Source organism: Chenopodium quinoa, unplaced genomic scaffold, assembly GCF_001683475.1.
Source record: "Chenopodium quinoa cultivar QQ74 unplaced genomic scaffold, ASM168347v1, whole genome shotgun sequence".
In the NCBI taxonomy this organism is placed as follows: domain Eukaryota; kingdom Viridiplantae; phylum Streptophyta; class Magnoliopsida; order Caryophyllales; family Amaranthaceae; genus Chenopodium; species Chenopodium quinoa.
Window position 1 is genome coordinate 1,108,987 of NW_018745281.1, and position 264,427 is coordinate 1,373,413.

Here is a 264,427-nt window from a genome sequence, read left to right on the forward strand (position 1 = left end):
ATAAATTTATTTACGATAAATAAAAAATTAGAAATTGTGATAGTATTTATTGAGATGATTTTAACAAGAAAATATGTTTCTTACATATAACTCATAAAAGACGGTCAAATGAGCGTATATGAACAATGTAAAAGTCAAAGTAGATCAAATAAAAAAAAAAATAGAGGAAGTACTTAATAGTCCCCAATAATCCCCATTCACCAAATCAAGATATGAGATAGAGATAGATAATAAGGAAACAAACATAAAGGCGCCACGTCAATTATAACAATAATGCATCTTAAAGTCAAGTCAAAGGACATGCTATCCTAAAAAGAGATGGGTAATTAAAGACCGAGTCTTAGACGAAATCAAATTCATTATTAAATCATTTATTTTGACCGTAATTACCAAAGGAAACAATCACCTCCAACTTGATAGACTCTTGAATACTACACACACTAGCAAAAAGGTTGTAGCACGTCATGGTCCTATTGTATAGTTAAATGAGTACCAAACATCTCAGACGATGATGTCGAATTGCTGAACACTAGTATAGTAATATTAGAATCTTCTTCTAACTTAATCACCACAACTTTCCCTCAAAAATAAAAATAGATAGTTAGATAAATAAAATAAAAATCACCTTGACTTCAAAGACATGTGAACATCAGTACATTACACATACCAGCAAATGGTTCTAACTAGTCATGATCCTATAATATCAAATAAAGACTAGGGTTGTTCCAAACTAAATGTTCTTTTGACTTTGTTTCTAACATATTAGCCTTGAAATAACTACTAAGATCCTGATCTTATATGAGCAATGCTGTGTGAACCCTGTTAAGATAGGGTTCGAGGAGGTCTAGTTGTACATCGCCTCCCTCTAAGCACTTTAAACTATTTGAGAGATTAATCTAAGCAACCTACACAAAAATCTCCATTCATAACCACCCTGAACAAGAGATCCTTCTTTTCAATTGAATGTTCAGGCTATTTCTAAGCTGCATGAGGACATAAAATACTTTTTACCAAGGGGGTTTCAAAGTCTACCATTTTGAAAGGATGAAAAAGTCCAAGACCTAGATGTTAATATAGCTTAGTCTCAATGAATGATAAAAAACAATACGGGCATGATTAATAAGATGGGTTCATTTATTACAAGAAAATAGTACTATTTGTTAACGTTTCTTGAGAAAATGAGAGTAAAAAGCCAAGTTAGGAAAAATACTTGTCACATTTAGATACGAAGAAAATATTCCTTTTCCTAACAAAAATACTTGTCATGTTTCCAAATTTGTCAGATTCTATATATACATATATGTTTTACATTCATCTATTTTGATTTTTTACACTTGTTTTAAAGAACTAATGAGGAAAGAAATCAAAAGAAATCGAGCCATGAGAATATCAAATGTCTTTTATATTTTTGAAAAATTGTAATCCTCTTATTATTGCTAGAATGCACTAATTTAACACTTTCTCACAATCATTCGTTCAATGTCTATATGTTTTTTTGGGAAATTCTTGTGATTTTTAAAGATTTCATAAGTAACCCTTGTAATTTAACCAAAGGATACTCTCTCAATTTTTTTTTGACAAGAATTTTAAAAAAATTAAATTTAAATTGGGATAAAATTAATCAAGCAACACAAATCTAACTTAAAAATTACCCCAAAAAAAAGAAAATAATATGATCCGTTGGTCGGCCCTGAGCCAGGGCAGGAGAGAGAAGATCAGAAGAGGTCTAATTTCATAGTTCAATCCTAACATTTAAGGGTTCTGCAATACATTAGCAACCAAATTTGATTCAATTATCAAAAAAGGCTCATAATTTTAGGGATATTTGATTCAATTATCAAATTAAGATCATAATTTTATTATCTAACAGCATATATAATCGCTGGTTATGATCTAAGTAATTAGAACCAATAGTTCAGATTTTCCAACCCTAACTTACTACCATTAAATCAAAGATAAACCCTAGATTGTGAAATTGAATGATGAATACAAAAAGAAACAACAAATTACCTCAGAAGCTGCTTCAATGGAGGATACAAGTACTAAAAGGCGCCTCAATTGAGAACTTCAAGTGTGATTCAATGGAGAACTGAGAGAAAGAGGGGAGCAGGAGGAAGAGGGAGGTAGGGCTACGTTCATCCGTACACATACCGTATTGAATTATGATACGTGAGACATATACGAGTATTAGACTCGGGAAGTATAACACGATGTAAGGAATAAGGGTATAAATTTTACCGCGAAAATTAATCTAAGTGCGAAAACACGATTGATATGTGAGCTTTGTCGTGTCGTTGATCAACCCATTGAACTTAAAGGACATTGTATTAACTATTAAGTGTTGATTTTGGAATTTAATGGTAGGGAGTCTGTGTCATGGCATTTGTTGTGCATAATATGAAATCAAGGTAGTACAGTGTATAAAGGTCTTTCGTTAGGAAGCCATCTGAAAGAAGAATTTATGGCGATTAGATCAAAGTTTGACCACGTACACGAGGGAAGTTGTAGCGGTGTTATTTTTTGCTTGTCTTTGAGATAAACTAGTATTTAGCCTGCGCATATACGGGTTAATTTTTGGCTAATACATCTTTTTCAATTAAGGAATTGTACTATATATTGTGTATTTGGATTGTTCTTAGAATTTTATTTTATTTTAATTCAAAACATTGTAAATATAAATTACATTTTATTAGTAAAATAAAATGCTACGTAAATGTAATGAAATTTATTTTGTTAAAAAAACACAACGAAAAAGTCAAAAATGAATTTTGGAAAGAAATTTGAAGAAAAAAAAAATGAATTATTGTAAATAAAGTTGATATAATTTACCTTTAATTGCTCCCTTAAATTCAATACCACTATTGTTTTACATAAATCTTGACAGTTGAAATTTTTATTTAAAAAAAAAATGCCTGAGATGAATTATAGATTTAGGGTGAAAAAAAGGAATAGTAGATAGAGAAGGAGTAAAAAGTGAAAGACAGGGAAGATAAACTTTAGATTTTTGTATAATGGAAAAATAATACGAAGTATAATGAAATTTAGAGGAACCAAGAGATACAAATGAAATTTTGAAGTGATTGGAAGCGTTTGGGATAAAGAAAAAAAAACAAGAGATTTTATTATTATTATTTTTTTAATTTTTATTATTTACACAAAGGAAAAGCCAGAAAAAGACGAGTGTTTTTTAAAGTTCAGGTTTTTAAATAGTAATATAGGTGTGAACTAGCGTGCGATGCACGGTTTGTTTGTATTTTTTTACAACTTATATTTTTTTCCTATGTTTGTGATAAAATTTGTTACTCGTTGTACGTAGTATATCATATTATCATTTAATAAATTTATTTTAAAATAAGTTGTAAATTTTCTCTCATTCGTTATATATTTAGATGAAATTCCTAATATAAAAAAATAAGTGAATATTTTATATTTATTAATTTGAACTTTGAAATTTCATTCGCTAATTTTATTTTGTTGACGTAGAACTTGATCTTTAAGACGAATAAATGATAAATGATGAACATTTTTTTTTCTACAAAAAAAAAGAAAGGATATATTTTTAATTTCAATGGATTTTTCTTATTTTTTGTATTTTATTTAAAACTATTTTTTTTTGAGAGAAAACTGATTTTTCTTTTAATTAAACGTGATTTCATTTTTTTTATTAGTATATTTTTATAAATTATTTTATTATAATCACTTGTGATATTTTCATTATTTTTTTATCTAATCCAATTTTTTTTTAAATATCAACATTGAGCCCCAAAAAAATGAAATTCACGTTCAATTGATATTTACAAAAAAAAATTAAAATAACAATTCTACGTGGCATAATCCTATATGTAAGGCTCTAAAAATACTAATCCTATATGGCGCTCTAATAATTTTTAAAAATCAAAATTCTAGGTGGCCCTCTAAAATCTTGGGAAAAAACTCCTCTTTATATAATTTAACGTGATTTCATTTTTTTTATTAGTATATTTTTATAAAATATTTAACTATAATCACTTGTCATATTTTCATCATTTTTTTTAAATATTAATTGAACGTGAATTTCAATTTTTTAAGTTAATAGTATATATACGAATTAAAATAAATTATTTCTTTTCTCTTAGATAAAATTTCCAATTTAAAAAGATAGTATTTTATTTTTATAATATATTTAAATTTTTAATTTTAATCTTGTGTGGCGCTTTAAAATAATAATCTTATATGGTATAATCCTATATATAACCCTCTAAGAATATTAATCCTACATGACGCTCTAATAATTTTTTAAAATTAAAAATCCTAGGTGCCTATCTAATATATATATATATATATATTAGATTCTTGGTTGGAAATTGGAATTGTTTTATGTTTTGTGGGCCATCTTGGTTATACTATGTTAATGAGACGGCCCAAAAATGGTTGATTAGATTCGTTCTAGTCGCACGTCGCCTTGTGAAATTCAATCACGAAAATATTGATTTAAGGTTGTTTTAATTAAAGAGAAGTGGGGGGTGAAATGGATAACTTCGGCATTTATGAATCAACAATTATTAAAGACGGTTAAAATGAGATGTTCTAACAAATTTATTTTTGGCGTGATTAAATTTAATTGTAAATTTACTAAATACAATTACGTTGTAATAAATTTAAATTAAATTATTAAAACGTACTTGTATTTATTATATTACAATTTTTTAATTAATCAATTCAAATTTAATTTACTACAATGTACTTGTATTTGGTAAATTTACAGTGAAATTAATTAAATTTACTACAATGTACTTGTATTTAGTAAATTTACAATGAAATTAATTAAATTTATTACAATGTACTTGTATTTAATAAATACTGCTAAATTTAATCACGTCAAATTTAAATTTACTATTTAGTAAATTTATAGTTAAATTTATCACGTCCAAAATGAATTTATAAGAACATCTCATTTTAACTGTCTTTGATAATATTGTTGATTCATAAATGTCGTAGTTATCCATTTCAATTAATTAATTGTTCTGTACGAATTATATTATTATGCCATGCCAAATAAATGATTACTTTTTTTTTTTTTGAATAGTAAAATAAATGATTACTTAATACAAGTATATCATGTAAAATGATTTTTTTTTATTTTTTTATTTTTTTTTGTTGAGAACCACAAGGGCAAGTAATGAGAATCGATCTTAAGATCCTAAAGTTGGGAGGAAAGCTTTAACCAACTGAGCAATCCTATACTCTCACGTACTTCAAAGTTCAAATAAATAATGACGGTTCAATCTTGGGTCTGACTTTATTTAATTTTCTTACTTTAATTTAAGCGTGTTTTCCATTGATCTTTCTACATTTGTTTAATTTTTCTTATGCTGATATATATCTTTATAAGTGTTCACCCAATAAAATAATCGATCTTTCTACTTTAAGTGTTCACCATAAATGAACGCCTTAGGGACCCAAAAGCATGTTTAATATATAACAATTAATACTAAAATAATAACCGCTAACATTATCCCTTCCCTAAGTGTATACATGTCAAGTTATAATAGAAAATTTTTCCGCCTAAAATATATGTGATGTCATCAATTTTTTTTTTTTAATACTTTTGTTATTTGATAAACTTTTGGTCAGATATTTCACTCCGATCCATTTTTATTTGTATTAATACTCCAATTACTACCCCTTTTTTTTTTTAAATGCATAATGTATTTTTTTTTTTCCTTTGTAATTTGAAATTTTAGTACTCGTTTACTTCAGTATAATTAATTTTAAAGGCACTGTTTACTTCGGCATAATTTTGTTGAGCTGAAATTTATTTTACTAAACTGAAATTATTTTTGCCGAACTTAAATTATTTTTGCTGAACTTAAATTATTTTTATTGAAGTGAAATTAATTTTACTAAACTACAATTATTTTTACTGATTATAATTTTACTAAAGTGAACTTATTTTTACTGAACTGAAATTAATTTTACTGAGTATTATTTTTTAAAGGTAAACTAGGGCCTTAGTCTAATAACTTCGCAACTGTGACAATACACCAAATTTTTTTTTGGGAAATTCCCATTGATACACTCCAGGTATTGACTTTTCTCAGCGGTACCACATTTTTTTTTGACTTCCTGCTGATACACTTGAGGTTTTGACTTTATAATTGACGTGATTAAGTCTGTTAATAAGACGTTAATAACTTAGTAATTCTAGGTTAAAAGCTGAGATTAGGTGAAAAGACTAAAATGCCCCCTTTTAATCCTTCCCTCCATCACCCATAATTAAACCCCTTCCCCTTCCATTTATGTCGATTTGACACAAAACAAACTCCTTGTTCAAATTTCATCTCTCTCTCCTCTGCTCTCTGCATCATTCACGACGAAGTCCAAGGGTTTTGCAAGGGAATTGCGCTGATCTTTTTGGTCTACAAAATCATTAGAGGATAATCTAGCACAATTCAGGTACTTTAGCACTACTACTGTTCATTTTTGCATGATTTGGTGCAGTTGTGATGTTCTTTTTTCTTTGCGATTTTAAGTTAAATTCATGATGTAAATGTTGTATATTTGTGCGATTTTAGGGTTTTTTTCAGGTATATTAGGTGCGTGATTATGTGTGTTCAATTATTTATGTAGAGTATGTATTTAATTTGGATGAAATGGCATGATCCTGTTTCATTGATTTACTTGAATTGGAATGTATTTGCTTATTTGATTGATTGTTGGATACCTGAATTGGGATTTATGTGCATGTTATAGGTAATTGGATACCTGATTTGGAATTTATTTGAATGTTGTGGATTGTTGGATATGATTTTGAATTTATATGCATGTTGTAAGTGTGTATACTGTTTACCTTCTTTTGCAGAATAGGTGATGTGTTAAGGTTTTATTACTTTGATAAGCATGTTGATCTTGCTGTTGACTTAGATAGATGTAATTTGCTTGATTTGGTTATGGATTTTAAGGACACTACTGCAGTAGACTCTGAGTTTCCTATAGTCAACCCATCATTTGGTTATGGTTTCAATGAAAAGAATCACCCTTTACTAGATGATGCTGATCTTTTTAAGATGATTCACACCCTAGGTGAGTGTGAGATTTATCACATTTGGGTAGGTTTTGCTAAGAAACCAAGTGCCTTGAATAGAATGACCAATAGGCTAAGGAACAAGTCCAAATCTGCACAACCTTTTGCTGCACCTTCCCAATCTGAACCACCCCATATTGATCAACCTTCTGATACTGCACCCTCAAATGAACAACCCCCTCAAATTGAAACAGATCAACTTGTTCTTGAAACTGAACCTCCCCTTTTTGACCCTTCCCAAACTGAACCTCCCCTTTCTATTGAGGATATCAACCTTAATAATGAGTCCTCTCCACCTAGGTATACTGAGGGTTATGAGTCACCCCAAGATGAAACAAATCAATCTGCTGCTGAGTATACCAAGGGTAGAAAAGAGTTTGAGAAAAGTATGGAAAAGATAGAGAATTCTAGGAAGGTTAAGGGTGCAGCAAAGGGTAAGAAGAAAGATACAACTAAAACATCCCCAATGCAACCACCATCTCCCAAGTCTCCAAACACATTCTTCAAGGGTTTACCACTTAGAAGGAGTCCTAGATTTTCACCTTTGGCAGTAACTGACACACATAATGCTTCTGATGCTGACCCATTGACAAATGCTTCACAAACAACTATGTTTAGGAAAAAGGTTCCTAGATCAACAGCTATAAGAAAGGGGTTAGTGAAAGGATCAACTGTGACTGAGAAAAGGATGCTAGGTGTTGGTGACAGAGTGAGTCAGCTGCAAGGATCAGTTTCTAGGGTTAATGTAAATATGAGTGAGGGCAGTAGTGATGGGGACAATGTGGGTGAGGTGCAAGGCACAAGTGATTCTAGAGTTAGAAGAAAGATGCCTTTTGTTGTAGACAGCTCTGAGTCTGTAGAGACACAACCCAATCCTGGTTTCAATCTTGGTGAAGAAGATGAGGATTCTGATGGAGATGTTGCACCAAAGGGTTCTATTCCAGCAGATGAGCTAGCACAAGTAACTAGGATTCCAAAAGTGAAGGACAGTTGGAAACCATCAAAATGGTTTGATTTTTTGATGATGAAGATGATGAGGATTATTTTCAGAGATTGTACAAGAATGGTGAGATGTATGAGGATGCTGACTTTGGTAAAATAACACTCAGACCTTGGATGATTTTTACTGACAAGGCTCACTTCAAGGACACTCTGAAAGATTTTGCTGTTCAAGAAAGGTTTGCCATCAATGTAGAGTATGCTGACAACAAGAGATACAGTGCAGTTTGCCAATCTGAATGCTGTGATTGGAGATTGCATGCCAGCAGACTGGCAGATGGCAGAACATGGGCAATCAAGAAAATATGGCCCAATATACACACTTGCAGGGGCTTAGAGACTTACAACCCCATCTGCAATGTGAAATGGGCATCTCAGAAAGTCATGGAAGACATCAGGGCTAACCCAGACATTCCTGGGAAATCACTCAATGAACTCCTTTTTCAGAGATATGGCATCTACATGAGGCAGTCAACCTTGTACAGGTTAAAGAGATATGTGATTGAGCAGTTGTTTGGAGGGCATGATGAGTCATATAGACTACTGCCAATGTATGCTAAGATGTGCATAGAAACGAACCCAGAGTCCAAGGCTTTTTGTGCATGGAATGAAACAGAGTCTATCCCTAAACAACTTCAATTTTCAAGCCTTTTTATATCATTCACTGGACAATGGAAAGGTCTTTTAAGGGGTGTTAGACCTTTAATTGGTGCAGATGGAACCCACCTCAAAGGTAACTATGGGGGGGTATTGCTCTCTGCTGTGGGAATAGATGGCAATAATGAGATCTTCCCCATAGCATATGCTGTAGTTGGCCAAGAAGACAAGCAGTCATAGACCTACTTCTTTTGGCATTTGCTGAACATTGTAAAAGATTCATCAAGAGAGCATTAGACTATTATTTCTTATAGACAAAAGGCAAGTGTTTGTTGCTTTTTTCAAATTTTCATTCTCTTTTTTTTTTATATGCAAACATACAAATGCTCATGCTGTAATCATTGTTTCAGGGAGTTGAACTTGCACTAGAACAAGTATGGCCAAAAGCTGACAGGAGGTTCTGCTGTAGGCATCTAAGTAGAAACTACAAGAAGCTATTTCCAGGCCCTATGATGTATGTTCTATTCTGGAGAGCATGCAATGCTTCTTCAGCTTTCACATTCAGGAAAGCTATGGAGAAGTTGCAAAAAGCAGGAGGAGATGATGTCATGACTTGGTTTGCAGAATTGGGAGAGAAGTCTAAGTGGAGTAAGCATGCATTTGACCCAAATGTTTGCAATGACTCCAATACATCCAATTTTGTAGAGAGCTTCAACTCTACTCTAGGGGTGAATAGGTGTAGGCCTATTTTGACTTTGCTAGAAGGTATTAACCCACCTCTTACTGTATTAACATTGTCATTTTATTCTGATTTGGTTTGTTTTTCTAAGTAAGATAATGTTGTGCAGGAATAAGGAGGGTATGTATGGTTAGAATAGCAACAAGAATGGAGAATGCAAAGTCTTGGAATGATGAAGACATAACTCCAAAAATTGTGAAGCTAGTGAAAGAAATAGGAAAAGCTAGCTCAAAATGGAGAGTATTCAAGTCCAGCCCAGGTGAATATGAAATTCATGAGGGAAGATCACAATTTCCTCTCAGCTTAAACAAGAAAGTTTGTTCTTGTGGGGCATGGCAACTGACAGGTGTGCCTTGTAGGCATGCCATTAGGGCTTGCATTGATGCCAAGTTGGACCCACATGACTTTGTCAGTTCCTGGTACTCTGTGAAGACTTATAAGCAAGCTTACAGTGTCTGTATCAACCCAATTCCTGACACAGAGCAATGGCCTGCAGATGAGTCAGGTAGAATCATCATGCCTCCTAAGATGAAGAGGGGAATTGGAAGACCAAGCAGGAACAGAAAGAGGGAAGAAGGTGAGGAGCAACCTGGAAAAAGGTCAAAAACAGTGAAATGCAGCAAATGTGGTTGCTTTGGGCATAATAAGACAACCTGCAAGGGAGGCTTAACAGGAAAAGAGTTGAAGACAAATGAGCCTGTTGTCATCAAGAACCCTAGGGTCAGAGACCAAAGTAATGCAGCAAAGGCAGCTAAGCAATCTGAAGCACTTGGATCTCAGTCTGCAGCAACTCAACCTTCAGCATCTCAAGCAGCAACTTCAACCAAAAAAACTAAGGGAAAGAAGGGCAGACCCTCAGCTGAGCAACAAACAGTGCTGACAGCGTCACAGTTGCCTAGCCAACCAATCCAGATGTCTCAAGGAAACTCTCAAAGCTAGCAAGTGTTCTGTTTTGCAAAGTAGTAGCAAATGCTTTTTTTGGTGATTTGGATAGAAAGTCAAAATTTGTAGTCAACTCTATATGTTTTGAATTTTTTTGCTGAACTTACATGGTAATGTTAAAGAATTATGCCATTTTGTCTATATTAAGAATGGTGGCCACATTTTGAATGATTTTCCAGACTTTAATGAATGTTGGCAACTGATGCCATTTTGTTCAGCTTGTTAATTTTAGTTGATCTCAATGATTGATTCATTCAAAACCAAGAAAATACAACCTTACTCAATCAAAATGCAAATTATTTTTCCATTTTCATTCAAAACCAAGAAAATACAACCTTACTTTTATAATTTGTTCCTAGTACACTTAGTCTCTGAAGTACATGGCAACTAAATACACAATGCTCATTTCAGGGTTACAAACAGTAAAATAAGATACATCACAAGAGCAATTCTAACAACCATATAAACATAGCTTGCAAACTCATATGCTTTGTCTGTGAAATCAATAAATTCCTCTCTTAATACTCTCAAATTGGATGATTCTTCATGATTGGCTATAATTTGATCTTCAGGAACCCACATGAACAAACCACAATGCCTGCACTTGTAATATGACCTCCCTGGATTCGAAATTGAGTCAGACACCCTAATATCAGCAAGTCTTGGTGGATTACAATTGCATTGAATTCGTCTCACCCACATGGACCTCCCAAATCTGCTGCCAGAAGAGGAACCACTGCCTGCAGAACCAGCCATGTCAGAACAGCAGGGACCAACAGAAATAAAAAGAAAAGAAGAAGAGGTGAGCTCGAAAAAATGGAGGGGAAATTTTATGGAGAATAGAAGAGGGAAAGTGGGGTTTTATAGGGAGAGAATAAGGGTTGGGAAGTTGGAGGGAAATAACAGCAACATTAAGGGGGAAATTTTGGAGGGAAATGATTAAAAAAATGGGGGTATATTAGTCATTTCATCTATTACTAAGCCTAAAATGTGAATAAAATAAGTTATTAACGTCTTATTAATAGACTTAATCACGTCAATTATAAAGTCAAAACCTCAAGTGTATCAGCAGGAAGTCAAAAAAAAATGTGGTACCGCTGAGAAAAGTCAATACCTGGAGTGTATCAATGGGAATTTCCCTTTTTTTTGTCAAAATCGTGTATCACACAAGACTAATCTAGTTTTTCATTAATTAAGCGTTCACCCAATAAAATCTAGTCAAAAGGTGAACGCTTAGAGTCAAAATTTCAAATTTAAACGTTCATGTATTCGTATAATATATTTTATTATAATTAACTGGTATTGGGTCACGTATTCGTGTAACGTATTTTATTATAATTAGTTGGTGAATGTAGATAGTAATGTCTAAGGAATTGGAATAATAGAAAATGTCTTTAATACTTTTGTTACATAAATTTTGAAAAGTTGATTAATGTTTACTCCCTTTGCCTCTTTAAAATTTTCCTCAATTTTTAGTTTATAAATGTGTACTAGTGGTTTTTACAATTTCTTATAATACATGATTGGAGATATTTTAATTTTTTAAACAACTTTAGATATTTTAATTAAAATAGTGCAAAAGGCAAATAAGACAAATAAATAGTATAGGTAGTAATCCCTAGATATGGAAAAAATCACCATAAAAAAGGAAAGAATCCGCAAACATGGAATGAAATCATGGAAAACCTTTAAAATGAAAAACACATCTAAATTTCATTTATTTCCTTAAACATAGAAAAGTAAAGATAGGATCATGATCAAGAATTACTAGGATAATATCATGTGATATGTGAAATGAATCAACTCAAGCCTTTAAAAATCTGTAGTAGTATAATGAAGAGGATTCTTGTATTTAATTGATTCACACCTTAACAGATTCATTAGGATATATATACCATATATGAGTATAGAACAATAATTTTTCTTGTCAATAAATACTTGATTTTGACCCCTCTTCCTCACACCAAAATACAGTCCACCAAACAGAGTTCAGAGTAAAAAATTTGAAAGCCACCATGGAAGCAAAATTATGTCAAGCCTCCTTTCGAGCCAATTTGGGTTTCTTGGGTCAGCAGTACTACCCCCGAAGAAATGCACATTGGACAAGGGGAAGACAATTGCTTATGAGGCACTCGAGAGAAATGGCTTTAAGCCAGAGCTGAACTCCCCTGAAATACCAACCCTTTCCTTGGCCATAACACCAGGAAATTATCCTCAGGAGAAAGCCATGTTTAAGCAATTATCCCCAGAGGGTGATGCCAAACCAGAGATACCAAAGAAAAAGCAAGAGTCAGGGCTACCTTTCAATTTATATTCATACCCCAACAAAGGTGAAAAAGGAGAATCTTCCAAACACCCCTCTGGTTTTGTTTGGCCTCCTGCCCCTCCACCTCCAACTCAAAATCCCATAGTCTGCAAGTTCTGTTACAAGGAATTGCCGACTACACAGGCGCTTGGTGGCCACCAAAGAGCACACAAGCAAGAGAGGGAGATGGAGCGCGCAATGAAAGAAGCACAGGGAAATGCTGAAAATCCAATCCCTTATCATAGTTATGAACGTGCAAGGGTACCTCTATCTCAGGGTCCCTATTATGGACAACAAATCAAGTATCCTTTTTACCATGGATATGACCACAGTGGATGGCAGCCAAGGCATAACCCTGAAATGGATCTTAACCAGGATCCATCCGAATTTTCTCATGCCCTAGATGGGTTCATGAGGCCATCCTCTATGATGCAGGCCGTTGATCCTGCATACGAACCTGGGTGGCCAAGGCCTTGTGTCAATGCTCCAAATCCCATACTAAGCCCCAGAGTGGCCACAACCTTTGATCCTTCTGCTGCTCCAAACATGACAACTTTTTCGCAGGCAAGGCAGAATGAAGAAGGCCTTGCAAAGAAACAGTGTGTGGAATCAACATGGCTCACCTTGTCCTTTGAGAACAAGCGAAAAAAAACATCAGAACTTGATCTCACCCTAAAACTTTGATGGACATGAATTTCAGCCATATTCTCTAGTTGTATGTTTAGGCATACCAATTTTCCTACCGGTGATGTTGTCAGTAAAAATTTAGTTTGCTAAGATGTATGCCAAATAATCTTAAATTCAAAATACATGTAGCCATGCGGCCCAATTAGTGTTGTTACTTTGAGTCTACAAAATTTGATGGACAATTATTTAAGCCATTTCCCCCTTTATTTATTGAACAAACATATACTCAATTGTATGTTTAGGCATACCAAATTATCCACAGGCGATGTCTAAATTAAACTTTAGTTTGCTAAGATGTAAGCCAAATTATCTTAGAATTAATACATGTACCCATGCGGCCATGCAGCCCATTAGTGTTATTACTTTGAGTCCACTTAAAATTGCAATCTCCATTTCTGAGCTAAAGAGGATATCAAACTTATCCTTCTACACGTCAGCGGATCAAAATGGATACACATGTGATACATAACACCCAAAATCATATATTAACTTCAAGAAAAGATTATATTAATACTTCCTCCGTTATTTCTTACTTGACCCGTTTCATTTATCACGTTTACCAATGCATGGTTTTAACCTTCAACAACTTTTTTTCTCAATAAGTAAAAATTAGAAATTGTGATAATATTTAATGAGACAATTTTAACAAGATAATATCCTTTTTCTTACATATAACTCATAAAAGACGGTCAAATGAGCGGATATGAACAATGCAAAAGTCAAAGTAGGTGAAGTAAAAAAAAATCAAATGAAGTACTTAATAGTCCCCAATAATCCCCCATTCACCAAATCAAGATATGAGATAGAGATAAATAATAAGGAAACAATCATAAAGGCACCACGTCACATTGTCACAAGTGACGGTTTGAGAAAATGTAATAGACACAATTATAACAATAATGCATCTTAAAGTCAAGTCAAAGGACATGCTATCTCAGGATTAGCTATGTAATTAAAGACTGGATCTTTGATGAAATTAAAATTCATTATTAAATCATTTATTTTGACCGTGATTACCAAAGGAAACAATCACCTCCAACTTAATAGACTTGTGAATGCTACACACACTAGCAAAAAGGTTGCAACACGTCATGGTCCTATTGTATTATTAAATTAATACCAAACATCTCATACGATGATGTTAAATTGCTCAACACTAGTATAATAATATTTGAATCTTCTTTTAACTTAATCACCTCAACTTTCCCTCAAAAATAAAAATAGATAATAAGATAAATAAAAAAAAATCACCTTGACTTCAAAGACATGTGAATATCACACAATAGTAAATGGTTCTAACTAGTCATGATCCTATAATATCAAATAAAGATTAGGGTAGAATTGTTCCAAATTAAATGTTCTTTTGACTTTATTTCTAAGTCTAACATATTAGCCTTGAATTGGATACTAAGATCCTGATCTTATATGAGCAATGCTTTGTGAATCTTGTTAAGATGGGGTTCGAGGAGGTCTAGATGTACATTGCCTCCCTCTAAGCACTTCAAACTATTTGAGAGGTTTATCTAAGCAACCCACATAAAAATCTTTATTTATAGCCAGCTTGAACAAGAGATCCTTCTTTTCAATTAAATGTTAAGGCTATTTCTATGCTGCATGACAACATAAAAAACTTTATACCTAGGGGGTTTCAAAGTCTACAGTTTTGAAAGTAAGAAAAAGTTCAAGACCTAGATGTTTAATCTACCTAGTCCACTGAATGATAAAAAAAAAATATGGGCATGATTACATGGGTTCATCATAATAAATAAACTGTTGTTACCAAATCTATATTATTACAAGAAAGTAGTGCTATTTGTTAATGTTTCTTGAAAATATGAGAGTAAAAAGCCAAGTTAGGAAAACTCCTGATACATTTAGAATGTGAAGAAAACATTCCTTTTCCTAACAAAAAAGACATCAAGCCATGAGATAATCAAATGTCTTTTTAAATTTTTGAAAAATTGTAATCCTCTTATTATATTGCTAGATTGCACTAATTTAACACTTCTCACAATCATTCCTTCGATTTTTTTTTTTTGGGGGGCTCTCAAATTAGAAAATCAATAATTTAAGTAAAAATTAAACTTAAATTGAGATAAAAATAATAAAGCAACACAAATCAACTTAAAAATTACCAAAAAAAAAAAAAATCATACCAAGAAAATAATATGATCCGTTTTACCCAGGCTCGTCCCTGAGCCAGGGCAGGAGAGAGAAGAGATCCAATTTTATAGTTCAATCCTAACATTTAAGGGTTTTGCAACACATTAGCAACCAGATTTGATTCAATTATCAAAAAAATCATAATTTTAGGGATATTTGATTCAATTATCAAAAAAATCATAATTTTCGGGATATTTGATTCAATTATCAAATTAAGCTCATAATTTTCTTTTCTAACAACATATATAGTTCAATCACTGGTTATGATCATAGTAATTAGAACCAATAGTTGAGATTTGAGAACCCTAAAGTTACTGCACCGACAATTAAATTAAATCAAAGATAAACCCTAGATTGTGAAATTCCAACAAATTACCTCAGAAGCTGCTTCAATGGGGGAATACAAGCATTAGATGGCGCCTCAATGGAGAACGTCAAGTGCGATTTAATGGAGAACTCAGAGGGGGGAGCAGGAGGAAGACGAGGCAGGGCTTCGTTCATCTGTTAATATACCGTATTGAAGAATTATTGAGACATATATTAGGTTCGGGAAGTGTAACACGATGTACGTAGTACGTATATAACTTTTACCGCGAAAACACAATTGAATTGGGAAGGATGGATATGACAATTGGATTGGAAAGGATCGATATGTGAATTGTGTCGTGTTGTTGATCAACCCATTCAAATTAAAAGGGTATTGTATTAGTGTTGATTATGGAAATTATGGTCTTTATGTGAAACATTAGATATTAGCCCCTTATTAATAAAAAAAATTATTTTGTGATAATCATAATATAAAGAGCATAAGGTATAATAGTCGCTATTATGCAAATCACAAAGTTTTATATGTGGCTAGCCATATCGTGTGGCCGGGGTTACTCGATTGACCAGAGGTTATTTGAAGAAAAAAAATAATACATATATAAGCGCATACGTATAACAAAAATTTTGGTAGATAAAAAGTATAAATGTGACAAAAAAAGAAGTATATCATATCATATCATATCACTATCATATAAAGCCGGTCTCGCAGCGACGCAGCCTGGCCACGAGACAAAAACACTTAGCATTTCAGTTTTTCGCTAAGTGTCGCGTCATAGGCGAAAAATAGATATTATTGTGACACATATGATACTAAGTAAGTGAATTTTGGATTGTTTTTTTTTTAGATAAAAATGTTGTATAGAGTTTTATTATCTTCTAATATTTCATATACTACCTCCGTTAACAGTTATTTGCAACAAAGGGGGGTAGCACAGACTCTTAGGCAAAACTTTTAAAACATGATTATTGAAAAATAAGGGCACTTGGTTAACAATTAATCCTACTTAAAAAAAAACAATTAAACAAAAACCCATCCACCGAAACCTAGAACTAGAACCACCACCAAAACCACCAGAACCACCAAACCCCGACACTCAGAACCCAAAACCACCACCAAAACCACCGAAACCCAACCACGAACCCAGCCAAAACCACCGAAACCCAACCACGAACCCAACAAACCACCACGAACACAGAAAACCCGACAAACCACCACGAACCAGCCAAAACCACCACAAACCCAGCAAACCAACACGAACCCAGCAAACCACCACGAAACTCAATTAAATCGGAACCACCACGAATTGAATTACTCCCAATTAAGCCACCACCACGAAACCAAATTTGAAACCCCTAAAACTACCCCACGAAACTCATGCCACCCCCACGAACTCGGACCCACAAACCAGGCGAACCCAAATCCACGAACTCGGACCCACGACCAGACAAACCCAAACCCAAATCGCAATAGGAGAGAGAAGGGGGAAGATGAACCAAAATGTAGGATTAGGGTTTAAATTTTGGAGATTTCAACTAAAGAAGGGTTAGGGAAATGAATGATTTTGATGAAGATGAATGATTTTTGGTGAAAATGATTACAATAATCATATTCATTAGGTAAAAAGTTAAATTAGGTCTAAGTTGTTTAAGTAAGGGTAATATGGTCATTTTGTTGGCAAAAAGTTACTAAAAGTGGAAAGAAAAAAATTGTTGCACATAATAGATAGCAACCTAAAATGGCAAATGTTGCAAATAACTGTTAACGGAAGTAGCATACAAAATTAATTTTAACTTTTACTCCCTCCGTCCCATAATACTTGGGACGTTAGGGTGGACACGTAGTTTAAGAAAACTTCTAGTGGGTCTATTTTTGTCAAGTATTATGGGACGGAGGGAGTAATAAATATCATATAACTCGGTTCAATTTTCATAATAAAATTCGTTTTAAAAAGTTCTTTAAAATAAGATCCATTTATAATATAATTAATTTTTATTAAAAAAAAGAATTAGTAAAAAATAATTTAAGTCTAATAAAAATAATTTCAAGTCAATAATAACATAGATATTTATAAACAAAACTAAAAAAAGTACACTATTATTTAATTAAATAAGCGATATGACATCTTATGTCTAAATATCCTACATCATCAAAAGGATTGTGGGACCGTATATAACATTCAAGCAAAAAGTTTATACTGAAACTTTATCAACAATATAGGCACCGTCCGGGTACAAAACTGATTACAGTATAAAGTCGTAATGCATTTTTTAAAAATATCACAACAGATTGAGTGGAATTCTTTTTCCATTCCCTTAAAACAAACACTTCGCTCTAAACTGTGGTCTAAGGCAAGGGGACCTATTGCCCCCATATCTGTTTATCTTCTGTATGGATATTCTCTCTAGAATGTTGACTCTGGTAGAAGATATTAACCAGTTCAAAGGTTTGAAAGTCTCACGGAGAGCTCCCTCTATCTTTCATATATTCTTCGTGGATGATGCCATGCTTTTTTTAAGCAACCGAGGAGTCTTGCTTATGCATTGGAGACATCCTTCATAGATTTGGTAAAGCTTCTGGGCAACAACTGAACCTCCAAAAGTCGTTTGTGAAATTCTCTCCAGAGGTTGGCAATGGTACAAGGTTATCCCTGAAAAGAATACTGGCTATGTCTGAAACTAATAACATGGGGACCCCACTTAGGATCCTCGATTGATATACAGGGGAAGAAGAGCTGCTCTTTCCAATTCTTAGTGGACAAAGTAACCGAGAAGGTCGTTTCTTAGGCACCTCTGCGTCTATCCCAAGCAACAAAATTAATCCTCATCAACATAGTTCTAGTAAGTATCTCGGCTCATGTTATGAAATGTTTAAAGCTTCCCCAAAGCATTGCAAATAAAATTGATTCACTTATCACAAGATTTTGGTGGTCTAACTGTAATACCCCCAAATCTCCCTCTACAGAAATACTAGTATAATACGTATAATTATATCGTAGATATAGACTTAGGCGTATTACCGCTGAGTGATTACGCAAGGCTACTCAAACTACTAACCAAAACCAATACTTTGTAGCGGAAACTCAAAATATTTCTTTATTAATAATAACTATAAATAGAAACTATTGTTATGAGTACTCATAATTAAACCAAGACCAACAATCCTAATCTAGGTGAAGAACATTCCCGGGACTCCCATATGCTCAATTCTTGACTCCACCTGAAATTAGTCAACACTGCTTACCATTACGGTAAACAAGGCAAACCAAAACAAAGAAGAAATACGGGTTAGCAAAATATGCTAAGTACGATAAGTGCAAGATAAGTAAATTCAATTTATTTGCAAACATGCTTTTTAAACCAATTCCAATATTTAATCCAATGATTTCCAAAACTCATGATTTCAAATCAATTCTCAATAATTCAATAATTCGATGAAACGATTTATAAAACCAATTCCTCCTATGAAAACTAACCTCTTTTGAAAACCAATTCTCAAATATTCTCAAAATAATTCCAATAACTCAATAATAATGATTAATAAAATCAATTATTTTCGAAAACTCAATCTCCTCTCTAAGGGTGCACACCCCCAAGCTAGTCTCCTACTATTTCAAGGCTATTCTTGGAGAAATACTAGGTCATACAAAGTCCATAGCCTTCAGTGAATTCGCATAGTGGGATTAATATAATAATTATGCTTGTAAAACTTTTTAAATAATTCAATAAACCTCTTTAACTCAATAATTCCAATAAATAACTCAAACTCCTTTCTAATTAAATTCAACCTGCTTTTAAAATCAACCTTTTAATAAATACTTGAGAATTAAATCTCATATTAATAACCTTTCAAAATCAATAATTCTTTCTTTGAAAAACCTTTTATTTAATTATCAAACTTTTCAAATCAATTTCTTTATTCAAACATGATAAGCTATTTAAACCATTCAAAACATGATATAACATCAATCCTCCAATTTATTTATCAAACCATTATTTTAACATGCTTTATTTTATAAATCATAATTTAATTCAATTTAATTCAATCATCATAAAAATCATATAAAACATGTTTATTCAACCCAATTAATTTCAAAGGTATCTAGCCACCTAAACGTACCTTTGGTCTTTGCTTAGCACACACAAAAAAACTTCAAGAATTTGGATCAAACACACCCTACAAATAAATATAACCTTAATTAATATAAGGTTAACAAATAATCACAATAATTAAATTAAAAACCCCCCAACTCTATGTGTACATGCACCTTTTAAATTATTTTTCATAAACATGAATAAAAATCTTATTTTATTTAATTAAAACTTATCATAATAGTTTTTATTAATCCCCCATAATAATAATAATTAATTAATAAGAGAAGAGAAGAAGAAAATGTAGAAAATCGAGGAAAGGAGGAGGAGGGAGGTGGCGGCAGCCGCCCGGCTGCTGGCGTCTGCTGGGGCTATGGCTGGAGGTGGTGGTCGGCGGTGACTGGTGGTGGTCGTGGTGATTGGTGGTGGTGGCGCAAGAAAAGAAAAGAAAAGGGGAAGAGAAAATTAAAGAGAGAGATTAAGAGAGAATTAGAGAATTTGGTGTGAGTGTTTAGCCATGAACCAATGGGTATTAATAGGCTAAATCATGCATGAATTATGGTAAGAGATTGTAGGAAAAATTATGGTAAAAAGAATTAAGGAAATTACTTGGAGAAGAGTGTTAAAGAAATATGAAAAGTTTGAGATTAAGGTAATTAAGAATAATAAAATTAAGGAAAGTATGTTGTCATGAAAAATAATATGGAAAAGAGGTTTACTTGGGGAATAATCAAGGATGCAATAAGGTAGGGAAATTAGATGATAAAATATTTAGGAGGTGAGAAATAAAAATTAAGGAAAATAATAATTTTGAGGAAGATAATTAAAAATACAAATTACCTAAATAATTCCCCCATAAATCAACCAAGAGGGACGAATATTTTGAGCTTCCTTAGCTCCAAATTTTCGGACCTCATTGGTGTATTTAGGAAATTATTTGCTAGATTTAAGGGATTAAAAATATTTGTGTAAATAATATATATTGTATAAAATAATTAATTAAGAGAATACCAATTATTCACTAAATAAATTAACTAAGAAAATCATATTTTCCACACTAAGAAGATCTGAAATTAATAGCCAATGAGGTCCTCCTCATTTAAATAATAAAATATAATTTTCGCTTAATTAAAATCTCCGAAATATATATAAATAATCCGGTTTTTAAAATAAAATAAATGGATATAAATCTTATTCAAAATCCAAAAATAATAATTAAGTTTTAAAATACTTTTGGAGCCAAAATTCAAATATCATTTTGGCTCCAAAATTCAAATAGTAAAACCTTTTTTAGAAAATAATAATTAATTAATTAGAAAATACGTTTCGAAAATACGGGGTATTACACCAACAATGGGAATAAGGGAATGCACTGGGTGAGTAGAGCTATCATCCAACTCCCTAAAAGCATGGGAGGTCTAGGCATACGAGGAGCTTCGATTCTAAATGATGCTCTTCTCTTCAAGCAGGCAACAAGGATGCATCTCAATATGTAGTTGTAGCTCTCTAGAGTGCATAAAGGGTTTCAACCTTGCGAGATTTGTAATATGACCAGACCATATGTAAGGATAGGGAATCCATCGATGGGAAGGGCAAGCCTTCAAAAAGTTACCAACTCTTTCAAGAAAGGTTTTGTGTGGAAAGTTGGTAATGGGAAGGATATTAAGGCTATCAATATGCCCTGGGTTAATGGGGAAACCCCAATAGTAAACTCAAACCAAACTTTGGGGGTTGCTTTGGGCTAGAATGTAAGTGATTTTATCGACAGTGACTCTGCGGAGTGGAAAGCGGGAAAGGTAAGGGAATGTTTTGACGGGAATAGTGCAAGGTCAATTCTGGCTATGGAAATTTCCCCCACAATGGAAGATGACTTCCTCTATTGGAAGTACCACCCGTCGGGTAGATATACTGTCAAATTGGGTACTACTACCTTTCTAAGGAACAGGGATTAGAACGAGCGAATCTCGCTACTAGTGAGCAGGAGTTTGTGAGGATCATTTGGAGGATGAATATTCAACCAAAATGGAATTGTTCTTGTGGAGGCTTTTTCATGATGGGATTACAGTAAAACTTAACTTAGCCAATAGAGGTATACAAGTTGATGCAACGTGTACATTCTGTGGGGTGGACTTGGAAGATAACCAACACCTCTTTAGGTCTTGTATTCTAGCAAAGGAAGTCTGGGTGAATGGCTCCCTGAAAATTTGCTTTGACTCTACTGGTTCAACTTTTTGAGAAGTTGAATCCAAAATTATATCCTGCTTTTTTATAGGAAGGATGGTATGCAGGGAACCCATAGTGTTTTATTTATTGCTACAATATGGGGGTTGTGGAAAACTAGGAACGCAAGAAGCTTCAATGGCACCATTGGGGCAGGAAGCTTAAGGGAATACATCAACAAAGCAATGGAAGATCATGGGACTTTCATCCAAAATGACAGGTATGATAATGCGAATGATGATGATATCAGGGAAGGCCCAACCTTGCCACCGGGCTTCAATCATGTGCAACTGGGAAAAGAAATGAATGGCTACGACAAGTTTATTATAGAAGTGGATGGATCATGGGATAAGAAGACCAAAAGGGCAGGTATTGGTTGGGCGGTCACGGGAAGGGACCAAGGCAATGTAATGGGTGAGGGTGGCAAACATGGGGCAACCTCATCAGTTCTACAATGTGAATCCTAGGCTTGCCTAGAAGGAATGAAATGGGCACGTGCAGAAGGTAAGGAAGGGATTCTTATCCTCTCTGATTTTGCTTCTCTCTTAAGCAATCTACAAGACAAGCTGAGTAAGGATGTTTCAATCATGTGGATGTTAAAAGAAATAAGGGAGGTGGGTGCAACGTTCAACAAGTGCACGATTTTAAAGGTTCAAAGAGATTAAGTGCAATGGGTAAACGAAATAGCAAGGAGATGTCGGTTTACACTTTCTAATTATGGGTAGTTTTAGTAGTATGTTAATTTGCTTTTGTAAAAAAAAAAAAAAAAAAAAAAAAACAACCAAACAAGAGAATATGTCATGTTGATAAATTTTCATTCATGCCTCCTTAATCTTACCTATCAAATGGCCTCTAATTGAAAATAAAATGAAAAACCCGTCAAAAAAAAAAAAAAAAACGAACAAAACCATATTCGAGTAATTATATAGATGCTCGATAAAATTAGTAATTACGGAATACTTAGTAATCAATTATCGTAACTCGAAAATGGATTCCATCCAAGAATATATTCCATCCTCCAAGAATATTGCAAATTTTAGCTTTAGCTAGCTGATCGAGTAAATACAATTCCGCTTCATCATCAAGTTATACCTTTTTTTTATTTTTTTATTCAAACTATATGCTTCTATTAATTTCATAATTTCCATTTAGTTCTAAAATATATTTTGTCACTTATTAATCAATTCAATTTTTTTGCAGTGTAATTGGCCAATCCAATGGAAACCCTTAATCAGAAGAATGGATTGGATATCACCTTTCGCAAGAATGTGCTCAATAATTTGTAAATTTCCCATTAACTTTTTTTTAAAAATATACATTTCGTAATTTTGATTACTTTTTGAGTTACTGCATATTTATTTCATGATTTTTTTTTGAGTATGAATGATATTGCCAATTTTTAATTTTAATTGATTATTTGCTATTTCTGTAGGGTTTTCTCTAAAATTTGTTCTTTTTATATGTTTATTGATTTTTAATTTAATAAAATGTATTTCTTATTAAAAATAGGATCATCAAGAAATTTAAGGAATTTGCCCAGAATTCAGAAAACCCAGTAGTTTTCAGCACAATTAAAGACATTGCTGTGAAATTAGAGGAAAAGTTGTTCAATAAAGCAACAAACAAGGTAATATTACCCTCATCAAATTACTGAAGTCTTTAATGATCTTGATCCTTTTGAACTTATGAATTATGATTGTATATCTTTATTACTGAGCTTAATTACCCCTAAAATAATCCAACGTAGAAGTCAAATCTGACAATTCTCGTGTATCCGACGACATTCATAGAGCTGGTGGACATTGATCAAGAGTGCAAGTTAATTGCCCCTTTATACTCCTTCCGTTCAGATTTAGTTGTCATATGGGTAGTTCAAATTATAATGACAATTAGCTCGATGGAGTTAATGATGGTTTGGACAATTCTTTATCTTAAAAGAAATGAACCGATCCAAAGTAATTATTGGCCTTGTTAAAAGGATGCATAAGATAATTGACGAGCATATGGTTCTAAAGCGTTAGAGGAGTTTTGTTCTTTGACTGTATTTGTGTACAACGATTAGGCTCTTTTATTGTTCAGTTGTAGGTGTACGCTGGTTTGATCTCTAAGATGCGTGAAGTTCTTTACTCGTTTAGGTGTACTGAACTTTGGCTCCTACTGTTTCAACAAACCGAGTTTTGATAATAGAGAAAGGTTTTGGCTCTAAGTTTTGTCTCTCATCTTTTGGTGTTTGCAGGATGATTATTTAGCTAAAGTGCTGCAAAAATTGAACTTGGTGGAAAAAAACAAACTTTTTGATGCTGTGGCTGCACCAACAACAGGTAAGAGGATTAGTTGATTTACATAATTTTTGGTAGTTTGTTGATGTGTGCTTTTATCGCTTTGTGCTTGATTACGTGTAGAACATGTACAAAAATATTGTAACTATAGTTGAGAAGGAATGAAGGATTAAATTTAAAGATGACCACAGTAACATATCAATTTAAAGATTAGTTGCTATGGAATTAATCCAAGCGCTCTTCATACTCATCTATGGAGCCAACATGACTCATTAAATAAAGTGTCTCACACTCCCACATAACATTTTTATCAGATCTTGCACCAAATTTTTTTATTTTTTTTTATCAGATAGAGCCAAAAACATGAGTTTTACAACCCAAAAGTCGCTATGTTGCATGACGAAGGGTTATAAATTACCATAAACTTAAGCAATAAGTCCATCATAAATTCCTCAATAACTTTTCATATAACCAATAGTTAAAATTTGAATAACTGTTCACTATTGACTTTCATAACTGATGAATGAGATATGGTCCGGACATGCCATAAATGTGCATTGAGGAAGGGGTGCAAAACACAAACTTCCTCGATCTCTGAGAAAGCTGCTTTAGAAGGCTGGCATGGACGCACGGTTGTGCTGTACACCAGAAGTCAACAATTGTTCATTTGGACTGGGCATGATGAACTGCACAATTTATCTTAAATCTTCAATCCAAAAATGGATTCAAGTTGATTTGTTATAGTGTTGTTCCTTACTCTCCTTCACATCCTTCACCTTTGGGCCCAGTGTTTTGCTTTAATAATTAAAGTCTCACATAGAGCTTAATATATGGCTTTTAACAACTTATGGTTTGCTCTAATTTGGACTTTTGACAGAAACTTGTCCAGTGTTTTGCTATACGATGTGATCTTGTGTATCTCCATCAATTTCATACGAAGTATTATATACATTATGTCACCCAGGCTTACCTGATCATGTTATGTATTACACAGTAAAATTTATAGTTAATTTTATGCTAGATATTTGATAAGTAAAGCAATGTAGCAATTGACATTGAAAAGTACTGTTTCAAATTTATCTTAGTGGATTTTGAAAGTAACGTGGGTTTCGCTCATGGTCATTATCACCTAGGGAATCAGCTGTTGAATACACCAATACAGAGGCAAGCTGTCGACTCCAATTATTCTCAAAATAATCTCAGTGGCAGTAGTTCACTTCAGCAAAGCCACAAATTGTTTCTAAATGAACCACAGGTGTTGCAAACACCTATGCCAGCATCATCAATTATGCAACAAAACAATCTAATTATACAACTAGATTTAAACCAGTTATCATCAATTATGCTAGGCTACAGGGATCTCACAGGCCAAGTACTTCTCTTCATTCTCAAACCTTAGTTGGTATGAATAAGCACAGTTCTCAGTCACAGATGACAAGTGCAAAAGCTGCATCAGGTATGAATATTATGGATCACATCATATTTTTTTTTTGTGTTGTATTATTGTGTAGGAATTTGTACAGTGAGAGTTGTTGATTATACTGATCATATTTCTGAGTATTATGCTGCCTTCTCTGTAACTTCTGTTTGCATCAAGAACAATGTCAGTTTATCGATCAAATATTATGCTTAACAACTCACAAAAAGGTATGAAATTTTTAATGTGTCTGTTTTATGTGAAAAGGTTACTACATAGAACTTATTAAGAGTTGATAAACAGAAGACTGAATTCTGTTTTTTTGTCATCATGATACTGCTTAAGCTAATTGTACTCATGGTCATCAATGTGCATCTTTTTTAAAAAGCAAGTAATAAATAATCAACTTTTTTGCCGGAATCCCTTCAAGGTTCTAAGTCTGCCTGTATTGATTTTTTTTTTTTTTTCTTCTCATTTAATCAATACGATCTTTATAATTATTTGTCAGTTGGTTAAAGAAGTATTTTGTTTATTTCATAAGATTTCAGCATAATTAACATTTGTACTTTCTGTTACATGCTCAACTGTCAATTTTGTATATTTGTTTAGTCTATAATTTGTTGTCCCCTCAATTGTCCCAATATCTTAAGCTGTAACTTTTTTCATTTTAAAATTATTGCCTCTTCAGCATTTGTGTCCTTTCCTGATGCTGGCAATATCAATGCAGCTGATTGGAAGCTTCTCATTGACCAGGTCTGAATTTTTTTTAATCATTATGGGTTTATATCTATCATGGATTAGGATAACCCCTGAGTTGCTGCATATATCAGTGTTTTCCCTTTAACTTCGTTTATCAATGACTTTGGATCTTCCTTAATAATATACTTCGTATTTTCTTACAGTTTTTAACGGAATGATTTCCCCTCATTTCAAACAATCTTCAATTAATTTTTTTTTTTTTAAATTTTAAAATCAAACAATTTTGTAATTCGAAGGATTACTCCTGTTATGTAGTTGGTGAAGGGGAATAATTTGGAAAAAAATCTTGTGAAAATGGAAAAAAGTTTTCCGAGACATCTGCTGAAGGCAGTAGATTGTTAAATTGCCATGAAGGCTGGATAAACTTTTTATATTATACAATATACATACCTCTCTTTCTATAGTGGGTTAGGTCATCATTTATCAAACATTATCAATGAGTTTTGCTGGACACATTGCAGTATCAACGTGCTAGGTCAACGTACTTACCTGAGCTAAATAAATTACTAAAGAGAGCTGAGGAACAGTGTTTTCAGGTATCTGGTAGTAGTTTATATTCTCTATGTATCTATTTTTTATTTTTTTATTTTTTTGGCTTACACTTTCTCTTGCTCAAACAATTGCTAAAGAACCTTGTTGATTGTCTATTGCTTGAATGTGTATTCTGTGATGCAGGGACAGAATGCAAAGCAACTTGAAACAGTTAAACGTGCCAGGGATGTGATTAAACAGATGATCAAGTTTTTACACATTACAGAAAGTGAATTGTTACGCATCTCCAAAGAAATAGTGTATCAGAATTTGAATCAAATCATACAGTATTTCAATTCATTAAGTAAGAAGAGTACTACTTCTTCCGGGAATCAAGCACCACAATCCTCTTATGGACAGATTCTTGTGAACAATGTGCAAATGACGCCATTAGTGAATACCACCCTGATTAGAAAACCCATGTCACAGAGGCCAGAGGATGGGTCTTCACATTCACAACCAGGTGTTCTACATCCACCTCTTTATGATTCTGTACGTGCAACAAAGCGGGTGGATATGAAGAACCTGCAGCTCCAGGGTCCTGAGGACACTGCAGACAAAGATGCTGTGAGTCTATAATGCTTGATTGCATAATGTTTTGTTGTTCTCAATTTTTTGGGTGTGTGTGTGTGTGTGTGTGTGTGTGTGTGTGTGTGTGTGTGTGTGTTTGGTCATGATATCTCCTGTTCTTTTGACACAAGCCACTCACAAGGTAACACATTTGTACTGAAATTTATACTGTGGTGATTACATAAAAGATCTCATGTGATTCTATATGGAAATGCTTTAAGTATTTGTATCTCCCATCCATTTTCATTCACAGAAAATTTAGTGCAATATACTAAATGAGCCATAAGTATACTTAGTTATCAAGTCTACATTCGTAAATTGATCTTGCTTGTATTATACTTTTTCTCCAATCTTTATTATGACATTGATTTTAGATAAGTTAGAAGTGTTTACTCATAAGCTATGCTGAGTTCTGATGCAAGCTTACTTGCTAATTCCAGCATCTTAATGTGAAAAAAAATCCACAACAAAATCAGATAACAAGTGTGAACCAGACTACAGAAGTTCTGCAAACAAGGAAGCCACAAAAGCTGCCAGAAAAGAAAGGTGATTTCATGAACTCAATGTTCCCACCAATGACAAAAGCCACTTCCAGGACTTCTTGTCAGCAATCATCTGGTACCTGCCTTATGTCTGCTAAACCACCCCAAAGTTATTCTGCACAACCTGAGAAGAAAAAAAAAGGCATCATTTGTTTCGGATCATAGAGAAATGTCACATCCTAAGGCCATAATCATTACAGTTGATTCACCTTCAACTCCAATTACACCAACTTCTGCACCGAAGGAAATTGGGAAGCTTACTATGTCTGTTTCTCCTACGAAGTTTCAAGCAAGAAAAGCTCAATGTGAGACTGAGGTACAAGACAAGGATCTTGACTTTGAAACACCTGGGGTATTAGCTTCTTCCTTGCCTTCTGATTCCAGTGTCCCAGAAAACAACCAACTTCCACATTGTGCAAAGCAGCCTTTTGAGCGCTTAATTCAAGCAGTATGTCTTCCAATTCTTGTCTGTTTTCATTATTCACTTGTAAAGCACCCTTTGATTTATGCTTTACTTAATCACTTCTTGACAACATTCTGTTAAATAAGATGGGGAAGAGCCAAGTATAATCAGAGATGCTTATCTTCATTGATTGCTAAATCATTGTTGACTTGCTTGCAAAGTTGCAAGGTTGAGGAAGTGTTCATCTGATGATGTAGTATTAATAAGTGTGCAGGTTATAGTAGTATCACTATAAAGGTTCCTAGGTTGCTAGTAACCCCTGCCTACAATCTGCCTGCCAAAAGCAAGGTATATTGTTGATTAATCAGCTGCCAAAAAAAAAAAAAAAAAAAAAAACTTTGACCTTGGAATGTGTAGTTAAGTGCAACATCTAAAATTAAAATTAAGGAGTGATCAAGTAAAAAAAAAATGTTAATACTATGTATTAGGGGTTTGGATGACTATGTAGAATATGCTTTGTACAGTGGTATACTGGTATTTAGTGAAATGCCTGGTGGATATATTTTTTTTTTTTTTTATATTTCTTTCTTTTCCTATCAGGTTCAGCTGATTTCTAAGGAAGCTCTGAAGAGTTCCATGGATGACATTGCCTCAGCCATGAGTGCTGTGAATAATTTGCCCACGTATGCAAATGATGTTGATTCACCAGCAGTATATTGTAGTACTGGCGATGGAAACACATCCCATAAAAAAATGAAACGTGACATAGATTCAGTGAGAGGGGTTGTGTCGGCGTTGGATAATTATGGTTCATGCAGAAAAAAGTTGAGAAAGGAGGTATGATACACTTTCCTGCAGCACAATTTAGTATGAGCAAATCGTATTGTTTATTTATTTTTAGTCATAGATAAGATGTATGTTCTCTACAGCAAAATCATCTTTGGACTAGAGTTATGAGGTCTTATAAATGTCTGTATGTTTTATATTTTACTGATTGGAAGAGTGAAATTTTGATATACGTTTTTGGAATGCATGTTATATTAAATCTCTATGAACCGCATGCTTATGCTCTTTCATAATATCTCGACTTTGTGCAGGTCAATAACGATTTAATGGATGAAAGTAGACAAACAAACCAGAGACTTATTGAGACAGTGCTAAAAGTAGATTGTGATTTTGATTCTAGTAATGAGTCCATCATCAAATGTACCTATAAACCTGTGTCCTGCAGTGGAAGTTTTAAGAGACATTTTGGATTTATGGAATCAGTATGTTCTTTCATTCTCCACTCACAGCTGCGCTTTGCTCTTGTATTTGAAACCATACTCATTTGATCATCGTTTTCATATATAACTTGCAGATGTTGACCCTTTCAATCGAGATTCTTGTTCCTTCATACTACCCTAATACTCCACTTAAGATCTTAGACAGGCTACCTGATGGATGCTGGTGAGTGAATACTTCAGTTCTTATTTCTTATCTACTTTTGATAAGTCATGCTTGAAATATGTATAATGACTAATGAGGTTGGGTTTCGATAAATTATACTCAAATTTGCCTTTCTGTTTCAGTAAAGAGACTAAAGATTTGACGGAGAAGGCAAGAGCTAGATTTGACAGGTGCATTAGAGGTCTTGTGTCGCTAGGACTAGGAGACATGGCTCGAGCTTGGGATGATAGCGCTCGATCTGTTATTTCCGACTTTACCCTTGGTCTTGGAGGAGAATTTTTCAGCTCTAAGTATGGCACCTGGGAGTGTGTTTCAGCAGTTTGATGAAAATCTAAGTGATATAGTAGGAAAACAAAAGTGAGGAACTCTCATTCTGCTGCTCGGTTGAGGCTATTAGGATATTACTGCCTTGTCCCTATCTTGTGAATATGCCAATATAAATATAAAATACTTTATGGTAAATACATATAATAAGGTCTTGTAAACAAAAATACATATAAAAGGTTATCTTCATCACTTTGCTTTTAAATAAAACTAAGACATACATTACTTTTGAAATTAACTACATCACTAAACCTTTGGAGAAAAGTACAAATAATTTTTGGCAACTGTTGGATTGAGTGATACACGGTGCGTCCGATAGCCATTTCTCCACTTTGAGTAACTTATTATTTTAATTCAATACTTTACTATTTGACATCAGCAGAGCATTGTTTAAGAGTAGTAATTAGAGATTGACATACGAACTTTCTTATTCGGGTTACAATAAAATCGAAAAATGTGGACGATTATCGATGTTAGGATGTCTTAGATACCAACCTCAAAACTTTAACCAAGCTTAGTAGCGTCCATGAATAAAATACAAAGTAAATGAGAATGAGATATACAAAGTAGTTTAAATACGACCCTGCTTTTTTAAACCCCTTCCCTCCAATTTCTTCTTATAGTTCTCGGCACTTCATCTTCTTCCATCTTCTAGTGCGAGATTGACGTTCTCCTTTGCTAACTGGTAATGTATTCTTTTTCTTTCGAATCTTCGCGCATGTGCTAAACTCCATTGTTACCCTGTACACAAGCTTATTCTTCAAGAACTGATGAATTTTTGAATGAAATCCTCTGTTTTCTCAATTTCTTCATGTGTAAACTATCAATCAAGAATCTGGACGAAACCCATTATATGTCATTGTTATTGAATTGAAACCTCTGTTTTTCACAATGTGTAATGTTATTCTATTTAACCCCATTGAATTCGTTTGATTTCATCATCATCATTTAATTTCACCATTGATGCTCTGTTTTCTTGAATTTTTTTATTTATTTTTATTTTTATATATGTATTTCAGTAGATGAATAATTTAATGACTGAAATATCTTATAATTTTTTGTGGGTATCATTTTTGATCTTGTTTCTTGATTCAAGTTCTTCAACTAGTAGATAACAGAGAAGTTCAATTATCAATCTTGCAAGTTTTTCTTACAAAAATTCTTGGGAGTTTTTGTTGATATTGTTACTTGTTTCATGGCATGTTTATAATTTTGGCGAATAATTGGACAATCTCTATGTTTTCTATAGAATGTAGGAAATAATTGAAAAAAATACTTATAAAAGTATGTCTATATTAATGTATGTAGAAATGTAGAACTCTTTTTCTTCATTTAATTTCAATTTCATTAGTAGAAATTTCGGCATTTGAACACTGATTTTGCTTGGTTTTCTTTGCCAAAACTTAGAATATAGATATTTTTTTTAATAATAATGGTACACTGAATTATGAATTTCTGACTTGAGTTTTCTCACTTAATTACAGCATCTTAATCTGAATTACAATCTGAACCAATTTCAGTCATTTAAACTCTAAAAAGACAAAACGAACAACGCCGCATCAGCTGCCAGAAGATGTAGATGACATGATCGACATGGACTTCCTGTTGTCGCCCCCATTCATTGTTGAAGAAACCTTGCAGCAGGATCCTGAGGACACTGCAGACAAAAACGCCGTGAGTCTATAATGCTTGATTGCATAATGTATTATTGTTCTCAGTTTTTGGGGTCATTTATCATATAATACCTTTTCTTTAGTATCTAAACCTTTCACAATTTAGTGAGTTGCTATTCACTTTTTCTTGGCTGTGTGCCTGTGTGTGTGTGTGCGCGCTTGCGTGTGTGTCATGATATCACCTGTTCTTTTGACACAAGCCACTCACAAGGTAAGAAGCGGTACTGATATTTGTGTTGTGCTGAACTGCTGATCCTATATGAAATATGTATTTCCCATCCATTTTCATTCACAGAAATTTTAGTGCAATATACTACTAAATTAGCCATAAGTACACTTAGTTAACACAATCTACATTTGTAGATTGATCTTGCTTGTATTATGCTTTTTTCTAATTTTATTTTGACCTTGAGTTTAGATAAGTTCAAAGTATTAACTCATAAGCTATGCTGAGCTCTGATGAGAGCTTCCTACTGCTTATTCCAGCATCTCAATGTGAAACAAAATCCACAACAAAATCAGATTACAAGTATGAACCAAACTACAGAAATCCCGCGAACAAGGAAGCCACAGAAGCTGCCAGAAAAGAAAGATGATTTCATGAACTCAATGTTCTCACCCATGACAAAAGCCACTTCTAGGACTTCTCATCAGCAATCATCTGGTGCCTGCCTCATCTCTGCTAAACCACCCCAAAGTTTATCTACAGAAACTGATAAGAAAAGGAACGCATCATTTGTTTCAGATCCTAAAGAAATGTCACATCCTAAGCCCATAATCAATACAGTTGATTCACCTTCACCTCCAAATACACCAACTTCTCCAGCAAAGAAAAGAGAAATGCCACATCCTAAGCCCATAATCAATACAGTTGATTCACCTTCACCTCCAAATACACCAACTTCTCCAGCAAAGGAAAGAGAAATGCCACATCCTAAGCCCATAATCAATACAGTTGATTCACCTTCACCTCCAATTACACCAACTTCTCCAGCAAAGGAAAGAGAAATGCCACATCCTAAGCCCATAATCAATACAGTTTATACACCTTCACCTCCAATTACACCAACTTCTCCAGCAAAGGAAATTGGGAAACCTGCTATGTCTGTTTCACCAACGAACTTTCAAGCGAGCAATGCTCAATGTGAGACTGAGGTACAAGACACGGAGCTTGACATTGAAACACCTAGAGTACTAGCTTCTCCCTTGCCTTCTGATTTCAGTGGCCCAGGAAACAACCAGCTTCCACATTGCGCGCACTTAGCTCAAGCAGTATGTCTACCAATTCACTCTTGTTCTGTTTTCATTAATCATCTGTAATGCACCCTTTGATTTATGCTTTGATTAATCACTTCTTAAAATCAGTCTGTTAATTAAGCAGTATGTCTACCAATTCTATCAGGTTCAGATGATTTATATGGAAGCTCTGAGGAGTTCCATGGATGACATTGCCCCGGCCATGAGTGCTGTGAATAATTTGCCCACGTATGCAAATGATGTTGATTCACCAGCAGTATCTTATTGTACTGGCGATGAATACACATCCTGTAAAAAAATGAAATATGACATAGATTCAGTGAGAGGGGTTAAGTCGGCCTTGGATAATTATGGTTCCTGCAGTAAAAATCTGAGAAAGGAGGTATGATACACTTTCCTGCGGCAATATCATGTTTGAACACTAGAGTTATGAGGCCTTATAAATGTCTGTAAGGTTCTCAGAAAGCATGATAAATTAAATCTCTAAGAACCGCGTGCTTATGCTCTTTCATAATCTCTTGACTTTGTGCAGGTCAACAACGATTTAATGGATGAAATCAGACAAACAAACCAGAGACTTATTGAGACAGTGCTAAAAGTAGATTGTGATTCTGATTCTAGTAACGAGACTGTCATCAAATGTACCTATAAACCTGTGTCCTGCAGTGGAAGTTTTATGAGACAATTTGGATTTATGGAATCAGTATGTTACTTCATTCTCTGCTCACTTCTGTGCTTTGTTCTTGTATTTATCTACATACTCATTAGATCATGGTTTTTTCTATATGGATTAATCACTTTTGTTTCATGTAGCCGACCCCACTTATGATGGTTTTTATATTTAACTTGCAGATCTTGACTCTTTCAATCAAGATCCTTGTTCCTTTTAACTACCCTAATACTCCTCTTAAGATCTTAGACAGGGTACCTGACGGATGCTGGTGAGTCCGTGAGTGAATACTTCTGTTTTTATTTTTATAAGTCATGCTTGAAATGTATATAATGACTAATGAGGTTGAGTTACGATGAATTAAACTCAAATTGGCCATTCTGTTTCAGCAAAGAGACTAAAGACTTGACGGAGAGGGCAAGAGCTATATTTGACAGGTGTGTTAGATGTCTTGATTCACTAGGACTAGGAGACATGGCTCGAGCTTGGGATGATAGTGCTCGATCTGTTATTTCTGACTATATCCTTGGTCTTGGAGGAGAATCTTTCAGCTCTAAGTATGGCATCTGGGAGTGTGTTCCACCAGATTGATGAAATTCTATGTAGGAAAACAAAAGTGAGGAGCTCTCATTCTGCTGCTGGTTGAGGGGCTTGAGGCTATTATACTAGTAGGATATTACTGCCTTGTTTCTATCTTGTGAAAAAGAGTAAATACTTGATGTAAATATACACATAATAAGGTAGGCCAATCACTTTGCTTCTAAATAAAACTAGGACATGCATCATGTATTCATGTATCTTAATTGACTATGGTGGTTAAACTTGTCAATGTGATTATAATAGTTTTAACAAAAGTATATTGTTTCTTAGCGGTATTGTTTTTGTAGTTTTATATTCGTCTCTTTTGTTTGTTTCCTTTGAAATCTTTCGTTTGAAGAGTGGGAAACTTCGATCATGAGCATTTATCACAACATTAATTCATATACGTGCATAAAAAAAACCAGTCACGTGATTTTTTTTATTTTTTTTAAAAAAATCCTCACAATATGTAGTTTCAAAAACATTACAGAAGTAAATATTAATAGTATTTTCTATAATTTTAGTATTTTCTATTTTTAAAATAGTTATGTAAAGTATATTATTCGAAAATTCATGTCATTTAATTAATTATGAAAAATTGTGAAATTGTGACAACTAATTTCAGGCAAAGATGTATTTGGATTAGCAGGGATACTCTAGCTTACATGATTGGGCAGCCTGTAAAAGATATAGAGCTGATTCACAGGCTAAGTCAATTAAGTCGGCCAGTCAACACCAATATTGACCACTCACAAATATCAAATCACACACCTCAATCTTCTTTGAAGCTTCCTCATCTAATAATTGTGTGTGTATATAGTAAAGAAATGTTATAGTATGATGCAATTATCAAATTCACTCAATATCAAACTTTCAAAGTTAGAAGAAAATTATGGCTAAGCAAGATGATCAACTCAACCAATCCAACCTTTCGATTCGACCGTTCGATCCCACAACTGATGTAGATGATCTGATGGTATGGGCATCAGATGATCAAGTGACACAATTTTGTAGCTGGGACACCTACACTTCTAAGGACCAAGCTGTTGAGTACATAAACAACTTTGTCCTAAACCATCCTTATTATAGGGTAATATGCCTTAACAATAGGGCAGTTGGTGCTATTTCTGTTACTTATAACACAGGAAATGATAAGTGTAGGGGGGAGTTGGGGTATGTCTTGGCATCCGAGTATTGGGGCCGAGGGATCGCTACGTGGGCGGTGAAGGCGGTGGGGTGTACGATATTCGAGGAGCGGTCGGAGTTGGAGAGGCTAGAGGCTCTTGTGGATGTAGAGAATAAGGGGTCACAAAGGGTGCTAGAGAAGGCAGGGTTTTTGAAAGAGGGTGTTTTGAGAAAGTATTGTATTCAGAAAGGGAAGACTTGTGATATGGTCATGTTTAGTTTTCTTTCTATTGATGTTCCCCAAATGTAATTGTCATTAATTCAACATCAATCATTGTAATTTTGTATGTACCAACTTTAATAAGTCTTCATATTTATGAATACAACAATTATTATATATTGATTACAATTTATTTATTTATTTATTTTGAGAGAGAGAGAGCCGCAAGGGCAATGATGTAGACGGGATTCAATCCTATGTCTTGAATATCACCTCTTAATACTTTAACCAACTAACCTAGGTGGCATCCATAATAATGTGGAGAATATAATTTGTTATTACTTCATATTGTCCTTTTCTTTTTGTCACAAGTCAACATCACATTAGAACTTTTCTAACTAAATTAATTCTAATAAATGTCATGCCTAATTTTTTTTTTTCCTATTATAAACTTTTATTGAAAGATCTAAAGTTAATTTTTCATAAAATAATTTTTTATTTCTTAATTTTAGTGAAAAATAATAAAAATCACTCGTATTTACTTTGAAAATCGAATAAAATTTTAGATACATAACTTTTGAAATTTACTACTTCTTTTCTAAGCCTTTAGAAAAAGTATATTTTTTTTTGGGCAACTATTGAATTGAGTGATACGGTGTATTCCATAGCCATTCCTCCACTTTGAGTAACTTATTTATATAAATCAATACATTACTAGGTACTACGTGACATTCAGCAAAGCATCGTTTAAGAGTAGTAATTAAAGATTGATATACTAATTTTCTTATTCGGGTCACCTTAAAAGTAAAATTATGGACAATAATCTATGTCATGTCTTAGATACCAACCTCAAAACTTTAAACAAAAATCGTAACGTCTATAAATAACCAAATTTCATAGCGTTTACCAAACATAAGAAGTAGAGAGTAAATGAGAATGAGATATACAAAGTAAATTAAATACGACCCTGCTGTTTTAAACCCTTTCCCTCCATTTCTTATTACATCTCTCTGCACTTCATCTTCTTCCTCGTTCTCCTTCTACTGAGTGACTAACGTTCTCCTTCGTTAACGGGTAATGTGTTCCTTTTCTTTCGAATCTTCGCGTATGCGCTAAACTCCATTGTTACCCTGTATACAAGCTAATTTTTCAAGAACTGATGAATTTTTGGATGAAATCCTCTGTTTTTCTCAATTTCTTCATGTGTAAACTATCAATCAAGAATCTGGATGAAACCCATTAACTTTCTTTGTTTTTGAATCAAAACGTCTTTTTTTTCTTTACCCTTAATATTTTTCTAGCAAAACCCATTAAATTCGTTAAATTTTATCATCATCATTTAATTTCACCATTGATACTCTGTTTTCTTGGATTATTTATTTATTTATTTATTTCAATTCCAGTAGATGAATGATTTAATGACTGAAATATCTTATAAATTTTGCGGATATCATTGTTAATCTTGGTTCTTAATTCAAGTTCTTCAATTAGTAGATAACAGGGACGTTCAATTATCAATTTTGCAAGGTTTTTTTTTTTTTTTTTTTTTTTCTAAAAAAAAAAAAATTAAATTCTTGGGAGTTTTTTGTCGTGGAATTTTGTTGCTTGATTAAAGACACGTTTATAATTTTGGCGAATAATCGGACAATCTCTATGTTTTCGGAAGACTATATGAAATAATTGGAAAATAAAACTCATACAATTATGTCTATATTAAGTATGTAGAACTCTATCTCTTCATTTAATTTCATTTTAATTAGCAGAAATTTCGGCATTTTGTACCAAATTTTATAGGTGAAACACTGATCTTACTTGGTTTTCTTTGCCAATTTCATAATAGAAGTATTTCCGTATTGTTTGTTGATAGCAAATCACAATTCTTGCTTTGTTTTTGATGCAATATTTTTTGAAATGCATAATAATTAGAATACTTTTTTTTTTAATAATAATGGTACACTGAATTATGAATTTCTGACTTGAGTTTCCTCACTTAATTGCAGCATCTTAATCTGAATTACAATCTGAAACCAATTAGTCATTCAAAATCTAAAAATGACACCACCAACAATGCCACATCAGCTGCCAGAAGATGAAGATGACTTCGTCAACTTGCTGTTCTCGTGCCCATTCATTGTTGAAGAAACCTCGCAGCAGACCTCGGGTCACAACTATAACTCTGCTGAAATTTCTCTGCATTCTGCAGTCATCACTGAGCTACCAGCGACAGCTCTCACACCGTATGTTTTGGATTGTGAAGTCACTTGGCCAGTCTCAGTACCGGAGTCTACTGAACCTTGTGTTCTTGAAGTTGCGATTTCGGTGCAATACGATTACATAAGTCCAGAAGCCAACTTGTTTTCAGAACCTACAGAGAAGGCTACTGCGAGCACCTCACTACAAGAGGTACACTTTATTACACTTAACCTGTCTTTGAAGTTTTCACAAACCATCCTAAATTACAATAATCACCATGCCATGGTAAAATGACAAAAAGCCTTTACAATTGAATATCTGCAAATAACATTTAATAGCGCATTTTGTCATTCTATGTCATTTCAAGAGAAGCAGTATAATAACATGGTTCATTGACTACAATAGGTGGTTAAGTAAGAAAAGCTATAAAAGAGGGTTATTTTAGGGAAAACTCTCATTAGAAAAGCATAATTGTTCACCCTGTGATTACTGCCTCATCTACATGATGTCATGATCTATGCAGTCCTGCTGAATGTTTAACAAATTTTTCGCCTTCCATGTACAGTTGAGTTCTAAGGAAGCTCATGCCTGTTCAACGGATAACAATACCTCAGCCACAAAGGATATGGATGATTTAGCTGAGTCTCCAATACTAACTCAACTAGAGGACTCTGATACTTATAGCACGGACATGTCAATGACCTCGGATAGTTATGATTCCTACACAGAAGAGATCAAAAATGAGGTAAAGCAAACAACATTTCCAGCGACTGTACACTGTATGATAAGAATGCTTTTAGCCAAACCAAATATGTATGTACTACAAGGATATACATTTGGAAAGACTTAAATGATTAGGCTCTGCAGATATTTGAAAAACTTTAATCAATGATGGTAATTATGGAGTTCAGATGATGAAATAAGATTTTACATTCTTGATTGCATGAAAAACTAATGGCATGATTGTTTATTGATTGCATGAATTTTGCTGCAGCCAAACCAAAAATTACTTGATGATATCAGAAAGATAAACAATAAGCTGAACAATATTGTACTTGAAGTGGATTCTGTCTCATCTTCTGCTTTTGGGGCCATGAATAAGACTATTGTAAGGTGTTCCTATAATCCGATAGCTTTCTCCAATGACATCACGAAACAATTTGCATCCACAATACCAGTATGTCCTTTCCTCTTCTTCTTGAAGATGTCTGATGAAATTGTCATCATATTCATACTCCTACTCACTAGATTATGGCCTTATTTATATATTGTGCAGCCAGGAGCTATTTCGATAGAGTTTCTTGTTCCCTCAGATTATCCCAATTCTCCTCCTCAGATCTTAGACAAGCAGCCAGCTGGATATAGGTGAGAAAAGCTTTAGCTCCTTTTTGTAAAAAAAAAAAGCCGTGCTTGATTGGAATGATGACAACGGGAATTTTTTAACAAATTAAACACATTGGTTATTCTGTTTCAGCAAAGAGGTTAAAGAAATGCTGAAGGAAGCAAAGTATAGGTTTTACAGCTTTGCTGAAGGCCTGAAGAAACTAAAAGAGTTGGCCGGTGCTTGGGATCACTGCGCTTGGTCAACTTTCTATGATTTTGCCCATAAGCAAGCAGAGCAAGGACTAACAATCAAAGAACAGATCAGCACACTTGCAACTAAGGAGCATTTTACGATTGTTTGATCAATCATGCGTGTAACAGCAGGATGGTGGATCAATCACTCTCAGTTACTCGATTATTACAAGTTGGGTTGGATACGATCTAGAATAAGCCTGTTACAATCCTACAAACTCCCAATTTAGTAACCAAATACTCGTAATTTGTTTTCCAGCCAAGCCTTTTTTACTTCTAATAATGGCTCTATATATTGTGCTTCCAATCATCGAATACATTTGAATTCTCTTATTAGTATTGCTACACAACTCTATCACATACATTTCAATTCTCTTATTAATATTGCTACACAACACTGTCACATACATTTCAGATCTCTTACTAATATTGCTACACAACTGACAACTCTACCATATACATTTCATACCTCTTATTAATATTGCTACACAACTCAACCACATACAATTCTCTTAGTAATATCGCTACACAACTCTACCAAATACTCAATTCTCTTATGATCTCGCCCACTCTTCAAATACATTTCAACACTCTAATATCACGAGTTCGAAATCATTGGTAAACAAAAATATGACCCTTTTTTCATTGTAAGTCCTCTAATTATACTAAACTTGCACTATTTTACATGGGTAAATTTTTCCCTTCAATTGCACTTAGTTTTTTTGGTGTATTCATCACCATTTAACACAACCAATATATTGAATCGTGTCTTGTAATCTGATAATCTCATCATAATAATTATTAGTCATCAATTCAATCACCCAAAAACCCTAGTCATTTCAACAAAATTTGCAATTTTTTTTAAAATATCAAAATTTCCAATTTTATTGAATTCTTGTTCATGTTAAAGTCGACATTCATACAAAAACATCAGATTCATTCATTCTTCAACATGAAATGTGCATGATTTGGGATCAAACAATTAATAAAATGACATGAATCCAACAAAATATGAATTGGGAAATGGAGAGAGAAAGAGATACCTCAAATCTTCATAGTTTTTGCTTCGAATTCGTGGCAATAAAACCCTCATCGCTGATGTTGAAGCGCTCCCGCCAATTCCCGTGGATTTGTTGAGCTTCCTCACATTCTAGAGAAAGACGACTTAAAAATAGAGTATGGAATACGGAGTACTTAAAATTGACCCATACCCGATTACGCGAAATACGATGAAATATTAACTCATATTAGACTACACGAACTTTAATAAAGTAGTAGTACAAACAACAAAGTACTTGACCCGATCTAGGTGATACCTAAAATAATTTTAAATAAGACCGTTTTATCATCATACAAAAGTGGTCTTAAGATACTATTTTAATAAGTTAATGCTTAATAGTTTAGGATACTTAAAATAATATTAAATAAGACTGTTTTATGATGTAGATAGGATATTCAATTTTTTTTTTTTTTCAGATATCCTAAAATTTTAATAAGTTATTGAAGTCTTGCTTAATAGTTTAGTGTTAATAATTTATTTATAAAATAACGAATATTTCAAATGTCCTGAAAATTTTAAAAGGTGATTCAAATTCGATCAAAAAAATTTCTAATGTCCAATCCATCCAAACTTCAAAATTTCTAATATCGGATATCCAATATCTCAAATGTCAACTGGATCAAGGATTAGATCAATTTTTTGTCCACACCTACGGACTAGAGGTGATCAAGATGGGGCCGACTTTGGGCGGGTTACGTCCTGTAGAATTTTATTTTTTTTGGACGGGCCATGGATAACCATTAATTACATTTTTAGTTGTTTTTTTTACCCAGTCCGAATTGACCCAAAAAATCCGCTAATTCGATTAATATTTACAGATTTGGAAAAAGCGGTTTCGACCCAAACCTTTGGCCTAACCCTATTCGACTTATTGGGCTGATTTTTTGCCTTTGGCCCATCCCAGCCCATAATCACCTCTACTATGGACCTACCACCTACCCAAATCACCCTAGTGAAAATTACTTGGAAAATGTGAATTCGTCCTTAATTTTGCACAAATATTACCTGAGTCCGAAAAGTATCCTTAAATATCGTATATATATATAGTTGGAACTCCTCAGTCTCCTCACTTCTCCCTATTTCCTCTACACAAAACCAGAGAAACTCACAACTTTCTCGTATTTTTTTCGCCGCAAATCAAAAACACAATGTTGTTGTAACCCACGACAATAATTTTGGTAAAACCCTCGTTAAAGCAGGTAATCATTTTTATATTCATATACTTAAATTATTGATTAGTTCATCAATAAAAATTGTATCTTTCTAAAGTATTAATTTTTTTGCAGTGTTATATATGGTTGAAGAAAAATCAATGGAGGTCAATGTTCAACCCAATGGATTGACTATCGAATTCCGTCAGAATGTGTTTAACATGTAAATACATTAATTATTTTCTTTTTCTTTAGAAAATACTTGATGTAAATTATTTAATTCATAGTTTTTATTGTAATTAATTATAAATTTCTTGAATGCAAGATTTTTAATTACTTTGTTTTTTTTTATTATTTAATTTTGGGTTTTGCCTTACAATTTTATTTTTGTTTAAGTTTTATGAATCTAGTTCAATTTTTTTTTTTTAATATTTTTGTAAAATACAGGTTCATGAAGAGAGTGATAGAGTTGGGCAAAAACCCTACTGACCCCGATTACAATAACCGACTTAGAAAAAGATCTCTCGATATCGAGGCGGGAATATATAAGCAAGCAAGAAACATGGTATGCTTGTTTTTACTACAATACATTTGTTGTATACAAGTCTCTTTGTTTTTACTCGACCTTATTTAATTTTTGTGAAAATTTTAATGTAAGATTATCATATTAAAGTATATGATTCTCATTGTGTATGTTCGTGAAGAGAGACTAATGGCATTCCCTTAGTTCGGAATTAATAGTCTTAGTAGTATTTATCTCATGGGATCGATAAATGTTAATTAATAATTATCCACGATACATGTATACAATATTCCTAAGTTGTCCAAACAAGCGATTAAAGTGACCAAATAACCAGATTTTTTTATGTATAAGGTTACATTAGTATGTGCACTCGTTAGTGAAAATTTAAGAAAGAATTGAGTATTTGTGCGTTTGTGTTGACTCAATGGGTGTTGACTTTTAAGTATTTCTCAAATTGACTTCCTGTTTCCATTATTTATTTATTATTTTTATTATGTAGAATGAATATCAGGCTATGATCCGGAGTAAGCTGGAAAGTTTAGAAAGAAAAAGCAAAGCACCCACATCAGGTAAGAGTATAAAATTAATTCACCCATCGCGTAATTAATTTAAATGTAATTTGGAGTGACTAAGATTATTCTTGTATAGAATACATGCATACACCCGTTGAATACAAGTTTTTGACGTGTTATGATAAGTTATGATATGTGGTTGTTAATCATATCATGGTCATATCCCATTTGACAAATAAAGTAGTCTAGTAATTGATACAGGTTTAATACCATACTAGATTTTGATTATAACAATTAAATTTCATCATCCAGAGAATCAATCGACGAGTAACGTGATTCAGACACGAGTAGTTCATTCCAATGAGTCTGCACAGCTAATCCACAATGCCAGTTCTTCTCTGCATTCGTTTCCAAGTACTTCACATCCGATGCAAGCATCACAGATGATGTCGATGCCTGCTGCAGTGTTAACAATACAACAAAGGAACACACCTATGCAATCGACAGGTTTACACCAGTTACAGCAAGGTAGAGTAATTGAGAGGCAGAATGTTCCTCAGAGAGACGCGCTCCAACATCCATCAGTGCAACATAGTAGGCCAATAATGAACGAAAGGAGGCTGAATATAGGAGGCTACCAACAACAATCTTCTCTGCATTCGTTTCCAAGTACTTCACATCCGATCCAAGCATCACAGATGATGTCGATGCCTGCTGCAGTGTCAACAATGCAACAAAGGAACACACCTATGCAATCGACAGGTTTACACCAGTTACAGCAAGGTAGAGTGATTGAGAGGCAGAATGTTCCTCAGAGAGACGCGCTCCAACATCCATCAATGCAACATAGTAGGCCAATAATGAACGAAAGGAGGCTGAATATAGGAGGCTACCAACAACAATCACGGCCTCTTATAAGTTCGATGGTGAAGCCACTGGAGCAGGGGACTAGCTTTCATAATACTAGTATACAGAAGTCCCACATGCCAAGTAGTCCTGTTGATGTACAAAAGTTTGGTGTTTGCCAGTCACAAACATCGCCTGCACAAACTCCTTCATGTGAGATATCAATGAACATGTTATCTTTCTTAGTATATATTTCATATATTTATTATTGTTAGTTGTAACTTTGTAGCTTATCTATCTCACAGTTGTGATCGAAACCTCAATTTATTTCATTCTTGATTCTACAGCATCCTTTCTTGATGCTGGAGCAGTTAATGCAGCTGATTGGAAGCTTCTCCTGATGGAGGTAAAGCCGTAAAGAATCTTAATATACTTGTGAATCATTTCAGATTTTCAGATTCCCTTTTATCATGGATGAGGGTGATTCCTTATCAATAACTACAGGGATATGGTGTTTCCAATGCAACCTATTTGTTCGATAAGTTTCCTTGACAAGTAGATATACATAAATAAGTTTCTAAGGAATGAAACTTGATTCTGTTGACAAAGAAAAAACAAGCTCTTTTGTTGAATTGAATAAACTTTTCAAAAGTTTCTTTAACATACATTATAGTAGCATGAATTTTCATTGAACACAAACCTTTAAATTTTTGTGTATGTATATATTACAGCATCGCCAAGCAAGGATGGATTACTTACCTGAACTAATTAGTATGCAAAAAAAAAGCAAAGGAAGATTGTGCAAAGGTATATTCAGCTATTAGTCAGTGCTGTTCTTGTTTGCTATATGTCATTGTTTCTTTATCTTTTCTCCAAAGTTGCTTAATCTTTGTGCCCGAAAGCAATGTTAACAACTGGACATAAGGTGTACTTTGTATGGTTTTGGTTTTTGTTGTTTTGATTAGTAGAGGCACTCTCGACTTTCCAATGCTTGTATCTGTAACTCTTTAATTTGTTGCAGGCGCAAGGTGTGATTCAACATGAAAAAACCAAAAACCTCAAGAATTGTGAACTAATGATCAGATTTCTACAGTTTTCTGAAAGTGAGCTTACTTGCATTCCTAAAGGAAGAATTTGTAAAACTTTGAGTACAATTACACATTTCTTCAACTGTATGAAGAACCAAGCACCAAAAGTCTCAAATGAACAGATTTCTGTTAACCAACTGCAAAATACTCCATTGGTACAGCATGCAGCCCTTGTTAGCAAAAATGTGTTTCCGCAATCACCATTTGATGCTCCGATTTCATCCCTTTATTGTCCTATTGCACCAAAGCAGATAGACATGCAAGCTGTGCTGAATAATGGCTCTCAGGGTACTGCGGAACAAAATTCTGTGAGTATATCATGCTTAGCAGTATAAGTGTTATCGATCACAAGTTGAGCTGAGCTTGATTAATCTTGAGCTCAACTGAACTTGAAAATCATTGAGCTCATAACTTTCTGCCTGCCATAGAAATATCTTACCTGTAAATTTTCTTCTGGCAATTTCCTTAGAATGGCATCTGAAAAACAACAATTTAGAAGTGCTTTATCACAGGACAAACTGAATTCTGACAAAGATTTCTTGGCTTGTTTCAGCCTCTTAATTTGAAGCGAAATTCAGAGCCAATGCAGCCATCAGATATGGATCGACCTCTGAAAAAACAGCAATTAAGGAAGCCAAAAAAGTTGCCAAAAGAGAAGGACTTTATGGACTCGATGTTTATACCCTCGACCAAACCCACAAGAGGCCGCCCAAGATCTACTAAACAGCCTCCGTTGCAGAAAAAGAATACATCACGTGTTTCAGATCCTAGAGCAATGTCACATAATATGCCCTCGATGGCTGCAGTTGATTCAGCTCCAACTCCAGTAACACCGTCTTCTGTACCTCAAGAAATCAGAGAGCCTACTCAGTCTGTTTCCCCTAAGGAGACTGAGGTGCAAGTTAAATTCGCTTTCATTGTAACATCATCCGGAACAATAACTTCCTCACCAGTTGATTCAGCTACAACTCCAATAACACCGTCTTCTGCACCTAAAGAAATAAGAGAGCTTGCTCAGTCTGTTTCTCCTAATGAGATTGGAGCAATAGAAGCTGCACGCGATACTGAGGTTCAAGATAAGTCAGCTTCCCTTGTAACATCAGGAACATTAACTACGCCTTTACCATCAGATGGTGCTGCAGAAAGCAGCCAGGCTCCACAATCTGCAAGGCTGCCTATTGATCGCTTAGTTCGTGCAGTATGTCTGTTTAAATATGACTCTAATTTATACTTTATCATTCAGAAAACTGGTCCATTAACTGATGGTTAACACATTTATATTGCCTTTCAGGTTCAGAGAGTATCTAAAGATACTCTGAAGAGAGCCGTAAATGATATGTTTTCAGCCATCAACGATATGGACTGGTTACCCGAGTATGCAAGTTATGATGATGATGAATCTAATCCATTTATGGATGATGATGAAGAATATGATCCTTTAATGGGTTATGTTATTGAATACTGAAACGTGACATCGATGCATCAGGCAGGGATAATCATCGACCTAATAAAATGGTGTGTTATCAACTGTACGTAGTATGGTCGCTTGGAGATGGCTTTTACTCATAGTCGTCCACACTCCACCCCATCATAAGCTATTTACAAAACCGTGTTTGGAATTTGTATGCTACATTATCTTAACCTCCCACAATTGACGTTATGACATGATTTAGCTAGCTGTACTGTGTTGTTTCTATCAATTTATTAGTACAGATTCAATATCAAGTAAAGGAATAAAGGATGTATTGAAAATCTCCAATCATAAACATTTTAGGAATTATTAGTTCAGTTCAAATTACATTCTTGTGAAGCATATTTAATACCGCTTTTCTATGCATAAATGTGTGTTTATGTTGCTTCCTGGTTTCTTGATTCTACCTACCGAGTTCTGCCCTCTTGCAACACGATTGTTTTTTCCCCTGTAGTTTAGATTGCAGAGGTCAGAATTAAGCTAATGCGCGATAGTTCAATGAAGGAGATCGAACTTGATTTTTTCTCAACAACGAGTAACAACACTATAATCTTCCAATAATCTACCATATCCATTGCTGCAGCGATTCCAACTTCAAAATCAATAGAAGCCTCATTTCAATATCTTTTCCCCTTTTTCCACATTTATTTCATCATACCCAAAAACAATTTGTACTTCTCAACTGAAATCCAGTTAGAGCTTTAAGCACGAAAGAGCAACAATTCATAGCAAAGCTTTGATTCAATTCAAACGCTCATCATTTCTGAATCAAGATCTTGTTTGGAATTGAATTTACAAGGATTTACTTTCCATAACTCGAACCCAAATTATAAGCAAACCCTGTTTGGCTAAGGTTCTGTTTTCACCTCCTCAAAGCTTTCCCAGAAGTCAGCCAAACAGAGTTAAAAGCCAAATAAAATAAAATAATAAGAACAAGGGGAATAAAGAATGTAAATCGATTTCTATTGGATCTTCCAATCCGAGGCCATGCCCCTTTTTACTCTCAAGACAAAATTTTCTTTAACATTATCTAATGACTAGTCAGACTACTGTCAATAACTCATACTAGTATACAAGAGAACTGTTACCGGGAGAAATCACATTGCCCATATAACTTAACTGTAATATCTCTTCAAATCACGACCGAGACCTCAGCTCACAGCATACATCTGTGGAGAAGACTATATCAGGGTGAAAGGACTCAAAATCAGATGAAAGATCCAAACAATATGTAATCCTGAAGGCTTACAAAAATGTGTTTATCCGGTGTTAGAGGCAGTGGCTGCAGAGGCAACAGATGCAACTAAACCAATTGACTACAGTCAGCTCCAGCAGCAATAAAGAGATAAATCTTAACATTCGTCATAGGGGGAGAGAGAAAGTACAGGTCTTTCATTATACACCAGCATTGACTGGAGTGGAATGTCTTAAACTCTCACAGCCCGGGCAATTATGCAAACTTTCATGAATATAAATGTCACAATCAATGCAGAAATACTTTTTGCATTTTGGGCATTTAACACAGTAAATGGATCCAGTCCCTGCATGAACCAAATAAATTTGTAAGAAGATCAATAAATAAAAATCATCTCACTAATAAAAAAATGCTTTTGTCTCAAGAACAGAGCAACAAACAGCTAAAGCAAGACGACAAGCTTACTGACTGCAAAAGGATTTCCCGCCTTTTTAATTCCAATGTCATATATACTGACAAGTGAAATGTACCATTACTATCAGATACTCTATTAGTAAGCTAACTCCACCACAGGCCCCCCATCTTACACCGATTTCTTACTAGTGATAGTGATATTAAGTGTTTTACTGTTTTCCCTGCCTACTGAAAGATAGTGCTTACTCCCTCCGTATTTTATTACTTGCTCCATTTCCTTTTATTGGAAACTTTTAATAATATTTTACTATTTTCTTCCCCACTAGTAATAACATTTTACTATGTTTTTTGGAAACTTTTAATAAAATTTTACTATTTACTCCCCACTAGCTTACTTTCTACTATTCCTCCTAAAACTAGATAACAAGTAATATGCAAGTAATAAAATACGGAGGGACTTATAAGCAAGACTAGATAACAACTTAGTAACTTACAAGCAACTTCAGTATTAGATAAATCAGAGGAAAGTTCAGGTGGACAGCTTGACAAGACTTTAAGCTGCCAGAGCACTTGCTATCAATCAGCTGAAGATCCCAAATCAAAAGTACTTACACACTTTTAGACCTTCAAATTTGCATCTAGCCAATAAGATTCCTCTCGAACGGAAAATATTGTCAGATATTTCACTCAGATCAACACCATTTACTCCGGACTCAAATCACAAATCATCTCTTATTTCCCAGAAACACAGCTTCAGTTGATCACAGTGATGCATTCAATTTTCAACCCCTGGAAGAAGTCATGCAAATGCATCTGGCAACCAAATCCGATAACATAACTCTATCAACGACATACCTTCCCCACCCCCTCCGCCCAAGTCCCACAGCAGTAGGGCCTTTATGCTCCTACTCTATATCAATCCCAAATGGTTGAAAAAGTGTCAGTTATTGTTCCTTTATCTTTCACTTAGTTCAGTTAACAAGAAAATTATCAAAATACTCCCTCCATGGTAACATATTCTATTTTGGGTGTCACCTTTCTAAGGTTACATTTCTTAAATTTCCTAAAATAGAATACTAACTTTACACTTTTATCCCCATATATTCACTCCCAATACATTTACCATAATATAACCTACTTTCAATGTAACTATTCCCATTTACCAAAACATTTGCATATTTTCAAAGCAACTATTTCCATTTATCAAAACATTTATCTACTCCCAAATCAAATATTTCCATATCAAAATATTTACCTATTCCCTAAACAAATATTTATCGAAACATTTATCTACTCCCAAAGTCTTTTTCTGATTACCCATGTAAAAAACCAAACGTAACCATAGAAAAGTGACGGAAGGAATACATGTCTCTAGACTTTGAGGCTTTCACATCTGTTTATAATACACAAGCAATACTCAATTTTTTGGCACAGTCAACCATTCATAGCATTTAGATTGAGCAAAAGAAGGGGTTGAGAAAATTTTGAATCAGGATCCAGCCTCACCATTTATCAGGGCTATTATAAGAAACAAGTAATTTGTGACAGAAAGGGAAGGGATAAATTGCCAAAATAATTCTTAAATTTCATACTGATTAATATAAATTAGAATAACAAGGCTAATAAGTAGCCATCTACAATATTCCAGGAAATTTTAACAATTAGATGCTAGACCAGTTTGCAATGACTTCTTTTCCGAAAAAGTTAGATTCACCTTGTTTCCAAAATTCACCTCACAATGATCTGATGGTACTAGAATTCTACCAATGATCTGATGGTCCACCAGATCCTAGTCCACAGGACATGAGGACATATGATATGGGTTTTCCCTCCATTTCTAATTGTTACTCATTTTCTCCATCTGCTCAATGTGAGAGCAGTTTGTGTACAATATAAGATCTTTATATTACAAACGTTATAGAGATTCCCACCTAAACCAATAGATTCAGGGACTTAACTGAACTAAGTATTCACGCTGGAAGATGGCTACCTGCTGAAAGGGACACATATTAAATTAAATCATTTAATTAGTTTACCAACTTCATAGTGGCCCTATGCTTTTAAAACCATGGTATAGCATAGTCAGGTGAGAGTCTGTTATTGTGAGCACGACCTCTCAAGCTATTGAAGTTGTAGATGTTATGCAGGACTGGACCTAGAAAAATAGCCAAATGTCCTAACAGTTTGCTTTCTAAGATCATTAAGAATAGAGTTTCCTAACCGTTAAGATCACTAACTTACTGGCATTCACAAGGCACCTAAATTGTTCTGGAACTTTGTTAAACATTCTCTAGGCAGTGCTTCAAGGCTCTTTTCTCGCCCTTTTTCTATGCATATTTAAATATACTGGATCTTAGAGGGACAAACATGCAATGAGCCAGATTGTGGGTATTGTGAACTCCGCACTGCTTCAGCATTAGCACTTATGTGATGGACAAATGATAGACATCACATAAGGCATAACACTATCAATACACTAGCTGACTAGCACCATACTCTCACTCTTTTTTATTGCAGAAAGAATATTCAGAAAAAAAAAAAAAAAAAAAAGATTAGGCCAATACATTCCAAGCTAAATAATGACTAGTGTTTTGCCGTTCTATAATGAATGTAACAGTAGAAGCAAAATAATGAATAATTACCCAAACCTACCTCTTAAATCGTGATGCAGTAAGCATTCTGGGAGAAACTATCCTAGGAAACATACAGTAAGAAAATAATAATAATAAAAAGATAAATACTCTGTAAAATAAAATAATCATTGTCTCATTGCCAGACTAAATATCCAAGTGTGTTTCTTCCAACAGACCAATAAGACGTAGGACTCACAGAAACAGATATCTAAATAGCTCTTAGAGTTTTGACTTTAAAAAAAGGTATAAAAGAAGAATTTAGTAAGTCAGTGTTTTACTGTGTCTTTTAGAGGTAAAGATAATGTTTTAGGAAGCTAAAAATATATCTTTTGGGGTGTAGGTAGAAATTTGATCCTTTCTTTTTCTAATAATACAAAAGCTGATTGTATGGATTGGAAAAATGCAAAGACAAACTAATTATACTACGTACACAACACTTTTCTGACAACTGATATCTTACAGCTAAATAAAATTACAACAGTAAGTAGCTACTATGACAACTAACAGCTATATGTTTTGATCATTCAGTTTCCAAATAAGGCCATAGTCAAGATAGATCATTCAGTTTTCATAAGCAACAATCACATAAATATTCATCAAAAGCAATGTCTATGGCAGGAAAATCAATATAAGTCTAGCTCCCGAATCCTACCACATGCGTAACCTAGCAAGATCTGGTTGTACACTATAGCAGGTCATGTCACAAATCACAAAGCCACTAAGACAAGTAATCGCCCTTTTGCTCTCTGAAATACAACGTAAAAAAATCAACTAGACAGGTGATCACACTGAGTCACTAACCAGACAGATTATATGATTATATTACACCAGCCAATCAAACCAAAGGTTGCATTTAAGAAAGAGGGGAAATCTCAGTCAGACAACATAATAGCTACGTATAATAAACCAACTGAAATCCTAACTTCTTTTGTATGATGCTTACCAGGATTTGTCAGACTCTGCATGCATCCAAAACATGTTTCGAGTGATTTCTGTCCCGCAATATTCCCATTTGAAAAAGACACCTCATCAAAGGGTGTTATTGGGAAGAGATGATGATATGACCTTGCTAAATGGGGAGAAGAAACAAGTGTTAGCCCACATATGCGACATTCTGTGGGCAGCTCACAAACACGAGCCTTGCATCTAGGACAGGTGTATCCAGCACCAACCTTAGCCTCCTTATGACATACACATATTGAGACCACACCTTCCGCCGCTCTTTGTGGAAATCCCATCTTGATCAAGTTAGCAGTTGCATATTCAGCAATAGCTGGAGGAGGTGGTGCATGCTCCAGCAACAACTCTTTCAGATGGAACTACAAGGAGGGAAAACTAATTCAGAGAATAGTACATACATTTTAGAAGAGTATATTATACAATCATCAGCACAAATATCTTCACCATTTCGGCACACAGATAGGATCAATTTCATATCATACAAACTTTCAGTAGTACAACTCACCTCATCCAAAGCAATAGCATATGATCCACCTGTTTCCTGGCATATATGTTTGCAAATAAACATCTCTGCAGAAAGACCTACTATTGAACACCTAATCTTCGACTTTTTGCATTTCTGAATAGTCTCCATTATGTCACCTGGATCACAGGTACTAAGAGCCGAATACAAAATAAGAACTTCGCGATGACCATATGATGGAATTTGATTTAAGCATTCATGAACAAGTTCTAGGGCGTTCTGTAAAGACGCATCCCCTGAACACTCCAACTTCTTCATCAAAGCCATAATATGAGACTCTGGGCTACCACCCATATCCGTTAAGCAATGAGCAATGCCATCTTTAATCCCCACAAGACCAATTTGACTAAGTGGATTCTGGTCAAAAAACTCTCTTATGAAAGCCTCCACATGTTTGGCAACAACTGCCATTCTGCTTGGTTTGAAATCCATCTCTGCAGCTGCCTACAGAGAAGGATTCAAGGTTTTAGACTGAGAATAGAAATATCAGAATAATACACCAATAATGACTGAATGAGTAGCTACTCAAAAAACAATCTTTTCGATATTTCAAGCCCTCACTACACTGAATAGTAATCCAAGCATTATCATAATTTTCCCAGTCATGCACTTATCCAACTTAAGACTAGTGCAAATCAAATCTTTAAACTCATGATCAGCAACTCAAGGCTTAAAGCATAAGCTATGTACTTATGGCTAGCAGTGATGATTGAATTTTAGTTATAAAGAGAAGACTACATGGTAGGAAATTCATTACCCTGGAGAAATCCATGACAACATAGATATATCGAATAAGGCCTTTCTGAATTCGAGCAGAAGTTGAGGTAGAAGAGATGGAACGGATACGTCGGCGGTATTGAGCGTGGTACATGGACTTATTATCAATTGGACGAAGTAGCCCAGACTCGTCTTCTTGCAAAGACTCCCATGATCTCTCATCAGTGTAGGCTCTCTCCCAAGCAGACATATCATTATCCTCATCTTCATCATCCTCGTCTTCGTCTCGGCCAAGCCGTTTTCCTCTAGTATTGCTAACCTCCCTATGTTCAATGCTGCTCATTATCTAAAATCTAAAGACTGAAATATTTTCAAAATCAGGTACTTTTATACAAATCATAGTTCCATAACAGGGAGAAAAATTCCATTTTCATAGTTCCATCCTAACATTTAAGGGTTCTGCAACTCATTAGCAACCAAATTAGATTCAATTATCAAATTATATTCTTGTGGCTTAAGAATTTAAAAAGCAAAATTCTAGCAATGAAATTTTTCGTTATAATATTTGAGTAATTACAACCAATAGTTCAATAATCAACCTTAGAAAAACCCTAAATTGACTATAATCTAGCAATTAAATTCTCATTATAATCTTTCAGAAATTATAACCAATGTTTCAATAATCCCCCAATAGAAGAACCCTAAATTGAGTAAATTGTAAAATTGATATTCGATGATTGAAAAAAAACAGCTTTACCTCAGAAGCAGCGTCAATGGAGGAAAGAGAAGGAGAGTACCGTGACCGCAGAGTACACATGAAAAAAGTTCCAAAGCGGGGAAAGTTGTTCAATTTCAAAGAACACATGTCGAGTGAGATTGAGAATAGCTCAAGTGGTTAGATCTTCTCTCCCAATTTCAGGAAATTCTAGGATTGATTCTCATCCCTGCTCCCTTGAAGCTCTCTAAACACCCAGAAAAACAAACGCATCTCGCAATGGGTCACATCTGGAACGTATCGAGTTAAGATATGATAATAGGTACCCAACTTTCAACAAATAAAGGAAGTGAGTAAACTTTTTTTCTAATCACATGGGTGCTCTTGTTTAACCTCGTTTGTGTACCGTTAAAAGATTAAAAAAAAAAATTTAAAACGACACACGGAGTATTACTATAACTTAGCGCTAAAAAAACCCTTTCTAATAAAGTAATGAAGACTCTTAAAACCAAAAAATTAATAAAAAAAAAAGAAACAACAAAACCTCTTGCAAAGCTTATATGACAAATTGGGAAATGGAAAAAAGGGGATTAAAGGTCTTGCAAATCAAGTGACAAGGATGAATGTCGGCAGCCAACATGTGAGTATCTTAATTTATTTGAGAATTTCCTATCAAATTTACACTTCAATTATGTGCTTTATTTACGAAAGGTTTTAGTGATTTATTGGATGTAATATTGAATTATGATCTTGAATTAGGATTTTTTTAAGTCTACTTCTGAATATATCACTTGAATTACATGTATGTTAGAAGGATTTGAATTGGTTGATGAAAATTGGGTTAGGGTATATATTTTCTTGTTTTCCCTGTTTCAACAACTCTATTTTTATTTATGTCCATTGCTACTTGTTACACTTGGTATGTTTGTGAAATTGCTAGATTGCATTAGTACTTATATTGCATGTTAGTTAAAAAAGAATTGTTATTTGCCTTAGTCAGTGTTCTTTCATGTATGTGGAGTATTAATACAGTTGTTTTAATTTACATGATACAGAGTTACTACTTACTAGACCCTAAACCTTGTATTGTTATACACCATAGATGATCATGGCGTGAAGGGGAGAGTGGGTTAATATATGAAGGTGGTTTGATTAACATGTGTTAGGATAATCTGGACACATCGTATGTTAGATCTGTTATAGCAGGTTTGGGGTATAATAATGTCATAAAGCTGCATTATTTAGACCCAAAGAGAACTATGAAAGATGGGATTATATTTTTAGAGTACAACAACACTTCTTTTGCTCGTTTTGTAAGTCTTGTTCTTGAATATTGATTGGTTCATATATATTGTGAACATGATGTTGCAACCACCCAGGAGACTCAATTAGAATATGATCTTAACAAAGAGATTAATTTGATTGGAGAAACGAGATCATTTTTTAGTATGTTAACTGGTGACGATGATGCTATGTATGAAAGGGGTGATTATGCACTTCAAGAGTCACCAATTGGTGATGTATTTGAGATGGGGGTAGTCAATCACTACTAGAAATAGGCCAAATTCCGACGGACAGTTTCCAACAGACACGTATTTCCGTCAGAAAAAACAGAAATTCCAACGGATTTTTATTCCGTAGGAAATTTCCGACGGAAAATAAATCAGTAGGAAAATATAAGCTTTCCGACAGAATATTCCGTCGGAAGCTTTCGGAACATTAAACTTCCTGCGGAATATTCCGTCGGAACATTTATTTTCCGACGAAATATATACTTATTCCGACGGATTTTGGCCTTTAATTAAAATAAAAAAAATAATAAAAAAAACAACCATAAAAACCCGGAGCCCTAATCCCCCTCCCCTTTCATTTCTCTTTCCGCCTCTCTCTTCCTCTTCCTCTTCCTCTTCCTCTTCCTCTCTAATCTCCTCTCCTCCTTCATTCTCTTTCTCTCTCCTGTCATCTTCTCTTCTACAACAACAACAACAACAATCAACGGTCCGTCGTCCATCCATCGTCAACAACAACAATCAACATCAACGGCCGTCCAGCCATCGTCAACAATAATAAACAAAATTAACTCCCTTTCAAGGTTTTTGTTTTTGTAGATCTTTTAATTTAGGTTTGAGTGTAATTTTGTATGTAATTGTAATTGTGTAATTATATATTTCTTTTGATTTTCGTTGTTTAATTTTCGGTTTTTTGAATTTTCTGGATTTTTTTTAATTATATTGTGTTAATATAATTTTTTTTATTTGGTTTTTTTTCAGTCGTTTAATTTTTGATTTTCGTTGTTTAATTTTCAGATTAATTCGGTTTTTTTTGCGTTTATTTGGGTGAATTCGGTTTTATTTGGATTTTTTGGGTTAATTCGGTATTTTTGTTGCGTTTTTTTTGGGTGGTGGTGTGGTGTGGTGTAGTGGTGTCGGTGGTGGTGGGGTGGGGTGGGGGTGATGGGTTACGGGGTGGCGGTGGTATTAGGGGTAGGTGGGTTTGGGTTGTGGGCAGTGGGTAGGGGTAGGTGGGGCTGTTTTGTAGGGTATGGGTGGTGTGGGGTGGGTGGTGGTTTGGGTGTATGGGGGGTTCTGTGTGGGGGGGGGGGGGTGGGTGGTGGTCCGGGTCTGTGGGGTGGGTGGTGTGGGTTGGGAAAATGGGTTGGACGTGGTGGTGGTGGGTGGTGTAGGCTGGTGGCGGGGGTGGGGCTGCTTTTTTTTTTTTATTGACTTTTCCGACGAAAATTTCCGTCGGAAGCTAAGCTTCTTCCTACGAAATATGATCTGTCATAAGTTTGCGACGGACTTTCCATTTAAGTCAAATTTGACTCCGACAGGATAAAATCCGTCGGAAATTCCGTCGGTTTGGACATTTCCGACGGAAAACAGTGAAATTCTTACAAAATGTAATGCGACGGTGCGTTCCGATGGAATTTCAGGGTTTTCCGAGGGATTTTTTCCGTCGTTGATAAGATGTTTTCTAGTAGTGAATCTTTGTCATGATGGAATAGATTATGATGAGGAAGGTAGTGATATGGATGATGAGGAGATTGTGACAGCTAGAGAAAAAATGAAGGAAGATGAAAAAAAGAGAAAGAGAGAGCGCTTCAAGAAGAATTGGCACAATTGAATAGAGTTTCCGAGAGTAAAGGTGTGCAAGCTACAGGAATGGATAGTGACTATGACTACTCAAGTGCGTTAGAAAGCTCTGGGGAATCTAGTGATGAGGAAGACCATGGTTATTTGGTAAGTGCACCAAAACAGAAGCCTGCTAGACTAAATAACAATAGCTACAAGGTTGGTACAATACCACAAGAGACTGCATTTTATGTAGGTCAAGAGTTTGATAATGCTACTCAATAAAATCAGGCAATCACAGATTATTGTGTCAACCATGGGAGAGATGTGAAATTTAAAAGGAATGACAAGAACAGATTGCATGCTGCATGTAAAGTAGAAGGTTATCCGTGGAGAATTTGGGCGTCTTGGCAGGGAAAAAGAGGACAATCCATGTCAAAACTCATGTTCCTAATCACGCATGTGGTTGGACATCCAAAGTGAGAAAAATCTCTTCTATCTGGGTTGCTAATCATTACATAAAAAAAAGTTTAAGATTAATCCATATATGAAATTACGAGAAATTATAGAACTATTTGGCATGATTGGGGTATTAAAGTGTCGTTGTGGTTAGCTGTTAGAGCAAGAAGAGAAGGTCAATCATTGATCCTTGGTGAATTTAGGGAGCAATTTGGGTTATTGAATAGGTATGCATTAGAAATATAAAAGGCGAACCGTAATAATTCGGTTGTTTTTAAGTTGAATGGTGGGGTCTTTGAGGGAATGCATGTTTCTTTTGAAGCATTGAGGAAAAGGTTCCTAGCTGGTTGTAGACCCTTTATATCACTTGATGGTTGCTTCTTGAAAGGTCCATTTGGAGGCCAATTACTTGTTGCGGTGGGAAGGGATGGGAACAATAAAAAGTTTCCAATAGCATGGGCTGTTGTTGAAGTAGAAAGTGGTGATAGGTGGTCTTAGTTTATGGATTTACTTGCCCATGATTAAGACTTAGGTGCAGTGGATGGGGCTGGTTACACCATTATGTCAGATCAACAAAAAGGCTAAATCAAGGTTGTTAGTGAGGTATGGCCAATGGCTGAGGTTAGGTGTTGTGCGCGACATGTGTATTGCAACTTCAGAGATAAATGTGGTGGAGGCCAAGAATACAGAAGGTGGTTTTGGGCGATAGCAAAATGCACTACAGAAAATGCTTTCAATGCCAAAATTGAAGAATTCAAAAGCATTTCACAAGCAGCAGCCAATGACTTGTTGCATAGGAACTACCAAAAATGGTGTAGGGCTTTTTATATACATCACAATCCAGTTGTGACAACATTGATAATAATATGAGTGAGGTTTTTAATGCTTACATCTTAAACTCAAGGCATAAACCTATCATAACTATTCTTGAGGATATTAGAGAAAGTCTCATGGAAAGACTTCATAAAAAAATGAACGTGGTAGTTTTTTTTAGGAAAAATTGCATTAAATAATACGACCTTTGCTCCATCCGTTAAAAAAAAGTCCACTTTTTGTTTATTTCAGAATAATACGACCTTTGGGGGGTGTCCGCTTTAAACAAGTTATGACCGGTTATTAACTTGATTAACAGGTTATATGGACACGTGTCATTGTTTGATTGGTTTGAAAATTTTATTTGTTTTTTAAATTTTTTTAATGTTTTTAATTTTTAAAAGATTATTAATTGTTTTTTTTTTAAAAAAAAAAAAGAAAAGGAAAAAAATAACCCCAACCCAACCCCCACCTCCCCCTCCGGCAGCCCCCTCTCCCCACCTCCCACTACCAAAACCTCCCTCCCCGCAACAGCCCCCGGCGACGCACCTTCACTGCTGGCATCCCCTCCCTTTCCCCCTTATATCCCGTCGCGACCACCCATCGCCACCCCAACCAAACCCAGACCCCGGAACCACCACTCACATCGCCACCCAAACCCGAAACCACCACTCCCACCTCCACCTTGACCCGAAACCACCACCCCCACCCAACCAGACCCTCATCCTATCCTAAAAAACCCCACCTTCGAAAACCAAACAATCCCCAACCTCTAGTGAGGGTGGTTGCGGTTCAAGTCGGGGTTAGGGTTTCGGGTTTTGGTGGGTGAGGGTGGTTTCGGTTGAGATCTAGGAGCCGGTGTAGACTTAATGCGGTTTCGGTGGTGTGGGTTGGGGTAGAGGAGGGGTTTCGAGGGGAGGGAAGGGGGTTACGAGGAAGGTGGTGGCGGTTTTATTCGGCGGTGTGGGCTGGGAAGGGAGGCGACTTCAGCGGTGCGACAGGGGAGGGGGGTGGTTAAGTGGGTGGACTGGGAGCCAGAGGTTGGGGCTGGGAAGGGGAGGGTCGCTGGGGAAGGGTAAAGGTCGCCGGGGAAGGGGAAGGGGAAGGGGAAGGGGAAAGGGTGGCTGGTGGTGGAGGTGGGTATTTTATTTTTTTTAAGATTTTAATTATTAATTAACCATAATTAAAATTTTAATTAAGTGTTAATTAGATTATTAAACGAATTTATTGAAAATTTTAATCGGTTATTCAGGTTGTAGGTAAAATAACTTGTTCAAAACGGAGTACCCCTAAAGGTCGTATTATTCTGAAATAAACAAAAGGTCAACTTGTTTTTAGCGGACGGAGCAAAGGTCGTATTATTTAATGCAATTTTTCCTAAATTAATTTGTTATGTCCTAGGATTCAACAAAAGCTAGAAATGTCTAAGATCAATGCAAGAGGGTGCTGTGCATTTTGGGATGGAAGGTTCACATACGGTGTAAGGGAAGGGATAACTCAAACTAGGTTTGTGGTAATTTATTAGAGAAGACTTGCTCATGTAATGCATGGCAAATCAGCGGCGTACCATGCAACCATGCAGTAGCTGCTATTTGGAGTGCAAAAGAGCAACCCGAGCACTATGTTGCCCCTTGGTTTAGATAGGAAACTTATTTAAAGGCTTATGATTTCCCAATGGAGCCTTTAAATGGTCCTCATGAATGGCCATCATCAAATAATCAGAATATCTTGGCTGCCCCTTTTAAGAAGCTCAAAAATAGACCAACAAGTCGGGGAGGTGACTGCAAGTGGGAATGAAGATGAAGAAAATAGTTATACAGATGAGATGTAGTCATTGTGGTGGTCAAGGACATAACAAAAGGGGTTGCAAGCTCACTTCAAATTCAAATGTAGCTTCTTCGTTTAGTTCCAATGATCTTACTCAACCTCAAAAGCAACCCCAAACTAAGAAAAGAAAACAGTATGCAAGTAATTTAAATTCAATAAAATAATTTCAAGTTAATAATAACATAATTTAAGTTCAGTAAAAAATAATTTTAGTTTTCTGAAAATATTTTCAATTCAGTAAAAATAATTTAAGTTCAATATTAATAGTTTCAAGTCAATAATAACATAGATATCTATTTACAAGCAAAACTACAAAAAGTACACTACTATATAAATTATCAAAAGGGATTATACGACCGTATTTAATATTCACACCCAAAGTTTATCCTAAATCTTATATATCATGTGGGCATCGCCCAGGCACCAAACTAGTATATATATTTAAGGGAGTTTTTTCCCAAGATTTTAGAGAGCCACGTAGGATTTTCATTTTTTAAAAATTATTAGTGCGCCATGTAGGATTAATATTTTTAGAGCGTTACGTATAGGATTATGTCACGTAGGATTATTATTTTAAAGCGCCACGTAGGATTAAAATTAAAGGTTTAAATTTATTATAAAAATAATATATTATCTTTTAAAATTGAAAATATTTTTTAAATAAATACTAATAAAAAAAATGAAATCACGTTCAATTATAAAATAATATCAGTTTTCAGTAATCATTGAAACTAAAAATATTTCTGTTCTCTTTTTCCTGAAAAAAATGTTCATCATTTATCATTTATTCGGCTGAAAGATTAAATTCTACGTTAATAAAATTTATCATATTTAATAAACTTTATCACCACTTTAAATCCAGTAGTTTTTCAATCCAATATAAACTCATCTAATGTTTCATACAAATAAACGTAAAACTTTTGCAGGCAACGAAGCATATTGTAGAATTTAAACACCATGAATTCTTGAATGTGATGACAAGTGGTGATCATAATTGCTCTGGAAGATTTAAGATTTATTTGTATATGTGTGAACCTTAATTGTATAAGATTAAAAAAAAATAGTAATATTATGTATTAATATTTTGTTATTTCGATTAAATATTAAATGTTAAGTTTAACTATGAATATACGCACGGGTTTAAATCTAGTTTATAGTTGGAGGATTAAAAGGATAAGGTTTTAATAAACTTATCTTCTTATCTAATAAGATTTTCTCTAAATCCCTTTGATTATTTTCCTAACATAAACACATCAAGTAACTTGACGACAATTTTTATTTTACAACACTTGACCAAAAACTCAAAAAAGTGATTAGATCAATTAATAAATAACCAAGGTCTTGTGTTTGAAACTTAAGTACGCAATAACATTTATTGGAAGAGCTTTCTCCTAATTGTAGCGTGAAAGCATCCACAATGTTATAAAATAGGTGCTTATTTACAAGTTTTAAATACTCTCTCGTCCCTTTATTTATACCCCATTTGCTTAAAATGGATGTCCCTTAATTTTCGCCCTATGTCTATTTTTGGAAATGGCTTGGTTTCCACTAATTAACAATGTCTATTACTCCATCCGTCTCTAATTTTTTTCCCTATTTGAGTTTTCACGTTGGTTAAGACATATCTTAAAACATATTTATCTCCATTTTCATAAGCATAAAGAAAAATTACAAAAAATTGATAACATGTACAATGAGACGAATTCAATAAAATTTCACATAACTATATTATCTCTTACGAGTATAAATTATCAATGGGGCCAAAAAGGGGGGGGGGGGACGAAGGGACTACTTGTTAAAATTTTTAAACCCACCAACTTTACTCCCTAATTCTAACCCCCTCTCTCTCCTCCCTTCCTTCCCCTTTCCATGGAAGCTCTGAGCTTGCTCTTGAAAAATCCATCACCCACCACGGCACCACCGCCATAACTTCTATATCAAAAAATTAACCGACCCGCCATCAGCCACCACCTACCACTGCCACAAGAGTTAGTATTATATACTCCTGGAGTACTGAGGATTATGGTACTCCATACCCAATATGCTTATGTTATTTGCTTAAACTTTATGTTATTTTGCTTAATTCCTGTGTTATTTTGCTAAAACAATATGTTATTTACTTATTTTTTGCTAAAACAATATGATAAAAATTGATAATTTTTTGTATTCAAAACCAACTTATTTGTATTGTCACTTCTTTTACAAAATTAAATATTACAGGAAAATTATTGTTAATTGTATGGAATATTCAAATTAACACCAGAGCTTTATACAGTGAAATGATCGATGTTGAATATAAAAAACAGCATTGCTTGTATAAAATAACATGTACTTGTTTAAAAATAACATGTACTCCCTCCGTCCCAATATATAGTTCTTGCTTGTGTTTTTTCACGGTATTTAAGAAATGAGAGTAGAAAGTGGATGAACTACATTAAAAAAAGGTGAAAAGTACAATAATAGGCAAAAGTTAGAGAGAGAAAGTGGAAAAATGTACAAAGCAAGTGAAAATTTATGGGTAATTTAGGAATTACAATGAATAAAATTAAAAAAAATGAGGGTATAATGTCTTTACATTCTATCCAAAAATAGAAATAGGAGCAACATTTTGGTTCTCCAAAATAGGAAAACAATAACTACAATATGGGACGGAGGGAGTATATAAATTAAAATAACATGAATTTTATAAACCTGAAGTAAATGATCGATGTTGAATATAAAAAAACAGTATGCATGTATAGAATAACATGTACTTATTTAAAAATAACATATACTTCGTATACAAATTGAAATAATAAGAAGTTCACATCAAGATAACATGAACTTTATAAACCTGGAGTACCTAATGCAGGAGTAACATAGAAATTACGAGAGGGAGGTGGTATGTTAGTGTCTGCACGTTCATCTTCTGGGCAGTGAAGAAATTAAATAAATGCAGGCGCACGCCACACCGGAAGTTCCTTCTTGGAGGCTTCCGGTTTTTATAACAGGTTACACTTCAGAGAATAATATGATATGATACAATACAATACGATACAATTATATGATATGATATGGTATGATTAGTTAAATTTTAGGTAGTTATTTTAACAAGTTGGATTCTGTACAACTTCCAGGCATTGTAATTTTTTGCTGAAAATTATGTCAGTGGAAAATAGCATATATGTTCATTTGACATTGATTAATACTGATACTTATTGCCATATTGGTTTCAAGAAAAGATTATTATTGGAATTTGTTTTACTTTTGAATCAATTCGCTATTTAATTTATTTTAATTTGCATTCATCGACTTGTGCTTGTTTCTCACTACTTCGCTCATTACGGCTATTCATTAATAGGATTATAGGATATTAATTATAGTCTTTCGTGTTTCATGGGAGGTTGTTAGTGATGGCTCTGCTTTGAAGCCCTAGAGTGAATGCTATCTGTCTATGGTTTGGTCTCTTACTCTTTATGTTTTTCAATGGTGTCTGGACTAATAATCCTTCTTTATTGATAAGGCGAAATAGAAATACCTATTGCTTCAAATTAGAAAGCATCCAAGCTTGATGCTAGAAACTTGTTATACTTGCCTATAACCATAGATGAAGTAGTTGATCACGAGCTCAGCCTTATAGCTAGTCTCCTGGAATTGACCACCGATCAAAGCTTAAATTGTCAAAAATAATACAAACTTCCACCTGTCTGCTAGAAACAAGTCGAACTTTCGATTTTTTCTAAATAATACAAACTTTAGAGGGTATCTGATTTGAACAAGTTATGACCGGTTAGTGACTTGATTAATAGGTACATGAGACATGTGTCATTCTTTTATTGGTTTGATAATTTAATTTATTTATTTAATGATTTTTTTCTTTTTTTTAAAAAAAAATAAATATTGTTATTATTATTTTTTTTTAAAAAAAACCCTCCCCACCAGCCACCCCTTCCCCGCACCGGCAAACCTACTTCCGGCATCCCCACCCTTCCCCCTCCCTTCCCCACCCACCACAAAAACCCACGAAATTCCTCTCCCTCCCTAAGAAAACCCACAAAAACCCCAAATTTCCCCTTCGCCCACCGCGAAACCTTACCGGTTAAGGTTTTTGAGGCTGGTGAAGGGGCAATTGGGGGTTTTCGTAGGGCAAGAGGGGGATTTCGTGGAGAGGGAGAGAGATTTGGGGAATTGAAGGGGGGGGGGGGTTAGGGATGCCGGAAATGAAGTCGCCGGCGCATGGGAGGGGTTGAGGCGCTGACAGAGGATCGCCGGAGGGTCGGGCATTGCCGGGGAAGGAGATGGGAAGGGAGTGGTGGCTGGCGGTGGGGAGAAGTACTTTTTTTTTTGTTAATTAACTATGGTTTAAGTTTTAATTATGAGTTAATTAAATTGTTAAAAGAATTTATAAAAATAAAAAAAAGTTTACCGGTCATTTAGGTTGTAGGTAAAGTGTCTCATTTAAAGCGGATACCCTCTAAAGTTTATATTATACAGAAAAAATCGAAAGTTCGATTTGTTTTTAGCGGATGGGTGAAAGTTTGTATTATTTTTGACAATTTTTCATTTTATTTAATTGTTAAGATTGATATGACTAAGCATGTGACTTCAATTGATCCTCGATCATATTTATGTTAATCGTATTCAATTTACAAACTCTAGCTATGAAACGTGCAACAATTACCTACCACTCGTTAAAAAAAAATATTAAAAAAAAAAAATACACCTAGCACTAGAGGGGTTAAACTTACTTGATTCGAAGTTTATCCAAAATGTAATAATTTACCCAAATCGAATTAGACTTAACCCAAATTCAATTTGTACTCGATCATATTCGGACCCAACACTTACCCAAATTAATTTATGTAAAACCAATTTGACACTTCTATCACTCTATGGCTCTACCTAGCACAGTAGCAGTCGGTCACAATACATGAATAAATTTAAATTTTTTATTCTATATAAACAAAAATATAATACCCGACAATAGTCTTATATCATTAAGTAGTATAGATTTATTACATTAAATTAGTTTAGTTGTAAAATTGTAGTCTTGTAAATATAAATGATACTCGTATAATTTAGTAGTAGACTAGTAGGTACGAGCGTACGACTATACGAGCATAGTTGCATAAGAGTGATAAGACAACCTATGAAGTGAGCTAGACTAGAGAGTAGAGATTGAACTATTAACACATAATTTTAATAACCAAATACAATTGAGCTTAAGTTGGCTTTGGCATCATAAAAATAAGTTTAAAATCAAACGAATCATGTTATAGCAAATACTTGATCGAATTGGTTACAAATGTTCACGAGCAGTTATAACTCTATTATACTAGTAGCTACAATAGCTAGTAATAGTAATTTAGGAAAAATGATGTATGTAGAAAGATAAAATTCTCCAACCATTTACCGATTTGAGTTTCACCCAAAGTAGTGTCACGAAAGTAACGACATGAATGTGACCTAACCCAAACATAACCCGACTTAAATTTGATCCGACTCGAACTTGACCCAACGTTTGGACCCATAAATTGACTCGACTCAAACTGATCAAGCCCGAACTAACTCGACCCAAAACAACCCGCCCCGACCCGATTATCTGTTGACTTGAAACTTGAAATGACCCAACTCGATTTTTATTGACTTGAACTTGACTCGGCCCGAAACAACTTGACATGTACCCAGCCCGAACAACCTGTTTGCCACCTCTATTTGTTAGTATTGCAGCTATAGACCGTCAAATTGCAGACTATGTAAACATTGATCTTGATTTAGACGCTAAATTTTCTTATATAATTTGTTTAGATAAATTAGGATACAATTTTAAGAGAAGACTTACCTGACTTTTGTATCCAATAAGGGAAATAGTGAGATTAAAGAACGAGTAAAGTTAATTAAAGAGACAAGCAATATACGGAGTATAAAGAAAAAAGTGTTCCCTTTAGAAGAATGAGAAAATCGAGCACAAAGTAAATTTAAAGGATTTTGGAGCTTTTTCATGGTGCGCCTCCATTGAAGCTTAATTGTGAGCTTCTTTCCACCATTGATGAAGCTTCCGAGGTAAGATCTGTTTTTCTTAATCATCGGATATCACGTTCACAATATAATGTTAGTTATTATTTTAACTGTCATTATAGTCGATTTAGGGTTATTCTTTGGTGGATTATTGAGCTATTGATTCTAATCACTGAAAAGTAATAGCGAGAAATTTCCATGCTAGAATTTTTCTGTTCATATTCTTATAGGAGAAGAATTTATTTTGATAATTAAGTCAAATTTTGTTGTTAATGTGTTGCAGAACCCTTTAATGTAATGATTTTTTTTTTTTTATTTTATTATTTTTATTATTATAGAGTAAAATTTGGTTGCTAATGTGTTGTAAATCACTTTGATGTTAGGATGAAACTATGAATATGGATAATTGGGTCAATTTTGTTGCTAATGTGTTGCAGAACCCTTTAATGTTAGTATGAAACTATGAAAATGGAATTAAATTTGATAATTGAGACAATTTGGGTTGCTAATGTGTTGGCTGAAAAGGATTGTAAAGACTGATGATTTGGCCGTCATTTTAGTGATTGAATCTTAGCTCCAAGCTGCAAAAGTTAAATCCTGTAAATGTTTGTATTATTGATGCAAGCAAATTCACTTTCAAGGGTTATAGAAAATGGATGATAAGAGTAGCACATAGTAGTAATGGTGGGGTACTAGAATGATTTAAAATGATATGGAAAAACAAATGAAAATATTATCCATAAATACTACCAGAATAGGCGAAGGTTATCGAGTTGCTAGCATGCTATTGTTACAAGACTATTTTGGAGGGCGAGTCTGTGATGAGAAGTCTCTTTAGATATGGTAATTGGGTTGTTTGTGGCCTAATATCTCTTCTCAAGGTGCCTTGGTGACAACCCCTGTGATAGTAATAGTTATTTACCCTTAAATTCACCTATCTGATATACCGCATTTGTTTAAGTTAATTAGTTCATTTATTTGTGTAACTAAATGCTCTCAGGGAATTGTATTTTTCCCCTTTAATACAATTATGCTCCCAGGGAAATGTATTTTTTCCCTTTAATACAATTGTGATATGAACAAGTGTGACTTTGTCTGATGTGCTTACTATCTTTCTGAAACATTGCTACTTTTTTTAGTAAAGTAAAAATTTAAAAAGTTAAAATTAAAATAGAAATTTGTGAGCCAATCTCCATTTCCTGTCTGCTTGAAGTGTATTTATTAGCTGTTGTATGTCATACTTCTAGATCATCTATATCGAAGCTCCAACCATATCAAGTTGCACTTGCTTATTTCGACCAGACCAGTCAGCTCCTGGGTAAAATTTAGTATAGCTCTCATGCACAATCATAGTCTTTTAAACTCGATTTACATGATTTAAGTAGATGGCAGAAGAGGGAGCTCCTTATGGTTCTTTAACTTACTAATCTTGTGTCACAGTTCATAATGTAAATGCTTATAATACTGATACAATTTTCATGGCTTATAATACTGATGCATTTTTCATGACTAATCACTATAATGCATACGAACAGCAGACTAACCAATTTTTATTTTATTTTATTTTATTTATTTATTTATTTTTTTTATCTATTTTGTTTTTTTGGACTATGTCCGGTTCAACTTATTAGGAAAATACATTGTCTTAATTCGACCACACCAGTTAGCTCCTTTTATTTGTGTTTGCTTAACACTAAGTATCTTTAATTCCATAAATATATAATTGTGAAAATTAAAAGTTTGGAAAGTACACATTAATACAAATCTAACATCTTCTTTGGTATTTTTCTTTTCTAAAGGATTAATGTACAAAAGGTTAAAGTTTAATCAAATCGGGAAATTAGATCATTTCAGATTGCATCAGTCATGGTGGACTAAACATAGCCTAAGAAAGAAAACTAGATGGAGCATACTAAAGAAGCATCAGCAACCTAAATTTCCATTTTCAGATGAATAAGATTTGCAAATCTTTAAAATGCATAATTCATGCCACTTCATTTGAATGCCCCCAAAACAAAATGAAAACGGTGCCTTTCTTATGGGGCACTTATGCCCAAATGGAGGGGCCTTAATGATGGGGAAGAGCCTGGCCTATTGAAAACAAAGTTTCAGGTTGTATCACAATCTTTGATGAGTTTGTCGAGTGATAAGAATTGTGATTGCTTTCACCTAAGAAGCAAGGTTTTTTTTTTGTCCCACATCGATAGTGAAGGCTCAATATCGGTATCTTGCTACGATTGCCTAACAAAATTAACTGTTATTGGAGTCCCACCTCGGTGGAGTAGATGACAAAACTCGGGTGGTTGTTCTATTTAATGCTCTTGCTATTGTGCTATCAAAGTCACTGATTTATGAATTAATATTTGTATTCATTGTTCAGTTATAAGTATGTAATTTGCTGTTCCTTCCATGTCAAATGGTGAAGAAGATGCTGATGATGAAACTGATGAAGAGCGTCTTCAAACTATAAGCATTCTTAGCAATTGCGTCAACAATTCACCAAGTAAGCTCCCTTATTTCTTTTCAAATTTAGGCTAATTTTCTCTAATTTGCTGTTAGTTTAAGAATTAGGTTAATTTATATCTATTTCTCCTTGCTTGCTGCTGTTATATACTTTTCTTGTCTAGCTATATTTTGTGTTGTCATACACTTGTATATTAGATGTCATTTGCAAAGATGTAATCTTTACCTCTGGCATGGATTGTAGGGATCTGTTACTAAAATAACTATTTTGGTTCCATGATAACTAACCTATGTCTCATTTTATTTCAAAATTGAGAAAATTAGCACAAATTACTTCCCCATCGGCCATCTCCAATGGATAGAAACTCCACCCTCACCTCACACTTCCCCCTTAGATGGCCATAGAAATAACTAGCAACTTAATTGGAAGTGTAGAGAGCGAGGAAATGTGAAAGGCTGATTGCGTCTTCCTTAACATTAACAAAGGGAGATTTTTTTCTTTCTTTTTTTTTTTTTTTTTTTTTTTTTTTTTGGGTGCAAGTTGAAAATGAGGGGGTCGGGTGGAGGTGGTGGTGGTCCTAATTGTAAGGAAACTTGATAGAGAAACAACGAGAAGAAGAGAAAGAGTGAGTTTGGAGATGGTACCATGCTACCACTGATGCAAGGATGATAGTGTTAGCAATGGAATTTGACTCATTGATTGAAGGAAGAAGAGGATGGTAGTTGATTGTGATACTCTTGAGAGTATGGTAATGTAGAAGCATTAGACAGGTAGTGGTAGCTGGCCGAATTTATGGCGGTGCAGCCACGATGGCAGAGTATTGGCTGGTGAAATAGTTTATTTTTGTCATTCTAAAAATAATTGGCACATTGGTTATCGGTTATCCCCCAAAATGTTTGGAAAATTCTCATTTGTTACCCAAATATCACAAATATATAGATTAGAAGGTAATAATGTATTAGGAACTAAAAGTGGGAGTCATTTCACAGCCTGTTTTTCTCAAAATACTTTACTAAGCATTTTTTTTTTGAATATATATGTGTACTTTCTATATGTCCTGTACAGTCGCACTCATCTTTCACAGCCTATTATTCTCAAAAAAAACATTTTTGCAATGGCTTCTTCCCAAAACTCGCTCTTTTCATAGGGGTGAGCATGGATCAGATATCCGATCCGAAATCAAGTTTCGAATCGGATATCCGTATCGAAAATTCAGATATTTGATATCCAATCCGAAATGTTCGGATATCCGAATCCGAATATCCGAAAATTTTCGGATCGGATACTTCGGATATCCAATATCCGACCTTTTGATACATTAATACCAGACATAACAACAAATTTCTGTAAAAGCTAAATCAAATATCTGTATATCACTATGAAATCCTCAAATAGCTCCCGCATATACATAATCTAGAAAAAAGATTCCAAAATTAGCCAAGAAAGTGTAAATTTAAAATTACAATCAATGCTAAAGTTAGAATCAATGCTCCAGCAGGTTGGGATGAGCACAGCCTTGCACCCTTGCGGTTGAGTGAGAAACCACTACTCTGCCATATATTCTGATCTAAGATAGTGAAGCAATGGGATCGTTGGTAAATTGTGAAGCGTGGTGGTTTATGGGACTTCCGGTGGTGAATGAAAAAGGCCGGTGATGGTGAAGTGGTGAGGCGTTGCCGCATTGGAGATGACTGAGATGGTGGGATGAGGATTTGAGGAGAGAGAAAGAGAGTGATAGAGAAGAGAGGCGGCAAGAGGAAATATTAGGGAATCTAGGGTATTGGTAGTTTGTACTCCGTAGGTTTTTAACTTATGATTTTTTTATTTTTTATTTTTTTTCTTTCGGATATCCGATATCCGAAGTCCAAAATTTTGATATCTGAATAGGTATTCTGATATCCGTATTTTTCGGATCGGATATCCGATCATAAATCAACTTCGGATCGGATTCTCGGATTTTTGGATTTTTAGATAGTTTTGCTCAGCCTTACCTTCTCATCGTCTTCTAAAATGCTAGATTGGGCTTCTATGGTTGAAGATATGCTTTTCCTTATCCTAAGTGTTAGAATCCAACTCCTTTTGATGTATTAGATTCCATTTAAGTGCTTTCCTATAGTTTAGGTTATGTTTTCTTAGCTTGAGGTCCCATTATTGTGTTACTGTCAGATCAGTGTTCACTAGGGATTCTCCTTGTATGTCATTTAAAGCTCTTTAGAGGGCGAATGATTAATGAAATCTTGAAGCCTTCTACCAAGTGTTGCCTTGCTTTTATGCTTGTTTGTTGTTAGACCTTTATAGATATTGTGTCTTACTTGCATATTAGCTCCCCTCCAACCCAACTTGATGCGCTAAGGACTCGTGGTTCGGACCCGCTTGTGCCCGCTTTGAAGTATCGGCCGTCACAAGCCCCGACCACCCGCACTCCGTCGCCCAGATAGACGTGAGTGCTCCTGAGATTCTATTGCCCGCTTGTGTTGCTTTGTGCTCACAAGCCCCTCTTCTGCTCAAGGCTAGCGTTCTTGCCGCCAAAAGGCTAGAGCGCGCCGCACGTTTCGGGGTCCAAACTCCCGGACCGTGACAGTTGGTATCAGAGCCGAGGCTCAAACCTCGTCGCAAGCAACCCGTGTAGGCACCAAGGAGGGCTACACGAAGATGGAATTCGTAGAAGAAAGGCTCGCTTGGCTCGAGGAGAAGGAGGACAAATGGGCCGAGCTCCAAGTCATTGTACACGAGCAAGCCGAGCAAATTGTGAAATTGATGGCTGACAGAGATGCCCTCCGCGAACAATTGCAATTTGTTCAAGGAAAAGCAAACGAAGCACTTGAGAAATGTGCTACTTTAACGCGCGCTGTGGGCAGAGACGCACTGGGTGGTGCGGCAAAGATAAAGCCGCCCAAACCTCGCGACTACAGTGGCGCTAGAGATGCGAAAGAAGTTGATAACTTCCTCTTCGACATGGAGCAGTACTTCCGAATATGTCAACTAAGTGACGATCAGAAGGTGGATACTGCCATCATGTACTTGTCCGAAGATGCTAAGCTGTGGTGGCGCACCAAGCACGCAGACATCGAAGCAGGAAGGATCAAGATTGATACATGGGCGGAGTTCAAAGAGGAACTCAAAGAACAATTTTACCCCGTCAACACAGCGTTTGTTGCACGGATGAAGTTGCAAGAGTGCCGCCAGAAGGGTTCTCTTCGCAACTATGTTAAGGAATACTCGGCGATAATGTTGGACATCACAGACATGAATGAGAAAGATCGTGTGTTCAACTTTGTCAACGGGCTAAAGGAATGGGCACAGCGAGAGATTTTGAGGCAGAATATTGATACCCTCGCTGCTGCTATGTGTGCTGCTGAGAGATTGATGGACTACTCAGTCGGGAAGGGTCGTCAATCCGAGAAGGATTCAAGTGGGACGTCAACACGCTCTAACAGTCCGTCTCCAAGCTCTCCAAAGGGTACAGAGAACGGCTCACGAGTATCGTCCAACACCATTAATACATATCATAGAAGAAGTGGAGGAGGTGATGCCCAGAGACAAACATCTACCCCCTCCCACAACTCAGGAAACTCGAGGGCCGGCGCATCCTCGACAAACACAAGGGCAATAAACTGCATACTTTGTCGAGGTCCACACAAATGGTGGGATTGCGAGCATAAAGAAGAACTTGACAAGATCCAAAAGAGTTTGTCATCCATGTCCGTTCAGGAGGCCACAAAAGAGACTAGCAGCGATGAGGAGCCCATATATAGGATGGGTTCCATACGACGCCTGAGTGCTATGAGAATGATAGCACCTCAAGAAGAACCAGAAGTCCGATATCTTTCGGCAATGCGAGTGATGGAGCCTGAGAAGAAGGCAACATCGAAGAAACAAGCTCGCACCAGAAACTTAGAGAAGCGGGAGATGAAGCCCATGGAGTTGGCAACATCCCAGATACACACCCGCCAAAACCAAAATCAGTCACAAGGTTCGAAGCAAAGAGCGACGAGCCCAGAGACACCAAAGAGACACCAAAGAAGAACCTCCCAAGAGGGAGGAAAAACAGTGGTTGAGCAAACAACGCAGGGCGCGTGCAAGGGATTACAAAGAAAATGGTCACCCAAGAGGCACCAGCCACAACTTGAAGCTTTCCACCACTGTCTCAAGGAAGCAGCTCCCCAACAGATGATGATGGAAGCAGTTGTCCCCCTTAATTCAACAGATTCCACTTCCAGGAGGAAATTTAGAGATGAAGCTCTCAACAAGATGTTCAAGCCGAGCGACTCCAGAGACAAGCTCCTCGTCAACAAAGAAGATCCAGCTCAAGAGTCAGATAAGATTCCAGAAGATAGCCGCACCAATGGCGCATCCGAAACTTGAGATAGTTTAGGGTTTTCTAATTTTGATTGTAACTTTTGTAAGTCGATGAGGTCGTCGACAGCTTAAGTGGGGGAGGATGTTAGAATCCAACTCCTTTTGATGTATTAGATTCCATTTAAGTGCTTTCCTATAGTTTAGGTTATGTTTTCTTAGCTTGAGGTCCCATTATTGTGTTACTGTCAGATCAGTGTTCACTAGGGATTCTCCTTGTATGTCATTTAAAGCTCTTTAGAGGGCGAATGATTAATGAAATCTTGAAGCCTTCTACCAAGTGTTGCCTTGCTTTTATGCTTGTTTGTTGTTAGACCTTTATAGATATTGTGTCTTACTTGCATATTAGCTCCCCTCCAACCCAACTTGATGCGCTAAGGACTCGTGGTTCGGACCCGCTTGTGCCCGCTTTGAAGTATCGGCCGTCACAAGCCCCGACCACCCGCACTCCGTCGCCCAGATAGACGTGAGTGCTCCTGAGATTCTATTGCCCGCTTGTGTTGCTTTGTGCTCACAAGCCCCTCTTCTGCTCAAGGCTAGCGTTCTTGCCGCCAAAAGGCTAGAGCGCGCCGCACGTTTCGGGGTCCAAACTCCCGGACCGTGACACTAAGCCATCTGTTTTTGCTTTGTGACATAGTTTCCTTCAGCTAGTTGTGTTTGCTAGCTAGTGTTTGCACAAGCTGGCATTCCATTGCTAAACACATATTCAAAACACTCAACATCAGTCCAAATATGGCATGTGCAGAGTTGATGTTAAGTGTTTTGAATTTGTGTTTAGCAATGGAATGCCAGCTAGTGCAAACACAACTGAAGGAAACTATGTCAGATAGCAAAAACATATGGCTTAGGATAAGGAAAAACATATCTTCAACCATAGAAGCCCAATCTGGCATTTCAGAAGACGATGAGAAGGGCAAGTTTTGGGAAAAAGCCATTGAAAAAATGTTTTTTTTATAGAATAATAGGCGGTGAGTGCAGGACATAAAAAGTACACATATATACAAAAAAAAAAAAAAAAAAAAACTTAGTAAATTATTTTGAGAAAAATAGGATGTGAAATGACTCCCACTTTTAGTTCCTAATACATAATTACCTTCTAATCTATATATTTTAAAGTACATTTTTATTATTAGAGTATAATTCTACCCCACATGTATGGTAAAGTTATCTCTCGCATAAACTTCCATTCAACAAGGTACACAAATTACCCCAAAGTTCTTTGATCTAATCATGCATCTCCGGAATTTGAAACTTTGTTTAACACAATTACTACTTCCCTGGTTCTTTGCAAATTAAAACTGCATTTGAAACTTTGTTTGACACATACCAAGGACATCATAACCAATAGTGTAATTTAGTAAAATCAGCCATTAGTTTATAAGGGATAAGAACATACTTCCTATTACAATCAGCACGATTTGACAAGTCATTGGTATAAAGCTGTCATGTCATCTGCCCAGATGCAGCAGCCAAACATGCATAATTTGGCCATCCTGTAGTTCCAACAGAAGAAAAAAATACAAGTAGCTTTAGAATTTCAAATTCCATAAACTAGAACCCCAAATATATAAAAACTGACAAATAAGAAAACATGAGCAGCATGAAGATATACTGCAAATATTGAGTTCAAAATATTTTATTATAATCACTACCAACTTTATCTTGTTTAATTATTCAGAGTGTAGTCCAAGAACAAAAAAGTTCGTTCTTCTGAATTTTAGCAAGAATGTTTTACATTGATCTTGATTTTTACATAAATTAAGCTAGGTGATTATTCTTGTTGTATAGTCATCTTTTACTACATTTATGTAAAAAATCATCATCAAAGCCAACATGTCAAAAAACAACGATATAGGGCGATTGATATTTCTTTCTTTTTTTTTTTTTTTCCAGTCGACCAAAGATTTATAGAAAAAATTGAGGGTTACCAATGAGAGTTTCCTAAAACATTTGTATGGTAAAATATCCTTGTTTGTTACAATTGCTTTTTCATTTGTTGGAGAACTTGAGAAGAAGAAGATTTGTGTGGGAAGGGCTTATCATGCATATGTGACCTGGACTAGTGCCCAATTCATATATACTTGTATTGTATATATTATGATTTTTTCTGCATTAAACAAACATTGTGATCTACTTTATTTTAAAATTTGCATATTATAATAGTATAGACATATAGTGGTTACTGGTTAGTGTATGCAGGAAGAGAGTGATTACTGTGATGTGGAGTCTTGATCTGAACTCTTTTTATTTTGGTAGTTAGAAAAACTCTTTCTTATAATAGAATCAAATGCTTTTCAAGTGAACATTCTTTGGGCTTGTGATGCAAAATATGGATGCAATCTGGGGCAAGCCTAATTTTCTGCTCTTAGAAGTTAAAATTGTAATGATATTTGTCATCTAGATTGTGCAATGGGGGCAAGGAGCTAAGGATTACAGAGGCAGTAGCTAAACTTTATTCTCATTTTAAATATCAATTTCTACGTTTGGTCCTCACTTTATTATAGTTAAAACATTTCAAGGGGCTTTAATCTAGAGGGAACTTAAAACTAATAATTAGAATCTGAAATATGCACAACACCATATGATGAAAATGAATAAGTGACCGCTGTGAAAATAGCCATATCAGCATTATATTTTTGGTTTTCCTCACCAAAACAAATCGATTTGATTAATGTTAATCCTAGTGTATATGTATGTACACAACTTTGCTATGGGTGATAATAATCATTTCTTTTTTGGGGGATGTTTTGCAGAACATTAAGCTTTTAGGATTTCCTTCTGTGCTCCTCCTGAAGAGGAGGCTGTTGTATACGGCTGATTTCTTGGGTTGCATCATCTGCTTGAATCCTGTCTAAGTTGCCCTGGCTCTTGTGAGTTCTTGGTGTATCCCATTACAATTCCCTAAGATATGGTAAACAGAGCATCCCACAGCTTTTGGAGTTATAATGCTACAACAAAAGAGACAAGTATAATTTCCAGTATGTGGTGGAGGAAAGAGTAGAGTATAACTTGTCAAGTGTGAAAATATTTGTCGGATAAAGGACAAGGGAGTTGTAACCATGTGACAAATGCGATAGAGGGTTTCATATAGGATGTGTTTGACCCATCATTGTTTGTATCTCCATGGCCATTTATTAGCAGATTGAGGAAGATGGAGGCTGCAGGGTTCTGAAAATTTATCATGGAATGCAATAGTTTGTCACCTAAGATGCAGCACTTTTCAGCATCTTTTAATTCAACTCAAAAGGATTTCTTCATGGGATTGCGAAGATTTTGGCAAAGGCATTGACGATGGTGAAAAGATAAGACTATTTTTATGTCAAATGTGAGGAATGTGGCTCAGGTGAAGAAAAGCAGTTGCAACCGTGTGTTAAGTGCAATAAAGGTTATTTTTATGTCAAATGCGAGAAATGTGGTTCAGGCTAAGAAAGGGAGTTGTAGTCTTATTTTTATGTCAAATGCGAGAAATGTAGTTCAGGCGAAGAAAGGGAGTTGTAACCTTAGGCGAAGAAAGAGAGTTGTAACCTTATTTTTATGTCAAATGCGAGAAATGCGGGTTGGGCGAAGAAAGGGAGTTGTAACCTTATTTTTATGTCAAATGTGAAGAATGTGGGTCAGGCGAAGAAAGGGAGCCGTAATCGTATGATAAGTGCAATAAAAGGGTTTCGAGCTGTGTTAAAGAATTATTTTCTGTCAAGTGTGAAGAATGCGGGTCGGGTGAAGTAGGGGAGTTGTAACCATGTGATAAGTGCAATAAAGGGTTTCATATAAGTTGTGTTTGACCAATTGACCCATCGTTGTTTGGGTCTCCATGACCATTGATTAGCATAGTGAGGAAACTCATTTAAATAAGTTTTACAATTTTATTTTGTTTTTGAAATTCAATGCTTGCATCGCGGGTATTTAAATTTATTGAGCAAATAGATAATAAGTTGTATATTGCAATGTACAATCAGTTGTATAATGAAAATTGTCGAACCTTTTATTATTTCAAGTATCATAATGGATTATGGGCAACTTTTGCCTCTGTGCTAACTTTAAATCACGATACTGCTCATTATCTAAGCCTTCAACTACTGGTAAACTGCAACGATAACTCGTTTCACCTTTGCTAGCAACAACAATAATGCTTTCTTTCAACTACTCTGTATTTTGTTCTTTTCGAAGCTTTACTATGTTAAATATCAATAATTGAGCATTGGCTTTATCGGCTTATCGCTATCCTATGGGCTAATGTTTTTGCAGGTCACTGGAATGAAGAGGGCCGGGGGAGCTCTAGTAGCTTAAACCAAAGGATAAGAATTGCGAGCATATTGGTTTCTCTCTAAGAATCAATGGTGCGCGGAACTTCAATATTACACATTTGAAGACGCTAATCCATACAATTTGAAGGTGCTGTAAAAATTTGATGTGCAAGTGCAAACGCAATTACGAGTTTTAGTTCGGAGAAAAAAGTATTTGTGAATTGTACACACCTAGACGCTCCTCTAGTTACAAATCTAACTTCTACCTATGCCCATATCGCCATCAAAGACATAAGGCCGGTACCTAGCAAAGCGGCCACATAACAAAATAATTGAAGCTTAAGATTTCCTTGAAGTTTTGGCCCTTTGAAATCAGAAGCCAACAGGTCTACCAAAGCCATGTAAATCAGCAGCCCGGCAGACACCGCATTGAGAATCCCGACAACGATCAATGCTATTGGACTATTCTCCTTGTACACATTTTGTAATAGGATCCCTAGAACAATCCCTAGTGGGGTTGTCACCGAGAAGAAAAACACCATTATCGATTTAACCTTCAAGCTGTACTTGGCCTGTTATATATATTTAACATATGATCAACAAAGATATCAAGATATGATGTATATATTCATTCCCACAACAACTTAAAATACAAGATATGATGACCATCACCTGTAAAATGCAACCACCAAGGCCCATCCCTTCAAAGAGTTGATGGAAGCAAATCGCGGCTATAAGTGGCCTTATTGTGCAGGGATTATCTGAAGATCCCATTGAAAGACCAATTACAACTGAGTGAACTACAATTCCTGATTCCAAAACCTGCACCATAAACATCTCTAAATAAGTAGCTATAAAATTTATCAATCTCAATGAAATTATAAGGCTTATAAAGAGATGCACAACATGAAACAATGTACCTGAGCTACAACACGGTCTTTTAACAATTTCGAGCTCTCGCAATCCATCATCACTTGTACAATTTGACCATGGTGATGACCATGAACAACATTAGTATTGTCACCCAACCCCAATTCAACCTTATTCTCAACATCGTTGCCATTTCTATTACCATCTACATTCTCATTTTGTTGCCTAGATAAGGCCTTTTTTTCATAATAAGCTATGGAAAATGAGTCCATCATCATTGTTCCATACGCGGAGATCAATGTAATAAACGGCGTGAAAGGGAAAACCTTCCAAGGCTTTTCAGGCAGACACGGCGACGTCAAATCATTCCATGAGTCAGGCATCACATGCATGAACCCCGTGGCAACGATAACCCCTGAGGCAAAGGCTCGAACAAGGAGGAACAAGTCCTTATCGGGGTGTAGCGCAGGCACGGACCTAGAAAATAATGGTAAGGATACACCAACCATACTAGCCGCTAGTATGGCTAGTATGGCAATGTTATTAAGACTTTGTGCCCTAGCCCTATTGTGGCATCGACTCTCTACCTCGGACAAACACTCCGAGGCTTCCTCCTCGGATTTTGCAGTGACCGTCGAGAGGGAGCCAACGATTAAAAACATAATGAGAAAGAAAGATACATGATTATTGAGTTGATAATAAAACATGGCCATGACTTAATTACTTATAAATTATAATGTAATTTTTTTTTCGGAGTTTCATTGTAACAATATATATAAGGAAGGAACAAAGGAGTGTCTTATGCAAGAATGTGTTGTAGTGTGGGAGCATGATGAAGAGTGTGTCGAGAGTGTGGTGACTTAAGGCAATGTTGTTAAAGACATGCTTTATCGACACATTCAACATACAAGAAGTTATACTAAAGCGTTAAAATCGCAACAAATTAAATGTGTCGCATGTTTTAGTTTACGCATTTGTGTAATGAACATATTCCTAATTTCTGCATAATCCTAAAAGGCTTACAACTCATCACCTTCGAAATATTAGGAAGAATAACAAAATCATAGTCAAAAGTCCAAATAGAATTCTTCTAATCACTTGTGCATCTAACAACCTGTTTTTATACGTGGAGATTAAATGATGGTTATGCTAGTTTGTCATCTTAATTTCCATTATTTCTTTTAAACTTTTCATTATCATATACATAAAAATACAAGTTTGTTGTTTCAAAAAAATACAAGTTTGAGGCTGAGATTGCATCAACATACATATGGAATTTAGGATACATAGTCATTGACGCTATTTATATAAAATTACCAAATTGGCCTTAGGTGTTACTACTATCAACATTATACTTCATAAATTTATATTTTGGGATGAAAGGAAAAGATAATTTAAAACTTGGCACATATGTCAATTTACTAGATTGAACAAGTATATATAAATAATTAAATTAGTAAAATAATATTAAAAAAAAGTTGATTCTATGAAACTTTATATTAATAGCTATTTAATATTATATTTCATGATAAATTTAACTTAATTTTTTTTACTGAAGAAAATTTGTCTTAATTATGTTAGTAAAAAATTATAGCTAAAGTTATTTTATAAATAGTGAAGATAAGTCAAACATGTCCATTATCTTGAAATGGAAGGATTATGTAAAGAAAATTTACTAGCTAAAATAATTGACATTCACTATTTATTATAGCTTTTATAAGTTTTGTTCCATTTCTCTTGTCAAAAAAAAAAAAAAAAAAAAAAAAAAAAAAAAAAAAAAATTGCTAATACAAAGTATATGGATTAAATTTGGTGGGCAAAAAAAAAAAAAAAACTTCTTATTATTAATTATGTTAATAATAATCGATTGGGCTTGGGCCTACACCCTGTTGTTAATGCAAGAGTGTTGGAACACTTTCAAGCCCACAAATTTATAATTGATAAGTAGTTCCTTCCTTAGGATTATAAGCTAGTTTGATTCTTTCTCTTTCTCTAATGTGGGATAAATGGACAATACTTTTTCACATGTGTGTTGTTCATGAAATCTCAAAACTACGCAATGTGTTATTCTTCCAAACAAAAACTTTGATTTATTTCTTGTATGCATTCATGACTCCATGAATAAATAAGGGGATTCTCATTCTCAAAGTGCCCGTTTTAGGGAGTGTATCATCAGTTTTTGATCTTTCCTTGCCATTAGACCTACACGTATTTAGAAATAAAAAGTTGTCATACGTAGTATATAAAATGGATAAAGCTTTGTATTTTGTCTATGTGGGACAATAATTTCTTTGGTTCTTTTGAAGCAAAACAAACTTGGGAGTTTAAGCAATGAAATAAGAACTTAATTACAACACTAATACACCATAAAGCAACCATACTAGTAGGACTTGAACCCATTGCCACACCAAATGTGTAATCCATCCACACCTTCCATGAGTGTAAAGCCTTGTCGATAATTTAGAAATACGAACTACGTATAATGTTGAAAGCCATAACATAAGGTTGATTGTCTTTTATATGTTGTGTGCATTGTCCCTGAGTTTCATAGACCATTAGTTTCTTTCTTTGTACTAATTAAAGTATGTTCTTGTTGGTCTTTTACATTAGCTAAATACGAGCTTTCGTTAGTATTGCTCACGTTATACACATTCTTCACGTTCACAAGGTTGTGATTTAAATAATGTGACCAAATGTAACATATTTTGTGCTCGATTTGCATAACCTTAACCTCCACAAAATCTACTGCGAAACAACATACATATAGTTTTTGTTGGTAAGTAACAACATAGTGTTCTACATATGGTTAAAGTTATAAAAAAAAAAATAAAGCAAAGCAATAAAATGGTCTGATTGAGTTACAATTACTCATTTATTTCTTAAATTTGCTCGTTAAACTATAACGCCTAGAAATAATGTTCTTCATCTGCTAATCCCAAATCTGTAAAGTGTGACATGATCCAAACCATAGATGCACACATATGTAGTACGCACCTAAAAGTGTGCAGCGTCGAGTTGTTTGCCAATCTCAAAAGAAAGGAAGGCATCGATAGCAGCATATTGCACCTGTGCAAGACTTAAATTTGGCTGACTCCAATCACTCGTAGATGTTTCGTTGCTTTACATATAATGTCCAGGACATTATATACCAACTATACCAACCCTGCATTGCTTTACATTAAATTAGCCAGGAAATCATTAAGTTACAAAAAGCAAAGTATTTATATAGGAAAGTTATTGGTTTCGAAAGCTGTTTAAGTACAAACCAAGCAGTAGATAGTGTCCAACAATTCAAAAGGATCTTCTAATTGTACAAAATATCTTTAGTGAGTTACAAATGAATTCAGAAGATTGTGTAACAACTGGAAGACCTGCCTGATGACTTGAATAGTACTGGTGCGAGCCGAACTGTGTATTGGGAAGGCAATAGCGCAGGTTATGATAAAGCTTTGGGAATGGGAGCAGCAACAACACAGCATATCCGGAAGAGCTTAGCACCTAGCAAATAAGGGTATAAAAGATACTCAATGATCATAATACTCAAATAAGATGAACTTTAGATTAGTAATTGTCACACAAAGTGTGTTACTATGCAATTTTAGTATACCATGACAATTGAAAAAATAAAATTTCCATTATTTTTAGTAAAGTTGCTTCTTCTTCTGGGCTTCAATTACCCAATCATCCACGTACTTAGTAAAGTTGTTCAGATTCATCGCGTTAAATAAAGAAGTATTACTCTTCAAACCTTTCACACTACTAATCAGCTTTATATCCTTCAACGAGTGACGCCAACATTCACGATTCTAAGAGCAGTAACAATTGGGTTCTTCAGCCACCAAAAATTTCAGTAACTCCTGCAACAATATTTTACATTTCAACTCATACTCTGTATTAATAGAATCTGTTCTCAAAGCATTCATGCATTTCGTAAATCATATACAATCGAGCAATTTCATAACTGGTAACTTGAAATTTGTCACTGCGATGCAAATTAATAGGAAATGATAGATATTTTAAAAAATAAGGGCATACCTTCACAAAATTAGGAGCACAAAGATTAAGCTCTATTGACAGAATCCTAGGACGCAAGTTCCAGAATAAGCCATCTAAAAGAGCTGCATAGTTTACTGATGGCAAAGGCAAAACATGTCATACTAAGTCAAAAACTCAATCTCAAAACACGACTAATTTTTTTAGCACCATTTTTTAATATGGAGATGATGAACAACTTTCAGGTACGGATGTTTTTTTAAATTAGACTTTACAATGAATCGATAAAAAAAATTATAGGTTTGAGTTTTCTGAACCTACATGGACACTACTTTGAGAAATATTTTCAAGTGAAGTAATTTCTTATTTTTGAACACTAATTCGGCAAATCGTTCTTAATATCAATAATCCGTACTATTTATCTAATTAACAAAGGATAACACAAATTAGTTTATCTTGAATTGAAATTGTAAATAAAAAAAAATGAAATAAATGATTACTTTCAATTCTTCGAAGAATTAACCAAGAGGGAAGCTAAGAGGGGGGTTAGGGTTTTTTACAAAAAAAAATTATTATTAAGGGCATGAAATCAACCAATTAGCAATTAGTTCATAAACATTGTTCATATTTACACATTAATTGAACATGAATAATATAAAATGATTGATAGCGAGAAAATAAAAAGTAAAAAAAAACTTTAAACACTCACCAGAATTAACTGCAATTAGCTTTTTTGAGAAGCTTCCTTGAGTAAAATAAAGTACTCCGTACTCAGGAGAACATTTTAATCAACTTTAGAAATGGGAGTGGAGTTAAATTTTGCTTTAACTTCCTTGAGAAGCTTTGATTTAGCTTCTTCGAGAAGTTTTTTTTTTTATTAATATTTTTTTATTTTTTTTACGGAGGGTTTTAGCTTTTCAGAAAGGCTTTGGTTTAGTTCAATTATATAGTACGTTTGAGTACGATTCCTTCCTAAATCCCTAGTACTTCGTCTCTACAACTGAGTATGTCTTATTTGACTTTTTGTGATATTCGCGATACGTTTATGACGATTTTATATTTATTTTTATGTGTGTAAAAAGTTAAAAACTAAATATTTATTAAAATATACCATAAGGTGACTTTAAGGCGGATTATAGAGTAGTTTGATTTTTCTCATTCTTCAATATGGGGGGGGGGGGGTTCGGAGGGATTCCTACTCTTAAAGTATCCGTTTTGGGGAATAATCACCAACCTCAAAATTGAATCTTTCCTTACCACTAAGCCAACACAATTTTGGTATTAAAAAGTTGCCATATATAAAATGGATAAAGTTTTGTATTTTGCCTCTGTGGGACGGCAATTTTGTTGGTTCTTTTGAAGCAAATAAACTTAGGAGTTTAAGCAATAACGTTAGGACTTAACTAATTGTAACAACACTAGTACACCATAAAGCAATCATACTAGTAATTGAACCCATTGCCACAACAATTGAGTATTCCGTCAGTCCCTCCACACCTTCCATGTGTGTAAAGCCTCGTCGATTTAGAAATACGAAGTATATACAAAATTGAAAGCCATAGCAAAGATTAACTGTCTTTAACCTCCACAAAATCTATCGCGAAACAACATACATATAGTGTCCTAAGTAACTCCTAACATATGGTTAATGCAATGATAACATAAAGTTTCTCAATACAAAAACAAAGCAATTAAATCAATTAGTAATCTAAATTGGTCTGATTGAGTTACAATTACTCATTTATTTCTTAAATTTGTTCATCAATTAAACACTGTGATGCCTAGAAATGTTCTTCATCTGCTATAATCCCAAATCTGTAAAGTGTGATCGACATGATCCAAGCCATAGAAACACACGTACGAACCTAAAAGTGTGCAGCGTCGAGTTTTTTGCCAATCTCGAAAGAAAGGAAGGCATCGATAGCAGCATATTGCACCTGTGCAATACTCAAATTTGGCTGACTCCAATCACTCAAAGTAATGTTTCGTTGCTTTACATACTCCAAGTCTAGAACATTATATGCCAACGATACCAAACCTGAATTGCGAAAGCTGGGCTCATCCCACCTACATTAACAAACAAATTGGAGTAATTAGTCACATTGATATGGTTACAAAGCTCGAATGCAAACTATTTGATGCAAATCATGCCTTTTACTAGGTGAAACAATTTACAAGCTATACATCAAATGTGCAAAAAAAAAAAAAAAAAAAAAAAAAAAAAAAATATATATATATATATCTTTAATCGCTTTATATCGTACATGACACGACTAATTAATTTAATCCACAACAATTATTAGAGGTAAATTTAAAAACAAAAAAAAAATCTCAATTTTTAGTTTAGTATAATTAGTTAATTATCCCTAAGACCCTTTTGGACAATTAGGCTGACTTTTTTCATCTCGGAGGTTAAATCAGTAGATAGTTCCATAATTTTTTTTTTTTTTTGTACTAATTTAAGATATTTTTTTTTGTTTATTTTCAAGAAATTCTGTCTTTTGATTGACTAGTTCATAAAGAATTGATATTATACAACAACAAATAAATTAAAAATAAATAAACATTAAACAACGTATACGAAGCAATCACATCAATTACGTACCCTACTATACTCGTAATATTCAAAATTGCTTGACCTAATTTCTTCCAAAACATATCATTTTCGGACAAATTAATAATACACAAATTTAATGATAAAATTACTTATTTACTTGAATAACAAGAATATTTTATCAAAGTTATTGTGTACCAAGTATAAGATCCCGAAATCCGACAACACGCTATTACCAATTTACATATGCTAAAAAAAAAAAGACCCACAAAATCACTAATATTCGTTAAAGATCGAAAAAAGATTCATATTATGAAACAAAATGAAAGAATCAAATAAACAAGAAGATAATGTACGTTCGTAGGAAAACTTGACAAAAAAACACAAAAATTTAAAGAAAAGAAGAAAAAATGAACCTGGTAGAAACCAAAGTACGAAGATCAACAGTATAATTAACGTCCAACCCATAATCTTGCTTAAGTTTTTGTACATCATCATCAATACCAACACCAACAAAAGTATAATCTTCATTAGTAAGGAAGTCGACGAGGCCTTGGGGTATCCTAGTAGCGTACAGAAGTTGAAACACAAGGCAGTGATGGCCTACACATAGTTGAAGTACAGCCACGGGGTTACGAAAGTACCTAGACGTGTTAGGGCGCCACTCGATGTCGAGGCCTACTACGAGTTTGTGGAGACGACGACGATGGATGTATTCGACACGATTGATCCAAGATTCGACGGATTCTGCTGAGGATGTTACTGTTGTTGCGATGGAGTGGTTGCTGAAGTTAACGTTCAAGTACATGTTTTGTGCTTTTTTGAGAGAGAAATGGTAAAGAGAGAACAAAGTTTTTTGGAGGAGGGATATTGTTTTTATGTTGTGATTTGATGTTAGGAATATTATTGTAATAATGTAAAGTATATATATTGTGTTTCTTAAAAATAAAAAATAAAAAAAAAAAAAAGGTATTCGCGGTCTGGCTTGGTGTGGGGATGAAGCGGTCTGGCTTCGCATCGGCGTAGACTAGGGTGGAATAGGGGTGGGGATTCGCGGGTTTATGGGTGGGTTGTCGCTAACAGGGGTTGAGCTGGGTGGGTCGATTGGCTAGGGTTGGGACGGGGGTCGCTGGCTGCCTGGCTGGGTTGGGTGGGGCTCGGTTGGTAGGACTGGGTTGGGTGGGGTTTTGCGGGCAGGGGGCAGGGCGGGGTGAGGGGGCTGGGGGGGTTCGCTGGTAGCGAAGGGGACTATGTGGGTTGTCGCCGGCAGGGCTAAGGCTGGTTAGGGTGGTGGGCTGGCCAGCTGGGTAGGCCAAGGTTCACCGTCAAGGGTTGGGGAGGTGGCTGGTTAGGGAGAAGTGGGGTGGTGGGAGTTTAGATTTTTTTTTTTTTTTTTTTTAATAATAATTTATTAACTAATACTAAAATAAAACATTTCTGACATCATTGATTCTTAAACTATCCTACATGTCATTAATAATCAACTGTTAATGATTTTTATTTTTATTTTACACTTTTGACTTCAATGCATAAGTATCCATATAAAATTCAATTAACCAAGTTTCTCTACTAAATTATACTTTCAAATACCTAATTTGTTTGATGTTTGATCATGATTTCAATTTTTTTCACTGAAGTGTAAATTGTTTTTATATCTAATTCTAATCTTCATATACAACGTAATGCAACGAATTATTAAATTACAAGAAAGATAATTCTAAACGTGCATCGCACGGGGATAACCTAGTAATTAAACTAATTTTTATATTTTGTGAAAAATTAAAATCAATTTAAAATAAAATCAAATACAAAGTAAATACAACATAATACAAAATACAGAATGTATAAAAATACAAAGCAAAAAAAAAAAAAAAAAAAAAAAAAACCAAGCGATGACCGAATCAACATGTCATATGTAATTTTTCTTGTTAAAAGAAAATGTATCAGAAATAAACCAAAGTTAGTTTGTCTTGTTTAAAGAAGGTTACACAAAGTTTATATTATTCTTATTTCTTGTGAATTTTTCCAAAAATAAATTACAGCTTTGTAGATTGAAGTGTCAACTTGAATCATTGCTTGAGTTTAGGTCAGATTTAGTTAGGTCAGATCATTTTGAATCAGATTAGCTCTGATAATGTCAATTTATTTTGGGTTAAATCAAATTTTAACACCTCTAACAACCCATAATTTCTCTAGAGTTAAGATAGAGAAATTTTATTAGATGTCTCCTTCAGAATTCAAATCAAAGTTCAAAATTGATTGCTCAATCATGTGTCTGTGTGACTTTTTTTTTTCTTAATAAATATATCTGTGTGAAAGTCTTAATTATTTTTTCAAAAAAGAAATTTATAAACTTATTTTATTTGGGGGTTCGAACCGCATCCCCCCCTCCTGTGATAGAAGGCTCCCATGTACCATACCTTGTAATAAAAGAAACTTTTTTTTTTTTTAATTTGGTAAAATTAGAAATCCCGCTTGTTTAGGGTGAAAATCGAACCCATCTTACAATGGTGAAAGAAGACCTCCAGCTAGTAAACCAACCTTAGATTCTCTTGACAACTCTCACAAGGGTGTAATACTACATTGTTGCAAAAATCTTCACCAAAACCTTAAAAAACATATTTACTTTCTAGGGTACTATTCTTGAGTTTTGGTCAAGAATAAAAAAAGATATGATTTGCACTAATAATACCCCGTATAGAAGTTTGATAAGAACAAGGTTTCAATTACTTATCACACACAAAATTAGATTAAAGGTAAACTGATCACATAGATAAAGGTGATGCAAACAGAAAGAGAAAATCGATAATATTCATAATTTTAAAAAAAAAAAAAAAAAAAAAAAAAAGTTACTAATTTTATACCCTATAGTTTCAAGCGATAGTCTCAACAGTGGACATATTTGATCACTTCAATTTTCTCAGAAGGGTTTCTCAAAATTCAAGGACAAGCTAGCCACTACAGAAGATGATTTCGAGCACTCTGCTAGTAGTATTGCAACCAAAGAAAATTCTTGCCAACCGCGGTAAGGCCAACAACACCATTCGAACCCAAATTAATGCATTACCAAGCAACCTTTTATTTGCATTTCGAGCCATGTCCAAGTTTCCATTTATACTCCAATGTCTCACAAACTAACCCGATGCAGTAGCTCGCACTTAGTGGAAACCTAGAGACTGAGCAACCAAACAAGGCAACACTCATCATATATAAGTGATTTAAATACACAACTCAATAGCAAGTCAAGTAGTAATCAACTGAAAGACCACAAACAAATACCATAATTTTTTTTGTAGTTGAAGTTTTGTTGAGTAATTTCAACCAAAAACAAGCTCTAGACAGACAAGTAGTAACTTGAATGCAGGGCCAGAAATCTTTATATCATCTTATTCATTATTTCTCCTCCGTTGGATTGGATTGAGGAACGTTTGTTATTAAAAGATTTCTGGCCCTGCATTCAAGTTACAAATCAGCTGCAAAAGAAACTCTTACAACTGGTAGAAACAACCACAAAAGGAAAAAGTGCTGAATTCAAGCACCAATATTGAGCTCTTTTATCTACATATCACTCATCAGAATAAACTCTAGTCACTAGATCAGGAACTCAGGAATAGATGATCTAGTACAAAAAGGTGGTTTAAATAACAGTGTAAAACTACCAATAATACTAAACTGCTGAATAAACAACATGGCAGGTCTAAAAATCAAAGCCGAGTTTGCAATATTAGTTCCCAAACAAAAAAAAAAAACCCCTGTTTCACCGTAACTGTTCGACCTTTTACATCATCCCCTTTAAAGATAGGTCATAGACTCGGTTATTTTATCACAAGTTTGTACATTTCAGACCAAGATAGGTCAGAATCACAAAACACTAATAATTACATATTCAAAAATACTTCAAAAACATTCATCAAACCGGAGTGGAATTAGATCCGTAGCTTATGCTACCTTTCCCTATCCCCTGAACAAGTACAACTAGGCCAGCTTTTCAAACACTAACCATTTATACTTACGAAATTGTGGTCTTAAATGAATAAACTAGAAGCATCTTCAAGAATAGTAGTAGTATGTTAGTACCAAGATTAGAACGTATAGTTACAAAAGTTACCTGAAATATAGTCAGTTGTGTAGTCCTTGCTAACTTTACCAAGCTCCATTGTACCCACCTGAAGTCACAGTGAACACATCAGCTGCATTTTGAACATTTTAGTAGCAGGATAAAGAATACAAAAACTAAAATAATATGAGGTGGCGAAAAATACCATAAAAACAAGGTCAGAATCATCTTTAGTAGCAGAACTATAATCTTCTATGTCAACCACCTTTTCTGAACTATAAGATAGCCCTAGAAAGCAAACAACCACTTCGGTAACTATCATTGTTTTCATGATTATGTGCCACAATTAAAATAGAAATAAACGAAAACCCACCAATTATTTGAGCATTTTCAGGTATATGCTGCTCCACAGGTTTTTTAAGGACTTGAAGTACTTCTCCTGAATCTTTTGATCGAATGCAGGACTTCTCGAATAGCTCAACTACATAAATTGCAATAGGTCTACATATCAGAAATGAACAATAACATCCAAGAAACTTAGAAAAAATATGCTAATGTACAAGAGCCTTCAATCAGATAATGCAAAGATACATTCCAATTAGAAAATTATGCAAAGATACATTCCAACTAGTTACTTTAATCACAACATGAGCAACCAAAAAAAGGTGACTACTAGACTTCTCATATGAATAGAGTACAGTTACAAAAGAATTGATTCAAATTGTAGAGAAGTGAAACGAACAACTAGTGCACAAAAACGGTTTAAACATCTTCCACTGTCACTTTAAGACTACTTACCCAAAATACCACAAAACCGTTTGCAGTGGCTTGACTTCGATGTTAATACCAGAATCAGCTTTCATGTACACAGCTCCAACCAGGCCAGCTTGATTTAGCGGACTATCTAAAATTTCACAAAGGACCTGGAATTCAAACAATACCAATGCCATAAATCTACAACTCGACATAAAACAAATACAAGTTTTTCAAGGCTGAAACCAGGTAATTACAATCCTGCTGAGGCAGAAATATAATTGCAGGACACTAGCCATGTATTTTAGCCTCTTGCTAGCACGGAATTTCAGTTAACACGTTTAATTACAAATACCATCACGCTCCCTTCTTCCTCTAATCATGTCCATCCCTTTCCCTTTTCCGGTCTCTTCTAATTTTTCTTGTACAAACCAAACAAAGGAAAATTATGTTCGAAAGTCAATTCCCATCATTAGTTAAAATTATTTTCCTCCAAAATGAAAGCATAGTACTAATCGTACTAATAAATTGATCAATTGTAAAATCAATCGTGACGATTTGCTATATATTCCTCTATACATAGACACAATGACGCAATGTCTTTCTTCTCTTTCCTTAATCTCTACACGCAATGTCTTTCGTGCTGAGATTGAAGTAACTTTAATTTCGAGCTCGATTAAAATCTAATTAACATCCTATCCTACTACAATAAACCCAAATCGAGATTCTTTAACTATAAAGTGTAATACTTGTTACAAGATTATTATGCTTGATTAAAACTTTCAAAACTCAAACAAGATTGAATATTTAATAAACAGAGAAACAAGTACACCTCATAACAAATTTCAGGGCGATAATCTCTGGGATTTTTCCCTTGTTTCAATAAAAAAGTTTGAATCTTCATAGGAATTCAAAATCTTACGCTTATGATAAAAATAAAAAACAACATTGAACATCACAACAAATAAGATAAAAAATAATATCAAATATCAAATTATGAGAAAGTATACCTTGCGAACAAAACCCTTTTGAAAAGAAGCGTTGTCGAGGATAAAAATTACGCGGGGTTTTTGAGATGAGGTGGGCAATTGGTTAGCAGCGACGTCATTGTTGATGTTAATGCTGCTATGTGATCGTTTCCTTCGTTAGGGTTTTAGCACATTGACTAATAGACTAAAATCAATGGCGTGTTTATCGTTACCTTTGTTAATATTACCTCCGTTAATTTTTAGTTGAACAAAGGAGTATCTTTTTCAGGGTATTAAAATTTTCATTGTTGTAACTAAAAAGTAAAAATTAATAGAGGTAGTACTATTTTTGGTTATTTTTTTCATTATAAATAATACTTTATATTAATTTCTAAATATTAAGAGGTAAATTTTTGTCAACTTTGACAATGTATGTAAATCTTTTACATAATTATAATACACTTATTTAATCATCGATTCATCGGTATTACCACTATTACAAATTTGGGGTGCTCGAAAGGGCAGAAGGAGATCCTACATCTCTACCTTATTTTCAAAGGTTTTTTCACCATATACTCCTTAAGTAATTTGTTTATTTACCATATACCCATTAAATTTTTTCAAATTCATTGTATACCTTCGAGTTTCACAAAAAAGGCCACCAAATGCCCAAATGACTATAACGGATGTTAACTCCGTTAGTTATTAAGGCTAATTATGCCACATGGCAGCCTCTGATTAGTTCTCTTTTAAATTATTTAATTAATTAATTATGCCACATGACAGCCTTTGATTGTTAGGGGGCGACCACCATCTGAGACCCCATGCTCTCTCCCCTAACCTCTCTCCTCTTGCGCAAACCCAACCCATCCCTCGCTACGGCACCGACACCGCCTTCACCCAACCCATCCCCCTCCCCCACTACAACCTGTGTCACACCCTCTCTACCTAACTCCGTCACCCCCCTTCCCCTTTATAACCACCATCTCGAAACCGTAGATCGAAATCCCTCCACCCTTTGAAACCCTAGATCAAAAACCCCAATCACCCCTCCCTCCACCTTCAAAACCTAGTCGCTAGGGTTTCAAGGGTGGAGGGAGGGTTTTTCGATCTAGGGTTGGCTAGGTTTTGAAGGTGGAGGGAGGGGTTTTCGATCTAGGGTTGGCTAGGTTTTGAAGGTGGGGGAGGGGTTTTCGATCTAGGGTTTCGGGTGGGAGAGAAGTGTTGTGAGTAGGGGGGAAGGGAGGGTTGGGATTTCCGGCGAGGGAGGGGATGGATTTAAGCGCTGACACGAGGGAGGGGATGGGTACCAGCTCGCTAGCAGGGGAAGGCTGGGCTAGTAGGTGGAGGAGTGGGGGGTCTTTTTTAAAAAAAATTATATTTAAGTTTTTTTATTTTTATTTTTGAGAAATTTTATTATTAATTAATAATTTAAACATCAACATATCAGATGTAGCCACGTGGCATAATTAACCCTTATGTCTAACGGTGTTAACCACCATTAGTCATTAAGGACATGATTAAAAACCGTATTTTTAAAGTATATAGTCACTAATTTAGACCATGTTTGGCAAAACTAGCGGTAGTGGGTAGCTTTTAGCGGTCTAGTATCGGGTAGCTGTTAGAGTAGTGAGTAGATGTCAAGTGTCAATTAATAGTGGTAGAGGTTAGCTGTTAATGTAGCAGTTAATATCATGAGTGTTTGACAAAAGTAGCGGTTAAAATGTTAAAATACAGTAAAAATTCAAGTATAATATTTATAAATTAAACAAAATTTATCAAAAGCTATCGGCTGCCTTTCAAATGCTAATATTATTAACGTTTGACAAAAGCTACCTAAAAACACCACATCTACTGCTAACCGTTGCATGAATCACTATCTTACCAAACACACTTATTTTTTTCGCTAATCGCTACCTAAAACGCTACCGTCAAACAGTGTCACAGGCTAACTTGTACAACGTTATACTTATGGCCCAATAAGAACCCAAAAAAAAAAAAAATCGTCCTCCCTATTTTAACGTCTTTAAGTTTTTTAGTTCACTCACACCCTCCTCTCGCTGGAAGCCTACTCCGAAACCTCCATTAAAGCGGCTTCTGAGTTTTTCTATCCTCCATTGAAGCAGCTTCAGAGGTAACATGTTATTTCTAATAATCGAATATCAATTTCACAATACAGTGCTAGTCGTTTCTTTGATTGTCAGTATAGTCAATTCATTAGGGTTCTACTAAGGTGGATCATTGAAGTTATGATCACTGAAATTATGAATGGTTTTTGCGAATTCTTTTTTTACTGCGTGCTATTTACCCGTTGATATTCTTAAGCAAGAAGAATTGTATGTGCATTTCCTAGCCTACTATGATAATTCAGTTAAATTTCGAGCCTGTATGTTTTTTTTCTAGCCTAATATGATAATCCATTCAAATTTCGAGCCTGATCGAATCTACTAGCCAAGTCTTTTATAGGCCATTGAGGTTTTTTTGAGCCCATGATCAAACCCACATGTGCGTGGAAGTATTGTCCCCTATTAAACGAATATGAAAGTGAGGGAGAAGTGTTGGGATGTGTATTCTATATCAAAACAAGAAAGTTGCATTCACTTCATAAAACTAAGAGGCTACTCCCCTCATTGCCATATCACCATATGGTTTTGAAGTGAACATCTTTGGACTTATAAAGTGGACACGTACTCGTGGCAGGTGTGACCTAGACCCTTTTAACAAATTTTGAGGTTTGTCAAGCCAAGCCAAGCATGCCCAAACCCGATTGAGCTCGAGCCGAGCCTACTCCTATAGTAGTACAGTACTATAAACTTTTCTTACAAGGAACCAAAGAAAGGAAAACTAATATGCAATTGTGTTTTTCTTTGAAAAAAAATAATGTTTTTCATCTTTTGTCAAACCAAACAAAGCCTTAATGTTAAAATAGAAAGTTCTCCATATGGTTATGGACTTTTAGTTTTTAATTTCCTGATTTCAGAAAGGAAGGCTATTTGGAGTTTAGGCTGTAAGCCATTGACTGCAAAATTGCAATGCAGTTCTGAATCTTTGCTGCCCCGCTCAACAAAGAAGAAGTTAAATAGGGATGGGGTAGTAGCTATAGGAGACGAGGAAGAGCGTGTTGAAAAAGAGTCAAATTCCATACAACAGCTTAGTCAAGCGACAATGGATGCAGTGAGTGATGAGGAGGAGGTTAATTTTTGTGGCATTCCTTTGATTCGTACTTGTAAGGATGCAGGAGGAGCAAGCGTAACGTTTGTTCTTGAAAGAGCTTCTTTGACCCTTGCTAATGTTGGGAAAGTAAGTGCATTTTCAGACTGATGTACTGTCTTTGCTTTGAGATTAACTAATTAGATTTTGAATTACGAAATTTCTGTTGATAACATACAAGAACTAGTCACTTTATATCTTCCTTTAGAGGTACCAAATACTTTCTTCAGATCATCATGCTGATTATTTACGAAAGAAGAAAATGAATCCTTACATAGTCTATCAGGTTGGTAGGATTTTGTATTCGATGATTTGATCCTTGATTTAGCTGTATTACTGTATATGTACTTTCCATTTGTTGTGTACCTCTGTTGCTCGTGTCTCTAGTCTTTTTATTTGAGTAAATTCCATTTTAATATTTATTTTAAGTCTTTCACCAATCAATCCTTATTGATGATTTTAGGCACTCCAAAAAATTATGGATAGTCGAATTCGTAAGGTTGGTAGGCTGAAAGCACACACATACAGACAGAAGATGGAGTTCTGATTAAAGTAGAACCAAATGTTCAGATACCAGAGCAATTAGAAAGTTTCTGTGATATGATGGGTTTGTTCTTTCCTTCTGAGTGATATTGATGATTTCAGGGTTGTGCAAATTGTGTTCTCATATAAAAGTTTTTCATTTGTTTTTATGTTGTCAAACATGTCTCTTCTGATGAACACTTAACTGCTACAGCTGAATAATTGCAAACACTCCGCATCAAAGCCAAAGGTAGCCATAAACAGGTTCTGCGTGTGGTGGCCAATCCTAAGATAGGTAAGTATATATGGACAAGATCGATACTGCTGGTGAAAATTTGTTTACTTGGGCAATTTGTAAATGCAATATGTTCTGCTGCTTTAGGCCTTTCATTTAGCTCAGAGAAGGTGGTTGAACTACGAGAGTATTTTAGTGGAATCAATAGCGATGAAGATGTTGTGTTTGTGGTAGGTTCAGTTATATGATTTGGCATACTCATTAGTCTATATTTGCCTTTTCTTTGCTTCTGATCACCGGCATCAGCCCCCTTGAAATTTCCAGGTTGGTGTGATAGCACATGGTAAAATCGAATGTGATTACATTAAGGACCTTGTATCAGGTATTATGCTTATTTCGGCTTCTTGTTTATATGTTTCATATTTCTTAGTCCCAATGATAAAGAATGTAGGAAATTCCCCTGAGCACAAAGCATACGATTTATTAAATAAAGCTATCTGCAATTCTGCACGACTTAAATTGGTGTATGGGTTTCATTCTAGACTAAATAACATGTCATAATGAACTGTGACATAGTTTTGAGTTCTGTATATATGTAATTTTCTTGTAGAGCAGAGAGTATCTTAGCCTCATAGGGTGATGCCTCCTCCTTCCTATATTGACTATTGAGTTTCTGATTTCTAAATGTATGGCTTTCGGGTGTCCATTCCTCTGCTGTGATCCTGGCAGTGTTTATCTCCTTGTAACTGTCTGTCGTCATGATCACTGAGCACTCACATCTTTGTTGCGCTCTTGTTCTGTTGATCACTGATGCTAGCTGCAGAGTGAATGTACTGATTACCTAATGAAAACCACAAATAATTAGTGGCAGAGTTCGATTAATTTTTCTTATACCTTTCTTTTTGCCTTATAGTTTGATCAAAAATAATAAGCTCATGTGCCATATATAATGGTTTGCTTCTGCAAGGCTAATGCAAAGAAACTTACTGCTGAAAACTCTTTACTAAATTTTTATTTCTTCTGAATTTTAAGGAACCAGGAACTTGGCCTAAATAATATTTTTACCGCAAAGTGTTGATAAAGAGTTAGATAAAATTATTCTTCTTAATTATTTTTACTGAAACCATTTGTTGTTGTCATCTGTTTATTATATCCATGTTTCTTTTCCATGTTAAAATTGTATCAGGATTCTCATAGTGAATTGAATTACTACGATTATAGCACTTTACTTGTGTTTTTATTTGTTGATGGCAGTGTCTCCCTATCACTTGAGTTCTGGGGTTTGCTTACAACGTCTCTGCGCTGCATTGGAGAAAAAATGGAGCATATGATGTTGAAGAAAGCTGATTTCCTAATGTTCTTTTGATGACAAATTTACGGGAATTTTGGTGTATTGGTTAGATTCTAGACTAGATAACATGTCCTAATTACGAGTACTGTATTTTTGTGGTTTTTTTGTATTGCAGAGAGTATCATAGCCTTATAGGATGATGCATCCTCCTTATAGTTTGATCTGATCACAAATTCAGAAATGAATCTTAGTTTCAGCACTAAGCTCATGTGCCAATATAGTGATTATCATTGCACTCTTAATTTCCTTACTGCATAGTGCTGATACGGTTGTATATTATGGTTCATCTTTATTATTCTTAGGCTCCGTTTGTTTTGATAGAAAGCATATTTAAGGAAATTCATTTTCAAAAGAAAATAATTTTCAACAAAAAATAAACATGATTGTGAAAAGAGTCTTCCTTTGTTTCATTGCTTGTTTGATTATAAAGAGTTGAAGAAATTCATTACTTGGAGAGAAAGAGAAATAGAAGTAAAACAGAGGGAAAGGATAAAGGAAAGAAAACAAAGAAGTGAGGAGTACAAAGGAAAATATGGCATACCTTCTCCACAAAAGAAAAATGGTTACCTCAACTTCTCACCCATGAAAAAATTGCTTTCCTTCTATAACAAAACAAACAAAGAAAAATGAAGGCGGAAAATGATTTCCACCAAAACTAACGAAGCCTTGTTGAAATCATAGGTTGCAAATCTTGCAACCCAATTTTCATTGCCCTGTGATAAATTTTTCTTAGGTTACTTAGTTAATAAGAGTTGAAGAAACTAATACAAGCATTGAGGACTTGTTCTCTTAACCTGAAATAAGGAGATCTGATCTGATTTAATCTGAATTTTTATTATCTGATCTGATCTGATTTAATAATCTGACTAAACTTTGACTGCATTTTAATATTAATCTATATAGAAAAACATTATCAAAATTGATCTTGTTAGATTCGTCACATCATGAATTTTTCAAATATGTAATTTTCATAATTTTTTTTAAATACGCAATTAACGATATATAGCAATAAGTAAATGGTACTCCGTATATCGTACTTAATAAACAATTTCAGTAGTGAATTTTATACTACTAGTACTCGTATAAAGTAGTGCTATAAAATTAAAATGCATTTTTAATTTCATGGGAGTTTGGCCCGTTCCATAGATTCGATCACATCATCGCCGACATCCTCAATCTTCTTCAAAAGTTTCAGCAATGGGATATTAACCATGTTTATAGAGAAGTAAACACAACAGCAGATTGGATCGCGAATGTAGGTCATCTTATTAGTGATAACATGGACATTACTCTTTGTACTTCCTTATCTTTGTACCCTATTATTTCCTCTAATGCATTAGGAATTCCCCTCGTAAGGAGGGGCTCCTAATGTTTTCTTTTTTCTTACCCTTCAAAAAAAACAGAAAAAAAATATTACACAAACCTGACACGTACTAATAATCAACAATGTACTATTTGCACACGTATGTAGTAACCTCGTAAGAAGCATAAACTAACGTGACACATTGCCGCCTACCACTATTTATTAAGTAATCACTAACAACCTAAAGTGAGTAAAGTAACAAAACTTGTGAAGAAAAAAATGGAAGCACAAAAGGAAAGAAAAGAGCAGCTGAAGGTTGAAGAAAGAGTTGGAGGAATGAAGATTGAAGATGGTGTCAAAGGTAGCCATGGAGTTGTTGATCCGACGATTAAGGTGCTTATTCGCGACACTATTGTTAGTGATAACAAGGTGAAGAATATGGCTCAACATCCCGATAATGTTCTTGCCTTTTCTCGTTCTGTCAACAAGATTGATTCCTCTCTTGAATAATCCTTCTTTTTTTCAAAGCAATATTTATTCGACTTGATCTAGGGTTGTAATAATGTGTTTGAATGTAAATCAATTGTTGGTTGTTAATTATTTTACTGAGCTAATTTGATTGGTTACAATAAAGATGTACTCTGGAGTATGTTAGAAAGTCTTGTTTAATCAAATAAATTTACTCCCCTTTTTTCCTCAACCTCTACTTCTTGTAAAGGTGTCAGATTTTGCTTGGATAGTCATGTAATATATACTTCCTCTTTTCCTTTAAGTTTGCCAATAAATACTCCAATTGCTAGCTTAACCGCAATAGTGTAATATCGAGTACCATGTTAGGGATAATATTATCTTTATATATTTGTATTTTTTCGGCCAAAGTCTTAGAAAGAGAAGTCTTACTTTGTTTCTTGCATTAATAAGGTCTTTTAAATCAAAGACTAGTATGGTAATCTAGTGGCAGAATGAGGATTTTCGACCCTGTGAGTCACCATAAAAAAAAATCGGATCCAAAAATATAAACAAACAATATATATATTACAACCAAATTGATTTCAATCAAACAAATAGGACATAAAAATCCATACTACAACCAAATAATACTTAAAAAATCCATCTTACAAGCCGAAAGTACTACAAATAATATGTAACAAACAAATCCACCCATTACTTTTAATAGTAGCAAAAAAAAAAAAAAAAAAAAAAACGATAAAATGACCTTAAAGACCTGTTGTTTAATACAACTGGCCTCTTTGACCCATTATTCTTAACAATAGCAAAATATATGACTTTAGAGGCCGGTTGTTTAAACAACAGGTCTGTTTACGGCTAGCACTACTTTAAGCATCTAAGAGAGCGGTTATTTATAATAACAAATCTCTTTGATTGCCTTTTTTTTGGGCTGGTGATGCACGTGCACCAATGTAGCTCCGCCCCTGGGTACACCCATGAGTGTTATAACCTTTTTAGTAATAAGGCGACTAGGCGAGACCTTCACCAACTACATCAATTACTTCATGAGTTCATAGTAAGATGCAATATTAATAGTTACTACTCCTTATAACAAGTCTTAAGATTAGGTAATTTATAACCCATCTCTTGCTAATGTTACACTAGTTATATGGAGTAATTTCCAACGCATATTAAAAACCATGAGCAATTACTTAAATTAATTTTCTCTAATTAAACTCTTTTTAGTTTAATTGTCAATTTTCCCAAAAGAAAAAAAATAAATAAAAATGAGCTCACTATAGTCTGTATCACTGAGTCATTATCAAAGACTCATAGACTATAGACTCATAGTACAATGATGGGAGCCAAATGCACGTGCAACCATTGAACGAAGGAAGAATTACTCAACTTTAGTTGATCAAACCAATGACAAATTCGAGTATTTATTGTCAAAAAAAATACTTTTGGTATTAAAAGGTTTTTTTTTTTTTTTTGTAAGGAATTTTGGTATTTATTAAAATTTAACTAAAATCATTTATTTTTTTAAATATGAAAATTGTATCAAAAATGAATTAAATTACACCATTTTTTATATTTAAAATTTACATTATTTATCACTACAATCAATTATTAAACTCTAGATGGATTGGGAGTAATAAAGGTTTAAATAAATAATTATTACGGAGTATATGAATTTTCATATATAATAATTTGAAAAACAAGTGAAATGTTATTGATTTTCATATAATATGAAATCAGATAATTTCCTCTCCAACAAAATAAAAATAAAAATAAAAAATTAAATTTATATTTAATTTCAATTATATATAGGTTAATACATGTTCTCAATCGAAAAAAGGAATATCTCATTTTTCAATTAATTTGTAACAACCTAATGAATAAAGTGTTTAATTGATAAATTAAGCTTAGAGAATATATTCATTTTTTATAGTTTTTTGGATGTAAAGAGAGTCTCATAAAGGGTAATGTAAATGAGATTGGATGTCATGTTATATACCTCAAAACTTTAACCAATTAAGTTAATTGACATCACATCCATTTGTTTTATTCATTTGCAAATAATACTTCATATATGTGTGTTTACTGTTTAGTATTGTAGTTTAAACTTTAAAGTATCACAATAATACCCTAAAGCTAATATAAATTCTCATCTAATTAAACAAACTTTGCTCCAATTGCTTGATAAAACACATCATAAAGAAGAGAGCAAATAAAAAACAAAAAAAATCTCAAAGTGTATTACTTTATGGCTTATGCTTATTCCATTACAAAAAACCTTGATTTCCTAACCAAGATTAGATGACATGACTAATATTCTATAAATATTAAAATACAAAAAAAAAAATCATTCTAACAAATAAAATAACAATAATTTTTTAAAAAAATGTAAATGTCAAATCTTGTCAGTTTCTTCAACCTCTGTAACTCCTTCCTTGTTCTTCACGGAGCTTGACAAGAATGACCATTTTCCGACGACCCATGACCCGAATCTTTACCCGAATTAAAGGATCCGAATTTGGGAGTGACTTCTGGAGTTGTAGTACTAAGTTCATCAATGGGAAAACTGAAGTTGAAGCTTGAGTTTGATTGGTTTTTGTTTAATTGGAGGAGAGAGAAAGTTGGACAGTTTTTTCTTCGTTTTGATTGGCGGATTTCCACGGTGGTTTCTTCTGATGATCCGCCGTCTACGGTGGCCGGAATTGATGGGGTTTTGCCGGAATTTGATGGGTTTTTTAGCTCTGCCATTTTATATAATTAACTATTGTGTTTTGTTGATGAAATTAAATAAATTTTTTGACAACAAAAAGTTGATGAAATTAATTAAGAGTGAGAGTGTGTAAAATGAATGGTGGAAAGAGGTTAGGCAACTCATTTTTAGCTAGACCATTATACTTGTACAAGTAGTCAAGTAGTACTATTTATGTGCCAATAATTCTACTTTTATGAAGTGTCATGTTATTTTATTTTTATATATGTGGATTAATCAATTATAGATTGTTTAAGCACGTGTGTTTTTATTTTTAAGGAGTTAATTGAACACATTGCGTAATTGATTTATTTGGTTGTCATTTTCATTATTCATGCTTTGATAGTTTTGATTGAGTTACAAGTCATTAAACTTGTTTTGAACGTGTCTGTATAATTGTACAGAAATAATTAAGATGATATAAAAAATGGTGAAATAATCTACTTCATATATTGGTTTGTTAAATTTCAAAAAAGGTACGAACCGATGAAAATAAAAAGTGTATAATAGAGGGAGATAAACTCGTATGAGCTAATTCATGATACTGCAATTTAAAATAAAACATTACAAAATGTAAGCAAAATTATCTATCATTATTTATGATTTTCTCATTGATCCCTTATTTTGGGTCCTTTTATCTCTTTGATGGGAATGTCTATTTCGATTAAGCCAGGTAGTATTAATACTGTTAATACTACAGTTTAAATTGTTTAATTGATTAATTTATGACCCTATAAAGTAGTTTAGGTTATGCTAAAATGAGATCAAGTTCTTTAAGTAACTTGGATAATTAATTGATTAGTATACGAAGAAAAGAAAGTAGCTTTATGATTTCTTTTGGAAGTTACTGAAGGTGGGTCCTTTAACTCGTTTTTAAATTGTTGATTTTAGGCCTAGTCCACGGAATGATAGATTGATTATTGGTAGGGTAGCCACTTACTTGGGGTAGGAGTACGAGTAGGCAAGCCATTGGGCCTTAGCTCCTATAAATTGCTCAATCCCAAATGGGTCATTCGTGCTTTGGCTCAGGTCGCCTCAATTCAAGTTGGTCAAATTAAGGTAAAATGACTTTCAACTCCCAATCCATTCAAGTATGGGTCATTTTTTTTTTTTTTTTTTTTTTTTTTTTTTTTTTTATGAACGGAAGTATGGGTCATATTTGAGTCTAGATAATTAGAGATTTTCGCTTTGGGTTACTCCATTTGGGTCGAGGTCATTGAAAATTAGCTTACTTTGAGAAACAAATCTATTTCAGCTATTTTTTTTTTTTTTTTTTTAAAAGAAGTCTTGAATGAAACTAATTTTCATTGATTAAAGTCATACGATATCTACAATTAATGATTAACGATAAAAAAAAATTAACAAAATTAAACAAGAATTAACTGGAGAAGGACTAAGATTCCAAATACATAGATATAACAATTCAGCATATTTTCGATCCGTTGTCTCATACAACTTTTTGAGTAGATCCGTCATTGCTTCGTAATTTTTGGAGGAAGAAAATTCTTGTGACAATTTTGTATTTTGAATCAGAGTAACCAATATCAATCGTAGCCCCGCATAACCTGATACTATTCCAAGCGCAGAGAACACCTTGTCTTTCGAAAGAGTTCAAAAAACCTTGTCTTTCGAAAGAGATCGAAAAAACCTTGTCGGGAAAAAACTCTTTCTTTTAAGGGAGACAAGTTCCTCTCGAACGGAGGAACCATTATTATAAACTAAAAACAAACTAAAGGAAAAAAAACTTAGAATGGGGCTTTCCGCCGGCAAGATTTGATGGAAACCCCTCAAAAATTAACAATGGAAGGTAGGGTTTAGGAGAGAGGTTAGGGTTTTTTTTTTATTTCAGCTATATTTGATTTCACATGATGTACCCCATATTTTTAAATAATTTATAAATGAAATTTTATTTTATTTATAATATTTATATTTTTTTTCCGGAATTTATTTTAAGAGTTTCAAATTATTTTTGAGTGGAAAATTATTTTATTACAATAGGATTTTTATGAACATATATTCTACAATTTATGTCCATACAGACAAAGCCTAACCCATTCTATTTATTTAATTGGCCCATTATTTTCATAAGACTCAATTTTACCCTACACTCTCTCCTATAAATACCCCATAATCCCCAAATTTTTTCCCCACACAAAAAGGTTAGTTAAATTCTTTTCTCTTTATTTTATTTCTTTTTCTTTTTCCTTTATTTTACTTTTCTTTTCTTTTTCCTTTTCTTTCTTTTTTTCCCTTCCTTTTTTTCCCTTCTTACGTGAGTTTTCACTCACCCCTTACTGCCCAACCACCTGCCGCCGGCCACCTGACCCGGGCGCCGCTGCCACCTAGCCGGCAGCCACTTTCCTTCCCCCTCCTTTGTTTTATTTTTATTTTGCTTAAAACTTGACTTAATTGTTTTGGATTATGATTTTATTGTTTGTAATTAATTTAATTAGTATGAAAAACTATATTTTGGTGATTTAAAGTCATAATTTCAATTTATAATGTTAGTTTTTATTTTCGGATTTCATGAATTATAAACCTAGGGTTTTAATTTATTGAAATTGGGATTTTAGGGTTCTAATGAGTAATTAGATTGGAGCTTTTGTTCCTATTGAATTTCTAATGATTAATTAAGCATAAAAAAATATTTTAAAGGAAGTTTTAAGGAGTTTTTAATTAAATTATATTGCTCGAAATTAGTTTGGGAATTAATATTTGATTATTGGTTGTTTTCTGTGAGGTGATTATTCCCTAGGAAACTTTTAATAGATTAAAAGTGGGACAAAGAATTGTTTACACTAGGTACGTACATGTCTACTTCGTTGTAAGTAGTATTATGTTTAGGTACCAAAAGCAAGGAACTTAGTTTCATGTCTAGAGAACTCTTGGATGGAAATTGTTTGGTTACATTGAATTAATTCATGTGCTTATGAATATGAGACATGTTTTGGTGAATTGATTATGTTTGTATGGAATTACGGATGCAAGCATGTTGACTTATATTGGATTAATTGTTTGTATGGAATGTTGATACAAGCATATTTTTATTGGATTGGTTTGCTAACCAGATTTGGATTATTGAAGGATTGGAATTGAATGGTTTAAGTGGAATGAATTTTTAAATTATTCCATGAGGTTATTATTATTTTATTTATTACTCAAGCATGACTTGTTAGTATGTTGAGTAAAGGTGGATTAAGCCGAAATGGCTAGGTGGGTTGATTGTGTTCAACAATTTTGGATATTTTGGAATTTAAAGGAATTAAAGGTCAATTTGTGATGTGATCATCATTGCCCTAATTAAGATTAAAAGTGAATCTCTATAATTGGTTGTGTAATGTTTAATTGAATGATGAGTTGACTATTAATTAAACTTGTAATCACGTAGAGTGAAACATGGATGAGCAATAAAACTCTGGAAAGGGTGTACTTCTAGAGTATTGACAATTATGGGTTGGGGTACACGGTGGTAGCCTATGGCTTTTCGAGGCTTGTTTGATCAACATGTCCTCTTTTCTTTTGGTATTTACATTTTTATTTTATAATGAAAGTTAGATGGGATCTTTGTGAGAATGAAGTCACGCCCATTCTTGCATCACGCTATATTTTATTTTAAATGGTCATTTGGGACCAAAATGATTTGGTGGATTGGACAACCTCGTCTATTGCTTACAACAAATTAAATTAATTAAATTAAATATAAAGAGACAAGTGTTTGGAATTGGTTAGTAATAAGTATGTTGAGTTGATTGAATTATTTAAGTGAGGAATCTTGATTAATGAATTCGTGATGTATGTTTATTTACTTTAATTAGTTGAGCATGTTAGGTTTGTTACGTTGTAGCTTGTATGTACTCACCTTTGCTAATTGCGTGCTTTTGTGCTTTTTTTTTTTTATTTTTTTTATTTTTTTTTTGTCATGGCCTTCGCCTTTCAATGACCCTGTGATGATCCAATAATTACACTTGTATTATTGGGGAGCAGTATAACACAGGTTAGCTTGATGATGATGTGAAGTTCAGGGATTTGGCAAACGCATTGTTAAGGGATTAGTGTGATTGAGAGTATTCATTTTTTGTGATGAACTTATTTATGTTTTATAAATTCGTTCATATTTTAGATTTTGAATATTGGTTTGGTTTTAAATAAGGGCCTTTATGGTTCCAGTTTGTAAGCTTTGACTTATTTATTTTCTAAACTTTGTTATTTTAAAGAATTAAATTTGGTTTTTCCGCTGCAATACTTTGATAAAGCCTTAACGTTTTAACATGTAGTGGTAACATGCTAATGGTTCTCCTCTATTTTAATTAAATTAAGTGGTTTGAAAAAGGGAGAATTATTGGGGTGTTACACATGAGGGAAAAGCTCATTGAACGGTATTGTTGCCTTGTCGATATACAATAATAAGTACTCCCTTCGTTTTTAAATACTTGCTCCACTTTCTATTTTCGGCTGTTTTTAAATACTTGCTCCATTTCCTTATTTGAAAAGATTTTACAATATTTAATTCATTTTTCTCAACTAGTAGTCCCAACATAAATAATATTTTATTAATTTCATATTCTCTCTCCTCCAATTCTCTCAATTACTTTTACTTTTTACAATTTTTTATTTTTCCACCTACCCCACTACCTCCATATTTTATTACTTTCTCCAATTTCTCCTAAAACTCTTTGCATGGAGAAATGAAGCAAGTATTTAAAAACAGAGGGATTAGATAAAAAGAGTACGTCAATACTTGATACTAACCTGAAAATCTATAACACAAGATATATTTTACCAAGTAAATCTTGGTGGAGTTGGTGAGAAACTCACCTTGTCACTTTGAGATCACGAGTTTGAGCCCCACCAACTACTTTTTACAACTAAATATTAGTTCGTATGTTTAATAAATTGGAAAATTTGCCACCATTAATCCCAACTTTGCTTCGTCCGCTGTTATTAATCCCACCTTCCATTTATTTTCTATCACTCCCAACTTTGTACCCTATTAATTTTTTATCACCCCCAATCGATCATCTAACTTGACATTACAAGTTACCAGACACGTGACAACACGTGATAGGTCCAAAAAAAAATCTTGTAAAAATAAAAATTTAAAAAAAAATTAAAATCCTAACCCCTACCCAGAAGGTGGTAGCTCCTGCCTCTTCCCCTCTCCCTAGCCGACCACCGTAACCCATCTCGGCTTCCCAGCCCCGACTAAGGAACCCACCCACCTCCAATTCCCGTAGCCCTAAACGTCCAAAACGAAACCATTGGCCATGAATTCGGCCACGAAATCAGCCACGAAATCGACTGGTTTAGGGTTGAAATCAACCATTCAGCCCCAAAACCCGCCGATTTCGACCAATTTTGGTGGTCGTTTTTGGGGAGAGGGGGTTTTTTAAGGCGGGGAAACTACCGTTTAGGGCTCGGGTAGGTTTTCTGGTAGTCGTGTGCTAAGAAGGGAATGCGCGTCGTCGGAGGTGGGCCAGGGAGGAGGTGTGGTCCGTCTAATTCCGACCACCCCCCTGGAGGTTTCGAGAGTGGGGTTAGGGACGAGGCGGCTGGGGCTTAAGGAAAGGAGGTTAGTGGTGGTGGTCAATGCTAAGGCTGAGGGAGGGTTGGGGATTTTGTTTTTACTTTTTAACCAATCAAGTTACGACATGTGGACAAGTAATCCCAAGTCAGCAAGGTTTACCTCTTCAACCGGTTTCAAGTCACTTGGGGGTGATAAAAATTAATAGGGTACAAAGTTGGGAGTGATAGAAAATAAATTGAAGTTGGGATTAATAACAGCGGACGGAGCAAAGTTGGGATTAATAACGATAAACTGATAATAAGTGTTAAAGTCATTATACATGTAATTAACGTACAATTGATACAAGGACCCACTAAAAAAAATGGATTTATGTTATGAAATAGAGTTATGTATGTCCATTATATCTTTGTAACTCCCTAGCTTTATTACTTTCTTTGTAACCCCCCTTTATGCCTTTACTTCTTTTGTATCCCCCCTTTATGCCTTTACTTCATTTGTAACCCCCTTATGTTTTACTACCTTAATCCTTCACATAATGACGTCTTTACATTTTCTTTGAGAAGTTACTACTCACATGTATATATATGTATGGGCATGGCCTAACGAAGAATGGACATAGACAATAAAAATAACTCTATAGATCTTTCTTTTACTCTTCCTCTAATTTCATGTATTTTATAACATGTTATCAGCATCAACTCTAACCAACTGAACAATCAAAAGAAAAAGGATATTACTGCTATTGAGGTAAGTATTTTCTTAAAACTTTAATAACGAGATACATAGTAGTTCATCATGAGCCTTGTATATGTTGACTGTGTAATTTAAATGTTGTGACATTTCTCTGTGTGATATCAACTTAATATGTCTGATCTTTTTATTTCGTTGAATTGAAATTGTTGTATGCTAGTATCTTGTTGTCACAATCATATTGATTATGATACTAACCATTATTTTTAGTAGAATAGCAAATGTATATATAGCATTTGGTCACATACATGTATCTTATAATGTAGCTTGGTAGAATTGCATTTATAAATACATTTGACAGAGCCGTATATATTCATATATATGACTATAGATAAGAAGTATGTAATATAATATAAGTGATTAAGCGTTATAGAATATGTTCAATTTTCTAAATCTTGATTTTATAATATTGCTTTGTATACTGTATTATGTTGAATCTTATAAAATATTAATTATTATTATATTTCATGTATTGTTTGGATAGTCTAGGTTGTTGTACTGTGGATATTACCGCGGATTATTTCAAAGCCTTAAAGTTTAACTATTTTGCATGGCCTTTATACATGGAATTAGGTTGCAATGACCCATTTAACTTTAAATTAGTTATTTTGTTTCTTGTTCTCCGTATTATAGCCATTGAAGATTTGTTGCAATGTTGGTCCAATTCAAGAAAATTATTGGGTTGTCTTTTATAGTCAACGATGGTCGTTATGATCATTTTTATGCAATGAATGTATACAATGCTATATAATAAGTTCATTAAAATTTGCTTATTTTGTCATTAGTCATGTGCTTGTAGTGATTCTTCTTTAATCGAAAGATGTACGTATAAGAAATATCATGATTTAAAACTTTTGTTTAAAATCCTGTTCTCATGAGCTGTGTATATATTTTGATAATTTTTCACTAGAAAGCATGTTTTTGTATTAGGACTAATTTATCAAGTTCAATTATATGTTTAAAAAATCATATTCTTTATATTTTTTCCAAATTAGTAATTACAAGTCGGATTTATATAGGCTAAATAATTATTTTTATAAGTTACTCCTACATGATTAAAGCATATATGTTATTTTCTAGTTCACTACTAATAAACGTTGTATTTTTTTTTTGTGGAGCATATATATAAATATAATGTGTTACAAATAAACTTTAGGAGCCTAACTTTGATTGAATCAAGTTATTATACCATCTACATTCCTCTTTTTGTAGAATAAAGTTTCATTATGATGAGCTAGTCAAAGTATGTAGTGAAGTACTAAATAATTAAATAGTAAATTGGATTATATTATTGTCAAGAATCATAATAAGATACGAAAACTCGTATAGGACTTGAAGTTCCTCAATTTTATAAAAAAATTATTATGTAATTTCCTATAAAGTAATACTAGAAAGAAATGACAAAGGAAATTTTGACAATATGCTCTATTTTCATGAAACTACTATCTTGTCGACATAGTAATAATGCAGATAATTTTAAGAAAGTTTATTTTAGATCACTGATATGTTATCTATTGTTGAATGAACAAAATAGTGAAGTATGGGTAAAAAAAAAGAATGTTGATAATTATAACCAATTAGATACACTCATTTCTAGAAGTGAATGTGAGATTGTTTGATGGAAAAGATAACAACTATGGTTACATGATATTTGATTTCTTGATTACAATTCATGTGAAAGTTATGAGCAATTCAAATGTTATTAAAGTCATCTAATTGATAACGAAAGACAGATGGTTTATGATTTTAAGAAATTGACTATGAGAGTCCATATATAATTGTATTAGCAACTTAACTTGATTAGTTTATTTGTTATACCCATGCTTATAAGAGGTTTTTTTAATTCAATGATTGATGCAATTAGGCACGAGGGACATGATTAAGAGTAATATAAGAATTAATTATTATATTAATTTAAGCATATTATGTATATACATTGTTATAATTAAGTATTAATGTATGTGTATATGAAACTTTGCTTGATCCATGAGATTGTCAAGACACCAAAAGACTAAATGGACCAAGGCATCTTGAAAGGTTGTTGAATTTTCGTTCCCCGTGTGTAAGGTTAGGGGGAGATTACCTTATTTTATATAATAATCCTTGCACATAGCCAATATTATGTTATATTAATGATCTGTTTGGTATATACATTAGCTTAAATGTCAAGGATCGAAATATAATTATTAAATATTTACTATGACACCATCTTGAAGATGGATATGAACATATATCATTGTCTATATTAATAAGGCATTGTTAAGAATTATTATATCAAGTAAAATTGGTATATGCCAAGATTATATATAGGATGCTCCTGAAGAGTAAAATATGTTTGATCAATTTGACATGTATTAAGATTGTAATTGATATTTTGGAATAAGTTATCATCAAATAAAGCATAATTAGTTGATTGTATGTCTTGCTGAAAAGCGAATGTTGACATTCTTATGTCACATCATATACATCAGCAATTAGTATAAAGTGATCACTAATGTTGTTAGAATAATGAGAAATTAGATTTCGAAAAATTATTGAATGTGATAAGTTAGGCCATCCGGGTTTAAATTACCCATTATGAAAACTTGAACTTTTATTTGGTATACAGAAATAATGTGTTGATTTTATTTCATGTTACATGTATAAAATGGACTGAAAGCCAAGCCAAGACATGACATTGTGATTGAACACTATTTGAATCATGTGATTTTTTCTTAGTTTGACTTGAAAAAAAAAATCAAGAGATAAGTTTTGACTTTGAACAACTCTGTGTGCAAACAAGTAATAGGTGACCAGAAGTTCACCACAATAAATTATATGTGCCAAGTATTAGGTGACTTGAAGTCTACCATATATAGTGGTATATATTATATGCATTTAATTAATAAAATGATCTCTTGATTGGGGTTATTGTGTGTCAGCACATGCATAAGAATTTATATAAGAAAGATACAACTGCACAATTCATGGCTCCCCACCATTGATATTGATCTCCAGAAGAGAATAAAATTATGAAATATTTATCGAAAATACATTTGAAATTACATTACTCTCCAGAAGAGATAAAAGTTTGTTGATTATGATTCTCTTAAAGGATGAAGTTTGTTACACATAAAATTACATTCTAAGTTGGTTAAGAAAAGGGATTTGTTAAACGTCGCCCGCAAATCTCCACATAAAGCCCACAAATATTTTTACTTTGACTCTTTTGCCCTTTTTCTAATTTTTACCGAAATCGTAATTCACTCTCACGAAGAATGTGGAGCTGGAGTGGATCGCCGAGGGACACCGAAGAGCCGTCATCGTCGCCGGAAAGCGAGATTATCCGGGGGGAAAATTACGAAAAGTAGGGGTGGCGTCTGGTCAGGACGCCGCCACCATGGCTGTGGCGTCCTGGCCAGAAGCCGCCACCATGGTTGTGGCGCCCTGGCCAGACGCCGCCACCATGGCTGTGGCGTCCTGGCCAGACGCCACCCCTACTTTTTGTAATTTTTTTTTTTTTTTGTAATTTGTTATTTTTTTATTTATTTTTTTTTCTTTTTTTTTTGTAATTTTATTTAAACTTTTTGTAATTTTTTTTAAATTTTATTTAAAGTTTTTGTTTTTTTTAATTAAACATTAACACAAAAAATTCTGATTTAAAAAATATATATATACATTAGAAATAAAAACATTAACACATAAAACAAAAATATTAAACATTAACAAAAGAATTCTGATTTTCCAAAAAAAAAATATTAGACAAAAAAAAAAAAAAAAAGTGGTAGGGCGCCTGGCCAGGACGCCCAGCCCCTGGTGGTGGCGTCTGCTCCGGCCGCCGGGACCAGGGGGCTGGCGTCTGACCTGGACGCCCAGCCACAGCGGTGGCGCCTCTGGAAAACGCCACAACCGTGGCTAGGCGTCCAGGTCAGACGCCATCCCCCTGGTTCCGGCGGCCGGAGCAGACGCCACCACCAGGGGCTGGGCGTCCTGGCCAGGCGCCCCACCTCTTCTGGTTTTTTTAAAAAATTTTTTTTTTTAAAAAAACCCTGCCACCGTGAGCCGTCCTTCCCTCCGCCGCTGTGGCCGCCAAGTCCTTGCCTTGCCGCCTCAACATTGCCGTATTTTCGGGTGATTAGAGTGTGGGTATGGGTTAGATTTTTTTATTTTAGGTTTAGGGCAATAAGGTAAATTCAATATAAATTTGTGGGCTTTATGTGGAGATTTGCGGGCGATGTTTAGCAATCCACTAAAAGTTTAACGCCCCTATATTTGAGATATTTTACCAACTTAGGAGGAAAAGATTGAAAGTTGGCAAAATTTTGAATTATTATTTGATCCCCATAATTGGTAATTAATCTAAGAGGTTTATATGCCATCTTTTAAATATATATATATATATATATATATATATATATATATATATATATATATATATATATATATATATATATATGTATATTATCAAGACATGTTGTGCATAACTCTACGATTTGATTTGTATTCAGTTATGACCCCAATCAAAGACATAGAAGATACATTTTGATGATAGTGAAATTATGTGCATACATTGAGATAAATCTTGCCAATATTTATTACTTGAATCTCTACGTACACCTAAAGTGTAGATCATATGATCGGTTCCAATATAAAGATATAATACATGGCAAGATAGTGCATTTGATATTTTTGAAGAGCATAAAACATTGTTAAATAATATTGTATGGAATACCTTATAAGTAAAATATTGAGATATCTGAATTATATAAGATGGTAAAAAATATGAGCAAAGTATGATGGCGGAAGATGCATTAAGATATTATTGTTGATATAGCATTTAAATGTTACATAAAAGAATTTTATAATACCGGTATATGATGGAACCGATAAATATGCATATGCATTAAGTAATGGACTTGTGAAGAGGGGATCTGTACTATATGTCCATTTTGATGTCGACCTAATTGTGATTATGAAAACTTAAAGAGCTCATGGACCTGAAGTCCAACAAAATATGGATCCTAAAATCCACATTGTATAATGTTTTGCATTTTTTATTCATGTCCATGTATAGGAAGTAAATATGCATCATTCGTCATATACATATATCGTCTATATTCTATCATTGTATGATATTGCTTTATTCACATATCTTTAGTTTTCATATTGCATTTAAAATTATTATCATTGCTTCCAAATCATGGCTTTGATATATAAATGAATATGCCTGATATGCCAAGCATTGTAAGAATAACTTGCATGTTTTATGAAAACCTATAAGAGGAGATTCAAACTCCAATTGAATAAAAGTTTTAAAAATACATAATGTTGTAGTATCATGTTATGAATCATGAATGAAATTAAGGAGAGCTAAGAACTTAGACATTATTTAGTTATATGTCTATCTTTAAAGATTTTACTTTTGAATATTGCAACATTGATGTGATATTATCCAATATTCTATAAGATTATTTTGGACTTAATTGATGACATCTCAACCTGAAGTTTGAGCATGTGAGAGTTGTAGTGTTTTATTATTTGTATTATTAAGAGAACTCTCAAATAAAATATAAAATGTATAAAGAATTGCAATTATGAAATACTTATTCGTGTGAATAATTTTGTTCTAGTCTGGAAGAATCAGAAGCGATGCATTAAAATGATTCATGTAACCGATAATTCTTATTTGACAATAATGGTATCTATATGTTTTGCAAGTGTTTGTAAAATATTGATAAATTTCAGTTATATATTATGACCTCCAGAAGAAGGTACAAGCAATATATGGATATATAAGAACCATAATCTTTATACGAGGAAATTAAAAGTGTTAAAACGAGGTTACTATCAAAATATATGTATTTGAAATATTGCCAAAATATTGGTAAATAAGAAAGAGATTTATACATCATTACATTCTATGTGTATTATCCTCAAAAGTCAGATGACAAGAAGATAATTTAACGATTCAAGTGAAGATTTGAAGACTCAAGTTAAAATTTGAAAAATCAATTATCAATGAAGATTTTGCTGCTACATAGGAGAAGTTGCTTGTGTCAGTATTGGACCCATTGCATTGAAGATCTAAAGAGATGTAAAAATCAGGGGAAAAAATTACGTGCTACACTCTTTTTCCCTTAACCATAGTTTTGTTCCAGTGGGTTTTCCTGGTAAGGTTTTTAATGAGGTAGCATCTCAAGCGTATTATGACGAATGATGTACTCTTTTTCCTTCACTAGGTTTTTATCCCACATGATTTTTCCTAGTAAGGTTTTAACGAGGCACAGTCTTCAATAAGGACATCCAAGGGGGAGTGTTATGAAATACAGTTATATATGTCCATTATATCTTTGTAACTCCCTAGCTTTATTACTTCCTTTGTAAACCCCCCCCATGCCTTTACTTCCTTTGTAACCCCCTTATATTTTTACTACCTTAATCTTTCACATAATGACGTCTTTATATTTTCTTTGAAAAGTTACGACTCACATGTATATATATGTATGGGCATGGACTAATGAAGAATGGACATAGACAATAAAAATAACTCTATAGATCTTTCTTTTACTCTTCCTCTAATTTCATGTATTTCATAACAATTTCATATTTAGATATCTACAATCAAAATTCTACACGATTTACGTCTATTGAAGCGGCTTATATTCGTTTTTTTAAAGCACTTCATTACATATTCTTGTACATCATTAGCATTTAGCCATTTATCGAAACCATTATTATCTACTTAGTAATTAATATTTTAATGTGGATTCTGTAGCACGGGTTAATGATGCTATTATTCTTATAATGTTCGTTCTGTCTCGGCTCACCTTCTCATCAATTTCTTGAAATCAAATCAAGTTGGCAAGCAATATAATATCGCGTATTTAAAGTATTGTGGAATGTCAACTACTTGTCTAAATGTCTACTTCCTCCATTATAGATATTGTAGAATTTCTCGCTTTTTATACATAGATTTATAAATTAATATTTAAAATTATCTATAAGTTAAAATAATTGATATTTTGAAGGTTAATTTCAAAACAAGATTTCATATAATTGTGTCGTTTCTTAGATTCAATCATACAAATAACAATATATGCTTATAGAGGAGTCTATTCGAATTGAATAATGTTAAAGTCTAATACTGTAATATTATGGAATGGGTGAAGTATTAATTATTAGGTGAAAACATACGAACAATCTTAACAATATTGATACTTGTCTCGAGTTTTGATTGAACCAATCTAATAGAGTTTTAACGAGTTTTGATGGCCCTCTTAGTTAGATACAAAGTATTATATTACTCTCTTCCTTTTTAAGAATAAAATAAATTGCAACTAGTACCATTTTGCTCCTTTTGGAACTAGTCTTTTTATTACTACTATACGTATCTCATTAATTGCAAAATCTTTGGCATATGATTATTAGTATGGTCATTTAGACGTTATAATATATAGTTGCCTTAGAAATATCAAGTGTTTTACTTACATATTCAAGTTGATTTATACCCTTGTTACTTTGCCGTTGTTTATGATCCTTAGTGCTAGCTTATTTATCTTCTTATACAGAAAACAACAAACAAACACATTCATTTTTCTCTTAAAATAGTTTAGACAAGAATTATGATCTCCATTTGTTGATTGTACGTGAGTGCACATAATTTGTAAAGTTGTGCAATTACTATATTAGATAGTGTGAAATCGTTTTTAGAATAGAGTTTCCTTTTCATTTATACGATATTCTTCCATCTCCATAATTGTCACATCATCCCGATACACTTATTCTAATTGCTTAACAGAATATGCAACACCGACTAAATGTAAATTTCACCGTAGGACCACCTCGCCGGACCTTTATTCCGGATTTGCCTCTATCTTCAATTTGATTCCTTGCTTAAAAGTTAAAACTCAAAATTATGCAAAGGAAGAGTAAAGCTACGCGGCAATTACCAATTTCAATTTCAAGCCATTACTTTTCACTCTTGGCCCATCTTTTTATTCCGCGTTCACTTTCACTCTCACAAATGAGCCCTTCACCCGTTGAGTATATATAGCCATATGGCCTACATTCCCAACTTCCAATCCTCTCCTCTATTTTACAGTTTTACTCGTACTCGTATTAGTACCCGTTCTCTTACAAACCCGGAAATATTACTAGTAGTTGTCCCCCACCAAAACCCTGTGATTCGCGGTATCCCCCAACTATAAACACCCTTCATTCAATCCCTCCCTCCCTCAACTCTCTCACTCTCTCTCTCCTCCAAAACCCAATCATGGCGGCAACAACAGCAGCACCACCAGCAACAATCACCATCGCCGACGCGAACCCGAACCCAAACAACAACCTCTACGACGTCAAATTCAACGGCAACCACCTCATCAAAACCACCGTCACCTCCGACCCTTCCTTGGTCACCTCCTGGCTCGCCGCCCTCCCCGCCGCCACCTCCGCTGCCGCACCTCTCATCATTGGACTCGACATCGAATGGCGCCCCAACTTCGGCCGCGGCTACGACAACCCCGTCTCCACCATCCAACTCTGCACCACCACAACAACCACCGTACACGGCGGCGCTGGAAACCAATCCCACTCCTACACGTGTCTGATCTTCCAAATTCTTCACTGCCCAAAACCAATCCCAAAACCCCTCTACGATTTCCTCGCAAACGAGAAAAATCTCTTTGCCGGGGTCGGGATTCGATCCGATGTTGAGCAACTTCTGATAGACTACGATCTAGTCGTGAAGAACACCGTCGATCTGGGTCATCTAGCGGTGGAGAAGGTGCCAGGTGTCAGAAAAGGAATGGGGTTGAAAGAACTTGCGAAGATTTTAATGGAGGTTGATGTTCAGAAACCAAAAAGGGTGACTCTGAGTAGGTGGGATACTGAATGGTTGAGTTATCCTCAGATTCAATATGCTTGTATTGATGCTTTCTTGTCTTTTGAAATTGCTAGGAAATTGTTGGCTCTTCCTCAACACCAACACTAATTATTTGTAATTAGTGAAATTTTCTAACTAATTTGTGATGTTCAATAATTAACATGAGAAATGTTTAATTTGTGGTATTATTTTTTTTATGTTTTTAGTATGATTGGATTGGATTGGATTCGATTTTGTGAATTTTTTTTGGTTATGTTGATGATTTTGTTTTTGGAATTGATTGGTTTAAAATTGTGGTGATAATGTTGCTTAATGTTGTGGACTTGTGGGGTTTGGAACTTTGGATTGAATATGTTCAGAAGAGGTAGGCAGCGTGCCGTGTCAAGCCACCGCGGGCTGTGCCTGGTGGTGGCTCGTGCTGGACGGTGCTATGTTGGGTCACCATTTAACCCAGCCCACTGCACGGCCCGTCGTGCCTGCAGACCGCCTAGATTTTTTTTTTTTTTAAATCGATACATATTTTTTTAAAACAACTTTTAAAATGAGTATATTTAAATAATTTATGTTTATGTTTTGTATTATTATATTATTATTGTTCTTTTTACTATTCTTATTTTTTATTATTATATAGTTCTTTTACTCTTTATTATTATTTATGTTAATTTTATCATTAATCTATTATTATAGCCGTTTTATGGCTGTTGGAAGCAGCGAAATATAGCTGTTTTGCATGGGTCGTACCATGCTCGGCCGTGTCTGGCATGCCACGTGCCGTGCCGGCGGGCCAAATTACCGTGCCGTCCACCGTGCCCGTGCCGATTTTTCAAAATTATGTTCACGACACACGGCCCACTCCTTGGTTACCGTGTCGTACCGCTGACGGGCTCGTGCTGGGCCGTGCTTGTGCCGCCTGCGGGCCGGCACGACCCATGCCCACCTCTAATGTTCAACCAATTGGAATTTGTGGTGTTCATTAAGTAATTGCTAGGTTATGAACTTATGATGATGATGATGTTTTGAGTTGGTTTATTGGAATTTTAATGTAATGCTTTGATTGTTTTTATTTTTTTTTCCTTTTTTTTTTGAGTATGATTGGTTACATTGTCAAATTATTTTTTTAAATTATTTGGAATTCATTGGTTTATAATTATGGTGAAAAAAAAAAAAAAAAATTGTTGTGGGATTATTGTAACCTAAGCAAAATAATTTTTTTATCCTTTTTAATGGATATTGGAAGAAAACACAAAATGGTTTTTCTATCTGAAAGTAATTGTCATAGGAATAACAATGTCATATTTATTACGAGTAGTTTAGATCATATTTTGTTATTCAAATAGAAATAATTTAGAAGTATATTTCAAACCTAATTCGACTTAATATGTTATGATAACGACGTGGCGCGATGTGATGGAAAGGATCAAAAGAATCAATATTTGTATAGGAGCATAATAGACTCTACAATGACCTTATTGGAGTTATCATTACCTTATTAGACCAGTGGGCGGATGGACTTCCTTATTATTGGGCAATATTGAGTCAACCTATAAATATCTTTAGTCAATATCGGTGGATCTTTAAATCGTATTATTGGAGGATTTGAGTGGTGTGATTGCAATTTGCGGCTAGGAAAGTAGGAAAGTTTAGGCCATGACTTACTTGTTTAGCTTTTTCTTTTTCTCTATTTTCCTTCACATTAGTTGTTTTCTTTAAAGTTTGCAACAGTAGTTGCTCATTTGTTTCGAGAATTGTCACCTATATTTCACCATAAAAAAATTACAGTGAAATTAAAATTAAATTTCAATTTTGAGGGATTTTCGAATTGAGACAATGCCACAATTAATTTTAGAAAAGTCTTTACTAATGCTCCTATTTAAATAGTGAAATAATGGCCCATTTTGGATCATGGTAGTTCGATATGAAGATTTCATACTTGCATTATAAGACCTTTATATATTATTATTATTATTATTATTATTATTATTATTATTATTATTATTATTATTATTATTTTTAAAAAAATCTTACATGTTAATTTTAAAGTTTTGCAGGTCCAATACTGGCTCGAAAATCAAACCCAGAACTCTTGCCCGAACTTGATACTTTTTAGGCCAGACAATATATAATATATTTTTTTAATCAGCTCTACTTTTGAAAGTTAATCATGGGAATATAGCTTAGTTACACTTTTTGATTTGCATAATTTCTAAACACAATCGGATTTCTTGCAGGGGCGGATCTATGTTCAATGTAATGGGGTCAATTGACCCCACTTATTTTGTAAAAAAAGTTATTATATAATAACATAGAATTATATAATACGAGAAAAGTAATATAAAATTATGATTAATCTATTAAGACCAATAATCATATGTGTCAATAATGAGTTATATAATATATAAGTAGTTTCATGTAATTTGTTAATTTATAATTAATTATAATACAATATATATTTAATTTTGACTTAATTTGAACCCACTTATATAAAATGCTAGCTACATTCACAACTGATTTCTTGTTATGTTCTTGTGTGTGTTGTTGTCTTTCTTATCGTCTGTTTTTGTTCCTAATGATTTATCAACTCCTTGTTGGGTAATGTTGTAATACACGACTAAGGCTAAATATGATTTTGGATTTTTAGAATATTTGATTACCTCTACTAATAAATAGTTGTTATACTAAAAATAGCATTGTTATCCCATTAAATAAAAAGCTCTATTCTTTTTTTTTTGTAACTGGGAAAGAATTAAAATCACAATTCGAAAATAACAAATTACTTTATTAGTTTATCCAGACTAATTAATTACATACATCTATCGCAATGGCTAATAATGCAAAAACTTTTGTTAATATTGCATTTCTTTTAGCTATTGCCTTATCACTCCATGCTATCCAAGGTCAAGTTCAACCCCCAATCGATACTATCTATCAATTTGGAGATTCGATATCAGATACTGGTAATTTTATACGCGATAATTTCATTGGTAGACATTCAAACTTTGCCAATCTTCCATATGGACAAGACTTCTTCCATAAAGCTACTGGACGTTGCTCCAATGGACGTCTAATGATTGATTTCTTTGGTATGTGCTTTTGTTTCCTAAGCTTTCTTAGGCAAATTCTCGTGCATCATATAATGTTTTAATAGTATTTCCGTAATCGATATCATCCAAGGTTAAGTATATGATTGTAATTCTTATCTTTTAAATAACTTGTAATTAGTTAAAAAAAAAAATCTTAATTTACCTCAAAAATAAACATTTCTAACCTTAAATGGCCAAAAAAACAACCTAAGTTTTTTAAAAAGAAAAAAAAAAAAAAAGTACATAACCATTAAGGTCGTCATTTAAAATTTTAAACAATGCATACTTCATCCCCTTTTTCTAACGAAAGACTTTGAAGCCCAAAAATAATTTGCTTTGTACTTAATAATTTTTTTTGTTTTTTTGAGGAAAGTTTCTTAATAATTTTTTTGCACCATTTTCATGCTCACTTTGCATTTGCTGATAATGTCTAGGGAAATGGTAAAACCTGTTCTCCATATTCAATGTTACTATACGCACATATGTAGTAAATATATAGTGTGGGTTTATAATGTTGTATATGCTTCATCCGTTCTCAATTACTTACTAATTAATTAAAAAGTTTCATATTAATTGTCATATATCCAGTCTCGCAATGTGTTCTCTCTTTTATCACTTTTAGCTTCCTTAACATATGTATCTTCCGAATAATTAATAGAACAGAGGAAGTATCTATGAAGTGGGCGAAGTCTAATAAAAAAGTTTCTAATACAAGTATGTTTATTATTTTGCAATGCAGCTGAATACTTCAAGTTGCCATACCTTGATGCATACCTAAACCAGGGTGGTAACTTTAGTCATGGAGTCAACTTCGCGGTTGTTGGGTCAACGGCTCTTACCAGTGCTACCTTAGCACTTAAAGGAATTCTTTCACCTCTCACCTGCAGTTCTTTATCAGTACAGCTTAATTGGTTCCAGTCTCATCTTACTTCTATTTGTCCCGATCTAAGTGGTAATATACTTTCTCTGTGTCCTAAATATTATAATATTTCGACCCTTATAATATTCATATAGTCCCCATGCCGTCTTCAAATAATCTTTTAGAGTAATTAAGTATATATAATAATCACTACAAAAATAAAAGCTTTTTAGCAACTAAGTTTGGCAATAGATTTTTAAAACGTTTCTAAATAGCAACGAAAATATTTTTTTTTTCATTGTCTAATTAAAAGCGACATTTTATGCTTTAGTTTTTTAATAATTAATGGCTACGTGTTTTGATTTGTTGCTATTTAAAACAAATTATCTTATTAGTTGTTACTAGATGGCATCATATTTTTGTGTTGTTGCCATATAGCAACAAACTATGCCAACTGATATTTTATTTGTATTGATTTAGAAACAAACAAAGGCAATGAATTTTTGAATGTTGCCATTAGAAACAAGTCGTCTAAACTATTGTTGCTAGATGATAACGTATTTTTTATTTGTTGCCATTTACCAATGTCTGTTAATGACAACGAAATTTTTGTTTGTTGCCATTGTAGATACTCTTCTTCTTATTTGTTGCTATAATGACATCAAATTCTAGTTTATTGCCATTGGAAACAAGTGTGTTATAGTTTGTTGTTAATTTATATGTAGGCCACTTTTAGCTATTAAGTATAATATTATTTGGAGACACTCTTCTTATTATTTATTGCTATAATGACAACAAATAGAGACGGATTTCAGTTCCGTCTCTAATTTAGGGACGGATTTTTTTATTTCGTCCCTAATTTAAAAACAGATTTTTCAATTCCGTCTCTAATATTTTGTTCACTTATTATCAATTATGTGCATAGTAGTAAACAAACAGTACTTGGTATAGTTGGTAAGAGTTTCACCATGTGACTTTGAGGTCACAGGTTTGGCTCCTACCAACTGCGATTCTTGAGACTGGGGATTCAAAGAGCCTTACATGCAAAGCCGAGCCGAGTTGACCCGAGTGAGGTTTCGGATTGGTCAAGGGATCGGGTTGTAGTGTTGATAGCAACCAATATTAATAATTTGATGCTATTTTTAGGAACCAACATTAATAATTTGTTACTACTTTTAGCAACAATCAATGGTAATCTGTTGCCAAAGTTGGCAACGCATGCACCAAGAACAACAACCATCATAGAAGCTATATTTAAATGAATGCAATATTGCAACAAAATTGTTTTGCAACTGGTAGCCAAAATCCCATGGCAACAAGCCTTTTAGCAACAACAAATTTTCGTTTCCAACCCGTTGCTAACTAGAGTTGGCAACGGATTTTTGGTGAATAGCAATAAATTTAAGTTGTTTCTATATTGACTAAATTTTTTAGTGAATCATGATAATGTAACTAAACATATACAGAGTACTTGTATATTTATTTTGTTTTTTGAACTAATTAAATCAATTCATTAATAAAAAGTCATATGATATTTACAAATGAATTTAAAGTTCACGATTATTTGTATCTTTTATGTATGTAGATTGCAAAAGTAAACTTGCCAATGCGCTTTTTATTATTGAATCCGGTGGCAATGACATCAATTATGCTTTAATAGAAAGGAAACGTATGCAAGACATATATGGTATGGTACCCGAGGTTGTTGGGGCTGTTAAAGCCGCCGTTGAGGTAAGTTGTACTAGTATTTGTTGTTTATGCTAATATCATACTTACTCCGTTTTTTAATATTGCAACGATTTTCTTTACATGAACTCCTAATAAAAGATCGGAGGAAGTATATTCTAATTGAACTACTATATATCGCTCATGTAGGAAGTAATTAGCATTGGTGCAACTCGTGTTGTGGTTCCTGGAAATTTTGTAATCGGCTGTCTGCCAATTTATCTTTATATGTTTCCATCTAATTCCGCAACAATGTATGATGAACTGCATTGTCTTGAAGAATTGAATGAGTTAAGCACGTTCCAAAACAATTTCGTACAAAAAATTGTTAGAGAACTTCAAGCAGAACACCCGTCGGTTACAATCGTCTATGCTGACTACTTTAATGCCATGAAAGGACTCCTTCAAAATGCCACTGCTCTTGGTTAGTTTAATTTTTCATAGTAACATAGACCTTTTCACTTTTACGCATGTCAATGCAAAATTTCAAATTAGTCATTGATATGTTCACTTTTAATACGTTAGTTAAAGCAAATAACAAGTTACTTAATTAAAGACTTTTTTTTTTTTCATGAGTATGTGGATAACGTAATAGTCAAAGGGTTACAAGTATTAAGTAACAGCAGCTCGAACACTTGAAGAAAGGAACTAATAGTAGATTTATATATGCAGGATTCGACGAAACACTAAGGACATGTTGCGGGAAGGGTGATAATATTGCCAATTTTGGTGTAACAAATATATGTGGATTAATGAAAGGGGTTCCGGTGTGTCCTAATCCCGACAAGAGTGTAAATTGGGATGGAATTCATATGACTGAACATGCTTACAAAATCATGGCAGACTGGTTATTGCAACATAATGTTCTTCCTGCCATCTCCAAAGCGTCTTGATATGTTTCATAGAGGAGTTATGAATATACAGTGTAGAATACTTCCTATTTCCTTGATTTCATTACTCCATATTTGTGTTACTCGTCGTATAATCTTTGTTCTGCTAAAATTATTATTTCGCATTACATTAAGTGTGATTTTGATTTAATTAGAACTATCAACTTATATCAATTGAAATTACAAGTCATTAATAAAGCAAGCGATGACAATATAGTTTAAATTGGTACCATGGTACGTACGCACTATAAAAAATAGAGCTCAACCCATAATGTAATACAACATTTGACATAAGAAAATGTCACACATAATAATTTTAATTGATGACATATTCGAATGTAGAAATAAAATGGCATCGATGCTTCTTACATGTAAGCAAGCATAGGCATGCATCACACTTGCACAAATGGTAATACACAAACAAGGATTTTTTTTTTGAAAAAAGTTAATTTATTAATTGGAAGTCATACAACATCTATAATAGAAATCAATAACTACCAAAGACATATCAATCAATATGGATCAAATTACATTCTACTTTGACAAAACTTAGATCGCTATGAGAGATATCTGCTAGTACAATCGCTCTTTCACATCACTGCTTCTTCCTACAGCTTTTCACGAGAAGTTCTATCGATCTGCATTAGTTTTGAAGTAGATCTTGATTCGATTCTCTTGAATGTGCGTAGTGGAAATACAAAAATCTGTTGTAATCCCGCACAAAGCTCCATCAACAAATTAATTTCCAAAGGAAAACAAACACACCTGGCCCAAATAGATCTCACAAAGGAGAATGACAAATCCGATAAAACGGAATGATAGATCTCATGAAGAGAATTTAGAGGTCTCACGAAGAGGATAAAATAGGGCCTTATTGTAAGCAATATAAACAAAAATAATAATAAAAGGAAAAGAAGAGATAAGGGGCTTACCATCAACCTTTAGAAGATTGATGGTAGCCCCAAGACAATGGAGGAAGAAGTTAGGGTTTTTTTTTTAGAAAAAGAACATTGAGAGAACGGCTGTGATTTAATGATGTTTAAATTATTTTTTAATGTTAAAATTAATTAAAAATCATTTCAAAATCCTTTCATTAGAAATGCCATGCATTCCGTGCGTTCTTCTTCTAACCTTATAATCCTTGACAATTTCTGGTGAGTTCCCGGTCAAGTCCTTATAGAGCTTCTACTCCAGAGCGTCGATGCGACTCAGGCATTTCTTCACCTCTGCTACTCTCTCCGAACCATAATGTACAACCCTTTGTTGTCGTCCCACGGCGTGTGCTACGAGCACAAGAACCACCACCATAAACATCACCAACGCCGCCTGCTTATTACTATTGCTCATCTTTTTATTCAAATGATAATTTACTTAATAAAAATGTAATGTTACCAGAAGAAAATTTAGTGTATGTAGTGCATTTAGGGAACTAGAACCCTTAACATATTTATATTGTTAATTATAATCTGTTCATATTGTTATGTAACGTGCTTCCCAAATCATATAGCTAGATTAGTGAGAGAGAGCTACTCCATTAAAGTATTGGCACTCCTACCAAAATACATAATTATATGATAAGAATAATAAGATCATATATTAAGGATTTAAAAAATTATACAAGGTTAAATTAATGTAATTAAACATATTGATATATTAAAAATGTGACGGCTGTGGGATTTGAACCCACGCCCTTTCGGACCAGAGCCTAAATCTGGCGCCTTAGACCACTCGGCCAAACCGTCTTATGTTAATAATTTAGTAGTAATTAGGATTTCTTACTTAAATAATGCAAAAGTGACATACTTTCATTAGAAGCAAATAAAAATAAAAATTTGCATGCATGATCGAATACTTGATACTTGTAACGATTTAAATAATTAAATCTCTTTATTGGACCACCTTTTTGAACATTTTTTATTACCTGTTCTGTTTTTCGTTCATATAATTATGCACTCATCATTGAATACATATAGAATGACATTCATCTAATTATATTATGAATGATTTGATTTGTGTTTTATATATCTACTCAATTTTAAATCAACCCTTAGTATTTTTAATAAAAATTTAGCCGAATTTGATTTTCATAACTCCCACCTATAGATTAGAGTATCACTTGATATTATATATCTTCTCAATACTATTTTATTATTTAATTTAATGTTCTACTTTACTTATGTACTATTCCCTCTGTTTCTATATGATAGATTGATAGTCCCATATGGAATCAATCACATAAAATAAGAAAAGAATATTTGGAATCTAACATTAGTGTATAAATACAATTCATAATTAGTTTGCCTTATTTAAATTTTTTGATTTTTTTTTTTAAAACATCAACCATAATTTCATATTTCAAGGGAGAAATTTTCTTACATAGAGTCATGTCATCAATCAACAATCAATTAATTTAACTAATTAGAATATAACATGTATAAAATAGAAAATAAAAACTAAGTTAAAATGAAATATATTCAATATGGGTAGATCTTTTTAAAACTCCTAAAATAGTATGAAGGACTAACATTATGAAACGGAGGGAGTATTTTATACGAAGTAATATGTATATTCTTAGCAATCTCCTTGTACTATATTAAGGTATGTATGTATATTCTTGTTTTAACTTATTTCCTAAACTTAGGGTATGGTTATTCACATAAATTACCTTAATATAGGTAATCTCCTTGTACTAATCATAACTTACTTTTTTTCTTTTTGTTGTTTTTTTTTTCCTTGCAATCATGGACTCAGGACTCATGGTAACATATACAATATTAAATAATACAAGGTCAAATTTAAAATTCTGTAAATTACTTTAGCTAGTTTTCATTTTCAGACTTTTAAACAACGTATAATATAACGTAATTGCTTATCACATCTATTTATCCTGCTAAACAAAATTTAGAGAACATTACAATAAGACTAACAACTCCATTGTCCTAGGCATTCACTATTTATACTAAACTTAAGGTAGAGAATATATCAATTGACAAACCAGTGATGTTTATTTGTGAATTGTTTTAATTCAGTGCACCGAAAGAATGAGATATTTGTTATTTAAACACATAAGAAAAGACAAAGATTAATGCAAACTTTTAGCTACACCTAGTCATGCTCCACTTTTTACATTTTAAGAACCTTGTTTTTTATAATGAGTGGATTGGCATTGTTATTGCTCATTCGTGGGTTTGATGTACCTAAAGCAAGATAGACGGGTAGATGCACTCGGATGTATAAATACTCTACGTAGTAAATTAATTGTGTGATTAAGTTATCGAATCAACTATAATCAATGTAATGAAGAAAGATAATATCCGATATTTATTAAGATAATATCCTAATTGATATGATAAATTTTTTATTCTATATTTCAAGTGATTCATTTTCAATAGGAAACTATTCCAGGTGCCCAAATATGCTTGTAATCATGCCTGTGAGAATTAATGTAAATTTAAAATAATACCACCTGTATTATTTAAAGTTCTTCCTATATAGACGGTATTTATTTCAAAAAAAAAAAAAAAAAAAAAAAAATATTATCATCGAAATTGCTAGCCATATAAAACCCAAACTTTGGTCATGCTATGCTGAGTCCTCCACAAAATAAAATGCCATTATTCTATCATTCTCTGGCTCGGCAGGATACATGCCATCAAACACCTAGCAAAACATGCATCCATCTCTTAATATAAACCTACTATATATATATATATTCTCTTTTTTCTCACCTTGAAAAAAACAAATTCTCTTAATATTCTCTTGATATAGTCAATTTTGCCTGTTAATACTCTGTCACAAAAGGAAAAAAAAAAAAAAAAAAAAAAAAAAAAAAAAAAAAAAAAACTTAATTACCGAAATCAATGGCAGCCTCACCAAAAATAGTTAACCATCATGAAACCAACACCTACACAGCCTACGACGTGACGTGTTTCAACCATCGGGTTCGGACCATCGTGACACGTTGCCCCGACGTAGTAACATCATGGATCACCCACATCCGATCCAACCATGATTCAACCATAATCGGGCTAGACACCGAGTGGCTAAACCCTATAGCAACCCTACAACTATGTGTAGGTCCCAATTGCCTCATCTACCAGCTCCTCCATTCGCCTTCGATCCCCTCAGCCCTCGAGGATTTCCTAGGAGACCCACAATGCAAGTTCTCCGGTGTCGGAATCTCAGGTGACTCTCAAAGGCTTTTAAAGGATTATGATCTGCGGTTGTCAAGTATGGCGGATGTCAGCAAGGTTGCGGCCGAGGCGGGGAAGGTCAGAGTGAATGCGGGGCTCAAAGAGGTGGCGGACGCGGTGTTGGGGTGGGAGATGGTCAAGGCTAAGGAGATTACAATGAGTAAGTGGAATCAAGAAGTGCTTGATGATAGTCAAGTTATGTATGCTTGTATGGATGCATTTGTTAGTTATCATATTGGTAAAGAACTTCTTGGCAAAACTAAAAATAATTGTGTTGTGGAATTGTCTTGATTAGAGGTAAGAGCCGGACAAATATTGTTTTTGTTGATTTTTGTATGTCAAAAATTTAATTTTTGATATGTTTGACGTATACAAGTTTTAATTTGAAAGGTCATTAAACTGATTAGGGTTTAATTTTTCAAAAGTTTAGATGATTCCTGAAATTGGAGAGTTAATTTTGTAAATATAAAAAGTATACATAATGTGATTCGATATCATGTCCTTTGTGTGTTTGATTAGTCATGTTTGATTAGTCTTGATATCATATCTTTTGTGCGTTTGATTAGTCTATTTAATGTGTTTGATTTTGTATTTGATATCTCTTTTAGGAAATTGATGGTCAAAGAATAAAAATAAAAATTTACAGTTGAATATAGTCATGGACGGCGTCAGTTAGCTTTTTTCAATGAGTTAACTTATTATGAGATTTTACCAAATAACTGTAATTATGCTTTTAGTTGAGATTTTATTACTTTTGTATATAATAAATGTATTTTTAGCATGTGCTTCCAAATATTATGGTAATATTCGTGATTTGGACATCATGCCAAATTATATTATGGTTAAGAAGAATATGGAGCAAAGATATGCAGAAAATTTTAAGGAATCTTTATGCAAATTAAACATACAACTACCATATCATACTACTGTAATTGAGTTTTATTTTATTTTTTTTTTAGCTCTTATTTAGTTTATGAAAGTATATCATACTAATTTTTTTGTGAAATGTGGCCAACTCGTGGAAATACTGTAAGACTTTAGAACATAAAAAATTAAATTAAAATATTACTTGGTGTAATTATTGTTTAACCTCGTAGTACTTCGACAACAGAGCGTCAAATATACTCCAAAATAGTCGGCCATGAAACAAATAATATTCTAACATAACTTGTTATTCAGACGTCATATTCAACAAGTATAGAAAATAATTGAGATCATAATATCAATTATTACCAATATTTATTAATTCAACAGTAACCACTTTTTAGCTGTGCTTTTTAGTGGTGAGTCAAAAATTGGTTAGTTCAAATTATAAAAGTTTCTATACAATTAAATTCATGAATTATGATGTAATGAAGATAATAATTCCATGAAGAAAAAAGTATTCTTGGCTTGCTGATCAAACGAGCAAATCCTCACAATGACTGGGATAATAAACTGTCATCTTCCTTTTGGATTGTAGCCTCCAGTTCCTCTGTTGTTAGAATCTTGGAAGACGGATTAAACTTTGTACTATCAAGAGATTCAATTTGATCCAGTGGAATGGATGTCAACGAAAAATGGGTTTCAGCTGCCTTGATTGTACGATGGATAAATTCTGATCTCGGTAAAACATCCTTCATGCGACATATAAATTCTGAATGCTCCCTAGCCTGAACATGAGATATACATTTCATTACAGAGCGCAAGCAGCTGCCTGATACTGTATACTTGTATAGTATCTATTACTCTATAAGCATGTAAAGATGGACGAATAAGGTAGTTCTATTCTTTAGGTAAGAACTGTGAAGGTTCATTAAGCTCCAAGGCCCTTATTGCATAAAAATTAAATTAGAAAATAAGCAACACAAGTTACACACCTGCCTATACTTTGGTGCTCGCTGAGGTATTTTCAAGTACGTCATATTTGCATCTTCATAGTCCCACAAAAATGATGTGTGATGGATCCACCTATTTTTAGTGATGGATTGAGCATTGCCTCCAAATTTTCGGCTTCCAAACACGTAATCTGTGGAAGAGCAAACTTAATTGATGTCACCAGCTCAGCATGCAGCAAAAGACCAACCTTCTAGTCCTAGAATCCATTCATCACGGAACAGAAGCCAAGGTGAAACAAGAACACACTCTTATGTAAGAGTCATGCACAAAACAAACAAGAAAATGTATATTTAAACATACATAAAGCTCGTTGTATTTCTTAATACACATCATCAGACTTTTAAATATTATATTGTGCTGCAAATTTTGCTAAATATATTAAATTTATGCCCTTGGAAAAATGTCTAAAAGAACTTTCATAGTAAAAACATTTTACAAAAATGACAAAATTTGAGGAAAAAAAAATAATAAAAGAAAAGAAAAGAAAAGAAATAAACCCAAAGTATTTACCACAAAAAAGTGGGTGTCTTACATTAGAAACCAGAGGGAGAACTCCTTGAATCATTTTGAAGGATTCAGAAATGTTAGTCACCCAGAAAACATTTAGGGAGGAATCTTATGCAAGACAACAATAGAGGATCTAAAACATTTGTAATCAATTACCATTTTCACGTAGCCTATAGTCCTCAGATCCCCGAAAGACTTCATCATACAATAGACTACTCCATGCCATTATTGGCTGAGGATATGCTTGCAAACCAGGAACAGCCTCCTTGTTGCATATGAATGAAACAAAGATTGTCCCATGATCGACAATAACAGTACCTCCCCCAGTGAATCGTTTGATGACAGAAATCTTATCTCGCAGCACGGAATTAACATCAAGAAGTTCCGCAGCCTTGCTGATAGCATGACAACAAACAAAGACCTCATCAAGCAAATCACATCTTCCAGGAACCTTGCAAATCTAAAGTAAATTATTTGCCAAAGTTTAAAATTAGGTTTTACAGTATATATGAAGTTCCCTGTCATCAAACTCAACTACAGTACTACAGATACTGCAGCAGAGTATATATTATGCCTAGATAATTAATTTGTAAAATCAGGAAGCACATAACTAGAGCTCAGAACTACACCAATGCCAAGATGGTCAATATTCTCTTGGTCAATCTTGGAATGGTATTAGAATCATATAGGCTCCTTCTTCTTGTGCCTCAGGGCCAAACATAGTAGAGAAGTAAAAGTATGTAGATTGACAAAATTCATGAACTAAAAATGCATGCCACTTATTAAAAGAGGAGAATGCAATAATCTTCAGCTTACCATACCTTGGGTAATCCTAATGTGCTCACATTAACTGTTATAAAGCTAAACTGCAAAGCTACTTCTTATGCTCAGAGGATTCCGGCACCAGGGCAAAGAACAACTTACCCCGATATTCCCATGACAACTGTAGGATCGGGTGTTCCATCATTAATGATACACCAATTTTCTGGTGAAGTTCGAAGCAGCTTTTCTTCAAGATGTAGCTGCTGTATTATAGGTACTCCATTCATTCTTACTAAATTCATCAATGGAAGCCTAGAGTTTCTCAGTTGGGATATAGCCATTGCATAGGTACTCTACAATTACCTTGGTTCCAACTTTTGAGAGACTAACTAATAAAATGCTTTCATAAATTATGATGCAGTGCTCTGCTCTGATTTTGGGATGCTCCGAAAATAAAAAGAATGACCCTACAATGGACAGAAGAGATTCAAAACAAGCTAATTACAGAATATTTTACTCTGCCTGGAGCCAAAATTTACATCCCAAAAGTCCAAAACTCATCTACGATATTCTAACCCACTGACTTCATTAGCACAGCTTATCAGTTATCAGTCAAGGCATACAAATTTATTATAGCTAACAAGAAGCAAAATGCAATCTTTCGTTAATGATCACGTATAACATTGGCTGAAACACAACAATATTAACCAGAAAATAATTAAAAAGACCCCTTCTCAATATTTGGTAGATCGAAAATTACCCTCTCCTCTCAGCATTGTTCATATTTCAGAATTCAAATTTCTCAACAAAACCCTCCTTCAAAGTTCCCACATCCTCTTAAGATCAACAACTAGTCAACTACTCCTTTATCCATCGAATCACCCGATCAAATCCTGATCTTTCTCTATACAGCTTGCCCCACATCTTTGTAATGCCTACATGCTTCTTCCCAGTTACTAAAACAACAACAAACTAACTAAATAACTAACAAACAAAGAGCTTTTTTGGTATGAACAACACCATTCAGTTTTAAAATCGGAAGTTGGTTGACAAAATCGCTAAAATTCAAATAAAAACCTAAGATAAGTTAACAAACTAATTTCATCTTCAAAAGATTGAAACTTCCAACAAAATTAAATAATACCCAGTATTACAATCTTCAATTTGCAAAGCTCTCTACTCAGATTTCAGGGGATATTTCTAATTAAGTTTTTCAACTCTCTAAATTCTCAAATTTTTCGATAAAATTACAAAAGCACTAAGTAACCAAATTATTCTGCACTGGATTTATAAACCCTAAATTACATTCTTCAAATTAATGACTGTAATAGTAATAGAATATAAAATCAATCTTGGGCTACAACAATCAGCTTTTCTCTAAGGCATTTCATCGAACATCTTACGTGCATCCACAATTCCTCCCTCCCAACAACCATAAATGTAAATATCCTTCAAACCCTAGTTTCAACACCGACCCATGAATCTAATCCCCCAATCTCAAATCCCCAATTACAGCACAGGCCTTAAGAACAAAAGGGTATGATGAAAAACAGCTTGAACCACAAAATTGATATAAAGTTGTAAAATTAAATTGATTTACCTTCGAAGCTCTTGCCGCCGTCAGCTAGAATCGAAATAGAAATTGACGGCCACCTCGACGGAAGATCGTCGGATGCGGTGGTTTCCGACAAGCCGCAGCGCACAACAGTAAGAAATATTGCTAGAAATAGGAGGAGAAAGAAACGAAAAAATAGAGTTTGATTTTCAATTAATGATCACAAATGATTGAATAAAATTTTCGCACATTTCAGAAAATTTTAAATTATCATCATAATCATCTTAAAAAATGGATTAAAACAAGATTCATTAATGTAATGATGAGGTAAATTTAAATTGTTTAATATTTTTTATACTAGTATAATTTAGGAAATTTTGAAAAAATCTCGTTTTTTGCAACTATCCACCTTATAAAAAAAAATGTTGCAAAAGGCCACCACTTTTCAAAAAAATGCTGCAAGTTAACACCTAATGCTGGAAAGTGACTATTTGACCCATTGCTCCGGCGTTGACCCGGTCACGCAGTGGCAGATCTTGAAGCTTGAGTAGAACAATTTTTATACTCCGTATAAATTATGAATCTTGCGTATAAAAGATTTAGAAATTCAGAATTGTGTTGTTATTTTTTCTTATAAATTACGTATATTAACAATCTCAATAACACATGGAAGAAATAATTGGTACCTATAAAAGAAATTTAGCATGGGGCATAAAATAAACTTCCTAAATATATGTTATTTTACCCTTAAAACACGGGAAGGGATGAAGGGGGTAATGGCATTACTTTAATTCGATATATATGAGTTGAGATAAAATGTCAAAATAGAATGTTTCTTCCCTTATGCTAGCACCCCTAGGTATCAATTTTTTTTTTTTTTTTTTTTGGTAAATAGCCCCTAGGTATCAATTCACTATGATGATAAAGACTTTATCCTTATCTTTGTCTTGCATATTGTTCTTTTACTTCATACGGAGTATTACTTTTTCGAAGATCAACTTGTTTTATTTTCCCTCTAAACTAGAAACTTGTAATTATGTAATATAAACACCAAGTTGCTTTTCCATTATATTACAAGATGTATACTTATACAATTTCATATCTTTTGTTTTTTTTATCTCTTGACATGTATACAAGATTGTCAAGAAATTGTTAAAAATAATTAACAAAAACAATAGATGGGGAAGAAGGCATCATAGGGGAAAGGATCTCAACTTGTGGCCGATCTCTTTTCCCCCTCAAACCTAATTAGCTATATCTACATTCGAGTAATAGCTAGTATTAAACATCTAATGATACAAACAAGTAAATAATTAGGGCAACATTGCTAATCATACTTTTGGCGTTGATAATATGGAATACTTACTAGCTTTTTCTCTAGAATTAAATGAAAAACTTTGTAGCAAGCTAAGGGAGCTTATTATCGAAACTTTTTTCAAGCTGAACCCACTCTTTGGGTTATACCACTACTCTTTCGTTCCTCAAACACCTCAGGTAAAAGGCTTTCCAAAATTTCGAGAAATAATTCCCATTCTTCTTGGTCTAAGTTTTTAAAAGAGATGCCCTCGATTTCATTCTTTCTACTTGGTACCGCGAAACTAATGCTCTTAACCAAGTGTCCGGCCTTGCGATTTTCATTATTAGCCTCGATGTCAACATTCTTATAATGTACATGCTCTATTAGTGAGCATAACTTCTTTTCATCAGGTGAAAACTCCTTTACATAATGAGGTGCTGGTGCAAGTGGTGGCTTTCCTGTTGTAGAAATTTGTGTTTGTAATGCCTTGTTATAATGTTTAGACATACTTTTTGTGATGCCTTGTTCACATTCCTCATCAAACAAAAACATAGAAGAATCATTATTTTCTACTATCTTTTCGATATCTTTTCTTAGCAAAGAAACAGCATCCTTTGCTCTAGCACAAATTCTTTCCAACACGCTCATTGTTTCCTCGCCGCCATGGCAATCTCGAGTCATCATCTCACCAATGTCACCAAGGCATAAACCGGCAGCAGTTGCTCTCTTTAAGAAGATGGTGCAAACCACAAGAACACGAATGGAAGACTCGTTGAGGCGAGGGAGTTGAGTACGTAAAAGCCTAGCATCTTCAAATGGATTAAGATTTGATATGTACTCTAGTTCGGCATCTGAAAAGGGTATTGATGCTTGAGGCCAATGGAGCCACTCGAAATAAGGGTCATCTAACCACTCAGGTAAACAAAGCCCATGATCAATAGGAATGAGCTCGGCGGCACCTAGAGAGTGCTTGTCAAGTTCATACTTCTTAACAAGTATGTTTCCGGAGTGTCGATCGATGTTTAGAAGCCTTATATCAAGGATCCCAATACGATGAACCGAAGAGACCGAAAAACCAGAAGGACTCAGATCCCCTGCATCAGAATCATGCTCTACAAAACGTTGAAGAGACGCGATCTTGTATCGTGATGATGTGATAGGAGCTAGATCATTGACATGAAAATTAACATGGGAGAATTTGACAAGTGCTGTAGGAGGAACTCCAGCAAAACCATCATGATCAAGGAGATAAGCAGCCAACTCTCTTATACCAGTTTCGCCAACTCGAATTGAGCGTTTTAGACCAGGCTGGCCAAGCATTCTCCCTGTAAACCCCTTTGGATTGTTAAATGCTAAAGGCTCCTCGTCCATTGGCTTTGTGACCGCAACAATTTCTTTGTTCCTATTATTTATAAAGTAAGCCCCTCCTAACCCATTTGAGACCGGCACTGGTTCTACACCAGAGGCCAAAGCAATAGCAACTTCAACAACAAGTGCTCGCGCTTTAGAGGCACCCTTACCACCAATTAGTTCAACCTTTCGACTATCACAATAAACTCCATCCACCTTACTAGTTAAGGTCAAGCAAGGAGTAGAGAAACTACGCCGTTGGAAGCTCCCACTAAGATCAGCTTGCCCCAAGGAACGAGCCACATCAGTTGGGCTAGGCTCGAGGGCAGAAAAGTCAAGATTAGTGAAAGACAGAAGCCTACATCTTTGGGATCGAGCAGGAGGTTTTAATCCATGATGTTGATCAACAGCTACAGCCATTTCGGAATCGAGTTCAAGTGAGGGTGATTGAAGAATAAGCACTTGACAATTCTTTTTAGTAGACTTCTGAAATTGAGGTTGATTATCAAAGAGGAAGAAATTCAAAATTCCTTTCAACATTTAGCTATCCCAAGAACTGTAGCCATTGGATATATGTTCCTACATACAATCAATTATTACAAAAAATAATTAAGACGAATGATTCATTAAACTATGCACAAATCATAACGAATTGAAAAAAAAAAAATTGAAATATTTAATAATTAACTTACCTATGTATTTGTCCCTCGCTCCTCTGTACATATCTCGTCAAAATTCTGCATGATTTATCATTCAAATAATGAAAAAATAATTTAACATAGTTTAAGATTGCGTAACTCATCAAAAACAAGCACAAATAGCACTTACAGATACTAATTTTAATATACGAAGAAAAAAAAATTATGAATGAAAAATTGTAAACTCACATAAAACAAAGAAAGCAACAACATATAGATTTTGATCATTTGATTAGTTCTCATATAAATTACCACAATCTCAACAAAAACTCATTTTTCCAATTTTAACAAGATCAAGAACAAAAAAGAGCGAATTGATCGAAAAAGGTGATAACATAACGTAAAGTTCATGAAAGAAGTAGTATATACAACCTTAATTTTATTCTTTTTAACAATTCATAAAGATACTTTGTAAAAGAACATAACAATTACATCATCAAATTGTATTTACTCAAAGAAAAAAAAAACATCAATCATAATAACAAGAACGTTAATTTCATCCTTACACTAAATGTTAGTTAATGTAAAGTATTAATCTGTAAAAGAAAGATAGAACGAACCCTGAACACTGAGAAAGGTATTCAGGCACGACGAAAACAAGCCAAAGAGAGCGCAAGACAATGAAAATGATGAAGAAGAATAGATAAAGAGTAGTCTTCTCAGAGGATTTATACTCCTCTTTGAAAACATACACAATTAAGGTGCTCCTTTCTTTCCTTTCTCCTTCCCCTTTCTCAAGTAATAAATTCAAAAATCTACCTTTCATTTATTTTCTTCTTCTCTTTTTTTTTTTTTTTTTTTTTTTTTTTTTTTAAGTTTGCTTTTTTAAGAACAAATTCTTTCTCCTTCAATTTTCACCCCATGTGTCTGTCCTCAACCCAATTTCCAAGCGTTGTCATCGCTAACTGTCTTTCTATTTTAAGGGATTATTTTTTCTGTTTTGGTAAGCATTGTTTTTCCATTTCACTCTCACACAGCAAAGATTTGTTAACATTAGTTTTTGTAATAAGTAAATTGTGCTTTTCATATTTAGCAATAAGAGTTGTCTTTTTAGAAAGAAAAAGAAAAAGAAAAGGAAAAGGAATTTTGTTACGAGGAAAGTGTTTGTTTACCCATCTTGTTTATGCAAATCCTTAATTTAGCTCCTTTATCATTAATTAGCTTAGGATCCGACGCACGGTAAGTCTAAAATAAATTGTACATAAATAATCCATTATATATAACAAACAAAAAGATATGGAACAAAATATTGGAGACCTAATTAATTTATGATAATTGATAATACAAAATGTAAACATAAACTCATGAAATTGAGCAAAAAGATAAATAAAGTAGATGGTGAATTAAAGGTAGTTAATCACCAATCCCTTTACAATTCTTTATTTTTACGAATTACACTATCAATATAACTGACAGCCTAGATGCACGTTCAAATTATTTTCCATTTGACCTACATACATACCTATTCCATAAAGTGTTACTCAAAACATTTTTCCTGAAATATTTTTTTGTAAAAATGTATACGGTAGCAATGTTATATTAAGATTCAAAAAATTATAGTAATTATTGCAAATTCTCTGACTAAAAAGTGAGCATGTTAATTGCCATCTTTTGTTGAATTGGCATGCAGTTCTTATTATATCAGAAATAACTGATAATATTTGTTTAGTAGTATGAAAATTTTATCATAAGAATATATTTATGAATTGAAGATGATTAGAAATTCCAAAGGTAATAGCATATATATGAACATTAAAAATGGCTTTGATTTCTTTTTTAATAAAGAATGTTGATTTTATTTACTCTATGTAAAGAATATTCTAGTAGCTTGCTTAGGTAAATCTTGTGCGTGATATATTTAATGTAAAGATTATTGATTTGATTTACTTAACATCGATAATAATATTGAAGAACATTCGAGTAACTTGTTTAGGTAAATCTTGTGCATGATATATAATTTGCTTAATATAAAGAATGTTGATTTGATTTAATTAACTTAAAGAATTTTCTGGCTCGTTTAGTCTAGATCTTATGCAGTGATATTTTATAAGAGTCGGCTAGGTTAATATCGGAGAGAAACTTGGACTGTTTATATCAGGACAAATTCGTCATTTTGCGTATAAAAGTAAGGGTGATAATGTCCAGAGCAAATGGAAGGATATCTGTTGTTATATTATCGTCAACGACACGTTTCTTCTTCTTCAATCTGACTGGTTCTTCTTCAATTCACGCCAACTGCAAACCACGCCGCGTACCCACCAGATCTCGGCATCTTGCAACCACCGCTTGGATTTGCTTGACATTACCTGGTATCTCGCTATCCCCTATATTCTTCAACCTCTTTCACCTTTTCGGCGGCAAATTGTCAGTGGCTTCGCCGTCGAATTAAACGAAAAACCCTAGGAAAATTAGAGAAATTAGGGCATGGTTAACCCTTAAGGTCGGTAAAGGTTTGTCTTCCTTCTCCATTGAAGCTTGTTCGTGCTTTTCTATTTCTCCATTGAAGCTTGTTCGAGCTAAATCAAGTACAAATCTAGCTGTTAGGTGATTGGTTATGGTTTCATTCCTTTCTCATTTTCTTCACTTGGCTAATTAGAGAACGAGGTTGTTTCATTATATTGCTGAAGCGGGTTCAGAAGATCTCGATGACGCAAGACATTGGGCCCGTGCTGCTGCTCATATATCTACTAGGGTAGGATTTGCTATAGCTAGAAAAGAGGGGGCCCAAATTGTATCTCGTCTTCCCACTAATTTTTTTTTTATAAGTTGTATGACTTTGTCTATTTTTGAGATAATCAAATATATATTAAAAAAAAAATAAACTTAGAAGTAACAAGTTTAAATAATGTGACATTGACTCAAAGTAGGTACTTGTATTGTACTCCATATATACTTCGTAACTATTGTTTTCCTATCTTACATGTCTTTTTTTCATAATACAGTATAATATAAATTTTATGATAAAAATTATCTGATTCCAAACCATCCGAAAACATCAAAATTAATATTATATGTGATACATTATACGAGTAATAAGTAAAGAAAAAGGAATAATTACATTTTTTTGTTGAAGGAAAAAGGAATAATTACTTGAATAAGGTAACGTACACATGTAACACATCATACACCATATTATTATTTTAGGTTTACTCAAAATTCTCTTAACCCATTTCTAAACTTCTGGATTGATATGCATAATACATTCTCAAGATTCTATCTTTGCTTGGAGCCTTGGATTATTATTTTTATTTTTTTCAAACCTTTGCTTGGATTATTTATTAGTGATTTACTTCACTATTATCACTAATTAATATTATTTATTAGTGATTTAGTTCACTATTATCACTAATATTATCTTACTATTAGTGATTTAGTTCACTATTCTCACTAATTCTGCGTGAACACTCGTTTGTGAGTTTGTTGTACTCTCTTATTACTTCTTATAGCGAATTTTCAGGGGGTTTTCCTCTATATATGAAGTTTCTTTTTCAAGTTAAAATTGCGTGTTTATTATACATTTAACCCTTTCTTACAATAAGATGTCACCCAAAAAAATTATGACATCAATGCCCTCCTGAATTATTCCTGATAAATCAACCTCATGAGTCATGACTTAATCAAGTCGTGAAATCTGGTAAATATTAGACTAATATCAAAGAATTTTATTCAATATTATCCAAAAGAAAGATTGGATATACCAGATTATTGTCTACAGAATTACAAATTATTACTACATGATGATTGGTGTTTTTCAGTTTGTTTTTTGGGCAAACTGCCTTAGTTGGTCTTACAAGAAAATCTTTACAAAACTGCCACTGCCTCCTTTTGTGAGACACCATTCGGCTGGACTATGTTCGATGCTGATGCATTCGGCTGACTCCCTTTGCTTAAAGCAGCTAGTGTTTCTTCATCATCATGAGGATATGATCTCCCACTGCTACGTACAAGGTCTTTAATTGCAGTCTTCAGTTCCTGGTCCTTCAGCAATGTTTCTAAGGTAACATGGGAACCTACAAGTTGAAATTTTGGAATCAAGATTATTTGACACATAATCAACTGATGAAAATGCAGCTTAGTAGTCTTTCAAAAGCATGAAACAAAGTAGTCTGCCAAAGTACAAAATGAGCAAGACTTTCATTCTATTCATAAACTTAGCTTCATTTCTTTTGAAAGCTCTAAAAAAACAGAGAAAATCAACAAATAGGAGCTTAAACATACGGAATCTCCAGTAATGTTTCGGATTAGTGGGATCATTGATCGTCTCCTCGGTTGCAGGGCGTGTTGTGTAATCAGTTTTCAAGGCTAGTAGATCCTGAAAACAAAAGGTTGACAAGTTCTGAAGTCAATTGATAATCCATCGCCTGGCTATAATGACAGCATGAAAAGAGGTCTATTTGTACCTGGAGAGGGAAAATAGCCCACATTGAAGGGGCTTCAACATGCTGGCGTATGATAAAATAAGCGATATCTGGTGTGCATTTGCTGGGTGGTAGCTTATTTGATCCCACTACAGTCTTGAAAAATCGACGTCTTCTCTCTTCATCTTCTTCCCACCAAGCACGCATAGTAGAGCAGTCGTGACATGATGGAGCACATACCTGAAACAACATTCAAAGCATATTCCGGTTACAAGTTTACAACACAGTAACAAACCTTTCAAAAGTGTTACATCACGTTTCTTTAGGTTGGATCACATAAATGACAAAGTTAAATTGTTGCTTAAAAAAAAATTATTAAAGAGAGGATGGTAAAGGATTAAAGAAAAAAAAAAGTGTAGTTAGATTGTTATATAAAGGGTATTTTTTATATCGGTAATAAAATTTCTCCAATGACATTTATTTACATAAGACTAGTAATGGCGACAAATAAGTGATAAACCCTAAATGTTCTACAGAGTAAGCATGTGTATTGTATTTGGTAATTTTCCCAATTTTCAACTTTCTTTGGTTACAATATTGCAATATAAACTCCCAAATATCACAAAACTGTTTCTTCAATTACCTTAATCTTATAGTAAGTCAGTTCCATACCAGCTATAATGGTGTACAAACATAACTTTTCATTGAAGAGGAGGTTATAGATGACTTACTGTCATATACCCATATTGGGAAGGAATGCCAAACTCCAAATCAGGCTCATTTGGCATACGCTGAATCCGTAAGCCAATTAATCCGAGCTCTTGCATGACCTGCATGAATTATAATTAGTAACAAAGGTGGCTACTCTAGTACACGGAGATGAAAATAGCAAAGAAATTTAGGAGTCCACTTACAGGATGAACACAAGAAGGAATCATCCCCAAATCTTCTCCACAAGCCAGCATATCTGACGAATTCAAGAGGGCTGGCAGGGTTTTCAGAGCATTTTGGCGCCAAAGGTTTTCTTGCCGATGGAAATAATAATCATAATAAAATCTTCTCATAACATTTTTACTGTGTCAACAAGACTTGAGTCAGAATATTTACAAGCAATCCTCATCATGTCACATGTATTCATTTTGGGTAAAGAAGTTGATACTTTTTTTTGCTGAATAATGTAGCAGGCTGAATATACGATTGAAAGGTACCCACTATTTTAAACAAGGTAGAAAACTAGAAATTAAGAAAGGAACAAAGGACGGAAAAGATATCATTTTCTTTCAAGCACTCAACTATTGGTTCAGAAGTCCCTTCCTAATATAAGGTTATCTCTCCTAATTTTACTTCCCGAATAATCTTATTTAGCTCTCTAAGATAGTACACCATTTGTCCCTATATAATAGGCCACATTTAGCAATTAATTTTTTTAAGGAATGGAATACAAAAGGTATATCTCCTCTCAAAATCCTTGTAAACCATGCCACCCATCTGTAAAGAATTGCTCTGACTAATGATGTGTCCTATGTTACTCAAACTCTTCATTTTACCTCAAGTACCCATGTCGGATCCTCAACATTTAAACATGGGTAGGACACTTCAGCACTTCATTTTGGGCTAAATTCATTTAGAAATTTCACAAATTATTTGAGTAGGATTCTTGGACATGTACCCATTTCGAACAAGAGTACCAAAGTCCGAGCAATATAGAATGTGTCAGGTTGTGGGGGCAATACTTTTTCACTGAACCAATATGTTAGAACAAAGTGCTTGTATTGGAGCTTTTCAACTTTCAGATAAATTGGACACTGAACCATTAAAAATAATAATTATGAAGGTGAACCACACTGGTTCCCTGTGTCTTATTACAATTCCAACAAATTCCAGCTGCCACAGAAATACTGCAAGTTACAGGCAAAGTAAGGAACAATGTATCTGAAAGCAGGGATTTGCTACCTGTGATCATCTAGATCTTTAAAACTTGTGGTGTCCTCAAGATTGAAACGAGGATAGAATTTGCTAGCATCTTCTGGATCTCTGATCAGAACTATATTCTGTAAGATTAAATTCAAATATGAGAAATCACTCAGAAGCAAAGCACACAGCAAAAAATTTCATCATGCTTTACCCGCAGAAGATCAAACAGATTGTGCCTTAGCTCGGCTTCAGTTCCAAGCAACAACGATTTCCCTGTGCATTCCTTGAGCTTGGAAGCTATCTTCTTCTCAGTGTTGCAATCTTCCTTAAACTGGAAAATAATTCATGTCAGGCACAGAAAGCATTGAACCTTTTATACACAAACTTCAGAGTTGAGACAGTATGGCCACAGAAAGGGGAAATACTAGCATCACCACAGATAATAAAAACTGCTCATTAGATAATTTTTCCGCTTAATGCTTCTCTATCATAACATACTCCAGATCCTCCCCTAAAGTATCCACTTCACTACACCTCCAAAAATAATCTATGTAATATAGTAAGTCAACACCATTCTAATGTTGGGAGCTTGGAAGAGTGATAATTCTTTTAAATATAAAAAATTAATCTCCTACTTTGCAAATTCACACTTTGATCAGGTCATCAGTAGTCCTGAAATGCATTTGGTCATAGATAATGGATGGCTAAAGAGAGACAGAAGAAAGAATAACGGAAACGAAGCTCTTTATAACTGGACAAATGTCAGAGCTATGGTACTTGGAAGCAATAAGCCGATAGAAGGTTGGGTGCCTTGAATTAGATAAGGCAATAACAGGAAAGTGGACAATATCTGCAATAAGGATCATCAATATTTTGCTGAACAAATTGATAACCTTTTTTTTTCCAGGTTCTGCTTTATCAAACTACAAGCCACAAGGCCCACAACAGATATGAATTAACATCCATTCAGCTTGCCAGTAAGCATTTTGCTACCCAGCCAATTGAACAAAGCTCTTAGTCACCCAATGCCACCTCCATACGCATATATGGAAGACAGCAGAAGCTACATAATAACTTCAGGGGACAGCAAAACCTTTTAAAATGATAGGGGTGTCACTTTTTAATCAGCACAACAAGTCTTTTGATGCTTTGTCCTTTTTTCTTTTTTTTTTCCATTGTGTTTTACTCAATTGCAAATTTGCTACAGAGCATGCCCACGTAGTTTTAAAATGTTTGATCAATTACAACTGTCACCTGGACGGCCAGAGGGGTAGGGAAAGCTAGAACTGAAAAGATTCTATAGAATACCTCAAAATGGCCCTTTTGACATTCATTTAGGAAAAGAGCAGCAACAACTGTCCAAGAAGAACCAAATTTCTCCTGAAAGAAGAAATTGATAATAATATTAGAAACTATGTATATAATAATGCATGGATAAGAATTACATAAAGAAGGCAAGAGATAATTAACCAGAAACTCTAACCTCCAAAAACTCTTGTCGAATGTATGGACGACTCAACCGGTCAAAGTCCCATATCCCCTCTTTTTCAAGCTCTTCCTGAAAGCAGACATTATTCACTGATTGGACAGCCCCAAGAATGCTGCAACATGCTAATTTAGGCATCTTAATAGTATATTAGAAGATATCTATGCAGAAAATTCTCTGTTACCTGGCTCAAAGGAATAGATGGTCTGAACTTTCCAACTAGTCCAGTAATAGCATGCTCTGGCATTTCCCAAATTCTAAAGAAGCCCAATATATGATCAATTCTATAAGCTGTAAAGTACTTCGCCATCTAAGACAAAGGACAGAAAAAAAAAAAAAAGTTAACATCACTAAAAACCCACGCAGAGTGGGAGAGTGCGAGTCAGCACAGTAATACAATGAAGTCTTAAAACCTGAGTCAAACGAGCACGCCACCATCCATAGTTGTCTTTTGACATCTCTTCCCAATTATAAGTTGGAAAACCCCAATTCTGCCCATTTTTATCAAAATAATCAGGTGGTGCTCCAGTTGATGTGTTCATCCTAAACAAACTTGGGTAGACCCAGGTATCAACACTATTTCTGTCCACGCCAATTGGAAGATCTCCTTTCAGCACCACTCCTTTTTTCCTTGCATATTGAGCAGCTTCTGACAGCTGCAATAACATCGTCTCATGAGAAGGCCAGATCCAGATTCTAGTTAACAGCATAATTTGGGAACAAAAATTTATAACTCACTTGTAAGTGCAAATGAAATTGTATGTAATAGTGAAAACAAATAATGTTGTAGTGGGGACTGTCTTCTGAGACAAGTTTCTCAAGCTGCAGAATCAGAAAACCTCTGTTAATTTTTTGGTAACAATCAGATTGTAGCTTTAATGGACAAAATACATTAATTAAGCCTCTTAAACCTCCATCACCCTTCATACATGCCCTAAAAAGCACCTTCTAATTTAAAAGCATAATGGAAACAACCAATTAGTAAGCAAAAGTTTGGTTACCTTCTCTTTTGAAAATTCGGAAAAACGGCCCCACTGATTATGATCTGAGGTTTCAAAGAAATCCCGCAAAAAACAGAAGGCTGCATAAGGTTTCAGCCACTCCTTTTCATCAAAGATAAAGGGGTTAGACCGATAGATAGCAGGCTTCAAAATAAACAATGGATAATAAATTCTCAGGTTAATAAATATAAACCTCGTTCTCAGAAAAAAAATTCTGAAAGAAATTAGACTTGAGTATCAGATCCTTTTCCAGGGTGAAAATCTTCTTAGCAATGGAAAGCTTGGTAGCCATTGTAGCGTCATAATCAACTTCCTGCAGTCATTGAAGAGACTAACCATTATGCACTCATTTTCTTTGACAATATTACCACACAAATGTATCCAGTTGCAATATGTGATATATTCACGCCAATCTAACACCATATACTTAAAGATCAAAGGATATATTTGAGAGAAAAAGAGCATACATAATGTGTCAACAAGATACTACATTGCACAGCTTTAGGTTTTAGGGATAAAACCTGACCCAAATTAATTGGAATTCAAGACATTTATTTCTTAATTAAGCATAACTTTGCAAAAGTCAATTGGGACAAACAAAAAGGAGCGGAGGGAATAACTTCTGAAAACATATGCCACAGCATAAGCAGGGTTATTATCAAGAAAACCCACTGAATACGTGCCAAAGAGTTGTGAAACATGGTTTCCAGTCCAAGTATTAAGTTTGACCGATAAATCCAGCAAGTGAAGCTAACACTGAAATGTAGTTTCAGGGCTTTTGACGCATCCACTAAAATAAAGTCTAGAAAACATAATCTTATACTTCTGATCAGCGAACACTCTTACATTTTTCAGCTACTTCCCTATCAGTTTAATTAAGAGAGTACCTTTGAATCCAGTCTTTCTTTTTCCTTCTCAATCTCAAGCTGCAAGAATAAGAAAATTTGCTATTTGTTAACAGAACAGACTGACAAAATAATCGCTGGATTCAAGGTAAAAGCTGTTGTATACTATATAGTTTACAGATTTGAAGCACCTTAATTTCTTCAGGAATTTTCTCTGAAAGTGCTTGAACTCTCAGATACAAGGGATGCAATGCAAATACAGATAGAGAGCTGCAAAACATAGAGGGAAAAGAAACATTTTTACATTACTTAAAAAAACAGGTGCTTCCTTAAAATTAATGAATACAGGTAAAAGAGAAACAAAGAAAACAGTTCCAGGAAGCTTATTGGCCACATAACTAATACAATGAATAGCAGAAATATACAATGCCAAGACGAAAACATTATTTTGCAAAATCAAACCTATCACACGCAGGCACAAAAATGAAGACCTGAATCAGTAGTTGAACCATCAAGAATCAAGCCTTACCTGTAAGGATATGAATCCCACCACATTCCATGTACAGAGGTGTCATTGATCGGCAAAAGTTGAACTAAATGGAAGCCTGAGGCAACAGCCCAGTCAACAAGTAACTTCAGGTCAAGAAACTCCCCAACTCCGAGATCATCTTCTGATCGAACTGAGAACATAGGAATTGCCATGCCAGAACCCCGCCATGGCATTTCCTGACATTACAAGCCACCAATGCTGTATAAATTCTCTAGACTGATATGACATCTAAAAGATTCCAGTGAACCAATTATAAGCTTACCCTCATCATCCCATCTGAGAGGAAGATATATCTTGCTTTATTAATTAATGCTTCCACTGAAAGCTCTCTATTTGACCCTATCTCAATTGCAAACTTTCCAACCTTATCATATTTCCCATATCTGTATGTGAGTTTATAGCTAAGGAATTGAAAGAGAGTACAAAATTGGGTTAGGAGCAACCAATCTTTATAATAGAAAACACCATGTAGGAATGCGGTAGCCAGACCCTTATTGGCAAAACCCCAAGGATGTCTTTCTAAAAAACTTCAAAAGGATATTTTATAGGAAAATCCTCTTTTCCCATCACACAGTCTGCCTGCCAAATAGATTCACCTGCATAACTGAGCTTTAGAGCACCCTCAGTCTTCCACTGCCCCAGCTTTTGAGGACTGCCTATCACATAAACCTGCAAATATAAGCAAAAGACATTCAAGATTTAATACATCTTGAGACTCAAACGGCAAAAGCAAGTCTAGATTACAGTGTGCAAACAAATAGCAATAACCAATTGCAAAAGGGGGGAAATAAGACTTACAGATGTCCCTTCATCTATGTTAGGACAGCAAATTTTGAAATGTACGAGGACTGAATCTGTTCAAGACAATTGAATAACTAATTTATCAGAAACGGAGGCAAAAATAATGCAGACAATCGACAGAGCAAATTTCTGGAGCAAGAAAAATACCTTCAAGACCTAATTCATTCTGTAGGACACCAAGGGGCCTCTCAATGGTCAAGCTTAAGCTATTACGAAAGATGACATCCTTGAATGCACTACTGAATGGTAGAGTATCTGAACCAGTCTGGATGTCCAATACCAAGTATGATTAGTAATCACTTTGAGGGAAATTAAAAAAAAAAAAAAAAAAAATTATGCCAAATCACCTTCTAGATACAAATTAGTCAGCTGACAAGATTAAACAAATAGCAAGGCAGGTGAACTCAAAGTTGATGCTAAGAATAGTTACTAAATTTACGATAAATGCATGAAATTATCGGTAATTATATTTTTAAGTAATGATCCAAGAACCTTTACATTTTTAAAATATACCTGTGAATTTCCCTCAATTATTTTAGTGAAAGACTTCTTCATGTCCTAGAGTCCAAATTCTCTAGCATAATGTTTCTTTGGTTTTTTTTTTTTTTTTTTTTTTTCCTTTTCAATGTGGAAAACTTCACCCTTGAAATGGGGCCAAATAGCATTATCAGAAGATTTATTAACCATCATCCAATAATGATATTGACAGCAAAATAATTATAAGGACATAAGAAGGTTATTGCTTGGTATATCAGTCTTGAACTGCAGTTACATTCCTTTATTGTAATAAACTAAGCATTATATTAATCAATAAAGCACAAGTACTTAGGATAACATATTAACATCTTGCACTAGGAAAAAAAACGATAAGACATATACAATCACAGAAACAACAATACAGTACATGATTAAAAAACAGTGTAATATTTAAAAGCCAAGCTCATATAATAATATTCAGTGGTATTTGCATACAAGTAAACATTGAGAGGGTAGAACCAAGTATATAGAAATCATATATACCTGCCAAAGATCATGAAACTCAACAATTTCTCCATCCTGTATACTTTTTGGCAACAAAAGCTTCCTCCTCTTCCCCATTTCCCACCTCAGAACATTCTTATCATCATCCACTACATAGTAAGAGTATTCGCACTCAAACCCACTCGGAACTTCAATGCTCCCACCCCATATGAGCTCACTACCTTGACTCATAGGACTCAACAATAGACCCCTTCTCACATTCCATGAACCAAGTGACGGAACTGACCCACAAACAAGTAGGCTCTGACCCCATTGAGTAAAATATGGTATTCTGAAACTGACACTCACTGATTTGATTGCATTTTCACTGGATAATATTCCCAAATTCACCATTTCTCCTAAAACCAGAAATCTTCAGCTTTACCACCAACAATCTAGCATGAACCAAATGAAGATTGTCAATAGATAATTTTTTAATTTAATTCAGATTTCAAAGTGGCATTCAGAAAAGAAAAACTAGTGTATGGTATACAATGAGCTCTTAATCACCTCAAATCACACAAAAGATAACATGGCAAAAGTCTAAAAGAAGCTCAAACTGAATACATATAGCAATAACTTTACAATCTTTGGCAATAATTGGAAATTGGAACATATACATTGGATAAGTGAATAAAGAACTGATCATAACCCACCAAAATCACCAGTAAAATGAAAAGAAAAAAAATATATTAAAATTCCATTATGATTGACTAACTATATTTGTGAAAAAAATGAATTTTACCCATATTGTAATAGCCTAGACAAAACCCAATAAACCCCAGAAAAAGAGGATCAGATTCTCAAAATGATTGATGAATATTCACTAAAATTGAACAGAAAAGTGATGAACAAGATTAAAATCTAATAAAATAAGAATCAAATAATGCAGGAAAAATCTAATAAAAAATAATTATAAAAAAAAAAAAAAACAAAAGTGGTACTTACTTAATCACATTTCCTTAGAACTGAACCCAGTAAAGTTCTCAACTTTTAAGGGTGTGAAAAAATGCAGGATTCATAACAAATTATCATATAATTATAAATGGAATGCAAAATAGGGATAATCTGGGAATTCAACAAGATGTTACCTTTATTGTGGTACAATGACGGAAGATATTATTTCTTTTTTGAGCTAAAAATTCCAATTTTGTGACGGTATCATAAATTAATATAGTGTTCTTGCAAAATTAAAATAAAAATAAAAATAAAAAGAGTATGAAATTATTGAAATATCTCGTACGTTGGGGCTATCAATAATTAGCGAATGGGAGGAGAGATAATGACTCAAAAATTTCAGAATCTCGAGTTCAGAAAAAGAAATAAATTAAATGTTTTTAAAATAATTGAATAAATGGACGGTTGAAAGCAAAAACAAACGAAAAATAAAAAAGAAAGAAAGTGATTTTTTTGATGAAAAAAATGTGAAATGAAGGTGACAGGTGTATAGGGTAGTGGGAGTGTGAGAGTGAGTGAGATAATTGTTTGTTCCTCTGATTATGGAGTCTTCATCTTGAATTCGTCACTTTAGTCAACTGTTAAAGTGTCATTAGTTGATGTATTAATATGGCATTAATTTAATTAGGGGGAAGATCTACACTGAAAGCTAATAAACCATGACGTATTAATATGATATGGTAATAAATTAATTAAGAGGGAGATCTACATTGGAAGCTACTCCGTACTCGATATTAAATAGGATCGTTCTTGATATATGTTATAAGTTCGGGATGAAACTTTATATGAGGACCCATAAAAATAAGTTTCAAATACCGCAAAAGTAATTTGAGTCTAGCAGCATTCAAGTGGAGAGAACATAGTGTTCAAGTAAAGATTAAATAAAGATGCGAAAAAAAAAAATAAAAAAAAAAAACTTAACTAGAAAGAAAAAAAATAAATCTATTTTTAAATTATTAAATGTTCTAGCAATTAATAATAATAATAATAATTATACTGATAACACAAGTTGATCAAATCAAGGCAAAGAAAAAAGATACAATAGCATCATTTGTATATGTACTTCTAAGTATAATAGCAGGACGTTGAGTTTTGAGCCCTTTCTTCTTGGGGCCTTGGGTGGTTGCTCCTTATTCACAACAGTTTGACTTTTATTACACTTTGTATACTCCATAATTTCATTTGTCTTAGTAACATTCATAGAGTTATAGTCATGAATATTAAAGGTACATGGTGCAATGTTGTGCTTTGGTGCATAGACTAGATCCAAAGAATAGCATTCGACCCATTACTATGACTAATCCTAAACACAAGAATTTTAATCCTCTATCATACAAGGCCTCAACCGCCACATTTATTCAGCTTATGGACATGTTACACGTGAGATATTGACTTATTATCATTATTATATCGGATGTAGATGTATTACTAATTTACTATATTAAAGGTTACAAAACTTACAATGTTCATGACATTTTAAATTTAATATAGGAAATTTCCCTAATTTATAAAGACTAGGTAAACAATTTACTTCGTTCTATAAAAAATATATATCTTACTTAGACGTGCAATCACCCCTCACGTCTTAGCCCAACCCCCCGCCACATCCACCTCGTCCATGACCACCAAGGCACATCGATACCTCCGTTGCCACCCCCTCCACAAGCCTATCTGGCTATCTGTATGACTTATCCTTTTTAGAGGGGTGTTGGGCCCATATTAGGTCAAGCATTTCATGTGATGAAGAAGAAGCCAATTTACAAAATAAGGTCAAGGCCCGTGATATAACTGATTGACTTGTACTTCTAGTCCATGATCCATATTTCACTAAATTATGGTCAACCCACAAGATATTATGATCAATGTGTGATCTTAATCAAAATCCAAATTACACGTGAACACTATTTTTTTTTTAATTAATTTTTACAATAATCTATGTTTTCATTAGCTCATCTCAAATATTTGAGGCATACGACATCCACTTTTTTTCCTCTTGGATCTTTATAATTTCTCAATACATGTAACAAGTTGACTTTTAATGTATTATTAAAGTCCACTTGTTGCATGTATTAAAAAACTAGAAAGTGTGAAAAGTAATCCTAATATCTGAACGCAATGCTTCATAAATTTGTAACACAAATACGTGAATTATATTGAAATTATCAATATTTTCGTGTTAGTTATTTAATCATGTATGATCTATTTGAGAACATATAGTCGAAATTAATTAATTTATTTATTTATTTATTTATGTTGTTGAGACAATCACAAAGCAAGTGTTAAAGTTGAATTTTAATCTCATATACATTACTAAGAACCACCTACTAAAACTTTCATCAATGAAGATAACTAACATGTTTTATGATATGTTACTTAGAAGTCATACACTATAGACTTTTTATATTGTAATACAAGTATACTTTAGAATAAAATAAAATTATGATGGTCGAATTGTTGTGTTGACAAACATGAACATAGAAATGAAGTGATAGGTTCACATAACACTTGAGAGGAGGGAATGGAGAGAGATCATGGTGAGGATTAATCTATTACTTCCCCTGTTTAATTTCTTTATATTTGCAACACTTTCCCTAAAATGGAAATACTACCTTCGTTTTATATTATTTGCAACGATTATACACTTTCCACTTACACTTTATGTCAAATTGTTGCAAATAATATGAAACGGAGGTAGTATTACAATAGTTGCAACACACTATAAAAGGAAGGTTTTTATATGGTCAAAATTGTACTATTACCTTTATTTACATCTCATGCCCCACTTGATTTTGCTCCTAACAGCCTCTTAATCCCATTTTAAGTGTATAATATCATGTAAGGTCCCCTTTTCTTAAATACCATGATAAAGTGTGTGTTGCAACTATGAAGAAACGGAGGAAGTACTAGAGATAAAACCTTAGATCACGTACCTGACCACATCATCAGAATCAAGGCTTCATTGTTGGTGTTATAAAACCTTATAAAATGGAAGGAGTGAATTGCTACCCTAATTTCAATATGCTTAAATAATTTTATTTTTTTTCTAATACAAGTACTCAAGTCTAAGTAACATATACAACAGCTCAAAAGACTAAAATTCGTCTAAAAGATGGTTGATTAAGACACATGGAATAAATTTTTACAACATTACTAAGAACAAACCATACTTTCACCAACTAAAATTGGCAATTACAATTAAGGAAACAAACTCTCTCCAAAAGTTCAAAAGCCCTTCTAAATCTAATCTATCCTCTTTTCACATTGAAAGATAAAAGGCATTGTTTTACCGTCAGAAAAAGATGGAAACTTGTAAAGATAGAAATCTTTCCTTTTTTTTTTTGAAGGAAGATAGAAATCTTTTAATAGTATTAAAATTATGTTTGTGAAAATAGAATATATGTTTTTTGATAAATTGTTAAAATATAACATAGGTAGTGTCAGATTGTCAGAACAACCAATTTCTTTATTTAAGGTTTCCAAGTATACGCAAAGCCAGTTGGTCACCAACATGTGAAAACTGAAAGATGCTCAAATTGGGCGAGTCATTCCTGCTCAACCTAAAACTCAAACAACAAGCAAACAGCTACTTCCCATCAACACCGTGAAACTATTACAACATACATCATAATCCAGAGCAAATCTAGATATAAAATACAATAATAAGGCAATTATATCGTGTCGCTTTCAGGAAGTGTACTAATCAACTTCACATACCAAATCTAGACAGTAGACAGCCTACCATTAGGGTCCAGTAGAATTCTGGAAGATCAAAGTTGTTGAGATGTCGAATATGGTAATAACATTTAACCCGTAATGTTATTGTTTCCTAATGCAACGGATATAACGAAAAAGACTCATGGCATGCCTTCGATGCCGAGACTTTTAAGGGCAAAAATGTATTGGATGATAAATTCTTGACTTTGGCCTTACACTTCTGCAGAAGAGAGTTCATTACACAAACAAGTGGCTATGGCATTCTCATTAAGGTGGCCTGCCACTTTTGTGGACTTTGACCTGAGAATGCATCCCGCCACTCGAATTTTGTTTCAATTGTATATTTACATGTACAAAAACAACACCGTATATTCACTCAAGCAACTGTGGAGAATGCCATCTTTGCATTGCTCCCACTTTACAAGTTTCCGCCAGCTTAGGATGTTTTCTTTCTTCAATTTTGGATGATACAAACAAGTCCATTAGATGCCGTGGAGTAGAACTCACCTAGACGAGGGAATCGCACATTCTACCAACAGTTATGCAGTAAAAGAGCTACTAACAGTGAGATTACCCAAGAAAAAGCTGTAATATGATCTCCAGAAGCTGCAAATACAACAAGACCACCAAAATCAACCAGTTAATCAGACAAGAAAACTTTACATGTGAAATAGATATAGACAATAACAAAAAATAGACTCCGCTTGTATGCAAAAGAAATCAAACAGGTCTGTGTTGCCTGCTCATAGAAGATGAAACTAATGGGCAATGCCCAACTCTAAAGTGGAGCATGCAACAAGTTTTCACTAATCCCAATTGGGTGTCACAAAATTAGTCAATAGCTAAGGCTCTGTTCTCCTCAGCCTATATAAATAAGTTGTACTCTGCAGTAAAACAGTCAGGTTCAGCAAAAATAAGCTATAAGTCAGTTGAAAAATAAGTATAAGTCAATTGTGAAACAAGCCAAGTTCAGTTGAGCAAAGTTTCAGCAAAATAAGCTAGTGAGAACAGAGCCCTGGAAAGTTCTTGAAGAATAACCCTAAAACAATGCAATTCCAGGCGACTTCTTCCCATGAAATTGATGATTTATTTTTTTTATTTATTTTTTTAATAAATCTAGCCATCCTGCCTACATTGAAAAGTTGCAATGCGATAGTTATATTTGCATCAGGACCATAATAAGCAGAACAGAAGCCAGATAACTTTTCAGTACTGAAGCATTATATCAAAATTTATCCTCACTGCACCATGAAGAGGAAATTGTAAAGATGAAGCAAAGAACAAAACTTCAAATTATATTACTTACATGGAGAAGGTGTGATTGATGGCATCTTGTCTGGAGGCCCTGGGTCCATTTCACTTGCTGATGGGGGATGAACACGAGCATATATAACATTTGGCAAAGGACTAGATGGTGAAATCCGATGTGCAACGGGAGTTGGTGGCTTAGCTTGTGGATGTGGTGTGGCAGCAACATAACTGCGAGGAGGCATTCTAGGTGCCCTAGGAGATTGTTGAGGGCTTTTTGGGAAATGCCTACTCCTGAATCTAAACCTGCAGCCTGGGGGGTCTGCTGGATAGCTTCTAAAAGGCGGATGGGCACCTGGAGGGCTTGCCTGATAGCTTCTAGCAGGTGCAGGGGCAAAAGATGGAAAAGCTCGGCGATGTCTCACAGGTGAGGGAGCACTTCTCTGTGGCGGAGGAGCACTCTTTACAGGTTGAGGAGCTTCCACAGGTGAAAAAGAGGGCGCACTAGTAGGAGGTAAATAATCATGGTCGTTATGATGGTGGTGGTGATAGTGATGGTGGTGGTGATGGTGGTGGTGGTGGTGAGGAAGAGGAGCAGGAGTAGGAGCAGGTGTTGGGCTAGGAGCATCACCACTTAAAGAATGTTGAAGTACTGAAGAAAGGCTAACTTGTTTGACTTTACCGAAGACAGTGTTATTAAGACCGAGATTTCTAGCAGGAGAATCTCTTATGGTTTGAGCCAGCTGCTTCAGCCTCGGCTGAGAGGGAACTCCGACCTTCAGCACAACAGATGTCTGAACAGTAGCAGGAGGAGCCACAGTGGAACCTCTAGAATTTGTCAGGCGAATGTACAAGTTCTGCACCAAATAAAATATAATAGAATAAGTAGTCTCAAATTAAGCATATTCTTTTGATGAAAGTAAAAAGCGACACACTTACCTCATTACCAGTCAAATGTAACCCATATTTAAGTTGGTTCCTCAGCACCTCAAAATTTTCTTGTATTTGGAGAATAGAGTTGTTTAAAGTGAAGTTAAAAAGAATCTGAACTTTCTGCAGCGGATATGCGATTTGGGGAGGACTAATAGTAATTCCACCAGGAAACTTCAGCACCTCAAAGAAAGATGACTCTCCAGACAAAGATGGGATCAACTCAAAGTCGAATTGTCGTATCACCAAAGATACAAAATTTGCTCGAATTAAACTCAGTTGGGCTGAAGAAATAGAATTTTTGGACACTGGATCAATCGCAAACACGATATCTGTAGAATTTAATCCAGAACTTTCCTTTGATAAGATGGCCACCTAATCATCAGTCAACAAAACAAATATCAGTAAGACTGAAATATGACAAAACTAAGGATGCAGAAGAATGGGAGCGGTTATAGATTATACTTTTGCATTAGCAGCTCCAAAATCCTCGTAGATCCCTCCTTCGAGCTCTTCAATATTGTCTTCCACAAATGAAACTGGCCTTTTTAATCTAAAACTTGCAACAATTGTATGACCTAGACATCAATTTTTTTTTAGTAATTAGTAATTATGTTTAGGAAATTCCAAATGATAAAACAAATTATAAGATCAAAGAGTTTAGTCATAAAATTCATAACTAAACATAATTGCTCACACTTCATAATGATTTCTTTTCAGATGTGGCTTTCCATGAAACAAATAACCAATTGTGCACATAAGCAGAACGATAGTCGAGAACAAGTAAAGACAGCTAATTATGCATATCATAATCATGCTATACGGCCTATACTAGCATCATATTCGTGAGGATATAACAGCATTCACAAATAGTTATATCATTCTTAGCCTTATCAGCATTGGCAGATAAACTAAAAATAAGTTCAAATGTAAATAGCATAAAATTTGGCGGATATTGAATCCACACAACAGTAACTTGTAAAGATATATATTAACTGGACATCATAATTCAGCACGAGCCAAAACTAAATCCAGGATGATCCGTAATGACCCTTGAACATGCATAATCAGCTATCCCAAAAAGGCCCAACTTTCACTTCAAAAAAGATGCTCCACCATGCTTGCCCCCTCCCAATGTCTATTACCACTGCATCTTTATAGAGTAATTATCCCAGAAAGCCGTGAAAAGGATCACTGGCTCTGACCTAGACCATAGGCTGAGTCGCTGAGACTACAACTGACACTCTAAAGCATTGTTATTTTAATACGCCCCTGAATTGATAATAATGAAATGGATGCTTTTGACATTCCATAAATAAAATTTTTTAAAAACTATGATGCAGAAATTAGAGGTACAGCATGTAAAATGTCAGTTGGATGATTTCACAATGATGTTATGCATGTAAGAGGAGGCAAAAAGGACGCCAATACTAGTGCAAATACCAAGGAAAGCATAGATTGAGAAGCAGGCTAAACTAGTTCGGTTGTACTAGAAAAAAATACACCATTTTTGCTCACTTAGGTTATATACTACATTTTCTCCTAAAATCCAGCATCTTGATCCTAAAAGCTTTAAAAAAAAAATCAATGAAACCTTATATTCCTACTAAGCTTACACAGATACATGGAAGTATTGGCCAATTGCCTTTATCTGAAGCAACCATTGCCCATCGAGTTATGGTTGATAAATAAATCAGTACATTAATACACTACTCTCAAGCACAGAGTAAATACACTAATAGTCCACCCTCCAACATATCATTCAAATATCATGACATCTTTGGGAATCCATTCTGGACTTCAGCAGATTAAGTAATTTCTCTAGCAGACCAGTAGAGCACCCGAGAAAATGCTCAGACTTCTGTGTTAGTTAATAGCGATCCTCTCACTATCTTCATGACATGCTTATGTATCAAATAACTTGTACTCTATAGTAAAACATGGACCAGCTCACCAAGGCAAGAATTGTAACTCTACATGGTAAGACTGTAAGAGAACAGCTAAAAAAAACAAAGTTTAGCATGCCCACTCCACTTTTCAAGCTGTACAAGTTCTCATGCTCCATTGAGTCCTTTCTCTATCTGTATTCTGTTAGAAATCTTGTGCCATAGACTGCATAACATATGTAGCATGAGAAGAACAGGAAAAAAGAACAAGTCCACTAGGATGATACTGTGGCAGTGATTAGTCACCGGCTTAGCAAATCTCAAGCACTCAAGTATAAGTGCTGAGACAGACTAAAGGGGCATTGTACAATGCATACTGTCATTCTTCATGCTTCACTAGCTTCAGTCCACCAAAACCAACCCAATGCGGCAATCCTTCTTTTGCAATAGACAATTAGATATGCAGACCCCCTCCCATTGTAATCCTCGTACACACATTAACATATGTTCTTCCTAAACAATTCCCTCACCGAATTCTTCGAGAATATATCCAAACAACACGAATTCCATACATCACGACTCGCGAGCAACACTTTGCAACTAAATGACCATCCTCCACACTGACGCGGCACAACCAAAAAAACCTCAATTCTCAGTCAATCAGTGTGATTGCTTTCATCCAATCATCATGAGATATAAATATCCTCAATTATATCCAAAACAAGATTACAATAACCAATCAAGGTAAAATTAATTCATTAACCTACTCTAACATCACAAAGCTACTCCCAGGGAAACAAAAATCTCATGATCCAACCTAAAAGGCAACATAATTAATGCAAATTACACGGCCACCGACAATTTTAAGGGAAAAACAAAGTATCAAAATACGATCAAAAAAGGGTCCCATTAATTAACACTAAAAACCCAATAAACAGCATACCTCAATTACCTAAATTACAATCAATTCATCAAAAATCAAACATAATCTACTACTTACTAACTTAATCTGTAATACTACTTCAATCAAAATCAACAAAAAAATGCAAAACCCAGAAATTATAAATCAAAATATGAGCAAAAACTAACCTCGATACCGTGGATCTAGATCTAAATCACTTCGATCTGCGAAATTTAAGAAGGGGGGCAACCAAAAAACAGCAGAAAGAAAAACTGAAATCCCAAGCAAAAGTGCTAAAATACACCTGAGCTTAAAAACCCTACAAATTAAACTACACTCTCCTCTTTCTGCATTAGACCCAGAAATTCCTTCACCATTAACAGCAGCTGAGGAGAGAGAAAATTCATCATTTTCTTCAGACTTCCCCATTTGCAGAACAACAACAAAAATGTGGGTTTTTTCTTCTTCACTTCCATACCCAGTTGGGTGGTTTGAATTCGGAGCTCAAAAAACCCATTTCAATTTACCCTTTTCAGAGAGAGAATTGTGGATGAAATTCAAAGATTTGAGGAGAGAGAAAATTAAATAAATACAGAAGATGATGAGAAATAGAAAGAGTAAGTTTTAGGGTTATGGTGGATGGATAGTTGTGCCAAGAAAAAAAAAATAAATTTAAAATTGAGTAAACTTGCTGCAAAATTTTTTAGCTTTTTTGGATGTACTAATAATAAATAATCAACACAAAATTGGGAAGAAATTGGTTGGTTTATCAATCTGCTTTTAACTGTTTGTGGGGTTTTTTCCCTTCAAAATTTTTAATTTTTTTCAGAAAAATTGTTGAAGAAAGTACAGGGTCACAGTCATGGAGGGTAGTGGTGGTGATGAGGTGCTTAATTATTTAATTAATAACTTAATTAAAAATTAAAGCACTAGTTAAGGACACTTGATCATGTTAATTAGAGAGAGAAAATGATTAATTAAAAGAAAGGGATAATGGAAAAAGGAAGCTAAAGAGAAGTGAGTAGAGTAGAAGTGGCCTATAAGATTTGTAGTTTCCTAATTAAAATGGGCCACCCCCTAGTCTTAGTGGAGTCCTTTTTATTAATTTTAGTTAATTTATTTGACTAATTTTGGGGTTCTTTGATGAAAGGTTGGGCAAATTTAAATTTGTACTACATAACTTTTTTTGTTTTTTAAGTCAAGGAAGTTTTGAAGTTTGGCAATGTCTAATCGGGAGACTTTTAGATTTATTAATCAGGCTTGTTTTCCGAGTTAAATTAAAGTGAGAGATGACTGAAATTGGGGATACACAGTTACGATTGTCGGTTTAATTAATGAGATTGCTATGGTCATGGATATATCTTTTTATGAAAGATTTTATTTTACGGGATGTCCTGACTTGGATTATTTTTAAAGATGACAAGTTCTCAATGAAATCACAAACTATTAAAAGACTTAAAATCTTGAGAATTTTTACCATGGGTACGGTGAAAAGTTTGGAGTTAGCCAATTTTGGAGATGTTACTATATATATATACCCAAACAACTTAATGCGCTGTTTATTGGCAAGTTTATATGGTGGGTCATTTTACGTGTTTGTGGGTTGCGCTTATCAAATTCTAACAGAATACATAATTTGTGAAGACACATGTCCAATACGGTAGAATGAAGCTGTTTCTATCTCTCGGCCCACAATTTGTTCAATTTCCAACACGTTTTTGATGTAGCGAAGGATGATAAACGTGAAGCAACTAATTTTAAGCTCATGTGTGAAGCTCATGCAAAGCACGGATTTTCGTTAGTTTTTTAAAAATTGATTTGTTTATGTAATAAAGGGGAGTAAGGATGAGAAGTGGAAACTTTGAAATACTAGTACAATATGAAAGTTGTTGAATTGAAATTAAGAGGGGAAACTAATGAGAAATAATTGTTTAGAAAATGTAAAAAGTTGATGAAGGATGGCGTTAATGATGGGAGAAAGGGAAATATATGGGGAAAATAGATAAAGAAATAGATAAAGAGAAAAGAACACATGATATTTTAAATAAAAAAATAATTGTGATAAAATGAGAGTGACATATAATAGCAAACTTTCTTGGTATAAAATATTAATATAGAATTATAGATATATTGCCCACTTAACTTAATGCTTCATTTGTCAAGTCTAAATGGATTTAAATTTCAAGATGAGGATGTAAAAGTCAGATTAAAGAGTACGCTCTAATTTGGTGCATTTGAATGGGAGAACTATTATGAGTAATTGTTGTTAACTTGCTCCAAACTCCACCAATGTCCACCACCTCACCACTAGGCACTAACTACTAGATGCTCCTTCACTCTCCTCGTTCCCTCGGCAATGCATGACACTCCAATGGACACATCAAGCGTCTTTCAATCTCCATTTATTTGTCTCTTTAAGATAGTTGAGTTTTAGCCTTTTATATTCTTTTATCATATTGAGATTAGTAAAAATTATTCTTCTAGATAAAATAGACTTGTACACCAATTATAATGAATTTAATAGAAATGATTGATATAAAGGACCAAAATATCTCAAACAATTGATAAATGAATGAAAGCAAGTGAAAGCCAAAAACTCCATTTCGAGTCGACTTCTATTTATTTTTATTTTTTTTAATGTAATAAAGCTATTATTTTAATGTTATTAACACATTTTAAGCATCTTTCAAAAAAAAAAAAACAAACAAAAAAAAAATTAATTAATTAAGCATATGTAGTTATATCAAAGGCAACGGAACAAATGAAGTCTTAGCCTAGAGGTTAAGATTAAGGGGTTCTGTACTTTGAATTGGAGGGTTCAAATTTCCCCACCCTCGACATTTGTAACTTGTATTGCCCTTGAAATATGCAATGGACTTTTAAACCCTTTGAATACAAATTTTAATGAGTGAAACCCCAAAAGACATTTATTTAATAATGCAAAAATCAGGTTTTAGAGCATGTTCTAATTTGGAGCTTTTTGGATAGGAGGGTTATGATTAGTACTTGCTGTTGAATTTTCCAAACTCCACCAATGTCCACCACCTGTTCACTGAATGCTCTTTCACTCCCCTCCCTTGTCGGTGCTTGACACTTCAATCGACACACCATCAAGCACCTTCTATATTCCATTTACTTGTCTTCTTAAGATATTTGAGTCGTTGTCCCCTTGAATAATTCTTTTATTTGTAATATGGAAATTAGAATTGTATACCAATTACAATAAAATTATAAATATGAACGATAAAAAGTGCCAAAATATCTCAAGCAAACATATGAATGAAGACGTGTAAAACCAACAAAAGTCTATACATCTTTTAATATTATTATTATACCCTAGGTATATATAGATTTATCAAAATGAGACCTTAAGAGACACATAGTCTAGGAGTTTTTAAAAAAAAATATAAACATATATGTATTAATACATGGGATTGTAATCAATGGCGGTTCTAGGATTTTTTCCATATGGGTTCGGATTGTTAGCTCGAAGTTATCGAACATATATAAGATAATATAGTTAATTGATATACATTGATAAATATAATATAATACGTGTACGAAAAAAGTATGATCATGTAAAATAAAATTTAAGCTTTGATTTTAATGAAAAGGAAGCAAAAAAAAAAATTATAGAAAATCAATAGGCTGGCATATAAAATGTTAAACAAAAAATATGATTGTGAAAAAATATATATGAAGTACTTATATATGCTTTGATTTTAATGAAAAGTAAAAGCAATATAATGGTAATAAAAATAAAATGTAGCCAAAACAAATTGTTAAAAAAGAATGTTAAAAACGTGCAGTAAAAATAACTTGTTTAAAAAATTAGAAAGGGGTTTGGCAGGTTTTGATCCCGCGCCAACAAGCTACTGAAGGTATTTCACTTGCAGTGCTTGACCACTAAACCAAGAACATGCATATTAATTTATAGCAACTGTTTTTGTATTTAACTTATATTTGTCTTTTCTTCTAATTATGAATTTTCCCCAAATCAAATACGGGTTCAGGTGAACCCACTGAATCCAAACTGAAATTGCCACTGATTGTAGTTAAGCACACCATCCAAATGCCCAGATGTGGGCAAGTCCTACATAAAACATTATCAGTCTCATATATGGATGATGTATTATTAGCAAAAAGGGCTAAATTGGGTAGGAGATAGCAACATAAAGTCATGAAGACAAATTTTATGCAACATGAAGGTGTATGTAAGCTTATTGGGCGACCAAATGGCTTTGAGCGCATGACTTGATACAATCTATGGTTTGAGGATCATTGTGATAAAGTGAAATGCCAACTTGATATATTCCTTTTATTGTGTTCTTCTATATACTTTATGATCTGGATTGGATTTTATTGCACCAATTAGTAAGTACTTAAACTCAAATGAATGTGTATATGAGGAAATAAATAGCTAGTTTTTTGTCTCAACACCTTGCAAGGTAACTTGTGACATGTAAAACTTAACAATGATGATAGATGGATAATTAATTTTCAAATTTGTTCAGATAAAATTGAATTTTTACGTATAGAACAATTGCTTTGGCTGAAACTTTAACAATGGCTAAAATACGTCCCCGCCAACATGCTAACAACATTTGAGAAGGAAAGGTTTTACAAAACTAACTATACATAGTCATAGCCACAATTGGTCAAATGTTTTGATTAATACTGTTGTGTCTCATATATTTACAATGTCTATTCGAAAACCTTGTTGTGAACTTTAACACACTTTGTCATACTTACCCTATGTTTCCCTGCCTATTACCTACAAAAACTTTCATTAATTCCCATTAATGAATTAATTACTATAATATATGTTTCTACTTGATATTTGGGCATCAAATTATTCTAGCCTCTTTCCTCATATCTTGTCTCCCGCCGACTCTATAGCTTTGTATGTAGCCCAATCCATAGAAAAAAATTTAAATTTGATTTCTTTTGTGCTCTTCCCCATTCTTACTTTAATTGGTATGCTACTTAATATGGAGTAATTGCTTTACCATATGACAATCATAATCGAGGTTTTGTTTCTTGAAATCTTTCACCCGATATAAATCGGTTACGCCCACCCTTAAGTTTTTTCATACAACTGGCACAAAAACCATTTTATAAAGCTTATTTGATACATTTAATAGGTAGGTTATTTAGAGTCCTTTTCACTTACATCATTTTCCGAAAAAAGGTTAAGAAAGCAAAGTTGAAGATAAGGAATGCAAAAAATAAAGTATATATATATAAAAAAATAATAAAAAAAACTTGATTTAAGAAAAACAACTAATTAAAACAGCTCTAATTCTCCAATTTACTATGACCCATTATTCATTACTCATAAATCATATTAACTACCATACGGCCCATTGTTCATTAATCACCTTTCTCAAATCGAGTCATTTATAGGTCCATTTAATTTTCAATTCTAACAACTTGGCATACAGGTTGACTAATTAGAAACGAACTCACTTTATACCTGATTCAGCACAGATAAGAATAATGATTTATAAGCTACACTGTGTTTATTGGAAAATTTTGTGCACATTACAAAGACGTTCACTTTTCATACCAAAATTAATAAAAATTACATATCTTTACTCTATAATCGAGCCCATACACGACTTGTCTTTAATTTGTGTTTGGCTAATTGTTTGGTTTGCAAGGACTATGCCCACCATTGCTAACTTTGTCCATGACAAGGCTACTCCCTCCATTGTTAACTTTGACTTTTATAATATCTATACTAAAATATTAAAAGGCGTTTTTAAAAATGTCTATGTGCCACATATACCCCTTTTCATTGCGCCGCGCCACCTACTCAACCTTTTATTATGTATTCCACATCACCACTCAATCAACCTTAATCGTTATGCCACGTCATCCAATCAACCAACATTACACCATATAAAAACATGAGGATAAGGAAATTTGAACACCCAACCTCATATAAGAAAGGTGATTATTTAACCATCTAAGCCAATTATCAAAATGTTATAAACATGAAAATAAATGTATATAATTGCAAATCAGAAGGTCTAATTAAAAAAAAAAAGAAAAAGAAAAAACGACACCATAAATATCAAATACGTATAATCACAAGATTAAATAAAGTAGCAACCTGGTGCATCGCCCGGGTTACACATAGTTCACACATTAAATTTGATCACATTTTCTTATTAAAAAATTAAAATATATATATATATATATAAGAAATGTGTAATAGCGAAGTATTGTGTTATCGGATTGATCTCAATGTACTACCTCTGTTATATATTATGTGCAACAATTGGGTATTTTTTATGAGATATAAAAAAATTCAATTGTTACACATAATGAGAAACAGAGTTAGTATATACATCACTCTAAGTAATCAATTACTCGCTTCAAGTTTTAACTAATTTTACTACTCCCTTTATTTCTTTTATATGGTTACACTTTGACATTAATATTAATTGTTTTTAATGCACCCACAAGTATTTGTTCATGTACCTATTCAATATAAAAATTTGAGTAAAAATTATTAATTTTTGCTACCGCTCAAATTTAAGTTTATTCAAAAATAAAAAAAAAATTAAAATGTTTTTTTAAAAAAAAAAAACCCCAGCCACCCTCAACTGCCCCCCCTCCCGTCAGCCACCCTCCCCCCTGCCGGCGGCCGGCGCTTGGGCGAACGCCGGCGACCCCACCCCAAACGGACGACGATGATGATGATTGTATGATTGTAGGGGGGGTCGATTCAAACAAGGGGGAAAATCGAAAAATTTCGACCTCTAATTCGACAAGTTGTGTCGAAAAATCGAAATTGATTGAGGGCTTTGTTTTCTTTAGATTTCAATTGCAAAATCATGTAAATAATTGTTATTTTCGTTTTGAAATCAAAGAGTTTGATTTAAAATTTTTAAAAACCCTAACTTTTTCCCCAATTTGATTTTGAATGAAAATCATCATATTAATTCAATAAGATTGAAAATTGATACCAAAATCTTGTTTTGGGATTAAAATCGAACATCAAACCGCTAGAAAATCCTAATTTTGATTCGAAATTGTTCAAATTTTTGGACTCGGTTTTCTTGTTCGTCGCGGCACCGTGGCAAGGCGTTTGTTCCTAGTTGCGCGGCATTCAAGGGCGTTGGCTGGTTGCGGTGGCTAGGAGTTTTCAAGCGTCAACGTTGGTGGCTGAAAGTATGTTCCTGGCTGCTGCTGCGTTTGTTCATGGCTGCTGCTGCTGTGTTTGTTCATGGCTGCTGCGTTGGTTGGGGAAAGGGGAGGGGAAGGGGTGGGGATCCGCCAAGGGGGATGGTTGGGCTGGTGTGGTTGGAAGAAGAGATGCGGGCCAAGTGGCTATGGGGTGGAGGGGGAGTGGCAGGGGATCGGAAGGGGATTGGTGGCTGGGGAAGGAGGAGAGAGAGAGGCAGGGTTGAAGTGGGGCCCACAAACGGCAATAGTAACAGATTTCGTCAACTGGTAGTAATTTTAACATATGTGGTTTTAGGTGGTAGCAAAATAAAATAAAATTTTTAAGAGGTAGCAAAAGTGAAACAAGGGTGTTTTAGTAGTACCAAAAGTGAAAATTTCCTAAAAATTATACAGTAAAAAAAAAAGTATTTTTAAAAATTCATCTCAAGACGAATCCAAACAACTACATTCCCACATGACATAATTATGTTCTTAATACTCCGTATTAAATATAGATACCACATAATTGCCAAATTTTTTTACTACATATTTTTTTCATAAGCACGCTTTAGGTGCGGCTGGCGCTTGTAAAAGAACAAAATATCTTTTATAATACCGACTGAGTAAAACCTATACTAACCAAGTAACCCCAATAACATAGACCCCTATAACATTGACCATTTGACCGAGTGACCCCTATAACACTAAGACCCTATTCATTTCTCCTTATTTTTGCTGAAATGAAATTATTTTACTAAATTGTAATTATTTTTGCTGAATTTAAATTAAATTATTTTTACTTACCTTTATTGATTCTCTATTATATCTGTTCTTTGAGGTTATTGTTATTTTTTTATTTTTTTTTACTGAAATCAACTTATTTTTATTGAATTGAACTTATTTTTAGTGAATTGTAATTATTTTTACTGAATAATATTTTTTTTAAGGTGAACTGAACTCGGCCTGATGAAATCCTCCCTCCATATTTTATTACTTGCTCTACTTTCCTTTTACGACTGTATTTTATTACTTGCTTCATTTCGTTTTTTTGAAAATCTTTTATAATCTTTTACTAATTTTTCTCTCATAATGGGCCCCAAACTATTATAATATAATATTTTCATATTCTCTCTTCTCCCAACTACCATACTTTATTTTTTCACAAACTCAACTTTATTCATACTTTATTACTTTGAACTATTTCTCCTACTCCGCCAATGAAGATTTGAAACTAGTACTCGTAATAAAATACGGAGGGAGTAACCATCTAATAGCTGGCCACACGGTATTACCGCATATAAAAGTTTGTGTTTTTTCATAATTTTCTTTTGGAAAAATTCATGGGAATAATCCTACCTTTGCGCCGTTCGTTTTTAATAATCCCACCTTTGGATTATTTTTTAATAATCCCACCTTTACCCCCATTATTTTTAATGGTTCCGGGTGACCAGTAACCGGTTGAAGAGGTAATTTTTTTTTAAGTTTATTTTACACGTGTCACCACGTAATTGGTCAAAAAAATAAGTTTTAATTTTAATTTTGTTTTAAGAAATGATAATTAGCAATTAACATTAATTTACTTATTTCTAATAATTTTCTCATGAAAAAAAAACTAAAAATTAAAACCATTACTAGCCACCTCCCTGCCCCACCGTCGTCCTAGCCCCCAGCATCCCCGCGACCTGACTGTCGTCTCAGCCCCCAACATCGTCGCGCCCTGACCGTCGTCCCAGACTGGCTGTTAGCCCCGCTCCGGTCGCCACCTTTATTCCGGCACCTTTCGTCGCCTTAAACCATCAAATGCATTTCCGAAATTAAGGATGGGAAGGAGAGGGGGCCGAAATCGAGGCTTGGGAAGGGCAAAGGGGCCGAAATTGGGGCGAGGGGAGGGGAGGGGGCCGAAAAAGGGATAAGGTTTTTGGGTTAGGCAGCTAGGGGAGGGGAAAGTGTCGATGACTGGTTGGGTGTGGCTGCGCAAGGAGAGGGAGGAGGGTTTCGGGGCTGGGAAGGGGAGGAAGAGGGTATTCGTGGTGGTCATGGGAGAGTGCGGTGGCGGCAGTGGTGGAGAAAGGGAAGCATTAGTGGCAGTCGGCGTGGCCCTCCGTCGTCGGTGGGCAGGCAACAGGGAAGGCTGGTGGTGGTTGGCAGCCGTGGAGGGTGGTTGGGCTGGTGAGATTTTTTTTTTTTTTTTTTTTTTTATGAAACAAGTAGTTTCTTAATTAATTAAGTATAATTTTTTAATTTTTTTTATATTTTAGGTCAATTAGACTGCGACACGTGGCATGTAACTTGCTATAACAAGTTAAATAACCGGTTGGGACCATTAAAAAAAGAACGGGGGATTATTAAAAACGAACGGCCCAAAGGTGAAATCATTCCCATAATTTTCCTTTTTTTTTTTTTTTTTTAAATCCACCCTTATAGTATAAATCATTTTCATCTGCTCACATACACACTCTCTCCTGGCTGCTCCATAACCTCTGCTTCATTTCTCTTGAGCAAAGAAAAAAATAAAAAAATAAATCCAAAACTCTCAAATTTGTCTCCAAATTTTCCCAAATTCTTCGATTTCCCTCAAATTTCTAGGGTTTTTGCCCTAATTCTCTCTCGCTGAAAAAAATGGCTGGAAGAGCTGTAGTATCAGACGATGAAGGTAAAACCCTTGAATTCTATCGTGTTTTCAATACTCGCCATTTTTACTCCCACTCGAAACCCTAATTTTTGGTATTGTACTAATTCTTTGTTTGGTGAAATCGATTTTTGTTTCCCAGAAGAGCTCGAGGTTCAGGATGATGAGAGAGAACAAGAGGAAGAAGGTGAAGAACTCGATGATGGCGAAGGTGGCGGTGGTGTAGACGATGATGAAGATGAAGATGACGGTTTGTTTCTTCTATTTTTTTTGATTTTTTTTTTGTGTGCTGAATGATCTTCAAGTTCGTCGTTTTTGCATCTGATTACGCTTTAGTTTGCAATTTCTGGGTTTTTTTGGGTACGAAATTAGGGTTTCCATTTTCTGGGGTTTTCTTTCTATGAGTAAGGTTATTAGAGATTGGGTGTCGTTTTTTTTGAGCTTTTTGCTGGAATTTGGAACAATAATCTTGGGAACATTTGTAAAATTTTGTAGTTTCTGTCCTCCTTTGATTTGAGTGAAAGGTAAAGACACTGATGAACATTTTTTGATGTCATGCAAACAACTGAAACAGCAATGCGGTTTCTTTAAATAATTGGAATTCGGTAATTTTTATCATTTGAGTGTCATATTTGGTTGCAAAATGAAATTTTAAAGTGTAAATGATGATCTGTTTTTGTAATGGTTATGATTGTATTGGATACTTGTTGCTACACATTAATGTAGATGTAAATGAGCTGATTTTTCTTACAGAAGAAGGACAAGATGAGTTTGAGGACGATGGTTTTATTGTCGAGGGTGATGATGAAGAAGAGGAACCTGAAGAAGATGAAGAGGAAAGACATAAAAAGAAGAAAAAAAAGAAGAGGTAGGTCATCTTCCCCAAAAGAAAAAAAACATTTAAAGGAAAAATGGAATTTTTCTTTGACATTGTTTTGATTTATTGTAGGGAGTCCTTTGAACTTGATGACGACGACTATGAGCTTCTCTTGGACAACAATGTTAAAGTTGCTCGTAAAGCTGTGAGTGTTATTTGCTGTTAATGGCTTATGGTTTTATAGCTGGTAGATTAATGCATTTGATTTTCGGTTGGTTTCCCTGTTTAAAATTTCTGGCATTTGCTTGCCTTTTACAGGATAGCAAAAAGTTTAAGAGGTTGAAGAAGGCTCGGCGTGATACTGATGCTGGGCATTCTGGACTTTCCGATGAGGATGATTTCTATGGATCTGGGAGAGGTGGAAGGATGGCCGAGGACCATGTCAAACACACTTTATTTGGCGACGATGATGGTGAATAATCTTTGCTCCTTTACAGGTTATACATGCATTTTGATTTATTATTATATTTTTTCTCATTTCGTGCTTTTGTGTTGTCACAGGAGGGCCAGCTGAGGATGTCCCAGAAGAGGATGATCAGCTAGAAGCAGATGATGTAGACTTGGCTGATGAGGATGACATGGCTGATTTTATTGTGTCTGAAGATGATATGGATGCTGATGGGGTGCCTGTTAGGTACGGATCTTATGTCTTCCTTTAGGTTCTGTTCAACACTAATAATGTCCCTTGATGGTTTTTCTATTGGCTTATACTAAATGTAGACGGGTTAATAAGAACAAAAAAAAGAAGCATAGGCAAGCTGGAGGAGTTCCGTCATCCTCGCTACAGGAAGCCCAAGATATTTTTGGAGACGTTGAAGAACTTCTGGATATGCGTCGAAAAACACTTGAAAGAGACAGATATGATGAAAGTGGTGAATGGAATGAGAGAAGGCTGGAGCATGAATTTGAACCTATCATTCTTGCTGAACGGTATATGACTGACAAGGATGATCGTATCCGGGAGATTGACATACCAGAAAGAATGCAGGTAATTTTCTGTGCCCAAATACTCAATCTCTTAACAATTATTTGCTGCATCTCTAGTCAAATTTACTGAAGTTATGGTCTAGGGTAAACGTGATTTCTCGACTTTTTTGCTGACAGATATCTGAGGAGAGCACTGGTCCACCTTCCACGGATGCTGAGTCCATTGTAGAAGAGGCCAAGTGGATAAAAAAACATCTAGGGTCTGGTCAATTTCCTGGCCTTGTGAACATATCATTTGGAGAAGAAACGGAGTATCATATTCAAAATTTTTTGAACTTCACACATATTCAGAAACTTGATGTGAGTTTTGGCTTTGTCTGCCTGCTGCTGTCAGATCTTGTCTTATTTTGGCTCATTAGTTTTCTTCTATCATTTCCAGCTCCCTTATATTGCTATGTACCGCAAAGAGGACATTGCCAGTCTGTTGAAAGATCCAGAGACGGGTGAAGATGTCAATCATGATAAGCCTGCTTTAAAATGGCACAAGGTAATCACACTTGAAATTTATAATAATACTTGAAATTTAATTAGCAAGTAGATGCTTGAAGTTATAGTTTACAGAGTGGTCTCAATCTTTATACGGAGTAATATAAAACTCTACCAATCCCAAAGAATATGTAGGATCTCTGATTAAGATTTGAATTTTTTTTAAAAAAATTTATCTCTGGCAAGTGAGGCTGGTGATTTTTCAAGAAGCTGGAATAAAGTCTTTCAGCAGGATAACCTTAGAATCAGTACTGCAGACATTTGAGGAGGTTAAATTGTTAGAAAATTCCCACTTTTAAATTAAATTTAGGTCAGCAGTCAATTATTAACCTTTTTTAAAGTAACATACTTGAATTATATAAATTTATGAGGTCTCAAGTTTTTCTTATGGTGACTTCATGGTTTAGACTGCTGTTTAATTGTTGGTCGTGATCTGCTTACCTGCTAGGTTTAGTTTTGAGATTAGATATGATGTGTCTATGCAGGTGCTTTGGGCTGTCCAGGATTTGGATAGAAAATGGTTGCTTCTTCAAAAGCGAAAGAGTGCTCTCCTGGGATACTATAATAAAAGGTTTGAGGAAGAATCACGTAGAATATACGATGAGACCAGATTACGTTTGAATCAACAACTTTTTGAATCAATTATTGGGGCGCTGAGAGTTGCAGAATCTGAAAGGGAAGTTGATGATGTTGATTCAAAATTTAACTTGCATTTCCCTCCTGGTGAGGCTGGGGTGGATGAAGGGCAATATAGAAGGCCCAAGCGGAAGTCACTTTATAGCATATGCAACAAAGCTGGTTTATGGGAGGTTGCTAGCAAATTTGGCCATAGTTCTGAGCAGTTTGGTGCACAGATCTCTTTGGATGTAAGGATTTTTTTTTTTTACTCCTTTGACTCTTCAGTGTGCTTTCTTTCAATTTAACCTGCTTTCTTGAACTTGCTGTAGGGAGTGGATGAACCAGAGGATCCAAAGGAGACACCGGAGGAAGTTGCATCTAATTTTACCTGTGCAATGTTTAATTCACCTCAAGAAGTGCTTAAAGGTGCTAGGCACATGGTATGTGTATGAGTCTTTTGGATTATATTTTGCCTGGATTATAGTTGTACCTTGTTTTTAAATGCATTGTGGCTATATGCAGGCTGCAATTGAGATAAGTTGTGAGCCCTCTGTGAAAAAGCATTTTCGTAGTAATTATTTCGACAATGCGGTGGTTTCAACAACTCCTACACCTGATGGGAATGTTGTCATAGATGCTTTCCATCAGTTTGCAGGCATTAAGTGGTTACGCAACAAACCATTGAACAAATTTGAAGATGCGCAGTGGCTTCTTATCCAGAAGGCTGAAGAGGAAAAACTCCTCCAGGTCACAATCAAATGGCCAGAGGAAAAGCTTAAGAAACTGATTGCTGATTTGGAGCTTCTGTATACTAGTTTGGCTGTGAGCAAGCTAGCACAGCTTTGGAATGAGCAGAGAAGACTGATCTTACAGGATGCTATACATAATTTCATCTTACCAGCCTTAGAGAAGGAAGCTAGATTGTTGTTGACTAGCAGGGCTAAGAGTTGGTTGCTTATGGATTATGGAAAATGTCTTTGGGATAAAGTTTCTGTGGCTCCATACCAGCGTAAGGAAAGTGATATTAGCTCAGATGAGGAGGCAGCACCGAGGGTCATGGCTTGCTGTTGGGGTTTTGGAAATTCACCAACCACTTTCGTTATGTTGGATTCACTTGGTGAGATTGTTGATGTTCTAAAGGCCGGGTCAATCAGCTTGAGGTCACAAAACGTTAATGACCAGCAGCGTAAAAAGCACGACCAGCAGAGTCTTTTAAGATTCATGACTGAACATCAACCTCAGGTTGTAGTCTTGGGGGCTGTGAGTTTGTCTTGCACCCGGCTAAAGGATGATATTTATGAGGTATTTGTTCTGATTTACTGATATTTTTTTTTTCTGAACTGTAGTCCCTAGATATGAATCTTGCAGCTGCTTTTGATTGTTTAATTGTTTCCACTTTGTGTTATTTTGGTGAAATATTGATCCCACTTTGTAATTGTTCGCTAATTGTAAATTGGGCTGGTACTATGGGGTTGCTGGAGTTTGAAGCTTTGTGAATTGATAGTCTTCAATTCTTCATGCATCTCTTATACTCTTTCCACTTCTTTTTCATTTGTGATTTTAGTAATTTGCATATGGGCTAGGGTAAAGAAGATCATCAATGTAGTGAATGAAGGTTCAACTAGGAAATTGTATCCGGAGTTTATTTTGGAACTAATAAGGAGAGAGAATTGAGAATACTCTCTTCATCTTCAAATAAAAGTATCATTTCACGGAAAAGTCTTGTCCCTAAATTAAAGTTCCATTTCACCTTTATCTATTGTGATTATTCCACCTTTAATCAACCAAACCCCACTATTTTAGGGTCCGTTTGGTATCGTTGTGGTTTTTTATTTTTATTTTTTTTGTTTTCAAAATCATATGATATATGTCATATAATGAATCAAAAATTAGTCAAACTTATTAAAATCATGATACTTTTTAAAACTCACAACAGATAAGTGGAAACACTTTTTTCTTGTTTCCTACTTATTGGTTTTAAAAAAAGGAAATTGAAAACAAATAACGATGCCAAACAAACCCTATTTTTTTTTTTCTCTTTTATTGAACCAAACTCCACTATCTTCTCTCTTTTTTATTTTATATTTATTGGATCAAACCCCACTATCTTCTTTTTTTATTCACTTTTATTGAATCAGAACCCCACTCTCGTATTTATTTATTTACCACCCTACCACCCTAAACATGTGTTCAGAAGGCAAATTAGACTTTTACTTGTGTATGGAAGGAGTATTTGCTAGAATTTGTTTAAAATAGAGGGAGAGTATATTATGTACTACGTAGTTTTGCTTTATTCTTGGAGGAGGAACAATGTCACTGCTGGTATACAGATACATTATAAGCTCTCATTTTACTACCTCAATTATTTTAGTTTACTCACTGTTCTTGACACTTATTCCACACACACCCCTTCGTCTGTCTTTTGTGATTAGTAAGGAAATATATAGATATATAGTCATGTGAGATCTTGTTAGATTTGTTTTTGATATATAATAACGTCAAAGTTCATGGCAAATGTGAGTCAAACATTCAGAGGGAGTATTGTGAATGTTAGTGGGTCAGCCTGTCAACCACCTTGGCTTCCTCCCATATGAACAGATAAGTTCAAATCGTTAATCATTGCAACTGATATTTCTATGGAAATTCCTAATTTTTATTCCAGAGATTGCAATGTATCACTTGCAGGTCAAATTTTAAGATTTCAAGAGTTTTAAGCTAAAAGCAGTATAATGAGCTTATTTTAAAATTCAGAGTAAGTAGTTCCAGTTTATAGAATACACAATTCACTAAATTACTATCAATCATGGTGGGCCTTCCCATGTAATCCTAACAGTATGTTATTCTAGAATAAACTAAATTACGAGTGATGTTTCCACTAATGATCCTGTGTGAACAGAAGCATGTTATTAGGCAAATTTTTTTTCCTTACCCTCTCTCCTCCCGAACCTGCTCAGCTACCCTCTCTGCCCTGCAGGTCCTGACAGACCACTCCAATCACTACCCCTCATTACTCATTGTCATTATTTTCCAATGTTAGAGTGCTAGAGTTGAGCCATCCCTTCCCCCCTTCCGTTACTAAGTCACCATTGTAATCCAGCTATTCATTGAACGTAATCATCAAATTTGACCTTTGCATCCACTAATTTACCATTGTAATTCAGCTATGCATTGAACATCATCACCAAATTCAACCTTTGCATCCACATCCTTACTAATTCACAATTGTAATCCAGCTATTCATTGAACATCGTCATCAAATTCAACCTTTGAATCCACTTTATTTTTCATCATTTCATCTATTTCACATTCTTAAATGTTCCCTCTATTACATTTAGTCAAGGTTTAAACTTCCATAATTTCTCAGATTTCCAATGAAGTTGTGTCAAAATTAAGTCCTTATCTGTTGGAAGCCCACCAATGAGGGGTTGTGTATGTCTACAATTAATTTTTTTATTAGCTTTGCATGTTCTGAACAAAAACTGGAGAAGGAAAGTTGTGAGGGATTAGCTATGAATTTTCTCTCCAATTTTTCAAGGAGTAAGAAACCCTATTGGTAGTTGATCAATTTTATGGTGATGTCTTAATGAAAAATGGAAAACCCTAGCTGTCATACAAATAATATTTTGCTGTACTGATGTTGATACATACCCATGCCATTCTGGGCTAGGAAGACAGGCTCAACATGGCTGTTCTTTTTTGGCCACCTTTACCAACGGAAAGTTAGGGAAGAGAGTTTTGGATGATAATTGGTCTAAAATAGGATATGAATATTTAGATTTGGAGGAAATTCCCTACTTCTATCAAATGCAGATACATCTAAAATAAGAAGTGAGGTTTTGGAGGCTAATGTATGATGGGGTGAATCAAGCGGGTTAAGATGGCTGGAGTTCTGATTGCTTGCTCCTGATGCATGTCCTCGTGGCTCTCTCTTCTGTTTGTGTGGTTGGTGGTGCATAGTTTCTCTCCTCCTTTTGCTTTTGACTCTTTTTTTTACACTTGATTACAAAGCTATGACTTGTATGTGGCAGTCATACGTGCTTTTAATTTGAGCTTTGTGCTGAGCCTAACATAATACTCTATGAAGCAGTAACTCTTATTTTGTGGTCGGGAATAGAAGCTGGGCACTGCAGATGATTGATGCCCCGCATGTTCATAAACGAAAACACAAAAACAGAATACTGTTGCTATTAAAATTATCAATCAAAGCCTTAATCCCATAAACTTATTTTTATTTAAGTCATTTGCCCACATTTGTGTCCATAATCAGGATGGTGTTCTCATCTCAAAATTTGAGAAATTGCACATCAGAAAATGCTCTGATTCTCACTCATATCCCCACCTCGTGAAAAGATCATTTTTCTGTTGTTACCCTTGTTAGGAAAAAGAATAATGAAACTGAGTAACTACACTTGCAAACAAAGACTAAAGTTTTTGTGAATTCCTTTGCATGATTTTTCTCTTGTTATAGCAAATTTAGTTTTTTTTTTTTTTTGGGGTTCAAATTGCTGTCGTCAATGAAATGCGGATTGTTTTTAGGCTTTCTATTGTTTGGAGGAAGTTGTGCTGTCTTCATATATTATTTTATATTCCTTTCAGATTGTGTTCAAGATGGTCGAAGAAAATCCTAGAGATGTGGGTCATGAAATGGATGGGCTGAGTGTTTTCTATGGGGATGAATCTTTGCCTCGTCTGTATGAAAATTCTCATATATCATCTGATCAGATCCCTGGACATCCAGGTAAATTAGACCAGGTTTCTGCTACCTTATTATAGTTCTTGTTATTCTCAATTAGTTTGATATTTATATGGTTGCTTATTTTCAGGCATTGTGAGACGTGGTGTTGCGCTCGGACGGTACCTTCAAAATCCATTAGCCATGGTTGCTAATCTTTGTGGGCCAGGCAGGGAAATTTTGTCTTGGAAAATCAGTGCTTTAGAGAGCTTTCTTAATGATGATGAGAAGTATGGTATGGTGGAACAGGTTATGGTTGATGTCACTAATCAGGTGGGGCTTGATCTCAATCTGGCTGCAAATCATGATTGGTTAATTGCTCCATTGCAGTTTATTTCTGGTCTTGGTCCCAGGAAAGCAGCATCCTTGCAAAGATCACTTGGCAGAGCTGGGGCAATAGTTACAAGGAAAGATTTGTTGACTGCACATGGACTTGGCAAAAAAGTATTTATCAGTGCTTCTGGTTTTTTGCGTATTAGGCGTAGTGGTTTAGCTGTTAGCACCAGCCAGTTTGTAGACGTCCTGGATGATACAAGAATACATCCAGAGTCCTATGCTCTAGCACAGGAAATGGCAAAAGATATTTATAGAGAAATTGTCGGGGATGATAATTTGGATGATGATGATATTGAGATGGCAATTGAAAATCTAAGAGATAGGCCAAGTGCATTAAAATCTTTTAATGTTGAAGCTTATGCAAAGGATACAGACCGTTTATCTAAGGTAGAGACCTTGCATGCCATAAAACTGGAGTTAATTCAAGGCTTTCAAGATTGGCGTAAACCGTATGAAGAACCTAGTCAAGATGAAGAGTTTAATATGATTTCTGGGGAGACTGATTCTACCTTGGGTGAAGGACGAATTGTTCAAGCTACTGTTCGCAGGGTCCAACCTCAAAGAGCAATGTGTGTCTTGGACTCTGGATTATCTGGTATGCTTACAAGGGAAGATTTTTCAGATGATTGGAGGGATTGTGATTTGACTGAGAAGTTGCATGAAGGTGAAATTCTCACATGTAAGATCAAATCTATCCTGAAAAATAGATACCAGGTGGTCCTCACTTGTAAAGATAATGACATGAGGAATACCGGGCCTCAGAATGTGGAGAGCTTGGACCCTTACTATCATGAAGACCGTAGCAGTTTACCGACTGAGAAAGACAAGGCTCGTAGGGATAAGGAACTTGCGAAAAAGCATTTCAAGTCGAGGATGATTGTTCATCCTCGATTTCAGAATATAACAGCTGATGATGCAATGGAGGTATGTGTTCAGATGCTTGCTGTCTCTTCTTTCTAAGAATCTATTGGACGTTGGAGTTTATTTAATTTTTTTTTAAGGGGTGGACAATTTTCAATGTTCTCTAAGCCTTCAAAGGCTTCTGAAGCTTAATATTTTCAACATTCTCTAAGCCTTTAAAGGCTTCTGAAGCTTAATATTACGCGCTAAATATTTTCCCAAGGCAGGCCCCTTTATAAGACTTTTTTGAAGTTGATGTCTGCATCTTATTGTTTTCTTATGTTTTGCATCATCAGGTTCTGGAGGTGATTCTATTCCCTATTCTTTATTCCTTTTGCTCACCCACCTTCCCTTATTTGTGTTGTATAGCTTTTAGCAGACAAGGATCCTGGTGAAAGTGTCATTCGTCCAAGTTCTCGTGGTCCATCTTATTTGACCTTGACCTTAAAGGTTTATGATGGTGTTTTTGCCCACAAGGATATAATTGAAGGTGGAAAGGACCACAAAGGTATATCAAGTTTGCTTCGTATTGGGAAAACACTTAAAATTGGAGAGGACACTTTTGAGGACCTGGATGAGGTAAGTATTCCATTCACCTTTTCATTCTTTTATTTTCTACGCATTATGATTCTGTGCATATCATGCATGCACTTGCTTTTAGTTAACATTTGGTAGATAGCTTGAGTTTCTGCCAATTTTCACTGGTATTAATATACAGCAATATTATTGATAGCTTAATGTTGTTCTGAATCAAGACGATTAATTGATTTTTTTTTTAGAAAAAATAAATTATTCTGGTATAGGTTATAATGCCCAATATCCATACATGTCTATTCTCTGGGCTACTCTCATTCATACAATAGGCTTTCTGGTTCGTTGCTTAGCTTACAGTGTTGGTGATCCTGTGGGTTCTAGAATTGTAACTTACTTAAATTGGCTTTTACAATTCTCAAAGGCCTCAAACTAATGTATGAAAAAGGATTAAGCTAACTAAGGTGATAGGGGTCATGTTTGTAGCGCCTTGAATGTGCCTTAATCAAATGAGGTACACCTAATAAATATCAGAAAAAACTGTAAAACAGAAGGCTGTGTTTTTCTTTGAAAGCACCTCACCTAGGATAAAAAGCACTTGACCTCACTTAATATCAAGCGTGACCATTTCCTGTTTGCTGTCTATATTGCAGGTCATGGACCGTTATGTTGATCCACTGGTTACTCATCTGAAGGCGATGCTTAACTATCGAAAGTTCCGGAAGGGGACAAAAGCAGAAGTTGACGAGCTCCTTCGAATTGAGAAATCAGAGTTCCCATCAAGAATTGTTTATAGTTTTGGCATTTCACATGAGCACCCTGGCACATTTATCCTCACATACATTCGCAGTTCAAATCCCCATCACGAGTATATTGGTCTATATCCAAAAGGGTTCAAATTCCGCAAAAGGATGTTTGATAATATCGACAGACTCGTAGCTTATTTCCAGAGGCACATTGACGATCCCATTCACGAGTCTCCGTCGATTCGATCAGTTGCTGCTATGGTACCAATGCGTAGTCCAGCAAATGGTGGTTCTTCTGGAGGAGGTGGATGGGGTGGTTCAGGTAGCAATGATGGTGGGTGGCGGGGTTCTTCTGACCGAGAACATTCTAGGACAGGTAACTTTGCTCACTTTGATCGAGTCACTTTGACTTTGACCTGGGTCCTGTCTCTTCTGTTGTCTGGATAAAGGATAGCAAAGGGCCAGTATGTATTTCAAGAGTCTAGTGTTATTCATATATTAGTTTGTGTTCTTCCGCAATTCTTTCGATCCAAATGGATGTGTATATTTTGAACAGCCTTGACTGTATAAATTGTCTCTAGAGTTCATGCCATTTAGTAATGACAAATCTCTGTCTGCTAAAGCTGTACAACTTCTAGGAGGGAGCCCCAGTTAATCAGCCTTCAAAAACAGGTGAAAACCGCTACTTCTAGTAGTGGTTTTACCCTAAACTGCTATTTCAAGTAGCGGTTTCCCCCTATTTTAGAAGGCTGATGTACAAAGTTTGTATATCAGCCTTATTAACTTGAATTTTCCCTGAGCTCCCTTTGTCCTAATGACCCATATCAATGTATGCACATTGGGGATCTGCTATTTGATAATAGAGAGCAATAAAGTTGAGAGGAAATAGTGGGTGGTTGTGGGGCCCAATGTTGGAGAAAAAATAGAAAGGGAAAGATTACTATAAAGAGTTCATTGGTTGATTTGTTTTTTTTTTTTTTTTTTTTTTTTTTTTTTTTTTTTTTCCGGTGACAAATTTGGGATATTTAGAAAGAGGAATGTGTATAGATTAATCTAGGATCATGTCAAAGATGTTCATAAAGGAAGGATATTTGCTAGTTTTGTTTGCCAATCTATTTTTCTTATAACATATATATCTTGGGGAGGTTTTCGTTAATTACTATCCCTTACTCTGTTTCTGTACTAGACTTCATATAATGTTCTGTATTATTCTTGCTGGTTAGCTTCATTGTCTGAGGCCTACACCCTTGTTTTGATGATTATTGAAACATAAAACTATGAACTTAAGATTTTGGAAGATTAGATTGATCTGTTGTATTTGCTTCGTGTTATGAGTGAATGTCTCACCTCATGCTTGATACTTAAACATTTGGTTTTGTAGGACGGAATGATAGAAATGGTGGCCGTGATGGGCATCCTAGTGGAGCTCCAAGGCCATATGAAGGAGGGGGCCGTGGACGTGGACGAGGGCGTGGTGGTCGAGGCTCATATCATGGCAACAGAGATGGTGGCAGCAGAGATGGCGGTGATTCCAGCTATGGCAAGTGGAGTTCAGAAAACAAAGACAGTGGGCATGGTTCCAAGTGGGGTTCTGACAATAAAGAAGGGAACAATGGTAGTTGGGGAAGCTTTCCTGGTGCTAAAGTCCAAAATGCTCCAGGTGAGGAAGCATTTCCTGGTGGCTGGGGTTCAAGTGGTGGTGCTGGTAGTAGTGGTGGGGGTTGGGGTGACAATGGCAGTGGAGGTGGTGGTGGAGGCGGAAGTAGTGGCTGGGGCGGAACTGGTGGCGATGCTGGCAATGACTCTGGATGGGGTTCGGGTTCTAAGAGCAACTCTAAGGGGCGGTCTGATGGTGGAGCAGGTGGGTGGTAGGTAATTAGTGGCTGTCTCACTTAGTGGCGAAACAAGTTAACATTTTGATGAAAAATGTACTGACTAGGACTCCTTTGTAGTGTTTTGGTATAACTACGATCCTTTTTCCAGGTAAATGTAAACATTTAGTGCAAGTAAATCTATGTAGTCTCTATAATTCAGTCTGAATCTCCTCTCATGCTCCAGTCCTTCTGATCACTGAGGATCTGTGATGTATTTTGTATATAATTAGGTGGTGAGGGATAAATGAGAGTTGGATCTGAAGAAATTTCTAGTTTTGACTCCATATGTTTGGTTTATGTCATTTATTGGGTTGGATTATTAACAAATTGCTATCTGATTAAACTAATCTTACATATATGGGCTGTATGGGGTTGCTACGTATTGTGTTTGCTCCAACTTTGAGGATGTTGATTAATTGCAGGAGGAAGTTAGCAATTTGGTAGTTTCATTTTCTCCGTTTAAGCTAATCATGTAAGATTGCTATCCGAGGAGCACTGCAAGTCTGATACTCTGATGTGGATGGGCACCGTGTTTTGTGGTTAGTCTGATAAGGTGCAATTTATGCTTAGAGAGTTAGAGATGTGACGATGTGTCCTACATTCCATTCACTATCCCTAATGCTGCCAATTATCAGTTCTACGTTTTTGCAGTCCTGATCGTTCATCCTCAATGTATGTTCATTAGTTTAGTAGTTTCCCTTTATTGATCAATGTTGTCAATCTTTAACTTCACTTCAATGGTTTGTATTCTTAATACGGTATTTATCGGCTTTTTCCTTTGTATTTCTTAATAAGTCCTCACTTACTAGTCCAAGTCTGCGTCTTGGTCACTTAGAGGCGCATAGTGTTGTAGATTCATGAAAACTGATTATACTCCACTTCAATTGAAACTTTGTACAATAAAATTCACAACTGTAATGCATTCTTTGAAAAAAATAATGAGAAAATTATATGTTCTGGAAACATCAAAGTTTTCTGTGCTCTATTCTATTAAAAAAAAAAAAAAAAAAAAAGAGGTTTTCTATGTTTGTTCATAAATCAGAAAAGTAAATTATTCCAATACGAATGCTACTAAAATTTTTCATCACTACATTCTGGAACACTTTTGCAGAGTAAATATTTTCAGCTGAAATGCTAAATTAGTGGTCCTCTGAGCACACCATTTGTGAATACAACTTGAATGAAATATACTGAAGACGACCAAGCTTTTTACGTTAAATGCTCACACACCATGACTACATGTACTTGTTCATTCGACCTGTTATGAACATCCAGAACAGGCGATTCAGTTAAGACTCCAAGTCTCAGAAGAATTTGGCAGAGACAGTAGCAAAAAAATAAACTGGTTCTGTTACCGATTGTGATGCTGATATAACCCGATACTGCTCTGATTCATAGCCTCTTTTTCCATGCATGAAAACTATTTAATCATTAGTTTGTGATTATTCAAATGGTGTTCCTTTGGCAGATTATATCTTGAATACGTGCTAAAATTATCATTAATTACAGGGTGATTTCTAATTTTCCATAATACTACCATGAATGTGGTTTATTTGTGTCTTCTCTGGAGTTTTTGTGGCCTACAGGCTACAGCCTACTGGATGGGTAACATCGAGGAAAGTACTTCAATAATCGTTGCTATTATGTCAATTTTCCTACAAAATACACTTCAAATCAACATTTTCCTAATTTTCATGTTTAATACCTTTCGAGACAATTTTACTCCATAATTAATACATGTATTAAGAGTGAAATTTGTTGTAAAGTATGGAGTATATGACAATATTAACTAAAAATTAAAGTTGTTTTAATCAAACATATATGCTCCATATTTTGAATTGTAGGTATGTGGGTGGTCTCTTCAATATTATCCGTAACTCTAAACCTTGAGCTTATTTCGGTCCTTGACAAGTTAACAGGGTATCCAAAGAGCGAGCCCTTTAACAAATTATTGCATAATCCAGAACCATCATGTTAACCATGATCTCGACCAATAATAACTCGTTACCATTGGAGATATGTGTTTAGTTTCTAATTGATCATGCCCAAACAACTTGGTGACGCTGGAACACCCAATACTTTTTTCTAATTTATCTATGAGCAGAATGATGAGAGGGGAGGGTTGTTGTATCTACTTTTCTCCTACAGTCCTACTACTAATCATTTTAACCGTAAATCTGTAAAGAACAAAATAATCCGACTTGTTCATTCTGGTAGACAACGAAACTTTCATGTACTAATTAGCTTAAATATGCAAGTATATAAGACAGCTGAAATTTACGGTTTTCTTGACAGTACACATCAAAATCTTCTGACAACAATGTCCAAACAAACTTACCTAACAACACAGGCAATACTTGTCATTGTATCTTCTGTTTTTGCACTGACTTCATCTCAACCATCACAAGGAAGCATCCACTTGAGCCTCATCCACCGTGATTCCTCCCTCTCGCCTCTATACAATCCCCAAGAGAGCCCTTATGATCGCGTTAGATCTTCCTTTGTGAGGTCAAAAGCCCGCCTTTCTTTCTTGATTGATAGAGTTGTTGATGGAGGTGATTTCCAAGGAAATGTTCAAGCAGATGATGGTGAGTACTTTGTTAAGCTCTCCGTTGGAACCCCTCCGTTTCAGATGTTTGCTTCTATGGACACTGCAAGCACGCTAGTTTTAACTCAGTGCCTGCAGCCTTGCATTAGCTGCGATACCAATCAAATAATCTCCACAACTTATCACAACATTACTTGTACTTCTTCCAATTGTGCTCTTGTACCTAATAATGCTTGTGATTCTTCCAACTCGTGTACATTTAGTTATCGCTCCAATAGTCTTCTTGGAAGTGATGTCTTTGCATTCGAGACTTCAAATGCTGAAGTCTTTTCCCTCGAAAATGTCATCTATGGCTGTGAATATGACCAAGAAAGCACTTCCACTCAATACAATGGAATTCTTGGTCTTGGATATCACAACTTATCCTTAATAAAGCAAATGAGTTCAATAACCGAGCCTAAGTTCACCTATTGTTTAGGGAACATCAGTGATCCTGAAGCAGAGCACCTTTTAGTATTAGGAAACGGCTTCTTCCTAGAAGGCCAAACAACCACTTTAAAGGTGATTGAAGGGAAGTACAATCTAGTGCTCGAGAGTCTAAGTATAGGTAAACGGAAGCTGTTGATTCCACCAGAGATTTTTCAGCCAAGTCCTTTAGGTGGTGGAGTGATCATCGACGCTGAGACTACATTGACATTCCTAGCACCATATGCATACTACGAGCTGGTGGGGGAATTAGAGAAAGAACTTGGATTAGTCATGATAATATGGCCTGATCCTCCATATGAACGATGTTATAATGGTAAATTAAGCGACATAAGAAATTTTCATGGACTGATATTTCATTTCGAAAGAGAGGTGAACGTGCTCTTGGACGTTGACAGTTTGTTCTTGCAGGTAGAAGATGGTATGTTTTGCTTGGCAGTGTTACCGAGTCCTGTAGGAGGAACTTCTATTTTAGGGAGCTTATTTCAGCAATCTTATAGTGTTGGATATCATCTAGGTGAAATGCTAGTTTCATTTCAAAAAATCGAGTGTGAGGTACTTGAAAAACATATATCTTAGTGGTTGAGGCGAATGAGCAACTCTATGATTGTATTCATATTCCTTTGATATATGCTGCTGAGCTACAAACTGTCTTTAAAAAGGATGAAGTTCTGCCTCAAAACCTCGACTTTTAAGAGTATAAGCTTTAAAGTGCAGTTGGATTTTAGACCTTGCTTCGAAGTGGATCATGCATTATGGTTCTTCATGTTTGTTATTAACAATTTGTCGATTTCACATATATACCTACAAAATTCAGTTTAGTGACTAGACAGGTGAACCAGATTGTAGAAACTTGAAAAAAAAAATATTGAGGCATTGGCTCGAAGCTTTGCGGATAGGAAGCCTGATTTTATAAGGTAAAGACTATCCACAATGTTAAAAATTGTGTTATTTTTATAAGAGAAGCTTCATGGACTTCTTGTGAGTAGAGATATCTAGTAATTGTATGTTTTGTACTACTGATCATGTCATACAGATTATGTTTGTACTAATATTCACCGGTTAATTCGAAAATAAAAAATCAAATTCATTGTTTTAAAATTTTGAGAATTGTATAGGAAGAAGCTCAGCTGTACACAATGTTCCATCAGAGCATTGTGTAAGACCATTGTCAACAATGAGGAAAATATTTTCCTCATGAGGAAAATTGATGAGGAAAATATTTTCCTCATGAGGAAAATTGATGAGGAAAAATTTCCTCATGAACATCTCATCAATGAGGAAAACCAAATTTCCTCATGGCGTGAGGAAATAAATGGATGAACAGTGGGCCCCACCACCACTTGCTACTCATTTTTTTTTATCTTACTGCACTTCTAAACGACGTGTTTTGTGCGTCATTGTTAATTACAACACCTCAAAACTCGTCGTTTTGAAGGTGCTATCAGCAAAAATTACTGTCAAATAATTAATTAAACTAATAATTACTGTCAAATAATTAAACTAATAATTAATGTCAAATAATTAAACTAATATCAGTCGTGTAAATTCTTAATTAAACTAATAATTACTGTCAAATAATTAATTAATTATAATTTTTTTTTTTGATAACAAATTAGTAATAATTAGATTTAGTTGTTTCATAATCATTATTTTATAAAAGTATAAATTGTAATGAAAACATAAGTTAATAAAATATGGTGATTTGTAGGAGAGAGAAAATATAAGTGGGGTATTGAAAAAAGTAAGAGAGAGAGTAGTGAGGATTTTTTTTTTTTTTTTATCATTGGTGGGATAAAATTTCCTCGCGAGGAAAATGAGGATTTTAGAGAGAGAAAGTGGATAGAGAGAGAATGAGGAAAACATTATTTCCTCATTGTTGAGAATACTCTAATAGGGAGGTTTGTTATCTATTGACCATTAAGAACTACATACAATTCATCTTAAAAGGTAACATAAATAGATTAAATACTAGATAATTAATTAAACTTCAACAATGAAATGGTGCATTCAAAGTTAGAGGTCTATGAGTGAGGAATAGCTCGAGTGGTTAGAGCTTCCCTCCCGGTTCAGGGAGATCCGGAATCGATTCTCACCCCGCCCATGTGGCTCTCTAAACACCAAAAAAAAAAAAAAAAAAAAAAGTTAGAGATATATGAGTCTATTCCTTATATTATGAAATTCACGAAAGATATAGAGAAACATCTTTCGTAAAGCCCCTATTTTTTTAAACATATATTTCTTAATACAAATCACTGTAAAATGTTTGCTGATATGCCTTTTTGTTTTTGAATCATGTAATGTTTCCCTGAATAAAAATAATCTTACACTAAAGTTCACAAGTCAAAAATACGATATGAGGATTACATATCGCCTTCTCTTGCAACTGCAAAAGTTTTTTTGATCCTTCTGTTGAATGAGATTAATTGTAATCTAGGTATCTAGCTATGTAACATTACTAACATAGATATTTGACATTGATACTAATGCTTTTAAGCTCAAAAAGCACAAAATAAAGTTACAAATGCAGTGACTAGGCTCTTCAATTTTGGACTCTAATTCTTGGACACAACCTGGCAGGTATTAACCATTTGCCACCACAGTGCGTCACTTCCATCACTCTTGAGACTTAGTCAGCATCACCCAGTCCGTCACTTCCATCGCCTCTCTTAGATATCGGTGTGTAATTAGATCCCGGTTTCTTCTTTATTGAAGCAACTTCAGCATTTTTCCGCAATACTGCTCCTGGAGATGGGTATGGACGCTGCTGGAAAAGAGGGCCCTGGAAACATACAAGACCAATGAATCATATGATGAACATGAAATCTTTGAAAATTTATTAAACAGAGGTCCAAATGCCCCAATCCATCCACCTACTTTTTCACCTCCTTTCGAACTTCGTGCCAATTGCCAATAATGTATACTTTGATAAAGGATGGAGTGGTCATATAATATGCAACTACAAAACAACCCAGGGAGATGGGGGGTGGGGAACAATCATAAATACAGAATAATTTCATTGGGAGTTTCCTTAGTAGTGTAGCCTATAATACAATGACTATCCCTGGTATACAGAACAAACTTAGTAGAATGGTATGCAGTTAGTAGTGTACCTCTTACATATTTGTCAAGCTCAAGACACCTTCACCCTTTATTATACAAAGTAGAACACAGTCCACTAGTTACAAAGATATAGAATTAAAGATTCTACTATCAACTCTTTTAACACAATCCTGAGAATCCTCATTCCTCAGTTTCTCATCCCAACTTATAAAAGCTTAAAACACGTATTACTTTCTTTGGGAAATGTGACTGTCCACAATTAAAGGAACAAAAGATTACATGCTTTCTAGTTTCTAGTAAACAAATCTGAAATATGAATCAATCAGAGACAACTTGACAAAGGCTAGAAAGTAAGTTAGCTCAGCTAAGTAGATAGTGTTCAAGTTACCAAAGGCCCAAAGCAATGTTAATTGGTGCTTTTTCACTACTTGAAACTCTGTATTTGATAAACAAAAGGCACATGTTTATAAGATTATATTTCAGCAGAAAACTAAAGGAGAGAGGTAAACATGATTACATGCGCAAAAAAAGGTAAAGTGACCATACCGTCGCTGTAGTATCTGCTGCCCGTGGCTGTACCCCTTTGAGGCCTACAACCCTGTAAACATGCAAAGAACAATTACTTTACTTTTCAAAAAAAAAAAAAAAAAAAAAAGAGAAAAAGGTACCACACTTTCCTAAATTCATGAACAAGCATGCCAAATTATATGCATAGTCCGTGGAAATAGGTAAAAGATGGCCAAAATGCCTAATTTCTTCTTCATTGTTCACCTCACAACCACAAACAAAAAGAAATAGGGTAAAAATCCACTAAAGTAAAAGTAGTCAACATACCAGCCTCCACGTGGAGCATCAGAATAAGAGCTTGGGTCCATAGGATCCAACTCATCATCCTCAGTGTAGGTCCTTTTTTTACTGTATCTTCCACCTCCTTTATTGATTGGAGGTCGTGAACCAGACCTGTCACAAAGATGCAAACATTACTCAAATGAAAGAAGTTTCCCTCCCAAATTTTTCCAGATAGGCATTTAAAGTTTGAATCAGACCATCCTTATCTAACAAGAAAAATTAATAAGTGCTAAGGAAAAGAGAAGTCAGAAAACCCCACCATCCTAAGCAGCAATTCTAATTCAGCTGCACCTCCTTACAATTAAAAGTAGGGTTTCTAGGCCCAAAAATTTTCACGGCATAAGTTCTACAGGTATCATATTTAAATGAAAAAAATTTTATATGAAGAGAAGCAGGCAAATGTGATTCCGATTAAGGTGGGCTCCTGGAAAATGGCATCAAAAGTTTGCAGCCTTAATCCAACTTCTTTGGAGAGGTGACACAAGAATTGACCTAGTAAACTCTTATATGACAATGTTGCGAAAAACTGCTAACTGAATACATTTAGATTCTTCATAGTGATAGAAGTTTAATGGAGTCGAGGCATTAGCTAACATTTAAGGGTTTGAATAAAAAATATAAATCTTTGATGTTTCTGCTCCTCCATCATTTACATTCTTCAGAATCTTCACAGTAATAGAAGTTTAACAGAGTCTCAATGTAGTAGCATAACAATAATGGGGGCTGAAAAAAGTAATCTTAATCCTTGATAGTACTTCTCCAAGTAATGAATTGTCCTAGTAGATATAATTCACTGTCAATTGAGGCTGATTTTCGAGCACATACTACAAGAAGCTCTGAGTATCTTCTTTGACGGGAAGATAAAAGTGAACTTTTAACTTTAAAATCTGATTGTTCTCCTTCTCCCTGTCCCTTGCTAGTCTTTCAAAGCAAGAACATTCTCTTTGCAAGCACTAAGCAAGTAAACTGCTTTGCTAGTCTAGGTTATATAGATATATAATAGCAAATCAAAATAAGATCAAAGCATAAGAATAATTGCCAGGGCAATTTACCAATTACACAAATTCATAGCGATCACTTAACATAAAGAAAAGACGTTCCATACCTTTGATTGGAAGCACTTTTTTCTAAATCTTGTCTGCCATCCATGTCACTAGTACTCTGCTGCCTGGTTCCACTGTGCCCTAAGTTTTTGCATTGAGGAAGGTTCAGAGTCCTGGGTTCAAGCAGTACAAATTACGATGTTAGAATTAAATGCTGTAGGTTCAACAGAAATGAGGCATAATAACCTCTCGGCTCTCACGCACAATGAAGTCAGGTCATATAACTACGGAACATGGTAGTTCATCTGATGCTTTGCATCAACGTCACCCTGGGGTCAACCTCATAGTTAATAACAAAAGCAAATATCTAAAGGATAACAAATTTGGAAAGGTAGTTGCTTCGTGAACATCATGTCATACTTGTTTACCAGGAAGGCAGGAAATCACGTGCACGGTAAATATACAGTACTATCAATCCAACAAGGAGCATTGCTCACAGGGGAGACCAACATACCTTGTGCAGTGGTTACAGTAACCCCAGGCCTGTACAAGTCCTACCCCCCAACCACCACAGTTCGAGCATTTCTCTGGCATGGAAGACTGCTCCATCCAAATGCTTTCATTAAGCCTGCTTGAAGTACCACCTGACATGTGCACTGCGGCAACTTGCTGCACCATTTGAGGATGTTCCCATTGCGAAACTTGGGTTTTCTTATTATAGTAGTACTTTTGACCTGCACATATTGTACAATCATTCTAATCACCGACCACAACAAAAGTAAAAAGGTAGCATTGAGCACAAATCAGTCAATCAAACTGTAGTGAATCAACAACTTGTTTGACTAAGAGACATACAGGCATCCCACATCAATAAAATTAGGATAAACAATGCTTTTCAAACTTGACTAAAGGTGTTAGACAGGGTTATGTGTCCAAGAGTCGAGAAGGCCATCTCATGTATATTTTGGTAAAAAAAAAGTGTCCAAGTGTCATACTCTTGTCTGAATGGTGAGTATCTAACAAGGTTACACAAGGTGAAATGAAGAATCAAAATAGGATGGGCACTGTGTAAATTGTTTGGTACAAAAAGAGAGTAAGAGACATGGCATTTAGTTGGTAGATTATTCAGTTAGCCACACTTGTTAACTTGTATGAGAAACATGCAAACCCTAAACTAGAAAAAGATATCCTAAAAGACATATATCTCTTCCATACAGAGCCTGCATCTGGTCAATAGGATCATAAACTTGGTCAAAAGTTGCACAGCATACCAGATGTTTCGTCAAGTGCTTCTTCCCAGTCTTCTGACAAAGTTGTGGTTGAAGTTGAAGGGCTTTGAGTACTCGTCTTTGTTTCCACTGGCCTTTCCCATTGACTCTTTCCAGTACTTTGGTTGTAATAAAATGAAGCACCACTTTCAGGGTCCTTGGCTTCAATCTATACATAGATGTTTACCACACCAGCTAAAGTTCTTAAACAGAGCTTTTTTAATTCAAAGCAGTAATACACATAGCTCCAAACTTAGAAGACCCATAACATATACATACTCCTTCCATTACCAAAAGTTCGACTCACCTTATTGTAGCTTCTTGTTTCTAGGAAATTTCGAAAAAAGTGGGTGTAAGTAAAAGGCTGATAAAGCAAGAGAGATGGAGAAGAAAGTGGGTAGGTAAAAGAAAAGGGTGGATAAAGTAAGAGAGTGGGCAGAAAGGTTTAAATAGTGTGGGGTAAAGTGAAATAAAGTATATTACTTGATCAATATTGGGAACGGAGGTAAGAGGAGTAAGTTAGTAAAAAGAGTCTGCCAAAAATGAAACAAAGTAAAACTCAAACTTTCCGAAACACCTCAAAATGAAAAGTGAGCCAAAATTTTGGGAACGGAGGGAGTATATTACTTGTGGAACAATTATTGCGTAAAATGAATGTAATACAAACTACTCATGTTTTCTTCTTTAGCGACAGAAAAGATATGCAACAGAAGAAGCAATCACAACTCACCCATCCAGGAAGAAGGCTGATACCACCTGACGATTGAGTTGATTGTGCCTCTAGGTTCTGGAATTCAGGGTAAATGGAGAAAGTAACTTTGTTAGTGGCCTGACTGGCCTGAATGGGATGAATGCAAATATAACATTTAAACACCACACAATTAAAAAATGAAATAAAAACACATAAAACTTCCAGACCATATGTTGCATCATCTCATTATCCTAAACTAAGGGTTCTTTCAAAATTCTTCTTGCTCTCAACCATTACTTTAGGTAAAAGTGTAAAAAGAAGGTCCATCTACATTTCATTGGTATTAACGCTTTTAAGGAAGAGGAATCCTAATATCCTATTTTAAGGTGGGCATTAACCATATAATTTGCTAGGTAACTGTTTACTAATACTGATCATAATAATATTGATAATCTTCGGAAGGCTTAGCTCTCAAAATTCTTCTTGCTTACAACCTCTGCTTGAGTTACACTAAACACATACAGTATATAACAATTTTTAGTATTTACGATTCTAGTGGGAAAATCAAATCCTATTATACTACTCTAAGAGTCAGCATTAACCAGTATTGTGTGCCTGTCTGCAAATGCTGAACATACAGAACAAAATCTAGTAACCTAGTATGAGATTGGGTACAGTTTTGTAATTTGCTACGTTATTAGATTTGTTGAATCGAGCCAAAAATTACTATTTGACAGTATCATTTGCCTTTTTCCCATTTACAGTTTGCAGGGCGTGGAGGCAAATTATGTTATGCTACTCTCAACCTCTGATTGAGGTAAAGGGAACAACACCTTAGCATTTACTTTTTACAGGAAAAATAAATTCAATTATCCTATTCTAGGTCTGAGCTTTAACCAACTTTGAACTCTACTCAGCTAGTAACTACCAGCAAGAAACATACAGAATCATTTGTAGCAAAATCATCTTTAGCACGCTCATTTTTCAAAATTCCTCTTGCTCTTAGCTTCTGTTTAAGGTACTCCGGTAACTCTTTTGCCCCATGGCTCTGATGTGATTCTCCAGCTAAATCAGCATTTTTATTGCTTACTTCACCACCACCAAAACCTGATGTTTCTAATCATCAAGAGCAGGTCATCAATGATATGAATAACTTTACTAGACTATAACAAAAGTTTGAGACCAGTCTTACTTGGTAGTACAGCATTCGAATAAGCACCCCCACCTGGCACACCATAACCATTACCAATCTCCAGATTATCTGTCAACCAAACCAGCAGCAAATTAAGAAAGAGTGAAATGCAAAGGTAAATAAAGGATTATCAATGTATAACTAACTCATTATAGCATGTCAAAATAGTTTCAGAGATGCCAAAATCTACAAAAACATCACCACCTCCACCACCCAGTGAGAAGCAATATGTATACAACTGCCAAATTACTAATTTAATAAAAGCGTATGCCTAAAACCAACAGAAATTTTGGCCACAAATAAATTCTATAGTCACGCCTTGTGCATAATACAATTTGACCTTTAATCCCCCTTTTCTCATTCTGACTTTGGTTTGTGTTTCAAACTTCTGAAGGTGAGATCACAAGATAGGTGAGTAAAAGTATAACATTTAAGTGTTTTTTAACAACCATAACTCAATTTACTTGAGATGACATACAATATTGAGCAAGAAAAACATGATTTTTTTTTCTCATTCAATCAACCAATACAAATTAAGTATAGATTGAAAGAAGTACAAGAACACCTACTATATATCTTGTCAAAATAAAGTCTAGGGAGGTCTAGACTTACGTATCCTAACCACAAAATAGTAGATCACAATAAGAGGAACTGTTTAAAAGAGACATACTTAATATCATTTTAAATTTTAATCACGCCATTCAAAAATTAATCTTAATATAGAGTACTTTTAACTAAGTGTCCCTTTTTCAAAAGATGCTATTAAGATATCTAAATTCTCTCTCCATCCTCAATTGGATTGGAAGGTGATCCACATTTCCCATTATATAAAACCTAGTATAGACTGAATAAGTGTAAGGTTGCTTACATATGAACCTTCACAAACTTGTAATGGCTGTCATTCTTGTATTGTAGCAAAAAGGCCAAAAACATAGATCATAGCATGGGTCATGAGATCAAGTAGTAATTCTCTTCAGCTTTAAGTACAACTAGAGGAAGAAAGAAAGTGGAATTGAGCTTCAACGACATCATTAGAAACAGAGATGCACCAATTTACATATAAAAGTCATCTAAGACTGATTAATGTTTACAGCCATGTCATAAATAAAGTTTATGTGCACAATGATTTGAAAATGTTGACTTAAACAAATGAAGTGCAACTAGAGGAATTAAGTAAGTGGAATTGAACTGTAATAGTATCATTAGAAACACAGCTGCATAAATTTAAACAAAAAGTCATCTAAGACTGATTAATGTATACAACCACATCATTTATAAAGAAAATGGAATTTAACTGTAATGGTATCATTGGAAAAACAGCTAATCTAAGACTGATTAAAGTATACAACCACATCATTTATAAAGCTTGCTGTCTTATTTTAAAGTCCAAGGTTGTAAAGTAGATGGGAATTTAAAAACCAAGAATTTAATGTAACAATAAGGAGAAGTCATATATAAACCTTTCCCAGAAGCTGAGGGCTTTCCTCGCTTTTCAGCCATTTCTGCTCGATGATCTGCTGTAAACTTCAGTAAATGTTCCTGTATATATCCAACAGATAAACAATTAAATACATATAGAAGGCTCAATAACTAAGAGAATAAATATTCAGAACTACATATCAACAAGCAGCTACCCTGGAAACCCAGGGCTTACGGTGATCCATAAAATAAACAGATTTAAATACCTTAATAGCGTTTGGATCACACTGTCCAGATAAAAAGTCTTTCTTATCTTCAGGCAGTGTGCTAGTTCCTCTGGCCTGTCTGAAGTAACAAAGCTAAATTATGTGAGAGCCATCTTTCAGCTGTACATTCTGCCATTGTTTATTCTATAGAAGAACTGAAAAGAATATAGGCAAACCTCTGGCTTTCAATAATCCTTTGAGTAGCAATTTCCTGATCAATCAAGGAAAAAGAAAAATCAATCACATTCCTATCAGCACTAAATTAGCTTAAAAGTAAACAAAAAACCAGATCTCCAACAAGCATACTTGCTCACGTAACACAGCAGCCTGAGCAGCAGTCTCAATCTCATCATTGGGTTGTTGAGGATAGTGCAAAGCAGCTTGGTGATACAGTCCTTTATCTTCTCCAGAAGCATATTTATCTGTATCTACAGGTTTCTGCCCACTATCCACTAAGGGAGTTCCTTGCAAAGCTTCAACTTGAGAATTTGATAAGCCACTTGGATGGACATTAGACGGATCAGATATGACTGCTCCCGATTGAATACAATCGGTTCTATCATCCTGCACCTTCTCTTTATGGTCACTGGCTGGAGCTCCCTGTGCTACATTCTCTGAACTTCCGACATTTACAGGCAATGGTTCATCACTAGCACCAGCATCAAAACAAGTTCCTGTTCCAGGTTGAGGTGGCTGAATCATGTTGTGTGGTGCTCCATTGAAGTTATTGGGGATTGATTGTTGCGGAGGTTGATAGGCTGGCATCAGATGGGGTAACCCATTACCATACTGATAGTTATTAGGCATTTGGGCAGGGAACTGAGCATAAGGAGTGACACTAAATTGAGGTGGTGGACCAACATGTGGATGAAAGGCTTGGCCATGTGGAGGTTGAGTTGCATAAGGAGGTACAGGAAATGAATGATTCATATGATGTTGAAAGAATTGGTCATGAGGCCTCGGAACATTGCCAAAATGCTGTGATGGTGGTACAGATGAAGTTGGAGAAATAAAATTTGGCGCAGATTGCACACCAGGTGGGGGAGGATTTCCGCGAAAGTTATCCATTTAGTATATATTTTCAACTCCTAAACTTACTAACAAAGAGAATCAGGTTGGATGATCCTTTGAATGGAATTCCAAATGTCGATACAATATACGAAGTATTATCACCAAGCTAAAGCTACAATTCACCTGCATGCACGAATACCACACATTATGAGTAAGAAGCCATATGTAACCTCGTGATAGAGAACTATGAGCCAACAACAATATGTTTTTAGGTTCACATCAACTTATCACAGACCGTTACTAAATGGAATAAGTGACAACTTTTTCTGGACATCTTAATACCGATATTCGAATGGAAGGAGTATTGGAGTAACTTATAGCCTGTAATAGCGAAGGAGAGAAGAGGATGAAAATAAGGAAGAATTGATTAATCCTATTTGATAGCAAGATTTATCCTCCCCATCTATAATACAAATTATTAACCCCTTACTTGAACTTCCTCATTCCAAGCATAACCGAAATTGCGAAATTACAACATTTTCAGCTAGTAAGCACCAACAAATAGTAATCAGAGATAGGGTAGGAGGGCCCAAAGAGAAGAGGTCTAATTTCACAGTTCAATTCTAACATTAAAGGGTTCTGCAACACATTAGCAACCAAATTTGATTCAATTAATTATCACATAAATAATTTTAGGGAGGAAAGGCACATTTGATTCAATTATCAAATTTCTAGCAACATAATCTCTAGTTATGATCTTTCATATAATGTCAGTAATTAGAACCAATAATTAAAATTTTCGAACCCTAAACTTACTACACTGACAATTATAATTAAATTAGATTAACGATAAACCATAGATTGTGAAATTGACATGATGATTACAAATGGAAACAGCAAATTACCTCAGAAGCTGCTTCAATGGGGGATACAAGTATCAAAAGGCGCTTCAATGGAGAACGAAGAGTGCGCTTCAATGGAGAACTGAGAGAGAGAAGGAGGGAGGGGACTACGTGTCTACGTTCATCCGGTTATTAATTTTTTATTTAATTTTTTTATCTTAGTAAAATTGATAATAACCCCATACACCGAAATGACCAATAAGTTAATTGTGGGGTATAATTTTTAAATTAAATGAGGATATAAGTGTTATTTCATCTTAAAAAAAACTTATTTGGTAAAACAGCTTTTTAGAAAGCTTAGCCTAATTAGTGATTTTGACATTTAAAAAAGCTAATTTAAGTGCTTAAGAAATACTTCCTCTGTTCTTTTTTACTTGACCTGTTTTTTTTATCACGCTTGCCAATGCAAAATTTTAACGATCAATAACTTTAATTCTCCATAAGTAAAAAAATATAAAAGTTATATATTATGATAGTATTTATTGAGACGAATTCAAAAAGATCCAACATGAATATATTTTTCCTTACATATTATTCACTAAACACGGTCAAAGGAGGGGTGGCGAATAGTGTAAAAGGCAAAGCGAGTCAAGTAAAAAAGAACGGAGGAAGTAGCTTACTAAAAAGCTCTTTTACAAAAATCTCATTATAAAAGCTTTTTGAAATTAGCTTATTAAACAAGCTTTTTTAGCTATTAAATACACTAAAACAGCTAACAATTGACAACTATTTTGCAAACACTTTTACACAATCAGCTATTTATAACCAGTTAATCAGACCATCTAGTCAAAGCAGCTATTACAACCATTTATCTCAATCAGCTACCAGCTAATTACTAAACCGGGCCACAACCAAAGAAAATAAGGGAAATATCAGAGGGGTGATAGTTAGTGGGGCTCACCATGACGTCATACTTAAGACTTTAGGCAAAGTGGTCGTATTGTTGGTGGTAAGTTGTGAAACATATAAGCTCTTTTAAGAAGCTTTTTCATTAGCTTATAAATGTATTGAAAGAGATGCCGAAGGAGGAATGTAGTGTGTGGTCAAAGTGATGAAGACTTGAAGTTCCATGATCTTAGCATTACATGATGGACTACTACCAAACACGATTAATGGTGGCAATGTACTATACTAAGGCCTTGTTCATTTCACCTTTAAAAGAAAATATTTAGTAAAAATAATTTAAGTTCAGTGAAAATAATTTCAATTTAATAAAAATAAGTCCATTTCAGTTAAATTAATTTCAGTTTAGTAAAAATCAGTAATTTTAAAAAATAAATATAATAGAAAATCAGTAAAAATAATTTCAGCTCAAAAAATAATTTTTAATTCAGCAAAAATAATTTCAGTTCAGTAAAAATAATTTCAATTCAGCAAAAATAAAGTGCAGTGAACGGTGCCTAACAACTTTAACTTGAATACTACTCATACTTGATTCATTGTGAGCTTGCAAAAAGAACCTTATAAACGAAATGATTAAGTTGCCCTAGAAATTTGGTTGCACTATGTGAGCTGACAAAACAAAGCTTTAGAATACATGAATAAAACCAAGGAAATTTTAACTTTTACCACCATGAAAAAACCACTTATTGGCTTTTACCACCTCCATAAAAAAAGCTTTACTTTACCACCAACAAAATTTCAAAAAATTAGATTTCATCGCTAACTAACTGATTATTCCGTCCATGAATTCGTTAGTAGGGCCCACCTTTTTGACATTTCCTCTTCGTCTCCCCCGATCTTCCATGCCAACCAGCCGGGAATGAAATCAACTCCACATCGGTTGGTCGGAATTTGGTGTGGGGCTAGGGAAGGGTCGAAATTTTGTGTGGGCTAGGGGGGGTCGAAATTAGGTGGTGTTAGGGAGGAGGTCGAAATTTGGTGGTGGCTAGGGTTTTAAGAGTGGTCAGAATACGGTAGGAGGGGGCTTTATGGGTGGTTGGAATTTGGTGGCTAGGGTTTTGGGGTCGAAAATCGGTGGGAAATAGGTCAAAATTCGGTGGCAAGGGTTTTGAGGTCGGAAATTGGTTGAAAGGGGGTCAAAATCTGGTATTGGGGCAAGGGCAAGCTGGGGTCGAAATCCGGTGGGTCTAGAGAAGAGACTCGAAAATTGGTAAGGGAGGGGGTGTTGGGGATAGGGCTAGGGTTGGCTGGCCTGGGCCGTCAATAACGGCAATGGGCAGGGAGCCGATACTGGTGGCAGGGCTGGGAGCCGGTTGGTGGATGTGTTTTTATTTATTTTTTTCATTTTTTTCATTTTTTTTGTTATTTATTTATTTTGTAAAAAATTAGTCAATAATATAGTGACACGTGTACATGGTAGGCCCCACTAACGGATTTATGGCGTGAATCCGTTAGTTGGGGGTGATTGGTGGTAAAAGCCAACTTTAATTATTTTTATGTAGTGGTAAAATAAAACTTTTTTTGATGGAGGTGGTAAAAACCAATAAGTGGTTATTGGCAGGTGGTAAAAGTCAAATTTTCTAAAACCAATGCACCAAGCTCTCATCATTATTTCCAAATGGAGGACTTACTGCTTCACTTGAAACTTTAGTGATTAAAAATTGCCCCTTGCTTAGCTTCAGCTGTTGCGTGGAGTAAAAACAAGATTGGGTTAAGAGTTAGCGTAGTCCCAATTCATCAATATATAAATGTGAAGCATAAAAGGGAAGGAAGAACAGGGAAAGGTCTTGACCCTCCTGTCCCTCCATATGGGTTACTACTCCAGTAACTGTTGATACATGGTAATCTAGAAAAATCCAGTGTATGTAGATTATCTAGAATAAAATAGAAAAATCTAGAATTTATAGTGTATGGAAAAATCTTGTAAATAGTTCTTGTTGTAAATATTATAGGAAAAATCTAGAACTAGTGCAAGGAAGAATGGTGGAACAAGTTAAGAATCAACATACTCCACTGTAAATACATGCTTGTGATGTAGTGTGGAGACAATAATATTACCAAAGCTTGGGTAAAATAAGAACTTTCACAAAATTGTTGTATCGATGAATAAACCACCCACCAAAATATTGTTGCATTATACAAAACATTACCATTTGTATATTGTTGCATTATACAAAACATTACCATTTGTATATTGTTGCATTATACAAAACATTACCATTTGTATATTGTTGCATATACAAAACATTTGTATATTGTTGCATTATACAAAACATTACCATTTCTAATTTATTGTAACCCTACAACTTGAGGTTTAACATAATCCTCCGCCAACCATAATTGAACCAAATCATTCTTCCGTATTCGAGAAGAGAGAAAAGTAAGGGTAAATTTTTTTTTCCAGAAAGATTGAAAGATCAGAATAATTCAATTTTAAACTTGGAATAATAAGTTCATTGAATTCTGACATATTTTACCAGTCTTTACATGTCGATAGGTCAAGGTCTTCTTTCAAAGAAAGTTGGTGTTTAATGATATTTGCCACCAATGGCAAGCCCTTGCAAAACTTCTCTGCTATTTGACATCCTTCTTCCTGCTAGAGGTGATGTTGCTAGTGGCAAGTGGTAGTTAGAATGCCAAACACACAGGACGGATCTAGAGCAGAGATTGAAAGTCGAATAAGATTTGAGATGATTTTATTTTAATTTTATGTGCCACGTAAGTAAACAAAAACCCTATGAATAGTGATTTAGGATTAAAATTATTTAAAAAAAATAACTTTAAAAAAACTATCCAAAATATCTGACGAATGAGATAATATTCCTAATGAAAAAATTATATACATATATATATATATATATATTTTTTTGAATAAAACAGTAGAATTTCATTAATTCATAGAAAGGGAGTCTAACAAGACATATGAGGAAACTTCGTTCGGTATGGAGTTTTCCCACACTTGTTCATGATTACAAGGAACTAATCTTGCTAAGTGGTGGGCTACAAAGTTCCCATCCCGTTTAACATGAGACCAAACAATGGAAGCAAGGCTGGCACTAGCAAAGATGATGTCCTCCAAAACATTATCAACTGCTGCTAGAGAAAACGATTTCTTCTTTAGCTTGTTTACCAACACCAAAGAATCTGCCTCAAGAATGATATTACTGAAACCATCCTCCACAGCCTTCTGTAACCCGTACCAAACAGCTTTGCTTTCGGCAATTAAGGGATCCCAGCGAGCCTTATGCCTGCTAACAGCCGAGAATAGAACACTACCTGTGCAGTCACGAGCAACAGTGCCCAACCCTATCCAACCATCATCAGAGACCCTCGCATCCACATTGACTTTGATACTACCTGGAGGGGGGGGGGTTCCAGGTCTCCTGCTGGACAGAGTAGTAGGAGGAGCTGAACTCCCATAGATCTTTCTCGTGTACTCATCAAAGTCGACAACAAGCTTGCTATGCCTGTGAAGGATGGCTTCATCCGGATCCCAAGCATTCTCAAAGACCCATCTATTGCGCCGAAACCATATGAACCAACTCAGAAACAAACTTCTCTGATATATCTCAGGAGGGAGGTGTTCTGCCCAGTTGAGAATTACCACTCCGAAAGATTGTGAGGAAACAAGGGGGAGGGTTGATTGGCATCCACTTCGCAACCACAAACCATGTGAGCTGGGACATAGTACCGTAGCTGCAGAGCTGTCTCCGTCACTGAGGTGCAGCAAGGACACTGAGGGTCCTCTGTCATGTGTCTGTAATGCAGAAGGTTTCTTGAGGGCAAAGTGTTAGTACAACACCTCCAAAGGAAATGTCTTACTTTCGGAGTGACATTTGCCTTCCATATCTCCACCCAATATTGCTCAAAATTATCAAGGTCCAGAGACTTACCTAGTGTATAAGTGGATTTAACACTGTAATGTCCATCCTTAGACCATGCCCATGTGAGAACATCCTCCGACAGCCTGTCACTCAATGGGATCGCCAATATAGCCTGCTTATCACGATCGTTAAAAATACCCTCAATTTTTTGCAAATCCCAACTGCAATTTTCCTTATCAATAAGCTCTTCCACATAGTTACACATCTCGACATTCCCAGCAGATGTAGCAAAGCGATTCTCATCGTCTATAAGCCAAGGATCGAACCAGATTTTTATTTTTTGACCATCTCCAACCCTCCACAACGTGCCTTCCTTTATGAGCGCTTTCGAACTCCACAGACTCCTCCAAGTATAGCTCGAGGATGGACCTAGTGATGCCTCTAAGATAGTCGTACGGGGATAATATTTTGCCTTAAACACACGACTGACTAGAGAGGTCTCATGAGTGGCCAGACGCCACAATTTCTTCCCCAGGAGTGAAACATTGAAGACCTCCAAATCCCTAAAGCCCATACCCTCTAAACATTTGGGTTGGCATAGGGACATCCAGCTCTTCCAATGGACCTTTCTACCTCTCTCATCCGAACCCCACCAAAACCGAGCCATCATAGCATGAATATCCTGGATAAGGGCCGATGGGAATTTATACACACCCATCAAATAGGTCGGGATGGCTTGTACTACGGACTTTAAGAGGACTTCTTTCCCCGCTCTAGACAAAAGCTTCTCCTTCCAACCTTGAACTTTCTTCCAAACACGATCCTTTACAAAGTTGAAAATCATTTTCTTTGACCTACCAACGTCAGTTGGCAGTCCAAGATATTTGGTGTGATTCTCAACCATTCCCATACCAAGAATCGAGCTAAGCATTACACGAGATGTTAAGTGGACCCCTTTGCTGAAAGACACCTCAGATTTATCTAAGTTAATTTTCTGCCCGAAAGTTGCTTCGTATTTGTTGAGAATGTCAACAATGACTGAACATTCCTCCTGAGTGGCTCTAGCAAACAAAAGACTATCATTTGCAAAAAACAGGTGAGTAATTTCCGGACCATTCTTACTAGCCCAGGCTCCGTGGATCAAATTTCGTTCCGAAGCTGTCTGTAACATTCTAGACAAAACATCAGCAACCAGAATGAACAAGTAAGGGGAGATAGGGTCACCTTGACGAAGCCTCGAGACGGAGTCAGAAGATCCGAAGGGATGCCATTAATAATGAAGGAGTATCTCACTGTAGAAACAAAGGACATGATGGTATCAACCCAGCATCCCACAAAACCTAGCTTGATCAAAAGCCGTCTCAAAAATTCCCACTCCACCCGATCATACGCCTTACTCATATCTAGCTTCATTGCTGCCATCCCCCGTCTACCTGTAGACCTCTTTTTCATAGTATGAAAGAGTTCAAGAGCTATCAGGGCATTGTCTGTAATCAAGCGTTTCAGAACAAAAGCACTTTGGTTTTCTGTGACCATTGTATGGAGAAGGGGTTTTAGCCTGTTAGCCACAGCTTTAGAGGCTAATTTATAGAGGACATTGCAAAGGGAGATTGGTCTGAATTGTGAGATACAATTGGGATTTTGAACTTTCGGTATCAAGGCCACATGTGTTACATTTATGCTGTCCAAAGGAAGTCTTCCTAGAATTAAGTTGTTAACAAAAGTCGTAACGTCATCCCCCACAATATGCCAGAATTTCTGGTAAAAGATAGCATGAAATTCGTCTGGACCAGGGGCCTTGCAGGGACCTATCTGAGATAAAGCACGGTACACCTCCTCTTTGGGATAAAGCCGACACAGGGAGTGATTCATGCTATCTGAAATCATGGTGGGAACACTGGCCAGAACTTCATCCATCAACTCTGCATTTAACTCACCTCTAGTAAACAATGACCTGTAAAAATCAAGAGTAATACTCTCAACATTGGACTTCCCTGTGCCCCACTCACCTTCACTATTATTAAGGCCCTTAATATAATTTTTTCTCTTTCTTTGGGCAGCCTTATGGTGAAAATATTTTGTGTTACGATCCCCGTCCTTAATTTCCGACACTCTAGAGCGAAGAAACCAATAAGCCTCATTTTTCTCATGGAGATCATTAAGGATGTTTTCCACCCTGCTACATTCGGCAAAGTGGGCTGGGGTTTTCACCTTTAGCTGGGCTTCCTTCAACTTTTCCTCGGTCTCAGCAATCTTCTCGCCTAAGTTGTCAAAGGCATCCTTGCTCCACTTAGTTAAGACTTGAGCAATATGCCATAGTTTGCTGGGCATATCCAGGTGACTCAATTCGTCCTAAGAGTGTTTGATCACGTCTTCAAAACCTTCTTCAAGCAACCAACAGGTTTCGAACCTAAACTTTCTCCTCTTGAGAGTCTTCTTCTTAGCTTTTTTCTGATCCGTATCCAGCAATATACCAACATGATCGGATTGGAACTTAGTTAAATGGACCACTGAGTTCCTATCAAACCATGAGCACCAACGGGAACAAGCGACGAACCTATCCAGTCTTTCCCTAACAACACACTGAGGATCATTACCACGTTCCCACGTAATCCACGAGCCCTCATAACCCAAGTCACGCATATGGCAGTCATCAAGAACACTTCTAAAGGCATCAATATCTCCCTGGTCACGCAAAGTTCCACCCAACTTCTCGTTAGCACTGAGAATTTCATTAAAATCCCCTCCAAACACTATAGGATGAGGGGAAGCAAGGAAGAGCTCACGCATCAACTCCCAAGTTCTATACTTTGATGGCCTATCCGCCCACCCGTAAATGCCAGCAAATCTCCATAATCCACCCCCATCTTCAGTAATATCCCCACAGATGTGATGATCCGAATACGAGACTAAGGAGAAACGAACCCCTTCCTTCCAAAATAAACACAGACCTCCCGACCTACCCCTGCTATCCACCCCAAGAGACATAGAAAAACCGAACTTCTGTTTTAGCCTTTCCTAACGCTTACTGCTAATCATCGTTTCACACAAGAAAATTATATCCGGGCACAAACTACTACTCCAGTGACGGAGTGCTCGAATTGCTCGAGGGTTGCCCGCCCCTCGGCAATTCCAACAAATAATTTTCATTTCTGTTCAGGGGGTTGGGTTTCTCCAACACCCCCTACTTGACTTACTACTTCTCCCGAGAAAAGGAAGGAAGTGGTTTTAGCTTTCTTCACTGATTGCTGAAGGTCTGTACTCAGCTCCTCATGTGAAAAAACATCTAAGTTTCTCTTCATAGTACTGCCCCGAAGTAAAGTATCACCCCCATCCATCTTACTTACATGTTCCCTGTCATTCCTTTTTCTTCTAACCTTGCGTTTCTGGTCTGCCGGCTGAGAAGATGAATCATGATCCATCTCGACAACATCAGTAGAGGCATAAGAGTTCTCAGAAATAACTTGATCTTCCTCTCTAAGACCGACTTCCTTCTCTACACATACCCCATCATCTTGAGAAGTATCAACTAGGCTCTTGAGTCGTAAGAAATTTTTCGAGGTCTTAGGGTCCATGACACTCACCAATACAGCCTCCTTCTCCTTGGGGGTTGGGAAGTGCAACTTTCTAGCAGCTCCTGGAGGACTAAGTTTCACAGTCCCTGGATCATTATAACATCATACACGACCCTTTTTTGTCGAAAGCAGTCCTTCTTTCCACCTTCTTTCCTTTGCAATTTCTGCTTCAGGTTTCTTAGGTATTCTCCTAGGATATGCCCTTAACCAGGGACCATACTGGAACACTACCTCATCACATCCCTCCCTTATTCCATCCTTAAAATCACACCCACCTTCAGTATGATCTAATCTCCCACAAAAGAAACAAAAATCCTCCAATCTTTCATATTTTATTGATACCCACTTCGATGACGAATCTCCAGTGGCCAGAAAGAGACCCATGCGCAACGGTTTTTCAATGTCGAACATAACTTTCATCCTCATAAACTCCCCCCATCCCAACGGATCATTCTCATCGAGCTCCAGGAAAACACCCATAGAGTCACCTATTTCGATTAAAGTTTTCCTGTTTCGTTTATTAAAAGGAACGTCCAATAGTCTAATCCATAAGGGGGCATACCTGAAAACCACCTCCGATGGCTGTTCATCACCGTCAATTTCCTTAAGGAGTAAAAGTTTCCCGTCAAAGAACCATGGACTTCCATCCAGGATTCGTTCCTTGTCTATCTCCCTGATAAATTGAAAGACGAAAAGGTTTGTTTCCACCATCTTGATCATAACCTTATCATGCAGTCTCCAAACCGACGTCAGAGTTCGCTTCATCGCCTCGGCATTAAATGGTTTTGTAGTTAAGAGTTTCCCTATTAGGGATAGAGGAATCTAGTTCTTCGAGTCTTCATCATCTGGAACAATCGAACTTGCACCAACTACCTTCGATTCCTCCTCTGTTAATCTAGTCTTCTCGAAATCGTTTAATAAATCATCAGCCATAGGAACAAATTAAATGACAGGGATGTGATTCATGAAAGAATACGTGAAATTGATGAGAAATATGATGAAATTGGATGAAAACGAGGGGAATAACTGTAACCCTAGGCGAGGGACAACAAAACCCTATGCAAGGGACTTATTTAGGTTTTTAATTTTTTAGTTAACTATGAAAAAATTATATATAGAATTAATGAATTATATTTGGTGAGTCAGCTAAAAAAATAAAATTCATATTTTCCCGCCTTTTGTTTGTTAGTTTTTTTTTTAATTTTTTTTTATCTTCTTAAAAAAAGTTTTTGCATTATTCTTGAACGTAAATATATGAAGATTGGATATTGCTTTAAATTAGTAATGATAATCTTTTAAATTATTAAAAAATTAAAACACTTTTGATAATTAAAAAAAAATTAAAGGTTTGTTACTACAGAAGTACACGTGTCGCATTCACAACAAAAAAATTTCCGCCAAATTTTTTAAATTTTTCTTTTTTGTTTCCCTTAAAAAATAACATGATGATAAAAAAATATATATTAAGTTATATCTATCTATACTATATACTAAAATAATCACCAGAGTTATCCTTAAAGTACACGTGTTGCATTTACAACAAAAAATTTAATGAAATATCATATTTTTATATTTACTTAAATAAATAACTAGTAATCATCAATAAATAATAACCAATCTATAATCCATAAGTATATATTTCAATAACTATATACTTAATGACACACTAAAAAAATTCGTGTTGATTCTAGTTGAGATAATGCACCATCTTTTTTTTGCTTTTTTTTTTTGTCATTCTCGTATGGAAAATATTTGTGTACAATAGAAATGCATATACTGATAATTAGTAAAAGGAAAGTCTAATATAATAAAATAATGAAAAAAATAACCAAAATAAGTCAAACTTTAGGTGATCTTCCAATATTAAATCAACTTTAATGAATTAAAAAATAAGTCTAACATTGATGTCTATATTCCATAAATAATCTAAGTACTAGATTTGACTTGTGACCAGTCAAACAAGTCATCAATTGACTTATACTATGATTAACTCTCAATTAAATAAGAATTGACTTAATTAAAAACAAAATATAGCTTAATATTAATTTTAAATATAAAAATTATTTTTAATTTTAACTATAGTAAATAATTTTTGTAAAAAATTGGGGTGTCAAGTTTGGTGTGTAAAAAATTGACGGTCATATATATGTGGTTGGCCACACCGTATAGCTAGCCACATATTCTTTGGATTCAAAACATCCCTCAACCAAATGAACTAGTAGTATATGGCAAAATTGCTCTTAAATTCTTTTGTCAGCCAAGATGGCTTTATCAAGCATTGTCTTTCCAAGTCCGTCCATACCTATGATTATGGATTCTGATGAGGTCAACTTCTGGATGATATCCGTAATGTCGTTTTCCCTTCCAATTAAAGGCAGTAGTGACGACTTCATATTAGATTCACCATTACGAAATGTATTTTGAGCTTTGGTTTGGCCAATAAGCTCAATGATGGACTTCACTTCTTCAAATACTCTGTCTAGTTTTCTTTGTAGCTCCTGAATCTCAGATGGCCAATTAAACCTTTTAGGATGCTTAAACATAGAATTAAGCATTGGTTTCTTGGAAGAAGAGTTCTGAGTGACAGCGTCAAGTATATCTTCAATCAAATCTTCTGCATCTAAGCAAAGAACAACTAAAGTGTCAAGTCGATATTGCAAGCAAAGTCAAATGCTATCATCCAACTGGAAGGTGTTTACGCTGTTGAACAGGTCCCGTGCTCTTATGGTAGTTGTTTATAGCGTTTTCACTGCTTCCTCACCCCTTTGGAATTTCTTGTATTCAACTTGAATGACACCAATCAGTTTAATTAAGTTCCGAAGCAGAGCCGTTTTTGACATATTGGAGGCCCAGGGCAAAATGATAATTTAAAAAATCATTATATAATTGTTAAATAGTTATGTAATTTGTTAATACGTAAATAATTTTATATAATTTGTTAAATACTTTTTCACTTTCTTTAATTGCACCATTTGGACATTTTCATTTGCACTTCTCTTTTGATCTTCTTTTGTGATTTATCCGTTAGAAGAAAAATATAATGAAATATCATATTTTTATATTTACTTAAATAAATAACTAGTAATCATCAATAAATAATAACCAATCTATAATCCATAAGTATATATTTCAATAACTATATACTTAATGACACACTAAAAAAATTCATGTTGATTCTAGTTGAGATAATGCACCATCTTTTTTTTGCTTTTTTTTTTTTTTTGTCATTCTCGTATGGAAAATATTTGTGTAAAATAGAAATGCATATACTGATAATTAGTAAAAGGAAAGTCTAATATAATAAAATAATGAAAAAAATAACCACAATAAGTCGAACTTTAGGTGATCTTCCAATATTAAATCAACTTTAATGAATTAAAAAATAAGTCTAACATTGATGTCTATATTCCATAAATAATCCAAGTACTAGATTTGACTTGTGACCAGTCAAACAAGTCATCAATTGACTTATATTATGATTAACTCTCAATTAAATAAGAATTGACTTAATTAAAAACAAAATATAGCTTAATATTAATTTTAAATATAAAAAATTATTTTTAATTTTAACTATAGTAAATAATTTTTGTAAAAAATTGGGGTGTCAAGTTTGGTGTGTAAAAAATTGACGTTCATATGTGGTTGGCCACACCGTATGGCTAGCCACATATTCTTTTTTGTTTTTTTTTTAAAAATGATTGGGATTACTTGATTAAGGGTTACTCACTCAATCAGGGGTTACTCGATCAATTACACGGTGTGACTATTCACACACAAAAGTGGCTTGTAAAACCTTATATTTATATCTTTATAATCAAATATTTCATGATAAAATATGTATTTACTATGCTTATAAAAACAACTATAGTTAAATTAGCTATATATTTTTTTTGAATAGCTATTAAAGTAGCTATATAAATACTGATAAAAAAAATAAAAAAAGTCTAACATGTCGTTTATTCTAGAACAGAGAAAGTAATTTATTCGGAGTAATAATCAGAGATAAAATCTAAAAGGTTGTGGCTGGAGGTGGAGGTGGTTGAAGTGTTGTTGGGGGTAGTTGGACTGTTTTGAAGTGCATAACGGTGGTCAAAAGTGGCGGAAGATGGTGGTCGATGGTGGGGGTTGGTGGTGGGGGTGGTGGTTGACTGTGGTGGCTTAATCAAGGCAGGGGTGGTGTGTTGGGGCAGAAATTAGAGAACAAAGGCTGCTGGCTGTTAATGGTGCAGACCAGCAGAGAAACGCTGTCCCAGACAGCGTTTTATGTTGTACATAAGACAACGTCTTATGTGTTTATTAATTTTTTTTTCTTTTTATTTTTAAAAAACAGAACATACAAATTTTTTTTAAAAAAAATCAACAACTAAAGTGCTGTCTCATGTTGAATTTATTTTTTTAAAAAAAAAAAACAGGGCATACCTGAAAGCTTACTTTGGTAAATACTTTTGCCACGCAACCATTTTGGTATTTATTTTGTCAATTGGGCTTAGTTTGGAGAAAAATCCCTAGCTGCTGCATACCATTGCACATCTCTTGGACACGTACAAAAAAAAAAGGAAATTGATCAGTTAGCACAAATTGTTTTCTTAATATTTGGGAACAAAATATTGAAAGTAATCAAACTAAAGGCAACTTCCAGATTGTAACTCAACTAATCTCAAATTTCATTACATATTCAGTAGATCACAAAAACTCTCTAAAGTAAAGCACGCAATCCACTTGCACTTTGGTAGCTTGAGTATGTATAAAAACTCCTCGCACTTAATACTAATTGTATGATAAACAAAAGGCGAAAAGGTTGTAGCAACTCAGCTCAGAATATTTAGCATATTTATACACTGCCGATGAAGATCAATCACACAACAAGAAACAACGGAATAATAGAAGAATTTGCCTAATGGAATATTCGTAGACTATTATGTATAAATTAAGAAAGAAAACAGTATACCTGCTCTGAGTTTACTTACTCTGCTTCTCCTGCAAAATTAAGGACCGACATTATCCTATCGTTTTAACTGTTAAGAATCAATTTTTTAAAAAAAATAACCTGTGTGCTTATCCCTTAAAATGAGTCGGCTAAATGCTCCAATGTTGTTCTTGAAAAGTTGATATCCCTGAACCAATTTAGTTTATTAAGCCTTGGCTGAAGTTTGATAATTTATTTCCACATTTATCATAATTTTTTATCAAACCAAAAGTAAGGGTTTTGAAGGTAGCAACATTTATCATAATCATTGATGCAGTTGAAATAAAACTAACCTGGTAAACAACGTTTTATTTTATAAAGAAGCTATAGGTTTTATTTTATGTATGAGCAAATAAAAGAGATTAGATTATTTTTTGTTATTACAGATTGTTGTTGAATATTTGCGCATAAAATTAAACATTAAATTTTCAAGTTTATGAATATGGTTAAGTCTTTTTAACAAAACATTATTATACATAAGATGTGTTATTGGAGTAGTGGTTAAAGTTAAAGTATAATGAGCATGAGGTAATCATGGGTTCGATTATTAATGTTAAATAGGTCATGAGCTTTAAATGAGAAATAATAGAATACTTTTAGAACAACTTTTACCTAAAAAAAATTAGTGTATTAAAAAACAAACTAAATATGCTTTTGACGGTATTAAATACATTTTCAGTAATACTTACTAGTAAATATTTTTTTTTACTCTCGATCCATATGAATAGATTATGTCGTCAAACAAGTGCACTACTACATTTTTGATCTATTGCAACCCCTAAATCCGTTGCATTAGGCATCAAAATCCGCGGCATTAGGCCTAATGCAACGGCCATGTACCGTGGCATCTGCTGGCGTTGCAGTAGGTCTAATGCAACGACTTATGACACCTAATGCCACGGCACCACTGATCCGTGGCAATAGACCAATACCTGTTGCAACGGCATAACTTATCCGTGGCAATAGAGTACTGACTAATAATTATGATGAAATTGAACCTATTGCAACGGCATAACTTATCCGTGGCAATAGAGTACTGACTAATAATTATGATGAAATTGAACCTATTGCAACAGATGAAGCTAATTAATACAATGGTAGGAGTACGTATCTACTGCAACAGATTGATCATTGTTTTTTTTTTTTTTTTTTTTTTTTTTTTTGTTGGGATGGAATGGTAATATAATATTAATTAGTCGGTACAAATCTAAATATACTAACATAAACAAATTAAAGTATCATTTATATGTAATAATTATAATGCAAAATACGTACATTACAAAATATTACTTGCCTATTTTTGATATGACATACCGTACTAATAATAAATAAAAGTTAGATAATTAATTTGATCTTCTAAAATACAAATTGTCAACATATATATAAGCCGAAATATCCAAATCTTCACAAAGCCGGAACTTGAATAAGAGTCGCCAACATATATGCACCATTTGTTAGATGGCTAGTCACTATACTTCGTACAATCTTGTAGTAACCTTGTGCATATCTTGTCAAGAACATATGCAGTTAAAATCTTTATTTCCAATTTCTTCCTGCAAGTAAGCTGGAATTCTGGTTATAAATAAACTGGACAAAACACAGTATGAAAGCATCAATTAGCCTACCCAAGCGACTTAACTGAAGGAGAGTCAAGCCTCATACAAATTTCATTTGATATCTGATTAATAGTAGAGAAAGTAAACTGAATTCATTGTATATGGTAGGTTTAACATTCAAAGATACTAAATATAGCAGATCACGCTAAGGACAATATATACTACGTGTTATTCTGCCCCTCTAGGTGCAAGGGTGGGGATTAAGTAAATCATCAGGATGCTGAACCCCAAAGAAGAAGAAGAAAAAAAAAAAAGAGCAGTATTAATAATGACACAGGTTAATAAGTTTTTCTCAAAGACATTTCCACTTTGAAAATTAGGTTAACGCCACTTCAGCAACAATTATAGGTAATGCAACAATAAGTTTAGTTAATTGTATCACAAAACAATAGTATGGTTTTGAAGTCAATTATGTTTTATGGTCATGTTGTATGCATATAGATTATTTTATGTACTAAAGCATAACAAAGCTCAGAAGAGGATATTTCTAGGTAATGCAACAATAAGTTACTATACAAAAACATAACATAGCTCACACGAGGATAAAGGCCTCAAAAAACCAGACATGAGGTTTTAGGAAAACCTTACGGTCAATTCTCAAACGCTCCAATGTTAAGTTGTCTATCTGTGGTAGACTTCGATCAGCCTAAAGTTTAAGATACTAAGATATATGAGCATAAATATAATGAGTTTAGTTACATCTTATATGAGCATAAAGAAGTGTTTTAATGTACACTGACCTTTAGCTTGTATGCCTTACGCTCAACCAAAAAGACCTTATTGATCCTATAAAGACCTTAAGTAACCCCTGCCAGCTCCAAACTCAACAACAGCAGAGAGATCAGATTGACAGTATTGCTCAGACAAAACCCCAAAATCCTACAAGTTGCCAAGAATCGATGCCTGTTGGCGGACATGCTTCTCTTGGTATGGCAATTTCCTTAAAGCACAAACAAATTAAGTGTACCAATCAAACAAACAGCATTTATCAATGCATACAAAAATAAATTCGATTCAGTGAAACACGAAAAAAGAAGACAGAGAAGCACATACCTGTCATTCTGTCTCTTAATCCAAACATCACAGGCATGAGGTATCCTATAAGAAAGCTCTATATCCTTACAAATTAAAGTATGAAGAGAGCGAATCTTGGAGAGTAAGTAAGAAAATTGAGGAATACTCAAATTATAAACCCAATTTCGCTTCATCTCAGAAGTAAATTCAGCATCTTCATACAAATTAGGGTGAAGAAAATTATACGCTGCCCATTCACTCAGAGGGGTGATATTTTTTATTTTTCATTGTATAACCAGGGGCTTCTTACCTGAATACACAAGAAGAAGAGAAACAAAACGAATTGAATCCAATAACAAGTCGAAAACAAATTATATTAAATTGAAACTTACTGGATTATGTTTTTCATAAATTACATAAACCCTAGAATTTTGTTTTTCATAAATTACATAAACCAAAATTATTAAACAAGTAAAGAGAATAACATATAAATTATTAAACAAGTAAACAGAATAACATATAAATTCTCAGTATAATCAGAACATTACTTTTCGGCAATTAAAAGAGCATACTAAACCCGAACGTATATAACAGATCACGCTAAGGACAGTATGTACCTGCGGAAATCTGAGTAGAACGAGCACCAAGTTATACAGCACAACAACACCTGCAAGCAACACAAAATTCTGCTAAGCTCACTATAACAGGCAGTTAAAGACAAACTCATTCATAAACAATACATCATCGCACAAGCCAACATTTCCTCTATATTATGCTCCTAAAGTATGTACCATTTAATGATCCAATTAATACAAACCAAACAAAACCCGTCACTTTAAGATCTATAAATCGGGAACCAAACCAAAATGATGCCTCCACTAATATAATTTTTCCCCCCTAAGACACGATTTTTCACACAGCAACAAACAAATTCAAAGTTCACTTTTTAACCAAGAACATTCATATTATTTTTTCTTTTCTTCAGCACAATGGCATATACTGAGAATTTTAAATCCAAAATGTACTCACCAATAGCTAATTATAAAAACTATAAATCTGAAAACCTAACAACAGTATGATAGGCAAGCTTATTTAAGCCTAAACTATAATCAAATAATCGATTAAGCTAATTTACACAGAAATGTATATAAGATCAAACATTTTAAATATTCTAATTACCTAAATTGCAATTCATTTGTTCCAGTTGAGTAATCAATGTAGGTAAAGATCATTTTCGTCACAGTGTTCTTTAAACCAAGCTCGTTTTTCCAGTAAAAGTCCAATAACTTCATTTCCATTCTGATAAGGCAGGCAACTTATGGGACAAAAGCTCTCCGGTCTAAACATAGAGGAGCTGCAATCTCTAGAAGAGCAACTAGAAATGAGTCTTTAAGGGGTTCGTATGAAAAAGGCAAGAAACTCGTTACTTGAGAGTCTAAGTAGCTAGTTAACTTCAGTTTCAGTATGAAAATTAGTTGTCTTAATTTACTGAACAATGCATCCTATTGTACTTACAACAGGGTACAACTTACACGAACAACCAGCACCCCGAAACACCTAGAGAAAAATTACGACGTATAGTACGAGTGCAACCACTTTTATGCAACGTAAACAAACACAGACTCAATAATACTAAACAGAGGCATCAACAAAAAGTACAGAACATCAGAACATCAGAACCAATGTAACTCTATATGCATGTTGCATTCTCCATTTCTTCTCGTACGACAACCATGACAAGTTAAAATACCAACTAGGCATAAAAACAGGAGGTATAATATCTTTTTCCAACATTCTGACACAAGCTCATACATGACAGTATACTGAACTATGTAAGACTAAGTGTTCTGATGAGCTCATGAACTTACAGAAAAAAAAAAACCATGAAATAGTCATCGATATGATATACTACTTGTTTAAGTAAGATTAGAAACCTCAACTAAAAAGCTGGCCCTAATATATACAGTACCTTTTGAGCATGCGGTTTACCAAGAGATTTTTTTTTGGCTCTACCTACCGTCCCAAAAGTTTGACAAGAATGCAAGATGTTCATATTAAGATGCCCAAATTCTTGGCATATTATTTTTATGACTTATTAGATTTACTTGACACTAGTTTGCATCCATGCACCTAAATTTACCTCTAATTTTCATCCCGCCCTAGCCTCATAGTTTTGCGGGGACCAATTCAACAAGTGTACTGAACCTTGCTGTATTTCTGAGCATGTTATTCTACATTTTCAATAGGCAAAGTAAGTTAGGCAGAAATGCTATAGTATGATACATCACTGTCCTAGTGAACAACTTCCATAAATCCGGTTGACACACCAAAGCATGAGACATTGATATCGCCCAAGTGTCATTGCCTTAATTCACATTGAAGAGAAAAATTAAGAATCTACTAAGACTACTATCAATCTATCATTGACTCTTCATTATCCAAATCAAAGGGTGAAAAAAAGAGGAATTACAGAAAGCCGAGGAAATCGGGTTTGGTTTTCAAGCAATTACGACCCTCTATGTCATTTTTTGTTTGAAAGAGGGAAGTGTTCAAAAGGAGAGCAGTGGAAGATCGGTAATCATAAGAGAATATGCATGCTGTGAAATAAAACATTCACCAAAAAGAAAGCCACAGAACTAGTACAGCCTAAAGCGAAACATACACTAAACAACTAAAGTTAAAAAGGATACTACGAAAAAAACTACAAGGTATTAGCCAAAAAGCAGAACCTGTAGGTTCCAGCATACCAACTGCTCATGCACCTGCTTCTGAAGACTCAATAATGGGATGGTGGGCTGCAATTAGCTCACAAACAATTCAATGATCTCGTCAGCCAATACATTTAGATCAATTGAATAGTAAAGAATAAAAAAAATTGAGCAGAATCAGAAAAATTGAAAACACAAAAATTTAAACAAAACGCAAGGAAACCATAAATAAGATAAAAAAAAATGTAGTACTACGGTAAGACTGTAGAACAGGAAGAGTATTAAGAAGATTGCTCACCTTAATCGTTCTCTTTCTCTCAATCAAACCAGCAAAAATGCAAAATTAATTTAACAAAATTGATGACATCAGAATTATTGAAGCAATTACTTACGAAAACCCTAATTAAACAAATAGTAGCTTAATTTTTGAGAAATTATAGCATTTAACAACTAAATAGAGCCATTTTCAACAAATTATACTAGAATAAATTTAATTGTTTCAATATACATACCAGTAACTTGAGATTAATTGAGTGCAGCGAGAGAGGACTGGGTTTGAAGGTTAGAGATGTAGGATTCGGAGTCGAAAGGAGGGAGAAAGAGGTTGTTCTTGAACCATAAAGGGGTTAAATCGTAGATTGGGTCGCCGAAGAGGTCGGTATATGAGCGCGGTGGTGGTGCAGGCGGTGGTTGCGCCATTGTTGGTAGTTTTGAGGTCTGGGTTTTAAATCAGATGCAACAACTACAACAAAAACGTACTCCTTCTCATCTACTGTGAAAATATGAGATCTGAGAAGATGAGAAAATGGAGAAATTGGAAAAATGGTACTGTGAAAATGGTCCTCTATAATCAATTAAGGTGAGAATGGGGAAAATTGGAGAAAAGGGGGAAAATGGTACTGTACTTTGAGAATTGTGAATAGAGGGAAGCAAATTAAAGACAAGTATTGTTCAAATATTTGGTGAAAAAAATAGAGGGAAGAAATGCGCGCTTTTAAATTTTTCATAATACACTCATTTTTTTAAAAATAGCTAGGCTATTGCAACGGCTCTTTTAAAGCCGTGGCAATAGCTCTACCTCTAAGAACATTAGTGTTAAATCCGTGGCAATAGCCTACTCTATTGCAACGACAATTAAAATACCGTTGCATTAGCCTTTTATTAGGCCGTTGCATTTGGTCAAAAATGTAGTAGTGGTGGACCCCACACAACTACTTCTCTTCTTCATTTCACCCTCCTTCTTTCTCTCTTCTTCCTTTCTCCCTCCTTTTCTCTCTTTTTATGTACTTTTACTATTTTTTAATATTAAACATAAATAGTACAGAGTAATATTACAATTATAACCTACTAACATTCAACTAATGCCTAATAATTAGGCACTAGGACTTCCTCAGTTCCTCGCTATATCTCTACTATCTAGGCTGTGGGGGTCCTGTATTTCATTTATATTGACTTTCCTAATATCAAAAGCAGTTAACTTCTTTTTGATTTAATATCATCAACAATCTGCTTGATCTCCCTCTTCGGATGGTCAACTTTGAGTAAAGCTTTAACTAAGTTCGTTAAGTTAGTTAGTATGGAGATACTCTTTCCTTCCAGATTTATAATTTTCATATGAACCTCATTAGCTGCATCTCCTGAGTGAATTCCCCCAAACATGTAGCTAGATGTTCATCCTGAATATTTGCTCTTAATTGGATAGAGTAAAGTATTCTCTAATTGCAACACCTCCAGTGAACTTGTTTAGGCGCTCTAGTAGACAATGAGCAGAAATTTTAGGAAATAATACGAGTGTATATCTTACAATAGCAGATGAATATCATGAGGATTACCTTCTAGGAAGGATATTTTCATGCACTCTAACAATACTTGTTACAACATTAATAAATACGCAGTGTTAGCATAAAATAAATAAATAAAAATACGCAGTGAAACTCCAACATAAGAAAAATGCATGTAGTATCTCCAACAGAATACTTCTTCAATTGCTGCAAAGAATCCCCAAAGCAAGGAAATGATGCACATATTTAGCCAATGTCAAATGTCTGGCTCTTCTGTCCAATTTAGGAGCTTCGCTCGGTTGATTTGGAAAAGTTTTGACAATGAATAAAGACATGCTATATGGCTTGAGACTCTTCAATTAAGAGAAGTAATCTTCATCAGTTGCGAGCTAGGACGATGAAGGTTGCCAATCAAGCTAGCTGCTACATACCATTGCACATCTCTTGGACACATAAAGAAAATAGGAAATTGACCGGTTAGCACATATTGTTTTTTCTTAATATTGAGGAACTAGAAATAAAAAAAAAATATTGAAAGTAATCAAACTAAAGGCAACTTCCGGATTGTAAATCAACTAATCTCAAATTTCATTACATAATACATATTCAGTAATTACAAAAACTCTCAAAAGTAAAGTAAAACACACAATTCACTCGCTTTTTGATAGCTTGAGTATGTATTAATTGTATGATAAAATGAAGGCTGTAGCAACTCAACTCAACATATCTATATATTGCCAATGAAGATCAATCACACAAAAAGAAACAACTGAATAACAGAAGAATATGTCTTACGGATTATTCATACAGTTCAAAATTGTCCGTTTAACAACCTTAACTAGGCAGTTCGTAGCTAGATACACAGCTAATAAAACTGCTAATACTGGCTACTCCTAACAAAATTCTCATAACAGCAGTCCAAGCCAAGCCAACCAACAAACTATAGTGTTAATACTATCTTTTTACTTATTCAGGCATAGCTACTGCATTTGGAAATCTTGGGGAAAAAATTGGGGGACAAGCAACTTATTGTTTTAAAATAGATCATTGAACTATAAAAAGAATCATCCTGGAAGGATCAAGCCCCCGTCGACCTGAACCAAGATCCATCCCTGAGCCCAACCAACAGACAGATCAGGTGATAATCCAGGCACAGGAATAATGTATTTAGAAATATCTAAGTCTGACCTCAACAAATATAAAAATGAGCTAGCCATGACTGATGTTGAATCATTAATCAATTTCAATTATCAATACAACTAGTCTATGCATGCACAAACGAGAAATGAATTAAATTAGATGCACTCAATGCCTTACTTCTCTGTAAAACATTTCATAGACTATCATGTAGAAAATAAGAAAGGCATCAATATACCTGCTCTTAGTTTATTTACTCTGCTTCTCCTGCAAAATTAGGGAGAAGAAAAAAGTTAAGGACCGACATTATCCTATCGTTTTAACTACTATGAATCAAATTTGAAAAAAATAACCTGCGTGTTTATCCCTCAAAATGAGTCGGCTAAATGCTCCAATGTTGTCCTTGACAAGTAGATATCCCTGAATCAATTTGCTTTAGTAAGACTAGGCTGAAGTTTGGTCATTTAGTTCAACAAAAAAAGTAAAGGTTGAAGGTATGTAGCAACATTTATATTTTATACACAAGTAATATTGCAACTAGAATAATACCAACCTGGTAAACAATGTTTTGATGTGGCTGAGTAGGCGGTGTTGGGACATTATTGGCACCCGATGTTGGGATCCTTGAGTAATCAATCTCTACATATGGAATACAATCTACCTTCTGCCAATCTTCTCCTTCAATAGCACATCGATCTTTGAGTAAATCACTCTCTCTTATCTCGAGTGACTCAAGAGAAGAAGGCAGCTCTGGCAATGATCTCATTGCTGGACAACGTTCAATCTTTAATTCAACTAAAGAGGTTAGATTCTTGAGTGAAGGCAAGTTGATGAACTCAGGACAATTTTCAATTTTGAGAATTCGAAGGCGAGGCATGTCATTTGCTTCCAATCCTCTCCAATTCCGGAGTTGCACCAACTTCTTGAACGTCAGTGATTCCAATGATGGAAAATAGACGTCCCTAGTAACACTGGATGTTCCACAAAAGCGGCGATCCACAGCTGTTACACTGGCAAACTCTTCAATGACAAGAGTCTTAAGAGTCTGAAGCTCACCAAGTGCTGGCAAGATCTCACATGATGGACATTTCATCAAATGTATCTTTTGGAAGCTTCGCGATGGATCACAAATCCATTCTGGAAACAACTTGCCACTGTAGTTTATTATTTGCAACTCCCTCAAACAAACATGAGGTTCTAGGCCTGCGAGTACACCTTCAGCAACAGTTGCATCCACCAATCTCATCCATTGCAATTCTATCTTCTCTAGCAACAACTTGTTGCAAAGCATTGCCTCCTCTGCCATAGCTCGATTTTGGACATATTCGAGAAATCGAATGCAAATTGACCCTTTAAGACAATTCATATTCTTCAGCTCTGAAATACAGTATCCTTCAAGACTATCACCTACCATGAACAGAGGGAGGGTCTGAAGTCTACGAAGGTTTCCGATGTGGGATGGTAGATGAAGCCGAATTATGTCACTTAATTCCCAATCAAGACACAACATATTAGTCAGTTTTTGAAATTGTTGTGGTAAATGAATAAGTTGTGAAGTGTTTGTGAGATTGAGGAATTGCAAGTTGGAAAGTTTACAGAGTGTTTCAGGTAATTTGTTTATGGGAGTAAAGGAAATATCAAGGTTTCGTAGACGCTTCAACCTATGTATGGAGTCTGGAAGCTCTGTAATATCGGTTTTCTTCAGTTTCAGTACACGAAGGCGCGCTAGTGCCTTGAAAAGCTGGCGAGGCACAGGACCAATCCTTCTATCATTGAGAGAAAGAAAAGTCCTCAAACGTTTGAATTTCTCAAGTTGAGTCCATTTAGCAAGTTGAATGTCGCCACACAACAAGGACAAGTGACGAACATCTTCAATCTTTGAGGAATCACTTATAGATGACACCCCTTGTTCAAGCCGCAAACATGTCTTCGAAGCATCAAATTGAGAAAATATGTGGCTGAATTTGTGCAACTCATATTTAGGCTTTTCGGTGTGGTTTACATGTTCCGAATGTTGAAGTATTGACATGCCTTGTAAATCACTAAAATACTCTTTGCCTTCGCCCTGCTGAAGTATCCCTTCTGCTACTAAAAGGTGAATTAAATCATCCATATTAAAGGGGTGTCTATGAGGAAAGATAGAGAGAAAGGCGAGACACACCATCAATCGAGGTTGCATAGTATGATAGCTCAACCTCAAGATAGATATTATCTCCCTTTTAACATCAGACATATCTTGCAAGTCCTTGTTTAATCTGTTTACCGCCCAATCATCCATGTGATCTTGAGCTAAGACCATCCCAAGAATTCTAGCAAGCACTGGCAAGCCTTCACACTTTGTTGCTAGGATGCCGGCAATATGTGACAAATGCGAATCAGGCAAATTTTGATTGAGCAAGAGCGCCTTTTTCACAATGACCTGTTTGCAATTTTCGTCTGACAAACACTTCAAGTAGTGTGCAGTTGTGCGAGTTATTCTTGAAACTTGTGGATTAAAAGTGGTGATGAGGAACTTAATCTCTTTGTAAGCCAACTGAGCTTTAATGAGAGCCCGAAACTTGGTCCACGCAGAGACTTCTAAAGTTAGCAAATTGTCAAAAAAGATCATCAGCCTTTGATTTTGTTGTTGGAGGACCCCGTTGTTGCCAATAATTGACCTTAGTTGGCGAGTTGCTTCTTTGAAATCGAAGCATCCCTCCATCGAAGCAACTCGAATGCAGCAAAATCGCTCCAACATTCTTCTGTCAAGCAAGGTGGCTTCGGCAAGCATTGTCTTTCCAAGTCCATCCATACCTAGTATGCATACTCCATGATCAGAATCATCATCTGTAATCAACCTTTCGATGACATCCGCGATATCTTTTTCCCTTCCAATCAAAGGCACTAACAGCTCTGTATCAATAGTATCATGATCACCACTATTAGCTTCGGCAGGACCTGTAAGTTCAACGATAGACTTCACTTCCTCAATTGTTTTTTTTAGTTTTCTTTCTAGCTCCTTGATGTCATTTGCCCAAGTACTAACCATGGATTTAAGCCTTGATGAAAGAGATTTCCGAGTGAAATCTGGTATATCTTCAATCAAATCTTCTGCTTCTAAGTATAGAATTGCCATGGTGTCAAGCCGATCTTGCAACCTAAGTCGAAGTGTATCATCATCCAACTGGAATGTGTTTACGCTATTCAACAGATCCTGTGCCAATACAACAGTAGTATCTAGCGATTTTACTGCTTCCTCACCCCTTTGGAACTTTTTGTATTCATCTTTGATGACACCAATCAATTTGATTAAGTTCTGAAGTAAACTTGAAGCAAAGGCAGATTGAAATGCAGCTTCCATAGTAGCTGAAATTGAAGATATGATGGTTCACAATCCTTTATCTGTTTCTCATATGGTTAGGCTCCTTCCTGGGGTGAAATTGAAGTTCAGTTTGTTGACCTATGAACAAACCCAAATGTGAGTGAAAGTGTTTACGTTGAAAAAGTATAAAAGTGTTGAAAAGTGTATAAGAAACAAAAAGGTTGTATCCACTTTATAACGCTAAGGGGGTAAAGGGGCGACTCCGCTCATTGTCATATGGTTTGAAAGTGGAACCTCGTTAGTCGTTAAAGTGGACACTTCTGACAAGCGCGGCCGAGGTCCATTTATCACAGTTGCATTCAAGCTTTAAGCATTGTTATCAGCTTACAATGAACTATAAAAAACTACGGAGCATTGGCGGATCTATAGTGGGGCCTAGATGGCACTAATTCCACCAAAAACTGATTTTTTATTTATTTATTATTATTTAGGAAAAGTTGATTCTTGAAAGTTTTTCTTAAAAAAGAAAATATAGCAAATAATAAAATATAGAGTGAAAAAAGTGAGGGATAGCTCAAATGGTTAGACCTTTTAATTTCAGGAGATTTTAGGATCGATTTTTACCCGCTCTTGTGGCTTCTTTAACACAAAAAAAAAAAAAAAAAAAAAAAAAAAGTAATTATAAATATATTAATTGTCAAATAAGTGTCTTAAAAATTGCATAAAATGAAATCGGTACTATGCTATGGGACTCACAACACTTATATCTGGGAGAATAACTAGCATATCTCTAAAACAATAACTAATGCGAGCAATGGTTGCAGATTAATTAGATTAAACTAATGATTAAAGCCCAGAATTGATGTATATATTCTATCAGATTTTTTTTTATTTTTTAGTCTATGATACACGAGTTGTTTAGTTGTTTTGGGAAGATTAAGCTATTAGTGATTTTTTAAAATAAAAGAAACAATAGTAAATTTATATGGAAAAAGTGTCGAAAATGTAGATGTACCTGGAATGATTGAACTTTGGTGGGAGGCTAGATAGTGGAAAGTCAGATCCGGAGGATAGAGCTTGAACCCAGCTACCGATCTTACTCGTATCGTTTTCAACTCCAAGGGATTTTTTCATTTCTGTTACTCTCCTCAATCTCTCAACTAGTTACTCGTACCTCATTTCTGACTTTTTACTTCCTCCACTTTCAATGTTCTCCTCCATCAATATATTCATATGGATGTATTGATGTAAGATTAAATGAGAATTTTAAAAGGTTGACGTGTGACTTTGTGAGAATGTGAGGTGTAAGATAATAGATTACTTTCTCTGTTTCATAATGATCTATTGCATTATTTAACTTTTGCACTACAGAGTATTTATATGCTTATAATCAACAATGGTCTATCCTGCTAGCCCGGTCCAATCTGGCCCGAAAATAGGGCGGGTTTGGGCAAGTTAAAAATCATTTTTAGTTAAAAGCTCGAACCTGGCCCGGAAAGCCCGTTTTGGCCCGACAAGCCCGCCACTTTTTGGCGGGTTTGGGCAAGACATTTGATATTAAGGCCCGGTCCGACCCAAATTTATGGTCACCTCTACTATTTTCGCATACTTTTTTAGTTACATCACTTTTGTGATTGCAGGTTGCTATATGCAAGTTTTGGAGTAGAGAGAGTGAAAAAAAAGGCTTATGTTATATGAGAGAGATATAGAGAATTTATTAACTAAAAGGAAAAATGATTTATCTAAATTGAAACTTTCATTAGTAGAAAGTGATGCATCTAATAAAAAACGAAAGAATTATATATATATATATATATATATATATATATATATATATATATATATATATATATATATATATATATAAATGGGATCATGTGAAAACCCATGAAAGTTTTATATATATATATATATATATATATATATATATATATATATATATATATATATATATATATATATATATGTTATCAATATATAAAAAAACATATATTGTCATGTAATACATTTTTGGATTAGTCTAATATTCTTAGGTATTTTTTCATTAGATCAAGCTTTTATACCTCTTAATAATATATAATTACAATTACTAATAATTAAAGTTGTGCACTGACATATGTGTCGGTCAAAGTGTTGCGATTATTATTATGAAACGGACAGTGTATCACTAAATGTTGAACTTTGATTTAATTACTCTGTACATATTACTCCCTTGGGTTCAATTGCAACAAATATTCAAAAAATATATAAAATTGCAACACTTTGTATGACAAATTTTTTACACTCCTCTTTGTTTATAATAATAATGTGCCACGTTATCTAATAAACCGATATTATTTGGTGTAAAAACATTAGGATAAGGAGATTCAAACCTTTAACCTTTTTTAATTAAGATTACCGCTTAACCACTTAAGCCAATTATCAATTATATTAATAATACGTATAAAAAAATATATAAATGCAAACCTTAAGGTTCAACTTTATTTTTTTGTAAAATACTCAAATATTTGGTTTGACAACGATAATCTATATTTATAGATATATTAAAAGCGTTCCTAAATAAGTTTAGGTGTCACGTGGCGCTCTCCTCATTTAATCCGATTTTTACCATGTTTTAAAATATGATTCTTACAAGATTTGAACCCACGACCTCAAGTTTAAACTCCAATGTGTTAGCCACTAAGCTAATACCGTATTACATGTCATTCAATAATAATTATATATTAACAAAGATTTTTATCATGGAAATAATGCAGTAACTTGGGGCAAGCTTAACACTAGTTTTAATGTTTAAAAGCCTTAAATAAAATTTATTGATTGCACGAACAGTAGCAACATGGGGCAACGCTCGGGCTACTCACTAGTCATCAATGTATCAATACTAAAAGACACATAACAATGACACATGTCATCTCTTGGTATGCCTTACTTCTTTTTTTATTAAAAAAATATGAAACAAATCATTTACCAAAATAATATTATTTTTTAATACATACTCCATATTAATGTAATAATTATTATATTTAAAATTAAAAGATTTCACAAATCTTTTTTACAAAATTTGGGCAACTATAAATAAATATTGTATTTTTAAAATAATTTGTGATCAGTTTTACAACAAGAAAAGAGATTGCTCATATAATACTTATCAACAAAAAATTTATAACTATATATAATTATAGATTAAGGGTCTGTTCTGATTTACTGAACTAAACTTAAATGATTGGAGCTGAACTGAACTGTTTATAAGAAGAAAAAAAAATTAGGAATTGAATTAAACTGAAGAGAACGTAACTAAATAATGAACCGAATAACTTGAGCTAAACTGAACTAAAAAAATCTGCAAAAAAGTCTACAAGATTTGAACAAGCGCTAATTTTCTAGGGTCGATTTAAATTTAGTCAGTGTCACATGACCCACATCCGGCACCCACATCTCAACTTGTCAGAAACCTTATCTTAATTGACGACTGGTTGTCATTCTTTTAGAGCGATTGTCTGATTGAAGAGTGGTTTTTTGAGGTGATAAGATGAAAAGAGTAATTTATTCGGAGTAATAATCACAGATAAAATCTAAAAATGTAATTATTCAACTTACCCAATCTGTATGGACATGGATTTGTGTTGAAGAAAGAAAACAAGCATAAACCTCTGCCAATCCAATTTCATTTCATCGTCATGTTTGTGAGATGATGGACAACCCTCGACTTTCTGATGCTGTTGCATCTCTTTTCCATAAACTGGAACCCTCTAATCTTTCCAAATACAAATTCCCACCAGATCTGGAAATTGGTCTTACAAAACTGAAAGATTCACTGCCCCTTCTGCTTGACCCTAGCCGTACCCACGATTTATCTTTATCCACTGATGATCTCGAGCACCCTGTTTGCAGGGTAAATGATTTACTGGATCTTCATTTTGATGAGAGTTCTTCAATTGTTAAAGACGATGGAGAAGAAGAAGAAGAAGAAGAGAAGAGGTTTGAGGAGCTGAGGTTGCTTATCTCACGCTTGGCGCCACTGTTTAAAAGTTGTTCTGAAATAACAGAGTTTGAGTTGGCCTATCTTAAACGTCTTCCGCCCGATCTTTTCAGATTAGTTGTGTATTGCTCAATTTATCCTAAAGGTCATAGATTTGTCAGAGAAACTCAGGTCAATATGTTGATGGCTCAGGATCTCTTGAGAGATACACTAGAAAAATATATAAATCCTGACAAAATGCCCGTAAGTATTGTAACAACATATGTAATGCCTGATGAAACAACTATCTTGAGAGATACTGGAAAGCGGTATTTTGAAGAGCTGCTTTCCAGAGGGATATTTGAAAAACCCGTGTCTGTTTTTGGTAATGGCAACAGCAGAAGCGTATACAGCTGTGAGATGAACCCTCTTGTCTGTGATGCAGCACGCCGCCTTGCAGCTGAAGAGGTAGCTGTGTTCAGTACACGTAATTCTGATGGTTCCTCTTCTGTAACTGTTGGACAACGAACTAAGCATGTAGCATTCCACAAGAACGGGTTTTCACGGTTTAACCTGGAAAAGGTGATCCAGAATTGTGAAAACACTACTTCATTATTAATGTTCTCTAGTCACTGGGATGCGTTTTTTGGTGGATCTGCAGGTCAAATTGTAAGATTGGATAATTTAAGACAGCTTCGTGTATTAGACTTATCTGGATGCCAATTTAGGAAGCTTCCACCTATCCGTCTATCTTCCTTGAAATATCTTAGTCTGTTAGGGAATGTTCTTCTCGAAAGTTTTTCTTGTGAGTTTTTTCCGCTCTTGGAGACATTAGATATTCATGGATGTGTTCGATTGGAAAATGTTGTGGGTTTAGAACTCTTAAGCGATTTGAGGAATTTGTACTTAACATCCCGGCAATCATCTTTGACTTTAGGTTTCCACCGACGAGGAGTGTTATTAGAAGTCTCTCACTGTGTGCATTTGATCGACATTAGAGGTCTACATATGAATATATTGCGCATCTTTGATTGCCCAAGCCTTAAAACACTTCATATCCGTTACCTTGAGGAATTAGTTCTGCATAATTGTGCTAGTCTAGTTATAGACTATGGAACACAATTGTATGGGAGAAGCATATATCTCAAAAGATTGGAACTTGTAGGTCTTCCAATGGTTCGGTTGCCTGACTGGCTTCAATTCGCCCAGGTTCTAGAGTATTTCATGATTAAAAATTGTCCACAGTTACAAAAGCTAGAGAGTGTGAAATACCTTAGATCTCTTCAGGAACTATACATCTATAGTTGTCCAAATTTGCGATCTCTACCTTATAATGCTCTATACTCACTTCCTAACCTCAACTTACTCGATATCAGGAATTGCCCAAAGCTCACTGGAATACCCACATGGCTCTCCAATATTCAGGTAAAAAAGTTTCACGTTGGTTTTCCAATTATTATGAGATGGAAAGAGTATTAGCTTTAACTTGACAACATACTGACTTACTGAGCATGTGAATTTTCAACAGGAGGTGTTTAGTGCTATTCCATCTTTCTTCAGGAAAAGCAGTTCTACTGGTCGTGCTAAAACACACAAACCCCAATCCAGTTCGGAATCGAAAGGTAAACTTCTTATTAATTATATGGTTATTGGCTTGTGGCGGTACATTATTTAAGTTCCATTCTCTTTATCTAAAATTATTTTAATTATAAATAAGCTTGTATAACTCTTATAAACTACCTTAACCAAATGTATATAAAATGATTTATTTTTTCCTAAAATAAAATAAGGTGAACAAGTTGCTTTAAGGTTTAAGGTTTGTAAGTTTGTAAAATTCACCTAATTTAACAAATTCAAACATATGCACATAAAATTCTTCTCATATTTCTCATTTTAAGAAACTTCTATTACTTGTCCCACTTTTATGGTCGTTTTTTTTATTTATAATTTGCTCTATTTTCTTTTTTAAAAACTTTAACAATTTTTGGGGAATTTTTCTTTATGGTTGGCCACACCGTGTGGCTCGGGTTACTCGAATTACTCGGTTAGAGATTACTCGAGTTACTCCTGACCGAGTTACTCCTCGAGTAACCTATGACCGAGTAACTCCTGACCGAACCCCTCAAGTACCCTCTAATCGAGTAAAATGAGTAACTCCGATCACACAGTGTGTCTACATATAAAAATTAATATTGTAAAAAAATTTCATAAAAAGAAATGAAGTAATAAAATACAGCCGCAAAAAAAGTGGAACAAGTAATAATATACGGAGAGAGTATATAACTATATATGTAAAAGATAAAGGATAGTTTGTCTTAACACAAAGGGACACCGCAACCCCTATCTTGACTTGTATGACATTTTGGCATATTTGTTTGAACCATTTTTAATGCATATATATATATTTTTTTTTTTATCATTAATAGTATCTTTAATACTCCCTTTGTATTTTATTTCTTGCTCCATTTTTATCAGACACGATATCGATTAAAAAATGAAAAAAAAGTGTGCCAACTTGTTGGAAGTGAGAATGCGGTGATGCCTATATTATAAGAGAACACTTGAATTTCTTATTATGATTCAATGGGAAATAAGGGCCTGTCTTCAATTAAAAAAAAAAATGACACAAAGGGCCTAAGTTTGTTGAATTACACAGGGCCAAGAAGAAAAGCTTCGTCCTCTTTGCCCCTGCCGTCGGAGTCGCCTTCCAAATCCAACGTCTTAAAAGTATATCTTGATGGACAAATCCACAAGTATTCTCCAAATCAGGCAAGTCCATTTTATGTCTTGTCAATTCTTTTGCTCATGCTGAAATGGTTATTCAGGAGTTGTATTAGGAATTTAGGATCAGTGTAGGTTTTTGGTTTTCTTTTATTTCTATTTTATATTATTTGGACGAATCACAATTTAAAAGTGTTAAGTAAATTGTTATAACAGGTCATTGACTTTTGTTGACCGGTTTGGAATTGAAGATTATAAATAACCTTAAATTCGGATTATTCTACAATAATTCAAAGTTGGGCTTATTAAAAGAAAATCGGATAAAGTTGAGATTTTTAAAACCAATTTTTCCTAAACTAGGGATTCCAGCGATATAACTAGCCTTTTGAGAAGAATTATTACATGTAGCCTTTATGCCCATGCCCTATGCTTGTTTACATGATTATTTATTATAACTATTTGCATATAGACGATAAATAAATTTGATGTTGTGTAGATGTGTAATGTTAGAAACTTTAGTAGAATTACTTTGATTTAGCGAGAAAATGATAAAAAAATATCGAATTCTTGAAATTTAAAAGCTAAATTTTTAAATCATACATTATTCCAATAAAAAAAGACACCATACAATTATATAATCCGTAATTTTTGTACTCCAAATATTTAAAATTAATTTAAAATACTTTGTGTTAAATAGTGTTTAAATTTCAAATTTGAAAAACAAAAAGAAATGGAGTAAAAGATGAATTTAATTATTGAAATAGACACAATTTTTCATTTACAAATAATTAACCAATTTAGGATTTAAGAGACAATTTTAAGGTTTTTGAAATCAAATATAGCAAATATGTAATAGCTTATTTTTAAGGATATAAATATCCATGCACTATTTATAAGAATTTTGTTAAACTTTTATAAGGTAGGGATAAATGTCCATGCATTAATTATAAGAGTTGAGAGTGAGGGATAACTCAAGTGGTTAGAGTTTCTCTCCCTGTGGAGATCTTGAGATCGATTCTCATCACCTGCTCTTGTGTTATTGGTGCTCTTGTTACATCAAACATTCACAAATGTCCATGCATTAATCAAAGTGCTTACATTTATTTTTGCATATGCTTGCGTTTGACATAAACTGCGATGTTAGCTAGGAGCCTAATGCTTCAACAGCCTCACATTTGCATCAGAGTGATCCATATTTTGTTGTGAAATCACGAATGAATAGAACAACAGGTACTAATTTTTTCCAAATGGTGATATCTTTTCTGTTCACTTCATTATGGTAATAAGCTAAATTATGTTATAAACTTGGACAAATAATGACTATCTATTGCGTCGATTTATGTTCCTAGGACTGCTGATTAATCATAATCATTGGCGCACTCTAGCATTGGTTTTTAAAGCAATAATGAGGATGAAAACTATTGTTAGCCCTGGACGAGACCTGACAAAGCTTCACTGCTGCCTCTTCCCCGATGACTATGAATTCGAGAGAGAGACATTAGTCCAGTTATGGATGGCTGTGGGGTTTTTAGGAGATATACACATGGAAGATGCTGGAAACTTAAGATTTGATGCTCTGTTAGAGGGACAGTACATCTTACCAGCAAGGATTGATATTTTGACCGGAAAAAGTAAGTACAAAGTTAATTATGATAAGGTTACAAATCTTCTAAATGGGATCCAAACACTCCAAAATAAGGATCTGCGTGCCATGTTAGAAGATGAAGATGCATCTGTGGTGGGATGGCATGTCTCAATAGTGTCTAATGACATTGATCAAGCAACATTTGAGACACTAAAGACTTTCAACGAATTAAGGACACTTTTATTTGTTCGTAATTATGGTTCTTCTCTCAAACAGATACCATCAGATTTGTTTTTAGCTCTCAAGTCTATACAAGCACTTGATTTGAGTGGAAGCCATATAACTGAGCTGCCAAGTTCTATAGGTAATCTGATACAATTAAGTTACCTTGATCTTTCGTTTACACTAATTGAGAGTTTACCTGAATCCATTGATCAACTTCATCAACTGCAAACCTTGAAACTTGAAGGGTGTAGGCATTTATACATCCTTCCTGATGGAATGAAAGAGCTTATTGGCCTTCGCTGTTTAGATTTTGATGTTTTGGGCCAACTAACTTGTATGCCCAAAGGTATGGGAGCTCTTACTGAGCTTCGCATACTATCAGCATTCATTGTTGACTCAGGAGAGGGTTGTAGCATTAGAGAACTCCAGCACATGAATAACCTTAAAGGAAGTTTTTGTATCTCTGGGTTGGAAAATGTGACTCAGCGTGAGGCCAAGGAAGCTACTCTATTTGATAAACGGTACCTTATTCGGTTGCAACTAAGATGGAATGACTTCAAATCTTACGATGATCAAAAGCGACATGACATATTTTGGACTACTTATCATCTTGAGCCAAATTCATGTTTGGAAGAGTTGGAGATATTATATTATCCTGGCTTAATATTGCCACCTTGGGTAGGCTTTCCAAAGTTTCAGGGGCTTTGTAGTATAACACTCCTCAAGTGTTCAATTGTTGAGCTCCACATCAAATTAGGAAAGTTGCCGAATCTCCGGTATTTGAATATTTCTTTCATGTCAAGATTGACAGTTATCAATTACAGGGTTCACCGCCTATTTATCGATGAACATTGTTGCGGTTTTCCTAAATTGGAGACACTACAAATTGATGGAATGCCTAAATTAGCAACTTGGGATGGAGTACGTTATGGTGATTTCCCACTCCTTTCTAAGCTTTATGTAAAGCAATGTCCCAAGCTGAGTGTGCTTCCATTTCTTCCAGATCTCCCCTCCTTAAAGCATCTAGAAATAAGCCACTGCAAAGTGTTAAACTCTCTCTCAACTGGACCAACTTTGTCAACGTCGCTAGAATCTCTTGTTATAGATGCTTGTCCTTTGTTGAAAAAGAGATACATCAGGGGAGGTGAAGGCTGGTTCGAGATTGAACATATTCCAGATATAACAATTGATTTGAAAGATGTTCGTTCTACTCACGAAGATGGTGTTGATGATGATGCTTCGTCTGCAGGTAACTGTAAACTTGTTTAGACTATATTCTAATTTTCAGCCAATAATATCCTGCCTATGGAGTATTCCTTTTGGAAAATTTTATTGTCATCTTTCAATTTTGGTAACCTCTTTAATCCTTCAAACAATGATATACATTATAAACACTACATTGTCAAAACTATTAAATACAGTATTAAACAATATTGCAATATTGTTTTACAGGTTCAAATTCAGATAGTGATTATTATGAGGGTTCAGACAATAATGTACATCCTTATGACTCCTGCTAGAGGTAAGCTTATATAGTGCATGATTTTCTGTTACTTGATTTCAGCTGACATGATCATATATTTATGAATTCCCGACAACAAATTAAATTTCCCTGTTTATCCCATCTTATGGAGTATATTCCTCAATTTTCTATTCCAGCGCACCAAACATCTTGTAAAGGCAATGAGGTTGATGCTTATCACTTGTGTCTTACATTTAGGTACTTGACAATTATGAGGTACTACCCCGAAATGCAATAAGTTTGTGGTGAAGATTTGTGTGAGGCTTTCTCCAAACCGCAAAGTTGTTATATCAATGGCGGAACTTGCAAGAACTCACAACAGTTGTAATAATGATGCTGCAGAAATGTAGGCTATCCTCTGTCTTTCATAGTGTGTACTATAGTACTCATTTTTATAAAGATCTCTTTGTTGGATAAAAGAGTGTCATGTTCTAAGAAGCATGTGTGTTGTGTTTGGTAGTCTATTAGAGTCAAAAGACTTGCTATCATTAGTTGAGTTATTGTGTTAATGTAGGTTAGTGGATCTATATTAATCCACTAAGTTTATATTGATGTGTAATTTTTTTTTTTTTTTTTTTTTTTTGAAAGAAGTGATGTGTAAACTTATATTAAGGTTTATTTTTATTTTATTTTTTATTTTTTTTATTTTTTGAGGAATTATATAAAGGTTTTTAATGCTATTAAGGACTATGTTTAATTGGAATGAACACATATATTTATTTATACTTGCAATATACTTTTTTTAACTTGTTATTTGAGAAAGAGATTAAAGAAGATAAATGGATAAATTAATCTAACCTGTATCAATATACATTGAAGCCTTTAACATCAAATAGTGTTCACAATATACATCGAAGTAAAAAGCAAAACAAAGATTTATGATTGAAGATATAGATCATATGACTAATTTCGGATGGGGTGATCCTAGGTTCGATAAAGGGACAAACCATAAACCGTCTCTCCCTTCCATGATCCTGGAGGTTAATAATTCATACGGTATCCTTCAATCCCAACTAAAACTAAAACCAGCAGTTGAAGAAATCCCCGCGAAAATGGATTTTCCTTCTCTCTCCTCCACCACCACACACTACCACTCTACTTTCACTCTCCTCGCCGGAGAGCCCCACCCTCGATTTTCTCTCTCCTCCAACAACTCCGGCGAAACTCCTTCTACTTCTTCCTCTTCTCCGCATTTTCCGGGTAATATTCGCCGCCCCAAAACCCTCAAAACCACCACTTCCAAACCCCCACCACCACCTCCTCCTCCTCCTCCTAAACCCCCTTCAAATCCCCTCAAATCTCTCCGTTTTCCCCAAAATACCCCTTCCCCATCTCCCCATAATCTCACTGCTAAGCTCCGCCTCACTAGCAAGATCTCCCCGCCTCCGCCGCCTCCCCCGGTCCCGAACGATGTCGTTTTGGGGGGTGTATTTGATGAGGAAGATGAAGAAGAGAGGGAGGGAGATGAGAGGGGTTCTGGGGTTTCTGGGAAAGTGGAATTTCGGCAAGAGGGTAAGATTTTTGTGGGGAATTTGCCGTTGTGGATTAAGAAACCCGAGGTTACCGAGTTTTTCCGACAATTTGGGCCGATTAAAAGTGTGATTTTGATCAAAGGGCATGAGGATTTGGAGAGGAATATGGGATTTGGGTTTGTTATATTTGGTGGGGAAATGGCGGAGAAATCGGCATTGAAGGCTGTGGAGTTTGATGGGGTGGAGTTTCATGGAAGGGTTTTGACTGTGAAATTGGATGATGGTAGGAGGTTGAAGACGATTGCACAGGAGAGAGAGAGGTGGGTTCTGAGAGGGGAGGGGAGGGAGTTCCGGTCGAAATGGCATGAGGAGAGGGATGATTCCAGGAAGGTGTTTCGGAAGGTTGTCGAGTCACAGCCGGAGAATTGGCAGGCCGTTGTTCGTGCATTCGAGAGGATTAAGAAGGTATAACTAATTCTGATGCTTTTGTACTTACTGGTTTGCTGCAATATAATGTTTGTAGGATGTAATTAATTGAATAATTGTGGTTTATATTATTGAAACTTTGATGATGCAATATTAACTGCATTAAGTGAAGAAAGCTGTTCTTCCAAGATCACAGAATTAGGGTTTATTTGATCATTAACCAATTTGTTCAGTACTAAATTGGGTCACTGACTCCCTGTGTTAGGATTTATGTGTCTTTGCTACTCTAAAGTTTATTTCAATTGTTCAACCATCCTTTTCTGTGAAGTGTGAGGTTTGCTTATAGTTTCTAATTTAGCCATGTCACCAGCTTGACATGAGCTGTAATTTGCGTAACTTCTATATCATAGAGGGAGACCGATGGTTGTGTGCCCTATGTTCCATGGATCCTACATTCGCAAGAAAAGCTTGTGTTCGGCTTGATTCTTAAGAGGTTAGATTGTTATATACAAGATTCTACCTTTAGCTTACATTTTGGAAGCATCATTGCTCTGAATGAGATAAGAGTCCCTTCTGAAGTTTGGTGATTATCTAGTATTTTCCTAAGATGCACTTTGAACACATATAATATAACTAGACAAATGTTCCTTTACTTGTTAAGTCGTATCCTTAGAGGCTTGTGGGATGTTAGCTATTAATTGATGGAATTTGGTGAAAAATATTGCTTGCATTTGTGCAACGCCCCTTGTGGATGCCCTAGGCAATGCATCCTATAAGCTAACATTTGTTTCCTTTGTAATTTTTTATCACTATTCACAGCTATATCTTAAGATGGGAAGATGGAATGGTTGATACAGAAAAGTAGTAAAGATAATCAAATGTTAGTGGAGTTACCCTAGACGTGCACATCATATGAGATTTTTAGTATCAAAATTTTCCTAATATAGGTCTTGCTTATATCATTGTACTGCTGATGTTCAAATGGGTTTATATTTTTCCTCATTTTTAATTTGTATGAACTTAGCCATCTAGGAAAGAGTTTGGGCAGATGGTAAAATTTTATGCAAGACGTGGGGACATGCATCGTGCACGTGAAACTTTTGAAAGCATGCGAGCAAGAGGGATTGAGCCAAATTCACATGTATTTACAAGGTAACATAATCCTGGAAACCATTTATTTGGACTATGTCTTTGTCTTGAATTTTATGGATTTCCTATAAATTAAAGAAATGAAGACACGAGATTTGAATGTGTGATTTGCTGCAGATCTAGTCTAAATGCATAAGTCTACTGTGAACAATTATTAACTTGAATGGTATTTTGGATTCAATAAAAATTGAAATTGAATCCTCCTAATTCTGTTACTTATTCTGTCAACTAGTATTTTTCATATTTTGGGTCTACTACTTTTGATATGTGATGCAAAAATTTTCTCTTTGCAGCCTTATTCATGCCTATGCAGTTGGCAGAGACATGGAAGAGGCACTGTCATGTGTGAGGAAGATGAAAGAAGAAGGGATTGAATTGACTTTGGTGACCTATAGCATTCTTGTTGGAGGCTTTGCTAGAGTTGGATATGTCGAGTTAGTAGCTTCTCTTCTAGAATTAATTTATAATCCTTCTGTATTCTTCTGTGCTTGCTTGCAATTTCTAAGTTTTCTTTTCCTCTAAGCTTTGGATTTTTGGTATAGACCTTCATGTTTTTTTTCTTCCGATAAGAAACAAGGGTTCTATCGTGTCCATTTTTAACTATAAACTTTTCACAACCCTAAGATAGTGTTTTCTCTTATTGGGATATGAAGCTTGAGTGTCAAAGTTGTTGTCAATTAACCACTAGTAAACATTGCCTTTTTTGGGACTCATATTGGGCTATTGTTTAGAGTTTAAGAATACAAATTTTGGTCTAGTGTAGAATTTGCAAATGAATGAAATGAATTTTCTTGTTGATTCACCAATCACACTTCGAGGAAGGGGGAATTCTTGCACTGGATGTGCTTGCTGAAGAAAATTGAGAAAGCCGGTTCAAGATCCCTAATTTACAGTGTGTTTGGATTGAAGGAGATAAAGGGAAAGGAAGGGAAGGGAAATGGAGGGGTGGAGTATCTTTCGTTTGGATAAACAAATGAGGAAGGAAGGGAATTGGAGGGGAGAGAAATGGAGAGTTAAAATTGTAAGTAGTTGATCTCTCCAACAATGGAGAGATTTGGAAGGAAAACTCATCATCCTCTACCTCCCCTTCTTTTCCTTCCCTTTTCTTTATCCAAACACATTGTAATTCATGGGACAACCAGAGATTTTATTAGAAGTGCTGATGATACATGTCTACCCTGATGAAAAGCAAAACAGTAACTAAAATAAAGATATAGATATATTATTGGCAAGATGATCTCTATATTCAGCAATTAGCTTCACATTATGACTGTTCATCCCCTTCCATTTTTTAATATTATTTTCTTATCAAATATATTCCAAACAGTGTATGTATGAACTATGAAGTAGAAAATGAAATGGTAGAAGAATGTTTATGGGAATTTTGGATATAAAGTTGCCTTGATTTTAATGAAAGAGGCTTAAAGTCTTATTCTTAATGAAGATTTTATCTATTTTGTAAATGAGAAAATAAAGAGAAGCTTGCTAGGAACTAGATTCTAGCTACTGGATATCAGATTATCAAAGATAAGAATAAGGCAAGAACAGCAAGATATTGCCCTATATAACTGGATATTTGTATTGAAATGCTATTAACCAAACAATACAATGGATATTTGTAAAGTTAGCTATTAACCAGCTAAACAATGGTGGTTTCCTTCAATTCGAGAAGAAGGATGATCTCCCAAAACAAGCCTAAGCTCATCAATACTATTTTGTGGATATTCATTGCTACACCCATGCACTCCTATATATACTGCTAGGTCTTCTACAAACTTCCCTTCTACATTCTTACCCCCCCCCCCCCACCCAAAACATAACAGAATTTTATTCTCTGAAGTAAAAGACTAACAAACCCCTTATACCCCCCAAAACAGAATTTACTGAAAAAGAAAACTAATTAACCAAAACAGAAATTGTAAATTAACAAAATAGTAGCCACGATTTAGAGGTCCAGGCCCATTCATTGCACTAAGAAATTCCCCATGTTTTTTACCCTTTGTTCTCTGTAGTGGTTACTGCTTTTGCATGAACAGTTTTGTTCTATTATGAGTTGGTTCTGTGTAAAAAGATGTTAAGGAATCTATTTATCTTAACTTTTTCTGGCAAAACATTTGTTTCCTTTTATGTATCTTAACAATTTACTTCTCTTCCATTAGAGATGGAAGACCGGAAGATATAGATGAAATGTGATACACTAAATTCTAATGTTCTATGATGAAGTTCTTGGTCTTCTAGAGTTAATGTAGGAACTGGATGAACATGACATAATGCCCCTTGCAAGAATATTGTTATGGCGAGAACACAAATGTAGTTGTCCCAACAGTTTCCTGAATTCCCTTATTGAGTCCATTGATCTCTTCCATCTTCCTATGTGGCTGTGTCTCTAAATTTGTAATGACTGGCATTCATCTGTTGAAACTGAGTTGGATTTACAAGTCTTGGATAATGAGTGCACAAATTTGATTTGTAACAACTGGCATTCATCTATTGATAAGGAGGATTGGTATAGTATTGCTAGTCTTGGATAATGTGTGCAAGAAATTGATTCTTTTGACAATTGTATGGTGGCTTAGGAGGGAGTAGAATTTGAGATGGTAATTCCATAGGGTTCTACTTTAAGTCAAGAAGGGTTTTTTTTGTTTTTTTGTTTTTTTTTTTTTTTTTTATTAAGAAAAGTCAAGTTGTTAATTTCTGCTTCTTGATGTTTTTAGGGGAAAATTGTTAAGACAACTCATCTATATCTGAAATTGTGGCTAAAATTATAAAGGATTGAGGTTTTTTGGTTTTTGTTTTTTCCCCCTCATATCCTTTATTTAAAGAGTAGCTGACACTTTTCATTTTTCTTCCCTTTCAAGTTAGCTGTAGGGGCAATCATATCACGACATACACATTAAAGTTTGTGTATGAATGTATACAAGCAGGGGTAATATTCTTTGTTGGGGGGGGGGGTTGAGAAGTCATTTAGTATACATGTTATTGATTTAGGAAGGTAGGGTTGTAATTGAAGAGAGGGGAGATATGTTAGGATTTGAGTGGTGAGGGAGAGGGAGAGGGCAAGTGAGTTATGGGTACAATTTGAAAGGGTAGGCTAAAGATGGGAGGTGATTTAGAGTTGTCAAATTTCATCTCTATTCCTTTTTTTCCCATCTCTATTAAAGGTTGCAGACAAACTAAGGGAAAATCATCTGCATTGGTTTGGACATGTAAGACGGAGACTCGAGGGTGCACCGGTACGAAGAGTGAGACCACGCAGGGGTTAAACGAGGGAGGAGGAGACCGAAAATGACTTGGTTGGAATGAGTTAGGAAGAATAATAGGATATGAAGTATATGGATTTGCATGATGATGAGGCATTGGATCGTAAGGGATGGAGGAGAAAGATTTTTGTCGATGACTACACGGAATAATCACTTTTGGTTCATGTAGCCGACCCCACTTATGGGATTAAGGCTTTGATTGATTGATTGGTTGATATATTAAAGGTGTCAAATTTCATCTCTATTCCTTTTTTTTTGGGTAGATCTTGTGCATATCTTCGAAGTAGGAAAATGAATAAATGGGATTCCCTGCTTTACCTAATCTATTATATTGTAGATGTATAGGTATGCAGTCTACCTCACAGGGGTTTAGGTTTGATTTATGAAAAATAAGAAGTATAACAAACTGTAGCTCTGCTGGTCTAATGGTCTATAGAAAACCTTTTTAAGGCAAGGTTGTCTTTTGGCCTCACTTTCTCCTTTTTGTATTAAACTCTGGATATAAGTTGTTGTTGTTGTTTCCATCTAATGCTTGCTGATGTTCTCTTGGAAGGGCTGCAGATCAATGGTTCAAAGAGGCAAAAGAGAAGCATACAACACTTAATGCAATAGTCTATGGCAATATAATCTATGCCTATTGGTCAGCGCTCATATAACCCTATACCATTCATTATTAAATTTTATCTTTATTGAAATATTTATTTGCCCCTAAAAGAAATTTTCATTACATTATGTTCATTTTGCTTTATGTATGCAGTCAAACTAGTAATATGGATCGCGCAGAAGCGCTTGTTAGGGAGATGGAAGAACAGGGTATTGATGCCCCAATTGACATATATCACACAATGATGGATGGTTACACCATGATTGGTGACGAAGAGAAATGTTTGATTGTATTTGAGAGATTGAAGGTATTGCCAATTTAATTAAGTGCTAAATTATTCATATATCCCATATGATTAATGGAATATGCTGATGTATTGTTAATATAAATTCATATTGTGAGTATAATCTGTCAAATACTTATTTTTATCTTTTTAATTGTAATTATTGCTTCTTGTTATTTTTGCCCTTTGATGTGGGATGAAGTGAAGGATATCTCACATGGAATAGACTTTAGTCTTTGGTTTGAAAGGTGGTTGTTTTATTTGATGCATAATTTTTCAAATGTTCCTTATGTGCACTCAGATGCTGGAGACACTTTTTACTATTGTCAATCTGAGCTATTAGCGGTAGACTTTCAGACCACAAATTTTAACTGCATTTAAATTCTTCTTCTTTTTTTGTTTTTTAGATCATAGAGAAATAAATGATGTAAAGGTAGCTCATTTTACAAAGTTTCCTTGTAGTGATCCTGGGTACCAAAATCCAATAAAAATGTGGCTATCTGCTGGATTAGTGAAAGAGAGATAATTAGTTGTCGCTATGGCCTTATGGGTAACTGAGAAAAGTGATGGCTCCAAACTTGTCTTTGAGATTATGAATGGAAAAAGTCTCATCAAATCATCAAGAGTCTTGTTGAGATCAAAGTTGGAGCAATGTTTATTTTTGAGAGTAATAGTTTTGATCTTATATATTATTACCTTGATACCCTCTTTCAGTCTCTTTTGTCGAGGAGGTAGCTACATCTACTTTATTCATTTTTTATTTTATTTTTGTTGAGGAGAAAGTTAGATCTATGATTTTAAGGGTTGGTTGGCTCCTATATTATTGATGGCTGAGGAAACTAGTGCAGAAGCTTTTTGGAGAAAAGATGAAACGAACATTTGATGCGGGGGATAAATGCTATCATTAGTAGGTTTATTATGCTCTTTGAGATAGGTATGAAAACCTCTCAGATCCTTGGACTCGTAGACTTCTCAAACTATTGATTTTTTAAAAATTGATACAGGAGGCTAGATATACTAAATAGAAGATCCATTATAGCAACATGGGATAGAACCCTTCTTTTCAGTAGAAAAGTAAGGAAAAAATTCACCAGATGGTGACTGAAGGTCTGTGTCTGAACGTTATTGGAGCTGTTGCATCACACTGTCTACTAATAATAAGGGAAGAGTCTTGTAGAAAATTTGGGATGTAATTTAGTAATGGATGATATTGGAGATAGACTCTCATGTCATGGTCTTCAACTTTGGTTTTTAGAAATCTTATGTTAGATGTTGTAAGAGACCGGGTTCCTCACAGCAAGTTTAGGCTAATTAATTGTAAGGATTAAGGGGAAAGCTTGATTACTTGATTGATTAATAAACTAACAAGGATTACAAGGGATAACTAATGACTTGAGGCCATCAATCTCATGGTAGCTTTAGGCTACTACTCTCAAGGATTTTCTAACTCAATTCCTGGATACTCTTCTAATACATTCCACCCTTACTTATATTAAGCTACCTAAGATAACACATGTGACTCTTAATCACTAAAATAGCAAAACCAAACATAGACACAAATGAGACTAGCTGCTTGCTTTCCCTAATACTCTCTTAATGAGATTTGTCCCTTCTTCTTTGTTGCAACTTGCTGTCCCCATCATTGACCTTCTTGGTTGACCGTTCCTTGCCTCCCCTTGCTGACCGTTGCTGGTTTGGGCCTCCTTGTGTACACTTTTATGGGCTGGACCGTACCACCAAGTGGATCCATAACAGATGTGTTGAACTCTAAGAAATAAAGGTGAACCGAGGAAAATTTTGGTGATTGATGAATGTCATGGAGCATGGTTGTATACATTTTGCAGTTGTTTTTAATTAATGGTTCTGTTTCTCTGTAGGTTGGAATAAGAGGACTAGTTTCTACCTTTTGTTGTTACCTTGGTAAGAGATATATTTGAGTTGCTTTTTCTGGAGAAGTACTGAGTGTATTTTGATGGAGGGCTTCAATATTGGTTCAGTTGAGATCCTTTAATTATTTGGTTATGCTGTGAAGAGAATTCCATGATTCTGTTTTTCCATTTGATTTTAGACATGTGTCCTGCCTTAGTTTGAACCCTTTACTTTAGCATAGTTTAGTTGGATTTAATAATGATCAACTTATGTAAGGTGCTGTTTGTGGTTTTTTTTTTTCCTTACACTATGCTATTGCCATAGCATAATTTTGTTTTGTTCAGGGAGGAGGGATAAGTGAGTTAGAAGAGTAATGCTATAAATAAGAAAAGTTTAGGGAGAGGTTTTCATGTTGAATATTACCGAGAGTTTGATTATATATTGGGAGAGAACAAGCCCCTCAAATGATTGTACCTATCCAGTGCTATTGTTGTTTTCCAGATTATATAAATCAAGCTTCATTGTTTTCTTAATCTTTACATTTTATCTTTTCAGTCTGTCCTATGCTATCTTTATTCATAGCATTGCATCCTAGGAAAATGGCATCACTCTTATTTTTGGAATAGGTATTTCTCCTCATACCCTATTGTTTATTTAAAAATGAAATTATGGAATTCAATCTCTAAAAGGGAATTTGCTAGTATTATAACATTAATTTATGGACTCCAATGCCTCCCTCATTGCTGAACAGTTAAAGGATGCATGTTCAATTCCTTATCTAATTCCTTTCCCATCTATAATACCCCCAACCCCACAGCCCAAAAATAAAAGTACAAAACTCATCAAGTCCTTAATAATGAGGTTCACAGCCTCAATTTTACAAATAAAGTCAAACTAGCGAAGCCTCAAAGTTGCAAACAAGATCAAACTAGTGAAGCCTCAAAGTTGCAAACAAGATCAAAGTAGTGAAGCCTCAATGTTGCAAACAAGATCAAACTAGTGACGATTTTTTTTAAAAAATAAAAAATAAAAAATAAGATTGAGACACTTACCTTTCCAACTTAGATGAACTTTTGGTTCTCATCTTCTGACAAATCTGGAATATTTAATCCAATACGTCTGCTTAATGGATCAGGAACTCTATCAAATAAAGTTCATCTAACATTTTTCCAAATTATCATGCTAAGTTGTAAGTCATATTTTGGTTCTGAAATCATGAACCTATGAAGATGATGAGTATGGTGACAATATCATTGATTTTAGTATTATACATCCTTTTCAGAATGAGTAATTAGAAAAGATTCCAGGTTTAGGTTTCAATCACTTGGTTTCTTAGAATACCCCTTGTGCGTTATGCTTAAAGTCACCATTGTCATGACCTCCATGCTGTTTTGATCACTAGTCATGATTGTCTTCCAGCGTTTGTATTACACTTGGCTAAAAATAAAAAAAATAAAAGGAGGATTTTAAAAAATTATCTTGGGAGAATGTTGGGCTTCTAAGGAGCACATTAAAAAGATGGAGTTTACAGAAATGCGCATTTTAAGGTGGATGAGCGGGAACACTTTAAGAGATAGAATCAGAGATGAGGTTATTTGCAAGAAACTAGGTGTGGCAGGCATTGTAGACAAACTAAGAAAAAATCGCTTGCGTTGGTTTGGGCATGTAAGACGGTGACCCGAGGGTGCACCGGTACGAAGAGTGGAAGAGTGGGACCATGGAGGGGTTAAACGAGGGAGAGGGAGATCGAAAATGACTTGGTTGGAAGGAATTAGGAAGGATATGAAGTATATGGATTTGCATGAGGATGAGGCATTGGATCGTAAGGGTTGGAGACTTGGAGGAGGAAATTTTTGTCGATGACTACACGGAATAATCACTTTGGTTCATGTAGCCGACCCCACTTATGGGATTAAGGCTTTGATTGATTGATCTTGGGAGAATTCTAGGTTGAGAGGATTGAGGGAGGGGAAGTTTCGTAATTTTACCAAACTTCTTATTGCCTCTGACTTTCCACCATACAGGATGACCCTATCTCTGCTTTATGTATTTATGGAGAGATCTTGTTCCAGAAACTGTGGCATAACGTGGAATTCTCATGATTAAGATCAGTGGGAACACCCTTCTTGCATATTGTTCTAGACCAGGGAATTAAAGCAATCAGCGGTGTGGATGGGCGAGGCTGCTAGTCTAGCTTCAGTCTATATTAATGGGATAGTCCTCAGGTTTCTGTTTTCCCAATCTTTCCTTTGATGATAATAGGAGATTTTGGATGTTGATCCCTCCAAGTATATTCACCTGGTATATTTCAGTGATAAGTTCTGATCACTACCTTTTCATTTCATATCGAAGTGTGGGTCCTCTGTAAGTTAGAGGAACAACTAGCAAATTTTTTTTTATAATTGATGAATATTTCACTAATATGGTTCAGGTAAAGAAATGATGATTTGGAAACAATAAAACTTGTTATCTTCAATGTTTTCCCAGGAAGTTGTTGGGTGTCAATGTGTCATAGTGCATATGGTCAATTTCCGGTCAGGCAGTCAGCCTTTATTGTAGATGTGGTTCTTGCTACTCTCATGAGTGTGAATATAGGTATGAGGCTATGAGTTGAGTGAGCTTGCTAGATTCGATTGCTATGCTTTGCTGTATTGGCTGCAGAGGATTCCTCCTGTCTTTGTAGAGATGCCCTCGTAACTTGAATGTCTATACTGGCCTAATGAGGTGTCCTTTGTCACCGGAGAAAATGATTATACTGGAAATTATAAATTAATGATATTTGGAATTTATTGTTTAGCTAATGCAATCTTCTCACTGATACAATAAGAACAGGGCTTCCTCTGATTTGGAGTTGGATTTGCTATTCTGTGGAACATGGAATATAACTGTCAATCTGATGGACATGCAAATCTGTGCATCTCATCTTTTAGATATTCAAGTGTAACTTTTGACAATTATAGTCCTTTTGAACATACATATGCAGTTTCCCGATGCTCTTGGAAATTATAAAACTGTGTAAATTGCATCTTCTTTTGTTTCATGTCTAATTGTTCACTGCATTGTGTTTATTTTTTCCCCTCTGATTTGCTATGGATGTCTTGCGTTTCCAGGAATGTGGCTTTGTGCCCTCAGTTGTCACCTATGGATGTCTATTAAATATTTACACAAAGGTACCTCTAATCTTTTAACTTCCTCACTGATTCATTCCTCTGTTTCTCTCTCTCCAATATAAATCTTCACTAGTGTGCAAAAGTCATGGAAAGTTTTTCAAGTTTCAAAGCTTGAGAGCTTATTACTGAATTATTCACTTTTTCTTCAGTCTGGAAAAGTTTCCAAGGCCCTTGAAGTTAGTGAAATGATGAAATCTGCTGGGATCAAACATAACATGAAGACTTATTCCATGTTGATCAATGGATTCGTGAGGTTAAAAGATTGGGCCAATGCATTTGCTATTTTTGAAGATGTTATGAGAGATGGTCTGAAACCTGATGTAGTACTCTACAATAATATAATTCGAGCTTTTTCTGGAATGGGTAACATGGACCGTGCCATTCGCTTGGTTGAGCAAATGAAGAAAGAACGGCATAAACCCACAACAAGGTCATTCATGCCCATAATTCATGGCTTTGCAAGAGCTGGAGAAATGAGAAGAGCCCTTGAGGTTTTCAATATGATGCGAAGGAATGGATGTATCCCAACTGTTCACACATTCAATGCATTAATCCTGGGCCTTGTAGAGAAGCGACAGGTAAAGATAGTTGTTGATAATATGAATTTAATGATTGAAGATAGCTGTTTTCCCATTCTTCCTGGTTCTGTGTTTACTGTCTAACATTGGTCCTCCTAAGCCTTCTAGTATGTACCAGTTGAAGGTTTGTCTGGGATGATACTATGACATCCCTTAGTCCAGTCTGACTAAGTGTTCCATTACACAACATGTCTTAGTCACAGATTTTAGTAGAGTTTTGCATGAATAGCAATACAATCAATCAATTTGAAACACCCTAAAATAGTAAGAGGGTATGTATTTGTATCAAGAAAGAGTTTCATCTAAACCAGTCATATCCCTTGAGTAACATTTGCGCTATACTATACTAATCTTTTAGCGGCCCGGCATGTATGTGTTTGATCACAAGTTCTCTAGGACAGTTCATTTATACGTCATAAGTTAGCTTAAACTTCTTGTAGTGTCTCACTCTTTACTCCCCCCGTTTTGTTTTAAGTGCAGCGTTTTGTCTTTTTGTACCATTCATCTAATCCACTTTAAAAAGTGATAGTGATTACATCAGGAAAATAAATTGTCTTGTGGGTATTTGTTGGAATCTTCTCAATGAATAGTTTATTAATTATAGTTTATTAACAATTGTTATTATTTTTACTTATTGTGGCATTTAGTAACCCCCTTGATAATTGAAGATATTCTTGGTCTAAGTTTTGCGTTGGCATATGTGGCCACGGGAAATGGTGCACTTGAAAAAAACAGAGGGAGTTTTTTTTTTTTGGTAACTCCTAGCATGTAGCCATATACTAGTGTTGGGCGAATTTTCAGATACACAGGGGTAGTGGGTAGTGAGGACACCTAGCTCGGTATTTTTATGCTCATTTCAAGCTCTCTAAATAACCAAAAGTTGGGTAATACACAATGGAGATTCTTTAGTGCTCTTAATAATGAAGATCTTATCCCGTGACTTTGAAATTTATGCCCCAAAGAAGTGCACCCTTGTTCAAGTTGAATGAGATTGTTATTTTGTAATCTGAAATATTTTTGCTTTTAGGATCTATATTATCTAGCATTTAAAGATGTGAGGTGCATGACACAATAGTGGGCTGTTCACTGTTGACATGAGAGTCAGGCTTGCATCTAGGTGAAACAAGATGCATATTTTCACTAATTAAATTGTAGTCGTATAGAATATTTATGCATATAATCACATTATAAAATTAGCCGAAATGATAACTTTTATTATAGTAATGCAGTGCAATACCTCATCATATAAATGTAAGAAATATAGCATTAACTATTTTTCCCCCTTAAATGATAAACCTTGAAAGAGATAGTAGCTTGTTAGTTAGGCTTCTTGTATATGTGCAGCTGTGCCTCCACTGCCTTAGTGCATCTCAATAAAGTTGCTTTGCCCAGACCAATAAAGGCAATTAAGCCTGGGCACCTTGGTGTGTATCTGTCGGTTCTGAGGTAATCCTTCCCCTTCCCAGAAGTGGAACAAAGAGAAAAGGTGAATGGGGCATCATTATAAGACATTTTTGGTGCTCAGAAACCCCCCAACTCGTGTCAGCCAAACACATTTCTTACGTAAGCAATTCCCTACATGTCCAAGTGGATTCTGGATAAATGGTGTAACTGATTTCAAATATTCTTGTAGGGCCTATAGGTTGCTAGCCTAGTATCCATGTTGGCACAAATGATAAAACACTTAGCATAGCTTTTGATTGTTGGAGGCCACTGTGAATGCTGTTTTGGTTTCTTTTTACTGTCTGCTGAAACTTTCATATGTGGAGTGAATTTTTAAGCTCTAATTATCATCTCATGGGCCTCTTTTATGCATGTGGTTAGATTTTATATTATAGTTTGCTTCATTTCAGATGGAGAAAGCTGTTGAAATATTAGATGAGATGTCATTGGCAGGGGTGGGTCCAAATGAGCACACGTACACGACAATTATGCAAGGCTACGCAGCTCAGGGTGACACTGGAAAAGCTTTTGAATATTTTACTAAAGTGAAAGAGGAGGGACTTCAGCTTGATGTGTTTGCATATGAAGCATTGCTCAAGGCATGTTGCAAAGCTGGGAGGATGCAAAGTGCTCTGGCAGTTACAAGAGAGATGAGTGCTCAGAATATCCCAAGGAATACATTTGTATATAACATATTAGTTGACGGGTAATGCTCAGTTTTTTTTAATATTATATCAACGAGCCATTACCACCAATTGGGCAACTTTAACTTTTGCTATGTCTGCTATGTGCTAGTGTTTATTACCCCTGACCCCTAAGGGCAGGGAAAGTCCCCAATTTCTCTTTGATGCTTCGCCAGCTTTTGCTTATAGACTGCTATAGTTTCATACCTCATGTTTAATCGTGTAGATGGGCTCGAAGAGGCGATGTTTGGGAGGCTGCTGACTTGTTGCAACAAATGAGAGAAGATGGGGTGCAACCTGATATTCATACTTATACATCCTTCATAAATGCATGCTGCAAGGCTGGAGATATGACTGTATGTTTATACAATTTATGCTAACCTCTGTTTGTCATTCATAGCATTAGAGTTTTTATGTCCTGCCTGTATCTCTCTCTCAATTTCTATTGTGTTCTCCTTTGGAGACGACCGTGTTTTTTGCTAGTGTCGTTTCTTAGACAAACCTCTTTCTGTATTTTACTTGATTGTGACATTCTGTTGCTTTCTTCTTTTTGGCTCAGAGAGCAGCAAGGACAATTCTAGAAATGAAAGCTGTTGGAGTGAAGCCTAATGTTAAGACTTACACAACATTGATACATGGTTGGGCTCGTGCATCTCTCCCAGAGAAGGCACTAAAATGTTTTGAAGAGATGAAGTCTGCTGGCTTGAAGCCAGATAAAGCTGTGTATCATTGCCTAATGACATCATTATTGTCACGAGCAACTGTAGCAGAAGAGTACATATGTTCTGGAATTCTGAATATATCTAGAGAAATGATAGAATCTGGCATAACTGTTGATATGGGTACTGCAGTTCACTGGTCTAGGTGCTTGCGTAAGATTGAAAGGACAGGCGGTGAACTTACAGAAGCCCTACAGAAGACATTTTCTCCTGATTGGAATGCATTCAGTAACGCCCCAGTGACATCTCACCCAGATGCTTGTGCATCAGAATCTGATGCTGATGACGTTGATACATGTTATGAAGGTTTCACAGATAGTGACGATGATGGAGAAGATCACAGAACATTGTTATAGTTAGTTGCTGATGAAAGCACAGCATAGTTTACTTAAGCTGACTAGCTGGCACACTTCCTAACTGGCAGGTCTTCGTTTGTAATTATAGTTACCCTTTTCTTTTTGGCGGGGTTTTGGGGAGGGTTGCTCTGATGTATCATGCATATGATGTATTGTTCTGTATCTGTTCGGGGCAGAATTAGGTAATCAGCAATTTATTATTAATTTTTTTTTTAATCTTTGTACTAAATAGCTGTTATTGTATATTGTATTTGAACTTGGGAACCAATTAAGCTACACCATGGACACATTCATTATACATAGGGTTAATTGAAACCATTATCATATTCTACTTGTTTTATCTTCGATTAATTGTAACCTTTGTTCTCATCAGTTTGAATTAGAGCTAGCAATCTTTGCCCCGCCCCAATAACCCAACTTGAAAACTAAAGTTATTGAGTGGAACCTGAATTGAACCAAACCTGAACAACTTGAAATTAATTTAATGTTTACCAAATACTAGTAAATATTAAGTTTTACAGTATTTTTTGATAGTTTTAAGCACAATATGAAATCGACCCGAACCTGACTTGTTGACCCGAATGGCCATGCCTAGTTTGAAGGCTTGATGGTGAGCAAAAACAGATAAAAATGCTCGTGGAGAAGGCCAAGGTCAATAGTACCATAGTCCTTTATGTTACCCTACATGACTTGAATAATGAATAATCACATACCTTTCTCCTTGGTTTCAAAAACCCTAAATACACATACCTTTTCTCCTTGGTTATATTGTCCTTTTGATGCAAGAGTAATGAATAACGGAGCCCTGATTTTAGTTTTGCATAATCTAATTTGAGTTTTGCTCAAAATTAGAGAGGAATTGAACAAGAGAGAAGAAGACAGAAGAAGAATTGAGAGAAAAACAAAGGCCCTGTTTGATAATTAGTTGTTAGCTGATTGATACAACTAGTTTGACTAACCGGTTATATTAGCTTATTTGACTAGCTCGTTGTAAATAGCTTACTATGTAAAAGAGTTTGGGAAATAACTGTTTATTTTAGCCGTTTCAGTGTATTTAATACCCTAAAGGCTAATTGTTTAATAAAAAAAAGAGATTTCGCGCGAGCCCAATAAGCTATTTTAATAAGCTAAATATCAAACACCCAAATTAGCTTTTTATTATGGTCAAGCTTCTAATAGTGCTCAATAAGCTAAAAGCTCTCTAAAAAGTTCTTTACCAAACAAGGCCTTTTAGCTTATTTGGCCCTACTAGAGGTTTGACCAATTAAAAAACCTAATTTAGGTGTTTGATAACTAAATTATTAAAATAGTTTTTTGGGCTCAAAAAGCTCTTTTAAAAAAAGCTCATTATAAGAGCTTTTTACAATTAGCTTTTTGGCTATTAAATACACTAAAACAACTTACAAGTAACAGGCAGCTAATTACCAAATATTTTTACACAATCAGCTATTTATAACCGGCTAGTCAAACCAGTTAATACAACCAGCTAGTTAAATCAGCTTATAAAATAAGCTATACCCCTAATTACCAAACAGATGCCTATATATCTGTAGCACCATTACTTCAACTGTTGTGAGTTTTTGCAAGATCCACCACTAATCTTACAACTTCTACTTGGAGAAGGCCTCACTCAAAGTCTTCACCACACAATTATTGCATCTTGGGATAGTTCCTCATAATTGATGATTACCTGAAAGTAAGACACAAGTGATAAGCATCAACCTCATTCCCTTTACAGGATGTTTGGTGCGTGGGAATAGGAATTTGAGGAATATACTCCGTTGGTTGGGATAAACAGGGTAATTTAATTTGTTGTCGGGAATTCATTAATATATGACCATTTCAACTGAAATCAAGTAACAAAAAATCGTGCATTGTATAAGCTTACCTCTAGCAGGAGTCATAAGGATGGACATTATTGTCTGAACCCTTAAAATAGTCACTATCTGAATTTGAACCTGTAAAACAATATCGCAATATTATGCTTAATATTGTATTTAATAGTTTTGACAATGTAGTGTTCATAATGTCTATTGAAGAATTAAAGAGTTCACCAAAATTGAATGATTGACAATAAAATTCTACAGAGTACTAAGAATTCCAAAAGAAATACTCCATACGAAGGAAATTATTGACTGGAAATTAGAATATAGTCTAAAAATTTTTATAGTTACCTGCAGACGAAGTATCATCATCAGCACCATCTTCTTGAGTAGAACGAACGTTTTTCAACTCAATTGTTATATCTGGAATATGTTCAATCTCGAACCAGCCTTCACCTCCCCTCATATATCTCTTTTTCAACAAAGGACAAGCATCTATTACAAGAGTTTCTAGCGACGTTGACAATGTTGGTCCATCTGACAGAGATTTCAGCACTTTGCAGTGGCTTATTTCTAGATGCCTCAAGGAGGGGAGATGTGGAAGAAACAGAAGCACACTCAGCTTGGGGCATTGCCTTACAATAAGCTCAAAAAGAAGTGGAAAATCACCGTAAGTGACTCTTATCCAAGAGTCTAATTGAGGCATGCCATCAATTAAAAGTGTCTCAAATTTAGGAAAACTGACAATACCATCCTTAGCATGAACCAAGCGATTGATGTCTGTCAATTTGTACATTAAAGTAATCTTCAGATACTTGAGATTTGGTAACTCTCCTAATCTAATTCGAAGCTCTTTTATTGCACACTTGAGGAGGGTTATACTAACAAGCCTCTCATACTCTGGAGAGCCCATCAAAGCTGGCAAATTTAAGCCGGGATAATATAACACCTGCAACTCTTCCAAACATAAGTTTGGCTTAAGATAATGAGTACTCCAATACATGCAGTGTAGGTCTTGTACACTGTATAATTTGAAGTCATTCCATCTTAGTTGCAACTGAGTAAGATACTTTTTATCAGATAAAGTAGATAAAGTAGCTTCCTGGGCCTCACGCTGAGTCACATTTTCCAACCTAGAGATACAAAAACTTCCTTTAAGGTTATTCATGTGCTGGAGTTCTCTAATGCTACAACCCTCTCCTAAGTCTACAATGAATGTTGATAGTATGCGAAGCTCAGTAAGAGCTCCCATACCTTTGGGCATACAAGTTAGTTGGCCCAAAACATCAAAATCTAAACAGCAAAGGCCAATAAGCTCTTTCATTCCATCAGGAAGCAAAGCCGTTTTTGACATTTTGGAGGCCTAGGGCAAAATGATAATTAAAAAAATCATTTATTTATATAATTGTTAAATAGTCATGTAATTTGTTAATTCGTAAATAATTTTCTATAATTTGTTAAATACTTTTTCCCTTTTTTTAATTACACCATTTGGACATTTCATTCACACTTCTCTTTTGATCTTCTTTTGTGATTTATCTGTTAGAAAAAAATATAATTAAATATCATATTTTTATATTTACTTAAATAAATAAATAGTAATCATCAATAAATAATAACCAATCAATAATCCATAAGTATATATTTCAATAACTATATATTTAACGACACTAAAAAAATTCGTGTTGATTCTTGGTGAGATAATGCACCCTTCTTCTTTTTGCTTTTTTTTGTCATTCTCGTATAGAAAATATTTGTGTAAAATAGAAATGTATATACTGATAATTAGTAAAAGGTAAGTCTAATATAAAAAAGTAATGAAAAAAATAACCGCAATAAGTCGAACTTTAGGTGATCTTTCAATATTAAGTCAACTTTAATGAATTAAAAATAAGTCTAACATTGATGTCTATATTCCATAAATAATTTAAGTACTAGATTTACTTGTGACCGATCAAACAAGTCATCAATTGACTTATACTATAATTAACTGTCAATTAAATAAGAATTGACTTAATTAAAAATAAAATATATCTTCATATTAATTTTAAATATAAAAATTATTTTTAATTTTAACTATAATAAATAGTTGGGAAATTCTACATGGTGGCCTCATATTTTACAGTTTTCTATGTGGAAGACGAACCTTTTTCCAGCTCTCTTCAGTGGCACCAAGGTTTAGAAAAATTTACAAAGTGACCTTTTTAGGTTTATGGCTAATCATTTTAATTAAAATGGTTAACCTTTGTTTTTTTTATTAAAAAATTATTTAAATTATATTTTAAAATAATAAAATTTAAAAAAAAAACAAAAAAATTTCCAGCCACCCCTTGCCGGAATCCGGCCACCCCCGACCATCGAAACCACCGAAATTGGCCGGCCGGCCTTCCACAACCCCACCTGACCTAGCCCCAACCCCAAAACCGCCACCCCGATCCCCAAAACAACTACGAAGTCCAACGAAACCACCGCCACCCCCACCGCGAAACCCTAAATTCTGATTTCCTGTAATTTTTGTCGATCAAATTGAACAAAAAGCCGCCATTGTTGGACCTCATGTTTCTCGATATGTTTTCCTTGGTAGTGGAGGAGGGGTGTTTGGTGGTTTTCGTGAGTGGAGGAGGAGCAATTTAGGGGTGGCTATTTATATTTTTGTTTTTTTTAAAAATTTTATTATTTTAAAATATAATTTAAATAATTTTTTAATAAAAGAAATCAAAGGTTAACCATTTTAACTAAAAAGGTTAGCTATAAACTTAAAAAAGGTCACTATGTAAATTGTCTAAACCTTGGTGCCACTAAAGAAAACTGGAAAAAAGTTCGTCTTCCACGTAGAAAACTCAAAACCATGAGGCCACCATGTGGAATTTCCCTAAATAATTTTTTAAAAAGATTGGGGTGTCGGGTTTGGTCTGGAGGGCTGGGTGGTCATAGGTTCGTGCCGACTAGGGTGGGTGAGAGTTGTGTGGGTTCGATCGATTGGCTAGGTTAGGTCTAGGTGAGAGTTTACCACATAATTGTGGTTTGAGAATAAGGGTTGGGGTTGGGGTTTGGGTGGGAGTTCGCCAAATAAGTGGGGTTCGAGGGTTAGAATTAGGGTTTGGGTGGGTGTTCGCTGGACTGGTTGAGACACTAGGGTGTAAAGTCAAAATGTATCTAATAAAAGACAGATGGAGTATTAGAACAACTCCAATGGTAAGCTAATTAGCAAATTAGTTTTTTTTTGCCACATAAGATTAAAAAGCTAATTTTTTTGTAGCTAGTTTGTGCCCTGGCTACTAGCTTATGGTGTTTGCCAGAGAGAAGAAGAATGGATTTTGGAGTAAGTGCAATTATTCTATGATTTTGTCTCACTCTCTTTGTAGTATGGGTGACGTACTGGTGAGAACATTGTTTTGGTAATTTTGGAAAGGATATGGTGAGTTTAATTACCATGTGTTGGGCTATGTGGGGCACAAGGAACAAATGGATGATTAAGGGTGAAAATCCGAATGTTGAGCAAATTGTTGCCTATGCTTTGAAGATTAAAGGTGGGAAAGTTGAATAACATGGGGAATGGAGGGGTGGAAAGAGTGTCTCTATGGACAGGTCGATCTCCTCCGACATCTGATGTAGTTAAAATTATTGTTGATGCTGGTGTTTTGGGGGAGGTGGGGACGGGGTTGGGTGCAATCTGCAGGAATAGTGAGGGGGTGGTGCTTTGGGGAGCTACGGTGTAGTGGAGTGAAAAATGAGAGACTAAGATTGCAGAGGTGAAAGCGGTATTTTGGGGCATGAAGATTGCGAGACACAAGGGTATGAGCTGCATTGGGATCGAGAGTGATAATCTGGTGGTGATTGAGGCAATGAGGAAGCGTTTGTATGGCTCAAGTTCATTTCATCTGATTGTAAAGGATATTCTAGATTTTTTTTCGTCTAATTTTACTAGTGATTCATGGTCTTTTGTAAAGCAATGGGGTAATAATGTAGCACACAAATTGACTTACTTTCAACCATGGGAGTTTGGCCAATGGGTGTGGAGTGATGTAATCCCTCCTTGCATTTTGGAAATTTCTTCGGTTGATCTAGATGGGTTTTTAAAGTTGTCCCTTCCAAAGTTATTCACTAATAATTTTCTATTTTACATAGATCACTAACTAACTCATACAATTAACTAACTCATTTAATTCTGCACTTACTAGTCTGCAACTGTATTTATAATAAAATGTAGGTGACCATCAACTAATGTTAAAACCGCAAAGGTAACACTATCTATACAATTGCATAGTTCACACTTCACATGACTCAATTAATTTTCCATAATGGCCACGACAAAAGAGTCATCCTAACCACATTTTTTTTTTAGGAAAACTCATCCTAACCACATTTAAGACATGATAACTTGTAATTGACTTATGTTACCATACTTTCCTTTTGTTTGTTGTAAACTCAGTTTAATTAATCTAATTTCAGCCGTTTTCAAAATTTAAAATAAAAAAAAAAACAACCAAAAAAAAACTTACAAACAAATTATACAAGCTTTGGTGTGTGAAGATAGTATTTGAGAAATGAAAGTGTAAAGATAAACTAATACTCCGTACTTTTTAAAACAAGTTTACTCTAAACCCTTAAAAGGTCTGTCCAGCCCCTTAATTAGACGATCGTATAAAGACTTAGTCCATTTATTTATTAGACGGATCTAACCCACTAATAACTGTGGCGGGTCATGGGTCATGGCTTTTAATAGGGATCCAAGGCGTCCAACCCATTGAATTGCTCTGTTGAAGCGCATTCAACGTTCTCCATTGAAGCGCAGTTGCCGTTCTCCGTTGAATCTAGTTCTTGTATCCCCCATTGAAGCAGCTTCTGAGGTAAGTTGTTTGTATTTGTTATCATCATATCAAATATCCCTTAAGTTATGAGATAATTGAATCAAATATCCCTAAAATTATGAGATAATTGAATCAAATTAGGTTGCTAATGTATTGCACAACACTTTAATGTTAGCATTCAACTATGTAATCGGAGCTCTTTCCAAGAGCTCAGGGCTGCCGCCCGTCCTGCCCTTCCTCAGGGACGGTCCTGTCAGGAAGGATGTATAAATGCCTACACCCTTCAAGTTTCAAGGTTTGCAGTTGATGAAGTTGATCAATGGATTCAGGTAAACTCTCAATTAGTGTAAATGAAAGATCAAGGTAGCTTAATTGTATCAGATTACCTATAGAACTTGGCAGCTTAGTTATATGGCTTCCACTCAAATCAAGTGCTTGTATAGACTTGAGAGCTAAAAACAAATCTGATGGTATCTGTTTGAGAGAAGAACCATAATTACGAACAAATAAAAGTGTCCTTAATTCGTTGAAAGTCTTTAGTGTCTCAAATGTTGCTTGATCAATGTGATTAGACACTACTGAGACATGCCAAAACTTAGATCCAACCACAGATGCATCTTCATCTTCTAACATGGCACGAAGATCCTTATTCTGGAGTGTTTGGATCCCATTTAGAAGATTTGTAACCTTATCATAATTAACTTTGTACTTATTTTTTCCGGTCAAAATATCAATCCTTGCTAGTAAGATGTACTGTCCCTCTAACAGAGCATCAAATCTTAAGTTTCCAGCATCTTCCATGTGTATATCTCCTAAAAACCCCACAGCCATCCATAACTGGACTAATGTCTCTCTCTCGAATTCATAGTCATCGGGGAAGAGGCAGTAGTGAAGCTTTGTCAGCTCTCGTCCAGGGCTAACAATAGTTTTCATCCTCATTATTGCTTTAAAAACCAATGCTAGAGTGCGCCAATGATTATGATTAATTAGCAGTCCTAGGATTATAAATCGACGCAATAGATAGTCATTATTTGTCCAAGTTTACATAGTTTAGCTAGTTTATTACCAATTATGAACAAGGTTGTTTACAAAGTGTTAGGCAAACCGCAACTACATACTACATTTGTTAATCTACAACAATCCTTTTTTTTTTTTTTTTCTTTTTGGTAGCCATCTACAACAATAATCTTGAAATGAACAGAAAAGATATGGATAATACTATAATAGTACCTGTTGTTCTATTCATTCGTGATTTCGCTACGAAATATGGATCACTCTGATGCAAGTGCGAGGCTGTTGAAGCATTAGGCTCCTGGTTAACATAGCAGATATGTCAAAGGCAAGCATATGCAAAAAATGTAAGCACTTTCTTATCTACACATTTTATGATATTAGGGTGGCTATTAGTGGCTAATGCGCATGCCATACTTAGTCATGTCACAAGAGCTCTTTTAGTTTGGTATGTTACAACTATAACTGTTGGTAGCTGAATGGGGAAAATTATGTAAATAAATATTTTAGCATTATAATTGTATGTACAATATGCTTAAAAGCCTAAACAAAGAGACATTTTAGATCATGTTCTGTTCACCTTATTTTCACTTATTAGATAAGTTCAGTTTAGAGTTAATAAGTTCAGTTAAGATATGTTGTGATAAGGGTTAATCAGGGTTATTCAAGTTTAATCTATAACTAAAATAAGTTCTAATAAGGGCTAATAAGTTCAGATAAGTAAAAATCAGATGAATAGAACGCACCCTAACATTAAAGATAACAAATAAGTAAATAAACATTTTAGAAATAATATTGGTAAAAGTTACTTCAAAGTATGAATGACAGTCGTTCCAAAAAACAAAATTGTTATTGGTTTGTTCACAAAAATCTCATCATTTCCACCTTATGATGATAAACTTAATTCACCATACAACTTAAAACATTTGGTCCCTTACATTTCTTGTAAACTACAGTATTATCTTAAATAACAATTTTTTATGTAACTAATTTAAAATGTTGAATTCTTTAGCTTTAAATGTAGAATATCTAATTTTTGGAATATTTGAAGAAAAAAAATTAACAATTTTTGGCAAATAAAAATAGGAAATTTTATCAGATTTTTTTTTTTTTAAAAGTAAAAGTTAAAACTTCAACTTACATTTTCACGTTTTTCGACATTGACTTCCACCACCATTGTCCACTCCTTCCACCACTATTCTCTCTCCTGAATCTCCTCCCTCACACCACCGCTACACAATTTTCATCTCCTCCCTTCCATTTTCACAAAATGGTGCTTTTAAATTTTATTATGATTAATCCTTAATTTGTGTCCTAATCAACATTTGTGGTCTATTATCAATAATAATTAGTTCACCAAAATAATAATAATAATAATAATAATAATAATAATAATAATTGAATTGAGCAATTCTCTCAATAACCATGTCAGCATGAGCAATTGAATTGAGAAAAAACTAAAATGGACTTTCCTGACTTGGTGAAAACTTGTAGATTTGTCCATCAAGATAAACTTTTAAGACGTTGGGTCTGGAAGCCGACTCCGACAGATGGGGCAAAGAGCCCAAAGATTATTGCATCTTGGGATAGTTCCTCATAATTGTTGATTACCTGAAAGTAAGACACAAGTGATAAGCATCAACCTCATTCCCTTTACAAGATGTTTGGTGCATGGGAATAGGAATTTGAGGAATATACTCCGCAGGTTGGGATAAACAGGGAAATTTAATTTGTTGTCGGGAATTCATAAATATATGACCATGTCAACTGAAATCAAGTAACAAAAAATCGTGCACTGTATAAGCTTACCTCTAGCAGGAGTCATAAGGATGGACATTATTGTCTGAACCCTCAGAATTTGCAGTCATGAAATACTCTAGAACCCGGGCGAATTGAAGCCAGTCAGACAATCGAACCATTGGAAGACCTACAAGTTCCAATCTTTTGAGATTGGGCAGCAGTAATCAGGGGCGGACCCACCTTTAGTCATAGTGGGTCCGGTGACACAGTATTTTTTTTTAAAAATAAAATATCAAAGAGACCGCTTATTATAGATAGGTGGTCTCTTTGATTCTGCTATTGGTAACAACAAACAATATCAAAGAGACCTCTTATTAAGATAGACGATCTCTTTAATGATGCTATTGCTACAAAAGACTTTGGTTTTTTTTAAATATTAAAGAGACCTGTTATTTATATAAGAGGTCTCTTTGATGCTGCTATTGCATTTCGCAATTTTTTTGCGCTAGTTTCTTTTTTCATTAAAGAGACCAGTTATATTTAATAACTGGTCTCTTAAGTTATCTCACTTTTTTTTGTACAATTTTTTAATAATTTTTTTCCCTTTTTATATCTTATATTTGTATAACCAATTTTAATATTTCCCCATAAAGCTTATCAATTAACTAAAAAATCATAAAGTTAATTCAATATAATAATTTAATTGTACCATTTGTTTATAACATGTTATTTGTAGTATTTTCGACTTGTAAAATTGAATTCTTAAGTACTGTATTTGGTTGTTGATTAGGGGATTTTTATCCACCAATCACCGTCTGACGAGTGGACCAACCAGGTTCCGCCACGTGTCCTTCACGAAGGCCAACAGGAGCCTGCCACGTGTCAATCACAGATACGTCCTCTACGGACCAATTTAGACACGCCACGTGTCCACCCATGCCAAATGGGAGAACCGGCCATCAAGGCCCAATTCAGTCTAGAGGCCCGATCAGCCCTAGGTTTACCTTAAACCTAGAGAGTGGCACGCTTCTCAAGGCTATAAATACTCAATTAATCCTCATTAATTGAGGGGTGAAAAAAAAAAGTAATCAAGCAGAGAAGAACAGAGTTATTACGGAACATCAACAACCGGCTAATCTTGCTAACGACGCAGATTACCAACACTAAGCACTCTCACCTAGAGAGATCTCATTACTTTAATTTCTGTATTGATTACTCCTTAATCAGGTACTAACTTGACCGTTGGAGGCGGAGCTCTCAGGAGTCTCCGTTATTTTGCAGGTACAGGCGTCCGGTTCCAGTCTCGGAATTGTAACTCTCCCGCAGGACATCAGAAAACCCCGAAACATTTGGCGCCGTCTGTGGGGAGAGTACTTCAGAGATGGCATCCAAGTCTGTACCGACTCCAGAAGAGAGGCGTCCCCTAGACGACCCTCAAGTTCAGTCGGACCATGATACCGAAAGTGAATTTGAAGTTGAAACTCATACAGCTCCAGACGGGACCCTAAGGGCCCGACGTACCCGCCATACCGAAAGGAGGGAACGGGAGCATCTTCAAACAGGAAGCGAGCCAGCAGGCGCACCGCTTGCTCGGCAACAGCCGACTGATGGGTCTGCTCCCATCACAAGGAACGAACTCATGACCTTCATGAGGGACTTCAAGGAAGAGATTCAAGAGTTGATCAACAAAAAACCGCCTGCTTCAGTCAAAGAGCAGTCGGCCAAGAAACCTTCCACTTCACTGAAGAGGAAGCCAGTTCAAGGGCGAGAGGCGACTCCCCATCCTAAATCCAAGAAGCGGGAGCCACCTGCTCTTGATTTTACAAAACTCCGTTATCCTACGGGAAATAGGAAACCGGTTCGTCATATTCAGGCGGACGGGTCAAAGCAAACGTTCACAGATGCTCGGCTCCTGCTAGAGCAGAAGAAGAGTGACCGATTATCAGAGTCGGCTTCTACTTCAAATTTTCAGGACAGTTTGCGAAATGCCTCGATGAGGCATACTCAGTCGTACCATGAGAGTCAGTCAGGCGGCACCTCCCGTCAGTCCGGCTTTCATAGTGCCCAGGCGGTACCAAACTTACCATTTGTGCCGCAACAACAGTATTTTATGCAGCCACCTCCATTTGGTGGACCTGCAGCAAAAAACGTCCAACCTATGGACTGGCAGCTACGGCTGCTTAGACTTGGTGAACAGCCGTTGGCCTTCTCCAAGGAAATTACTGAAGCCGCTCAGCCGGCCAAAGTAAAAAATGTTCTAGTAGGCGCCTATGACGGCACTACTAACCCAGAAGACCATCTGATGGCATTCACCAACCTGATGTACCTTCAAGGGTTGGATGATCCCACTTGGTGCAAGTGTTTCCCAGCGACTCTCAAGGGAATTGCACAGCAATGGTTCGGCAACCTGCCGACTGGTTGTGTAAACAGCTTCAGGACGCTTGCTTACTTATTTGCCTCCAACTTCGCAATGAACATCCCTGCGAAGAAAACGACCCTTGATTTGGGAACAATTCAGCAGGGCGAGAAGGAGGGGCTTCGTTCCTACATCAGGCGGTTCAACCTGATGAGAATACAGATTCAAGGGTTACCGGATGAGGTAGCTTATACTGACTTTTTTAGAGGTCTCAAAGACGGGTCTACCTTCAAATTTGATTTAGTTCGAAAAAGGGTGGCGACTCTTCAAGAGGCCTTGATTGAAGCAGAAGCCTATATACAGGCGACTGATCTGTGTACGATGAAACAGTCGGACGGGAAGAGGTTCGACAAAAGAGAGGGACGACAGAAACAGTCGTCCAACAAAGATGAGAAAAGAAAAGAGGTCTGGGCGGCTGATTCCTCTAAACAGCCGACTCAGAAAAAGAAAAAAGAATTCAAACCATACTCCCCGAAGTATGTGTTTAACAAGGATAACCAGTTTATCCTAAAAGAAATAAAGGGACGACTCTCAATTGAGAAGCCGCTCCCCATGAAGGGTTCTGCAAGCAACCGGAACCAAGACAAAATCTGTGCTTATCATGATGACGTTGGTCATCACACCAATGACTGCATCAGTCTCATGCGGTACCTAGACCGCTTGGCTGATCAAGGTGATCTTGACACTTATGTCAAGAAATCTACGGGGAACACTTCCTCAAAAAAGCAGTCGGCCAAAAAGAATCAACAGGCCGACAGTTCCGATACAGATGATGCAGTCGTCTACACCATTGCAGGCGGCTTCTCAGGAGGCGGCCTCACTATTAGGGGCAACAAAGATAATATAAGGCGGTTAGATGTAAATTCCGTTCACCAAGAACGGCCGTCCAAATATACATTTCCTGAGATTGTCATCACTGAAGAGGATCTAGGAGGAATAAGGGGGCCGCATGACGACCCTCTTGTTATTGAATGTAAAGTGGCCAACCAGAGAGTTGGTCGAATCCTCATAGATACCGGGAGCTCCTCAGATCTCATCAGCAACAAATGTCTGTCAAAACTGAAATATCAGACGGACTGCATACATCCGGCCTCCCACCCTTTAATAGGGTTTGGAGGAGGAGTCGTCCACCCACTGGGACGAGTAGATCTACCCATTCGCCTGGGCGAAAAAGGGGAAGGACGACACATGGTAGTCCGGTTCCTAGTGGTAGAGGAACTCTCGGCCTACAACATGATTCTGGGTCGACCAACCCTGAATAATTCCAAGGCTGTTATAATCCCGTCACTTATGCTGCTTAAGTTTGAAAGGGATAATGGAACAGTCGGCTCCCTAAGGGGAGATCAGAGGATGGCCCGAGAGTGCTATCTCTCGGATGTCAAGCCCACTGTTATGGCCACTGGGTCAAGTGGAGAAAAAACAGACCTTGACAATGTCAAGGAGAGTGTGCCTGTTCAAGAAACAGGCGACAAAAAAAGAAAGGCGTCCCAAACAGAGTCCGCAAGAAAAGCAAGAAAATAACAATCATTGGCAGAGGAGCGGCCGGATGAGTTCCGCCCTCAACCGGCTGGTGAGCATGCGGACCTGATATTAGACGACTCCCGTCCTGACCGAACAGTCAAAGTTGGGACGACTGCTCTTAGAAACCTTGGTGACGACTTTCACAACCTGTTGAAAGAGTACAAGGACATCTTTGCATTTGAAGTCCATGAAATGCCAGGCATTAGTCCTGATCTGGCAGTACACAAACTCGCTGTGGATCCGAAAAAGAAGCCGGTACGGCAAAAGAAGCGGAACCATGGTGAAGAAAGAGGTCAGGCGGCAGCCGCCGAAGTCAAAAAATTACTTGATGCAGGGTTCATTCGGCAATGTTACTTCCCAGATTGGGTTGCAAATGTGGTGCTTGTTAAAAAGCCGAATGGCACCTGGCGAATGTGTGTAGACTACACAGACTTGAACAAGGCGTGCCCTAAAGACAGTTACCCTCTGCCTAAAATTGATAACCTGGTCGACTCAACAGCCGGACATGCCTTGATGAGTTTTATGGACGCCTATTCTGGTTTTCATCAAATTCCTTTATGGAAGAAAGATCAGGAGAAGACGGCCTTCGTCACTGATCAGGGATTGTACTGTTACACGGTCATGCCGTTTGGTCTTAAGAATGCCCCGGCTACCTTCCAACGAATGATAAACACAGTGTTCTTTGATCAGATTGGGAGAAACGTCGAGGCATATATTGATGATATGATTGTCAAGACTAAACTTCAGAAAGATCATCTGACGGACCTCCGAGAAACTTTCGCCACACTCAGGCGGCACCATGTCATGCTCAATCCCAAGAAATGTGTATTTGGAGTTGAGTCTGGGAAATTTCTCGGATTCCTTATCAACCAGAGAGGAATAGAGGCGAACCCTGAGAAGGTACAGGCGGTCATTGACATGCAGTCGCCTCGTACCGTCCGAGAGGTTCAGAAGTTAACAGGTTGTCTGGCGGCCTTGGGGAGATTCCTAAGCCGATCAGGCGACAAATGCCTATACTTTTTCCAGGCAATTAAGAAAAAGGCAAGGTTTGAATGGGGGCCGGATGCTGAGGCCGCCTTCCAGAAATTAAAGGTTCACTTGCATTCCTTGCCGAGGCTGGTCAGCCCTTTGCCCAAAGAAAATCTCTACATGTACCTGGCCGTCTCTGATCATGCGTTAAGCGCTGTGCTCCTTGCTGAAAGGGACGGCTGTCAACTCCCGGTCTACTTTGTCAGTCACGTACTGAAAAATGCCGAGTTGAGGTATCCCCTAGTGGAGAAATTTGGTCTTGCACTCTTCATGGCTGTTAAAAAATTGAAGCCCTACTTTCTGGCACATGCAGTCGTCGTGTATACCGACCAACCAATCAAGCGGCCCCTTACCACCATGGAGTCGGCCGGACGAATGATCAAATGGGCCATAGAAATGCAGAGTCTCGAAGTTACTTTCGAGCCTAGAAAAGCAGTGAAGGGGCAAGCCTTTGCTGACTTTATTGTAGAGATGACTCGTCCTCCTGACTCTCAAGTTCCAGACCAAGTCTGGAAGGTATATGTGGACGGAAGCTCTACTTCAAACGGTTGTGGAGCAGGCGTCGTATGTCAATCTCCAGAGGGCGACAGGTTCGAGTATGCTCTACGCTTCAGTTTTCAGGCTTCAAACAATGAGGCAGAATATGAAGCTTTACTAGCCGGGATCCGCATGTGCAAGGCGGCAGGGGCAAGAAAAATAGACGCCTGTTCTGATTCACAATTGATAGTGAGTCAGTACAATGGCGAATACGAAGCAACACATCCGGCCATGATCAAGTATTTACAGGCGGTCCGACAAGCAGTCGGCTCCCTTGAGGATTTCCATCTGATCCAAGTGCCGAGATCAGAAAACAACCAGGCAGATGCACTTTCGAAATTAGCATCATCCGCCTCCTCCGATACTCCTCGAACTGTTTTTTGGGAAGTAATGGAGAAGAGAAGCATCGAGGAAAACCCTATTGGAATCCTAGACAGAAGCTCAACCTGGATGGATTCAATCAGGGCATATCTGACAAACGGTACACTGCCGGATGATCCTCAACAGGCGGCAGCACTGAAAAAACGAGCCTCCTGTTTTGAAATGATACAGGGAGAACTTCACAAGAGGGGGTACCTTCAACCCTTCTTAAAGTGTGTTACTCCTGAAAAGGGACGAGAGATACTAGATGATCTTCACTCTGGTTTCTGTGCTTCCCATATAGGTGGTAGGATGCTTGCTCAAAGGGCAAGGCGGCAGGGCTACTTTTGGCCTACTTTGGAAGCAGATGCAATGGAGATGGTGAAAAAATGTGACAAGTGCCAAAGGTTTGGCAAATTAATTCACCGTCCGGCTACTGACCTCACTACCATTCACAGCCCACTACCGTTTGCTAAGTGGGGCATGGACATTCTGGGTCCATATACGCCTGCTACAGGCGGCAGAAGGTATATACTTGTTGCCGTTGACTACTTCACTAAATGGGTAGAGGCGGAGGCTGTAAAGGGAATCAAGACAAAAGATGTAATTTCATTCATTTGGAAAAACGTCATCACTCGGTTCGGGGTTCCCATGTCTATGGTTTTTGATAATGGTCCCCAATTTGAGACGCCTGTTCTCAAAAGCTGGTTGGGAGACCAAGGAATTGCACATTACTTTGCATCTGTCGGCCGTCCACAAGCAAACGGCCAGGTAGAAGCCTTTAATAAAATCATCTCAGACGGTCTCAAGAAAAAAATTGAACGAGCAGGCGGCCTATGGGCGGATGAACTACCACATGTTCTCTGGGCCATTAGGACGACTGAAAAAGGGGCGACTGGAGAAACTCCATTCCTCCTAACTTATGGTGCAGAAGCTGTTCTTCCAATAGAACACTACGAGCCGACTCTTCGAGTAATGCTATATGACGAAGAGGCAAACTGGGAAGCCATGCGCCTGGCATTAGACTCACTTCCTGAAAAGAGGGGCAATGCTGTCTTGCGCCATGAGATCTATCGCCTGAGAATGACTAGATCATACAACAAAAAAGTACACAGGCGTCCACTCAAAGTAGGGGACTTTGTACTTAGAAAGATGGAAGCAGTTGGTAGGGCTAATGAGTCTGGCAAACTAACTCCCAACTGGGAAGGACCCTACCGAATCTATGAGGAAGTCAGGGACGGTACCTACCGTCTGGAAACACCAGACGGACAACCGTTGCCTCGAACTTGGAATGTAGATAACCTTAAAAAGTATTTCTTCTGAAAGATGTAAAGTAAAGAGCTACTTAATAAAGTTTGCACTTACTATTCAATTTTTGTATTACGAGGAGCATGCCGTCTGTACCATTACAGTCGGCTAACCTCCATTGAGTTTTTCACTCTATCTTCTGAGGGGCATGCCGTCTGTACCTTTACAGTCGGTTACTCTCCATTGAGTTGTTCACTCTATCTTCTGAGGGGCATGCCGTCTGTTCCTTTACAGTCGGCTACTCTCCATTGAGTATTTACTCACAATACTTAGCTAAAAAGATTAGGGCCTGGCCGACCCTGTGCCTAACAGGCGGCTACTCCTCTTTTACTTAGCACCTACGTTCACCAAGAACTTACCAAGGCCACAGGCCGAATGATCAGACCAGGCGCCAAGCCAACTGATCAAATCTACAAAACTAATACGACCTGTCCCAACATCATAGCAGGCGTCCGACGGCATCCCTCCGGATGAAATTCGTCGCAGAGAGCAGCTCCCTTTTGGGTGGAACATTGTTCTATAAACTAATTACACGGCACCTATACGACTGTCCCCAAGGGCAACCACGTAGCCGTTTTTGAGACAAGGATAACTCTATCACTAACCAAACCAGTGGTAGCAGTTGACATCTGAGTCAGATGACCGCCTGTATTACTTGGGATAAATGCGGGGGGTACCTATTGAGTTAATAGCCAACAAACATTGGCGAATCAAGGGGTCTAGCCGGCCTACGCCGCCTGGTACCTCTACTACTCAATCAAGATTGTGACGAAGACTAAGTAACTCCTATGTTAACTTAATAGTCACTCAAACTTAGTATGGAGCCTAAAAGGTATGAGTCGTCCACTTGTTTTTAATAAACAAAGGCTCTCAACCAATACTCTTGCTAGGTTAACAAATTACGAGTTAAAAGCCAACATTGGCAATAAAGGGAAACAACTGGTACCCGCCGCTTGTTTTCCTACTTAATTCCTTGGCGACTAGGTAATTCTATTTACTTGGTCAGACAAATTGAATAAAGAGTTCGAATACCGATTGAATAAATGGCCGACTGATCATCTATCCTGGAAACAGACAACCAGTCGTCCAGGGGCATAGGCGGCATACTTACTATTTGTACCTGTCTTAACGTTCGGCCATACACAACAGTCGGTCTAGTGAACAAATTAAAAATACTTAGACAAATTTGAACCAAAACAAAAATTTGATTAAAAATGAGCCGGCCATTAAAGACCAGCAGAATATTCAAAACCCCGGCCCCCTGGCCGGGTAATTACAAAGCAAACGGCACGCAGGCCGTGAAAAGAAAAAATACTTAAAGCTTAAGAAGGGGGCAGTTCAGTATCAGCAGCTGCCGCCTGGTCAGCACTCTTCTTGCTGGACTCGGCCTTAGCTGCACCCTCTTTTGATGCCTTACCCCCAAGTGGCACAAGCGCCACAACCGGCTCTTCCTCCTCCAACGCACCGTCCAACGCCTCTTCTTCAGCAGCCGCCAGGATCTGTTGATTATATATTTCCGAACACTGGCGGTACGTTCTTTCCCATGAGGCAAAGTCGGCACTGGGGAACAGTCGTTCCCAGGTCATGCGCTGGATTTGAGCGGAGTCTTCCACCATCTCCCGGACGAGCTCTTGTTTCTCTTGCTCGGCCTTATCCGAGAGCTCTTGGGTAAGACTCTTCTCTTGGTTCACCAGGCGTTCTTTTACGTTGGCCAAAGATTTCTCCATGGCTTCGTAAGAGTGCATTTTTTGGCGAAGAGGTTTCAGCTCGGCCTTAAGGTTGGTGACGGTCGCCTCCAGCTCGTCAACCTTCTTTTGGGCCGCCTCTAACTGGGCCCGAACAGCGGCGGTAGCCTGTGCCTGATAATAAAGAAGATCAATGGTCAGTACTTCATTTTGGGCAATTTGAAACATTGCCTTATCACAGCTGGAGGCGGCCATAGCTTTTGCGGCCTTTACCTCTTTGTTTTTCCGATCAATCGGCTTGCGAAGGCTGTTGACTCGGAGCAGGGCCTAAGTACAAAGAAAAACAGGCGTCAGTTTCCAATCAAAAAAGTTAACAGGCGTCCTGGAACTCAAAAGCTCAAAAATATGCTAAGTATACCTCAGCTAGGACCCCTGAAATCCCATCAAGGTCAAGGGTGCCGGCACCCCTGACCGCCTCCCTGTCAGATGGAGGAACTACTTTAACCATAGACTTGGCTACCTCAACCAAGTCAAGTCCCTGGGGGCCGGCTGCATTAAGCGAAAGGATAAAACAAGTTAGACCTAATCAAGAAGGAAGCAAGGGTAAGTTTTTACAAGTGAGTGTCCATACATCTAGGCGGCCCCGCCTGGGTTTTTGAAGAAGTGGCCGGCTGCTTCTCAGCCGCCACTGTTTTCCTGGAAGACCCAGGAGAGCTTGCAACAGTCGTCCTCCGGGCCTTGGGGTCCGGCTGTTGCGAGGAAGAAGCCCTTGGAGTACCAGACTGAAAACAAAAAGAGTTAGTATATGCATAAGACAACTAAAAGAGGAAGAGTTTTCGAAGCTAACCAAGGGTGCCTCCTTGTTAGGGGAGTCGGCATACGACTGTTTCATGAGCGAGGCCCGCAATATGGCCGCTGCAGTCTTGGATGCTGTTATTTTACTCATGGCGTCAGCTGCAAGAAATAAACAGCAAAGTTAGTAAAAATCCCAAGTAAACAAGGCGTGAAAAAACAGAGTATTTGTCAGGCCGGCTACCTCTAGAGCACCGACTGCTGAGGCCACAGGCGGCCAAAAAGTACTCGTCATAGAGCCACTTGAAGCTCGGGACGCAGTTTAGGGGTACTTGCTCTCGTACCCCTGAAGTAGAGTTCACCCTAGTCTCTACTTTGAAGAGTCCTTTGTCTAGGATCTCTTTTTTAGCCTTTGGGGGAACAGGCGGCATGCTGCGGCCGCCTGCGAGAAGAGGCGGATCCCTATTCCACTTGTTAAAGCGTTTGTTCAGCTCCGTGTCTGAACCCTCGATAATAAGGAAGGTGTTCCGCCAATCCTTCCATTTGTTCGCCTTACCTCTCGTCATGAGGTAACCCCTATGGCTTGTTAATTGATACCAGCCGGTACCTCCCGACTTAGGGGTCCGGCTGAGATAGTTCATGTGGGCGAAAGCCTCAAAGCTTGGCTCCACCCCGTTCATTTCGCACCCGGCCACATAGCCGAGTACGTTTACCCAAGAGTTGGGGGCTAACTGCCATAACCCCAGATCATACCCATCTAAAATCCGCTGAACAGCCGGATGTAATGGGAAGCGCAGTCCAGCTTTGATGGCCGCCACATAGCAGCCAAAGCAGCCGTCACCATAGCTGGTACCAGCCGGCCAGACGACAGTGTCTTCTGGATCCGGCACGAACAGTAAAAATTCCGGGCCCATTTTGTGGTTAGCAATAAAGCTCGCCACGTTGTCTTGCATGGTTGCGATCCGGCCCCGGGGTACCATGCAGTAGTAGGGGGCGTTTTCCTCTCTGTAAGAGGCGGACGGCTCCGCCCAATTGTCTCCCTTCTCAACTGCATGAGAACGCCTCGCCTCTTGTAGGCGGCTATGTTTTTCTTCTGAGCCAGGAGAACTGTGGCCAGAAGAGCTGGACTCGGACTCGTCCTCTGACGAGTCCGCAGAGGACGACTCCTCCCCTCTCCTAGAGGGGCCCGCCTCCTCTCCCTTAGAAGGAGCAGGAGGGAAATTAGACATGTCAACGGTAAGATGGGAAGGGACCACCTTGGCCCCTCTCTCAGAACTGTCGGCTTGACAGTCGCCTCGTTTCAATTCTACATCTGGCGCCTGGTCAGATGTTTCACTAAGGAGCACCCTTTGGGAGGAGCCGTCTGAGTTTGATATCATAGCAGTCTGTTTCGTTCTGGCCATCACGTTCTGCATAGACACAGATACAGTCGGACTTTGTATAAAGAGCAAAGATGGGTCCAGAAAAGGGCAGGCGGCACTCCTAGTCCTAGATTCAGCCGTCCCCGGTGACCGGCTGATCACTAACTTAGGTCGTGTCGTGTGCTTCCGTGGTGCCATTTCAAAAAATAAAAAGAAAATTAAGAGTAAGAGAACTGAGTTACCTGAACGAGTGACGGTTGATGAAGTCCTGGAAGTTCGGGTCAGTCGGCTTGTCAGAACAGGCGGTAGGCAGAAAAGGTCTGAAATGTCAGAGCAAGTTCAGGGGTCCGAATGTTCTCGCAAAGTTCTCAAATGTGAAAATGACCGAAGTCAGCACTTCCTTATATAGGCAAGGTGAGAAGGCGAAAGGTCGCTTCCAAATTCAAAATGTGGGCGGGAAAATCTCTCGGCCGTTTGCAAGGAGACACCTGTAACAGGCCGTCGCCTGTCACCGTGCGACACCTGTCACAGGCGACACGTGACCAGTCACGTGCCACCTGTGAGGGGCAAATGATTAGGGGATTTTTATCCACCAATCACCGTCTGACGAGTGGACCAACCAGGTTCCGCCACGTGTCCTTCACGAAGGCCAACAGGAGCCTGCCACGTGTCAATCACAGATACGTCCTCTACGGACCAATTTAGACACGCCACGTGTCCACCCATGCCAAATGGGAGAACCGGCCATCAAGGCCCAATTCAGTCTAGAGGCCCGATCAGCCCTAGGTTTACCTTAAACCTAGAGAGTGGCACGCTTCTCAAGGCTATAAATACTCAATTAATCCTCATTAATTGAGGGGTGAAAAAAAAAGTAATCAAGCAGAGAAGAACAGAGTTATTACGGAACATCAACAACCGGCTAATCTCGCTAACGACGCAGATTACCAACACTAAGCACTCTCACCTAGAGAGATCTCATTACTTTAATTTCTGTATTGATTACTCCTTAATCAGGTACTAACTTGACCGTTGGAGGCGGAGCTCTCAGGAGTCTCCGTTATTTTGCAGGTACAGGCGTCCGGTTCCAGTCTCGGAATTGTAACTCTCCCGCAGGACATCAGAAAACCCCGAAACAGTTGTGGTATGAATTTTTGTGTCCTATTTTTGGATTGAAATCAATTTGGTGAAATATATATATATATATATATATATATATATATATATATATATATATATATATATATATA

At 35.3% G+C, this 264,427-nt stretch overlaps 24 protein-coding genes, 3 long non-coding RNA genes, 1 other non-coding gene and 1 pseudogene across 39 annotated transcripts; 15 read left to right on the forward strand and 14 right to left on the reverse strand.

The window, feature by feature from the left end:
- The first annotated feature begins 9,007 nt into the window (after positions 1-9,007).
- On the forward strand, positions 9,008-10,337 carry LOC110711553. Its single transcript, XM_021889965.1, has 2 exons — positions 9,008-9,424; positions 9,508-10,337. Exons 1-2 carry the CDS (start codon positions 9,169-9,171, stop codon positions 10,335-10,337), a joined length of 1,086 nt encoding a protein of 361 aa, XP_021745657.1. The 5' UTR covers positions 9,008-9,168.
- A 1,863-nt stretch (positions 10,338-12,200) lies between these two features.
- LOC110711697 lies at positions 12,201-16,201 on the reverse strand. The gene is made up of 2 exons (XR_002509406.1): positions 15,872-16,201; positions 12,201-13,274 (listed from the first exon to the last, which is right to left on the reverse strand). It is a non-coding gene; the product is annotated as an uncharacterized LOC110711697 (long non-coding RNA).
- A 6,566-nt stretch (positions 16,202-22,767) lies between these two features.
- LOC110711483 lies at positions 22,768-28,417 on the forward strand. Of its 4 annotated transcripts, XM_021889870.1 has the most exons (9): positions 22,768-23,216; positions 23,332-23,413; positions 23,641-23,758; positions 24,368-24,452; positions 25,544-25,866; positions 26,516-26,580; positions 27,048-27,122; positions 27,262-27,684; positions 28,128-28,417. In XM_021889870.1, the coding sequence occupies exons 5-9, from the start codon at positions 25,815-25,817 to the stop codon at positions 28,392-28,394; spliced, it is 882 nt and encodes a 293-aa protein (XP_021745562.1). In that variant the 5' UTR covers positions 22,768-23,216; positions 23,332-23,413; positions 23,641-23,758; positions 24,368-24,452; positions 25,544-25,814; the 3' UTR covers positions 28,395-28,417. The 4 variants fall into 4 exon arrangements, with proteins under 4 accessions (XP_021745562.1, XP_021745561.1, XP_021745564.1 ...); XM_021889869.1 differs by lacking the exon at positions 23,641-23,758; XM_021889872.1 differs by lacking the exon at positions 23,641-23,758 and having other exon boundaries at positions 25,552-25,866.
- On the forward strand, positions 28,373-30,676 carry LOC110711482 (mediator of RNA polymerase II transcription subunit 15a-like). The gene is made up of 5 exons (XM_021889868.1): positions 28,373-28,677; positions 29,233-29,469; positions 29,730-29,900; positions 29,993-30,081; positions 30,204-30,676. The coding sequence occupies exons 1-5, from the start codon at positions 28,399-28,401 to the stop codon at positions 30,403-30,405; spliced, it is 978 nt and encodes a 325-aa protein (XP_021745560.1). The 5' UTR covers positions 28,373-28,398; the 3' UTR covers positions 30,406-30,676.
- Positions 30,677-30,769: 93 nt separating this feature from the next.
- On the forward strand, positions 30,770-34,874 carry LOC110711481 (mediator of RNA polymerase II transcription subunit 15a-like). The gene is made up of 7 exons (XM_021889866.1): positions 30,770-31,090; positions 31,890-32,079; positions 32,565-33,350; positions 33,481-33,717; positions 33,868-34,038; positions 34,188-34,276; positions 34,395-34,874. Exons 2-7 carry the CDS (start codon positions 31,990-31,992, stop codon positions 34,594-34,596), a joined length of 1,575 nt encoding a protein of 524 aa, XP_021745558.1. The 5' UTR covers positions 30,770-31,090; positions 31,890-31,989; the 3' UTR covers positions 34,597-34,874.
- A 359-nt stretch (positions 34,875-35,233) lies between these two features.
- On the forward strand, positions 35,234-36,106 carry LOC110711537 (uncharacterized N-acetyltransferase p20-like). The gene has a single exon (XM_021889950.1). It carries the CDS (start codon positions 35,477-35,479, stop codon positions 36,017-36,019), a length of 543 nt encoding a protein of 180 aa, XP_021745642.1. The 5' UTR covers positions 35,234-35,476; the 3' UTR covers positions 36,020-36,106.
- A 736-nt stretch (positions 36,107-36,842) lies between these two features.
- On the forward strand, positions 36,843-40,197 carry LOC110711778. Of its 3 annotated transcripts, XM_021890198.1 has the most exons (6): positions 36,843-37,003; positions 37,930-38,332; positions 38,688-38,867; positions 39,117-39,299; positions 39,399-39,487; positions 39,597-40,193. In XM_021890198.1, the coding sequence occupies exons 2-6, from the start codon at positions 37,982-37,984 to the stop codon at positions 39,805-39,807; spliced, it is 1,014 nt and encodes a 337-aa protein (XP_021745890.1). In that variant the 5' UTR covers positions 36,843-37,003; positions 37,930-37,981; the 3' UTR covers positions 39,808-40,193. The 3 variants fall into 3 exon arrangements, with proteins under 3 accessions (XP_021745890.1, XP_021745888.1, XP_021745889.1); XM_021890196.1 differs by having other exon boundaries at positions 39,117-39,487; positions 39,597-40,197; XM_021890197.1 differs by lacking the exon at positions 36,843-37,003 and having other exon boundaries at positions 37,869-38,332; positions 39,117-39,487; positions 39,597-40,197.
- A 7,088-nt stretch (positions 40,198-47,285) lies between these two features.
- LOC110711659 (general transcription factor IIH subunit 2-like) lies at positions 47,286-54,110 on the reverse strand. 5 transcript variants are annotated; one of them, XR_002509394.1, is made up of 6 exons: positions 53,548-54,110; positions 52,831-53,143; positions 52,056-52,485; positions 51,534-51,909; positions 47,598-47,889; positions 47,286-47,517 (listed from the first exon to the last, which is right to left on the reverse strand). XR_002509394.1 is itself a non-coding variant. In XM_021890077.1 (5 exons), exons 2-5 carry the CDS (start codon positions 53,131-53,133, stop codon positions 47,744-47,746), a joined length of 1,287 nt encoding a protein of 428 aa, XP_021745769.1. In that variant the 5' UTR covers positions 53,134-53,150; positions 53,548-54,103; the 3' UTR covers positions 47,286-47,743. The 5 variants fall into 5 exon arrangements, 1 of the variants encoding a protein (XP_021745769.1); XR_002509393.1 differs by having other exon boundaries at positions 52,831-53,150; XR_002509392.1 differs by having other exon boundaries at positions 52,056-52,517; positions 53,548-54,107.
- Positions 54,111-65,568: 11,458 nt separating this feature from the next.
- Positions 65,569-76,278, forward strand: LOC110711533. Its single transcript, XR_002509376.1, has 3 exons — positions 65,569-65,717; positions 68,053-68,175; positions 75,246-76,278. It is a non-coding gene; the product is annotated as an uncharacterized LOC110711533 (long non-coding RNA).
- A 468-nt stretch (positions 76,279-76,746) lies between these two features.
- On the reverse strand, positions 76,747-78,268 carry LOC110711554 (fe(2+) transport protein 1-like). The gene is made up of 3 exons (XM_021889966.1): positions 77,657-78,268; positions 77,409-77,558; positions 76,747-77,308 (listed from the first exon to the last, which is right to left on the reverse strand). Exons 1-3 carry the CDS (start codon positions 78,266-78,268, stop codon positions 77,003-77,005), a joined length of 1,068 nt encoding a protein of 355 aa, XP_021745658.1. The 3' UTR covers positions 76,747-77,002.
- Positions 78,269-80,798: 2,530 nt separating this feature from the next.
- Positions 80,799-82,912, reverse strand: LOC110711692. The gene is made up of 4 exons (XR_002509405.1): positions 82,309-82,912; positions 81,642-81,736; positions 81,355-81,463; positions 80,799-81,104 (listed from the first exon to the last, which is right to left on the reverse strand). It is a non-coding gene; the product is annotated as an uncharacterized LOC110711692 (long non-coding RNA).
- A 364-nt stretch (positions 82,913-83,276) lies between these two features.
- Positions 83,277-85,544, reverse strand: LOC110711646 (Werner Syndrome-like exonuclease). The gene is made up of 2 exons (XM_021890062.1): positions 84,570-85,544; positions 83,277-83,666 (listed from the first exon to the last, which is right to left on the reverse strand). The coding sequence occupies exons 1-2, from the start codon at positions 85,169-85,171 to the stop codon at positions 83,465-83,467; spliced, it is 804 nt and encodes a 267-aa protein (XP_021745754.1). The 5' UTR covers positions 85,172-85,544; the 3' UTR covers positions 83,277-83,464.
- A 2,078-nt stretch (positions 85,545-87,622) lies between these two features.
- Positions 87,623-89,160, reverse strand: LOC110711555 (ribosomal RNA small subunit methyltransferase NEP1-like). Its single transcript, XM_021889967.1, has 5 exons — positions 89,009-89,160; positions 88,584-88,711; positions 88,416-88,498; positions 88,262-88,319; positions 87,623-87,711 (listed from the first exon to the last, which is right to left on the reverse strand). Exons 1-5 carry the CDS (start codon positions 89,158-89,160, stop codon positions 87,623-87,625), a joined length of 510 nt encoding a protein of 169 aa, XP_021745659.1.
- A 3,651-nt stretch (positions 89,161-92,811) lies between these two features.
- LOC110711557 lies at positions 92,812-95,229 on the forward strand (annotated as a pseudogene).
- A 19,065-nt stretch (positions 95,230-114,294) lies between these two features.
- LOC110711558 (Werner Syndrome-like exonuclease) lies at positions 114,295-115,011 on the forward strand. The gene has a single exon (XM_021889968.1). It carries the CDS (start codon positions 114,295-114,297, stop codon positions 115,009-115,011), a length of 717 nt encoding a protein of 238 aa, XP_021745660.1.
- A 2,710-nt stretch (positions 115,012-117,721) lies between these two features.
- Positions 117,722-121,498, forward strand: LOC110711559 (acetylajmalan esterase-like). The gene is made up of 6 exons (XM_021889969.1): positions 117,722-117,983; positions 118,723-118,935; positions 120,428-120,573; positions 120,718-120,991; positions 121,240-121,275; positions 121,327-121,498. The coding sequence occupies exons 1-6, from the start codon at positions 117,722-117,724 to the stop codon at positions 121,458-121,460; spliced, it is 1,065 nt and encodes a 354-aa protein (XP_021745661.1). The 3' UTR covers positions 121,461-121,498.
- Positions 121,499-123,119: 1,621 nt separating this feature from the next.
- On the reverse strand, positions 123,120-123,199 carry TRNAL-UAG. The gene has a single exon. It is a non-coding gene; the product is annotated as a tRNA-Leu (tRNA).
- Positions 123,200-125,317: 2,118 nt separating this feature from the next.
- LOC110711560 (Werner Syndrome-like exonuclease) lies at positions 125,318-125,941 on the forward strand. Its single transcript, XM_021889971.1, has one exon. It carries the CDS (start codon positions 125,318-125,320, stop codon positions 125,939-125,941), a length of 624 nt encoding a protein of 207 aa, XP_021745663.1.
- Positions 125,942-126,867: 926 nt separating this feature from the next.
- Positions 126,868-129,164, reverse strand: LOC110711618 (putative lipoate-protein ligase A). The gene is made up of 4 exons (XM_021890029.1): positions 128,960-129,164; positions 128,192-128,430; positions 127,510-127,658; positions 126,868-127,302 (listed from the first exon to the last, which is right to left on the reverse strand). Exons 1-4 carry the CDS (start codon positions 129,136-129,138, stop codon positions 127,066-127,068), a joined length of 804 nt encoding a protein of 267 aa, XP_021745721.1. The 5' UTR covers positions 129,139-129,164; the 3' UTR covers positions 126,868-127,065.
- A 1,590-nt stretch (positions 129,165-130,754) lies between these two features.
- Positions 130,755-134,870, reverse strand: LOC110711617 (phosphatidylinositol 4-kinase gamma 8-like). Its single transcript, XM_021890028.1, has 3 exons — positions 134,258-134,870; positions 133,692-133,736; positions 130,755-133,578 (listed from the first exon to the last, which is right to left on the reverse strand). Exon 3 carries the CDS (start codon positions 133,537-133,539, stop codon positions 131,788-131,790), a length of 1,752 nt encoding a protein of 583 aa, XP_021745720.1. The 5' UTR covers positions 133,540-133,578; positions 133,692-133,736; positions 134,258-134,870; the 3' UTR covers positions 130,755-131,787.
- A 2,439-nt stretch (positions 134,871-137,309) lies between these two features.
- Positions 137,310-146,989, reverse strand: LOC110711798 (4-alpha-glucanotransferase DPE2-like). Its single transcript, XM_021890224.1, has 23 exons — positions 146,764-146,989; positions 145,673-146,067; positions 144,800-144,917; positions 144,650-144,705; positions 144,393-144,520; positions 144,114-144,240; positions 143,831-144,027; positions 143,493-143,571; positions 143,344-143,382; positions 142,650-142,769; positions 142,457-142,558; positions 142,194-142,277; positions 141,869-142,111; positions 141,640-141,765; positions 141,453-141,527; positions 141,278-141,349; positions 140,181-140,300; positions 140,009-140,106; positions 138,970-139,129; positions 138,787-138,885; positions 138,098-138,295; positions 137,916-138,009; positions 137,310-137,707 (listed from the first exon to the last, which is right to left on the reverse strand). The coding sequence occupies exons 2-23, from the start codon at positions 146,024-146,026 to the stop codon at positions 137,499-137,501; spliced, it is 2,898 nt and encodes a 965-aa protein (XP_021745916.1). The 5' UTR covers positions 146,027-146,067; positions 146,764-146,989; the 3' UTR covers positions 137,310-137,498.
- Positions 146,990-150,202: 3,213 nt separating this feature from the next.
- LOC110711811 lies at positions 150,203-156,258 on the reverse strand. The gene is made up of 5 exons (XM_021890238.1): positions 155,497-156,258; positions 152,987-153,099; positions 152,531-152,896; positions 151,650-152,448; positions 150,203-150,949 (listed from the first exon to the last, which is right to left on the reverse strand). The coding sequence occupies exons 1-5, from the start codon at positions 155,735-155,737 to the stop codon at positions 150,873-150,875; spliced, it is 1,596 nt and encodes a 531-aa protein (XP_021745930.1). The 5' UTR covers positions 155,738-156,258; the 3' UTR covers positions 150,203-150,872.
- An 8,602-nt stretch (positions 156,259-164,860) lies between these two features.
- LOC110711799 (transcription elongation factor SPT6 homolog) lies at positions 164,861-177,543 on the forward strand. The gene is made up of 17 exons (XM_021890225.1): positions 164,861-165,137; positions 165,256-165,363; positions 165,867-165,981; positions 166,063-166,135; positions 166,249-166,402; positions 166,492-166,624; positions 166,711-166,978; positions 167,095-167,277; positions 167,357-167,464; positions 167,949-168,329; positions 168,411-168,521; positions 168,604-169,383; positions 172,678-172,819; positions 172,905-174,073; positions 174,419-174,628; positions 175,234-175,702; positions 176,708-177,543. The coding sequence occupies exons 1-17, from the start codon at positions 165,104-165,106 to the stop codon at positions 177,196-177,198; spliced, it is 4,929 nt and encodes a 1,642-aa protein (XP_021745917.1). The 5' UTR covers positions 164,861-165,103; the 3' UTR covers positions 177,199-177,543.
- A 1,953-nt stretch (positions 177,544-179,496) lies between these two features.
- Positions 179,497-181,287, forward strand: LOC110711760 (probable aspartic protease At2g35615). The gene has a single exon (XM_021890178.1). The coding sequence runs from the start codon at positions 179,521-179,523 to the stop codon at positions 180,811-180,813; it is 1,293 nt and encodes a 430-aa protein (XP_021745870.1). The 5' UTR covers positions 179,497-179,520; the 3' UTR covers positions 180,814-181,287.
- A 1,226-nt stretch (positions 181,288-182,513) lies between these two features.
- On the reverse strand, positions 182,514-192,276 carry LOC110711536. Of its 2 annotated transcripts, none has more exons than XM_021889949.1 (14): positions 191,942-192,276; positions 190,332-191,219; positions 190,202-190,236; positions 190,026-190,104; positions 189,801-189,879; positions 188,341-188,409; positions 188,092-188,255; positions 187,188-187,244; positions 186,461-186,626; positions 185,704-185,923; positions 185,252-185,362; positions 184,132-184,257; positions 183,844-183,895; positions 182,514-183,016 (listed from the first exon to the last, which is right to left on the reverse strand). In XM_021889949.1, exons 2-14 carry the CDS (start codon positions 191,091-191,093, stop codon positions 182,864-182,866), a joined length of 2,073 nt encoding a protein of 690 aa, XP_021745641.1. In that variant the 5' UTR covers positions 191,094-191,219; positions 191,942-192,276; the 3' UTR covers positions 182,514-182,863. The 2 variants fall into 2 exon arrangements, with proteins under 2 accessions (XP_021745641.1, XP_021745640.1); XM_021889948.1 differs by having other exon boundaries at positions 188,092-188,264; positions 191,942-192,275.
- A 20,046-nt stretch (positions 192,277-212,322) lies between these two features.
- LOC110711511 (putative disease resistance RPP13-like protein 1) lies at positions 212,323-220,457 on the reverse strand. 2 transcript variants are annotated; one of them, XM_021889917.1, is made up of 5 exons: positions 220,361-220,457; positions 214,016-216,901; positions 213,816-213,882; positions 213,701-213,729; positions 212,323-212,768 (listed from the first exon to the last, which is right to left on the reverse strand). In XM_021889917.1, exons 2-4 carry the CDS (start codon positions 216,800-216,802, stop codon positions 213,716-213,718), a joined length of 2,868 nt encoding a protein of 955 aa, XP_021745609.1. In that variant the 5' UTR covers positions 216,803-216,901; positions 220,361-220,457; the 3' UTR covers positions 212,323-212,768; positions 213,701-213,715. The 2 variants fall into 2 exon arrangements, with proteins under 2 accessions (XP_021745609.1, XP_021745607.1); XM_021889915.1 differs by lacking the exon at positions 220,361-220,457 and adding an exon at positions 217,779-218,472.
- On the forward strand, positions 220,420-227,355 carry LOC110711509. Its single transcript, XM_021889913.1, has 7 exons — positions 220,420-222,146; positions 222,250-222,343; positions 223,378-223,490; positions 224,591-224,672; positions 224,792-226,501; positions 226,705-226,774; positions 226,973-227,355. The coding sequence occupies exons 1-6, from the start codon at positions 220,452-220,454 to the stop codon at positions 226,770-226,772; spliced, it is 3,762 nt and encodes a 1,253-aa protein (XP_021745605.1). The 5' UTR covers positions 220,420-220,451; the 3' UTR covers positions 226,773-226,774; positions 226,973-227,355.
- Positions 227,356-227,549: 194 nt separating this feature from the next.
- Positions 227,550-243,117, forward strand: LOC110711510 (pentatricopeptide repeat-containing protein At5g04810, chloroplastic-like). The gene is made up of 10 exons (XM_021889914.1): positions 227,550-228,711; positions 229,697-229,824; positions 230,115-230,255; positions 233,635-233,721; positions 233,839-233,992; positions 238,948-239,007; positions 239,157-239,585; positions 241,439-241,734; positions 241,938-242,067; positions 242,271-243,117. Exons 1-10 carry the CDS (start codon positions 227,653-227,655, stop codon positions 242,784-242,786), a joined length of 3,000 nt encoding a protein of 999 aa, XP_021745606.1. The 5' UTR covers positions 227,550-227,652; the 3' UTR covers positions 242,787-243,117.
- A 6,513-nt stretch (positions 243,118-249,630) lies between these two features.
- LOC110711561 (putative disease resistance protein RGA3) lies at positions 249,631-250,741 on the reverse strand. The gene is made up of 2 exons (XM_021889972.1): positions 250,651-250,741; positions 249,631-250,415 (listed from the first exon to the last, which is right to left on the reverse strand). The coding sequence occupies exons 1-2, from the start codon at positions 250,664-250,666 to the stop codon at positions 249,631-249,633; spliced, it is 801 nt and encodes a 266-aa protein (XP_021745664.1). The 5' UTR covers positions 250,667-250,741.
- Positions 250,742-264,427: the final 13,686 nt, after the last annotated feature.

Excerpts from the sequence above, each read along its gene's own strand:
- LOC110711560 (XM_021889971.1), top strand. The coding sequence starts at position 125,318 with ATGGCAGCCTCACCAAAAATAGTTAACCATCATGAAACCAACACCTAC.
- LOC110711811 (XM_021890238.1), bottom strand. The coding sequence starts at position 155,737 with ATGGGGAAGTCTGAAGAAAATGATGAATTTTCTCTCTCCTCAGCTGCT. Across the intron at positions 153,100-155,496 it reads TCTAGATCCACGGTATCGAG|GTCATACAATTGTTGCAAGT; the intron begins GTTAGTTTTTGC and ends ATTGATGTCTAG. Across the intron at positions 152,449-152,530 it reads TACATTTGACTGGTAATGAG|AACTTGTACATTCGCCTGAC; the intron begins GTAAGTGTGTCG and ends TATTTGGTGCAG.
- LOC110711482 (XM_021889868.1), top strand. The coding sequence starts at position 28,399 with ATGTCACATCCTAAGGCCATAATCATTACAGTTGATTCACCTTCAACT. Across the intron at positions 29,901-29,992 it reads ATTTTGGATTTATGGAATCA|ATGTTGACCCTTTCAATCGA; the intron begins GTATGTTCTTTC and ends TATAACTTGCAG. Across the intron at positions 30,082-30,203 it reads AGGCTACCTGATGGATGCTG|TAAAGAGACTAAAGATTTGA; the intron begins GTGAGTGAATAC and ends TTTCTGTTTCAG.
- LOC110711798 (XM_021890224.1), bottom strand. The coding sequence starts at position 146,026 with ATGGTGAATTTGGGAATATTATCCAGTGAAAATGCAATCAAATCAGTG. Across the intron at positions 144,706-144,799 it reads GAATGAATTAGGTCTTGAAG|ATTCAGTCCTCGTACATTTC; the intron begins GTATTTTTCTTG and ends TGTCTTGAACAG. Across the intron at positions 141,350-141,452 it reads TTCGACAAGAGTTTTTGGAG|GAGAAATTTGGTTCTTCTTG; the intron begins GTTAGAGTTTCT and ends TTCTTCTTTCAG.
- LOC110711659 (XM_021890077.1), bottom strand. The coding sequence starts at position 53,133 with ATGAGCAGCATTGAACATAGGGAGGTTAGCAATACTAGAGGAAAACGG. Across the intron at positions 52,518-52,830 it reads TTGTCATGGATTTCTCCAGG|GCAGCTGCAGAGATGGATTT; the intron begins GTAATGAATTTC and ends CCTTCTCTGTAG. Across the intron at positions 51,910-52,055 it reads ATGCTATTGCTTTGGATGAG|TTCCATCTGAAAGAGTTGTT; the intron begins GTGAGTTGTACT and ends CCCTCCTTGTAG.
- LOC110711511 (XM_021889917.1), bottom strand. The coding sequence starts at position 216,802 with ATGGAAGCTGCATTTCAATCTGCCTTTGCTTCAAGTTTACTTCAGAAC. Across the intron at positions 213,883-214,015 it reads ATCAAAACATTGTTTACCAG|GGATATCTACTTGTCAAGGA; the intron begins GTTGGTATTATT and ends AAATTGATTCAG.
- LOC110711536 (XM_021889948.1), bottom strand. The coding sequence starts at position 191,093 with ATGGATAACTTTCGCGGAAATCCTCCCCCACCTGGTGTGCAATCTGCG. Across the intron at positions 189,880-190,025 it reads GTGATCCAAACGCTATTAAG|GAACATTTACTGAAGTTTAC; the intron begins GTATTTAAATCT and ends GGATATATACAG. Across the intron at positions 183,017-183,843 it reads CAGCAGATACTACAGCGACG|GGCCCTCTTTTCCAGCAGCG; the intron begins GTATGGTCACTT and ends GTATGTTTCCAG.
- LOC110711558 (XM_021889968.1), top strand. The coding sequence starts at position 114,295 with ATGGCGGCAACAACAGCAGCACCACCAGCAACAATCACCATCGCCGAC.
- LOC110711554 (XM_021889966.1), bottom strand. The coding sequence starts at position 78,268 with ATGTTTTTAATCGTTGGCTCCCTCTCGACGGTCACTGCAAAATCCGAG. Across the intron at positions 77,559-77,656 it reads AAGACCGTGTTGTAGCTCAG|GTTTTGGAATCAGGAATTGT; the intron begins GTACATTGTTTC and ends TTTATGGTGCAG. Across the intron at positions 77,309-77,408 it reads TTGGTGGTTGCATTTTACAG|GCCAAGTACAGCTTGAAGGT; the intron begins GTGATGGTCATC and ends TATATATAACAG.
- LOC110711646 (XM_021890062.1), bottom strand. The coding sequence starts at position 85,171 with ATGCGAAGCCAGACCGCTTCATCCCCACACCAAGCCAGACCGCGAATA. Across the intron at positions 83,667-84,569 it reads CGTACTTTGGTTTCTACCAG|GTGGGATGAGCCCAGCTTTC; the intron begins GTTCATTTTTTC and ends TTGTTAATGTAG.
- LOC110711537 (XM_021889950.1), top strand. The coding sequence starts at position 35,477 with ATGGCTAAGCAAGATGATCAACTCAACCAATCCAACCTTTCGATTCGA.
- LOC110711778 (XM_021890196.1), top strand. The coding sequence starts at position 37,982 with ATGACACCACCAACAATGCCACATCAGCTGCCAGAAGATGAAGATGAC. Across the intron at positions 38,333-38,687 it reads CGAGCACCTCACTACAAGAG|TTGAGTTCTAAGGAAGCTCA; the intron begins GTACACTTTATT and ends TTCCATGTACAG. Across the intron at positions 39,488-39,596 it reads AAGCAGCCAGCTGGATATAG|CAAAGAGGTTAAAGAAATGC; the intron begins GTGAGAAAAGCT and ends ATTCTGTTTCAG.
- LOC110711799 (XM_021890225.1), top strand. The coding sequence starts at position 165,104 with ATGGCTGGAAGAGCTGTAGTATCAGACGATGAAG. Across the intron at positions 167,278-167,356 it reads CACATATTCAGAAACTTGAT|CTCCCTTATATTGCTATGTA; the intron begins GTGAGTTTTGGC and ends TATCATTTCCAG. Across the intron at positions 172,820-172,904 it reads TCAGATCCCTGGACATCCAG|GCATTGTGAGACGTGGTGTT; the intron begins GTAAATTAGACC and ends GCTTATTTTCAG.
- LOC110711483 (XM_021889870.1), top strand. The coding sequence starts at position 25,815 with ATGAATAAGCACAGTTCTCAGTCACAGATGACAAGTGCAAAAGCTGCA. Across the intron at positions 25,867-26,515 it reads AAGTGCAAAAGCTGCATCAG|CATTTGTGTCCTTTCCTGAT; the intron begins GTATGAATATTA and ends TTGCCTCTTCAG. Across the intron at positions 26,581-27,047 it reads GGAAGCTTCTCATTGACCAG|TATCAACGTGCTAGGTCAAC; the intron begins GTCTGAATTTTT and ends GACACATTGCAG.
- LOC110711553 (XM_021889965.1), top strand. The coding sequence starts at position 9,169 with ATGATGTATGTTCTATTCTGGAGAGCATGCAATGCTTCTTCAGCTTTC. Across the intron at positions 9,425-9,507 it reads TATTTTGACTTTGCTAGAAG|GAATAAGGAGGGTATGTATG; the intron begins GTATTAACCCAC and ends AATGTTGTGCAG.
- LOC110711481 (XM_021889866.1), top strand. The coding sequence starts at position 31,990 with ATGATCGACATGGACTTCCTGTTGTCGCCCCCATTCATTGTTGAAGAA. Across the intron at positions 32,080-32,564 it reads ACACTGCAGACAAAAACGCC|CATCTCAATGTGAAACAAAA; the intron begins GTGAGTCTATAA and ends TGCTTATTCCAG. Across the intron at positions 33,351-33,480 it reads GCGCGCACTTAGCTCAAGCA|GTTCAGATGATTTATATGGA; the intron begins GTATGTCTACCA and ends CAATTCTATCAG.
- LOC110711617 (XM_021890028.1), bottom strand. The coding sequence starts at position 133,539 with ATGTTGAAAGGAATTTTGAATTTCTTCCTCTTTGATAATCAACCTCAA.
- LOC110711760 (XM_021890178.1), top strand. The coding sequence starts at position 179,521 with ATGTCCAAACAAACTTACCTAACAACACAGGCAATACTTGTCATTGTA.
- LOC110711559 (XM_021889969.1), top strand. The coding sequence starts at position 117,722 with ATGGCTAATAATGCAAAAACTTTTGTTAATATTGCATTTCTTTTAGCT. Across the intron at positions 120,992-121,239 it reads TCAAAATGCCACTGCTCTTG|GATTCGACGAAACACTAAGG; the intron begins GTTAGTTTAATT and ends TTATATATGCAG. Across the intron at positions 121,276-121,326 it reads AAGGACATGTTGCGGGAAGG|GGGTTCCGGTGTGTCCTAAT; the intron begins GTGATAATATTG and ends GATTAATGAAAG.
- LOC110711510 (XM_021889914.1), top strand. The coding sequence starts at position 227,653 with ATGATTGAAGATATAGATCATATGACTAATTTCGGATGGGGTGATCCT. Across the intron at positions 228,712-229,696 it reads CATTCGAGAGGATTAAGAAG|CCATCTAGGAAAGAGTTTGG; the intron begins GTATAACTAATT and ends GTATGAACTTAG. Across the intron at positions 241,735-241,937 it reads TATAACATATTAGTTGACGG|ATGGGCTCGAAGAGGCGATG; the intron begins GTAATGCTCAGT and ends TTAATCGTGTAG.
- LOC110711618 (XM_021890029.1), bottom strand. The coding sequence starts at position 129,138 with ATGGCTATATCCCAACTGAGAAACTCTAGGCTTCCATTGATGAATTTA. Across the intron at positions 128,431-128,959 it reads GTTGTCATGGGAATATCGGG|CAAGGCTGCGGAACTTCTTG; the intron begins GTAAGTTGTTCT and ends TCATGCTATCAG. Across the intron at positions 127,303-127,509 it reads GAGCACCAAAGTATAGGCAG|GCTAGGGAGCATTCAGAATT; the intron begins GTGTGTAACTTG and ends TCTCATGTTCAG.
- LOC110711555 (XM_021889967.1), bottom strand. The coding sequence starts at position 89,160 with ATGGCATTGGTATTGTTTGAATTCCAGGTCCTTTGTGAAATTTTAGAT. Across the intron at positions 88,499-88,583 it reads TGAAAATGCTCAAATAATTG|GGCTATCTTATAGTTCAGAA; the intron begins GTGGGTTTTCGT and ends TTTGCTTTCTAG. Across the intron at positions 88,320-88,415 it reads ATTCTGACCTTGTTTTTATG|GTGGGTACAATGGAGCTTGG; the intron begins GTATTTTTCGCC and ends CTGTGACTTCAG.
- LOC110711509 (XM_021889913.1), top strand. The coding sequence starts at position 220,452 with ATGATGGACAACCCTCGACTTTCTGATGCTGTTGCATCTCTTTTCCAT. Across the intron at positions 222,344-223,377 it reads ATCCAGTTCGGAATCGAAAG|GGCCAAGAAGAAAAGCTTCG; the intron begins GTAAACTTCTTA and ends TGAATTACACAG. Across the intron at positions 226,502-226,704 it reads TGATGATGCTTCGTCTGCAG|GTTCAAATTCAGATAGTGAT; the intron begins GTAACTGTAAAC and ends ATTGTTTTACAG.